The sequence below is a fragment of the Triturus cristatus genome, chromosome 3_1 (assembly GCF_964204655.1).
Source record: "Triturus cristatus chromosome 3_1, aTriCri1.1, whole genome shotgun sequence".
Lineage (NCBI taxonomy): Eukaryota > Metazoa > Chordata > Amphibia > Caudata > Salamandridae > Triturus > Triturus cristatus.
Genome location: NC_140583.1, coordinates 48436784 through 48725141, shown reverse-complemented (window position 1 = coordinate 48725141; position 288358 = coordinate 48436784).

The window sequence follows — 288358 nt, the reverse complement described above, 5'->3', positions numbered from 1 at the left end:
ATTTAGTGCTATAATCCATGCACTACACGATAATCACGAGATGCTGACAGCCATTTATTGACCCTTTTGAACAGCACGTATGGCAGCAAGAGGGTCGTCTCACACACTGTGTCACCACTTTTCATTGCATACCTACGATATGACATGAATGTCTTGACTTGTGCTTTATTTTTCAGAATTCATTTCCTTTCAGACTACGCTGAATGTCTAAAACCGCAAGTTTACGGTAATCATTGCCACAGGCGAGGGTGCACCTTAGTGTGTGCATATCCCTGTGACAAAAACCTGGCCCTGATGAAAGCCTCGCTATTTGCGTTCTGAGGCTGACACATGTAGACCAGCCATCACATATTCACTTAAGGATGCAACTGGTCAATTTAACCAGTTAATACATCCGCTATCACCATTTTTAATTGTGTCTTACTTTTCCATCATTAAAATTGTATAGGATAAATAAAGGCAATTTTAATACTCACTGTGTTATTGTTCACTCACGGCACATTCCAACAAAACCCGTTCCGCTGTAATCAGGCATCGCAGCACACCACACCCGAGAGGCATTCGGCCCCTCGGGTGGGAAACTGGAGAAACAGTTGCTGGCCCAACTCTGCAACCACATCGACCAATCCCAACTCCTGGACCACTGCCAATCTGGGTTTCGCTCGGACCATAGCACAGAGTCGGCTTTAACACATATTGTGGATAATGCCCTGAGAATGCTGGACCACAATGAGTCATGCCTATTGCTCGACCCTGCTCTCAGGCAGGTCGCTCCCCACAAAGCCGCAACAGCACCACCTGTTGCGACCGCCCCCCAGAGATCACTGCTGCTGCCTGACGCGAGTTTGGGGCCCTCCTCCACCCGCTGGCTACCACCTGCGCCTCATCCCTGGTGGCCATTGGTAGGCCTTAGATTTGCTCTGCATCTGTATTTGTATTGTTTTTGGCTGTTTTTCTCATTTGTTATTGCTTTAATTTCCTTTTCTCCCTCCTGTTATTTTCTGTGCCCTGTTTTGACTTCTGTTCCCTCTGCTGTTCCTCGCCCGTTTTTTCCCGCCGCTGCGTCGCTGCGGCCCCGCCCCCCTGTTCGCCCGTTCGCTGCCCCGCTGACGCCTCCCAGCTGCCCCTCCCTCCCACCTCCCCTTATATGGCGGCCGCTGTGCGGTGAAAGGAGCGACCCTTGAACCTGCTCTCAGGCAGGTCGCTCCCCACGCCGCCGCAACAGCACCACCTGTTGTGACTGCCCTCCCCCAGCTCGCTGCTGCTGCCTGACGTGAGTTAGAGGCCCTCCTCCACCCGCAGGCTACCACCTGCGCCTCATCCCTAGTGGCCAGTGGTAAGCCTTAGGTTTGCTCTGCATCTGTATTTGTATTGTTTTTGGCTGTTTTTGGCATATGTAATTGCTTTAATTTCCTTTTCTCCCTCCTGTTATTTTCTGTGCCCTGTTTTGCCTTCTGTTCCCTCAGCTGTTCCTCACCTGTTTTTCCCGCCGCTGCGTCCCTGCGGCCCCGTCCCCTTGCTCGCCCATCCGCTGCCCCGCTCCTACCTCCCAGCTGCCCCTCCCTCCCACCTCCCCTTATATGGCAGACGCTGCGCCATATAAGGTCTCGACCAACTCCGACGACACCCTCAGCAGCGCAGTACACCTGCACTTCCAGATCCACACTGATCCCAACACCACCCTCTGTCACGACCCGGAACACCCGCGCGGCGCGAGGAAGCGCGCGCAGGGTGTAAGACTACATCTCCCAGCATGCCGAGTGGACGGTGCGATCACGGGACCTATATAGGCCCCGCCTTCCTTCACCTCGGCGCTTGTCAACCATTGAGGAATCAGAACGAGCCCGGAACGCAGCTCGCGTTCCTCGTCAAACCCGCGAACCACCAGCTACCGAGTTTCGAACCAGGAACTTCCCGCGTCTTCGTCGTCGTCGTTACTTGCCGAGCACTGCCGAGGGTGAAGAGAGTGCTCCGACGAGTCCCGTCACGGCAACGGCCGCTTCAGGACGCCCTCGAAGCCCTGTGGCTTTGATGCTTTACCTACACCCCCCTACCTACAGAGGCTAGAACGCAGGGACGCCTTCTCCGGACGCCGCGTTAGCCTGTAGGAGGTGGGAACGTATCCCTCATTCCCCTGTCTGCCAGAGTTCATCCTCGTTGGGCAGCCCGCCTGTTTCCCGGCTGCTCCTGCACAGTGCCCCAGACTTACGGAATCCTCCTCTGACCCGCTTGGAGCCGCATGAAAGGCTCGGAGAGCGGCATAGACCTCAGACACCGCCCAGTGCCACCGCACTGTACCCGTGAGTACCACTCCCCGACCTAGGGCTCAATACTATCAGGAGTTGGGTGAAGGGAGGGGACTCTTCTACTGAAACCCAGTTTTTCTCACTCTGCTATCTCTTCACAGGGTCGCTAGAAGGGCGCAGGAGTGAGGTTTCTTCAGACGTGCTACCCCCTTTGAGAGTCCTTCCCTTATCCCTCTTCGGGGATTCCACCCGTTCCCTCTCCCCCTGGGTGTGGTGTCCCTCGCTCGACGTCCTACTAAGGGGTTGCGATTACACCACACAGGAGGGGAAGGTTCTTAGCATCGCTCCCGCTGTATCCGGCTTATGAGGTGAGTGGCCCTTGACCTTCTATCTCACAGAACCTGACAGGTTGACAAGCCCACGGATACCTACAGCCTGAGCGATGGATGTGGATACCACCCTAACCGCAATATTCGAGACCTTAACTGCCTTGCGCGGGGAGGTGGATGCCTTCCGGGCAGAAAACACCGCGCTTAAGCAAGAGATGGGCACTATGAGAAGAGAGGTGGCAGGCCTCTCCCGTCAAAAGGGAACAGGGGCTGTAGGAAGCTCATACATCAAGGGCTGGACTCTGCCCCCCCCTTTCCCTTCGCACATGCCCGCTACGGATGGGGGAGCGACCGCTTCCTTAGGGGGACAGGGCACAGGGGTCTTCCCGCACACCTCCTTCTCTTCTGTGCCACAAACGGGTTCATCACCTATACATGTCATACAACCCATGCACCTGCCTCTTGCCCCTCCAGAAAGATTCTTTGGCGACCCAAAGAAATTCGGGGTGTTCATGGGACAGTGTAGACTGCATTTTTCATGCAAGCCCGCTGTCTTTCCGACGGATCAAGCAAAAACTGCCTTTGTGCTGTCCTACCTTGGTGGCAACGCAGCGAACTGGTCTTTTCCACTGATAGAACGAGATGACCCCGTGTTATACAATTTCCCGAACTTCTGTGTGGAGATGCGACGGCTATTCGACCGGAAAGGCCATCAGCTGTCCCTGGACAAAGAACTCCTTACCCTTAAGCAAGGTACTCAGGACTTGCTTACGTACATCACCACTTTCAACCGGCTGATCGTGGAAACGGAGTGGCCCGAGGAAAAGAGGACGTCGCTGTTTTATCAGGGATTGAGAGGGGAGTTGAAGGACGTCCTGGCCCAAGTGGTTCAACTCCCTGCTACGAGTGATGAACTAATCGACTTGACCGTTCAGCTGGACCACCGCCTTCAGGAGCGGAAGGGAGACAAGCTGAGAGCGGAACCACGATTCGCCCCTTCGAGGCTTCGTATAGTTCCTGAAGAACGAAGCCCCCCAAGTGATGGGGTGGAGCCCATGCAGATTGGGGGAATTAGAGGCCCCCTCAGTCCAGCCGAAAGAGAGAAAAGGAGAAGCCAGAAATTGTGCTTATACTACGGGAAACCAGGGCACTTCATCAAGGACTGTAAGAGCCGGATGAAAACAATTAATCCAGGAAGACCCGGGGACAAGACCCTGCCGGTGGTGAACACAGCATCCGAGTATACGGAAAACTGACGTCCTCAAGCATGGCGGAGACCCCCTGTTTGAGGCCTACTGTCACCAAGGTCTCACCCGCAGTAGCCAACACCTTGCAGTCATCCGTAGCCCACATGAACATCTGTGCTGTGCTGGACTTACCTTCAGAGATATCAGTGGTAGTCCATGCCTTATTGGACTCGGGGGCTACTGGCAATTTTATAGACCAAAAGTACGCCAAAGAACTTCACTTGCTGTGTGAGCAAAAGGAGGCGCCTGAGAGGGTGAAGGCCGTGGACGGATCGGCACTGACGTCAGGGCCTGTGCGGTTTCATACACATCCGGTCCGGATGCAGATCGGAGAAAACCATGTGGAACGCATAAGCTTCGATTTGATTGACGCCCCCCAGTTTAAACTGATCCTAGGAATGCCGTGGTTAACGCTACACGACCCTCTGGTGAGATGGGCAGCTCGCACGGTGACGCTGAACTCACCTTTTTGTCGGGACCACTGTACCATGAAGGCAGAGAAAGGCACCCTACCCACAGTCAGTCCAGCCGCAATGCTCGCAAGCGCAGGCTCGGAATCTGCGGTGTGCTGTCTATCAACACTACCTGAAGTGTATGATGAATACAAGGCAGTGTTCGACAAACAAGAAGCAAGCCAGCTGCCTCCCCACCGGGAGTATGATTGCGTCATCGAACTGGAAGCTGGGGCCAGCATTCCCTGCAGTCGGGTCTATGCCCTCACCGAAGCCGAAACAACGTACCTGCAGCAATACCTCGAAGACATGTTGGCCTCCGGATTTATACGCACCTCTTCCTCTCCCGCGTCCTCACCTATCTTCTTTATACCGAAGAAGGAAGGGGGATTGAGGGCATGTATTGACTACCGCGCCATCAACAGAGTGACAGTGAAGAATCGGTACCCACTACCTCTGATTCCAGTACTGTTGGACCAGTTGAAATCAGCCCAGGTCTTTACCAAGCTGGACCTCAGGGGTGCGTATCACCTTGTACGGGTGAGGCGGGGGGACGAGTGGAAAACGGCGTTCAGAACAAAATTCGGACTGTACGAATACCGAGTCATGCCGTTCGGTCTCTGTAACGCCCCCGCCGCCTTTCAGTTCTTCATGGACGGAGTACTGAGAGGGCTTTTGGACGTCTCATGCATCGTCTATATAGACGACATCCTAGTCTATTCTGCCTCAATGGAGGAGCACGTGCGCCATGTCTCAGCAGTACTGGAACGCCTGAAGCAATACTCCCTCTACGCTAAATTGGAAAAATGCCTGTTTCACGTTCCAGAGGTAGAATTCCTGGGGTATGTCATCGGCCCTGGGGGAGTGTGCATGGATGACAAAAAGACGAGAGCCATCATCGAGTGGAAAACGCCCACAACAGTGAAGACCTTGCAAAGCTTCCTCGGCTTTGCAAATTTCTACAGGCGATTCATCCAAGGCTTCTCTCACATAATCCAGCCTCTTACCCAGTTACTGCGAAAAGGAGCAAAGTTTGAGTGGTCGGAAGCATCAGAACGAGCGTTCCAGGCCCTGAAGCGTTGTTTCACCACGGCACCTGTGTTGCGACATCCAGACGCGGCGCAGCCCTTTGTACTGGAGACCGATGCATCACAGTTTGCAGTGGGAGGAATCCTATCGCAACGTCATCCGGACACGGGCCAACTACACCCCATCGCCTTCTTTTCCAAGAAACTTTCCCCTTGTGAAACTAATTACAGCATTACGGATAAGGAGCTGCTGGCGATTAAGAAGGGATGTGAGGAATGGCGGCACCACCTACTGGGAGCACGACATACGGTGGAAATATACACAGACCATCGAAATCTCCTGTTCCTAAAAACAGCCAGGGCTCTTACTCCCCGACAACTCCGCTGGTCATTATTTTTTTCTGACTATGATTTTGTGATTCGATATCGACCAGGGCCGCAGAATGTGAAGGCTGATGCCTTATCAAGACTTCAGCCGCCCCCTGACTCCTGTGACCAGTCCCCCGAGGAAACCCCCGTCATTCTGCAAAAGGCCTCCTTTCCAGAAGAAATCCTAGCCGCAACAGGGGCAGACGACTTCTTAGAGGACGTGCGCCAGCAAACAGACAAGATGGACTCACCGGCATGGGTGGCTGAACATCCTACCTGTCGCTCCACCTCCCAACGTCTCTTATACCACGAGAACAAGTTGTTTCTACCTTCGGAAGAATTAAGGCGACACGCCCTATACTGGGTACATGATACACCCCTAGGGGGACATTTGGGAGCCCTTAAGACCACACGAGCTCTGCAGCGTTACTTCTGGTGGGCAACCTTGAGATCAGATACGACACGTTATGTGTCAGGGTGTGCGGTGTGCGTGCAAGGAAAAGCGCTGCACCAGAAGCCCTGCGGAACGCTGCGTTCAATCCCTATTCCTCCATCGCCCTGGCACACGGTGTCCATGGACTTCATAGTGGACATGCCCCCCAGTCTGGGCCTGAATACCATCTTGGTGGTAGTGGACCACCTTACCAAAATGGGTCACTTTTTAGCCCTCGACAAACTGCCCTCGGCTGCCTCTCTTGCCCTCATCTTCCTACAACAGATAGTGCGCCTACACGGCGTACCGGCTGTTCTTATCACGGACCGAGGGACACAATTTACCTCCCGCTTCTGGAAGGCATTGTGCGAGGTAATGAAAATCGATGCCCGCCTTTCCACGAGCTACCACCCCCAGACAGACGGGAAGACGGAGAGGTTGAATCAAACCTTGGAACAGTATCTCCGCTGCTTTACCTTGTCTCATGAGGAGGAGTGGAGCAGGTTGTTGTGGCTAGCCGAGTTCACCTACAACAACGCCGATCATTCCTCTCTGGGGTGCTCACCTTTCTATTGCCTATTAGGTCACCACCCAAACATGCTACCCTTCGAATGGCCAGTACAAACACAACATCCCTCCATACAGGAACATCACGCACACCTCCGTTCCATACTCCAGGCAGCCAAGGTACAGTTAGCCGCGGCGCAGAGGCACGACAAAAAGTACGCAGATAAACGAAGGGCACCTGAACCCGCGTACACAGTAGGGGATAAGGTTTGGCTGAACACTCGACACCTTAAGTTCAAGGGCAACACCCGTCTACAGCCCAGATATGTAGGGCCCTATGCCATAACCAGGGTGATAAATCCGGTAGCAATGAAGCTAGACCTCCCAGCTCCGTGGCGCATCCACCCAGTGTTCCATGTATCGTTGTTAAAACCATGTCTCCCACATACCAGGATCTTCTCAAAACCCCAGCCTGTGCTGGTAGACGATGAAGAGGAATACGAGGTCAAGACGATTCTCGATGTAAAACGTGTGAGGGGTAGACTCCTTTACTTAATCGACTGGAAAGGGTATGGACCAGAGGAGAGGTCATGGGAACCCTTGGCTAACCTACACTGCCCTGCCTTACTGAGACGTTTTCATGTCACCCATCCTTCCAAACCTGGGGGCCCGTCGAGACGCCGGGCGCAGGGAGGGGGTTCTGTCACGACCCGGAACACCCGCGCGGCGCGAGGAAGCGCGCGCAGGGTGTAAGACTACATCTCCCAGCATGCCGAGTGGACGGCGCGATCACGGGACCTATATAGGCCCCGCCTTCCTTCACCCCGGCGCTTGTCAACCATTGAGGAATCAGAACGAGCCCGGAACGCAGCTCGCGTTCCTCGTCAAACCCGCGAACCACCAGCTACCGAGTTTCGAACCAGGAACTTCCCGCGTCTTCGTCGTCGTCGTTACTTGCCGAGCACTGCCGAGGGTGAAGAGAGTGCTCCGACGAGTCCCGTCACGGCAACGGCCGCTTCAGGACGCCCTCGAAGCCCTGTGGCTTTGATGCTTTACCTACACCCCCCTACCTACAGAGGCTAGAACGCAGGGACGCCTTCTCCGGACGCCGCGTTAGCCTGTAGGAGGTGGGAACGTATCCCTCATTCCCCTGTCTGCCAGAGTTCATCCTCGTTGGGCAGCCCGCCTGTTTCCCGGCTGCTCCTGCACAGTGCCCCAGACTTACGGAATCCTCCTCTGACCCGCTTGGAGCTGCATGAAAGGCTCGGAGAGCGGCATAGACCTCAGACACCGCCCAGTGCCACCGCACTGTACCCGTGAGTACCACTCCCCGACCTAGGGCTCAATACTATCAGGAGTTGGGTGAAGGGAGGGGACTCTTCTACTGAAACCCAGTTTTTCTCACTCTGCTATCTCTTCACAGGGTCGCTAGAAGGGCGCAGGAGTGAGGTTTCTTCAGACGTGCTACCCCCTTTGAGAGTCCTTCCCTTATCCCTCTTCGGGGATTCCACCCGTTCCCTCTCCCCCTGGGTGTGGTGTCCCTCGCTCGACGTCCTACTAAGGGGTTGGCGATTACACCACACAGGAGGGGAAGGTTCTTAGCATCGCTCCCGCTGTATCCGGCTTATGAGGTGAGTGGCCCTTGACCTTCTATCTCACAGAACCTGACACCCTCAGAGCAACTCTGATCTACAGACCCCCGGACCATGGACTCAGTTCAGCGACTCCATCGCCGACTTCATCAGCACGCACGCCCTCACCTCCACGGACTACATCCGCCTCGGAGACCTGAACTTCCACCTCCAGAACAACAACGACACCAACTCTATCACCCTGATCGACAACCTCGCCACCCTCAGACTCAGACAGCTTATCACAAGGCAAATCCACTCTGCCAGCCACACACTTGACCCCATCTTTTCCACAAGTTCCCACGTCTCCTTCAGCCACACCACCGAACTCCGCTGGACTGACCATCGCTGCATCCACTTCACCTTCCGGAAACCCACCACCACACCCAACAGATCCCCCGCCTCAGCTGGGGCAAAATCACCGAAGACCAGCTAAACAACCCCCTTGCCCGAAGCCAACCCACAGACCCCACTGACCCGATGCCAGCAACCTCAGGCGTTGGGGTCGACGACTGCGCCAACACCCTCGCTTCGATCAAGAAACCCTCCAACAGATGCACCAACAAGAGTGCCAGCTGGTTCTCCGCAAACCTCCAGACCTCCAAACAAACCTGCCAAAAACTAGAGAAGAAATGGCGCCACAAACAGACACCGGAGAACCACGCAGTTCACAAAAACGCCATGCGCCAACACCATCACCTCATCAGATCCGCCAAAAAGACCTCCTTCAAGGACCGCCTCGACAGCAATGCACATAGCAGCAAAGAGCTCTTCAACATCGTGAAGGAACTCTCCAACCCCAGCTCCAACACCAACGACATCCCACCATCGCAAGACCTGTGCAACTCCCTTGCCTCCTTCTTCCATTGCAAGATCGCAGACATCCACGACAGCTTCGACAACCAGACCATCATGACAGCCAACGACACCTCAAGCCCCACGGCCACCACCCACAGCGACCCCCTGCTCACCTGGACTAACATCAACGACAACGACACCATCAAAATCATGAACACCATCTACTCCGGCTCCCTGTCAGACCCGTGCCCACACCACATCTTCAACAAAGCCAGCGCCGCCATTGCACCCCATCTCCGCAAGGCCATCAACATCTCCTTCGAGACCGTGACCTTCTCGGAGAGCTGGAAACACGCCAAGATCAATGCCGTGCTCAAGAAACCCAAGGCAGACCCGAGGGCCCTCAAAAACGTCCAGCCCATCTCCCTGCTCCCTTTCCTGGCGAAGGTCATCGAGAAAACCGTCAACAAACAGCTGACCCGCTACCTTGAAGAGAACAACATCCTGGACCCATCCCAGTCTGGGTTCCGCAGCAACTACAGCACCGAAACGGCCCTCATCGCCGCCTCCGATGACATCAGGGCCCTGCTGGACAACGGCGAGACCACGGCCCTCATCCTCCTGGACCTATCAGCCGCCATCGACACGGTTGTCCACTGCACCCGACACACAGGCCTCCACGACGCAGGAATCTGAGACAAAGAACTGGACTGGACCACCTCCTTCCTCTCTAGCAGAATCCAGAGCGTCCACCTTCCCCTTTTCCGATCCGAAGCCTCCAAGATCATCTGCGGCGTACCCCAAGGATCATCCCTCAGCCTGACATTTTTGAACATCTACATGGCCCCACTCGTCCACGTCGCCAGACTACACGACCTCAACATCAACTCCTACGCTGACGACACACAGCTGATCCTCTCCCTCACCAAGGACCCACTCACCGCCAAAACCAACCTCCACGAAGGAATGAAAGCCATCGCCGAATGGATGAAGAACAGCCATCTGAAGCTGAACTCAGAGAAGACGGAGGTCCTCATCCTCGGCTCCACCCCCTCAGCCTGGGATGACTCCTGGTGGGTACCGCCCTGGGAGCACCACCAACACCCACTGACCACGCATGCAACCTGGGGTTTATCCTCGACTCAACACTCTCCATGACCAAGCAAGTCAACACCATCTCATCCTCCTGCTTCAACACCCTCCGCATGCTCCACAAGATCTACAGATGGATCCCCACTGACACAAGAAGAACGGTCACCCAGGCCCTCGTCAGCAGCAGGCTGGACTATGGAAACGCCCTTGACGCGGGAGCACCGGCCAAACTGCTGAAACGACTGCAAAGCATACAGAACGCCTCTGCCCGCATGATCCTCGACATCCCCCAACACTGCCACATCACACCCCACCTGAAAAACCTGCACTGACTGCCCATCAACAAGAGGATCACTTTCAAGCTCCTCACCCACGCACACAAGACGCTCCATGACAGCGGACAAGTATACCTCAACAGACGACTCACCTTCTACATCCCGAACCGCCAGCTCTGCTCCGCCGACCGTGCCCTAGCTACTGTCCCTCGCATCCGAAGAGCGACCTCCGGCGGCAGATCTGTCTCCTACCTCGCCGCCAAGACCTGGAACACCCTCCCCATCCTCCTACGGCAGACCCAAGACCTACTAACCTTCAGGAGACTACTCAAGACCTGGCTATTCGAGCAGTAGCAGCACCCCCCCCAGCACCTTGAGACCCTTACTGGTGAGTAGTGCACTCTACAAATTTCCTGATTGATTGATTGATTGCTCCTTCTCGACCACTCATCAGCATTTGATACTGTCAAACACGATAACCTAATTGACCTCCTGGAACACAGGATGGGGTTGTCTGGGCCGGTGCTTATCTGGTTCTCTTCGTTTCTCCTGAATAGATCTCAAACCTTCAAGGTGAACCAATCCTTTTCCAATCCTGCACCGGTTACACTGGGGATTCCACAAGGTTCAGCACTCTCTCCTACACTCTTTAACTTGTCCATGGAGCCTCTAACAGAAATTTGAAATCATCCCAGAATTCACTATCATATGTATGCTGATGACATTCAACTTTATTTGAAGATCCCCTCCCCTGAGGACATTCAGTCCCCCAATTCAGTCCTGCTGGAAACACAAAGCTGGCTGACACGGAGCCACCTGAAGCTAAATGCTCTAAAAACGGAATTCCTCCTAATCTCACCCCACAAGCAATCCCCGGTCGTGGAACAGTGGCTGAATCAGCTTACTTCTCTCAATTGTAGACCTCACCTTGTGGACTCGGCATCCTCACTTGGTATTATATTAAACAATAGTCTGAACATGCAAAAGCACATCAGCTCCCTCACCAAAGGAGCGAATTTCCAACTCAGCATCTTAAGGAAGCTCAAACCCTTTCTCCCTGCCCAAGACCTAAAGGTTGCAGTGCAATTATTAGTGATCGCAAAACTGGACTATGGCAGCGCAATGCTGTGTGGCTTGCCGAGAGGGAAAACCGCTTCTTTTCGGGTGGCCCTCCATTCTGCTGCTAGGCTCATAACGGGACCTAAAAAATGCAACCACATCTCTCCAGACCTGCTGGCCTCGAAGTGGCTCCCATATGAAGCTCAGATACAGTTGAAAATTGCATGCATGGCACATAAAGCCATCCACTTCAAGACCCCGCTGTACCTCGCCCAGAACCTGGAGCTCTTATGTGGTGCAAGAGCCTCCAGAAGTGCCAGCACCCTTTTATTCAAACCACAAAAATTCAAGAAAAAAAGGACTTACAATCGAACCTTCTCAGGCATGGCGCCGAGGATCTGGAACTCTCTCCCCCCCGAAGTCAGGGTAATCCCTTCCACTGTCCGCTTCAAAATGGAAGTTAAAGGACTCTTGATGAAGAAATATCTGCCTCAGTCTACCTTTCCCACTTGACCTAGGGTCTATAGCTGCTGTTTGTAGCCCAGAGGTCTTGCTGGCGTGATTGCTGGCCATTTTTAAAATGTTGTACTTTCCGCTTTGTTGACTCTGTATGTTTACCTATACCCTCCTTGCTGCATAATCTGTAAAGCGCTTTGATACCCTTGGTGGTCATGTTCGCACTATATAAAACTTTATAAATAAATAAATAAATGCATTTCTCGCCCTTTACATAACTTCCCTCCCTAAAGTCCCATGGTGGTATTCAGGACTTTTGTTCAGCAGCTTTCTTTTGGAAACTTTCTCTTCTATTTTCTACCATCTCTATGAAAGTCTTCTCTCCAACCCTTAAACTACTAGTTAAATTGTTCTTATAAGCATATTCTATGTCTAAAATTTTAGTAATATGGAAAAACTCTCCCATATACCATGCATTCTTTCCACCTAACCTCTTCTGTGCCCATGACGAGATGGTCTCGTCATGGAGCACAGTCGCGCTGTACCCATGACGAGACTATCTCGTCATGACACCCACCCACTAGGGAAGCGCCAGGCACAGGAGGGGGAGCTTGATTTCGATGTATTGTTGTGGTGTCTTCTCCAACCTGGTGCGACACAGAATGTACCAGTTCAGCCAATCCTCTGCAATAGTCAAGCACCAGATCATCAGATATAATCATCAGTTTGTTCACTGGTACCTATGCATGTCTCATTGCTCTTCCCATGAGGATTGTATGGGACTCAATCCAGTCTTTTTGTCAGGAATGCTTCTTAGACTCATCAGCACAAGGGGTAAAGCGTCAGGCCATTTCAGTGATGTGGATGCACACACTTTCCCTAACCTGGAATTTATAGTGCCATTAATTTGCTCAACTACTCCAGATGCTTCAGGTCGACAGGCACAATACAGCTTCTGTTCAATTTTAAATGCTGCACAAATCAGCCAAATTATCTCATTATTAAAATGAGTTCCTCTATCTGTCTCCAAAGTGACTGGAATTCCAAACCTTGGGATCAATTCTCTGAAAAGCAGTTTGGCTACTGTAAGGCTGTCATTTCTTCTCGTAGGGTAGGTTTCCACCGAATGAGAGAATAAGCAAACAATGACTAATACATATTTCAGCCCATTGCAAAGGGGAAGCTCGATAAAATCAAGCTGGAGTCGGGTAAATGGACCTCCTGCTCTCCCAATTCGTCCCCAACTTACAACTGTCTTTCTTCCTGGATTTCGCTGCTGACGTATAATGCACCTCTGGCAAAGGCTCTCTGCAATGACCCTGAACTTTGAATTATACCATGTCTGCTTGAAGAGTCTGATTATTGCATCTCTTCCAATATGTGCATGACCATGGTACACCCTGGCCATGTGTGAAAGCAAAGAGTCTGGTAAAACTGGCCTCTCATCCTGATAAACCCATAGTTTATCATCTGCTCTTTTTCTACAGCCTGTAAGTTTCCAAATTTCCAATTCCTCATTACTTGCCTCGTCCTGCATTTGCCTCACTTCATCCCAAGTCTCAAACTTAGTGGTAGTCATAGACATAAGATGGCATTCGGTATTTTGGTTTTTAAATTGATCTGTATAAAGGCATTGTATTCTGGGCACAGTAACATGCAATTTGGTCTGCGTATCTATTGCCTTTTGTCACATAATCATCTCCTGATTGATGTGCGGCACATTTGACTTCTGCAATTCTTTTGGGCAATTGTAAAGCATCCAATAGCTCTTTCACAATTTTACCATTTCGTATAGGGGAACCTGAAGAAGTCAGAAATCCCCTTTGCATCCATAGCTGGCCGAAATCGTGCACAATTCCAAATCCATATTGGCTGTCTGTGAAAATAGTTACTTTCAGACTTTTGTCAACTTTACATGCTCTAGTCAGAGCTATCAGTTCAGCTATCTGGGCGGAGTTTACTCCTTTCAGACAGGATGCTTCAATAATTCCTTCTAGGGTTTAAACAGCATAGGCAGTGCATAATTCACCTCTTTCATTCCTCAAACATGAACCATCAACAAATATCACACAATTAGATTCTTCCAGAGGACTATCCTCTATATCTGGCCTAGGTTTTGTGCATAGCTCTGTCACATCCAGCCAATCATGATCCACTTCCTCTCTCACTTCCTCACAGCGAGAATTGGACAATAGAGTTACCGGATTCACAGTAGTGCACCTGACCATGGTCACATTTTCAGCACCCAGAATCACTCTTTCATACAGCCGACTAGAAGCGAGATACTGGGTCCTAGTGTGAGTCAAAAGAATCTCAACAGAAGTGGCACATACACCTTGACAGGATAACCCATCACAATCGGTTCCATCTGTTCCAGACTCATGCAAGTAACTGCTACTGCTTTCAGGTATCCTGGCAATGCTGTGGACACTGTATCCAGTGTAGCAGAAAAATATGCTACTGGACGTCGTGCCATTCCATGTTTCTGAGTTAGGACTGAGAGTGTACATCCATCTCTCTCATAACAGTACAGTGCAAATTATTTTGTATAGTCTGGCATTCCTAATGCTGGGGCTCTAGAGACTGCGTCTCAATTTTATGAATGCATCCATACTTTCATCATCCAAAACAATCAGATCTTTCACATCCTTTCATGTCAATCTCTGAAGGGGTTTTGCAATCAGTGAGAAACCACATATCCACTGGCGACAATATCCAACCATTCCCAAAAACATTTGCACCTCTTTCTGAGTTTTGGGTGGATTCATCTGTTTGATCACACGGATTCTTTCTGTGGTTACTTTTCTGACTCCCTTTTCTATTTTATGTCCAAGGTACTGTACTTCTTGTTTGCAAAATTGTAATTTTGCCGGGGACATCTTGTGTCCTCCATTTGCTAAATGGTTCAATAGGGCATTGTGTCTGTTACACATGCTTCTCGTGTCTTTGATGCCACCAGTAGGTCATCAATGTATTGAACCAAAACCGAATTTCCTGGCATGACTAAAGTCTCTAAGCATTTTTTCAAGATCTGATTAAAGATTGAGGGGCTCTCTGTGTAATGGAAAGCAAATACATACTGGCTATCCAGATGCAAAGGAATCGAACAAAAATGCTTGCCACAAATCAATCACTGTGTACCATTCAGCATCACATGGAATTTGATAAAGAATCACTGCTGGATTTGGCACTACTGGGTAACCGGGCACTACAATCTTATTTACTTTGCCTAAATCCTGCACTATCCGGTACTTCCCACTGGGCTTTTTGATACCTCAGATAGGCAAATTACAAGGACTGCTCATTAATTCTTTTAGGATTCCCTGTTCAATCATTTGGTCAATTACAGGAGCAACTCCTGCAATCACTTCTGGACTCATTTTGTATTGTGCTGTGTTTGGATACACAGTACTTTGGATAAATATAGTCCACATGATGTACTATTGATTAATTTAGTGCTATAATCCATGCACTACACAATAATCACGAGATGCTGACAGCCATTTATTGACCCTTTTGAACAGCACGTATGGCAGCAAGAGGGTCGTCTCACACACTGTGTCACCACTTTTCATTGCATACCTACGATATGACATGAATGTCTTGACTTGTGCTTTATTTTCAGAATTCATTTCCTTTCAGACTACGCTGAATGTCTAAAACCGCAAGTTTACGGTAATCATTGCCACAGGCGAGGGTGCACCTTAGTGTGTGCATATCCCTGTGACAAAAACCTGGCCCTGATGAAAGCCTCGCTATTTGCGTTCTGAGGCTGACACATGTAGACCAGCCATCACATATTCACTTAAGGATGCAACTGGTCAATTTAACCAGTTAATACATCCGCTATCACCATTTTTAATTGTATCTTACTTTTCCATCATTAAAATTGTATAGGATAAATAAAGGCAATTTTAATACTCACTGTGTTATTGTTCACTCACGGCACATTCCAACAAAACCCGTTCCGCTGTAATCAGGCGTCGCAGCACACCACACCCGAGAGGCATTCGGCCCCTCGGGTGGGAAACTGGAGAAACAGTTGCTGGCCCAACTCTGCAACCACATCGACCAATCCCAACTCCTGGACCACTGCCAATCTGGGTTTCGCTCGGACCATAGCACAGAGTCGGCTTTAACACATATTGTGGATAATGCCCTGAGAATGCTGGACCACAATGAGTCATGCCTACTGCTCGACCCTGCTCTCAGGCAGGTCGCTCCCCACAAAGCCGCAACAGCACCACCTGTTGCGACCGCCCCCCAGAGATCACTGCTGCTGCCTGACGCGAGTTTGGGGCCCTCCTCCACCCGCTGGCTACCACCTGCGCCTCATCCCTGGTGGCCATTGGTAGGCCTTAGATTTGCTCTGCATCTGTATTTGTATTGTTTTTGGCTGTTTTTCTCATTTGTTATTGCTTTAATTTCCTTTTCTCCCTCCTGTTATTTTCTGTGCCCTGTTTTGACTTCTGTTCCCTCTGCTGTTCCTCGCCCGTTTTTTCCCGCCGCTGCGTCGCTGCGGCCCCGCCCCCCTGTTCGCCCGTTCGCTGCCCCGCTGCCGCCTCCCAGCTGCCCCTCCCTCCCACCTCCCCTTATATGGCGGCCGCTGTGCGGTGAAAGGAGCGACCCTTGAACCTGCTCTCAGGCAGGTCGCTCCCCACGCTGCCGCAACAGCACCACCTGTTGTGACTGCCCTCCCCCAGCTCGCTGCTGCTGCCTGACGCGAGTTAGAGGCCCTCCTCCACCCGCAGGCTACCACCTGCGCCTCATCCCTAGTGGCCAGTGGTAAGCCTTAGGTTTGCTCTGCATCTGTATTTGTATTGTTTTTGGCTGTTTTTGTCATATGTAATTGCTTTAATTTCCTTTTCTCCCTCCTGTTATTTTCTGTGCCCTGTTTTGCCTTCTGTTCCCTCAGCTGTTCCTCACCTGTTTTTCCCGCCGCTGCGTCCCTGCGGCCCCGTCCCCTTGCTCGCCCATCCACTGCCCCGCTCCTACCTCCCAGCTGCCCCTCCCTCCCACCTCCCCTTATATGGCAGACGCTGCGCCATATAAGGTCTCGACCAACTCCGACGACACCCTCAGCAGCGCAGTACACCTGCACTTCCAGATCCACACTGATCCCAACACCACCCTCAGAGCAACTCTGATCTACAGACCCCCGGACCATGGACTCAGTTCAGCGACTCCATCGCCGACTTCATCAGCACGCACGCCCTCACCTCCACGGACTACATCCGCCTCGGAGACCTGAACTTCCACCTCGAGAACAACAACGACACCAACTCTATCACCCTGATCGACAACCTCGCCACCCTCAGACTCAGACAGCTTATCACAAGGCAAATCCACTCTGCCAGCCACACACTTGACCCCATCTTTTCCACAAGTTCCCACGTCTCCTTCAGCCACACCACCGAACTCCGCTGGACTGACCATCGCTGCATCCACTTCACCTTCCGGAAACCCACCACCGCACCCAACAGATCCCCCGCCTCAGCTGGGGCAAAATCACCGAAGACCAGCTAAACAACCCCCTTGCCCGAAGCCAACCCACAGACCCCACTGACCCGATGCCAGCAACCTCAGGCGTTGGGGTCGACGACTGCGCCAACACCCTCGCTTCGATCAAGAAACCCTCCAACAGATGCACCAACAAGAGTGCCAGCTGGTTCTCCGCAAACCTCCAGACCTCCAAACAAACCTGCCAAAAACTAGAGAAGAAATGGCGCCACAAACAGACACCGGAGAACCACGCAGCTCACAAAAACGCCATGCGCCAACACCATCACCTCATCAGATCCGCCAAAAAGACCTCCTTCAAGGACCGCCTCGACAGCAATGCACATAGCAGCAAAGAGCTCTTCAACATCGTGAAGGAACTCTCCAACCCCAGCTCCAACACCAACGACATCCCACCATCGCAAGACCTGTGCAACTCCCTTGCCTCCTTCTTCCATTGCAAGATCGCAGACATCCACGACAGCTTCGACAACCAGACCATCATGACAGCCAACGACACCTCAAGCCCCACGGCCACCACCCACAGCGACCCCCTGCTCACCTGGACTAACATCAACGACGACGACACCATCAAAATCATGAACACCATCTACTCCGGCTCCCTGTCAGACCCGTGCCCACACCACATCTTCAACAAAGCCAGCGCCGCCATTGCACCCCATCTCCGCAAGGCCATCAACATCTCCTTCGAGACCGTGACCTTCTCGGAGAGCTGGAAACACGCCAAGATCAATGCCGTGCTCAAAAAACCCAAGGCAGACCCGAGGGCCCTCAAAAACGTCCAGCCCATCTCCCTGCTCCCTTTCCTGGCGAAGGTCATCGAGAAAACCGTCAACAAACAGCTGACCCGCTACCTTGAAGAGAACAACATCCTGGACCCATCCCAGTCTGGGTTCCGCAGCAACTACAGCACCGAAACGGCCCTCATCGCCGCCTCCGATGACATCAGGGCCCTGCTGGACAACGGCGAGACCACAGCCCTCATCCTCCTGGACCTATCAGCCGCCATCGACACGGTTGTCCACTGCACCCGACACACAGGCCTCCACGACGCAGGAATCTGAGACAAAGAACTGGACTGGACCACCTCCTTCCTCTCTAGCAGAATCCAGAGCGTCCACCTTTCCCCTTTCCGATCCGAAGCCTCCAAGATCATCTGCGGCGTACCCCAAGGATCATCCCTCAGCCTGACATTTTTGAACATCTACATGGCCCCACTCGTCCACGTCGCCAGCCTACACGACCTCAACATCAACTCCTACGCTGACGACACACAGCTGATCCTCTCCCTCACCAAGGACCCACTCACCGCCAAAACCAACCTCCACGAAGGAATGAAAGCCATCGCCGAATGGATGAAGAACAGCCATCTGAAGCTGAACTCAGAGAAGACGGAGGTCCTCATCCTCGGCTCCACCCCCTCAGCCTGGGATGACTCCTGGTGGGTACCGCCCTGGGAGCACCACCAACACCCACTGACCACGCATGCAACCTGGGGTTTATCCTCGACTCAACACTCTCCATGACCAAGCAAGTCAACACCATCTCATCCTCCTGCTTCAACACCCTCCGCATGCTCCACAAGATCTACAGATGGATCCCCACTGACACAAGAAGAACGGTCACCCAGGCCCTCGTCAGCAGCAGGCTGGACTATGGAAACGCCCTTGACGCGGGAGCACCGGCCAAACTGCTGAAACGACTGCAAAGCATACAGAACGCCTCTGCCCGCATGATCCTCGACATCCCCCAACACTGCCACATCACACCCCACCTGAAAAACCTGCACTGACTGCCCATCGACAAGAGGATCACTTTCAAGCTCCTCACCCACGCACACAAGACGCTCCATGACAGCGGACAAGTATACCTCAACAGACGACTCACCTTCTACATCCCGAACCGCCAGCTCTGCTCCGCCGACCGTGCCCTAGCTACTGTCCCTCGCATCCGAAGAGCGACCTCCGGCGGCAGATCTGTCTCCTACCTCGCCGCCAAGACCTGGAACACCCTCCCCATCCTCCTACGGCAGACCCAAGACCTACTAACCTTCAGGAGACTACTCAAGACCTGGCTATTCGAGCAGTAGCAGCACCCCCCCCCAGCACCTTGAGACCCTTACTGGTGAGTAGTGCACTCTACAAATTTCCTGATTGATTGATTGATTGCTCCTTCTCGACCACTCATCAGCATTTGATACTGTCAAACACGATAACCTAATTGACCTCCTGGAACACAGGATGGGGTTGTCTGGGCCGGTGCTTATCTGGTTCTCTTCGTTTCTCCTGAATAGATCTCAAACCTTCAAGGTGAACCAATCCTTTTCCAATCCTGCACCGGTTACACTGGGGATTCCACAAGGTTCAGCACTCTCTCCTACACTCTTTAACTTGTCCATGGAGCCTCTAACAGAAATTTGAAATCATCCCAGAATTCACTATCATATGTATGCTGATGACATTCAACTTTATTTGAAGATCCCCTCCCCTGAGGACATTCAGTCCCCCAATTCAGTCCTGCTGGAAACACAAAGCTGGCTGACACGGAGCCACCTGAAGCTAAATGCTCTAAAAACGGAATTCCTCCTAATCTCACCCCACAAGCAATCCCCGGTCGTGGAACAGTGGCTGAATCAGCTTACTTCTCTCAATTGTAGACCTCACCTTGTGGACTCGGCATCCTCACTTGGTATTATATTAAACAATAGTCTGAACATGCAAAAGCACATCAGCTCCCTCACCAAAGGAGCGAATTTCCAACTCAGCATCTTAAGGAAGCTCAAACCCTTTCTCCCTGCCCAAGACCTAAAGGTTGCAGTGCAATTATTAGTGATCGCAAAACTGGACTATGGCAGCGCAATGCTGTGTGGCTTGCCCAGAGGGAAAACCGCTTCTTTTCGGGTGGCCCTCCATTCTGCTGCTAGGCTCATAACGGGACCTAAAAAATACAACCACATCTCTCCAGACCTGCTGGCCTCGAAGTGGCTCCCATATGAAGCTCAGATACAGTTGAAAATTGCATGCATGGCACATAAAGCCATCCACTTCAAGACCCCGCTGTACCTCGCCCAGAACCTGGAGCTCTTATGTGGTGCAAGAGCCTCCAGAAGTGCCAGCACCCTTTTATTCAAACCACAAAAATTCAAGAAAAAAAGGACTTACAATCGAACCTTCTCAGGCATGGCGCCGAGGATCTGGAACTCTCTCCCCCCCGAAGTCAGGGTAATCCCTTCCACTGTCCGCTTCAAAATGGAAGTTAAAGGACTCTTGATGAAGAAATATCTGCCTCAGTCTACCTTTCCCACTTGACCTAGGGTCTATAGCTGCTGTTTGTAGCCCAGAGGTCTTGCTGGCGTGATTGCTGGCCATTTTTAAAATGTTGTACTTTCCGCTTTGTTGACTCTGTATGTTTACCTATACCCGCCTTGCTGCATAATCTGTAAAGCGCTTTGATACCCTTGGTGGTCATGTTCGCACTATATAAAACTTTATAAATAAATAAATAAATGCATTTCTCGCCCTTTACATAACTTCCCTCCCTAAAGTCCCATGGTGGTATTCAGGACTTTTGTTCAGCAGCTTTCTTTTGGAAACTTTCTCTTCTATTTTCTACCATCTCTATGAAAGTCTTCTCTCCAACCCTTAAACTACTAGTTAAATTGTTCTTATAAGCATATTCTATGTCTAAAATTTTAGTAATATGGAAAAACTCTCCCATATACCATGCATTCTTTCCACCTAACCTCTTCTGTGCCCATGACGAGATGGTCTCGTCATGGAGCACAGTCGCGCTGTACCCATGACGAGACTATCTCGTCATGACATCCACCCACTAGGGAAGCGCCAGGCACAGGAGGGGGAGCTTGATTTCGATGTATTGTTGTGGTGTCTTCTCCAACCTGGTGCGACACAGAATGTACCAGTTCAGCCAATCCTCTGCAATAGTCAAGCACCAGATCATCAGATATAATCATCAGTTTGTTCACTGGTACCTATGCATGTCTCATTGCTCTTCCCATCACTGGTTCTAAAAGAAATTTCCACATCTCCCCAGACTTAAAATCCTTGAATTGGCTACCACTGGAAGCCAGAATTCATTTGAAAATAGTGTGTATGACGCATAAAGCCATGCATCACATAGCACCCAGGTATCTAGCACAGAAACTAATGATCTCTGGGCGGCTCAGATCTTCAAGAAGTGCAGAAAACCTATTACTAAAACCGCAAAGATTGAACAAGAAAAAAACATATAACCGAACCTTCTCAGGGATGGCGCCCAGAATTTGGAATGCTTTACCACCCGAAACCAGACTTAACTCCTCCATTGCTTCCTTCAGAAAGGAAGCAAAATCTATTCTCATGGCCAAATTCACCTGAGGAAGGTCCAAAGATATTTCGAGACCTACTATACCGTCGTTATTACCCTTACTATGACAAGGGACCATCTAAACAATCTTGACATTCCATCTTCCTTTTACCTGACGCAAGGGGATAGCGTCTTGATGTACCTTACCACTTTGCATTTACAAAATGTTTTGTAGATATGCTTCAATTTGCCTTTTATTAATGTATAAAGAACTTTATTTACTGTAAAGCGCTCTGATATCCGCAAGGGTCTTGTTTGCGCTCTATAAAACTTTCAAAACAAAAACAAACAAACAAACAAACTATCTGCCAACATAAACTAGCCTGTTTCTATGCAGCCACATATTTTTCTATCAGGTTGCGTAGATTATTTTGAGCGCTGCATATGGATGCCTGTGTTAGGGTTCTGTCTGTTAACCTTTTCCTGTTTGTTATTGATTTACTCTTGAGACTGTGATGTTGAACTCTATTTGCACTTCTCATTTCACACCTGTTATCAGCAGCTCTGAAAAAGCGCAACTCTGGGAGGCAGCCAATGAAATATGCCTGTGCACACTGCTGTGACAAGGTCTTGCATGTGGGTGCCATTTATTCTCCTAAGGATTCTTTATGATGCAAGCTTTCTCTGCTACACGTAACCATTTATAAATATCAGTCTTGTGTGGATAACAGCACGTGCAAGTAAACGAATAATGCAGCATGCGTGTGATTACTTGTTGTCAGCTTACAGCGGTATTTCACCAATTAGTGACCAGAAAAACACGCTTGCCGTAGAATTACCAATAGATTTGATTTGCTCACCCAAACTTGTTAATTAAACAGCAGAGCTCTGGTAAAATGAAAAGGCGCGGGATGACTATCACACTGGCGACAAAATAACCCTTTGGCTTTTCATTAGCTTCTTCTAGGCAAATACTCATAGCGGAGTTAGTTGAGTGCCCATGACAAGCCTTGGCAAAGCCAATAGATCTAGCGATGCCTTCCAACCTTCTGGTAATTCTTGTTTTGTTGCGTCATGGACATGTCACCGATCAGAACAGCAGATGAGGAGAAAGCAGCCTCCTGGTCACACTTCCTTGTGAGGTTTAATTACCTCATGCCCCCAAATTGCGGAAATACCGAAATTTCGCAAGTTCCGCAAGCGGAACGGAATTTGCCGCCCACCCCTACTCAAAATCAACATCTTCATCTGGGGTTTGAAATGCAATTCCATCTGGGGTACAATAGATGGTGCAATTCATTTTGCACAGCAAATATCTTCCCAGGAGATTACTGGGATAGAGTCACATACCACAAACCAATGCATGTCTTTAAAGTTTCCAATCTGAACTTCTATTGGGTTTGTGACTGGCGTTCTAATATGCTTATTTGAGACTCCTACAACTTGGATAGTTCTCCCGAGAGGGGTAGGTTCAGACTTTCTGCTGCTCTCACAGTAGAATGGGTAGCACCAGTGTCCACTAAGAATGTAACATCATTTCCTTCCACCTTTCCGTCAACAAATGAACCTGACTGATCTACCGCCAAGGATGCGCCAAGTACGCACTCTTCCTCCCCCCTCAGGCACCATCATTGAGATGAGTCTGAATCACTTCCATTGCTTTGCATCCAATACTGCTGACTCACACCTTGATTCTTACGAAGCGGGTCTCCTCCGTGATATCCGGTGTTCACATTGCACCTTTGCACCTGAGCATTCACATTATTTTGTAGGGGAGTGTGTGGCGCCTGTAACTGTTGCATAACTATCTGCTGCTGCTGCTGCTGTTGATTTACACCCACCTCATTCTGTATCTGTGGAATTAAATTTTGATTTCCCCCATTATTCTTTTTAATAGATCTGCACTCATTCCTCCAATGTCCAAACTTCCTGCACGCATGACAATGAAATTTCTTCATAGCTTCTTCCTTACTCATCTTTCCCTTTCGTTTACCTCCACTGTAGTTCTGCCCATTCTGTCCATTTGTTTGATTGTTACGGTTTTCTTGTTGCTCCGCTACCTTCACCTGCGCCCACATCATTTTCTCCTTTAACTTTTTATGTTTACTATCAATTTCTCACTAAAATACTTTGCATACCGAGGATTTCATCCACTGTCTTGCTCTGCCAACAGATGAAATGCTGCTAATGCTTGCTAATTTCTTGCTAATTTTAGGCCTGCTAATGCTTGCTAATTTCAGGCCTCAATCCGAACACAAAACGATACACAAAATTTCCCATGTCTTTATCTGTCAATCTTAACCCAATCTGTTTCTTTTGGAGAGATTTTTCCCTTTAAGTAAGTGATTACCTGATTATACTTTTTAATTACTTCTTCTGATAGTGCACCTGTTTTAGGATCCCTAGGGTATTCCTCTTTTGGCTAATTAACAGTAATCTTACATTCTGTCCATAGATCAGCTGGAATGACAATATCAAATAGACCATCTAAATCTTTTAACAAAACTGTTGACACCTTTACAAACCTATCTACCTGTTTGTACCATTCAACGGGTTTTTCTCTCAATCTGGGAAAATCATTTGTAAAAGACAATATATCCTGTCTTGACCAAGGAGCATGTACATATCCACCACCCGGGTACTTCTCTCGTCGGACACGCCCTTTCTACCTGTTCAGTTTCTTTCATGGGAAACACAGTCGCTCCTTTATTTGCTGCATCTTCCTCCCTTTTTGACCATCTAACTTTACAACGATCTACATCTCCCCATTTTTTTCAAAATATTCATCACTTCCTTTACCTGTAACCTTTTTCCTGATGCATTCAAACTTTCCAAGGCCTTGACAGTGAATGCCAACCTGTATGATTTATGCAATACTTGCGACTTCTCTGTGTCTACTCCATACTCACTAGCAGCTTGAGATATTTTCTCGTGTAAATTCCTTGCCCTCCAGGTAATACTTTTACACAAAAACAACAATTCTTCATCTAGATAGGTCCTTAATCTGTCTGGGCTTAATGTTCCAATAATCATTTCTTCTAAATCAATTTTCAACTGGCTCACATTTATACTCTGTGGTTGTGGTTTTGGCTTCGTCATTTCTTTTATCCAATTGTTTACCTCTTCTGGTGAGGGACCTCCTGAACTCCCTGCTATTGGACTATCAGTTGGTCCTATTCTTCTGGGCTCAAATTGAACGTTTCTCTGAGGGGTCTCAGTTATCAGCTCGTTAATCAGAAGAGCAAACAATGTATTATTTGCATTTGCCTGTCCATCCCCATTCGCACTACTCCTAAGGCTGCTAACTGGCACGGCTAATGCATGTACTTTAGAAAACTTTTGTCTATCTCCATACAATGGTACTACAGGACCAATCGTTACCGGTACCGTCAATGATTCTGCATTCAATCTCAACTAATTCATTTTCTGAACCTGTTCTAATCTGGCCTTATTCAACAATTTAGCTTCATTTTCTTTCATTACTTTCGCTATACCTGAGACTTGAGGAGTCAATGGGGTTTCCAATTTCGGGGCACTTGGAGTCACGTCCCCTAAATTATCTTCATATGGTGGAAGTTTTTTATTCATGATGACTTTTATCAATTCATCATCATCAGAATCATTCATATCTCCTCTTACACCTTGAGTCTCTAAATAGTTTGTTTGCTACTTACATTTACCTTCAGTCTGCTCATCAACTGTTAAAACTGTGTATAATCCTTCCATGACTACAGCTCTTCTCGATCTTTTCAGTTTTTCTTCCCTGCTCTCAAAGGGGTATCTGAACATGTAAATGTAAATGTAAATTTGATACTTGTATAGCGCACTACTCACCCACAAGGGTCTCAAGGCGCTTGTACGAACACCGCTGTGGAACCCATCCTGGCTTTCCCTGTGAGGCGTCCACTCCTGGGCACCCCCAAGGTGGAGGCCAGGCATCCTTAGCATTGTGGGGGCCGTTGTGGAGATTAAGCAAGCTATTGCCCAGAGTTGCAGAGTGGGACTCAATGATTGGAATAGGCACCGAGGCGAGAATTATCAGGTCCGTGGAATTTTTGAGCCCAAGACCCGCCGAGGCGGGGAATTGAACCCTGGTCCCGGGCTAGGCCTCTGCATCAGGGTCTGCCTCTCTAATCATTGAGCCACACTTCTCCACATCACACTCCTGTAACCTCTGTTACCTTTTCTATATTTTTCTCTCTTAAATGCTTCCACTTCGCATTCTTCCAATCCAATCTAGGATTTGAGACTAAGGAATTCATTTGATTTCTCAAATTTTGAAATATCCTCACATCAAGGTGCCGATTCAGATCCGGGAAAAAAAATTGCATACGAATCGTATCCGTATATTTTCACGTACGAATCGTACAAGTACCGTACAAACTGCGAAGTACGATTCGTACGTGAAAAATGCATACAAATTGCGTCTGGAAAATGGTCCGAGAGGGAGCCGTACATTTTTAAGTCCGAATTGCGTCGGGAAAAGTGTCTGATAGGGAGCCGGACATTTTTATGTGCAAATCGTAAAACAGAAGTTCGAGCGCGCAAGTACGTTCCGTACTGCCCGTCCGAATACACAACTGCATGTAAAAGGCCCCGTGGGGAGCGAACGCTGTAGCCTACATGTACATGGGTAAACTTATGCCCGGATACAAGTCGTACAGCCCCTCTCACCCTGCACATGTCAGCACCGTACCCCCATATGGCAGCACTGTACCCCCCATCCGCACCGTACCCCAACACCATAGCACTGCCCCCTACCTGTACGCGCTGTACCCCAGGGCCGTCTCTCAGCCCCATACCTGTACGCACCATACCCCAACACCCTAGTACAGCCCCGCACATGTACGCACCATACCCCAACACCGTAGCCCGGCCCCGTACCTGTACGCACCATACCCCAACACCCTAGCACAGCCCCGTACCTGTACGCACTGTACACCAACACCCTAGCACAGGCCCGCACCTGTACGCACCGTACCCCAACACCGTAGCACAGCCCCGCACCTGTACGCACCGTACCCCAGCACCCTCACCCAGCATTGTGTATGTACGGACCGTACCTACGCGATAAAGCCTCGTACAGAACCAGGACACTGTAAAACAGCCCAAGGAGGGTCAATTCGACTCGCACAACACCACAAAACACGTCAACATGACAAAATACATCACTATGACTGACCTGGCACATCCAAACAGGCAAACAGAGGCCCTAAATCACAACCACCTCTTATAACACACCCACCACAAATTCAAACACAGCCACACCCACAAATGGACCAATAAAAAGGGCCCACACACACAACCCATGAGCCTTTGCAACAGACCCACTGCTGACAGACACCACAGACAAACAACTGCACCTTACTCACACCTTAACTACACCTCAACTTACACACCTTCACACAACCTCCTTCACAAACACCCCCTCTTCACCTTCACTCACACACCGTCACATTCACACCCACACACCCACAACCATCCACACCCACACCCCACACCATGTGCACAGACAAGAATCCAAAGTTCACAACGGCAGAGCTGGACCTCCTTGTCAACGAAGTCATCAGAGTCGAGCCACAGCTCTTTGGAACATTGGCCAGACAGACCAGCATAGCCCAAAAAACCAGCCTGTGGCAGAGGATCATCGATAAGGTGAATGCTGTTGCGCCCATCCGAAGGACCAGGCATGAATGCCAAGCCAGGTGGTACGATCTGCGCAGGGCAGTCAAGAGGAAAATGAACGAGGAATACGCCCAGAGTAACATCACTGGAAGTACATTACCATCCCTGGGAGGAGAAGGTGAAGCCCACACTTCCGCCGGTGGCAGTACACGGAGTCAAAGGAGTCGCAGAGCCTGGTGAGTACACAAACAACTCACGTAACATGGGGGGAATGGCATCCACACCACAAATACACCAAATGCACGCAACTTACCATTAGCCCTTACCGCACACAACCACACCCAAATACCACGCTCATGCCACTAACATCTCCATGCCCCATTCACAAATAAAGGCAATGCCATGTCCCAGGTCACACCAACCACAAACCCAAGACTGGATGTCTGGGATGCTGGGAGGGTGGGGCTCACACAACACATTGTGCAACTCAGAACCAGACACCAATGCCCACAGCCCATATGGCCTAGGTATATACCCATGCACCATGCCCAATGCACAGGGACTGGCAAAGTACTGACAAGGTAGCTGACACTTGGCCCTGCTGTATGCAGCACAAGGCCCTCCTCTGACCACTGTACACTCAAACAACAACTCCACTAGCTCACATACCCAGCACAGGAACTCACACACACTGTCATGCCAGCATGCACCATGAGGGGACAGACACATCACCTGGGAGACCCAATGACAAATCACACTACACCCAACAGCAGGCCCAGTCACACATCCCCCCTCACACAAGCACACACCCCCGGGGCATGCAACAGATTTACCCACTCTCCAATGGACATGTGACACAACAATCCATAGCCAAATAAGAATACCAGCCACAAATCTACAGGCAAACACTCAGGAGCACATACCAATCTGGCCCCCGCAACATACCCATCCCCAAGTGTACATTGAGAGGAATGCTAGGCACATCCAACCACCTGGAGGAACTGTGACTACTTCAATATGTATGAAACATGGATGTGGCATGAAACAGCATTAACATTGTCTCTCTCTCACACACAGGGCAACGTCATCGACCTTCCCCCAACAATGGGGTGGAACAATCACAGTCCCAGGCTCAGCGTGAAGATGATCCCACCGGCAGCGACGACTCCCACCACTCCGTGGATGACCCCAACCAACCTGGCCCCTCTGGTGCCCAAGCCCCTGCAGCACCTGCATCAGGTACATCTGTGCCAACCACCACCCCCATTCCTGCCACATCCCAGGAGACACCCAGGAGCCCTGCTCGCACTGAACAACACAGCCAGTCTGACCAGGAGGGACAAGGTTCTCCGGGCACCCATGAGGAGGCAGACGACCACGCTAATGCCATTCCTCAGGGGTCCCGTAGACCTGATGTGCCCACAACGGCAGGCCAGGCTCGTGTGGGCAGGGGTGGTGGGAGTGGAGGCAGGCGGAGGCGAGAACCTGACCAGCCAGCTGAGGGAGCCGGTATGGCACACATGCGGCACATCCTGGACACATACCGGCGTGACACCAGGGGCATCAGCCAGGTTGTGTCGAGCCTTACAGACATCAAGGGGACCCTCGACGAGATGAAGAACCTGCAGGCCGAGCAACATGCCAGTCAACAACAACACCAAGGACGGATGGAGGCAAGACTGGCTGAGCTCCTGGCGGTGCAAATGGACATGAGCCGTTCACTCCGTCGGATCGCCGACAACATGGGCAAAATTAGGATTTTTCTCAATTTAGTAGTCCTAAGTCTAAACTTAGGACTACTAAATTGAGAAAAATCCTAATTTTAAGACTTTCGGTATTCACAGAAGGCATTTAGGAGTCCTAAAGTTAGGAGTCCTAACTATACTACTACTAAACTGAGAAAAATCCTAATTTTAGGACTTTCGGTATTCACAGAAGGCATTTAGGAGTCCTAAAGTTAGGACTCCTAACTTCTGTGAATACCGAAATGAGTTTGTGCCTTCTGTGAATACCAAAATGAGTAAGTGCCTTCTGTGAATACCAAAATGGTAGTAAGTTTAGGATTTTGTCTTAAGTTAGTTCTGTGAATCGGGCCCACACATTGCAACACATGCCACACAAGTCTCCAAGCGTGCACACTCAGACCCAGGGACTCACCATTATGAGAAGAAGTTGCGTATGAGCTGACTCCGGATGTCCTCCTCCTCCTCCTCACTTGCCTCGTGGCCAAGGCCGTCAAACTCCACGGGTGGATGGTCCTGCTCATCGGGATCCAGGATGAGTGGCACAGCTTTCTCCACTGCCATGTTGTGCAGCATGCAGCACACGAGGAAGATTTTGCAGACCTTCACCGGTGCATATGGGAGGGACCCGCCGGTCTTGTGGAGGCACCTGAAGCGGCTCTTCAGGAGGCCAAACGTCCTCTCAATCACTCGCCTGGTCTGCCCATGGGCGTTGTTGAAACGGTGATCTGTAGCTGTTCTCGGGTTGCGGAGAGGCGTCACCAGCCATGGCATGTTGGGATAGCCAGAGTCCCCTACATGGAAACATCATGTAAAGAAGTGGGTCAGTAGATGGCGTCACATACTACGATACCTCTGAATACTGGACAAACAGAGTCTACTCACCAACAAGACATGCTCGTTCGTTGTGCAGCTGCAGCATCATTTCTGGCACCCTGCTATGCCTCATGATGTAGGTATCGTGTGCTGACCCTGGAAAACGTGCACAGACATGGGAAATCACCATGTTAGCAAGACACACCACAAGGGCATCATTGGAGTGGTAATGTTTACGGTTACGAAAGGCTACCTCCTGTGCCTGTGGTGGTACCAAAGCCACATGTGTCCCATCAATGGACCCAATTACATGGGGCAAACCTCCCAGGGCATAGAACTCACCCTTGATACCTGTCAACTGCTCACGAGTTGGGAAATGGATGAATTCATCCAGGTGCTCCAACATGGCTTCTAAAACATCATGCAGAACACGGCTGAACATGGTCTGGGACATGCCACCCACATCAGCTATGGTCAATTGAAACGTACCGGTGGCAAAGAAATGTAGGGCTGACATCACCTTCATCTTGGGGGTCAGCGCAGTCGGATAACTGTGTCGCGGTTGGAGGTGTGGTGCCAGCCTGTTTGTCAGGTCCACAATCAACTGTTGGGGGAATCTGTAGCGGCGTATGCAGTCACGTTCCCTCATGGCAGCCAAGTCTGGCATTGGTCAGGGGAGAGGTGGTGCCCTTCAGAAAATTGGAAGGAATAATGAAGATTGAGTACATTTCTACACCAATGTCAATGAACTGAGCACATGTTAAACAGCTAATACACATATGCTACATACAGAGTCTGGTCTGTGCAATACATCCTGCACACGTATGCCAGCCAGGTGATACTCCTACCAAGAGCCAGCTACAAACATGGATTGTCAAGGTCTACATGACATGCCATGAAAGTAGCTATGGGCCAGTGTGAGTGAAAAGCCAGCCACATTACAGGAGTGACATACATCCACATATGTGCATTTGAAGGATGTCATCTCATACAGACAGCTGCCGGCAAGCTAGACGCACAGGTCACATGTCATGGAAAAAGGACAGACCACACACCTTGCCAAGAAGGGTTACATGTCAAAAATGATCACACAGACATTGAGACTACGCAGATATGTCCTAAGCTCCTATGTGTCCTGGTGTGGTAATAGTGTGATATGGGCATCTACACACAGACACATGTTGGATGCAGCTACAGCAGATGCCGTTGATGGAACACCAACAGCAAGATCATGGGAACACATGACACAACACATGACATAGTCACATCGTGGCACGCTGGTAGTGAGAGGTCAGGTGTCATCATCCGTGTAACTGGCATCAGGGGACAGTTGCGGGTGTTGGTGATTGTGCCATGCCAGTGATTCAGTGCTTGACAAGTTTGAACTACATGCACACATGTAAAAGGTGTGAAGGGGAAGTGCGCCACATGGTGCCCCATCACACATGACATGTGTACACAGGTCATCACACAACTATTGGGTTAAAACTAGGGGTGGGCGGAATTTGCGTAGTCGCGTTACGCAAATCTCCGCGAAATGGTTTAAAATCTCCACGAACACGCAGAAATTCCGCGAACACGCGGAATTGCTTGTTCGCAATGCTTTTTTCCTGTTCGCGACCACTGTTTGCGTGCTCGAGGGGAAATATCTCGCGAACACGCATTTTGAGATCGCGAACAAGCAAAAATTCCGCGAAGCCGCGGAAAGCAGAATTTTGGGCAATTCCGCGTTCTCCGCAGAACGCGAAATTACCCAAATTCCGCAAATTCCGCGAACGGAACGGAATTTACCGCCCAGGCCTAGTTAAAACATGAGGAGACATGTGCCAGCTCACTGCCTGACACACCTAGGCCCTACACATGATGCACTGCACTGACAATGACTTGATGTCCATCCTTGTGCGAGTCAGACACCTCCATTCCTTTCCAGTGCGCCTCCTATCACCAGTGTAAGCTGTGAAATGCACCGTACACACGCTCTGAGGGCGTGTGTATGGTCGTATCACTATATGGGGTTTGGGTAGGAGTACACGTGTGTGCATGGACCGTACACACGTACGTGTGCACACTGGTCCTATCCCTATGGTAGTGTTGGCGTAGGCGTACGCCATAGAGATACGGCCGCACACACGTGGGTACGGCAACACTACCAAAGTGATACGGACCCTACACACGCATGTACGGACTGTATCACTGGAGTAGTGGTGCCCTAGGGGTACGTGTGGAACGCACCGTACCAGTGTGTGGATAGTGAAATTACATAGGGGACACATGAGGGACAAGTATAAGGGCCTAAATGCGTGCTGGTTGTCATGGAGACCGAGTTTCCAGGTGAAAAAATTTTCATCAGGTGGCCAGTAAAAGTCGGTTGGAGACAATATAGTATGTTGCAAAGTGGTTGTTGACTTGACATCATGCGCAAATTTTGAACCATGCAAAGGCCCTCACTGGGGTAGGTTTAAAGGGATTGGAGGAAACTTAGGATGCAAATGAGATTGACCAATCACTCTGTACTCCTGTAAATGAAACAGCCCAGCAAGGGAGATAAAAGGCAGCCAGGACCCATGAGAGAGCACTTGCCTGCACAACCTTTCATTCCACACCACTGCTGCTGCTTGTGATTCCTCTGGCACCATGTCCAGGTCTGTGGAGAGGGCCCAGACTTTCACCCAAGAGGAGAATGAGGCGATGCTGGACGTCATCCTCCCACAGTACCCCTGCCTGTATGGGAGACCAGGGGAGCAGGTGAGTGCTGACTCCACTAGCTTTGACTGTGCCCCTTTTTTGTGTCTGTCACTTCTGGAATTGTGTTCAGGTGTGACAGATATGCAATGTTGTTCATGGTGGGTCCCGGGGGGGGAATGCCTTATGTCTCCCATGCAGAGCATGATGTGGTTCATATCTCCACTCCTCACTTGCATTGTGACAATCACTGCATGGTGCATGCCACATTCAGCCTGGCTAATCCTCTTGGGAATGTTGTTTCTATAGTACTGATGTGATTCTGTGGTCCCCCCAGTGTGACAGGTGACTGTACCTACAGATGTGTGTGAGTTGAGTGTACCTGTGGTGATAGTGTCCAAATGATGTGTACGGCCCATGGACATTGGTGTGTTTGTAAGTCCCCTGTCATGTGGGTGAGCGTCTATGTGGAGTGTTGCACCCCAGCTGCATGGAGGATGCATATTCCCTACCCATCTGACGTGAGCAGGGAGCCGTGCTGTGTGTCTGACGTGCTGAGCTAGCCCCACACCTATGACTCCCCCCAGTCAAGTGGCACATGTGCAGAGTGATGTTTGTACCCGCAGTTGCCAATGGCAGGTGATTGTCCTGTGCCTGTGTGTGTCTGTGTACTCTGCTGAGGTTGCGTCAGTGGCCTGGGGCATGTGACTGCTTTGAGGTGCTGTCCATAATCCTGGTGTTGCTTGTGATGCACAGTGTGAGCCATGATCATTGATTCTGTCGCACCCCTCCTGCCACCTGTGTACTTTAAATGCCACGTAGTGCATTTGGCCTTCCCCAGAGGATAATATCCCTATGACAAAGGTGCAATGAGTTGGCTGCATACTATGCCCTGTTCAAACAAGCCTAATTGTTCTAATGTGTGTCTCTGTGACATGGAGCAGGTGTATTGATGTTGTCTCACTTTGTCATCCTCACAGGTAGCCACCTACGCCAAGGGGGAGAAAGGGAAGCGGGCCGTCAGGGCCATGAGGTCAGTGGAGGGTCGCAGTCGGCGCCTGGCCCAGGTGAGGAAACGCTGGCAGGACATCTGGTGCTGGACCAGGAGGATCACCCGGGTCCTGCTGGGGGACTCACCTCCACGCAAACACGGCGGGCGCCGGCGCCTGACCCACCAAATGAAGCGTGTCCTGGCGGTGGTCTTCCCTGACTTGGATAGACGGTTACAGGAGAAGCAGCAGCCGCAAGGGGGAAGGTACATGTGTGTTTGTTGTGTGTCACCAGCTTTTAGAAGTGCTCAGTCACCTGGATACACTGCCAGGGTTTATATGTGCAGTGCATATCCTGTTCCCCAAAGTCAAGCGGTCCTGTTCTTCCTCCCTTCCCCTCCTTAACATGTGTTCCCTGGTCTGTGTGTAGTCACTCTTGCACAAGGTAATCTAGGCTGGCAGTTAAACCAAGTGCCCAATGCTTGCAGCATCATGTGTGGGGGTGGTCTGTGACATGTGTTGGGACCTTGCCTGTGCCCTGTCCAGTTCAGTCATTTGGGGGTCCATGATTGTTGGCACTGATGCAGAGTCTCAACATAGGAGTGTGAGGCTTAAAATGAACTGCCTTGCAGCATGCATGACCGATGTTGTGGCCTCAGACATGATGTGCATGAGGGGGAGATATGCATAGTGCGGGGACGGTTGCTCCTGTTGCAGTCAGATCTATCCAGGACCATGGAGCAGTGTGGCCACTACAGTCCCCTGAGACACCTTTTCCTAGGAATCATGTGTGTCATCCAACAATGTGGACATTCTCAGTGTCTTCAGCATAGGTTGGCCTCTGTGGCATTGTACCCTGGCCTCATTTGTATTTACGTAAAGTGTGCTACATGTGTCCACTGTACAGGGGGACCCAATGTGGCTTGTGCATCCTCACACTGGCCAGTGCCTGTGTGTCTGTGTACAACTATCTGATGATGGTTGTTTGTCAATAATATGTGTGGTCAGCCCCACGAGGGGTAGTTAGAGTTCAATTAGGATTTAATGGAGCCCATTTTTGTGATCCCTGATTAAGAGGTGTAAGTCCTTCCTCTGTCTCAATTACATTGTCTCAGGTAGGGGGGGGTTTGTGCGGGCAAGGCCTACATGTCCAAACCTTATGTCTCCTTGCCAGGTCTGGCCTGTGTGTGATGATAGTCTGAACAGACACTCAACAAGTATTGACCCAGTCATGTTGTGCAGGGTTTAATGTTTGTGCTTTGCAGCATGTGTCAAAAGTTAAAAAACATGGTTCCTGCTCATCCATTTTTGGCAACGGTGTGTGGTCCAGATGCTGTGCTTGACTGTCCACAGACACTAGCTTCTCTGTATAATTCGATATCAAGTTATTTGCTGTTGTGTCATGCTCTCCATTGTTTCAAAGTGGCATGGTGGGTCAACCAACTGTGTAGTGCAGGGCCTACATATGTGCGTAGTATTGTAGATGTTACTCATGATGCTTTTCATGCTATGCACTGTGACCTATGTAGTTTGGACTCATGTGTCATATGTATACAGGTGTCTGATTATTTCCTGTCTCTTCACCTTGCCCACAGCATCGTCGGGGGACACCGAGGGAGACACCGGCACGGACGTGGAGGAGGGATCCAGCACCGGTGCCACCAGTGCTGGGGAGTCTGGCGCAGCAAGTGGCATGGAGGGCGAGGGGAGTCAGGCGGAGGACCTGTCCAGTCCCAACACCGACTATGACGCTGACGGGTCCGAGGCTGAGCTCCCAGAGGGGGCGGAGGCTGCTCCCACAGCTGAAAGCAGCAGTACATCTCTCTCCGCCCCCTCCATTCCCATCACCGCCCTCCCACTTGCTCAGGTCCCTTCTGTCCGTGCTAGGTGACAACATGTCTCCTTCGTGCCAGGCACCGCACCCCCTGCCCCTGTCTCCCCTGCTGCCGTCAATGCCGAGTATGTGGACATCCTGCGGCAGTTGCAGGTTGGTCAGACATCACTGCTTAATGTCCTCCATGGCCACACCAGACTGCTGACACAGATGGTGTCGTACATGGAGGGCATGTCAGCAGCGATGTCTGACGAACAGATGTTGCTGAGGTCCATGGACTCGTCACTGATGGCAGCAGTAGGTCTCCTGCAGCGCTCCGTCCCCCCTACCCCTGCACTATCCACACTTACCACTCCTATGCCTGTCCCAAGCCCACCCAGACATCCCCATGCACGCACCCCACCAGACACAGGCAGCACACCAACAGGGAAGGCCAAGCGCACCCCTCCAGTCACGCACACACAGGGGGAAGTAGGCACACCCACTGGGTCGGGGGGCAAACGGCAGCCACGCAGCCACAGTGGGAGTCCGCAGTCCTCACGATCCACTTCCTCCAAAACCACTCCCCTTGGCTCCCCTGCCCAACAGTCGGACAAAGAGTCCTTCATGGCCAGTCTGTCCCTCAGCCCCTGTGTGACACCACCCCGCAAGCGGTCGAGGAAGTCCCCGGGCAGGGGAGTTGAGTCGTCCCCCTGTCCACACCCTCCCCCAGTAGCGCTGCAACCCATCCCTCCGACCCTACCCCCTCCTTGGGGCCTGTGGTTCCTTCGGGTGCAGGGGAGATGCTTGGAGACATTGCAACCGTGTGCAGCGCCATCCTAACCACCACCTTTGGTGCTGCCCCACCCCCTGTGGTGGAGTCGTCCGTCCCTGCACCCAAAACACCTACCATTGCCCCTCCTGTCCCTGCGGTACCTGGTCCTTCCCCCCCACATGATGCCCCCCCCACTGTGGATGAAAAGGAACTCTGAACTGTGCAGGCAAGCTAGGGGAGACGCGTACCATTGTGTTCCCCCCCAGGAATTCGCACTGGGACTGGCCTATGGGCCTTGTATATAGTGTACATTTCAATTCAAATCTTTTTTTATGCTGAATAAAGCATTTTGTTTTTCATTTGCACACAAATGCTTTTCTGGTATTGCTGTTGGTGCTGCTGCTCTCTGAGTTGGGGTGGTGATAATGTGTTAGGTGTCTGGGAAATGTTGTAGTGTGCTGCTCATGGGGAGGACCCTGGTATCTGCGTGCCATCACAAGGTCTCTGCAAATAATCTTTGGTCATGTAAGCTCTTACTGTATGGTGACATTGTCCCAAGGAGTGTTCCTTCCTCTGTGGCACCTGACTTCTTCCCTGCAAGGTGTTTCCCAATTGTTGTGCTGACCTGTGTCTACATTTCCTTGCTGTGTGAGGGATCCCTTCAACTTTGCCCATGCCTGCTCAGCAATGTTTCCGCCTGCATCGTCTGTGCCATCCTTGGTAGTCACTGTACTTGTGTATGGAGTATGTTGCCATGGCTTGATGTGGACATGGTCCCTTTTCCGCACTATGCATGTGTGTACTCCCAGCCTAGCACACATGTGTTACTTGTTCTGCAGGGTATTTGGGCACCTGACCAACAATTGTAGGCATTGTATCTGTGGGCACTCCACCCTTTTCCTTCCATGGGAGGCAACAACTTGTTGGCTGCCCCAGCACCTGTACAATTCTATCAGTCCTGGAATGTGGGTGACAGTGTGTGTTCCCTTAGGCTCTCTTAGTTTAATGGGGTTTAACATGAGGATACAGTCTTGTTGCATGATCTCAGTGTGTGTATTGTGCTGCCACCGCCAGGGGTGGGTATGCATGTATAATTTGTCATCACACCCACATGTGGTGTGTCATGCAGTGTGTGAATGACATCCATCCTCCTGGGAGTGGGGCACTGCTGGGTGTCCTCTGCACCCACCCCTCACATGTCTGGGCACTGCTGGGAGTGATAGGCACCCATCCCTCATATGCCTGGGCACTGCTGGGAGTCCTCTGCACCCACCCCTCATATGTCTGGGCACTGCTGGGAGTAATAGGCACCCAACCCTCATATGTCTGGGCACTGCTGGGAGTGATAGGCACCCATCCCTCACATGTCTGGGCACTGCTGGGAGTGATAGGCACCCACCCCTCACATGTCTGGGCACTGCTGGGAGGCCTCTGCACCCACCCCTCATATGTCTGGGCACTGCTGGGAGTCCTCTGCACCCACCCCTCATATGTCTGGGCACAGCTGGGAGTGATAGACACCCACCCCTCATATGTCTGGGCACTGCTGGGAGTGATAGGCACCCACCCCTCACATGTCTGGGCACTGCTGGGAGCGATAGGCACCCACCCCTCACATGTCTGGGCACTGCTGGGAGTGATAGGCACCCACCCCTCATATGTCTGGGCACTGCTGGGAGGCCTCTGCACCCACCCCTCATAAGTCTGGGCACTGCTGGGAGTGACAGGCACCCACCCCTCATATGTCTGGGCACTGCTGGGAGTGATAGGCACGCACCCCACACATGTCTGGGCACTGCTGGGAGTGATAGGCACCCACCCCTCACATGTCTGGCACTGCTGGGAGTGATAGGCACAAACCCCTCACATGTCTGGGCACTGCTGGGAGTCCTCTGCACCCACCCCTCATATGTCTGGGCACTGCTGGGAGTCCTCTGCACCCACCCCTCATATGTCTGGGAACTGCTGGGAGTGATAGGCACCCACCCCTCATATGTCTGGGACCTGCTGGGAGTGATAGGCACCCACCCCTATGTCTCTGTCCACTGATGTGGATCATAGCACGACACCCACCCACCCGCCCACACGCTCTGAAGGCCTGGGTACGGGCCGTACCCCCGATGTTGGGGTGCCGTAGGGGTACGGCCCGTACCTAGGCCTGGAGAGCGTGGGTACTGGTCGTACCACGCCTACCCCTACGTCACCCCAACAATGGTGGTACGGCCCATACCCACATTCTGTAGGCCTGGGTACAGGCCGTACCCCCAATGTTGGGGTGACGTAGGGGTACGGCCCGTACCCAGGCCTACAGAACGTGGGTACGGGCCGTACCACCATTGTTGGGGTGCCGTAGGGGTATGGCCCGTACCCAGGCCTGAAGAGCGTGGGTACGGGTCGTACCACGCCTACCACTACGTCACCCCAACAATGGTGGTATGGCCCGTACCCACGTTCTGTAGGCCTGGGTACGAGCCGTACCCCCAATGTTGGGGTGACATAGGGGTAGGCATGGTACGACCCGTACCCATGCTCTTCAGGCCTGGGTATTTGTCGTACCCCTACAGCACCCCAACAATGGTGGTACAGCCCGTACCCACGTTCTGTATGCCTGGGTACGGGCCGTACCCCCAATGTTGGGGTGACATAGGGGTACGGCCCGTACCCAGGCCTGAAGAGCGTGGGTACGGGTCATACCACGCCTACCCCTACGTCACCCCAACAATGGTGGTACGGCCCGTACACACGTTCTGTAGGCCTGGGTACAGGCCGTACCCCTACGTCACCCCAACATTGGGGGTACGGCCCGTACCCAGGCCTACAGAACGTCGGTACGGGCTGTACCACCATTGTTGGGGTGCCGTAGGGGTACGGCCCATACCCAGGCCTGTAGAGCATGGGTACGGGTCGTACCACGCCTACCCCTACGTCACCCCAACATTGGGGGTACGGCCCGTACCCAGGCCTACAGAACGTGGGTACGGGCCGTACCACAATTGTTGGGGTGCCGTAGGGGTACGGCCCGTACCCAGGCCTGAAGAGCGTGGGTACGGGTCGTACCACGCCTACTTCTACCTCACCCCAACAATGGTGGTACGCCCTGTATCCACGTTCTGTGGGCCTGGGTACGGGCCATACCCCTACGGCACCCCAACATTGGGGGTACGGCCCGTACCCAGGTCTACAGAACCTGGGTACGGGCCGTACCACCATAGTCGGGGTGACGTAGGAGTAGGCGTGGTATGACCCGTACCCATGCTCTTAAGGCGTGGGTACGGTGCTTACCACAATTGTTGTGGTGACGGGACGCGTCCCCGTCCACTTCCGTTGTGGCGGGATGCAGGCCTTGGTGGACACGCCCCCGCCCCCCGAAGTGACCAGACCCTAGAGATACGGTATGTACAGGGCATGTATACATTTTGCCTTGAGTGGGGGTTATGTTTCCTGCCCCTGCCCCACACCTTTGCCCCTGGGTGTTGTTCTGACCTTCTGCGGCATCTGTGTCAGTTCCTGTGCACCAGGTCGTAGGCTATGAGGGCCGGGATGACACGTAAGATGGGGTCCATGGCTGTCCGTCGCGTATAGGTGCTCCTTCCTCGCGTCCTCCTCAATTTCCTGGCATTTTTTGGCTGCCGTAAAATATTGTCCGTGCGGAGTGACGTAGGCACGAATCGTACTTGCTGGTTAGTAAAACGCTGCCTGAGTCCGTCCGGACGTCACATACGCGGTGTCCCGGATTGGAATTGTGGGTATATTTTAGCCAGTCGGTGTTTTGTACGATTCGTACGGAAATGGTATTTCTGTACGAATCGTACTTGCGGGTTTGTAAGGTGGTTTTCCCGGATACGAGTCGTACGGAGAATACGCTCCGTACGACGGTTCGTACCCGGGTTTTACCGGATCGGAATCGGCACCCAAATGTACCATGCATGTTGTGGAGAAGCTAAAACCCCATAGCTTTTCGTATACTCAATCCAATTTTCCAACAATATGCACGTGTGATATCCTCGTTCTAACATCATAAAAGAAGCAGGCGTTTTTGGCGGCAGGATCAGAATTCCTTCTCTTGTCACAAGGTTTGTCTTTCTTGAAGAAATTCTTTATTTTCTACATTAGCTTCATTTTGGTACTTTCTCCACCGATGAGTCTTATCATAAACAAACAACAAATAATCCTTCCGTAATTCTACTTATTCTATTGGACAACTTCCGTCCTATACCAGTGCGTCTCACACCAACCAACCAATCAGAGCACTGCTACGTAAGCAAAGTCTCAACCAATTCTAATGCTGCTCACACTAACCAACCAATCACAGTCCGGCTTATGCCCTCTGTCAGTGCGACCTTTTCTGACGTCACATTATACAACAATATTTTTCTGTGTTTTCTTTAGTCTGAGTTCTATTAGTGACCACATAAAACAATGCTGCTCTGACCGTTCCACTAAATAAAGAAATAGTTTTCACCTTTTCAGAGATTTTCTCACTTTGAGTCCTAATAACGACCAGCGCTATTTTTACCCTTCAAACAAGCTCCAGGTGGACCTATTACTTTTCTAGGGATAAAACCAAGATTTCAAAAGAGGACTTTTTGGTGTGAAAAGGAGTCTTGCTATTTTCCTGGAAATAAGGCTAGAATTTCGGAAGTGGACCATTCACTATTCAAACACTCTACTCTCATATGAAATTTCCCTAAATATAACACCTACAGCCCTCTGTAGCTTTTAGGCATTATTTCAACAGACAAAGTAGTTCTGCAGTGTGATTTCTTTACCACACTCTTCTTCTGCCTACTTTGAGCAGATCCCTTCCTGGGATTCCTCAGGTATCTCCATACCTGGAGTTCTGGACAACATAGAACATGACACTAACCTTTGTGTTAAGAACATAGAATCAATAATCATTACCAAACTAATCAATAATTAAGCCATCGTGTGCTACCAAGAAACTGATCCAATACCAATAACTGATCAGGGATCGATACTCAACAAATCACTACAATGGCCCAAACACATTCACCCAGTATCCCTGATGCGCTGGTGTCAATTTGTTTCGTTCATCTCTTTTGTCTGATGAACCAATTAGTTGAATAGTTGATGGGAATGATAAATATTAACTTTACAAACCATTTGTCAAAATTAATTACAGACTCTCGGTAAGGTTAAAATGAGTTTAATTTCAGTATTCAAGGTAAATGCTCATCTGCATCAGGTCACAATTACACAACACCGAACCTCACGACAGGAGAAATAATGCATTTTATACAGATTCATTATGCAATGACATTATGCTTTGAAGAAGTGGATAGAGTAAGAGAGAAAGGATTTAGCAAAATGATTATGCCAAACAAATAACACCTAATAGAGGGATAGATGAAGAGACAATAAGTTCATCTAAAATAATGCATATCAATATATTGTTGACAGAGTGGATAGGTGGAGAGACAAAAGATTCAGAGACAAGTACATTAATGCTGAGATTCCGAGAACGATATAGGCTAAATACAAACCTATCGGTCTGTAGGAAAAACCACCCCCTGGACCAAGGAGATGATGGAATTTCCCTAAAAGGTAAAGAGGAAACACAAGATATTAGATCAGGAAACAAGACAGGATAGGAACAGCTAGGCCTCTCTGCAGACCGACAAACAGCAACACATGTCCCCTCTTCTCTCCTGACAGCCTAAGCTTCTTCTAAGATACTCCCCTAAAGGCACCCTAATTATAGTCTAAATTGACATGTCCATCCCTCAAATGTTGCATTTTACCCTCTAACTCGCACAGGGATTGGTGGTCTGGGGAGGTAGTGTTGTCACACCACAATGATTTCACCCTTTATTCAACAGCTTTATTGTGTACAACCATTCCCATGGTCTGAATCTCAACTTATTCACATGTACCCCACATCAGTCACAAATTGTACATTTCTTTATTCGTGAATCAAAATCATTTGCTGAGGACATATCCTGTCCCACGCTCAAGTACAGCAGTTGGCAGGCGATGGACACACTGGCCTTCACTCCTTCATGTCATCTGCGGTGCACAGCACATCTTTTTCTCCTCATGGCAGAATGAACTTGCTCCTAACGGTTCCCCCCTCCAACCATAGCTACGTTAAATAAGATGGCGTCTTCCTCCAGTACACTAAAGTAAATAGAAATGAACATTTATTAATTATGTGATAATGAAACCATCACTGTTTACCTCTCACCATTTACTACTTCCCGTTAATGCTACCTAGCATAAGCCTAGTGCGAAAAACTGCATTAATCATTACCTTTCAAGCAGAATGCCACACGCGGCCTATTCATGCAATTTCTTCGTTTTCTTCAAAAGCATAAAAGTTATTACAATATTGTGTGATTACGTGTTAATTCAGGCATGCGCAAAGCAGTTCCCCTGTGTTTATGTGGCTGCACTTTAGGTTTTCTTCGTCTACTTACTGTTAGTACATATTATGGGGGTACTCGATTCGAGCAGGTTTAATTTTTGCAAAACCATGCTCCATCAGTTTCATCCATGAGGCAACACGGCTATCTATATACCATTCAATACTGGATTGCACAGGACTCACAAGGATGCTATTCAATTTAAATAAACAAGCATTTTCCGGGTTAGTTATAGGAGTGCTATACTGACATGGGCAAGGTCCCTACATACTGAGGCTTCCACCCAGCAGCTTGCTGATATCTCCTCAACACTGTTCAACTCGTGACCAAGACAGGGACTTACATTCTTTTCCTTCAGGTAACCCTGGTTGGATCATCCAGTACAGGGATTCTTCACAGAACACATACGCACATGGCCTAGACACTTAGGTTAGGGACTGTATAGTAGGAGTACGTCAGATTTCTAGATTATTTATAAAGACTGCATACATTACTTTGTATTACCTGGATTGCGAAACTTTTTATTCTGTCCACTTTCTTGGTACTTCTAATAACTTTCATTGGCTTCTGTAAATTGATCATTGCTGCACATATAATATATTCTATAGAAGAATCATTTTCGTTCAATAAACATTGAAAACGTCCCACTGTGTATTCTTTTTATATTTCTCTCAGAATAAGAGACCCCAAGAACTTTTTCAATACCATCAGCAAATTGAAAAAGATGGACAATCTAATTGTGAAGCCTTCAGACAAAGGCAGAAATGTAATTCTGTGGGATCGAGAACTATATGAATAAGAAGCCATGTCACAGCTTAATGATAGCAATTGTTACATTCCAGTTACAATGGAACATTATTCATCTAGCAAGAAAAATTTCTTTGCTCGCTTGCAATTCTGGAAAGATACAGGGCATCCAAGCTGGTATGAACATTGATTTTTCAGACAAAATTGACCGGTGATACCAACTTTTTACATGATACCCATATTGATGGTTATTTTGGGGTATGAGTGGGTGCATCAGAGATTCTGTGGATGATATCCTCAGTGATGTCATTTGAGATGTCATCAGTTATGTCGCTGACCATGTCATGAGTGATTTAATATGTGAGGTCCTAAGCAGTGCATTGTGGGGGCGCGAGTTATAGCTCAGTTAACTATAACTGCTGAATCTCTGTGGTTTTGTACGAGTGAAATGTCAGCCTAACTATAACGTCCCTGTGACCTTTGTTTTTTTAAGTGAATTTCTTAGGGTTTTTAAATTCTATTTCCTAACTGTAATGTTCCTGTACCGTTTGGCTTTTTCAGTGACTTTCTAAGGTTTGTTAAATATTAATTCCTAACTATAACAACCCTGTAACCGTTGATTTTTTCAGTGAATTTCTAAAAAAAATGTTAAATTCTATTTCATAACTATAAAATCCTTGTATTATTTTTCTTTAATTAGATATTGATTCTATGATTAGATAATTGATTTAATGTTCCTCATTGCATACATTTGTCAAAAAAAGTGGATCTGAAATGCACTCTCCAGCTTTGCGACGCTGCTGATAGGCGCAATGACTAATGACTCCGGTAACTGCGACGATTGAGCCTTTTTTAAGAGGTGTAAATCACATACATGCACATATTTTCCACTATTTTAGACACTCCGGGTGTATTAGTGAAGTGTTTAAAGTCATATTTTTGTAGGAAGTTTGTATGAAAAGTATCTCTAAAGCCGATTTTCTGTTTTTGAGATGATGCCGGACGCCACGATGATAACGGTAGCCGCGGTCACTGCGAATACATCGCAAAATGACAAATCAAAGACACATATTCAATTGTCACCACCACATAAAAAACCTATGAATGCAAAATAGATTATAACTAGTACACTAAACACATTACTGTCTTAAAGTCTCTGTTATAGCATGTATAACTCCCTTAATATCTATGTAACAGATTGTATAACTCTTTCAGTGGAATCTGTGATTGTATGCATCACTGAATCAGTAAGTCTCTCATTCACTGTTTAAGTATTTCAGTGGATCTGTGAGATGGTGAATCAGTCTCTCAATGGTTCTGTAACGAACTGTGTGACTGTCTCAGTGCATCTATGATTGGGTGCATCAGTGTCTCAATGGATCTGTGATTTGGTTGAATGAGTACTTAAGTCGATATGTGTGTAGGTGCATGGGTACCTTTTAGCATTTGAAAGTAATTATATGACTGTCTGACTGGATCTGTTGGTGGATACATAAGTGTCTAATTGCATGCCTGAGTGGGGGAGGGAGTGGGTGCATGGGTGTCTGAGTGGGTCTGTGACTGAGTACATACATCTGTCAGTGGGTCTATGACTGGGAGAATGAGTAAGTGGTTCTGTGAATAGGTGCATAGGTCTCTGAGTGCAACTGTGAGTGGGTGTGTGAGTCACTGAGTGTATGAGTGACTGGATGCATAAGTCTCTGAGTGGGTCTGTGAGTAGGTGAGTGAGTGATTGTATGGGTGTAGGAATGTCTTTGTGGGTCTGTGAGTGGGTGTATGAGTGAATATGTGAGTGGTTGAATGAGGATCTCAATAGGTCCATGAGTGAGAGCATAAGTCCCTCAGTGGGTGAGTGAACGGGTACATGCATGATTTTTGAGACTTGGAGGGCAAGTGTCCAGGTGGTCCTGTGAGTAAATGCATAAGTCTTTCAGTGGGTGAGTGAGTGGGTGTGTGTATATCTGAGTGACTCTATAACTGGGTGTGTGAGTTTCTGGGTAAATGAGTGAGTGACTAAGGGCCCGATTCACAGAACTAACTTAAGACAAAATCCTAAACTTACTACCATTTTGGTTTTCACAGAAGGCACGTACTCATTTTGGTATCGACAGAATACACTTACTCACTTCGGTATTCACAGAAGTTAGGAGTCCTAACTTAGGACTCCTAAATGCCTTCTGTGAATACCGAAAGTCTTAAAATTAGGATTTTTCTCAGTTTAGGAGTCCTAAAGTTAGGACTCCTAACTTTGCTACTACTAAACTGAGAAAAATCCTCATTTTAAGGCTTTCGGTATTCACAGAAGGCATTTAGGAGTCCTAAAGTTAGGAGTCCTAACTTTACTACTACTAAATTCAGAAAAATCCTAATTTTAAGACTTTTGGTATTCACAGAAGGCATTTAGGAGTCCTAAAGTTAGGAATCCTAACTATACTACTACTAAACTGAGAAAAATCCTAATTTTAAGGCTTTCGGTATTCACAGAAGGCATTTAGGAGTCCTAAAGTTAGGACTCCTAACTTCTGTGAATACCGAAATGAGTAAGTGCCTTCTGTGAATACCAAAATGAGTAAGTGTCTTCTGTGAATACCAAAATGGTAGTAAGTTTAGGATTTTGTCTTTAGTTAGTTCTGTGAATCGGTCCCTAAGTATATAACTCTCTGAGAGAATCTGTGACTGAGTGTGTGAGTGACTCTATGGGTGTGTGAGTGGGTATATTAGTATTTGAGTGAATCTGTAAGTTGCTGTATGAGTGTCTCACTGGGTCTGCAAATGGGTCTGTGAGTACAAACATGAATGTGTGAGTAGGTACGTGTGCGCAAATCTTTGCCATGGGTCTGTACATGAATATGTGACTATCTGAGTGAGTCTCAAAGTGAGTGCATGAGTATCTGAGTGGGTCTTTGATCAGGTCCATGAGTGCCCAGGTAGGTATGTGGGTGGGTGTTAGAGTCTCTAAATGGGTATGAGACTGCATGCAGGAGTCCATGAATGGGTCTCTAAGTAGGTGTGTGACACCCTGAGTGAGTCTGTACATGGGGGCAGAACTCTCCGAGTGAATCTGTAAGTACCGGTATGGGTATGTGAGTGGGCCCATGAGTATCTGAGTGGGTATTTGACTGAATGTATAAGTCGGTATAGGAATGGGTGTATACGTGTCTGAGAGAGTTTGTGAATGCATGAATAAGTCTGTTATAGTGACCGGCGAATGTGTACAAATATATATATATTTTCTTTAATATTTCCTCCAATATTCGCAGTGTCACAGCGATATTTGCAATGTCCGCACAATAGTACACGTGGGGCCACTCTGGCAATCACGTTGCCATTGGGAATATCGCACATGATCAAATATATCTATTTTGGACACATAACTTGTGTCACTAATTACCCCATTTCTCATAAATGGGGTCAGAGTATCTCCACCCTGTCCCCATATGTTAGCTTTGACACAAATCTTCAGTTCCAGAAACTGCTACCGGATGATAAAATGGTGCCCATAACTTTGTGTTCAGGTTCTATCCAGTCAATCAGAGCATTCTCCCTGGCATGCTTTCGCGGTGTAACTTGAACATATAGCAAAGTTAATACAATCGCCGCAAATCCGCAACAACTTTCTGTTTATGTTGCATCCAGCCAATCAACCCGAGCATCCCTGCTAGCACATGCATTTGCGATTTAACGCAAACTCATCATGGGTTAACCGTGATCACCACAAAACCACTGCGACATATCCACAGCCAGAGATTTCACTATATTGTTCAGATTTAATTTTAGAAAAACTACTGAACAGATTTGCACAAAATAACTAAAATCACAATCTAAGTAAGTGCCAAATTTGGTGTAATTCATTTAAGCGGTTCAGGCTGTAGGTTTGACACCATGTTCCTACAGGAATTAACATTACAAATACCCCCTTATTTCGCTCCCCTATGTCTCAGTCCCCACTGTACGGAACAGCCCCATGACACACGGAGCCTACTTTGACACTTTTTTGGGGATCATTTCCTATGGAAACTAGGTCCTAGGTCCTAACTATGACTACCTACTGGCGACGCAGACCACCCCAGTAGGATATATATATATATATATATAAACACCACGAGTTGCCCCACTGAAGCAGTCACACACGAGGGGGCATATCCATACTGCTGCCACAGGCGGTTACATCACGGCGCTTTTGCCGCGCTTCCTCTTTTAAAGCCAAACGCGTTTCGAGTTTGTCAACCCTTGGTCACTGGCAGGCAATTCATGCAATGGTGTACAGACAGGCAGATCGTTTTTCAGGACCTCATTTATTAAAGATATAAGCCCCATTGGGGCGGGGCTTATATCTTTAATAAATGAGGTCCTGAAAAACGATCTGCCTGTCTGTGCACCATTGCATGAATTGCCTGCCAGTGACCAAGGGTTGACAAACTCGAAACGCGTTTGGCTTTAAAAGAGGAAGCGCGGCAGAAGCGCTGTGATGTAACCGCCTGTGGCAGCAGTATGGATATGCCCCCTCGTGTGTGACTGCTTCAGTGGGGCAACTCGTGGTGTTTATGTTTAGCGGCCTGTCCAGCCGCGAAGCAGTCCCGCCGCCGTGGATGGCGGATTCTCAAGTCCTGCACTTGTGGACTTGCTAACGAAACGAGGGGGACAGGAGCCACAGGTAGATATTGGCCGCATTGCAGCAAACCCGTCTACCGCTTCTCAACTATTTTAGTTTTAATAATTGAACAATGGTGATTGGGATATCACGGACATTGCAGTGACCCACTGGGGTTTTTAATGGGACTTTAAGCCTGGCTGAATACTGAGGAACTACCACAACCAGCATGCCATGAGAACTGTGTACGCCCATTGAGGCGGGGCTTATATCTTTAATAAATGAGGTCCTGAAAAACGATCTGCCTGTCTGTGCACCATTGCATGAATTGCCTGCCAGTGACCAAGGGTTGACAAACTCGAAACGCGTTTGGCTTTAAAAGAGGAAGCGCGGCAGAAGCGCTGTGATGTAACCGCCTGTGGCAGCAGTATGGATATGCCCCCTCGTGTGTGACTGCTTCAGTGGGGCAACTCGTGGTGTTTATGTTTAGCGGCCTGTCCAGCCGCGAAGCAGTCCCGCCGCCGTGGATGGCGGATTCTCAAGTCCTGCACTTGTGGACTTGCTAACGAAACGAGGGGGACCGGAGCCACAGGTAGATATTGGCCGCATTGCAGCAAACCCGTCTACCGCTTCTCAACTATTTTAGTTTTAATAATTGAACAATGGTGATTGGGATATCACGGACATTGCAGTGACCCACTGGGGTTTTTAATGGGACTTTAAGCCTGGCTGAATACTGAGGAACTACCACAACCAGCATGCCATGAGAACTGTGTACGCCCATTGGGGCGGGGCTTATATCTTTAATAAATGTGGTCCTGAAAAACGATCTGCCTGTCTGTGCACCATTGCATGAATTGCCTGCCAGTGACCAAGGGTTGACAAACTCGAAAAGCGTTTGGCTTTAAAAGAGGAAGCGCGGCAGAAGCGCTGTGATGTAACCGCCTGTGGCAGCAGTATGGATATGCCCCCTCGTGTGTGACTGCTTCAGTGGGGCAACTCGTGGTGTTTATGTTTAGCGGCCTGTCCAGCCGCGAAGCAGTCCCGCCGCCGTGGATGGCGGATTCTCAAGTCCTGCACTTGTGGACTTGCTAACGAAACGAGGGGGACCGGAGCCACAGGTAGATATTGGCCGCATTGCAGCAAACCCGTCTACCGCTTCTCAACTATTTTAGTTTTAATAATTGAACAATGGTGATTGGGATATCACGGACATTGCAGTGACCCACTGGGGTTTTTAATGGGACTTTAAGCCTGGCTGAATACTGAGGAACTACCACAACCAGCATGCCATGAGAACTGTGTACGCCCATTGGGGCGGGGCTTATATCTTTAATAAATGAGGTCCTGAAAAACGATCTGCCTGTCTGTGCACCATTGCATGAATTGCCTGCCAGTGACCAAGGGTTGACAAACTCGAAACGCGTTTGGCTTTAAAAGAGGAAGCGCGGCAGAAGCGCTGTGATGTAACCGCCTGTGGCAGCAGTATGGATATGCCCCCTCGTGTGTGACTGCTTCAGTGGGGCAACTCATGGTGTTTATATATATATATATATATTCACAGAAAAAAACATAGGTTTCAGGCACGTTATAGTTAGGAATTAGCATTTAAAAAACCTCAGAAATTCACTGAAAAAACCATAGGTTTCAGGGGTGTTATAGTTAGCAGGACTTTTCACTTGTACAAAACCATTGAAATTCCCCCGTTATAGTTAGTTCAGCTAACTATAACTCGCGCGCCCGCAATGCACTGCTGATGACGTCACATATTACATCACTCATGACATGGTCAGTGACATCACTCATGACATCAATGATGACATTGCCTCCTGAGTGCCACACACCTCTGTGTTGTATTCCACCAGCTAGTGCATATGCTATGACTCTCTCTAGCCCATGTGCACTGTAACACCACCCCGTGAATATGTCATGCCACACTTGTCTTCGCACGGGTTATATTGCCCCATCTAACGTGCCTTCCTCGATGCCTATGTTATAACGCACAGTGCTATGCCATACATATTACAATCTGGGATCCATATCTTTGTCACAGTGCATATGCAACGTTACACTCCCCAGCACATATTTTATATTACAACTTTAGAGACTAGTTAGGTTACACAACACTGCCCTGTGCATATTACACTCCAAGGCGCATATCGCATAGCACGCGCTAGTGCCTGTGCTATCTCATGCTCTCCAATGAATCTATAATTGCGCACAATGTATTGCATATTATATTTCAGGCCCGGTTCATCTTATATCACACTTTTTGGTGCATAGTTTATACCATACACTATATCTAGTTTTCATTTTCAATCGTGCTCTCGGGACTATGTTCTATATAACACTGTGTTCACCTACCCTTTTCACGGGCATTACATTTTGCGATAGGGGTGGAGGGTCAGGGGGTGTTTCTGCCAAGTGAGCCCGGAGTCACAGTCACAAACGTCCTCTTCTTCCTGAATAAAAGTGAGATTATGCTGCATACTAGTTCATATTTTAAGTAGTTCGCACAGACACACGTTTTAAAAACAATAAAGTTCCTAATACCCGCCTTCTCTGAACAGTTAGCTTGCTGACCCATCCCCCTCCTCCCTATCCTCTGTTGTGTGAATCCATGGACTAGCCTCCTCCTTCCTGCCATGCATGGTCTGATGTGCTGCCACTGCCCTCAATTTAGTATGATGTACCAGTCCACTCCTCCTGCCCTCCATTGCCCAATTCTATGCCCCATCATTGACCTCCTGCTTAAACTCTGTGCTTAGCTTGCTGCCCCTATTCTCCTTCCCCCTGCACTCTGATGTCTTTGTGCATGCCCCTGCTCCATCCTTTTTGCCCACCATGTTCCATGGACCTGCCCCTCCTATCTACTTTGAGTGTTCTGTTGAGCTGCCACTCCCCTCCCACCTGCCTAGCATTGTCAGATGACTGTAACCTGTCCCTGCCACCTCCACCCTGCCTGTCCACATGCCATGCCCCTATCCTCTTCCTCCTGTCCTACATGGTCCATTGTACTGCCACACCCTTCTGCCCTCCCTGGTCTGTTATGCTGCAACTGCTCCTCCTGCCTGCCCCGTGCGGTCTGTTGTGAGGCCCCTTCCCCTGAACTTTCTTGTCTGTGCACAGGTCCTGACCCTCCCTTCTATCCTCCATCGTCCTTTGTGCATGCCCCTGCACCCTCCTTCTTGCCCATCATAGCCATTGTGCTGCCACTAACCCTCCCACTTGCCATGCATGGTCTTCTGTGCTGCCATGGCCCCTCCCACCTTCCCTGTGTGGTCAGTTAGCTGCCCCTGACCCCCTCCCACCTTCCCTCCATGGTCTGTGTGTATGCCATCACAGTCTCACTGTTGCTCTTCATGGTGTTTCTTGCTTCTAGTGCCCATCCTGCCTGACCTCCATGGCTATCTTGCTGCTCCTGCCCTGCCCCCTTACCCCCAGCCCTCTGTTTACATGTGCAGACCCCTACTCCCTCCCTCCAGGCTTGTCTGTTCCATTGTAATGCCCCTGATCCGTCCCCCCTGCCCTTTATGGTCTGTTATGCTGCAGCTTTCTCTCCTGTCTGTCCATTATGGTCAGCTAGCTACCATTGCCTCTTGCCCCTCTGTTCTCTGATGTCCATGTGCATGGTCCTGTCCCCTCCCTCTTGCTTTCTATGGATTGTTGTGCTGCACTCCCGTCCCGCATGCCCTGTGTGATGTATTGTGCTGCTGCAAACCCTGATGCCTGCCCTGCAGGGTCAGTTTGGTGCACCTCTCCATGTCCCTCCTGTCCTCTGTTATCCAAGTCCATGTCCCTACCCCATGTCCTTCCATGATCCAATGTACCATACTTGCGAACATTTTGAACTTGGTAAGAGGGAGATTTTGAAAAAAATCTGGGGTATTGATTTTCCCCTTTGAGTTACATTGAAAAAGAGGAGATTGTAGACAGGAGACAGATCAAATAAAGCCCATTTGAGCTTAAAAACATTGGACGTTTCCTGGCTGAATCGGGTCTGTTGGCAAGTATGGTTGTACTACCATTGCCTCTTCCTTCTGCCCACAATGGTCTATTACATTGCCAGAGCCTCTCTTGCAAGTCCTGTATTGTTGGTTTGTTGCCCCTGCCCCCCTTTCCACTGCCCTCCATAGTCTGTTGTGCTGCCACGGCGGATGTATGTCATTACAACACACGCTTTTACAACGCATGCACTTACAACGCATTTTTTACAACGCACAATCCATTACAACGCATGACATTACAACGCATGACACTACAACGCATTTTTAAAAACTACCTTTACAACGCATTCCATTACAACACATACTACCATTACAACGCATAACATTACAACGCATAATATTAAATTGCATTTAAGGTAAGTATTAGATAGTATAGGGGTAAAAATTACTTTTCTAACTCCAGGGGGTGCAACAGTAGGGTAAGTGTTGGATAGTATAGGGGTAAAAATTACTATTCTAACTCCAGGGGGTGCAACAGTAGGGAAAGTGTTGGATAGTATAGGGGTTAAAATTACTATTCTAACTCCAGGGGGTGCAACAGTAGGGTAAGTGTTGGATAGTATAGGGGTAAAAATTACTATTCTAACTCCAGGGGGTGCAACAGTAGGGAAAGTGTTGGATAGTATAGGGGTTAAATTTACTATTCTAACTCCAGGGGGTGCAACAGTAGGGTAAGTGTTGGATAGTATAGGGGTTAAAATTACTATTCTAACTCCAGGGGGTGCAACAGTAGGGTAAGTGTTGGATAGTATAGGGGTAAAAATTACTATTCTAACTCCAGGGGGTGCAACAGTAGGGAAAGTGTTGGATAGTATAGGGGTAAAAATTACTATTCTAACTCCAGGGGGTGCAACACTAGGGTAAGTGTTGGATAGTATAGGGGTAAAAATTACTATTCTAACTCCAGGGGGTGCAACAGTAGGGTAAGTGTTGGATAGTATAGGGTTAAAATTACTATTCTAACTCCAGGGGGTGCAACAGTACGGTAAGTGTTGGATAGTACAGGGGTAAAAATTACTATTCTAACTCCAGGGGGTGCAACAGTAGGGAAAGTGTTGGATAGTATAGGGGTTAAATTTACTATTCTAACTCCAGGGGGTGCAACAGTAGGGTAAGTGTTGGATAGTATAGGGGTAAAAATTACTATTCTAACTCCAAGGGGTGCAACAGTAGGGTAAGTGTTGGATAGTATAGGGGTAAAAATTACTATTCTAACTCCAGGGGGTGCAACAGTAGGGTAAGTGTTGGATAGTATAGGGGTAAAAATTACTATTCTAACTCCAGGGGGTGCAACAGTAGGGTAAGTGTTGGATAGTATAGGGTTAAAATTACTATTCTAACTCCAGGGGGTGCAACAGTAGGGTAAGTGTTGGATAGTACAGGGGTAAAAATTACTATTCTAACTCCAGGGGGTGCAACAGTAGGGTAAGTGTTGGATAGTACAGGGGTAAAAATTACTATTCTAACTCCAAGGGGTGCAACAGTGGGGAAAGTGTTGGATAGTGTAGTTTAATATTATGCGTTGTAACGGTATGCGTTGTAATGGTAGTATGCGTTGTAATGGAATGCGTTGTAAAGGTAGTTTTTAAAAATGCGTTGTAGTGTCATGCGTTGTAATGTCATGCGTTGTAATGGATTGTGCATTGTAAAAAATGCGTTGTAAGTGTAGTGCGTTGTAAAAGTTGCGTTGTAAAGGTTGTTCCCCGCCACGGCCCTTCCTGCCTGCTCAGTGTGGTTAAATTGTTGCCTTTGCACCCTCCTACCTGCCTTCAATTTTCAGAGTCCGTGCCCCTGGCCTCTGCCTCTCAACAGTATCCTAATGAACAACTAGATTTCTAACATTCTATATTTATTACAAAAGTGTGGAACGCCTGACGTCATCTTGATGTAATCAAAACTGTAATACCTAGAGCATTTCCTTTAGAAATTACATATTTGAGAGGGTCTTATTGGCATCAAAATTATGGTTAGTGCTCTAAAAGACTAAAATAAGGACATATTTTCTGAGTTTTCAAATAGCGACAAAGCACTTTTAAATTCTTTGCTATCTTTATGTTTTTTTATCCAGTTGACCACTTGATTAAATGTTGCACTTAGGGGAGAGGATGTGGTGTTACTTCCAGAACTGCAGACTTTGCAACTGGGGAACTAGGTTGGAGTTTCTGCTTCAGCTCGACATTCTGTGATTCTGGTCAAATCACTTAGTCTCCCCATAACTACAACCAAAATGAATTTGTTCTTGTGTGATGTAACCAATGATCATGTAAAAAACTCCAATACCTGACAAGTCTGCACTATATAACACTGCAAAAACACAAAATAATACGTGTTTTGCACACTTCTGTCATTGAGCTATATTTGGGCTACATCTGGATGATTTTGGGCTACATTTGTGCTCTTTTGTCTCCGGTGGCCATCTTGGGAGATTTATTTGTTATGAAGTTTCCTAATTTCCTCATGTACTGCAGTCTCCTCAGTAGTAAATGCTTTCAGTTTTTTACTTTGATTCCATCATGAAGGTATTCAGATATGTCACACATTTGCCATAAATTCTGAATGCTCAATAGATCACTGTAGTAAAACTACTGTTCACCATGGAAGTCTGCTCCTGGTATTAAAAGTGCATGTTTCAGTCTGCATGTCAGAATTTTTTAATGAAATAGAAGAGGATTTGAGAAGTCACTCAAAATGTGCCCTAATTTTCTTTCTTCAGCATTAATCATAATTTCTATTGCAAAATGAACCCCCTCATTGTGTTCCTTTTTAAATTAAATGTTTTAAGTGTTACCAGTTTATTCCAATAAATATGGCTTCAGGTGTGCCATACTTTTGTCATAATGAAGACAGTAAGCGCTCTAGTTGTTTTTAAGAACACTCTGGGACATTCTGTCATTGGGCTATACTTGGGCTACATCTGGGTGATATTTGGGCTACATTTGGGCTCTTTTGTCTCTGGTGGCCATCTTGGGAGACTTATTTGTTATGAAGTTTCCCAATTTCCTTATGTACTGCTGTCTCCTCAGTAGGAAATACTTTCAGTTTTTTACTTTGATTCCATCAAGAAGGCATTCAGATGTGTCACACATTTGCCATAAATTCAGAATGTTAGCACTCTTTTTGCTCATTAGATCACTGTAGTAAAGCTACTGCTCACCAGGGAAAACTGCTGCTGGTATTGAAAGTGCATGTTTCAGTCTGCATGTCAGAATGTAGCCCAAGGAACACAATGAGGGGGTTCATTTTGCAATAGAAATTATGATTAATGCTGAAGGATGAAAATGAGGGCACATTTTGAGTGACTTCTCAAATCCTCTTCTATTTCATTAAAAAATTCTGACATGCAGACTGAAACATGCACTTTTAATACCAGGAGCAGACTTCCATGGTGAACAGTAGTTTTACTACAGTGATCTAATGAGCAACTAGAGTGCTAACTTTCAGAATTTATGGCAAATGTGTGACATATCTGAATACCTTCATGATGGAATCAAAGTAAAAAACTGAAAGCATTTCCTACTGAGGAGACTGCAGTACATGAGGAAATTAGGAAACTTCATAACAAATAAATCTCCCAAGATGGCCACCGGAGACAAAAGAGCCCAAATGTAGCCCAAAATCACCCAGATGTAGCCCAAATATAGCCCAATGACAGAAGTGTGCAAAACACTTATTATTTTGTGTTTTTGCAGTGTTATATAGTGCAGACTTGTCAGGTATTGGAGTGCTTTACATGAACATTGGTTACATCACACAAGAACAAATTCATTTTGGTTGTAGACATGGGGAGACTAAGTGATTTGACCAGAATCACAGAATGTCGAAGCAGAAACTCCAACCTGGTTCCCCAGTTGCAAAGTCTGCAGTTCTGGAAGTAACACCACATCCTCTCCCCTAAGTGCAACATTTAATCAATGTCCTTATTTTAGTCTTTTAGAGCACTAACCATAATTTTGATGCCAATAAGACCCTCTCATATATGTAATTTCTAAAGGAAATGCTCTAGGTATTACAGTTTTTATTACATCAAGATGACGTCAGGCGTTCCACACTTTTGTAATAAATATAGAATGTTAGCAATCTAGTTGTTCATTAGGATACTGTTGAGAGGCAGAGGCCAGGGGCACGGACTCTGAAAATTGAAGGCAGGTAGGAGGGTGCAAAGGCAACAATTTAACCACACTGAGCAGGCAGGAAGGGCTGTGGCAGCACAACAGACTATGGAGGGCAGTGGAAAGGGGGGCAGGGGCAACAAACCAATAATACAGGACTTGCAAGAGAGGCTGTGGAAATGTAATAGACCATTGTGGGCAGAAGGAAGAGGCAATGGTAGTACAACCATACATGCCAACAGACCCGATTCAGCCAGGAAACGTGCAATGTTTTTAAGCTCAAATGGGCTTTATTTGATCTGTCTCCTGTCTACAATCTCCTCTTTTTCGATGTAACTCAAAGGGGAAAATCAATACCCCAGTTTTTTTTTCAAAATCTCCCTCTTACCAAGTTCAAAATGTTCTCAAGAATGGTACATTGGATCATGGAAGGAAATGGGGTAGGGACATGGACTTGGATAACAGAGGACAGGAGGGACATGGAGAGGTGTACCAAACTGACCCTGCAGGGCAGGCATCAGGGTTTGCAGCAGCACAATACACCACACAGGGCATGCGGGACGGGAGTGCAGCACAACAATCCATAGAAAGCAAGAGGGAGGGGACAGGACCATGCACATGGACAACAGAGAACAGAGGGGCAATAGGCAATGGCAGCTAGCTGACCATAATGAACAGACAGGAGAGAAAGCTGCAGCATAACAGACTATAAAGGGCAGGAGTGACGGATCAGGGGCATTACAATGGAACAGACAAGCCAGGAGGGAGGGAGTAGGGGTCTGCACATGTAAACAGAGGGCTGGGGGGAAGGGGGCAGGGCAGGAGCAGCAAGATAGCCATGGAGGTCAGGCAGGATGGGCACTAGAAGCAAGACACACCATGAAGAGCAACAGTGAGACTGTGATGGAATACACACAGACCATGGAGGGAAGGTGGGAGGGGGTCAGGGCAGCTAACTGACCACACAGGGAAGGTGGGAGGGGCCATGGCAGCACAGAAGACCATGCATGGCAAGTGGGAGGGTTAGTGGCAGCACAATGGCTATGATGGGCAAGAAGGAGGGTGCAGGGGCATGCACAAAGGACGATGGAGGATAGAAGGGAGGGTCAGGACCTGTGCACAGACAAGAATGTTCAGGGGAAGGGGCCTCACAACAGACCGCACGGGGCAGGCAGGAGGAGCAGTTGCAGCACAACAGACCAGGGAGGGCAGAAGGGTGTGGCAGTACAATGGACCATGTAGGACAGGAGGAAGAGGATAGAGGCATGGCATGCGGACAGGCAGGGTGGAGGTGGCAGGGACAGGTTACAGTCATCTGACAATGCTAGGCAGGTGGGAGGGGAGTGGCAGCTCAACAGAACACTCAGAGTAGATAGGAGTGGCAGGTCCATGGAACACGGTGGGCAAAAAGGATGGAGCAGGGGCATGCACAAAGACATCGGAGGGCAGGGGGAAGGAGAATAGGGGCAGCAAGCTAAGCACAGAGTTTAAGCAGGAGGTCAATGATGGGGCATAGAATTGGGCAATGGAGGGCAGGAGGAGTGGACTGGTACATCATACTAAATTGAGGGCAGTGGCAGCACATCAGACCATGCATGGCAGGAGGGAGGAGGCTAGTCCATGGATTCACACAACAGAGGATAGGGATTTGGGGGATGGGGCAGCAAGCTAACTGTTCAGATAAAGCAGGTATTAGGAACTTTATGTTTTTAAAACGTGTGTCTGTGCGAACTACTTAAAATATGAACAAGTATGCAGCATAATCTCACTTTTATTCAGGAAGAAGAGGACGTTTGTGACTGTGACTCCGGGCTCACTTGGCAGAAACACCCCCTGACCCTCCACCCCCTATCGCAAAATGTAATGCCCGTGAAAAGGGTAGGTGAACACAGTGTTATATAGAACATAGTCCTGAGAGCACGATTGAAAATGAAAACTAGATATAGTGTATGGTATAAACTATGCACCAAAAAGTGTGATATAAGATGAACCAGGCGTGAAATATAATATGCAATACATTATGCGCAATGACAGATTCATTGGAGAGCACGAGATAGCACAGCCACTAGCGCGTGCTATGCGATATGCGCCTTGGAGTGTAATATGCACAGGGCAATGTTGTGTAACCTAACTAGTCTCTAAAGTTGTAACATAAAATATGTGCTGGGGAGTGTAACGTTGCATATGCACTGTGACAAAGATATGGATCCCAGATTGTAATATGTATGGCATAGCACTGTGCGTTATAACATAGGCATCGAGGAAGGCACGTTAGATGGGGCAATATAACCCGTGCGAAGACAAGTGTGGCATGACATATTCACGGAGTGGTGTTACAGTGCACATGGGCTAGAGAGTGTCATAGCATATGCACTAGCTGGTGGAATACAACACAGAGGTGTGTGGCACTCAGCAGGCAATGGTGGGTGTAACACAGCATTGGGCTCTGCCAGGAGCGCGCTGTGACTCTCAAGTGATGTTCGTCCCCTTTCCAGAGAGTAAAATAAAAAGTATTACACATCCGGCAGTGGATGTGTGTTTTATTAACTGTGAGGGGGGTTTCTTGCATAGTTTTGGTCGAATTTTTGTCGAATCCCCTTTGAATGGCTTGGTGTGCATGTGTATTAAACGTGCCCGTCAATAGCTACCCATGTTTGTATAAATAAACAACAAGGGTGTCTACCGGGATTAGGCACGGTAGGGCATCAGACATGTCAGAGCTTTCCCTAGTGGTGTAAGTACATTCCATGTGGATTCATTGTATGCATAGTCGCCTTTTAATGAATATCACGCAAATCGTCATGGTGATAGGTACGTACGGTTTGTCCAGCATGTCCTAGGTGTGTCTATAAATATATATTTTTTTAAAATAATAAAAAACAGTGGCCGGCCCTGGGGATTGGGGTCAAAAAAATATAATTAGGAGACAGGCCCTGGGGGATGGGGTCATCAGGGCCAATAAATTAGAATAAGAAGTGGAACCACACAGCCCCCCTTCTTAAAAAATGTAAATAAATAAAAGACTGGCATCGTGCCGGAGGCCACGCCCCCTCCTTGCAGCACTCTGCAAATGCGCCCCCTGGCGAGTTGTAAGTTGGGGAATTAATTCCTCTTCAATACTGAGGGTCCCTGAGGGCCAACTAGCCCAACAGGCATCTCCAGTATGCGCCAGGGAGCTGCACTGCAGACAGGTGCTCTGAGGCCAAGCCCCTTTTTACACCTCTCTGCAACACAGCTCTGTGGCGCTTACTGGAGGTACCTAGTGGTCTAGTTTGACCCTAGGGACCCTTAGGATTCAAGGGGACTTAATCTCTCAACAGCCACAGGGCGCGTTTACACAGTGGTGAAGGGAGGGGACGGGGCTTGAGGTGACGTGTGCAAACACGCACTATGGCACGTTTTAAATTGGGGATATAATTTTCCTTCAATACTGAGGGTCCCTGGGGGCTAACTAGCCCACCAAGTGCTTCCAGTAAGCGCCACTGAGCTGCATTGCAGAGAGGTGGTCCAGGCCGTGCCACTTTTTACACCTCTCTGCAACGCAGCTCTGTGGCACTTACTAGAGGTACCTAGTGGGCTAGTTGGACCCTAGGGACCCTCAGTATTTAAATGAACTTAATCTCCCAACTAACAACGGACACAGGGCTTGTTTACACAGTGGTGAAGGGAGGGGACGGGGCCTGAGTTAACGTGTGCAAAAACGCCCTGTGGCCTGTTTTAAGAGGTAGTTTTAATCCCCCTGCCCTATTATATACTAGGGGCTTACAGAGGAGGTCATGCTAATCACAGGGGGACCCCAACGCATAATGTTCCCTAGTGTATGTAGGTGTTTTCACTGTATTCTAAGTGTCTTTTAACATAGCACTGGCTCTAGGACTGGTTAGTCAGACTCAGTTACCACCAGTATCGGTCTGAAAAGTTGAGGGTACAGGATGATTTTGCAACAAGGCTTCTTTCTGCTCTTATTTTTGTTCTTTCTGCACGTTATCCTTCTTCCTGCACTTTTCTTCGTCTTTGAGGACTTCTGTTGCTTCTTTCTGCACTTCTTTTTTTTTCTTTCTGTGCATTTTTTCTTCTTTCTTCACATGTCCTATCTCTGTAGACATAGTTAGAAATTAGCATTTAAAAAACCTTGGAAATTCACAGAAAAAACCATAGGTTTCAGGCACGTTATAGTTAGGAATTAGCATTTAAAAAACCTCAGAAATTCACTGAAAAAACCATAGGTTTCAGGGGTGTTATAGTTAGCTGGACTTTTCACTTGTACAAAACCATTGAAATTCCCCCGTTATAGTTAGTTCAGCTAACTATAACTCGCGCGCCCGCAATGCACTGCTGATGACGTCACATATTACATCACTCATGACATGGTCAGTGACATCACTTATGACATCACTGATGACATCTCAAATGACATCACTACAAGAATTAGCAAGTTAGATACAAACCTGAGCATGCAAACATGAGAAAATGGCGCAGGGAGAAACAGGTTATACACAGGGAATAGGGGAGGCGAACAGGAGAACATTTGGGGAGATAGCAGGAGGACAATGACAAGAGCAGAGGGAGACTGCAGGCAACAGCCTTTGCCCTTAAAGTGACAGTGAGTTGCAAAGGAATGCAAAGTGGTAGGCAACGTCACTGAAAAAGAATGCGGGAAACAACGTTTACATCGTGGATATTACTCCGCGAAGCAAACACAATGCGGTCGTTACAACGATCGCGTTGTCACAACGCACTACCTTTACAACGCAAGTCGTTACAACGATTTGCGCTAGATGGCACTCTAGGATAAGGAATAGTATGATACACACTGGAGTTGAAATAGTAAAGCATACAATTCTTAAGTCCAGCACGCCATCTAGCGCAAGTCATTGTAACGACTTGCGTTATAATGGTAGTGCGTTGTGACAGCGGGGTCGTTGTAACGACTGCATTGTGTTTACGTCGCGGTTTAAAATCCGCAAAGTAAAGACATATATTCAAGGAGTCACGTGGATTGCATATATGAGAGCAGAGTCGACAATCCTGGAAGAGCTCAAGTACAAAATAAAGCAAATCGCTGGAATGCTGAAACTGCAGAAGCGCTGAGCGAGATTAGGGTAGGAATTTGCCCATTAGGAAAGTCTTCACTTCCTTTTAGAAACTTGATCAAGCAGGTATTCTTCTGATGTAAGATGGCAGTATAGGATCTGTGAGGACCAAACTGTTGAAATAATGTATCTTTATATGTTCTACTTTAATGTCACTGCCTTTGCTGTGCTATGCTTCCTAACTGCAATTAAAATAATTATAAAATAATCTCATCCACTCTGTTGAGGACAACATTCTTCCCTATGCTGACAACATGCAGCTCTTCCTCTACTTGATGGACAAAGTGCCCAGCACCTAGAACAATTTCATATCTTGTATGACCGGCGGGATAAACTCCAACTATCTGAAGCTGAAGACTGACAAGACTGCAGAAAGTATATGCAAAAAAAGCCCCTCACTGTGGGACTCCATTTGGTGGCCAACTAGGCGAGAACGAACTCCCATTACCCACACCACAAATCTCAGGATCATCATCAACTCCAAGCTTGAAATGACCACCCAAGTCAATGCTGTCACTGCCTCATGCTTCCGCACCTTGAAGATACTGAAGGAGATCTTGAAATGCACCTTATCAACACCAGGAAAACAGTCCCCCACTTGTCACCAGCAAGTTGCACTATGGGAGCACCCTCTATGCCAGGATCAACAAGGTAGTCTCCTGGAGTCTGTAAAGCATTCAGAAGTCTGCAGCAAGAATTACTGTAAACCTACACTCATCTCACCCCTCCACCCCAGAAATAAGCTACACTTGTTACCTATACAAAAGTGGCTCATTTAAAATTCCAGGCCCACACTTTCAAGGCACTTCACAACTCGGGCCCAGCTTTCTTTAACAACGGCATCCACTTTCACAATTCTTATGGACATCTCCATTCAGCCGGACTGTTACTGGTACAGTTCCCACACATACAGAAAACCAAATCTGAGTGTTCTTCTCCTCTGTTGCTCCCAAAGCTTTGAACAACCTTATGCTTCACTTTCAAGCCTCTACCTTACTTATAGAATTCCACAAAGCCCAGGTGTTGGGTTTTCGAGTAACCCCAGTAAGCAGTGGCAGACAGACTCTCACCTGCTCAGCATCAGGATACCCCACTATCTCTCCAAAGGTTATAGCACACTTAACATACCTTAACTTATCATAACATATTTATATTCAGAAGATTCAGCAGAGTAGACACATTTGTTATCTTTTCAATCTTACGTTTCTTATGCTTCTAGATATACATATATGACAAAGGTTTTAACCTCATGCTAAACACAGCGGCATCGATTTTGCCATGTATAGTGAGTGATTGGCTTCCTGAGGGATGTTTGCCATAAGGTCAAAGGCCAGGCTCTATGGCAACCACCCCTGGGTTGCACAGTGTTTAGCAGTGCATGCCAAGGAGTTGTATGCTTGCAGAGGTTAGGTGTAATAATAAGATACGTAAAAAAACTGAAATTTACTGAAAAAACAAGGGTTAAGGTGACATTATATTTAGGTATTGTGTGAAGCTGGCCTGGTATGTGATGTCCACTAATATAAGTGGGCACCTTGCACCAGTCCAGACAACCATTATGGTAATTTAAGAGGCCTTAGACAACCTTAGAAAGCTCTCTAAGTGGTAGCTGTGGAGAGAAGCCTTCAGGCTTAGTCCAGAAGGAGTGTAAAGCAGCTTGTTTTACCAGAATGCAATCCTATAGTACAGATTAAGTGAAAAAGAACCACGCCTAGGGGGTCATTACGATAGCGGGCGGATCACCACCACCGGTATGGCGGTGGTGATCCACCCGCTAAACTCCTCCACCAGCATGACTTTCCCCCCACCACATTATGATGGCGGGGGGGACCCCAGCAGACGGGAAGACTGTCCGCTGGTTTTCCGCAGGTAGGCAATCCGCCCGATTGCCTACTGGGCAGAAAAGCCCAGGAATATGGTGGCGGTGCCTTGCAGGCACTGCCATCCATATTTGGATGATGGTGGAGAATTGCCTTTCCATGGCGGAGACTCCGCCATGGAAAGGCAGGCGGTTTTGGCTTTGAGGGCCCGTTGCGGGCCCCCAGGGTGTTCGGGGGGTGGGGGGTGCACAGAGGGGTACCTATAGTACCCCCCTGCATTGTCATGGACATGGTGGCAGGCACCTCGCAGTGCCTGTTACCTTGTGCATGAAAATGCACACAGTGCATTCCCAGCATTGTGGCAGGCGGTGCTGTGAGCACCGCCTGCCACAATGCTGGGAATGGAGGATGCCACGCCACGGTGGCGGTGGCATCCTAATTGCAGGTGCGTGACCGCTGCACCACTGGCGGGCGGTCCCAGCACCGCTAGGGTGGCGGGCAGACATCTTAATGGGCCTCATAATATTTATAAAAATATGTATTTGTTATATAACACTCTCTAATATGTTCCAATATCTCCAACACAGAGATAAACACAATACTTTAGCAAAGAAACACAGTAAATAGAACAAAATACACAGTGGCCCGGGAGGGGACAAAACCATATGCTAAGAAAGTGGCATAAGAACCACAACTCAAGTCAAGGACCTAGAAGTGCTGGGACCCCAAGGAACAACACACGGTGAGTAGATAGGGACCCCATGGAGAGCGTATGCAGTGTGGAAACACGACTGCGTGCTCCGTACAACTCTATGAGCAAGTCACGTTGGATTTTTAAAGATTAAGGACCCTTCCCAGTGGACCCTGAAGAAACCCCTTGGAAGACAGAAGGTTGGAGAGCCACCCCACCAGTGGATACCCTAGCACCCACGTTACCTACACCAGGAAACCCAGGTGCATGCGTGTGAAGTAGTGTCGGAAACCGCTGTTGAACCCAATGGAGGACTTCAGGAAAGTGCCGCTACTGGAAGAGAAGAAAGTGTCTGTGGGAATCCAAGTGTGGATTCTTGAAGAGGAGTACCTGAAAGCAAAGGGGACAGTGTCTATGCCACTCAGGAGTAACCAGGAGACTTGGAAGACGAATGCCCTCTGATGTCGGATGCTTCAGGGAAGATCACGATGACCTTGACTATGCAGCTGTGAGGATTAGGCAATGCTAAGGAAGACCAGGACCCGGGTTCGAGCTGTCCCACGAAGGATGTCGAGTGCTGAAGGGTCGGTGTCCGGCGGGAGCACCAACAAGCCTTGGCAAAGGCAATCAATGAGGAATCAAAGAAGGAGCAACGTCGAAACCAGCAAGGTCAAGGGGAATAACCAGAGGCAGGAGAGTCAGGGCAGGCCCCGAGTTATCAGGGGATCCCAAAAGTAACAAGTGTGACCCTCACGTGGACCCACAGGCTGGAGGCACTGGAGTCCCGAGAGGATACTGGCCTCAAACTTGGTGAGATGGCAGGGCAGGCCTCAGGAGCTGTGGAAAACCACCATCTGGGTTGCAGAGCCTACAGAGTATGAAGGAGCTTAGGATCTGCAGACCAGTCAACTTATTCGAGGTGCCTGCAAATGCAGGGGTGACTCCTTCACTCCAAGGGAGATCACTTCAGGTGTCTTTTATGCTTTACAGGCCTTGGAGGGTTCCTGTATGATGCACAGGGGTGCAGAGACAGACTATCGAGTCAAAAATATCGATTTGCACAAATATCGAGCCATAAATATCGTGGGTCAGGAATATCAACAGACACATTTTCGTGGTCAAGAATATCCATTTTAGGTAAGTAATATCGATGTTAAAGATATTGAAGTGTTTAATATCGTTTGCAAAAATATAATAGGCCGGTATGAACTGCATTCCTCCACAGGTTTACCCTGTTTATGTATCACCACTATCAAAGCTAGTCTAAGATCGATTGGAAGGGAGCCTTTCTGATAGCTTTCCAGATACATGTCCTAAAGGAAGGGTATTATCATTGAGGGTATTAGCTTGAAAAACTCATTGGGACCCTGTTGTGTCCCATAGCCTTCCCGGAATGTATACCTTGTATTACAACTTGTAACTCCTCTTTTATTAGGTCTCCCTCCAGAGACTCTCGCTCCTCGGGGGCAAGGCAGGACACTGGGATAGTAGCCAATAAGTCTCGGGAATCAAGGGCAGAGGTTATGGTAGCGGGAGTATATATTTTGTCAAAGAAGGAGGCAAATGCCTTTGCAATCTCTTGTGGATCCTGCGAGTCCTCCCCTTGTGCCCCCCTTAAGAGGGGAACCCAACAATGGGCCTGATCTCGTTTCTCTAACCAGGCCAATACCTTACCTGCTCTCTCCCCGAGTTCATATATTAAAGAAAATAGTGCATCTCTCCATCTGTATTGTGCCCCAGACTAGTTGCTCGCAAACGACATATCCATTTGGATTCCTTCTGTCGTAACAACAGCTCCCTGTTGCCACCTCTTACTGGTACCGGGATATGGTCAATAGCATGGAACCAAAAGGATAAGTCTTCTTTAATGTTATTGCTTTTGCCCCCCTGTTAATCATATTTGTGTTGTCACTCTTTGTAAATGTTCAACCCTGAGTGACAAACTTCAGCTAAATGAGTAGTTCAACGTCGGATATTCATTACATGTACTATTTTTCCTTATGTAAAAAATAATTTTCTCTTTTTTCTCTCTGTTTTATCTTCTCTTCCACCCTTATCTATATATTCTCATTTATCTATATTTCCTCTTATTCACTAGGCAATAATGTCTGGAGGACTTTGATCGATACTGGATGGTACGTATCAAGTACGGACCCAGGTGTTCAACTATTGTGAACATACGATTCTGATTATTCTAAGAGGCGGTATAATCAGGATTATTTTGGATCTTAACTGTTTATGGATTTATCTGATTTTTCTATCTAAAAATTTTTTTTGGGCCCTGACGAAGTTCGGAAAGAACGAAACGCGTTGGCTGTGTATGAATTTTAAGATATAAAAAAAGAATAAAGAATATATTTTGGATATTTTGGAAGCAGTTTGACTTAACTCCATGGTGCACGGTCCATTCCTTCGAAAGTATAAAATGGCTTTCATCTCATGCTAACAGATCCCTGCAATCTTTAACAGATGTTCCTTTTAGCATGAGCTAAAGACATTCCCATGATCCAGTAGGAACGTAGAAAATATTTTGCACATTAATTTTCATAAATTCATCAATATCCTAATCCATTGCTAGGTGGGCATTTCTCATTCTAAATATTGTTAGGCAGGTATATATAAGGTATAAGCAGGAGTACAAAGGGAACAGAGCATTGGGTCATAGCAGGAGAGAGTATGGACTGTTATCACAAACATAACTACCAATATTTTTCAAACCTAAGCAGAAAGCAAATACTAGAACCATCTAGTCCAATTCCATGTAAAAAACATTTTCAATAGACTTTTCCAGTGTTCTTTTTGAGGGCTAGAGTATTAATCATTATAATCAAGGAAAGGGTAAAGTAACATTTGTCAACTGCTCAGATGAACTTTTCTCTCGCAGAATAAACACTATTCCTAATGCAAATATTAAAGCAGTCAGACATATTATTAGAAAAACATTCCCGAATCCAGGGGACAAGGAGGACCACACAGGGCCATGAGAATTAGGATGAAGAGCTTCAAAGGGCTGCTCCTCCTCAAAAATGGGACGACTAAAGGGGTAAATTTTTAACAAAAAAGAATAAGTCCTTGGGAAATTGAAGCCGCTGTACAACCAGCCAGAGGGGAGTCTTCTCCCTGTGTCCGTTTTACGCCTCAAGGGAAGGCTCTTGTTGTTCCCACGGTGGAGCTGCACAACTCGCAACTCAGGAATCACGGCCCAGTTTCAAGGGAAAAGTTTCTTCTTTCAGGATAGGGCAATCACCCACCAGGGCAAATGCTCTCAGCAATCCTGTCCAGTGTCTCAGGCAGTGCACCAGTTTTCTTCACTTCAATCTAACAGGCACCAGAGACACAGCACCTGTACCCTGAACTCAAGCCCTTCCCTAACTCCTGTATTGCTCTGCTGGCACACTGCTCTTTCGTTGGGGCCACAGATTGTATCCAGTGTGCCCAGGTATCTCTTAATCAACAACCAAAGGTGCAGACTTTACAGCCAGCATTCAGGAGCATGATGCTGAAGTACCTGAAGCAACCCTTGTTTCAAAGGGGGTTACCTCAAGCAAAAGCTTCCTAGTCGTTCTGGTCTGTCTGTGACTCTCAGCTGGGCATCAAAAACTTGATCCACGATTTCTCCTTTCTGATTTGTGACCCATCTTTCGCCCAAGACAGTGGCAGGGGTACTTGCCACTTCATCCCAGGGCTTCCGTCTTCACTGAGGTCCTAGTTGCCAGCAATGCCTGTGCTGGTTACCTTCAACTCGACTTCAAGCTGGACTGGTGCTGACTCCCCAGGCTAGATCTGATGTCCGGGCCTCTCTGGCAATGGTTGTAAGGCAGCAAATATCTATTGGTGGACAGGACAAGGCATACAAATAATCTATCAACAGAGAGGATATTCTCAGAATACTTCCTAGTCCTGGTGCGCTTCATATATTAGCAAGGCACCCAAGAACCACTTCTTCTATCTGAGAGTAAAAAACCGTGGACCTATTACTCTATTTGAAGTAGCTAAGGAAGTCTGTGTTCATTTACTGACTTCTGAGGAAAAGAGAAAAACAATAGAGACATACTCCAAAACCTTAGATCTGTGTATTCCTATATTATTCATCTGAAGACCCTCAAGGAAATGTTCTACACTATTACTCATAGATTTTATGTTACTTGTACAGGACTGCAGACACTTCTAAAATTATTTCTTTTAATAAAAAGCACCTACATTGTACGCTTAGGACCATGTTCTCATGTTATAGGTGCAGCAGGAAAATCTACAACTGCTAATTTAACAGGGATTACATCTTCTCCAGCAGAACATGTTGTGACAAACAAACTCCTATAAAACAATATTTTCCTCAAATTTTTTTTCTAAGGATCACATGGTTGTCCTTCCTGAGTTCTACTTTTCACGATCTAAACTATGCAACATCAGCTCTAGTAAGGACTGTCAGTTTATTTACACAGACTAGCTAATAAAACACTAGCAATGCCCTTGCAAAACTGCATGTAGCATGAGAATAACATAACCAATAATGGTGTTATCACCTGAGAATTTTAGAACAAAAACTACCCACATCTAGTTCCCCTTAAAGATCAAATAAGGGAACAGCAATCTAGACTACTCATCCTTTCATAATTTCATCAGACAGGATAGACAGTAACATAGAATATTTATTTATTCATTTTATTAATGCTAACAATTTGTAAAACAGTATTACTGATTAGCCAATTAAATGTCTCATGGCTATTTCCTAGACAATATAGACAGGCTAAAAAAATGTGAGATAAAGAGAGAGAAAACATAAATTTGCCTACCCTTAATTTGTAGAGGAGCTGGCCTCCTTCCCCCATTTTGACAGTAGGAAACCTGAAACAGGTTTCACTTCTGTCAACACTATGAACCCCTATTTGTAGCAACTGGGCATAAACAAAGTTATAGGAGGTAAATAAAACATTAAGCTAGCTAAACAAAACATGAATACCCAACCACCAATCCCTTTAGCAAGTTAACTAGTTGTAACATGAGGGTGAATAAATGTAAACTAAATCCCATTGCCATATTATCTCAGCTCTTGTACAGTAATCTTCAAACCAAAAGCATTAGTGCTGTATATATGGCAAAGCTATCTGTTAATCAAAAGCTCACATATACCATTATATTGCCTTTTGTTCATATCAGTGCACAAAAACTTGCTTTTGCCAAAAAAAGTAAGCAAAACCTCTTTCTCTCCCTGCCCTGCCATCTCGTCTTTCAAAAAGCTTCAGAGGTCGAAATGTCAAAGCAAACCTTGCTCTGAGCCCTGCTAGGCTTCTAAATCTAGAACTCGACCTTTAACCCTTTACCAGCTGTACTACTTTGTGTGCAAGGCGTTCCATGCTGTTTTTCAATTCAAAGTCACTATGAAGAATCACAGCTGAAAGGCAGTCCTGTTAGTCCTGTTTTCCAGTAATTTAGAAGTAAGAGAATAACTTCTGCTGTGTTTTTATATTTATTTACATTTGTAAGCAGTGTGCGGAGTGCTGGTCTAGCAGTATAGAAGTCAGCTACTCATTCTATACTTACATGTGTGCATTTACTGGAGCCTAAAAGCAGCTTGAAAGCTGCTCTGAGTTGCAGAACTGCTTTTAAAAGGTGAATTTTGCCTAAATTCGACTTTGGTGTTTGGGGCTCTTAAAAATGAATATCCTACAATGTTGTTGCATAATAGTCATACCCAGAATGTCCCCTACACATTCCAGAGATGTGGCATCAGAAATATATAATGTATATTGTATACCCTTATAAAAATGAGTTTTGTACGCCTGGGTAAAGTGACATTTCACATGTAAGTTCCCCCCCCCCATTGTGATAAAGCGTCGCTTAAATTCAATTTTGATGCTAGGAATTCACAGTATGATGTTTAGGCTTTATAAAGATATAAAAAACAAATTTAATGCACTTATCTTTAATTACATTTATTTTATATAATCAAAATTCCCCTTTTTTTTTTTTTTTTTAATAACTCCAACCTTTTTTATGATTGCACATATGAAAAGCAAGCGACATTCCTTTCCTAATACATTCATTTATAACCCTAAGCACAGAAGCCTAACTTGAAACATGAAAAAATCTGCGCCACTTTTTAAAGGACAATTTAATTAATATCAAAACCATGGATGTGCTTATGTAAAAAGGCATTAAGAAAGGAAAATCCCTACTGTCAATCTGTTCTCTGTTATCCAAAATAATGAAACTATATTTCTAACTTTTAAAACAGCAGTCTGAAATGCAGGGTTTTACACCGTGTTTGCACTGACTTAAGATTTAGTGGACTTCAGCATTCTTTCTTTCTGTGGCCTGCAGTCAGAAATAGCCATGTGTTGACACAGCTGTTGCTTGTGATCAGCAGGCGTCAAATTCTCACGCCTTTCAAGCCAGCCTTTCAAGCCAGCACAAATCTATCGTTCTGTAATGTGTGTTTAGTTCAACAACAACCAACTCACTCAGATAATGTGAATGCATTTAAACACCTAATACATAAGGATAAATGCTGTGACATTTTGTATTTTTGTTTATTTATTGCAAAACACACAATCCCATTTTTGAGGCCTATTTTATTCCTATTCAATTTGAATTCTAATTTTATCTTTAGCATTGTGGCAATTTGCAAACATGTATAGTGTCTTACTCTGTCAATTCTAATGATAGCGTGCAGCTATTTAGCATATATTATATAATGCATTGCTGGATTATTTTAAAATATATTTTATTTTAATGATATTTTGCATAACAGAATGATGACAAAAAAACACATTGAGCTCATTGCAGACATTTTCAGAAGGGGGTCATACACTCAGAACACACAATAGAGCGCGCTTAAGGCTAGCCATTCTTACACAAAGAGCATAATCGCTACTTACTCACACAAGTACCACTAATGACAAACCACATAGACATTTAAACACACATTTAACCCACAAATCCACATTTAGGACAGAAACAACAGACAGCCCAGAGACTGTACTGAAACCAAACCATTTGTAAATATTAATTATAAGTCATGTTTACAAGAAAAGCTCTCAAAAGTAGTTCAAAAACAGCCCAAAAGACTGTTCATTTTCAAGAAGCCAAAATACACCAAATTCGCCAATTTGGCTGGCAGAACACCAAAAATCGAGTGCACAGACCAGGATCCTTTTTATGTACATATTTAGTTCCTTGGGGCACTAGTCACTGAGGAAGAAATACGTTTTTATACCTAATCCTAGTTCGGTATCCCCTCTAGGGGAAAATGCACAGTCAACAAGTAGGAGGAGTAATGAGTTGATCACATCAGTTAGAACAGCCTGACAGTTCTATACTAGGAGCAGGTGCATTCTACTAGCTAGGCCCTTCTGAGCATGTGCGAGGTTCTGGCAGAGAGAGAAAGCATATGGCTAGCACATAGCTAACTAAAATGGCTGCCAAGTACAAAATGTCTTTCAGCTCATGCTAACAGATCCCTGCAATCTTTAACAAATCGACCAACACTGGCAAAATGGAGTTATACGTGGAGGGGATGCTCAAAGATATATTTGGTGCGGATAATTTATCACCTGTGCTGATAGTGGAGTGCGCACACCAATTGCTAGCGGCTTGCCCGATCACTGGGGCCCCACCATGTCCCATTATTGCTCGACTGCTAAACTATAGGGATCGGGACACGGCACTTTATCTGGCCCGAGAAAAAGGCACCATCAACTATCAAGGAAATGTGTTGGCGTTTTTCCTTGACTTCACGGCGGCGGTACAAGTGGCCAGAAGGGAATTTGTCCCAGTCAAAAGTTGCTGTTGGCAGAAGAAATCCCATACTTAATGCTCTACCCTGCTTGCCTGAGGATTGGCCCAGACGGTGCTTCCAGGATCTTCAGCAACCCGAAAGCCACAATGGACCATGCTAAAACATTATGAAAACTTAACTGTGAAACTGCCAATGATCCTGATGAAGAGGAACAGTAAGTCCTGGGCTGCGGTTGTTAAAAGTATGTGAAGGGCCATGGCCTGGAAGTTTCTGCCTGTTTGTTCATGGGGGCACTGTGTGGTGGGAAGTGATCAATCCCATGTGAAAGTCTGGCTCCAAGATGTCCACATCATGGTCCCATGATCTGCTGTTCACATATGTACTGTTAAAGGGTGGGATGACTGTGGCCCTATGGGCTTGGAACAATGACTATGCTGTCAAGTTGCCACAATAGACAAGATCGGCCACCTCCCCTTCCATAGGGAGGCTGGATGCACTCTAGCGATCCCTAATGGCTGTGCCCTGTTTACTTCTCTGGGTTCCATGTTTACAGGGGGGTTGATTGTGTTCAATTGGGATGTCTTTAGCAAGTTGGGGATGCTGTAGTGGGTGGGGGGGGCGGTGGGGTAGGTGGGTAATTTAGCAGACATGGCGCAGTGTAGATGCAGTCTCTTTGTTGGCGCAACACTTCTGGATGGGAAGTGTGGGGAATTTTACTGGTATGATGGTTCATCACAGGTCCGGGTGATACTGATAATCTGTTAACATGGAATGTACATGGTCTTAACAACCCAAAAAAGATACGCAATATGTCAGCATTTCCTGACAGGCAGGGTATGCAGGTCGCTTTTCTCCAGGAAACGCATCACACTAAACACATGGAGAAAAATGTTGGAACTCGCTGGACTATGGTGATTGTAGCAGTATCGTATTCCTCTTATTCTGGAGGTGTGATGATTTTAGTCAAAAAAGGTACCCCATTAACATTGCTTAGGTCTGAGGCTGATGAGCAGGGCAGGATAGTTATAGCAGTGGGCAAACTGGGAGGCACAACTGTACCACTGGTGAATACGTATGGGCCTAATAACGATGATCCGGCCTTTATCAATGATGTTTGGAGACGTATATCTTCCTTCCCTCCAGCTGTTGTGATCTGGGGCGGTGATTTAAATGTTTGCCTGGATCCTCGGCTGAATCGCTCTGTGCTAGCGGCGGGCGGGGAAAACAGGTCACACAAGTGCTGACTGAGCTTATGGAGGCTGAGGATCTCAGGGATATCTGGAGGCTTCCATATCCAGGTGGGAGAAAGGGTACATTTGTTTCCACGGTGCAAGGTTCCTGGTCCAGACTAGACTATTAGATGGCTTCTGAGGAGGTCTGCCCCTGGACTGTCACTATCAAGCATCTGGCTAAAACACTTTCCGATCACTCTCCCATATTGCAAGAGCTGTGTGTCCCTGAATGTCTCGGGCCACCATGTCAGTGAAGGCTACAGCAGTAATCCCTGGTAGACCTGGTATTTCAGGCCACACCAACTTTTTTTTTCCACGAATGAGGGCTCGGTAGACAGCGCACACTCACACAAGTACCACTAATGACAAACCACATAGACATTTAAACACACATTTAACCCACAAATCCACATTTAGGACAGAAACAACAGACAGCCCAGAGACTGTACTGAAACCAAACCATTTGTAAATATTAATTGTAAGTCATGTTTACAAGAAAACCTCTCAAAAGTAGTTCAAAAACAGCCCAAAAGACTGTTCATTTTCAAGAAGCCAAAATACACCAAATTCGCCAATTTGGCTGGCAGAACACCAAAAATCGAGTGCACAGACCAGGATCCTTTTTATGTACATATTTAGTTCCTTGGGGCACTAGTCACTGAGGAAGAAATACGTTTTTATACCTAATCCTAGTTCGGTATCCCCTCTAGGGGAAAATGCACAGTCAACAAGTAGGAGGAGTAATGAGTTGATCACATCAGTTAGAACAGCCTGACAGTTCTATACTAGGAGCAGGTGCATTCTACTAGCTAGGCCCTTCTGAGCATGTGCGAGGTTCTGGCAGAGAGAGAAAGCATATGGCTAGCACATAGCTAACTAAAATGGCTGCCAAGTACAAAATGTCTTTCAGCTCATGCTAACAGATCCCTGCAATCTTTAACAAATCGACCAACACTGGCAAAATGGAGTTATACGTGGAGGGGATGCTCAAAGATATATTTGGTGCGGATAATTTATCACCTGTGCTGATAGTGGAGTGCGCACACCAATTGCTAGCGGCTTGCCCGATCACTGGGGCCCCACCATGTCCCATTATTGCTCGACTGCTAAACTATAGGGATCGGGACACGGCACTTTATCTGGCCCGAGAAAAAGGCACCATCAACTATCAAGGAAATGTGTTGGCGTTTTTCCTTGACTTCACGGCGGCGGTACAAGTGGCCAGAAGGGAATTTGTCCCAGTCAAAAGTTGCTGTTGGCAGAAGAAATCCCATACTTAATGCTCTACCCTGCTTGCCTGAGGATTGGCCCAGACGGTGCTTCCAGGATCTTCAGCAACCCGAAAGCCACAATGGACCATGCTAAAACATTATGAAAACTTAACTGTGAAACTGCCAATGATCCTGATGAAGAGGAACAGTAAGTCCTGGGCTGCGGTTGTTAAAAGTATGTGAAGGGCCATGGCCTGGAAGTTTCTGCCTGTTTGTTCATGGGGGCACTGTGTGGTGGGAAGTGATCAATCCCATGTGAAAGTCCGGCTCCAAGATGTCCACATCATGGTCCCATGATCTGCTGTTCACATATGTACTGTTAAAGGGTGGGATGACTGTGGCCCTATGGGCTTGGAACAATGACTATGCTGTCAAGTTGCCACAATAGACAAGATCGGCCACCTCCCCTTCCATAGGGAGGCTGGATGCACTCTAGCGATCCCTAATGGCTGTGCCCTGTTTACTTCTCTGGGTTCCATGTTTACAGGGGGGTTGATTGTGTTCAATTGGGATGTCTTTAGCAAGTTGGGGATGCTGTAGTGGGTGGGGGGGGCGGTGGGGTAGGTGGGTAATTTAGCAGACATGGCGCAGTGTAGATGCAGTCTCTTTGTTGGCGCAACACTTCTGGATGGGAAGTGTGGGGAATTTTACTGGTATGATGGTTCATCACAGGTCCGGGTGATACTGATAATCTGTTAACATGGAATGTACATGGTCTTAACAACCCAAAAAAGATACGCAATATGTCAGCATTTCTTGACAGGCAGGGTATGCAGGTCGCTTTTCTCCAGGAAACGCATCACACTAAACACATGGAGAAAAATGTTGGAACTCGCTGGACTATGGTGATTGTAGCAGTATCGTATTCCTCTTATTCTGGAGGTGTGATGATTTTAGTCAAAAAAGGTACCCCATTAACATTGCTTAGGTCTGAGGCTGATGAGCAGGGCAGGATAGTTATAGCAGTGGGCAAACTGGGAGGCACAACTGTACCACTGGTGAATACGTATGGGCCTAATAACGATAATCCGGCCTTTATCAATGATGTTTGGAGACGTATATCTTCCTTCCCTCTAGCTGTTGTGATCTGGGGCGGTGATTTAAATGTTTGCCTAGATCCTCGGCTGAATCGCTCTGTGCTAGCGGCGGGCGGGGAAAACAGGTCACACAAGTGCTGACTGAGCTTATGGAGGCTGAGGATCTCAGGGATATCTGGAGGCTTCCATATCCAGGTGGGAGAAAAGGTACATTTGTTTCCACGGTGCAAGGTTCCTGGTCCAGACTAGACTATTAGATGGCTTCTGAGGAGGTCTGCCCCTGGACTGTCACTATCAAGCATCTGGCAAAAACACTTTCCGATCACTCTCCCATATTGCAAGAGCTGTGTGTCCCTGAATGTCTCGGGCCACCATGTCAGTGAAGGCTACAGCAGTAATCCCTGGTAGACCTGGTATTTCAGGCCACACCAACTTTTTTTTTCCATGAATGAGGGCTCGGTAGACAGCGCAGGTACACTCTGGGAGACCTTTAAAGTCACCATCAAAGGGGAATGTATTGGAGCGCAGGTGGGCGGTTTAGAGGATCTCCGGAATAGGATATGTGGATTAGCTGTAAAGATTAATACACTTGAACGGGAATATGAACAGAGTCCCACTTCAGCAATTCTTGCCCAAATCAGGGATTTGATGTCTGAACATAATCAAGTTGCGGACCAGGAGGTTCGACCCTTACCCTAAATTATATGGGTCTAGGCCATGGGTGAGCGATGTGGAAGTCTCCAGGTATGTGGATGAGATCGCTCTTGGGTGGCTATCTAATGGCCAGCGTGAGTACGTGACTCAGACCTTCGATGTGGAGGATGTTAAGGAAGCTATAATGTCCCTTCCAACATGTAAAGCTTCGGGACTAGATGGGCTGCCCAGTGAGTTCTATAAGGCATATATTGAGACTCTGGCCCCGTGATTGCCAGAAGTATATGATGAAGCATACAAGACAGGTAAGCTACCCTCCTCCCTTAGGGAAGCTCTCATTGTTACACTTCTAAAGCCGGATGAAGCTGCAATTAAGAGTGAGTCGTATAGACCATTGTCCTTAATAAACAATGACACTAAAATTCAGGGAAAAATAATTGCGAATAGATTACAACCTCTGGTCCCAAAGTTGATCCTCCCCAAACAGTTGGGATTCATCCCCAAGCGCTCGAACGTACATAATCTACGGACTATTTTTGCTGTAATACATCATTTGGATCCAGAGCTCCCAGCTGTGGTGGTGCTGCTGGATGTGGTGAAAGCCTTTGATTCATTACAATGGGGGTACATGTTCGCTGTTTTGCAGACAATGGCAATGCCGGCATTTTTCCTGAAATTGGTGCATCTATTATATACAGGCCCGGTCGCCAGGCTGTGAGTTAATCGGTGTGTGTCCGATACATTTTCAATATGCAGGGGCACCAGGCAGGGCTGCCCCCGCTCACGGATGCTCCTCTCTTTGGTGCTTGAGCCGTTAGCTTGCAAAATCCGACAATAACATGCTGTCGCTTCTCCAGGGTTTCGACAGCATCCGCCGGCTGTTTCTTTGTATACGGACGATATGATGTTATATGTTCGTGAGCCTGTCACATATCTGTCATCTCTGCTGCGTGAATATGTCTTGTTTGAAAGATACTCGGGTTGGGAATAAATTGGACAAAGTCCACGGCATTCCCACTGACAGACTGCACTCAGGAGACTGCCCTGGAGTTCCCGCTCTCCTGGTCAACGGACCCAGTGAAGTACCTGGGGATTTGGGTGCATAGGGACCCAGTTCTACGCACAAATGATGGGCGTGTCATTACTAAAATCACTGAGCAGGTCTCTTGCTGGACTCGCCTGCCACTATCACTAGCAGATAGGATCGCTGTAGTAAAGATGACTATTCTTCGCAAACGCCTCTACTTATTTGTGAATATTCCAATAAAACTGAATGTAGCACTTTTTAAATAATTTCAGTCCTGCCTACTGTCATTGGTGTGGGCTGGAAAGCAACCTAGATGCATCTGGCATACCCTAACATTTCTGTTTGAATACGGGGTTTGAAGCGCCTGATTTGCTTTTGTACTATATGTGCACACCAGCGCAATTTGCACACTACTGGCATTTCCCACAGAAATATCCGCCACACATAGCTGTGGAAGCAGATACAGCGTTTCCAACTGTTACACGCAATGATCTTACTAGGTGGTGAGGGAGGCACCAGGAAGGAGATTATTCAAATCAGGTGTACTGTTTGGTCGTGGAAGACTCTCGCTAAGCGTGCGCAGAGAGAATATATGTATGAGCCAGACATGCTGATTGCTGCTCATCCTGGTATCTCAGCGGCGCAGGAGCGTAGGGCCCTAACTGTCGTACAAAATGAAGGAATCACCAAACTTGGGGACATGTATTTGAATGGGTCCATTTTTGTCACTGGCCTATTTTAAGGCCGGTCAAATGTACAATGCAATGCAAGGGTTCACGTACACCAGACTGAGCATGGCAGTGCGATCATTATATCCTGAGTTCCCTATGGAGCCCAAGATGCTAAAAGCACTACAGGTGATTTTAACGGGAGGGGACAGTAAGAGGCTGATCACCAAACTAAACAATGCTTCCCCATGGAAAAATGACTGGTCTGATTCCTTCTTGTTCGATAAATGGAATAAAGTGCTTGCGGTCCCCTTGACGTGGGAAAGTTGGGAGTCCTGCTGCAAATTGACGGGGCGCTTGACTGCCAATTATAATACTCGCATTATATACTTTCATCAGTTGTATTACACCCCAGCGCAACAGTTGAAATTTGGATTGAGGGTGGATGCGAGATGCACTAGATGTGGGCAGGATAGGGCTAATTTCATGCACCTGGCATGGGAATGCGCTACTCTATTTTGTTTTAGGCAGCGTGTTGTGATGGTGCTCAACGAAATGACTCTTGAAAGGATTAATTGTACAGCCAAATTGTGCCTGCTTAGGCCGTTATAAAAGATCAAACCATGTATTAGACGTATTGTTGCCATATCTACTATGTATACTAAACGTGCTGTCGCAATGCATTGGGGTGCTAAGTCGGGCCTACCTTGTTGCAGTGGATTAGAGATCTTGTGTACTGTAAAGAACAAATGGAATATATGCCAAGGAATTACCTTCAAATTCCAGGCCTAAAGAGTGTGGGTGCCATTGACTGCGTATCTGTTGAAACACCTAGACTCATTTTAATTGTATAGGAATAACTATATGTGCTGAAGGACTTAGCTGTAAGACATATGGAACTGCTGGGAGCTGCACCATATTGCGTATGTGTGATCATGTTACATATGTTCTGCCTGTTGGGCTTTCCAGGATTAGTAGGGGAGGGAAGAGGAGTTGTTTACTAACAAAAAAATGAAAATGTCTGCATTCTTCTTGTAAATCTCCTGTTACGCATGATGTGTCCCTTGGCTCTCTGCTGGATGTGTCTTGAAATGCAATAAATAAATAAAAAAAACAAAAAGTATACATCAGTGTCCTTGAGCAATTCTGCTTTTATATGTGGAATTTTTAGCGACCATGGGTTAATCGTGCAGGTTGTGCATCTGGGCTGAGAGTCCAACGCCATCTCGGCCAGGACTGGGGAACGGTCGGAGATAACCCTCGCCAAACACCTAGCCTCGGTAAAGCTATGGACGTCCTCTGTGTGCATCAATAGATAGTCTATACGTGATTGACTGTCATGGGCTCCCAAGTGAAATGTGAACTGGCGAGCCAGTGGGTTGAGATGCCTCCATATATCCACAAGGCCAAAGGCTGAGAGGAAATCTGCCAATTTTGTCCTGTCATGCGGGTCTCGCCTGGGGTGGCGTCGATCAATCTATCCATTCACAGTCAAGTTGAAATTGCCGCCAATTACCAAAGTTCCAATTGGGAGGTCTAGCATGAATTTGCTGAGCTCTGCTAGTGTTGTTTTTTGCAGGGCTGGGGGAATATATATAAATAGCATGTTAAGTGTCTTCCCTTCCCACATTCCGGTCGCTGCTGCGAATCTGCCCTGAGTGTGTACCCATGTTCTATAAACTATATATGGGCAGCTCTTGTGGATAAGAATGCCTGTCCCACTAGAACCGGTGGTGAACCCCCATCAATCTAGATACTTGCAGGTATTGCCTACTAGATGTGACTCTTGGGAACATTTTTATTTCATTGCTTTCGAAACTGATCGGTGGTGTATTGCACGCTGCTTGTAGGATTATGTCACGGAAGTTGAATAACCGTACCAGGATGGGCCTCGGAGGTGCTCCCGGCTTCGGTCTCCCTCCAGGTACTCTGTACTGAGACAAGCCACAGGGTTTCAGGTGTTTCATGACTAGGTTTTCTATGGAGAGATCTGTTGCTGGGCCCTCTGCGCGCTCTGGAATGCCCAGGATTCGATGTTGTTGCGCCACGCTCACCCTTCATAGTCATCCAGCTGGTTTTTCATCCTCCGTTTACAAACTTGTAAGCCTTTGATTTGTTTTTGGAGTAAGGATGTATTAGTGACTTGGAAATTAGTGGTAGTCTCTACTTCTTTAATTCTGGCATTTGTGTTATGGATGTCTGCCCTGATTAGGAAAACTTCAGTTGAGACCGAATCCATCCTGGATTCTAAAGAGGTGTGCACCATGGCAATTGCGGACATTATATCCTGTAGTGTCATCTGCTTGTTTCCCGACGTGCTGCACCATTGTGTCCCCACTGCGTGCTCCTTCATCTCCTTTTGCTTGTTTACAGACATACAAGAATGAGGTATGAGGCAATTCTATCTGCACCTATTACTTAGTTCGGTCAAGAGTTTTTTTACATATTTAGGGTGCTAAGGATCTGAGATTCAATACCTCCAAATCTCCAAAGGAGTCATGAACAAAAACACTGTGATCCAGCACACCATAAAAATGTTATACAATATGATTTTTATAAATTCAAACAACATTAATCCAATCAGCAGGTTTCGTTTCAAAATCCTTTATTCAATTTTCTTCTTTTAAAATCTGCGTAGCCAACGCATTTCGTCCTTACGGACTTCTTCAGGGCTACAAATAATCATAAACATACATATAAACAATAGGTAATGTGCTCTATATTTAAACAGTGTCATATTTACAGTCTTACTTACAAATGTAACAACCTTATATTTCAATATACATTATTATACACAATATACAAAAAATACAAAATTCAACCTGCTGAAAACAGAATATGCAATTTGGACTGGATTGTTTCTTTTAAGAAAACATAAGTTCATAGGGTGGATAGTGGTCCCATCCCAAATATATCTTAGAAGGCTATTTGGTCTAATTTAGATGGTTTCTACATAATAATTCTTATGTCTTATTCGTGGAATGGGGAATTTTTCTTACCAAAAATGATTTCATAGAAGTCTTCTTTATATGTTCCCTCAAGATTGAAGTCAAGATACGTTCTGCTCCTTTATGAACCAAATTTGTTTGTGATCTAAGGATACAATAAGTAGCAACATGATATGACCATGTATATATCACATCACATCTTTGTTTTAGATATAAAAATCCTCCTCCTTTGTGTATAATAAAACCTAATCCATTAATCAATTGGTTAATTTCGATATCAAAATAAAGCGTACCGTATTAAGTATCCTTTTGTGATATTCTCAATGTGACATATCCCGTGTAAGGGCAAAATTCAATATCTATCAAAAAGGAATATGAAAGAAAATAAGTGTGTTAAAAACATTCATACAGATTTATAAGAACACTCATAGGGATAGAGTTTCTATTGTGGCTCAACTATATACCGAGATTCTAATAAGATCTATCATGTTCCTCCTGCTGTGGTTATATGCCAGTTCTATTTTTCAAAATTCATATACTATACTCTATGTATTGATGAACATACATAGTAAGTCTACATTGGCTATCCCTTATCCAAATAAGGGTTTTGGACAGACAAAAACTATTAATTTTGGATAGACATAAAGTATATTCAAATCAAAGTTGTGACTGTAAACATACTGCCCAAGACAACCCATTAGGAATGTAACTTCAGAACAAAAGCTTAAAGGTTCCCCATTGACATTTACTTAGGAGTTCTTGATTTCAAGAGTAATCCTTCCAGCGCATAGTCCATGTACTAGTGAGACTAGCGCGAGGTTCAAATTTAACTTCAATTTTGTTAAATATTCTATAGTGAGCAAGAGGGAAAAATTCACTATTAACACTTACTTCAAAATTCCTAGTTTCAGGAGCAATCCTTCCAGCGCATGGTCCAAGTGTTAATGAGACTAGCGCGAGGTTCAGCCTTATATAGTTCTCCTATGTAACACCTGTGTCCACTTAAGATCTTAAATGAGGCCGATTATGTGTAAAACGGAGCCGCCATATTGTAAGGTGTTAAATTCTGATCAACCAAATGTAAACAGATGTCCGTTCGATGTAAAATATATAAACTTTAAACGAATAAACGTCAAAGAAGGTTATTTTCAAATTTCGTAATAATTCTTGATGCAGTGTCCATACAAAGCATTTATTACAGGGTTATGTTTAAAAATAGTCTGTGTCGTCAATTCAATGTATGCATGCTTATAATATCCTCATTGATATGTTTGCCGGTGGCGACTTCAAAAAATGAAAGACGCCACCATAAGAGATATTTTAAAGAACCAAAAGCAAAGCGAATGCTCTTATAGATCATTTCTTATATATGCATGCATAAAACCGCATCTATGTGTGAAGCGGAAGCGCCATTTTGTAGTGTGTTGAGACTCCCACGAGCTAAATGTAAACCTAGCCCAAGGAAATTCCAACATGTATAGACCCAACGTGGAAACGGCAAGGAAAGATCTTTTAAGTTATGAAAGGATAGTAATAAATTCAGTAATCATGCGCCACATTTTTTAAGCTTATCAAGCAGGATCATATTCTAAAAAAGTATGTGAGTTTGCAGGCGCCATCTTGGAACACTAAGGAACCCCATAGTCCGGGATGGTTCGGTGTGGATACAGACATACGTGATCCCGAAGCCAACAAAAAAAGGTTTGTTCTAATCTTTTTTTAGAACATTCCATATGAAGATCTTAGATATATAATTCTTGCCCGAATTGTGCATAGAACTGTATGTTCACTGGTGTCATTCATCACATATTGCTGGCTGGGGGTCGCGTAACTATTGATGTCGTATATGGACGCCATTTTGGAGTGGGAAGCAACCCCAAAAAAATATATATAATATATCATATCAGGTTTGTTCTAATCTTTTTAGAACATTCCATATGAAGATCTTATATATATAATTCTTGCCAGAGTCGAGCTTAGAACTGTATATTCACTGGTGTCCGAATGAGATATACCCATTAATCACATATTGTTATGGATATGGTATATGGACGCCATTTTGAAGTGGGAAACAACCCCAAAAAAATATATACATCATATCATTATTTATATATTTCTTAAGGCGCAGGGTCTAACAGTAAGATACAAAGTTATTAGAATTATTCAGAACCTTCATTGAAATTACCTCAGTATTATCTTATGCAGAAACTAGTTTGAAACACTTGGAAAACATTTCCTTACATTCATACCCTTGAATGGTTAGATTTAGTGCAACAATGCTCTTATAGCGAAAGCATATAGGCAACATTTCATTACATACAAGCTCTTGGGCGGTTGTGGCATGTGGAAGAGAAAGCAATATTCATTTGACAGTGCAATCTGTAGATATGTTATATTATCGCATACTCTGATGTTAAGAGTGCTAGTCACACAATGCACATATCTAGGCCCAGTCCCCTAAGGGCTATGTAGATAAACAGTACGAGGATTACAACAAAGTAACAGACAATGCACAGTACATAAATTTCTCATAGAAAAGACGTGGCAATTTCTTAAACTGTTGCAGACAATATGTTTTCAAAGACCATATGTATATATTTCTATACTATAGAAAGTGGCAAAATTCATTATTGATGTTTAGGCCCATATTAATGGTTCTGAGACGACAGATCCAACTCGCCTCAGCCTGCCTCAATATCTTCTCTCTATCCCCGCCCCTTTCTGGTGCCTTCACATGGTCAATTGCATGAAACCAAATTTCTGGTTTATCCGGGTGCATTTCTGAAATGTGTGTGGCAATCGGATATTTGTCATATCTGTTTCTTATTGCTCTTACATGTTCTTGTATTCTAGTTTTCAGTTGACGAATAATGCTGCCAACATAGATCTTATTACAATGGCATCCAATCACGTACACAATATGTGTGGTATTACAATTTATGAAGGAATTAATTTTATATTCCCTTGCAGTATTGTATCTGAATTTGGACTTTTTATTCAATCCAAAAGGACAGACATTACATGAGCCACACGTGAAAAAGCCAACCGGCTTTGTCGGTAACCATGTACCAATCTGTTCCTTCTGTTCCTTAACATAACTAGGGCAAATAATATTTTTGATAGTCTTACCCCTCTTGTATGCTATTTTAGGCTTGATGGAAATAGTGCCTATAGGAAGCTGTGCTTTAGTCAGTAAATGCCAATTTGTTCGTAATATGTTATATACATGATTACTGTAGGCATTATATTGGGTCACAAAAATTACACCTTCCTTTCTCGTTTGGTTCTCATTCCTATGTCTTTGTACCAGGGTATTTTTCCTATCTAGCTTCCTGATTTTGTTTTCCGCTGTTGCAAGGCACGTTTGTGAGTAGCCTCTACTTAGAAAGTTGTTTTTTGTAGTTTCTAAGTTGGTATTAAAGCATCTTTCTTCACTGAAATTTCTCCTAACACGAACCATTTCGCCATACGGTATTGCATTTATGGTTGTGCTCGGATGTGCGCTTTCGGCATGAAGCACGCTATTGCATGCAGTCGGTTTCCTGAAGATTTCACTTTGTATTTTTTTGCTACAAGCATTCAACTGAAGATCTAGGAACTCAATCTTTTGTCTTGAATGACTCATGGTCAGTTTAACATTAAATCTGTTTGTATTTAAGTAGTTATGGTAGTCCAACAACTCTTTTTCACATCCATTCCATATTAATAGAATGTCATCTATGTATCTATCATAGAAAATGACACTGTTGAGCATGCTCCGCCTCATACATTCCCATGAAAAGGTTTGCATAGGACGGAGCAAACCTGGATCCCATGGCTGCGCCTTGTTTTTGTAGAAACCAGGTCCCATTGTGTAGAAAGACATTCATCGTTAGGATCATGCGTGACATTTCAAGAAGCATCATTGAGTGCTCTAGATGTTGAGCATTTCTCTTGAATAAAGAATGTTTAAGAGCCTCCAAGCCCCGTTCCATATGGATGCATGTATATAAGCTTTCGACATCCATGGTGACAAACATAAGATCATTGCTGTCCCATTCAAAGTCATCTAATTTGCAAAGTACATCTCTACTATCTTTAAGATAGGAGGGCAAGTTTTTCACAAACGGCTGTAAGAAGCCGTCTACGTATTCTGACAGTCGTTCGGTTGGTCCACCATTTCCCGAGATTATTGGTCTACCCGTGGGAAAACCCCCCCCATTATGTATTTTGGGGAGTATGTATAGAAAGAAAATGTAAGAAATGATCTATAAGAGCATTCGCTTTGCTTTTGGCGCCACCATAAGAGATATTTTAAAAAACCAAAAGCAAAGCAAACCCCTTATTTGGATAAGGGATAGCCAATGTAGACTTACTATGTATGTTCATCAATACATAGAGTATAGTATATGAATTTTGAAAAATAGAACTGGCATATAACCACAGCAGGAGGAGCAGGATAGATCTTATTAGAATCTCGGTATATAGTTGAGCCACAATAGAAACTCTATCCCTATGAGTGTTCTTATAAATCTGCATGAATGTTTTTAACACACTTATTTTCTTTCATATTCCTTTTTGATAGATATTGAATTTTGCCCTTACACGGGTTATTTGACACATTGAGAATATCACAAAAGGATACTTAATACGGTACGCTTTATTTTGATATCGAAATTAACCAATTTATTAATGGATTAGGTTTAATTATAAACAAATAAATAAAACAAAGATGTGATATTGATGAGTATATATACATGGTCATATCATGTTGCTACTTATAGTATCCTTAGATCACAAACAAATTTGGTTCATAAAGGAGCAGAACGTATCTTGACTTCAATCTTGAGGGAACATATAAAGAAGACTTCTATGAAATAATTTTTGGTAAGAAAAATTCCCCATTCCACCAATAAGACATAAGAATTATTATGTAGTAACCATCTAAATTAGACAAAATAGCCATCTAAGATATATTTGGGATGGGACCACTATCCACCCTATGAACTTATGTTTTCTTAAAAGAAACAATCCAGTCCAAATTGCATATTCTGTTTTCAGCAGGTTGAATTTTGTATTTTTTGTATATCGTGTATAATAATGTATATTGAAATATAAGGTTTTTAAATTTGTAAATAAGACTGTAAATATGACACTGTTTAAACAAAGAGCACATTACTTATTGTTTATATGTATGTTTATGATTATTTGTAGCCCTGAAGAAGTCCGTAAGGACGAAACACGTTGGCTACGCAGATTTTAAAAGAAGTAAATTGAATAAAGGATTTTGAAACGAAAACTGCTGATTGGTTTAATGTTGTTTGAATTTATAAAAATCATATTGTATAAAATTTCTATGGTGTGCTGGATCACAGTGTTTTTGTTCCTTTCGCTTGTGTGTCGGTCCCCTTTTGCAAATCATATTTGTCAAGTTTTGCCTGCAGCGAGGTGTGGCTGCTCCTTCCCCCTGCCATTGCTGCACTCCGTGGACCTTTAAGGGTGTGCACAGGAAGGTCGGAGTCTGCTGGCTACTCACTGCTGCCTGCTCAGGGCCGACGGCCCTGTCCGGCCTGTTGGTTTTCACCTGTCAACTCTCCCCTCGGGCGTGCCCCCTCTCCCTGTGGCTTATTCCCCTCCCCGGGTACCAAGAGTATTGTTACTGTACTGGTGTGTCACCAAGGTTCCTGTCCGGGCCCCGGTCTCCCTCTGCCCCAGCCTCAGGTTTCTGGTTGCTCACTTTTCCCAGTGGCCGATTTGCTGGATTCCATCTCTGCAGCATCAAATCCGTGGGCTACCCGTCCCACGTAGCCAACTCCATATGTCCGTATTCAGCCTTGTTGTGTGGGGAAGGCTGAGGCTTCAGTACTACTTATATAGTTGCAGGCAGGCAACACCAGTCAGTACTGAGGTGCGGGACTAAACACAGCCCATCCCCCATGTGCCTGCTCTGTGTGATTTGTTCACTGGAACCCCCCTTAGCCGCAGTCGCATCCAGAGTAGATCGACTCTCTTAGTCTCTGTTCCCCTGACTTTCTGCCGTACAGCTTACGGGGGACCCAAACAACTCTTCAAGGTGGACTTACAGGGATTCTCCCCACTCGTGTCCGTCTGGAGTGCGGTGTGGCCTCTGGAAGCCCCACGGGCTGAGCAAGATTGGGACCGTTCCCCCAACCGCTCGCTTAGTGCAGGCAGACTCCTCACACACACTCGTTTCAGTGGTGGGCACCGGCCGCGGCTATTACTGCGATGAGGAGTTCTTCCCCCTCTCGGTCAAGGCGGGTACCCTCAGCGGTCGATTGTCTTGGGGCGCTTTTCAACGACTTCTGGCGAGCGTCCCTCCAGTTCTTGACAGACCAAGAGCAATTCCCACCTCTGCTCAGTAAGTCGAACCGTCTCCTCTCTTGGCTCACTCGTCTCGGGCCGACTGCATGCCCGCCGGAGTCGTGCACACCTGTCTGGGTGGTCACTGGTGAGTGCTTAGATCCGGGTCGCTCGTAGCATGCTTTTCTTCCAGGCCACCCAGTTCCGGCAAGCTGATCCGTTGCTTTGATTCTGGCCACTGGACTTCTGCGCCGCTCGATCGAGGTTTTGCGGAGTGTTGTGGACTCTGTTTAAGCTTTGGTTCAGCTCTCATTTCCCGATTAATGTACAGCTTTATTTGATACCGGGCGTGGAGAGTCGTAGCCGAGTTTGAGTGCGGCCATCCTCCTCGGCATTCGGCTACGCCCTCCTCTATACCCAAGTATTTGATCTCTGTCTCGCACCAGCTCAGCGGATATTCTGAAAAAAGGGGGGGGTGTTTGGAGTGAGGGAGAAGACCTGAGATATCTCCCAATTAATTGTTATACTAGAAAGTTCTCCAAACCGGAGAATCATGTTTAGGCTACTCTGGAGGTCCCTGACATATAGCATGATATCGTCCGCATAGATCGACACCAGAAAATGTCTGGATGGTTATCTTTATGCATATTCCCTGTGGTGCTGCCTACGCATATGGTTCCAGTGGAATGGGAGAAAAGGAGGGGCAATAGTGGGTAGCCCTGCCTAGTACCTCAGGTTAGGGCATAGACAGGGGAGTGTGTCCTATTAATAAGTAGTAGACTGACTCTGACAGAGGCAGAGACCCACTTTTTTGCGGCTCAGACGGATGTGGCCATGACTCACCCAGGATGTCCTTAATTTAGGCTGACACTTTGAATTTTACTGTTTATCATACAACAAGTAACATACCTACAACAAGGCAGGACTATTGACTTTGTGGGGAGAACGCAGCACTGAGGGGAGAAGGACAAGCGGCGCCTACAGCGACCAGGCTGCCGCGGGGGCTGTGTGTGTGAATCCGCCCCTCCCACCACCACCTGGAAGCTTCAACTGGGCATTTAAACATCTCGCGCCTCCCGCTCCACGGGAGAACGCAGCACTGAGGGGAGAAGGACAAGCGGCACCTACAGCGACCAGGCTGCTGCGGGGGCTGTGTGTGTGAATCCGCCCCTCCCACCACCACCTGGAACCAATCACCTGACGGATATATTTGACCTGGACCTCCCGCCACGCGGGACGAGCCGGGCAAAGCCCAGGCAAAGGGCAGGCCCTCTGTGGCCCTCCGAGGGCCGATCGAGGCTGGGCTGGGCAATTCCCCTTGGTTGCTGCACCCAGATTCCAGTAAGTGTTCCGTGACTGTGTGTAAGACTTTGGGAGCTAGTGTGTTTCCCATGCATTTGGGACATTGAGTACTTTCGATCAGTACCCCCTGAGACCTACAGCCCGTACACCCTTAAGTAGCTGTGGCAACTGTTAATCCCATAATGACTAAACAAAAGTCAATCATGGACAATTACCTAGTTAAAGTCGTAAGCAAGATTAACAGCGACAGTAGAAAATCCTTAGGACGAGATAATCTATCTGACCTGCCCCTGGGACTTTCCGAAGAGGATACTATTGACACTGCTGAGTCTGTGGTCACCGGTTGTAATTCCGAAGTTTTATCCACAGTAGTTTTAGATGTCTGTGCCCCGATTGAAGATCTACTAGTAGCCCCGGAGGATATTCCACAGCAATGCCCGCCGGTCCCGCGTTTAGTGAGGGCATGCAGAAAAGTGACTACTAAACGGGGAGGAAATATTACCCGAAGAAAAGCAGAACCTGCACCTAAGAATTCCGTTTGTGACAAGGGGACCCTGACTAAGGACAATACAGTTACTATTAACACCGAGCAATTTGACCTGCTAGTTGGTATTATAGAGAGTAAACTTGAGCTGATTGTCAAACCATTAATTACTAAAATAGATCAATTAACAGCTGAAGTATCTAGACTAGGGAGTGTTCTAGACGGGCATACGATTAAGATGGTTAATCCTAGGCCCCCAGTGAGGGATGGTCCAGGAGTTGAATCTGCCCCTAAGCTAGTTAATGGAAGCGCCTGCTCTGTGAAAGCAGCTACATTAGTCTCACAAGCAGGTAGTCGGGCGATGCAGGCCCAAGCAGCACCAGCAAGTTTGAGTGGAGTGTCGGCTTGTAAGACAAGTAGAACCGTGCAGGTGCCTGTAGTGACTGCAAGATCAGTAAGGGAAGCTGCACCCAACAACAATCGATCCGTAGACCTTCCACCTGAGTGTGTACCCTATGTTGTTGTTCTATCCAATGTCCCCTCTCTAGATCTTAGCCAGACCAGAACCATTCTAGAGTCGCAGGACTCATTAAAAAACAAAACGATTTTCTGGCTAAACAGGCACTGTGGGTTCCCGGTTAAGTTCTCTGACCAAATTATATCAACCAGAAGGGTTAGTTGGATCGGTAATACAAGAAAGTCCTGTAGGGGTGACTGTGTCATCGTTAATTTCCAACACCCCCAGCATGTTGCGACGATCTTGTTAAGAGCAGCCTCCATAACACAGAATGAGACTAATGTAATTGTACGACCGTTGGGATACTTTTACAATCATCTTAGCAAGACGCCTCATGCTATTAACAGAGATAGAGCCTTCCCTCCTAATCATGCCACCACTAGAGATAGATCATTTCTCCCCAATTACGGATCAGTTTTCGAAATCCCTTTCCAGAACAGATATCAATCCCTGAGTTCCCTAGATCAGAATGATTGACATCAGAAGGCATCTGGACCCCAGTTGGCCACTACCCTGAGTGCCCTGTCTAATCAATCTAGTGTGACAAGGTTAGCCATTGCGGGTCTTCAGGTTAATGACAACCTGGAAACTATTAACAGCGGGTCAACAGTAGCAAATGTCACTGAGAGTAACCAGGAATTGATTAATGATGTAGACGGGAGTTTGGGTGTGACTGTGATTGAACTACGTGGTGATGGAGATAACTCCAACACTGCCCAAGATGAGCCCAATAGCTGTTCCTTTGGGGGTATGTCCGTCGCCAGCTGGAATATAGCCGGTTGGGCCTCTAAGGGAAACAAACTGGGATGGGAGGCTTTGATTAGATCATACGACATTCTATGTCTCCAAGAAACTTGGTGTACTGTTAAACCAAGTTTCGATGGCTATGTATGTTATAGCCTAGAAGCTTCGGAGTCCAGACATGGAAGAGCCAAGGGGGGACTGCTTTTTCTTATATCAGTAGACCTAAAGCTGACGGTTGTAAAGCATCTGTCAGTCGGAACCCATTCCCAAATTCTCTGGGTGCGACTACCAGAAGGCATAGAGGTGCTTTTAATAAACTTTTACAACAATATTTTTAATAATTCTCGGCACAAAGTGATAGATGAGCTTGATAGTGCCCTCATGATGCTTGTAGCAGAAGCAAAATGTATTTTTACTTTTATTTGGTTAGGTGATTTTAATTCCACAACCTGTGGTTTGTCCTCCTCTAGGGCTTGCGGGGTACAAAATAACAGTGGTGAGAACACGCCCCATTTCCCACATAACGCCCATGGGGAGGCTATTAATAGTGTAATGGCAACTTATGATTTAGAGCTGGTGAGGCCTGATGTAGAGGCCAGTGGTTATTCTATTTCCACATTCACTGGGAGGAACGCTAGCTCTAGCATCGACCACATTTTGGTCTCATCTAGTTTAGTGCCCCATTGTCTGATCAAGATAAGGGATGCCTCTAATTTGAGCGATCATAACTGTATTATTCTGCGAATCGAATCATGGAAGTGTAGAGACCAGCTGGCGCCAAGAATTTTAGCTAACATCGAGCCGCATAGAGTAAACGGGACTAGGCTAAGGTGGAAAGGGGAAAAATCTGCAGTAGTAGTGCCCATAATCATATCTAAAAACTTGGTAGACATTAATGCTATTTTAACACCAGGGTGTTCGCCTACCTTTGTTGTGACTAATTCCATTAATATCAATATGACTATTAATAACATATTTACGGGAAACAAGCCGGGTACGAGAGGCAAGGGTAAGGGTTGGTTTGACCATGCTTGCACAGCCCTTCTTTCCCAACTTAAACAAGCTTTAGCCGTTATACCAAGGGATAAGAATCAAGTCACACTTCTGCGATACGATTATAAAATGGCACTTATTCGAAAGAAGAAGGAACTACAGCAGGAAGCTTGGGATAATTTAACACAGGCGGCAGAAACGTTGGACAGCCGCTTATTTTGGTCTACCATTAATTCCCCCTTCCTTCAAGATGATAAAATCCCCCAACTTTCTTCTAATGTGGGCAGTGAGGCCTGGGTGTCCTATTTCTCAGCCATTTTCCAAGATAGTGTCCCGACTGACAATGACCACAGGCAATGGCCCATGGTTTCACTAGACATCTCCTTAGGTGAGGTGGAATGTAGTATTAAAGCTAGCAAGGGGGGAAAGGCACAGGGGCCCGACGGAGTCCCTATCGATGTTTATAAGGCCCAACCACTGATTTTGGGGGCCGATACTTACTTTGGTCCTCAATGCAGCGGTTACCACTATGATTCCACCCACATGGGGAGATTCAATTATTGTCCCTATTTACAAAAAGGGGGACAAGGCATCAGTCTGTAACTATCGGCCGATTAGTCTGCTGGACTCATCGGTGAAAATTATGAGCAGGGTGCTGTTGTCTAGATTGGAAACGTGGGCTGAGGTGAATGGGATTCTTGCCAACTCCCAATATGGCTTTATAAAGGGCCGTGGGACCCTAGATCAGTGCTTGAATTTAGAATTATTAATCGGCAAGTTTACTAAGGCTATGCATGGTAATTTGTATCTTTGCTTTGCTGATCTAAGTAGCGCTTTTGATCTAGTTAACCATTCGCTCCTTTGGTCAGTTTTGTTAGAATTAGGCGCCCCCAAGGAAATCATTTTTTTCCTTGCTAGATTATACAATAAAATGCAAGCGTGTGTTCGATATGGGGTCAACGGGGAGTGTACCCCGAACTTCAGTGTGAAACGCGGAATAAGACAGGGCTGTGTCCTCGCCCCCTTGTTGTTTACTTTATTTATTAATGGGGTGGAAACCGTCCTGAAAACAGTTAAGGCTGATGCACCTCAGGTTGCCGGGATTAGTGTGCCAGTTCTGCTTTACGTGGATGATGCTGTGCTCCTATCTCGGACACCTATTGGTTTGCAGCGCCTGTTGGACTGGTTTTCTGAATTTATAGGGGAGAGGAAGTTGCTGATAAACAAAAGCAAAACCCACACCATGATTTGCGGGGCCAAGACTAGCAAGAACTATGCTTTTTTTGTAGAAGGTGTGAAAGTGCAGCAAGTAAATAATTTTTGCTATTTGGGTGTCACTTTTTCGAGTAATGGCATTTGGGCCCAGGACTTAATAAGTGTTAGGACCAAAATGGTCAAAAGTTCCTATGGTATATTTAAATTCGCCGCAAAGATAGGGGATAGGCGAATCAGAGACATGATGGAGATATACAAGGCTAAAAGTGTCTCCATTGCCCTATATGGGGCAGGGTTGTGGGGTTACTCTAATGTTGGTTGCTTACAGAGGGAAGAAAACATCTTCCTCAAGAAACTAATTTGTCTACCTGCTTATGCCCCAACAGAGTTGATTCATAAAGAGGTTGAGGTCACCTATTTGAGTGACCTTGCTTCACTTAGGCCTTTGTCGCTTTACCAAGCAATTTGGCACAAGGAAGAGACCGAGTTCAACCAACTTGTTATTAAGGATTGCCTCAAATTAGATAATTGTATGAAAAACCCATGGCTCAAGTATGTTGTTGAGAGCTACCAGGCTATTTTCGGGTTGAACTTGTTGCTAGATTCTTGTCCCCCCCCGAGTTCTTCTCAAACATGATATGAAAAAATCTTTTATGTTGTTTAGAACCCAAAAACGTTTAGCTGGGACTGGTCCCCTCACTACAGTTCAACTTTATAACAAATACACTGTAAGCGAGGGTTTCCAGCAGTATCTGAACATGGTAACCCGACCAGCTCACAGATTTGTCTTAACCAGATTAAGGTTAGGAATGGTACATGTCTTGGTGGCCTTCCCCCAACAAAAAAGGTACCCTGTCGGCCCTTGCCCGTGCGATGGTCATTCAAAACAAAGCAGCATGCACTTTATGCTTATCTGCACTCTCTTCTTGAATGTAAGGATTACATTTTTAAAACCCATGTTTTTAAAATATGGTATTTCTAATATGGAAGATGCAATGAGGTTGCTTTTTAATATGAACTCTCCAGATATATGTTTTTATACTGCCAGTTTTATCTGTAAATCTATTTATTACAGGAGAAGTATGACTTTTTAAATGTGTTTCTATTTCGTCTGTATTTTTTTGTATTTCTGCATTTTGCCGTGTGCTTTTATGGTCATTACATGTTATGAACCGAATAAAGCTTCATGAACTGAAGTAGTTTCACCAACGGTTCATGATATAATAGCTGCACCCAAACACTAAAGCACGGAGGAAGTCCCAAACATCGCAATACCGACATCCAAAAAAAAAACCTTCTCAAGGGAGTTGAAAGCCTTGGTGGCGTCCAGGATGGCTGCCACGGCATTCAAGTCTTGATCTATGTCCTGGATAATCGAGAACAGAGTGCGAACATTATGTGGGATCTCTGCCCGGAATGAAACCAGCCTGATCTGGCTGCATTAGTCCTTCCATCAGTAAGCTGAGTCGATTTGCTAGCAATTTTGCTAGGTTTTTTCCATTGCAATTTATTAAAGACTACAGCCTATATAACAGGTAAGTGCTGAAGAATCTTTATTCTGTCTTCCACCACCAACAGGTTGCAGTCAGCTGAAAGCAGCTGTGGAATGTTGATTCAACAAACAGTAAGAACATTCCAAGGGCAGGGCAAGGGCAGGGGTGGAGGAAAGGGATAAACCAAGTGAGTTACAACACACTCCCAAGGTAGGAGGGAACGAGGAAGAAAAGAAGAGTGATAGAGAGGGACAGGGAAAGTGGAAGAAAATTAGAACAAAGAAAGAAGAACATTACAGAAAAGTGCTAGAACAACAGCAAGCAAAATATGGACCACACATGGCCAGGAGAATTTGACCAACTACAAAGTCTTTGTGCCAAACTGGTCAACCACTGTTCCTGGATGAACTGCGAGGAGACATGGAGCGTTTTGCCATAAGGCTTGCTTCCTCCAAAACAATTTGAGGAGACCTGCATTTTACCACCTTGTCCATCCCCCAAGTTTGCCCATTTTCCAACTGGACTACATTTCTTCTTACTCTTGTTATCTTGAGAAGTTCAGAAAAACAGGAATAGCTCTCTCTTCTTGCTTTGCAAAGGTCGATGCGTACCCATTCACCTGGATTGAGAAATTGTGTTTTAACATTTTTCTGTAGTAATATCTTGTTTTGTATTTGTTTTTGCTGTGTTTCAATTTCTGATCTGTCTACGGCACATGAGCTGTCTTTCCATAACCATCCAGCAGTGAGGTTGGTTTTTGGCTGCTTATCCTTTAAAGAGATAAACAGGGACACCCCTGTGACACTATTTGGTGCGGTTCTGTACGCCCATATCATTTCTTGCAAGGCTGATTTAGCTGATACATTAGTGATTTCTGCTCTTTGAAGGCATTCTTTAATAACTCTGTTCATGCATTCTACTAACCCATTAGCCATGGGGCAATACAATGCCGTTTTCTGATGAGAAATGTGTAAGTCTGAAAAAAAATCCTTTAGAAATTGAATGAGGGACTTGGTGTCAATTTGGTTTACACATTTCTTAATCACCCAACGAGTGTGGTAGTCTATGAGAACCAAAATGAATCGTTCATTCAGATGTTTGAAGTTTAATGGGCCAATAATGTCTAAAGCAAGTTTCGACCATGGTTGAGTAGGGACTTGAACAGGGGACAAAGGGGGTTTCCTAACTGTAAGTGTTTTATAACTTTTGGCACACCCATTACAGTTTTTGACTAACTCTTCTACCATGGCATTCATCCCTGGCCACCAGTACTCCTCACATACCTTGCCTTTTGTTAGGCTACGACCCAAGTGTCCCACAGTTTTGCTTCTGACTCCCATGAGAGGTACAACCTTTTCTCCACAATAAATAGCATCACAATTCAAGACTTACTTCCCAATATTTCTTGAAAGCTTCAGATAAGGCACTCTTGTTGTCAGGCCATCCATCCCTAATGTATTCCTTTAAAAGATCTACTGTTTTGTCAAGCACAATGCAGTCCTCCCAAATCCTCGTGTCCAAGACCGCTACTTCCAAAATCACGTCACCATCTTCCTCCTCTTGTGTGTCCGTACTTGCATTAAGAGGAGCACGAGACAGGAAATCAGCTACTACATTGTGTTTGCCAGGTACATATTCTACTTTGAAAGTGGAGCCTTTTAGTCCCAAAATCCATTTGGCTATTTTCGGTGTGGTCATGAACACATAGGTGAGGGGTTTGTGACCGGTTTTGACAGTGAAAGGTATACCCCACAAAAAAAAGTTAAATGTCTAATGGCCCAGAAACATGCCAGAGCCTCTTTTTCTACTACGGAGTAGTGTTGTTCAGCTCCTTTTAATGTCCTTGAAGCAAAAGCAACAACTTGCTCTTTGTCCCCTACCCTCTGGTTGAGGCTGGCTCCCAACCATTTATTGCTGGCATCCGTGGACAAATAGGTAGTGTTCGTAGGATCAAATCTGCCTAAGAAGGGCGCATTGGGGATGCATGTCTTGATTGCCATGAATGCAGTTTGCCAGTCTTTGTACCATACAAAGTTTTTTTTTGCTCTGAGTAAATTGCGTAAAGCTTCTACTCGGCTGGCACAGCTTTGTTTAAATTTAGAGTAGTATTATGATAGGCCTAAAAAAGACTTCAGTTCTTCTACATTGGTAGGAGCAAGAGCATTAAGAATGGCATTGCCTAAATTAATTTTGGGCTTGATGCCATCTCGGGAAATGGTAAGGCCTAGATATTCCACAGAATTTACTCCGAATTAACATTTCTCTTTCTTCTGAGTTAGACCAGCTTTACTCAACTTGTGCAGGACTTGTCTCAACATGTCATCATGCTCTTTTATGTCTTTCCAATGTATGAGAATATCATCTTGGAAGCACAAATCGCCATGGACGTCAATGAGAACATGCTGCATGATTCTTTGGAATGCGGCTGCAGCCAAGGCCAATTCAAAGGGCATGCGAAGATACTGGAACGCCCCAAGGGGAGTGATGAAAGAGGTGAGGTGATGACACTCAGGATGCAGTTCCACCTCGTGGTATGCCGAGGATAGGTCAAGGACGCTAAAGAAACTGGCGTCCTTGATAAGAGTTAAGATCTCATGTATCCTCAGCAGTGGGTGTATATCTACCCAGATATTCTTGTTTAAATCTCTGAAGTCAATGCAAAGCCTGACATCTTTGCTAGTTGATTTGGATGTGATGACAATTGGAGCTAACCAGTGTTCCCAGTATGGTGCGCCCCCGTGCCCGCACGCAAGTCTGTCTACCTGAGCGTGCAGTGCTGTGTGTGGAGCGCGTACCCACACCACATCCCGGGAGAGCATTTGCACCGCAGCTTTTAAAACTCGAGCAGCGCAAAACATAGTAATTTTCTTTTTGCGGTGGCCAGGGCCGGACTGGGAACTGAAAGCAGCCCTGGTAAATTTTGCCAGCCCAGCCCCCATCCGGCGCGTAGCGAGCGAGCACAGAGATCGCGCCCGACCGCTATTGGGGGAGTTTGGAGGGGTTCTCCCCCCAAGAAAATTTTGGAAAATGTCAGACCAAAATAGTGAATTTTACAGCACATTTTTCATTACATATTCAAAGTGTATCAACTTTCAATGCACAGTAAATAGCAGATGATGACCTTAAAGAACATCAGGTTACCCACCCAGTCATATGTTCCCATAGACATTCTTTCAGAGAGCACCAAAAATAGACACAAGTAGTGAATCAGAGAGAACAAAGTATTAAAGTGAGACCAGCCCCCACATGGTGTGTAGCGAGCAAGCGCAGTGAGCAACCACTACTAGGGGGAGTTTGGGGGGTTGAACTCCTCCCCCCAAGAAAATTTGGGAGACAGAAAGGCCAAAACAAAGCATTTTTCAACACATTTTTCATTACATGTTAGATTGTATTAACTTTTAAAGCATAGTAAATAATTACCTTATAGAGCACCAGGATACCCAGTCATAAATCACAGACATTCCTACATAGAACACTAAAAAATGAAATGTCGAGCATGAAACATGAATTTAAATATAACCAATGTATTCTTCTACCACCCATATCTGTGTAGACAGTGAGCGCCCAGCCGTGCCTCTGCAGACAGAGACCCCTGTGCCTGTTATTAACAGTGTGATAATGACTCATTAATCAGATCGTACAGTGGGCTACCTGCTAGTCAACAGTTTATTGGAATTAATAATATCATAGATATGGTACTTTGTACTGGTGTGGTGTTCCCACTATCCAGCAACACGATATATCAGTGGTCTAAGTGGGGGGAAAAAAGTAGGGGAACTGCGGGCTGAGAATCAGAGGGCGGGAATAACCCAAGGATTGGATCAGTGGGCGGAGCCAGAGGTGTGGCCAGAATGCGCAAACATCCCAACTTTTAGTATTTGTTTGGTTTCACTGCCCAGTTTTATCAACCAATGGATACACATGATTATTTAAGGTTATAATGAGTTATTGACAGTAAAATATATTCACAAAGTGGGATTTGCTTCTAATCACAGAATGTCCCAAATACGATAAAATTTGGAAGCACAAGCCATTTGTCTCCGAGCCATGGAGTTTCTGTTATCAGCACTTCTCCCTTTTCCACAACAGCAGTTCAAACATGAATGGCTATCTATCCTAGTTTGCAAATGTTTTCCAAATAATAATGGCTCTGCCATATTTGCCTCATAGTGCAAGATCTGCTGCATGATCTTACCAGTTAAAATAATAAATTGTAGCTCAAACGTATCAAAACTTAATTAAAAATGTGACTTGTGTTGCTGCGGAGTAGATGACAGTTAATAGCTCACTGTTCTATGTTATGATTTTAACTTACAAACTGCAAGTAACAAAAGGATCTCTCTGACAAAAGCAGTAGCCCACTTGCCTATTTACATTATGTGCTCTTTGTGATCTGCATGGTACATTTTCTTTGCAGCAGGTACATTAACCCTCTGAGCTACCTTTCCATGAGACAAATCTTCCACTAGACAAAATTCCGATCTCTCTCTCTAGGAAGAACATTAATCACCAGAGTCATAATGACATTTTTATTGTTACTGAAAATTTCTGGAGGCCTGGAAGGAGGCAGCAAGCGCTTTTAAAACCATAATATACTTGCAAACATGATGCCTCCACCTAAAGTCAGCACCCGGTGCGGTCACACCGGTTGCACCGCCCTTGAGCTGGCACTTCAAGGGTCCTGTGATCTCAGTGACAGGGTCACTGTTGTTCTAGGGTGTGCTGCTTCATAGGCCTGCCCGCAAGACTGGAGGTGAACTTCAGTATGGATAGTGGTGGACAAACCTTGAAGGTTAACCTACACTTATCATGCTAGGGCCCACCTGCTGGTGCTACAACACTGGGGCTTCTAAGGTCTTGCAAAGCCTTCTAAGGTCTAGCATGGGATAGTGCTCTCTCAGGAGAGTGGTCAGGCGGACTGGTTATTAAGGCTGAACCTGGTTGCCCAGTTCCAAATTCAGCAGCTCTGGCCATAGTGCCACATCCTCTCCCCCACTGAACACCATACTGCCCCAGTGAGAAAAACTCAGACTGCCTTCAACTACAACGCAATTGTTGCCAGCTATAAACACCTGGATGCAGGTCAATTTAAATTACACACTAGACAAGAGCAATATGACAGCATCCTGGAAAAAGCAAACACTCATAGGGAATGCAAAAGTAGCAAACCTTGTGAAATGTAAGCAGGAACAACATGGTTACCTTAACGCTTTTCCACTCACTGTTAAGAAATAAGTGAGTGCTTTTGCCTGAAAAGTTAGGGACATGACAACAGGGCCCTGAATGGACCCATTTCAATGGCCATTGCTTATATCCTTACAAAACGTAGGCAGTATGGTAAACAAGCATTTGCAATGCAATAGGTCTCGCATTTTCGAGAGTTTGAGCTTTTGGCATTGTAAATGATAATGCTTTTTTAATATGTTTTGAAAAGTTGCAAGCGGTGCGTAAACACGCACTTTGTACTTATAGTCCTTGCTTTCGAGAAGCAAGGCTAACAGTCAAAAAGGACAACTTTGCTTCTCATAAGCAACGACTACAAGTACAAAGTGTGTGTTTTCGCACCACTTGCAGGTTTTGAAAACACAAATAAAGACCTATTGCATTGAAAATGCTTGTTAAATGCTATGCAACCTGCCTTATGTGACTATAGAGCATGCATTAGGGTGACTAATATGCATTAAAAAGGATAGGTTTAGGGCTGGCAAAAGGTTTAGTTTGTCAGGTTGAAATGGCAGTTTAAAACTGCAATAAAGGCTGCAGCAGCAGGCCTCGGTGATAGCTACGTTTGTGGGTGGTACGAGTGCTGCAGGGCATGGGTAAAAGTAGTACCAGTTTTCTAAGGACTTACAAGTAATTACATTTGCTAATTTGGTGTAAGGCAATGTTACCATGTTTGAAGGAAAGAGCATAAGCCTTTAGTAGTGGTTTGCATTGGTAAAGTGTGCACAGTCCTAAAGCCAACAAAAAACAAATTCACCAAAACTGACAGTATGAAGGCAAAACATTTAGGGAAATACCAGACCACGGATGTCAGATGTAATTGCCTGCCCTCCTAATGTTCCACTATGCACCATCTGATCCATTATAGGAATGCGGACAGTTTCAGCATACTGCTTGTAAAGCTTTCCAGACAGGTGTACCGTTTAAAATGTTAACAACTATTTGTGTTTCTTGATTTCATATCCACATTTGCCCAGTTTCCTGCCACTTGTCTATTCCAAGATTGATGACAGGTAATTTTAATGGCTGCACTAAAAGGGACTTTGCAAGTTTCTTCCTTGAATGTTTGAACTAACACCTAGTAACTCATTAGGAGCTGAAGACGAATGCAAGCACTTGCACAGCTTTATTATGGCTCATCACTAACAACACTGAAAGAGTCTTGAGTTATGCAGCCATGAATATGGGAAAACAGAAAAATGTAAGATGGAGGTCAGGGGTGAAATGGTTTATTCTGCTTTACCTATCTTTTAGTGTGACCTTTCCCATCAGTGCCATTTGCATTCCTAGGGTTAAATTATGAGATCTAAGTAACTAATAAGGAGAAGCAAATAATATTTCAGGCTTACTTTTGAATTAGAACTTGGAAATATCATGACTTTTATTACAAGGAGCATAACAATCTCTTAAACACAGACAAAGGCCCACAGACCGGAAGTTTAAATCAACTGGAAATACATTTTACACACACAAGAGGGAGCGGGAGATTAAGCTGAGGCATGCAGCTGATGTTTTGAAGAAATTGTGCACCTTTCAAAATATTTCACGCTGTAGTGGGCATGGTTTATCACGAGCCAGCACACGTGGAGGAAAACACAATCCTTTAAACGCCAATGCCAGTCACTGGCGATGCTGAGAAGAACCTACAAATTGCCCTACAAATGTACCTTATTTGTAAATGAAGAATTCCTTGAGCACGTAGTGGAAGCTGGTATTCAAAATAGAGCAGGATACCAAAGTGACGCAGCATGTTTGGGGGCCTCTCTGCAAATAGGGAAATGCTGCGTTTCTGTGGAAGGGCGCATCGACGGGCTAAAATAAATCAAATAAAAACCCACTGCTGCAGGGGTTGTGTGCGCTCGGATGGTGGGTGGAGGGCTTATAATGAAGCAGAAGGGGAATCAAAACGACCAGTGATGGGCCAAAACATACTGGCATCACGGTGCGAGGAATTCACACTGGAGAAACAAAGGCAAGCTCTCCGACCGTGTTTGTCAATCCAGAATTCCCTGAGAATGTAGCGGAAGTTATTATTCAAAATAGAGCAGGATACCAAAGCGATGCAGAATGCAGCGACCTCTCGTCAAACAAGAATGCAGTGTTTGTGTGGAAGGGCGCATCGACGGGCTAAAATAAACAATTACATTAAGTATTAAAGCACTATCATTGCTCAGTGGAGTACTGTGCAGAAGGCATATTATACAGGGCAAACCAACTTAAGCGTCTGGAATGAATTAAAATAATACACGGAAATAATTCACGGGAAGAGCGGAGGGGGCGGGGAGGAGAGATTAAAAAAAGGTTGCTTTCGCTATGGAGGGGGAGGTGTGAGGTAGCTGCAGTTATCTCTAAATCTGTGGGAAAGAAATGCGTGCATAGTGGGAGAGCAGTGGAGGAGGGGTGGCAGCTGCTCGTGCACTGCAAGCCTGGGACGGAATATTGCCTCACACACAGAAAGCACAAGTCTTGAATACAAGGAAAGTAGCAGCGCCGGCAGTGCTGCTTACAGTGTGTGTTTGCGCGCAATGTGCTGGGGGGACTGGAGCAGAAAATGCGCCGAAAACATCGCTGGGAAGCGCATGGGAGAGGGCACAGCAAAAGTTGCTACTTTTAATGATGCCCAACCCAGAAGGTGCTGGTCACGGTTTCTCCAACAAAACGTTGATTTTTAAATGAATACCGAGCCATAGCCCAGCATCGCGAGGGAGCAGTTACGTACATTTCCCCACCATGTAAATACACTGTCGCCTGAACACGTAATAATTGCTAAGCTTTAAAGACAGCTCTGAATGGGTAACATTGAGCCTACTGCTATGTGTATGCATAAACCTCCAGCTGCCATTTACTGTAGCTTTAGCCCCGCCGAACACAGCTCTGTCTGGCAGTATGCAAATTCGCCCCGAGCATCCCAGCGCCTGGAGCTAAATCACTGAAAGCTGAAAATCAGCGGCTCCAGCCGGAGTCATGGCACGCTTGGATCAGGTCGGTGCAGCGGAGGGACCCAGCGGCTTCACACCAAAACCTTGCATAACAATTAGCATGCTGGGCTCCAACAATAGTATAAAAGAGTTCTCCTCAGCAACACATCAACCATGCCAGCGGACGAAAACTGTAGTTGGGCGGTGCTGATTCCGTAAATAACGGAAGTGACACATCGGATCTACAGCAAATAATAAGACCGCTAAGAAAAGCAATGCCAGATTTTACGAATGGCAAGTGGCAGGAGAAATTCCCCGGCAAGAGGCGGAGTTTCACCCCTGATACACATTACTTGAAGTCTCGGAGAGACAGCGCATGCGCGCTGCCTTGCGAGACCTAAAAAGACAACATCCCTAGATGCAGAGCAGCAGTACAAATTTTGTTTTTCAATCCTCACATTGCAGTACCTCCAGGATTGGTGCACTAGTTCCAAGCCCAGCGAAAACAAAGCCAGGACAACAAAAATAGCGCTTGACTGGCAAACTCTGTAAAAGTGGCGCTAATGTGTTTGGGTTTGAATAAAATCAATCTGGACAGTTTGCTACCACTCTGTCTTACTTTATTTAGTTATTTATTTTTCATATTTTTAAACTTTTATTCCCGATGCTGCACTTCGGAATTAAAATGTCAGAAAAATACGACATTGATTTCCAGCAAAAGTGATTTTCTTTTTTGGATCCATTTCACAGGGAAGCAAATAAAAGAAAGGAGAGAAAAGAGAGTGAGAACCCCGTCTTGAAGTCACGGTTTTCAGTAAGAGAAGAACTGCTAGACAGAAAGAGGGCAGAAGGAAAGAGTGTGGGGAGGGGCGGCAGTCCGGCAGAGCAGAAGTGGACACTGTGTCTTCTCTGGGCAAGGAGGAGTCCTGTTACTTCTGTGTCGCCCGCCGGTCACGAACGCCAGGAAAGCCCAGCTTTATCTATAAGCGATGATGATTTATTGCGTCCGGAGACACATTTTCAAAATAAAAAAAAGTAGGGGAACGGAATGTTTAGAATTGAAGTAGGGGGCAAGCCGTGCCCTGCCGATCCCGTCCATTTGGACCACTGCGATATATTGACATCTCGAGTGTGGACAGTGGCGAGCTGATGCAGCGCTGTCTGGATTCAAACATGTACAGCGCAGGCGCAAGGGTTTCTTTCACTAAATTCTGGTCACTGAGCTTCTTACTTCCTTGACTTGATATTACTCCGGGAGAAAAGTAAATGTTCCGTTTGCCTGTGTGTCACAGTTTCCAATTACACCATCAGCTACAGAGAAAGTTGTGTTAGGTTAGGGGTGTGCTACAATGCAAAATAAAGCAACTCTTGCCTAAACTCTAATGCATGCGTACAGCAGCTGCTGTCTGACCTCTTTCAACCAATGCACTTAAGTAACACACAGACCCTCACCCACATTCAAGCTATCTCACTTCTTTCCTTGGAATCATTTACAAGGATTCCACAAGCCCCAAATAATGTTTGCTCCGTTTTTTTTGCACATACCATTACAGATTGATTAGTGTTGGACTTGGCCCTTCTGGCAGGTTCACCCCTGAACTTTTTGCTTTTTATTGGTGACTTGGTGTGGTGATTTGTTTGGTTCCTGCGCACTTTCCCTGTGTCCCAGGGTAAAGTGCGTGCACACTCTGAGTGCATGTGGTGAGATAGGCCTGCCCTCCCATAGGAATGCATGGGGAATGTATGTGTCCCTAGTAGTTCCTGATGCGTGGGGTGTGCAGGCCCGAGTTTGGTATGTGCGGACTCGTGGGAGTGAATGCTGCGCGATGATGTGTGCGGCGTGCATGTACCTAGTGTGGAAGTGCCACTTCTAGAAGTGGGCACTTCTGTGTGCAGTGCGTCTGGCGTGTGATTGGCTGGAGCTGGCTGGTGAGCCTGGCTCCAGGAGTCTGGTTGGGTCTGCCCCAGTGGTGAGTGTGAGATTAGCATGCTGATGGCTGGGGAGGAGTGCACCTTGGACCTGAATAGGGCAGGGTTTTCCCCACACACTGCTGGCTCCGCCCCCTGTGGTGCGACTGACGACCCTAGCCCTGCCAGTGAATAGAGTGAGGGGCTGAGCACATTAAGGGTGCTCCCCAACCAGCTGCGACTGGTTTTCCCCCTCACCCTGAACCCAGAACAAAGGGATTTGGTGTATAAAAAGGGGCTGTGTCCCCTTACAAAATGTTCTTGTTCTGCTTTGGATCCTGACAGGGGGGGCTTGCTGCTGGTGGGGCCCAGGAGGGACCGCCATGGGGGCTACCTCCCTGCTGGAGGGCCCTGTGTGCTGGCCCCTGGGCCCTGCTTTGCCCCCCTGGACGCCTTCAGGACCTTTTGGACCTTTTTGCTGGTCCTTTGTCTCTGCTCAGGCTTGGTGCAGCCTGCTAGCGCCCTGGGAGCGCTACATCGCTTTATTTTGCCCCATAGGAGCGCTGGAGCTCCGAAGCGAGGCGCTGCCGTCTGTTTGGAGGGAATCCCCATCGTAGGGATTCCCCCCGTGATGCTGCCGAGAGCGGGTGCCCACCCCGCATTCTGATTATGCCTAGCGGGAGCCCACCCCGCTTATATTGTGCCTTTGGTGCGGGTGCCCACCCCGCTTATGTCTTTAAATTTGCGGGTGCCCACCCCGTATGTGCCGACATCGTGCAATCACCGCCGCGGCCGCTTAGGCAGGAAGTCAGGCAGAGATTGCCTGGGACATGGGCGGGGCCTCCCTGGAGTCCGGAAGCCCCGCCCGCCGAAGAAAGGACGGCCCGGAAAACGGTGAAGCATGGCAGGGCTCCCATGAGTGGAGAGAGCCCCGCGCATGTTCCTGAAGCCCCGGGTCCCAGGAGGGGGCCCGGGCGAAGCGAAGGAAGCCGAGACCGGAGGAAAGGAAACCGCCCCCAGAGCCGGTGAGTGAGGGCTCAAGGGGGCGGGGGAGATCCGGTCGGGGCCTCAGAAGAAGCCGGTGAGTGGGGCTGCCCCCGGTCGCCTCATACTGGCTGCACGCGGGATGGGGACAGAGTGTTTTGCTACCAGGAGGAGCCCGGTGAACGGGGCTCCTCCGTCACCCTCGGTGCCAGTGTCCATTCTTGGGCATGAGCGGACCCGCCGTTGCGGGCCGCTCCAACACGGGGGCATGTTGTGCAAAGCGCCAGGGCGCTCCAATGCGGGGCACAGGTGGTTCCCGAGCCTGCGAGGCTCCAACGTGGGGGACATACTTTTGTAGAGCCTAGCATGGCTCCAACGTCGGGGGCATTGTTTTCTCTGAGCCCCGAGGCTCCAACGCTGGGCAGGTGTGCTTTAGAGCACTGGTGCGCTCCAACGGGGGTATAATTGTTTTTAGAGCCCCGTGAGGCTCGAACATGGGGGCAGAGTAATTTCAAGTTCCCTTTTGGCCGCGATACTCACAGCTGCCCCGCTACTCAGTGGGCAGCTGCAACGATGGGGCCATAATTGTTTTTAAAGCCCAGAGAGGCGGGCATGATTATTCTAGAGCCCAGAGAGGCTCCAACTTGGGGACATGGTGTGTGACGAGCCTAGGTGGCTCCAATGTTGTGGATATTGTTCCAAGGGCTAGTGAGAGCCCATGCCTTATTTGCCTACCACAGCTGCGCAGCACTTAGTGCCAGCTGCAGCGTTTAGGCCCTGCTTTGTCCCCAGCTGCCCAGCAAGTAGTGGGCAGCTGCTACGTTTAGGTTCTGGTGCGTCCTGGACTCTAATGTGATTGAGGTGTTATTGCGATTCATGCTAATGTGCTTTTGGGTGCTAGGAAATGTATTGTGTATAGCATGTTTTGCGCACCCTGTGTCTGATACCTCTAAATGTGGTTATTTCTGCCTAGAAGGTTGTTTTACCTGCTTAGGTTGATGGTAGGGAGAATGTACTTCCCTGTGCGATGTGCGCCCCTAGTATAGTTATAGCTAGGTGGTTAGGTCTAATGAGTTAGACCAATGAGAATTGCATAATGTGATTTATGCCCCTGTGATAGATACAGGATAGGTTTTATACCTGATGCTAGTGTGATGACACTGAGGTCATTATTGCGCCAGTAGATACTGGTTATGTTCTACATGTACACTTGGTAATTTGTGTTATGTTCTAAGAGTGCTAATTCCTGACAGTGGTCCATGTGGCCCTGTCCCCTGTATATATAATCCCTTGTAAATTCTGCCCGTGCCTGTTGGCACATTGTAGAGTGTGTGTTTTTATCTAATGTGTTGTGTATAATACAAAGGCTATTTTTATAGAATACCTCGTGTGGAGTTTCCTTTGTGGTGGGCCTTGGGTGTTGTTGCTGGGTGCGCGCGCAAACGCTTTACACATCGCCTCAGGGATAAGCCTGTCTGCTCGTGCCAAGCTACCAAGGGGGTGAGCAGGGGTTATCTTTGGCGTGTAACTTCCTTGCCCTGACTAGAGTGGTGGTTTCTGCCTGGCTTTGGCGCAAGCCTCAGCCAACCAGTAATCCCATTTCTAACATTGGTGATCAGCGGTGGGATTTGGACTTGCGTTTGCGCTGTACCGCAGCAGCAACTGGCCGCACTACAAAACTCTGCATTTAGATAAATCACATGGTATAGGGATTATTGTTTTTAAATGTCATTTCTTTGGAAATGTGTTCTTGTGCACTGTGAGTTAGGTGTCCCTAGCTCGGGAGGGTAGATCATCCCCCTTAGTGCATTGTGTTTTCTGGATTCACCAGAGGGTGGGATCCAGTGGTGGCAGCAGATGTGTGTCCAGTGCATGTATTCCCATTCCCAGTTCCAGGGGTAGTGGTACCTGTGTCACGTGGTGGTCAGGTTGAGAAATCAGGGGCGGTAGAAACTGTCTTACCAGTCTTGGGAGGGGTTTGGGGATGAATGTGTAATGCGCTGGATGAATGTGAATGTCCCATTCCCAGTTCCCAGAGTAATAGTACCTGTGTCACGTGGTGGTCAGGTTGAGAAAATCAGGGGCGGTAGAAACTGTCTTACTAGTCTGGGGGGTGTGTGTGTGGATGAATGGTGTGAGTTCTCTGAAATAAGGAGCTTGCTGAATTCTTTGGTGTGAGTTCTCTGAAATAAGGAGCTTGCTGGTTGATTGGGTGTGAGTTCTCTGGGATAGGGAGCTTGCATTGGGGAGTGATTCCAAAAGTAGTGGCTGAGGTGTCTTCCAGCCCAGCGTGGTGGAAGAGGTTCAGAGTAGCCCAGCTAGGTCTCGGTGTAGGGGCTCACGGCCTGTCTCTGCGGAGAAGGAGTGGGTGGGACTGCATGTCTCCAGGTGCCCGAAACCCAGTGTCAGGGCCTGGATGGTTTCTTTAGGGAACATCAGGTCGGGGGCCTAGGCTGTACCAATAGGTCACTTGAGGAGGATCTCCCAGTGTCTAGAGGACGTGGAGCGTCTGTAATCAGACCTCCAGTAGTCCTGGTGTCTGGCGGTACCGCTCCAGTTGGGAGGGTGCGGAAGTCCAGAGGGAGGGGTGAGAGGGGGAGGGATTCCCCAGTGGGAACCAGTAGGTCAGGGACCAGCCGGGAGGGCTGTGTCGCCACTGAGTGACCGTGGTGTCGCCACTTCTGTCCTGGGGGGTCTGCACGCACTGTCAGATGGACAGGAGGTAGTGAGATCAGCGCCAGGCAGACTGTCACACGACCCATTAGTTATGTGTCACCCTCGTTAAGTCCTGGTTCGCCAGGCATCTGACCAAAGGGTACGTCCCTCGGTTGGGGAGCCAGTAGTCGGTGTTTCCGGATCTGGACGTAAGGGCGGCTGTAGTCCTGAGGGCAGGTGGGGCTCATCTTAAGTGAAGAGACCCTGCTCTACAGTGGAAGGGGGTGCAGAGGGAGGGAGTCCTCGCCTCTGACCCCTTGGATCCCAGGTGGTAGACCAGTTGGTGGAGAGAGGTCCTGAACTGGTGGGAGAGTTGTGTTCTGGTGGGTGCTTCCCTGGGAGGGTGCGGAACCCCAGAAGTAGAGGTAGGGTGGGGCATTCTTGCCCGTGACCTCTGGTCAGCCTGAGGGTGCGGACCCTAGGTTGAAGGATCAGTGGTAGTTGGGAACTACACTGAGAGGGAGAGTGGAGAATGGCTTGTATGCCAGGGGTTACTACCCCCCACTCTGGGTTTGGCAAGGACCAGTGGTATCTGGGTGGCCTAGGGCCTGGTCCTGGCCGTGGACAACTAGGTAGTACCAGTGGGGTAGCCTAGTTGGGCCTGAGTTCTTTGCGGTTGTTTTTTTTTTCAGATGGAACCATGTTGATTGAGAATGGCGTAGAACCGGAGAGTGTCCCTGCAGTGCGGGCCTGCGTCCGTGTTCTATCGCCCCAAGCAGGGAAGTCCATCACGGTAGTGATTGGTCTGCCCTGCGTTTTGGCTGGAAGGGGGTTGTGTTGGACTTGGCCCTTCTGGCAGGTTCACCCCTGAACTTTTTGCTTTTTATTGGTGACTTGGTGTGGTGATTTGTTTGGTTCCTGCGCACTTTCCCTGTGTCCCAGGGTAAAGTGCGTGCACACTCTGAGTGCATGTGGTGAGATAGGCCTGCCCTCCCATAGGAATGCATGGGGAATGTATGTGTCCCTAGTAGTTCCTGATGCGTGGGGTGTGCAGGCCCGAGTTTGGTATGTGCGGACTCGTGGGAGTGAATGCTGCGCGATGATGTGTGCGGCGTGCATGTACCTAGTGTGGAAGTGCCACTTCTAGAAGTGGGCACTTCTGTGTGCAGTGCGTCTGGCGTGTGATTGGCTGGAGCTGGCTGGTGAGCCTGGCTCCAGGAGTCTGGTTGGGTCTGCCCCAGTGGTGAGTGTGAGATTAGCATGCTGATGGCTGGGGAGGAGTGCACCTTGGACCTGAATAGGGCAGGGTTTTCCCCACACACTGCTGGCTCCGCCCCCTGTGGTGCGACTGACGACCCTAGCCCTGCCAGTGAATAGAGTGAGGGGCTGAGCACATTAAGGGTGCTCCCCAACCAGCTGCGACTGGTTTTCCCCCTCACCCTGAACCCAGAACAAAGGGATTTGGTGTATAAAAAGGGGCTGTGTCCCCTTACAAAATGTTCTTGTTCTGCTTTGGATCCTGACAGGGGGGGCTTGCTGCTGGTGGGGCCCAGGAGGGACCGCCATGGGGGCTACCTCCCTGCTGGAGGGCCCTGTGTGCTGGCCCCTGGGCCCTGCTTTGCCCCCCTGGACGCCTTCAGGACCTTTTGGACCTTTTTGCTGGTCCTTTGTCTCTGCTCAGGCTTGGTGCAGCCTGCTAGCGCCCTGGGAGCGCTACATCGCTTTATTTTGCCCCATAGGAGCGCTGGAGCTCCGAAGCGAGGCGCTGCCGTCTGTTTGGAGGGAATCCCCATCGTAGGGATTCCCCCCGTGATGCTGCCGAGAGCGGGTGCCCACCCCGCATTCTGATTATGCCTAGCGGGAGTCCACCCCGCTTATATTGTGCCTTTGGTGCGGGTGCCCACCCCGCTTATGTCTTTAAATTTGCGGGTGCCCACCCCGTATGTGCCGACATCGTGCAATCACCGCCGCGGCCGCTTAGGCAGGAAGTCAGGCAGAGATTGCCTGGGACATGGGCGGGGCCTCCCTGGAGTCCGGAAGCCCCGCCCGCCGAAGAAAGGACGGCCCGGAAAACGGTGAAGCATGGCAGGGCTCCCATGAGTGGAGAGAGCCCCGCGCATGTTCCTGAAGCCCCGGGTCCCAGGAGGGGGCCCGGGCGAAGCGAAGGAAGCCGAGACCGGAGGAAAGGAAACCGCCCCCAGAGCCGGTGAGTGAGGGCTCAAGGGGGCGGGGGAGATCCGGTCGGGGCCTCAGAAGAAGCCGGTGAGTGGGGCTGCCCCCGGTCGCCTCATACTGGCTGCACGCGGGATGGGGACAGAGTGTTTTGCTACCAGGAGGAGCCCGGTGAACGGGGCTCCTCCGTCACCCTCGGTGCCAGTGTCCATTCTTGGGCATGAGCGGACCCGCCGTTGCGGGCCGCTCCAACACGGGGGCATGTTGTGCAAAGCGCCAGGGTGCTCCAATGCGGGGCACAGGTGGTTCCCGAGCCTGCGAGGCTCCAACGTGGGGGACATACTTTTGTAGAGCCTAGCATGGCTCCAACGTCGGGGGCATTGTTTTCTCTGAGCCCCGAGGCTCCAACGCTGGGCAGGTGTGCTTTAGAGCACTGGTGCGCTCCAACGGGGGTATAATTGTTTTTAGAGCCCCGTGAGGCTCGAACATGGGGGCAGAGTAATTTCAAGTTCCCTTTTGGCCGCGATACTCACAGCTGCCCCGCTACTCAGTGGGCAGCTGCAACGATGGGGCCATAATTGTTTTTAAAGCCCAGAGAGGCGGGCATGATTATTCTAGAGCCCAGAGAGGCTCCAACTTGGGGACATGGTGTGTGACGAGCCTAGGTGGCTCCAACGTTGTGGATATTGTTCCAAGGGCTAGTGAGAGCCCATGCCTTATTTGCCTACCACAGCTGCGCAGCACTTAGTGCCAGCTGCAGCGTTTAGGCCCTGCTTTGTCCCCAGCTGCCCAGCAAGTAGTGGGCAGCTGCTACGTTTAGGTTCTGGTGCGTCCTGGACTCTAATGTGATTGAGGTGTTATTGCGATTCATGCTAATGTGCTTTTGGGTGCTAGGAAATGTATTGTGTATAGCATGTTTTGCGCACCCTGTGTCTGATACCTCTAAATGTGGTTATTTCTGCCTAGAAGGTTGTTTTACCTGCTTAGGTTGATGGTAGGGAGAATGTACTTCCCTGTGCGATGTGCGCCCCTAGTATAGTTATAGCTAGGTGGTTAGGTCTAATGAGTTAGACCAATGAGAATTGCATAATGTGATTTATGCCCCTGTGATAGATACAGGATAGGTTTTATACCTGATGCTAGTGTGATGACACTGAGGTCATTATTGCGCCAGTAGATACTGGTTATGTTCTACATGTACACTTGGTAATTTGTGTTATGTTCTAAGAGTGCTAATTCCTGACAGTGGTCCATGTGGCCCTGTCCCCTGTATATATAATCCCTTGTAAATTCTGCCCGTGCCTGTTGGCACATTGTAGAGTGTGTGTTTTTATCTAATGTGTTGTGTATAATACAAAGGCTATTTTTATAGAATACCTCGTGTGGAGTTTCCTTTGTGGTGGGCCTTGGGTGTTGTTGCTGGGTGCGCGCGCAAACGCTTTACACATCGCCTCAGGGATAAGCCTGTCTGCTCGTGCCAAGCTACCAAGGAGGTGAGCAGGGGTTATCTTTGGCGTGTAACTTCCTTGCCCTGACTAGAGTGGTGGTTTCTGCCTGGCTTTGGCGCAAGCCTCAGCCAACCAGAAATCCCATTTCTAACAATTAGGCCTTAATCTGATGGTATGTGCACAAAGGCAGCAATCACAGTAGCCAAGGCCGTGGCCCGTGATTAAAGTAGGAGAACGAACAAAGCGGCCAGCCGGCCTGCATTAGCTTACGATTCTCCTACTTTAGTCGCGGCCTGCCGGCCTGGCCGCCCGCACCATGCGGACCAAATCAAAAATTGTAATTGTGATGATGATTGAGTCATCATCATAATTACACATTTTGATGTATTGCCTGCACCCGCGACGGTCCTGGAGACTCAGAGGCTGAGCTGAGCGCACAACTCAGGCTGGGGGCAGACCGTGCAGGAATGGGTAGCTCATCGAAGGCTGAAGAAGGCGCTAGCAGGCGAGGGGCCTCAGCATGTACACAGAGCTGTGCATATACCCATTAGTTCTAGCGGTTCAACACCCGGTATGTGAAGGAAGCGGGACATATAGTCTCTACTCCAGACATTTATTCATCCTTCCCCCACAGCTCTTAGAAGACGTCATCATGATCAGAGGTAGGCCACCTCGCTCCGCACTGCCTCCACCCTCCTCAAGTCACACGTCACTCACAACAACACAGGCAGCAATCAATTTAAATGAATCCAGACCACCACCAGTGCACGAAGCGCCGCGCCCAGTCCACCATGTAAATGAACTCCTGCTCAGTTAATTCTATGGGGCTCATTTATGAGTCCCTGCGTCACTTTTGCGCCACCGGTGCATCACTTTTTGTGACGCACCAGTGGCGTAAAACATGCGCCATGATGCGCCATATTTACAAAGTGACGCATCTACCTAGATGCGTCAATTTGTAAACCCCTGCGCTACATTATACCTGCGTCAGGTATAATGTATGCAGGGTGGGCGTTCCCACGTAAGTAAGCATCGTAGAAGTGACGCAGTGAAATCTACGAGATTTCACTGCGCCACTTCTAGGGTGCAAATGCGTCAATATCTTGCGCCTGCCTCACAGCAGGCGTAAGTCTGACGCAGGCCCTTTCACATGGGGCTTACCCCATGTGAAAGGATACATTGCTGGAGTTGCGTCACTTTTGTGACACACTCCAGCAATGCGTCACTTTTGCGCCTACAGATACGTCAGAAATACTGACGTATCTGTTACTCCTTGCGACATGATGCGTCATACTGTAAATATGACGCATCATTGGAGTCGCAGGGAGGGCGCAGTGAAAAGTGACGCATCACTGTTTTCACGCAGTGATGCGTCACTTTTCATAAAAGAGGCCCTATGTATTTATATCCTATCGTAACAGTATGCACGTGTGGTTGATCTGCGCTGGAGCCTCTACTGAAGGGCTGTTAAGATCAGAGGGTGAACTTCTAGAGGCACGACTGACTAAAGTGACCATATATCTATGTAGCAAATCTCGGTGTCACTGGCCAGGTCCGCCTGCCTCGGGCACTCTGCCTTCTTTGGTTAAGCAAGATCAAACGGTGTGCTGTCAAGGACACGTGACAATAGAACTGGTGAAAAGAAAGAAAACCAACATTTTGACTTTTAAAGGGGAAGTTGGAGATTCCTTACATACAAAAGTCGTTATGTCCTGGACATACACGTGACTAAGTCAGAAATGCCACCCTGACAAAAATAGATAGGACACCAGAAATGTCCTGATCTGACCAGGGTAACCAGTGGGGAATCGACCTTGAAAAATAAATCAACCGATGCTGAAGTCTCATAGAGTAACCGCTTAACCACCATAATGAATCAATTGGTGCTGGAAAAACTCACATACTGTTGATGGCAGACAGGGGGGGCTACGTCGGTGGGCTAGCCTAGGAATAATTGAATTATGGCGGGCAGCCCGCAAGTTCCGGTCAAGACAGTGCGCACAGTGCCTCTGCTCGTCACTCGTGATGCTGCAGGCAGTCATGCGCACTTTAAATTGCGCAAGGCCCAATGCGCATGCGGGAATGACATCAGCAACACCCTAGAGAGGGGCGCAGATGCGGCGGCGGAGGAGGAGACAGTGCACACTGCGCACAGGCACCTCCTCCTCCTCCTGAAATGTTGGGTTGCACACCGCACAGCGGTACAGGTCAATCTGTGCTGTTTTCCCTGCAGCTGCAGGCTGCCCACTCCTGCACCGCGACTGTCTGAGTCTGACTGACACGCAGACTGTCAGACAGTCAGTCAGACTGTGACTTGAAGTGACTCACGTCACTCACCACGGTCGGTCTGAAAATCGGCCCACGCCCCGGCAGCCACAAATCCGGCCCCCTGTCGGAAAACCGGCCCCCACCCCATCCAGCCTACCGAGGGATTGCCTGGTGCCCAAAAGTACCAGTCCGGCCCTGGCGGTGGCTCCTGCACTTGCTGCATTTCCTTCTTAATGAAGCGCGGCTGGGGGCTGTTTGTGGGCCTTTGTGAAAATATTTGTTAATTGCAGCACCGTCATGCGCTGCAATTAACATAAATATTTTCACAATGGCCCACAATCAGCCCGCAGTCGTTCTTTTGGACTTGATGCATGTCTTTTCTTAGTGGAGCACGGCTGCGGCCCGATTGTGGGCCATTGTGAAAATATTTATGTTAATTGCAGCGCATGACGGTGCTGCAATTAATAGGAATACTTTCCCAAATGCCCACAATCATATCGCAGCCATGCTCTTAAGAAAATAAATGCAGTAAGCACAAAAGAACAACGTCTAGAGCACACATCGTGCTTTTGGACTTGTATGGTCAAAAAGAAGAGATAAGTAACAAAAGAAAAGTGAACAAAAGAAACGCATAAACAAACTCAGTATATATAAACAAGGACAGGGGAGTGTGCAGAGGAGAGGATTCATCAAGGAGATAGAAAGGCAATGATCGTTAACCGCTTCCGTGCTCATGACGAGCCCAGCTCATCATGAGGCACAGTGGAGCTGGGCTCGTCATAACGGTCGCAGCTCGCCCACGCGCTACTGATTCCCCGCCTGTGCGGAAGAATCAATCAGTGGGCGGGGTTGTGACGAGCTCAGCTCCACTATGCCTCATGACGAGCTGGGCTCGTCACGAGCACAGCGCTGCCGCTCCCCCGCCGCGGGGGAATTACCTCCGCGGCGAAGGGGTTAATAGCAAGATAACGCAAATAAATGTATTTAGAAAGAAATTCAGAGGCAGAATTTATTTAGGTGTTTTCAGAATGTTAACTACATGGTGCGAGTGCAAGGATCGGAAGGCAGGGATTTCTGAACTGTTTCCACCGCGCCTGAAAAACACGGATCATGCTTGCGCATAGTCCAAACTTGGAAATTTCCAGAATTAGTGACGGCTGGCTTCAGTGATCTTTAGTTGAGTGCGAGACATACACTATCCTGTGTGCTGAGCTTTGTGCTTTGATTTTGACTTTCAAATGGTGCCGGCTAAGACATGCAAGGGCTGAGGTAAGGTAGTCAAGCTTTCAGGTGCCTGTTAGAAGTTGAAAGTGCATGAGCAGTACCGCTCTTTTTTACCTAAGTTTTTTTTATTAAACATCATACATCAAATGCTGACAAGGATAACTGATATTGAGAAAAATCCACGTTTGTTCAAGTGGGGCCTGCATCAGCTTTCATACTATCCGCCAAATTGTTGCTAAATGGGCCCCATCATTAGAACCGGCTCTAATCTGTTGCAATATTGCGCACATGTTGCCGCCATTTCACGACAAGACCTGCATATGTATCTCAGCTTTTCTTGAACTTTTGGGGCCGAACCCTACATCTATATTTTACCTGGACTATGCTTCACTAGTAATATTAGCTGCACAACACCTCTGCTACATATCCTAACATCTATGTTTTGGGCTGTGCTGTCTATTTCCGCAGAAACTATCTTCACTTTTCTGAGCAATTGTTGTCCAGTAGCGGTGATCATGACAGTTGCAAGCTATTTATATGAAACTTTCTAAATCGTATATACACAACTATGCCAAATAAATACCACGCATCAGGCGTTAGACTGAGTAGTGAATGAAATATAACACTACGAAGCTCTGGCTGCCAGCTAAGACCTATGTGGGACTGTCTGCGCCTCAGCCTGAGGCATGTCCAACTGCAAGTCAGATGACTGTGTTGACAGAGACATTTTAAGGCATGAGCAAAGTGGGCTCTGGCCCAGGACCCCAGCCTTTCAGGGGGCCCCCTGATAGAGCCAGCTCTGTTCTGCATAAGGACTTTCCCTGATGCCCTTTAATAATTCTTAAACAGATTGTTTAAATACTATTTACCTTCAATTTATTTTTTAATGTTAGTGATGTGTGAGAGTCTTTTGCAGAGAAATGTTACATTTATAGAAAAGTTTCTTTTACATCAAAACAGGACCTCACATTTGAGAAATGGGAGGGTGTCACAGAGATTATTTGCAGTAATATTATTGAGCTGCTGCTGTGTTACAATATTGAAAACACACGTCACTATCCCTGAATATTAGATGTAACAACTTTATAATTTGGAGGAGTGTTCCTCTGCACTGTCAATGGCCTGGCCAAAGAGTTCATGAAAGAGCTGAAAATGGATAATACATTCAAATCTGTTCAGAACAGGGGCTCTGAAAAAAAACGTTTGGTCCAGGGCCCCCAAAATCTTTAAGATGTCCCTGTGTGTTGATTCTTAATTAGGCAGCTGAGAAGAGATCCATTGTTGTTCATGTTGTGGCCTCACATCTTTCTGTTGTGGGCTGTGCCCTACGTGTGACAGAGAGGCCTGGAGTTTACACTGATGCTCTGCATCCTGATCTCATTGATTGCTAAAAAAAACAAAAAAAAAACAACATGAAGTTTGCCAATTCTGATGTCTATTCACTATATTAAAGGGTTACAAAAAGCCATCCAATGTACCCCAAAATCATTAGTTCTTGTTCTCTTTATTTTTTCATAGAAAACTTTTTTCTTTCATTTACCATACATTTTTGATTTTTTTTTAAATATCTCAAATGTCACACCCTGAAAGATGAAAACTAACTACATCATTTTACAAACAGTTAACATACAATAAACTAAACAGATTAAATGACCTACAAAATATCTTTACAGACAGACACAAAACATTTAAGACATGACAAAAAAAACAAGGCCAGACAGGTAAGTTTCTATTTACAACTTTTCAACCTCCTGTTTAGAGCAAGTGAAAACAGTGTATTATGTCTAGAACAAACTCAAACTGTTTAATATTATATGCAATTTTTTTAACAATGAGATTATTGTGAGAAACAGTTATGTGTGATTTCAATTATTATGTACACGGTTTGAAAGAAAAAACAGTCGACACATTTCAAAACAATCTTTTAATCTTGGGGTTCTTCTCAGGACCAAACCAACTGTGAAAAAAAGAGAGAGCGTTAAGCTCTTGTTCTCTCTACATAGTGACATTTTACTACACTTATCACCCTAATTAAAAGGCCGTTTCAATGAAAAAACTTCAATACCAATTACCGTTTATTTAGAGATCAGCCGATCCCCAAAATTCACCCAATGAACCAGAAATGTTCTATCTACAAAAGAATATATTAAAATAGAAGATAAAACTCAGTCCTCTGTATTTTTCGAAAAGGAGTCATCTGTAAATACCCAAATCGTTGGATACCGGACTTACTTGTTCATTTCATTGTTAATTCTTAGTGGAACCTATGTTTTCTTTCAGGTCTGTGAACTGTGGAAAGGAAAGAGAGAGACCACTGAAACGGGGGAACTCTCTTCGTCATCGCGCAATAAGACAGACCACCAAATTTTGACTTAGCAAAAAAGGTCACTTTATTAGGACAGGTAACTAAGAACCACTTATTGAGACAATGTAAATATTATCAAATTGCTTCCCAAACATTTTTGCCACAAACAATTCCAAAAGTACCCCAACCAAAATTTACCATAAATGACCCCATGTACTGCCCCAATGGCATCATTTCCTTTTTGACCATTTTGGTTTACCTGTCCAGCTTTTCTTCCACCCTCCCCCCGCCCCAGAGGGAAGGATAAGCCCGCTCCAGACTATCCAACCCCTCAAAAAACCGCATGAAAGAAACACACATGAAATGAAACGAAATGTCACCTGTCCTAAACGTGACTTAAGATCAAAAAATTCATTAATATATATATATATATATATATATATATATATTTTTATTAATATTTTTTTTTTTTTTTTTTTTTTGTATTTTACAGAAAAAAGAGGGTGGGAGGGAGGGTCACAAAAAACGACCGTCTCTCTGCCTCAGCGCTCGTTTCCCGCCTAAACGCCTTTCCAACGGTGAAAAACTAAGCCCCGCCCCCTACCTAACTCGTGATTTGCTGCGTGGTCTGTACCATCGCGCGAACCTTCCCAGGGGGACAGCCGGCTCGCGCCGCGGTCCCCCCGGGTCCCATCGCGCAATAAGACAGACCACCAAATTTTGACTTAGCAAAAAAGGTCACTTTATTAGGACAGGTAACTAAGAACCACTTATTGAGACAATGTAAATATTATCAAATTGCTTCCCAAACATTTTTGCCACAAACAATTCCAAAAGTACCCCAACCAAAATTTACCATAAATTACCCCATGTACTGCCCCAATGGCATCATTTCCTTTTTGACCATTTTGGTTTACCTGTCCAGCTTTTCTTCCACCCTCCCCCCACCCCAGAGGGAAGGATAAGCCCGCTCCAGACTATCCAAACCCTCAAAAAACCGCCACCCAGGAAAACCCAAAGAGTTTTCCTGGCCCACCCCCAAAAGAAAATTGCTCAAAAAACAACATACTCTACTTTAAAAGATGATCACACCAAAGATTCTCATTCCAAAAACCCGCCAGCAAGTCCCGTAATTCCATCATATAGTAGGCTTGACCTAACTGGGATAAATGAACCCCATCCTCCTGAAAAAGATGATACTCGACACTGGTAATGTTATCATGAGACAAAACCTGAATACCCATTGCAAAAAATCTTCATCGCACGGTTTAATTTTTTGCGAGCTTTTTCCATGGCTGAATGATTGCGGGCCCCCCTCCACTGTTGTCTATAAATAAATTCGGTCCACACCAGAGACGTACCCACCCAATTGTTCTTGATGACTGCTAGATCCAATTGCATTTGTTTCAAGAGCGATAACCCAGATAAAGGTACAAGATCATTCTCACCTAAATGTATTATTAACAAGTCTGGAAAACCTCTGTCAGCTGATAATTCAGATAGCGTAGAAAACAACTTGCTCCACCTCATCCCACCGTTACCCTTCCATAGAACTTCGTGGCCTTTGCTAGGAAGTCCGAGCGACCTGCCGTAGATCTGACGTTCTGCAAAAACAGCAGACCACTTGACGAAGGAATGACCTATGATCCAAGTACGCATTTTTGAGGAAAAAGAATTGATGGCACGACCTAGGTAGAAAAGTAAAAATTAGCCTGTATCACAGCAAACGGATAAGCCATCATAGTCTGACATAACGAGAACAACATGCAGACTTCCACCTACCAATCCTCTTAATGTCCTCCCAGTCCCAGCCCAATTTAGCCGCTTCCGTAGCTGCCCCGATCCTAAATGAGTGAGTCCCAAAAAGTAAGGGGTCCCTCCCAATCCTCTTCAAGGATTTGCGTAAAACAGCCAATAAATGAGCATCAGTAATTTTTGACCCATCTTGATGCAAAAATATGGGCCCATGTATGAAATCAGGGGAACCTACAAATGAATCCCATTCCCAAATAGGACAACATCCTTGAACCCCACTCCCACTCAACTTAACCCAAACACCTTTACCCAACTGGTCAGTTTTAGACTTTTTCAAAAATAACTTGATTGACACCCCACGTTGAAAATCAATTTCACTGGACCGAATCCCCATTTGTCCTCGCAGCCCCAATAATTCTGAAACCCGAAAGGCACCAAAAAACAACCAAATCATACATAGACGAAAGCGCGACACTTCCCAAAGGTCATAACAACAAAAAGGCAATTGAACTAGTAACTGCTGTAACAATCCAAAAGTAATAGGTTCTCGTAAAGGCCCGGACTGTGTCCGCTCCCTGCTCAAACCTTTGAGCATCCGCCGCAACAAAACATCCCCAACTAAATCTTGACCCCACCATAGCTGACCATAAAAAGAAATCCCAGCCAATTTGCCAGAAATGGTTGTGTGTGATAAACCTTTATTGACTAAAGATAAAACAAACTGTAACATACAAAACTTGGAATCCAATAAAGGACCTTCAAAACAGTGTGATCTCATAAAAGTTAAAAATTCAGATCAAGCCTGCAGATAAGTGCGTCTAGTAGCAGGGGCTATCGATTTCTCGACCAAATCGATGATTCTCATTCCCCCAGCACCCAGATGTCTTGCGGGATTGGAGTTTTGTAGGTGTCTGCACCAGGCGCCAAGTTGCGGAATTTCTGCCAATTAGAACGAGACAAGGCGTCTGCAATTGAATTATTGACACCTGGAATGTGCCTTGCACGAAAAACAATATTGCATTTTAAGCTGAGTAACATGAAAAAACGCAAAGGCCTCAACACTAGGGGTGGGCGGAATTTGCGTAATCGCGTTACGCAAATCTCCGCGAAACGGTAAAAAATCTCCGCGAACACGCAGAAATTCCGCGAACACGCGGAATTGCTTGTTCGCGATGCTTTTTTCCTGCTCACAATTGCTGTTTGCGTGCTCGGGGAGAAATATCTCGCGAACACGCATTTTTAGAACGCGAACAAGCAAAAAATTTCGCGAAGTTGCGGAACGCAGAATTTTGGGTAATTTCGCGTTCTCCGCGGAACGCGAAATTACGCAAATTACGCAAATTCCGCGCGCGGAACGTAATTTACCGCCCAGGCCTACTCAACACCCTTAGATCTTTGGCCTTCTGATTATTTATGAGCTGAACCACAGCCATGTTATCAATGTGGAACATTACACATCTGTTACTGAATTCCACACCCCAAACCATCAGGGCCACAATTAATGGAAACAACTCAAGGAAAGCAATACTGCGCCCTTGTGATAACCAATGGCGTGGCTATGCCTCCGCACACCAACGACCCTCCCAAAAAAGACCAAAACCATGTGCACCAGAGGCATCCGAAAAAATCTGTATCTGCCAAATAGTATTGACACCAAGAAAATATAAAGAAACTCCATTGAAATCTGACAAAAAGGTTAACCACACCCGAAGATCTTCCTTGATGGCTTTGGTAAGACGAATTCTGCGGTGAGGAAGATAGGCTCCGGACATCGCAAAACCCAACCTTCTGCAAAAAGTCCTGCCTGCCCTAACAACCCGACAAGCAAAATTCAGATAGCCCAAAAGCCGTTGGACTTGCCGAAGCTCAATCTTATCCTCACCAAGAACCTCCAAAAGAAAAGACCTGATCTCTTCTACCTTTGCAGTTGGCAAACTAGCCATCATAGTTACCGTGTCTATCTCTATGCCCAAAAATACGAGCTTAGTGCAAGGACCTTCCGTTTTTTCAGGAGCCAGCGGAACACCAAACTCCTCAGCCAAGTCCTGAAAGAATTCGAGACCTTTAAGACATTGTTTTAGTTGTGCATCGCCAATGAACATAAAATCGTCCAAGTAATGACAGACATGTGTGTGGCCACTCCTCACCGAAAAACACCATTGTAGGAACGTGCTAAACGTTTCAAACAAGGCACAAGACACTGAGCACCCCATAGGAAGTACTTTGTCAACGTAAAAAGCTCCATTAAAAAACATACCTAGCAATTCAAAATCCGATGGATGGATAGGAAGTAAACGGAAGGCCGATTGAATATCACATTTTGCTAATTCTGCACCAACCCCTACCTCCCGTACCAATCTCAAAGCGTCATCCACGGACGCATAAGAGACATTGGAATCCTCAGGGGAAATGAAATCGTTAATAGATTGGCCTTCCGGCCATGACAGGTGTAAAATCATTCTGAACTCACCAACCCGTTTTTTAGGGACTACCCCCAACGGAGATATTATCAAATTCTCCAAGGGGCATTGTATAAAAGGCCCAGCTACACGACCAGCTTGAATTTCAGCCTCCAATTTCCGTTGCACCACTTGAGGCAGTTCCTTAGCAGATTTTAGATTGTCAGCCCAACGGTGATCACGAGGCCCTTGGTAGCCAATGCGAAAACCTTCTTTAAAACCCCAAAACAGTTTGGACGCAGCTTCATAATCAGGATAAATTTCCAACCAAGGCAGCAAACGCATCAGATTAATTGGGGTATGAGCCCTTTGACATAAGTTGAGGGAATCCCCCTCCACCCCTTGGAAAACTCCCTGAACCCCCTTGAGGCTGTTTAGCGAAGCATTGGGTGATGGCATGTCTACCGCCACATTGGGAGCACTCGTGTTTGAACCTACAGAATTGCCTAGTGCATGAGCCCCGGTTAAAATTCCAGCAGGCCCCTGGCGTCGGCAAGTGACCCCTTCCTGTAACCCCCGCCCCAACTGGAGCGGGGCGAGGCAGAAAGGGCCGATATATAATCGGCAGACCACTTGCCGTGTGCGTTGACGCAACCGGCTTAGCAGAGGACATCCACTGCAGCCAAAGCTCTTGATCTACTTCACCCCACGGTTCATCTTTAAACATACTGATCCGCGCCCTAAATTCTTCATCATAATTAAGCCATGCATAGCCCCCAAACTGCAAATGTGCCTTACGAATGGTGTCCATATATTTAAACAATGAAATAGCCCTGTCCGGATACCTCTCACAATACACGCTAGCATATATCAAAAAAGCTGCAGTCCAATTTTCTATAGACTTTGGGACCCTGGGCCGCCTAGAAAGTTCCCACTCCTCCTCCTTGGACCCCTCTCTGGCTTGAATATCCCTATGAAGGAGTTTAAAAATATCGACAAATTCATGCAGCCAAATCTTATTCTTGGTGTTAACTGACAGATGTATGCCTAATGGCATGGCAAGACCCATATAAGGAAGCTTCTGCCGAGTCCCAGCAGTAGCCTTCACCTGACTTGAACCAGCAGGACCAACCTCAGCAACCCCACTACCCAAAGAAGACCTTTTGCTGGAACTATCCGCATTACCTGAAATAGATGTTCGAAAAGCCTTGTCCCTTGTATCCCCACCAAAACCAACCCCCAACACCTTAGATGTATTTGACTCATCCACCCCCACCGAGCCCGGCAAAATTTTGCCTACCCAAGGTTGTGACCAAGCAGCCCACCAATGAGGCTTACCTGACGTTAGTTGTGCAGCACGCTTCTGAAATTCCCGAGGATCATCACGATGCTGATAATCGCGATGCCGCTCTTGGTCCGACGTGAAATCCGCACTTGACTTCTGTAAGACACTAGCAGAATTGGTTGCCCCCGCACCCGTTGAAGGCATGAAAGGAACATGTTCGGAACAACAACCCTTACCCCCACGATCCTTTTCTGGAAAAACATCTTCAGTATCATCAAAATAACCCAGACCTTGAATACCCTGCACCTCTGAAGATTCACAAACATCCTTGCTTGTACTTGGTATTTCGCCATCACCCACCCCACCATCGTAAAACTCCCAATTGGTCACAGGCCTCCGATTAGAGAGCCCGGCCGCTATATTAAGATCCGCACCTGATCTGCTTGATGAAAATGACACGTTACCAAAAGGCGAAACCTGTTTCTGAATTGCTTTTCGGGGAAAAACTTGAGCTGCCTGCTGGACTGAATAACCTACCGCCTCCTCGCCGCTCGTGCCAGAATGCGATAACTTACCATGACCAGAGACATGATTACAAGCATCCGCCTCCGATGAGTCAGGAACAGCATGCTCAACCCAAATCCATTGACCACGTTGAGGACCAAAAGGAGAATCAAAATCCACCTGCGGGTGACAAGGAGGGGGGCGAGAAGCCGGGAAAATGGAGACAATGTCTGAAGAGTTAATAACAGTATCTTCTTGTAAAGGCCCAGCATCTTCCGATGACCTCTGTACCACCGTAGCCACATTCTCTGACACATCTTCACCCAAAGGGAGACAAGAAGGAGTAACTTGCCCCAAGCCAACTGCTGATGTGAGAGCATACACACCTTTGGACCCAGGGGGGCCCCTAGGTAAAGGGGACACCCCAGAAACTGAAAAACGCTTACCGAAATAAGTTCCCTTCGCTAGGCGTCCCCCACAAGCCTCAGAAGGGATAGAAAAAGATGACCTGTCTAGACAAACCTCCTCCTCCCCACCACTATCGCTAGGATAGTCCACCAAAGCTGCAGAGCGTCCCAATGACAAAACAGGAGGAGCAATGTCAATATTATGCCCAGAAAAGTAACCGGGTCTGTTCAAAAAATACTCTGCGCCCCTCAAAGACGCCCGTTTTGCAGGAGAAGGGGACTCAATAAACATAATGTCAGCACCCTCACTAGACATTCCCCTCCCCTTCCCACCTATACCTCTGCGTGATGATGCAGGCAGGCTTCTAGAAACCGCGCCTCCCCTGGCGCTGACTCGATGACGAGCTCGTCCCCCCCGAGTCACAGAGACCTCCCCGGACTCCCTCACCGTGACTGCTGGTGCAGAGGCGCAGCGCGCTGTCAGGAGCCGGGAATGGGAGCTCAAACGAGCAGGCCTGCCGCGTGGATCCTTAGCTGAAAAAGGAGCGAGTTCACCTCTGGTGGCCATCTCCTGCACACGTCCTTTGACAGGAAGACAAGCTGCCACTGCGTCGCTCACACCTTTCGCCGCCACTCTCTTCGGGCGCCTCACAGCTGAAGACATTGAGTCAGGAACACCAGGGGCCAGTAAGTCCACCCGGCCTGCCTCATACAGAACACGGAGCGCATTCTGAACAGCTGGGTCGTCAGCCATGACCAGCTTCTTTAGTTAAATACAAATTAAATAAATAATGAGGCAAAAAACGGCACAAAAAACGACTGTCTCTCTGCCTCAGCGCTCGTTTCCCGCCTAAACGCCTTTCCAACGGTGAAAAACTAAGCCCCGCCCCCTACCTAACTCGTGATTCGCTGCGTGGTCTGTACCATCGCGCGAACCTTCCCAGGGGGACACCCGGCTCGCGCCGCGGTCCCCCCGGGTCCCATTTTACATAGTTACATAGAGGATGGACACGTACCTGTGTGATTGCTTTTCTGAGCAGAAGAACACCGCTGAATAAGTGGCCCGCACAATTCCGTATAACAAATTGGAAAGAAGAGGTTTTAATCGAAAATGGGTTTTGGTTCAGCCCTCATTCAAGCTTCAACCATTCACATGGTTCTATTTCTAAAAACCAAGTTCTTATGTGGGTCAATTTGATGCAACAAACTAACTTTTGAATTGCAGTAATGCAACCAGTTATAATTTTACTAACGCATCGCGGCATCTAATGTGACGTATTTCGATAGTAGAGGCCATCCAAGAAGTTTACTGCTGAAGCGGCAATCTTCTTAATCCATCCCTGAGCGATCGCGTTATTTTCGTTATAGCGTACGACGGGACGGACTGACTTATCAATTTGCAATAATGCCACCAGTTATCATTTTAACGAATCGTGACATCTAACACGATATATTTTAATTTGGGAGACCATCCAAGAAGTTTACTACTAAGGCAGAAACATTCTTATTTCATACCTGGGCAAGCGCGTGTTTCTCATTATGGTGGCGTCCTCATTGGTCCTCGCTTGTTGTTCGTCTATCCGGATACCGTCTGTTAACTTCCTGGACAAATCATGTGACCGCCATGCTTGACAGCGTCACTCTAGGAATCATGGGATATGTAGTTCCATGTCGGACGAGAAATGGTGATAGCAGAAATGAATCTGCATTATCTCATTGATTGCTGGCAGCAAGGAGGATCCGGGGTGGGCCAGTGTAGGCACAGGCTGGCTAAGGCATCTGTGTTTTAGTAGCTCAGCTAACTTGCTATGGCTGTTAATAAGTAAAACAAATGCTTCAATTAATCTAAGCTGCCTCCACCCCTGGCCTGTAGTGTGCTGAGTCTAAGAACTGTGTAGTCACTCATTCTGACTCTGCCTGGTTTTCAGCTTCCTGCTGTTAGTGCACTTTAGTTGAATTACTGCTTAGAGTTTCTTGCTGCTCAAGTGGGTGTAATATTCCTGATATTTATATGTTTCCCTCATCTTCATCGCTTGATATTGCCCGTGATAAAGTGTCACTCATAGTTGTTGAAATGTCACTCATAATTTCACTGAAATTATGAAAATGTCACACAGCATTCTGAAACCTTGGCAGCTATGCTTGCTGCATGTATTTTTTCAACAGAGTATGAATGGTATACCACTGCATCTGGGAACAATCTATCTGCTCCCTACTTTTGGTGACAGAAATCGCCCCTTTTAAAATAAAGCAAAAAATAGTGCTGAAACTAATTGGTTTCATTAGGACATTCACCTGTGATGGAAACAGCAAAACTTACCTGCATCATTTACATGCCCAGAAATGAGGTAACTACCATCTTTTAAATGAATTAAAACAGGACTAGATTTAAAAAGAGTTATTCCTTGCTTACGACTTTATAGAAACTGTAAAGTTAGCATTAGGATTGACTTAAGAAAGTAAGAATTGATTTTAGACAGGAGACAGGATTCCTAAAATTGGCCATGTAATCGTGAAAATATTGCTGAAAGAGAGTATGCAGTTGTGAAAATCTTCTTAAAATAGGCCATGTGATTAAGAATAGATTCTTTTCAGCACGAAAATGTTCCTAAAATAGGCCATGTGATCATGAGCCATTGGAATCGTTCATGATGTATATTACACCAAATAGAAAATTAATTTAGATAATAATAATCCCTCAGCCCGACGCTGTTCAACGTCTACATGTCACCACTGGCATGCATCGCCCGACAGCACGACCTCAACATAATCTCCTACGCCGACGACACTCAGCTGATCCTCTCCCTCACCAAGGACCCTCTCACCGCCAAATCGAACCATCACCAGGGAATGAAGGCCGTCGCAGACTGGATGGAGGACAGCCGCCTTAAGCTGAACACAGACAAGAAGTAGATCCTCATCCTCGGGATAAACCCCTCAGCATGGGACGACTCATGGTGGCCCACGTCTCTGGGGACCCCCCTGGCCCCCACCGTCCACGCACGCAATCTGGGAGTCATCCTCGACTCAAAACTCACCATGACCAAACAGGTCAACGCAGTCTCCTCCACCTGCTTCAACACCCTCCGCATGCTCCGCAAGATCTACAGATGGATCCCGAAAAACACAAGGATAACTGTCACCCAGGCCCTAGTCAGCAGCAGACTCGACTACGGAAACGCCCTCTACGCCGGAGCCTCATCCAAGCTCATCAACAGACTGCAGAGAATCCAGAACGCCTCTGCATGCCTGATCCTCGACGTCCCGCGCCGCGACCACATCACCCCCCACCTGAGGAACCTGCACTGGCTCCCCGTCGACAGGAGAATCTCCTTCAAGCTCCTGATCCACGCACACAAGGCACTCCACAAGACCAGACCAGCCTATCTCAACAATCGGCTCTCCTTCCACGTACCCAACAAAAAACTCCGCTCTGGTCACGGTCCCGCCCATCCGTAGAACAACTTCCGGAGGCAGATCCTTCTCCCATCGTGCCGCCAGGACCTGGAACCACCCTCCCCCTCCACCACGACAAACCGAAGACCTGCTGACCGTCAGGAGACTACTCAAGACCTGGCTCTTCGACCAATAGCAGCAGCACCCCCCCCCACCCAGCGCCTTGAAACCCTCACGGGTATGTAGTGCGCTTTACAAATTATTTGATTGATTGATTGATTTATTGATTTTGATTTATTATCCAGCACTTTCCCTGAGTTTATTCGGATGTGGAGTTGGAATAGTAAATGATTATAGTTTGTTATCCAGCACTTTCCCTGAGTTTATTTGGATTTGGAGTTAGAATAGTAAATAATTTGTATTTTTTATCTAGAACTTTCCCTGAGTTTACTTGGATTTGGAGTTGGAATAGGAAATTATTATATTTTATTATCCAGCACTTTCCCTAAATTTATTTGGATTTGCTGTTGGAATAGTAAATTTTTATGGTTTACTAGCCAGCACTTACCCTGAGTTTATTTGGATTTGGAGTTGGAATAGTAAATTGCTTTGATTTATTATCCAGCACTTTCCGTGAGTTTACTCGGATGTGGAGTTGGAATAGTAAAGTATTATGATTTAGTATCCAGCACTCTCCCTGAGTTTATTTGGATTTGGAGTTGGAATAGTAAATCATTTTTATTCATTATCCAGCACTTTCCCTAAGCTCACGTGGATTTGGAGATGGACTAGTAAATTATTATGGTTTACTGTCAAGCACTTTCCCTGAGTTTATTTGGATTTGCAGTTGGAATAGTAAATTATGTTGCATTATTATCTAGCACTTTCCCTGAGTTTTCTTTGATTTGGGGTTGGAATAGTAAATTATTTTGGGTTACTATCTAGCACTCTGCCTGAGTTTACTTCAATGTGGTGTTGGAAAAGTAAATTATTTTGATTAATTATCCAGCAATTTCTCTGAGTTTACTTGGATATGGAGTTGGAATAGTAAATTATTATGGTTTGTTATCCAACACTTTCCCTGAGTTTATTTGGATTTGGAGTTGTAATAGTAAATTAATTTGATTTATTGTCCAGTATTTTCCCTGAGCTTACTTGGATTTGCAGTTGGAAAAGTAAATTCTTACGGTTTACTATCCAGCACTTTCCCTGAGTTCATTTGGATAAGGAGTTAGAATAGTAAATAATTTTCATTTATTATCCAGCACTTTCCCCGAGTTTACTTGGATTTGGAGTTGGAATAGTAAATGATTATGGTTTGTTATCCAGCACTTTCCCTGAGTTTATTTGGATTTGGTGTTGGAATAGTAAATTATTATGGTTTACTAGCCAGTACTTACCCTGAGTTTATTTGGATTTGGAGTTGGAATAGTAAACTATTTTGATATATTATCCAGCACTTTCCCTGAGTTTACTCGGATGTGGAGTTGGAATAGTAAAGGATTATGATTTAGTATCCATCACTTTCCCTGAGTTTATTTGGATTTGGAGTTGGAATAGTAAATCATTTTTATTCATTAGTAAATTATTATGGTTTACTAAACAGCACTTTCCCTGAGTTTATTTGGAATTGGAGTTGGAATAGGAGATTATTTTGATTAAATATCCAGCACTTTCCCTGAGTTTACTTGGATTTGGAGTTGGAATAGTAAATTATTATGGTTTACTAACCAACACTTTCCCTGAGTTTATCTGGATGTGGAGTTGGAAATGTAAATCATTTTTATTCATTATCCAGCACTTTCCCTGAGTTTTCTTGGATTTGGATTTGAAATAGTAAATCATTATGGTTTATTATCCAGCACTTTCCCTAAGTTTATTTGGATTTGGTGTTGGAATAATAAATTATTATGGTTTACTATCCAGCACTTTCCCCGAGTTTATTTGGATTTGGAGTTGGAATAGTAAATTATTTTGATTTATTGTCCAGCATTTTCCCTGAGCTTACTTGGATTTGCAGTTGGAAAAGTAAATTATTACGGTTTACTATCCAGCACTTTCCCTGAGTTCATTTGGATTAGGAGTTAGAGTAGTAAATAATTTTCATTTATTATCCAGGACTTTCCCTGAGTTTACTTGTATGTGGTGTTGGGAATGTAAATTATTTTGATTTATTAACCAGCACTTTCCCTGAGTTTACTTGGATGTGGAGTTGGAATAGTAAATGATTATGGTTTGTTATCCAGCACTTTCCCTGAGTTTATTTGGATTTGGTGTTGGAATAGTAAAGTATTATGGTTTACTAGCCAGTACTTACCCTGAGTTTATTTGGATTTGGAGTTGGAATAGTAAACTATTTTGATATATTATCCAGCACTTTTCCTGAGTTTACTCGGATGTGGAGTTGGAATAGTAAAGGATTATGATTTAGTATCCATCACTTTCCCTGAGTTTATTTGGATTTGGAGTTGGAATAGTTAATCATTTTTATTCATTATCCAGCACTTTCCCTCAGTTCACGTGGATTTGGAGTTGGACTAGTAAATTATTTTGATTAAATATCCAGCACTTTCCCTGAGTTTACTTGGATTTGGAGTTGGAATAGTAAATTATTAGGTTTACTAACCAACACTTTCCCTGAGTTTATCTGGATGTGGAGATGGAATAGTAAATCATTTTTATTCATTATCCAGCACTTTCCCTGAGTTTTCTTGGATTTGGAGTTGAAATAGTAAATCATTATGGTTTATTATCCAGCACTTTCCCTGAGTTTACTTGTATGTGGTGTTGGAAATGTAAATTATTTTGATTTATTAACCAGCACTTTCCCTGAGTTTACTTGGATGTGGAGTTGGAATAGTAAATGATTATGGTTTGTTATCCAGCACTTTCCCTGAGTGTATTTGGATTTGGAGTTGGAATAGTAAATTATTTTGATTTATTATGCAGCACTTTCCCTGAGTTTACTCGGATGTGGAGTGGAATAGTAAAGGATTATGATTTAGTATCCATCACTTTCCCTGAGTTTATTTGGATTTGGAGTTGGAATAGTAAATCATTTTTATTCATTATCCAGCACTTTCCCTCAGTTCACGTGGATTCGGAGTTGGACTAGTAAATTATTATGGTTTACTATCAAGCACTTTCCCGGAGTTTATTTGCATTTGCAGTTGGAATAGGAAATTATTTTGCATTATTATCTGGCACTTTCCCTGAGTTTTCTTTGATTTGGAGTTGGAATAGTAAATTATTTTGGTTTACTATCGAGCACTCTGTCTGAGTTTACTTCAATGTGGTGTTGGAAAGTAAATTATTATGGTTTGTTATCCAGCACTTTCCCTGAGTTTCTTTGGATTTGGAGTTGTAATGATAAATAATTTTTATTTACTATCCAGCACTTTCTCTGAGGTAATTTGGAAGTGGAGTTGGAAAAGTAAATTATTTTTATTTATTATCCAGCACTTTCCCTGAGTTTATGTGAATTTGGAGTTGGAATAGTAAATTATTTTGATTTATTGTCCAGCATTTTCCCTCAGCTTACTTGGATTTGCAGTTGGAATAGTACATTATTACGGATTACTATACAGCACTTTCCCTGAGTTCATTTGGATTAGGAGTTGGAATAGTAAATAAGTTTTAATTTATTATCCAGCACTTTCCCTGAGTTTACTTGGATTTGGAGTTGGAATAGCAAATTATTACGGTTTGCTATCCAGCACTTTCCCTGAGTTTATTTGGATTTGGAGTTGGAATAGTAAATCATTTTCATTTATTATCCAGCACTTTCCTTGAATTTATTTGCATTTGGAGTTGGAACAATACATTATTTTGTTTTATTATACAGCAATTTACCTGAGTTTACTTGGATTTGGAGTTGGAATAGTAAATTTTTATGGTTTACTATCCGGCACATTCCCTGAGTTTATTTGGAATTGGAGTTGGAGTAGTAAATATTTTGATTAAATATCCAGCACTTTCCCTGAGTTTATGTGGATTTGGAGTTGGAATAGTAAATTATTATGGTTTACTAACCACCACTTTCCCTGAGTTTATCTGGAAGTGGAGTTGGAATAGTAAATCATTTGTATTTATTATCCAGCACTTTCCCTGAGTTTTCTTGGATTTGGAGTTGAAATAGTAAATCATTATGGTTTATTATCCAGCACTTTCCCTAAGTTTGTTTGGATTTGGTGTTGGAATCGTAAATTATTATGGTTTACTATCCAGCACTTTCCCCGAGTTTATTTGGATTTGGAGTTGTAATAGTAAATTATTTTGATTTATTATCCAGCTCTTTCCCTTCGTTTACATGTATGTGGAGTTGGAATAGTAAATGATTACGGTTTGTTATCCAGCACTTTCCCTGAGTTTATTTGGATTTGGTGTTGGAATAGTAAATTATTATGGTTTACTAGCCAGTACTTACCCTGAGTTTATTTGGATTTGGAGTTGGAATAGTAAATTGTTTTGGTTTACTATCCGGCACATTCCCTGAGTTTATTTGGAATTGGAGTTGGAGTAGTAAATTATTATAGTTTACTAACCAACACTTTCCCTGAGTTTATCTGGAAGTGGAGTTGGAATATTAAATCATTTTTACTTATTATCCAGCACTTTCCCTGAGTTTTCTTGGATTTCGAGTTGAAATAGTAAATCATTATGGTTTATTATCCAGCACTTTCCCTACGTTTATTTGGATTTGGTGATGGAATAGTAAATTATTATGGTTGACTATCCAGCACTTTCCCTGAGTTTATTTGGATTTGGAGTTGTAATAGTAAATTATATTAATTTATTATCCAGCACTTTCCCTGAGTTTACATGTATGTGGAGTTGGAATAGTAAATGATTACGGTTTGTTATCCAGCACTTTCCCTGAGTTTATTTGGATTTGGTGTTGGAATAGTAAATTATTATGGTTTACTAGCCAGTACTTACCCTGAGTTTATTTGGATTTGGAGTTGGAATAGTAAATTGTTTTGGTTTACTATCTAGCACTCTGCCTGAGTTTACTTCATTGTGGTGTTGGAAAAGTAAATTATTTTGATTTATTATCCAGCACTTTCCTTGAGTTTACTTGGATGTGGAGTTGGAATAGTAAATCATTTTTATTCATTATCCAGCACTTTCCCTCAGTTCACATGGATTTGGAGTTGGACTAGTAAATTATTATGGTTTACTATCAAGCACTTTCCCTGAGTTTATTTGGATTTGCAGTTGGAATAGGCAATTATTTAGCATTATTATCTAGCACATTCGCTGTGTTTTTTTGGATTTGGAGTTGGAAAAGTAAATTGTTTTCATTTACTATCCAGCACTTTCTCTGCGTTTACTTGAATGTGGTGTTGGAAAAGTAAATTATTTTGATTAATTATCCAGCACTTTCTCTGAGTTTACTTGGATGTGGAGTTGGAATAGTAAAATATTATGGTTTGTTATCCAGCAGTTTCCCTGAGTTTATTTGGATTTGGAGTTGTAATGATAAATAATTTGTATTTATCATCCAGCACTTTCACTGAGTTTACTTGGATGTGGAGTGGGAATAGTAAATGATTATGGTTTGTTATCCAGCACTTTCCCTGAGTTTATTAGGATTTGGTGTTGGAATAGTAAATCATTATGGTTTACTAGCCAGTACTTACCCTGAGTTTATTTGAATTTGGAATTGGAATAGTAAATTATTTAGATTTATTATCCAGCACTTTCACTGAGTTTACTTGAATGTGGAGTTGGAATAGTAAATGATTATGGTTTGTTATCCAGCACTTTCCCTGAGTTTATTTGGATTTGGAGTTGGAATAGTAATTAATTTTTATTCATTATCCAGCACTTTCCCTCAGTTCACGTGGATTTGGAGTTGGACTAATAAATTATTTTGATTAAATATCCAGCACTTTCCCTGAGTTTACTTGGATTTGGAGTTGGAATAGTAAATTATTATGGTTTACTAACCAACACTTTCCCTGAGTTTATCTGGATGTGGAGTTGGAATAGTAAATCATTTGTATTCATTATCCAGCACTTTTCCTGAGTTTTCTTGGATTTGGAGTTGAAATAGTAAATCATTATGGTTTATTATCCAGCACTTTCCCTAAGTTTATTTGGATTTGGTGTTGGAATACAAAATTATTATGGTTTACTATCCAGCACTTTCCCCGAGTTTATTTGGATTTGGAGTTGGAATAGTAAATTATTTTGATTTTTTATCCAGCACTTTCCCTGAGTTTATTTGGATTTGGAGTTGGAATAGTAAATGATTATGGTTTGTTATCCAGCACTTTCCCTGAGTTTATTTGGATTTGGAGTTGGAATAGTAAATTATTTTGATTTATTATCCAGCACTTTCCCTGAGTTTACTCGGATGTGGAGTTAGAATAGTAAAGGATTATGATTTAGTATCCATCACTTTCCCTGAGTTTATTTGGATTTGGAGTTGGAATAGTAAATCATTTTTATTCATTATCCAGCACTTTCCCTCAGTTCATGTGGATTTGGAGTTGGACTAGTAAATTATTATGGTTTACTATCAAGCACTTTCCCTGAGTTTATTTGCATTTGCAGTTGGAATAGGAAAATATTTTGCATTATTATCTAGCACTTTCCCTGAGTTTTCTTTGATTTGGAGTTGGAATAGTAAATTATTATGGTTTGTTATCCAGCACTTTCCCTGAGTTTATTTGGATTTGGAGTTGTAATGATAAATATTTTTTATTTACTATCCAGCACATTCCCTGAGGTAATTTGGAAGTGGAGTTGGAAAAGTAAATTATTATGGTTTACTATCCAGCACTTTCCTTAAGTTTACATGGGTTTGGAGTTGGAATAGTAAATTATTTTTATTGATTATCCAGCACTTTCCCTGAGTTTATGTGAATTTGGAGTTGGAATAGTAAATTATTTTGATTTATTGTCCAGCATTTTCCCTCAGCTTACTTGGATTTGCAATTGGAATAGTAAATTATTACGGATTACTATACAGCACTTTCCCTGAGTTCATTTGGATTAGGAGTTGGAATAGTAAATAAGTTTTAATTTATTATCCAGCACTTTCCCTGAGTTTTCTTGGATTTGGAGTTGAAATCATTATGGTTTATTATCCAGCACTTTCCCTAAGTTTATTTGGATTTGGTGTTGGAATAGTAAATTAATATGGTTTACTATCCAGCACTTTCCCCGAGTTTATTTGGATTTGGTGTTGTAATAGTAAATATTTTGATTTATTATCCAGCACTTTCCCTGAGTTTCTTTGAATGTGGAGTTGGAATAGTAAATGATTATGGTTTGTTATCCAGCACTTTCCCTGAGTTTATTTGGATTTGGTGTTTGAACAGTAAATTATTATGGTTTACAAGCCAGTACTTACCCTGAGTTTATTTGGCTTTAGAGTTGGAATAGTAAATTATTTAGATTTATTATCCAGCACTTTCCCTGAGTTTATTTGGATTTGGTGTTAGAATAGTAAATTATTATGGTTTACTAGCCAGTACTTACCCTGAGTTTATTTGGATTTGGAGTTGGAATAGTAAATTATTTTGATTTATTATCCAGCACTTTCCCTGAGTTTACTCGGATGTGGATTGGAATAATAAAGGAATATGATTTAGTATCCATCACTTTCCCTGAGTTTATTTGGATTTGGAGTTGGAATAGTAAATCATTTTTATTCATTATCCAGCACTTTCCCTCAGTTCATGTGGATTTGGAGTTGGACTAGTAAATTATTATGGTTTACTATCAAGCACTTTCCCTGAGTTTATTTGCATTTGCAGTTGGAATAGGAAAATATTTTGCATTATTATCTAGCACTTTCCCTGAGTTTTCTTTGATTTGGAGTTGGAATAGTAAATTATTATGGTTTGTTATCCAGCACTTTCCCTGAGTTTATTTGGATTTGGAGTTGTAATGATAAATATTTTTTATTTACTATCCAGCACATTCCCTGAGGTAATTTGGAAGTGGAGTTGGAAAAGTAAATTATTATGGTTTACTATCCAGCACTTTCCTTAAGTTTACATGGGTTTGGAGTTGGAATAGTAAATTATTTTTATTGATTATCCAGCACTTTCCCTGAGTTTATGTGAATTTGGAGTTGGAATAGTAAATTATTTTGATTTATTGTCCAGCATTTTCCCTCAGCTTACTTGGATTTGCAATTGGAATAGTAAATTATTACGGATTACTATACAGCACTTTCCCTGAGTTCATTTGGATTAGGAGTTGGAATAGTAAATAAGTTTTAATTTATTATCCAGCACTTTCCCTGAGTTTTCTTGGATTTGGAGTTGAAATCATTATGGTTTATTATCCAGCACTTTCCCTAAGTTTATTTGGATTTGGTGTTGGAATAGTAAATTATTATGGTTTACTATCCAGCACTTTCCCCGAGTTTATTTGGATTTGGTGTTGTAATAGTAAATATTTTGATTTATTATCCAGCACTTTCCCTGAGTTTCCTTGAATGTGGAGTTGGAATAGTAAATGATTATGGTTTGTTATCCAGCACTTTCCCTGAGTTTATTTGGATTTGGTGTTTGAACAGTAAATTATTATGGTTTACAAGCCAGTACTTACCCTGAGTTTATTTGGCTTTAGAGTTGGAATAGTAAATTATTTAGATTTATTATCCAGCACTTTCCCTGAGTTTATTTGGATTTGGTGTTAGAATAGTAAATTATTATGGTTTACTAGCCAGTACTTACTCTGAGTTTATTTGGATTTGGAGTTGGAATAGTAAATTATTTTGATTTATTATCCAGCACTTTCCCTGAGACACTCGCATCTACGCTCACTATCACTACGAGTACGCATACGCGTGCAGACCCATATTGATGGAGAGCGTAGATGCGAGTGTACGGTCCGTACCACTACGGGTACGCATACGCCTGCAGACCCATAGTGATAGTGAGCGTAGATGCGAGTGTACGGTCCGTACCACTACGGGTACGCATACGCGTGCAGACCCATAGTGATAGTGAGCGTAGATGCGAGTGTACGGTCCGTACCACTACGGGTACGCATACGCGTGCAGACCCATAGTGATAGAGAGCGTAGATGCGAGTGTACGGTCCGTACCACTACGGGTACGCATACGCGTGCAGACCCATAGTGATGGAGAGGGTAGGCATGCATGTACGGGCCGTTGCCATGCATTTGGGGTGCCCTAGGGCCCCCACACGCACCGTACCTGTGTGTGATGCTCCAAATTACAGAGGGGACAAGTATTAAGGCCTACATGCATGCTGGTTGTCATGGAGACCAAGTTCAAAATTCGAAATTGTTCTGGAAGGTGCACAGCAGAAGTCAGTTGGAATTTGTCTACTTTGTTGCAATGTGTTTGTGGGGCTGACATCATGCAGGAGAATGAAACCGATAGAGAACACACAGACTGCTAGGTTTGTAGGGATTGGTGGAAACATAGGATGCAAATGTGAGTGACCAATCTCTCTGTACTCCTGTGCATGAGACTGGGCAGAAGGGCACATATAAGGCAGCCAGGTCCCATGAGGGAGCACTTGCCTGCACATCTTTGCATTCGTCGACCCAGCTGCTGCTACTGATTCCCTGGAACCATGTCAAGGGCTGTGGAGAGGACACAGCCATTCACCCTGGAGGAGAACATGGCTCTGCTGGATGTGATCCTCCCACAGTACCCCATGCTGTATGGGCGACCAGGGTATCAGGTGAGTGCATAGGCCACTGCCACAGACTGTCCCTATGTTGTGACTGTGACTTCGGCCATTGCGTCCAGGTGTAACACACATGCCATGTACTGTTGGGGGGGTCCCAGGGGGGGGGTGCCTGATGTCTCCCAGCAGTGCCCTGAGACAGGAGGGGTGGGGGCCTATCACTCACAGCAGTGCCCTGAGACAGGAGGGGTGGGTACAGAGTGCTCCCAGCAGTGCCCTGAGACAGGAGGGGTGGGTACAGTGTGCTCCCAGCAGTGCCCTGAGACAGGAGGGGTGGGTACAGTGTGCTCCCAGCAGTGCCCTGAGACAGGAGGGGTGTGTGCCTATCACTAACAGCAGTGCCCTGAGACAGGAGGGGTGGGTGTGATGCACAGTGTGAGCCTTGATCATTGATTGTGACATTGCCATCATTCCACCTGTGTACCCACTGTGGCACGTAGTGCTTTTTCCCCTCAACAGGGGATGATGTCCCTATGACAAAGGTGCAATGCGTTGGCTGCATGACATGCCTTGTTGTAACCAGCTAATTTGTACCCATATGTCTCTCTGTGACATGTGGCTGGTGTATTGATGTGGTGTCACTTGTTCTACCTCACAGGTGGGCGCCACTGCCAAGGAGCAGATCTGGCTGACCGCCGTCAGTGCCGTGAGGCGTGTGGATGGTCGGAGGCGGAGCCTGCCCCAGGTGAGGAAACGCTGGCAGGATATCCGGTGCTGGACGCGGAGGATTGCACGGCTCCTGCTGGGGGACTCACCTGAGAGCCACAAGAACCGCAACCGCCGCCGTCTGAGCCACCTCCACAGGCGTGTGCTGCCGGTGGTCTTTCCAGACCTGGAGAGGCGCTTACAGGCGATGCAGCAGCCGGAAGGGGGTAGGTACATGTGTGTTTGTTGTGTGTCACCGGCATTTGTAAGGGCACAGTAGCATGAATTCACTGGCAGGGTTTAAAGGTGCTGTGCAGATCCTGTTTGCCCCAGTATAGCGCTGTGCCCCTGCCACCCTTCCCCTCCTTGCAATGTGTTCCCTGGTCTGTGTGTAGTCACTCCTCCACAGGGTAATGTAGGCTGGCGCTTTGTCCACGGGAACAATGTCTGTAGCATCATGTGTGGGGGTGGTGTGTAACAGGTTGTGGGACATTGCCTGTGCACTGTCAAGTTCACTGCATGTGGGTTCCATATCAGTTGGCACTGATGCTGACTCCAGACATGGGAGTTGGTCTCTCATGTGTCATGCCTTACAGCGCGCATGTCCCATGTAGTGGCCTGTGACATGATGTGCATGAGTGTGCGATACACATAGTGCAGGGATGGTGACGTGTGTTGCAGTCATTACCATTCAGTAGCATGTAGTTGCGTGCCCACAACTGTCCCCTGGGGCACCTTTTCCTCAGTGGTGTATGTGTCATCATACACGTGGCCACTGTCAGTGTCTACAGCGTAAGTTGTGCTCTCTGCCATTGTCCCCTGTCACCATGTATATAGACGTGCTATTTTGTACAGGTGTCCACTGTGCAGCCTGACCTGATTGTCCTTCTTCATACTCACAGTTGCCAGTGCCTGTGTGTCTTGCTATACTCATCTGAGGATGGGCACTGGTACCACATTATTTGTACGGGCGCACCTTGGCTGTTTGGCGTTCAATCTCGCTTTTTGCCTGCCCCTGTGTGTATCACCCAGACTATGAGATGTTGGTGCCACCTGTGTCTCAACAATTTGCCTCGTGTAGGGTCTTGTTGGGGCGGGCAATGCCTATGTGTTAAATCCTGATTACCACTTGCTGGGTCTGGGCAGTGTGTGATGTGTCTGGACACACACGCAATGTGCAGTGACAGAGTCATGTTGTGCATGTTTTCAGCATTACCTATGCAGCATGTGTCTCAAGTTCATGGATATGGTCCCTGGTCATCCGTATTTTCGCCAACGCTGTGTGGTGCAGATGCAGTGCTGGATTGTCCCCAGGGCCTGGGTGCTATGTCAGACTCCTTTTCCTGTGTTTAGCTATTGTCTCATGCTCTCCATGGTATTTCAGTGGCATGGTGGCTCAACCAACTGTGTGTTTCATGCCCTACATCGGTACCCTGTTCAGTAGATGTTAGGGATCTTCCTTTTCAGGCCATGCAATGTTACCTATGTGGATTGGACTCATGTGACAGATGTGTACAGATGTCTGATTATTTCTGTCTCTCCACCCTGCCCACAGCATCGTCGGGGGACACAGAGGGAGACATGGACACAGACCAGGCGGAGGGACCGAGCACCAGTGCCAGCCGTGACATCGGGTCTGGCACATCGAGTGGTACAGAGGCGGAGGAGAGTGTGGCCGAGGACCTGTCGACTGGCACATCAGACTACGAAGCTGACAGGTCCGGGGACGATGTCTCCGAGTGGGCGGAGGCTGCACCAGCAGCTGACAGCGGAACAACACCTCGCACCGCCCCCTCAGTTTCCACCAGCCGCCTCCCACTTGCTCGTGTCCCTTCCCAGCGTGCCCGGTCACAGCATGTCTCCTTCCTGCCAGGCACCGCACCCCCTGCCCCTGTCTCCACTGCTGCCGCCAATGCAGAGTCTGTGGACATCCAGCGGCAACTGCAGGTTGGTCAGGCTGCGATCCTTAATGTCCTCCATGCCCACGGCAAAACCCTCACCAACATCGAGGCTTTCTTGGAGGGCATTCATTCATCGCAGGCTGACCAACGCAACTTGCTGAGGTCCATCGACTCCACACTGACTGCAGCAGTGGGTCTCCTGCAGCGCGACCTCCCCCACCTACCCCTGCCCCATCCACACTTCCCACTCCCATGCCTGTCACACGTACACCCAGACGTCGGCATGCACCCACATCAACAGACACGGGCACCACACCAGCAGGGAAGGTCCACCGCACTCCTCCTGACACGCACACACAGGGTGAGGTAGGCACACCCACTGGGTCGGGGGGCAAACGTGTGACACGCAGCCATAGTGGGAGTCCGCATTCCACCCAGTCCACTCCCTCCAAATCCCCTCCCCTCAGCTCTCCTGGCCACATCTCCCCCAAGGACACCTTCATGGCCGCTCTGTCCCTGAGCCCCACAGTTACACCACCACGCAAGCGGTCAAGGAGGTCCCCGGTCAGGGTGGTTGAGTCTCCCCCCCTGTCTCCACCCTCCCCCGGTGGCGCTGCGACCCATCCCTCTGATCCCCCCCCCTCCTTGGGGCCTGAGGTCCCTTCGGGTGCAGGGGACTCCCTGGAGGACCTTGCAAAGGTGTGTAGTGCCATCCTGGCCTCCGCCTTTGGCAATGACCCACCTCCTGTGGTGGAGTCCTCCATCCCTGCACCCACAACGCCTCCCCTTTGCCCTGATGTCCCTGCGGTGCCTGTTGCTTCCCCCCCCCCTGATGCCCTCACCAGTGTGGAAGACGATGCCATTTGACTGTGCAGGCAATGTAGGGGACACGCATCCCACTGTGTCCCCCATCCAGCTGAGAATCATTGACTGCCCTATGGGCTTTGTGAAGATTGAACTGCCTGCGATCCACGGACATTGTGCTCATGCTGAATAAAGCTTAATTTTGTTTTCATTATCACACTACTGCTATGCTGGTATTTGTGTTGGTGGGGCTGCTACATGGTTTTGGGTGGTGTGTAAGGGTTTGGGTGTGTGGGATGTGTAGTAGTGTACTGCTCATTGGTGGGACCCTGTGATCTGTGTGCCATCACAAGGTGTTGGCTAACTTTCTTTGTTCATGTAAGCAGTTACTGCATGGTGCACTTGTCCCAGGGTGTATTCCTTCCTCTGTGTACCCAGCTTTCTTCCCTGCAGGGTGTTCCCAATGTTTAGCGCAGAGCTGTGTCTACATGAGCTGTGTGTGTGACGGAGCCCTTCTACTTTGGCCATGCATGCAGGGCCATGTCTCCACCTGCGACAATCGTGGCATCCTTGGTGATCACTGTACTTGTGTGTGGAGTCTGTTGACATGAGTTCATGGGGACATGTTCCCTTGTAGCCAGTATGCATGTGGATGATTCTGGCCTCACACACATGTGTTACACCCCTCCTGTATCAGGGCACTGCTGGGAGTGATGGGCACCCACCCCTCCTGTCTCAGGGCACTGCTGGGAGGACTCCACACCCACCCCTCCTGTCTCAGGGCACTGCTGGGAGGACTCTGCACCCACCCCTCCTGTCTCAGGGCACTGCTGGGAGGACTCCACACCCACCCCTCCTGTCTCAGGGCACTGCTGGGAGGACTCCACACCCACCCCTCCTGTCTCAGGGCACTGCTGGGAGGACTCCACACCCACCCCTCCTGTCTCAGGGCACTGCTGGGAGGACTCTGCACCCACCCCTCCTGTCTCAGGGCACTGCTGGGAGGACTCCACACCCACCCCTCCTGTCTCAGGGCACTGCTGGGAGGACTCTGCACCCACCCCTCCTGTCTCAGGGCACTGCTGGGAGGACTCCACACCCACCCCTCCTGTCTCTGGGCACTGCTGGGAGGACTCTGCACACACCCCTCCTGGGTCTGGACACTGCTGGGGGGACTCTGCACACACCCCTCCTGGGTCTGGACACTGCTGGGAGGACTCTGCACCCACCCCTCCTGTCTCAGGGCACTGCTGGGAGGACTCTGCACACACCCTCCTGTCTCTGGGCACTGCTGGGAGGACTCTGCACACACACCTCCAATTTCTGGATATGTACGCTTGGGACATACACGGTGTGGGTGCGCTCCATGCATTCGAGGTGAGGGTACGGGTCGTACTTACACTGTTGGGGTGGGGGGTACGCTCCATGCATACGCGGGTGAGGGTTCGTGTCGTACTTACACTGTTGGCATGGGGGGTACGCTCCATGCATACGCGGGTGGGGGTACGGGTCGTACTTACACTGGTGGGGGTGGGGGTACGGTCCGTACGTCCGCGGGTGAGGGTTCGAGTCGTACTTACACTGTTGGGGTGGGGGGTACGCTCCTTGCATACGCGGGTGGGGGTACGGGTCGTACTTACACTGGTGGGGGTGGGGGTATGGTCCGTACGTCCGCGGGTGAGGGTTCGAGTCGTACTTACACTGTTGGGGTGGGGGGCACGCTCCATGCATACGCGGGTGGGGGTACGGGTCGTACTTACACTGTTGGCATGGGGGTTACGCTCCATGCATACGCGGGTGAGGGTACGGGTCGTACTTACACTGTTGGCATGGGGGGTACGCTCCATGCATACGCGGGTGGGGGTACGGGTCGTACTTACACTGGTGGGGGTGGGGGTACGGTCCGTACGTCCGCGGGTGAGGGTTCAAGTCGTACTTACACTGTTGGGGTGGGGGGTACGCTCCATGCATACGCGGGTGGGGGTACGGGTCGTACTTACACTGTTGGCATGGGGGGTACGCTCCATGCATACGCGGGTGGGGGTACGGGTCGTACTTACACTGTTGGCATGGGGGGTACGCTCCATGCATACGCGGGTGGGGGTACGGGTCGTACTTCCACTGTTGGCATGGGGGGTACGGTCCGTACGTCCGCGGGTGAGGGTTCGAGTCGTACTTACACTGTTGGGGTGGGGGTACGCTCCATGCATACGCGGGTGGGGGTAGGGTCCGTACATATCCGTCCCCACGCTATGTGATGCTTGTGCGGGCCGTACCCAGGCCTTTGCCACGTGGGTACGATCCGTCCCGCCATTGTTGGGGTGACGTGTGTGTGGGCGTGGTACGACTCGTACCCACGCTCTTGAGGCGTGGGTACGGGACATACCTGTCTGGTTGTGTTGCCGGTTCGCGTGGTGACGGACTTCCGTTGTGGCGGTCGCTGGCTTATCAGGACACACCCCCACCCCCTCGTGGTGACCAGGGCATGGGAGTCAGGTATGTCCAGGCCATGTGTGACTTATGTGGTTGTTTTGTGGTCTGCCCTGGTCGTGCCACCCCCACCCCACCCCACTTTCCCCCCTCCCTTAGTTATTCTGACCTTCTGCGGCGTCTGCGTCGGTGCCTGTAGAGCAGGTGGACTGCTATGAGGGCAGGGATGACTCGTAGGATCGGGTCCATGTCTGTCCGTCGCGTACTGGTACTCCAATCGCGTCGTCCTGTCGCGTACGGGTCCTCCTTGGTGGCGTCGTCCTGTGTGTCCGTCACGTACTGGTCCTCCTTGTTCGCGTCGTCGTCTGTCCGTCGCGTACTGGTGGTCCTTGTTCGCGTCGTCCTGATTTCCCGGCAGTTTTTGGCTGCCGCAAAATATTCACCGTGCGGGGTGACGTCGGTGCGAATCGTGATTCCTGGGTCGTGAATGGCTGGCTGCGAGCGTCCCGACGTCAGGTCGGCACTTTCCCGGATCGCATTGGTAGGTGTTTTTTTGTTCGGTCGGACTTTTTTACGAATCGTACGGTCATGGTGTACCCGTGCGAATCGTAATTCCTTGTTTGTAGAAATTGACGACCGGGTACGCGTCGGACGGAGAATATGCTCCGTCCGACGGTTCGTACCCGGTTTTTACCGGATCGTGATTGGCACCCAGGTGTAAGGAAACCTGTATCGAGGGACGAGCTAAGTAATAGGATGATGCTACAGCAACATCTCCATGACTTTGTGAACATTGAACTAGACTCGGATTAAGATGAGTATAGTGATTGCCTATGTAAGGGCAAAAGGAGGGTCTGTCGTACTTTAATCTCTGTGACCGCGTAGGGGACAGGGCCCCACCCCTGTCTATCCTGGTATTAGCGAACCGCAAATGGTTAATGCGGTATGTACAAGTGCTTTATATAACGTTCTAGCTATGAATGCACTGTGTACACGTTGTTTTACATCACTACGTGGGTTCCATTTTGGAAGCAGTGGCCATCTTGTGATTGCCCTCACATAGGCTATAATGAAGCAAATACGGGCCTCACAGTACATGTGCTTTCCTTTGACTTCTCTGTGACCTGGGCAGCTGGCTCTGCTGCCCCAGGTCAGTCCGGTCTCACGAGCACCCCTTCCTCCGTCCACCTGTGATTAGCATCAGGGCTTGACACACCATAAAACCCTTTCATTCTACACGAGCCCCCGGCTAATCTCTTTCACACCTGACTGTTCCTGCTTTATGACTTGTTTCTATCAACAGGAGCTGCCCGAGTTTATTGGGGCCTATCGATATCTAATGTGGGATCTGAACCTTGCTGTGTAAATAATTGTGGGCTGGCTCAACTGGAATGTGGGATGGTCATCATGACTCTGCTCTTTCGTTTGAAATGTACACTTGTATATTGCCGTATCATAAACATAGGAATGTATGCCTGAAGCAGGAAAAAGCGTATTTAAGAAGAAGTCCGTTTCTATGATTTTTAGCAGTCTCCTGAGAACATACACGCTGTTGTACTTCTAGGATACCTGTAATTGGTCTGCAGCCAATAAACGATCTTTGACTTCACCCAGAAGACTCTGTGTTTCTGTAGGTCTGGAACAGGGAGAACCCAGAAGTCATAGGGTGTGTGCCCCTGCACCGCTGGGTCTAAAATACCCAGTACTTCACAGGTAGCTGTCGTTGTGCTCGTGCACAGGTTGTGACATGGCCCTGTGTTTTGCCATGGAGAAGAGGGGGGGTTCTGGCACTGGCCACCCTTATCTACATGCACGCAGTCCACCTGCTGACGAGCAGACATTCCCACACCCCACAAGGCTGATTTGCTCTCCCTGTGTGTCCCTTTCTCGCTCCCTCTCTGTCCCCCTCTCCCTCCCTCCGTATGTCAGCCTCCTCCCTCTGTCTCCCTTTCTCCCTCCCTCTGTCAACCTCCTTTATCTGTCCGTCTCCCTCTGTCTCCCTTTCTCCCTCCCTCTGTCAGCCTCCTCCCTCTGTCCGTCTCCCTCTGTCAACCTCCTCCCTCTGTCCGTCTCCCTCTGGCTCCCTTTCTCCCTCCCTCTGTCAGCCTCCTCCCTCTGTCCGTCTCCCTCAGTCTCCCTTTCTCCCTCCCTCTGTCAGCCTCCTCCCTCTGTCCGTCTCCCTCTGTCAACCTCCTCCCTCTGTCCGTCTCCCTCTGTCTCCCTTTCTCCCTCCCTCTGTCAGCCTCCTCCCTCTGTCCGTCTCCCTCTGTCAACCTCCTCCCTCTGTCCGTCTCCCTCTGTCTCCCTTTCTCCCTCCCTCTGTCACCCTCCTCCCTCCCTCTGTCTGTCTCCCTGTGTCCACCTCTGTCTCCCTCCCTCTCTGTCCCCCTCTCCCTCCCTCTGTGTGTCACCCTCTGTCACCTGAGCCCAGCTTCCTAGGCACACACTGTTAGCAGATCTTTGAATGGCCGTTGGATTGTTGATGTGAGTTTGTTAGAGATCTCCAGGCACCCATTGGGTGTAGTGTGTGTGTCTGCACTGCTGCTGTGGTGGTGTGTGCTGCCACTCTTTCACAGTGTTGGCTGTTCATTGGCTGCTGTCATGTGCAAGAACGTGCCGTCACCCCATGTGTTGATGCAAGGCATCCGCCATTTGCTGGCGAGTCTTTCCTGTGTGGGGACACACTGTTTGTCTGGCTGTGACCTAGGCCATATGGCCAGAGGGCATTGTTGTCTGCTTCTGAGTTGCACTATGTGATTTTTTGCGCCCACACTCCCGCCATCTGGCTTACCGTGTCTTGTGTTGGTGTTTTCTGTGGCCTGTGACTTGACATTGTCCAGCTGGGTGCATGGGGCATGGTGGCGCCAGTGGCATGTGCGTGTTCATGGAGTGTGGTTGAGTCATGCGATAGCTTGGGGTGGTTGCGTGCCTGTTTGTGAGTTTGGTTGTGGATGACGTTCCCCCCATGTGAGGTGAGTTGTTTGTGTACTCACCCGGGTCTCGGAGTCCTTCTAATCCGTCCACTGCCACCACCGGCAGTATGGCCATCACCCTCTCCTCCCAGGGATGGTATTCTACGCGTCTGCGGGGCGGCCCTCCTCCAGTGACTTTGGCCTGGTTGTGTTCGTCCGTCATTTTGGCTCGGACCCTCCTCCGCAGATCGTACCACCTGGCTTGGCATTCATGCCTGGTCCTTCTGGTGTCCGCAACAGCATTCACAGCATCGACGATGGTCTGCCACATGGCTGTTTTTTCTGAAATGCTGGTCTGTCTGACCAATGTTCCAAAGAGGTGTGGCTCAACTCTGAGGATTTCATCGACAAGGACCTCCAACTCTCGGCTAGTGAACTTTGGATTCTTGTTAGTGGGCATGGTGAGGGGTGTGGGTGTTGATGGTGGGGGGGTGGTGTGGATGGTTGTGGGTGTGGTTGTTTGGGTGTGTGTGTGAATGTGATGTGGGGGTGTTTGTGAAGGTGTGTGTGTGAAGGTGTGCAAGTGTAAGGTGTGGTAAAGCTTCTAGTATGGTGCTGTAGGTTGTCTGTGGGGTCTGGCAGCAGTGAGTCTGTTGCAAAGGCTCATGGTTTGTGTGTGTGGGCCCTTTTTATTGGTCCATTGGTGGGTATAGCTGTGTTTGAACTTTGGGTGGGTGTGTTATAAGGAGTGGTTGTGTTTTGGGCCTCTGTTTTGGATTTTTGCAGTTGCAGGTCAGTGAATGTGTTGTTTTTGAGCTTGTTGGACATGTTTAGTGGCTTTGTGCCATTCGAATGGAGTATTCTTGTGTTGTTTTGCTTTGTCCTGGTTGTGTACGTGCGTTTTTAACGTGTGTATGGTGTGTACTTCGGGCATTTTGTTGTATAGTGCTGTCCTTGTGTCTGGCTTGGTACGACTCGTACATGCGCGATGTTGTGTGAAGGTGCTGGTGTTGGGGCCTGGGGTACGCTCCATACGTCCGCGGGTGTACATACACAGGGGGTACGACACGTACACGGGTGGGGGTACGACTCGAACGTACACGGGTGTACATATACGGGTGGGGGTATGACTCGAACGTACACGGGTGTACATACACGGGGGGTGCGACACGTACACGGGTGTACATACACGGGTGGGGGTACGACTGGAACGTACATGGGTGTACATATGCGGGGGTTGCGACACATACACGGGTGTACATACACCGGTGGGGGTACGACTCAAACGTACACGGGTGTGGTACGACTCGAACGTACACGGGTGTACATACACGGGTGGGGGTACGACTCGAACGTACATGGGTGTACATACACGGGGGTATGACACGTACACGGGTGTACATACACGGGTGGGGGTACAACTCGAACGTACACGGGTGTACATACACAGGGGTACGACATGTACACACGTACACGGGTGTACATACACGGGTGGGGGTACGACTTGAACGTACACGGGTGTGGTACGACTCGAACGTACACGGGTGTACATACACGGGTGGGGGTACGACTTGAACGTACACGGTGTACATACACGGGGGTATGACACGTACACGGGTGTACATACACGGGTGGGGGTACGACTCGAACGTACACGGGTGTACATACACGGGGGTACGACACGTACACGGGTGTACATACACGGGTGGGGATACGACTCGAACGTACACGGGTGTACATACACGGGGGGTACGACTCGAACGTACACGGGTGTACATACACAGGGGGTATGACACGTACACGGGTGTACATACACGGGTGGGGGTACGACTCGAACGTACACGGGTGTACATACACGGGGGGTACGACTCGAATGTACACGGGTGTACATACACGGGGGTATGACACGTACACGGGTGTACATACACGGGTGGGGGTACGACTCGAACGTACAAGGGTGTACATACACGGAGGTACGACACTTACACGGGAGTACATACACGGGTGGGGGTACGACTCGAACGTACACGGGTGTACATACATGGGGGGTACGACTCGAACGTACACGGGTGTACATACACGGGGGGTACGCCACGTACACGGGTGTACATACACGGGTGGGGGTACGACTCGAACATACACGGGTGTACATACACAGGGGGGTACGACTCGAACGTACACGGGTGTACATACACGGGTAGGGGTACGACTCGAACGCACGGGAGCTGGGGGGGTGTTGGGCACGTATGCGGGCACATGTCGCCATGCTTGCTATGGGAGTTCGTTGCGGACGGACGGTTGTAAGATCGGACGCACAGGATGGATCGTGATTCCGCGGTCGTACTTCACTTTTCACATTTGTACGGTAAATCGTCCGGGGACGTGTCGGACACGTTTTCCGACCCGAGGACGTGTGGGGAATTATTCCCAATGCGATTCGTATGGTCTTTTTCCCATGCGAATCGTAATTGGCAGTTTGTACGGCACTTGTACGATTCGTACGGTAAAAAGACCGGATACGAGTCGGACGGGGAAATTTTTTACCGGATCGTAATTGGCACCTCAATGTCCAGCACTTTCCCTGAGTTTACGCGGATTTGGAGTTGGAATAGTAAATTATTATGGTTTACTAACCAACACTTTCCCTGAGTTTATCTGGAAGTGGAGTTGGAATATTAAATCATTTTTATTTATTATCCAGCACTTTCCCTGAGTTTTCTTGGATTTTGAGTTGAAATAGTAAACCATTATGGTTTATTATCCAGCACTTTACCTAAGTTTATTTGGATTTGGTGTTGGAATAGTAAATTATTATGGTTTACTATCCAGCACTTTCCCCGAGTTTATTTGGATTTGGAGATGTAATAGTAAATTATATTAATTTATTATCCAGAACTTTCCCTGAGTTTACATGTATGTGGAGTTGGAATAGTAAATGATTACGGTTTGTTATCCAGCACTTTCCCTGCGTTTATTTGTATTTGGTGTTGGAATAGTAAATTATTATGGTTTACTAGCCAGTACTTACCCTGAGTTTATTTAGATTTGGAGTTGGAATAGTAAATTGGTTTGGTTTACTATCTAGCACTCTGCCTGAGTTTACTTCAATGTGGTGTTGGAAAAGTAAATTGTTTTGATTTATTATCCAGCACTTTCCTTGAGTTTACTTGGATGTGGAGTTGGAATAGTAAATCATTTTTATTCCTTATCCAGCACTTTCCCTCAGTTCACATGGATTTGGAGTTGGACTAGTAAATTATTATGGTTTACTATCAAGCACTTTCCCTGAGTTTATTTGGATTTGCAGTTGGAATAAGCAATTATTTAGCATTATTATCTAGCACATTCCCTGTGTTTTTTTGGATTTGGAGTTGGAAAAGTAAATTGTTTTCATTTACTATCCAGCACTTTCTCTGAGTTTACTTGAATGTGGTGTTGGAAAAGTAAATTATTTTGATTAATTATCCAGCACTTTCTCTGAGTTTATTTGGATGTGGAGTTGGAATAGTAAATTATTATGCTTTGTTATCCAGCAGTTTCCCTGAGTTTATTTGGATTTGGAGTTGTAATGATACATAATTTGTATTTATTATCCAGCACTTTCACTGAGTTAACTTGGATGTGGAGTGGGAATAGTAAATGATTATGGTTTGTTATCCAGCACTTTCCCTGAGTTTATTAGGATTTGGTGTTGGAATAGTAAATTATTATGGTTTACTAGCCAGTACTTACCCTGAGTTTATTTGAATTTGGAATTGGAATAGTAAATTATTTAGATTTATTATCCAGCACTTTCCCTGAGTTTACTTGAATGTGGAGTTGGAATAGTACATGATTATGGTTTGTTATCCAGCACTTTCCCTGAGTTTATTTGGATTTGGTGTTTGAACAGTAAATTATTATGGTTTAATAGCCAGTACTTACCCTGAGTTTATTTGGATTTAGAGTTGGAATAGTAAATTATTTAGATTTATTATCCAGCACTTTCCCTGAGTTTATTTGAATTTGGTGTTGGAATAGTAAATTATTATGGTTTACTAGCCAGTACTTACCCTGAGTTTATTTGGATTTGGAGTTGGAATAGTAAATTATTTTGATTTATTATCCAGCAATTTCCCTGATTTTACTCGGATGTGGATTTGGAATAGTAAAGGATTATGATTTAGTATCATCACTTTCCCTGAGTTTATTTGTATTTGGAGTTGGAATAGTAAATCATTTTTATTCATTATCCATCACTTTCCCTCAGTTCACGTGGATTTGGAGTTGGACTAGTAAATTATTTTGATTAAATATCCAGCACTTTCCCTGAGTTTACTTGGATTTGGAGTTGGAATAGTAAATTATTATGGTTTACTAACCAACACTTTCCCTGAGTTTATCTGGATGTGGAGTTGGAATAGTAAATCATTTTTATTCATTATCCAGCACTTTCCCTGAGTTTTCTTGGATTTGGAGTTGAAATAGGAAATCATTATGGTTTATTATCCAGCACTTTCCCTAAGTTTATTTGGATTTGGTGTTGGAATACTAAATTATTATGGTGTACTATCCAGCACTTTCCCCGAGTTTATTTGGATTTGGAGTTGGAATAGTAAATTATTTTGATTTTTTATCCAGCACTTTCCCTTAGTTTACTTGTATGTGGTGTTGGAAATGTAAATTATTTTGATTTATTAACCAGCACTTTCCCTGAGTTTACCTGGATGTGGAGTTGGAATAGTAAATGATTATGGTTTGTTATCCAGCACTTTCCCTGAGTTTATTTGGATTTGGAGTTGGAATAGTAAATTATTTTGATTTATTATCCAGCACTTTCCCTGAGTTTACCTGGATGTGGAGTTGGAATAGTAACGAATTATGATTTAGTATCCATCACTTTCCCTGAGTTTATTTGGATTTGGAGTTGGAATAGAAAATCATTTTTATTCATTATCCAGCGCTTTCCCTCAGTTCACGTGGATTTCGAGTTGGACTAGTATATTATTATGGTTTACTATCAAGCACTTTCCCTGAGTTTTCTTTGATTTGGAGTTGGAATAGTAAATTATTTTGGTTTACTATCGAGCACTCTGTCTGAGTTTACTTCAATGTGGTGTTGGAAAGTAAATTATTATGGTTTGTTATACAGCACTTTCCCTGAGTTTATTTGGATTTGGAGTTGTAATGATAAATAATTTGTATTTATTATCAAGCACTTTCACTGAGTTTACTTGGATGTGGAGTGGGAATAGTAAATGATTATGGTTCGTTATCCAGCAAATTCCCTCAGTTTATTTGGATTTGGTGTTGGAATAGTAAATTATTATGGTTTACTAGCCAGTACTTACCCTGAGTTTATTTGAATTTGGAGTTAGAATAGTAAATTATTTTGATTTATTATCCAGCACTTTCCCTGAGTTTACTCGGATGTGGAGTTGGAATAGTAAATTAGTTTGATTTATTATCCAGCACTTTCTCTGAGTTTACTTGGATGTGGAGTTAGAATAGGAAATATTATGGTTTACTATCCAGCACTTTCCCTGAGTTTATTTGGATTTGGAGTTGAAATAGTAAATAGATTGCATTTATTTTCCAGAACTTTCCTAGAGTTTACATGGATGTGGAGTTGGAATACTAAATTATTATGGATTATTATCCAGCACTTTCCCTGAGTTTACTAGGATTTGGAGTTTCAATGGTACATTATTATGGTTTACAATCCAGCACTTTCCCTGAGTACATTTGGATTAGGAGTTGGAATAGTAAATAATTTTCATTTATTATCCAGCACTTTCCTTGAATTTATTTGCATTTGGAGTTGGAACAATCCATTATTTTGTTTTATTATACAGCAATTTACCTGAGTTTATTTGGAATTGGAGTTGGAGTAGTAAATTGTTTTGATTAAATATCCAGCACTTTCCCTGAGTTTACGCGGATTTGGAGTTGGAATAGTAAATTATTATGGTTTACTAACCAACACTTTCCCTGAGTTTATCTGGAAGTGGAGTTGGAATATTAAATCATTTTTATTTATTATCCAGCACTTTCCCTGAGTTTTCTTGGGTTGTGAGTTGAAATAGTAAACCATTATGGTTTATTATCCAGCACTTTACCTAATTTTATTTGGATTTGGTGTTGGAATAGTAAATTATTATGGTTTACTATCCAGCACTTTCCCCGAGTTTATTTGGATTTGGAGTTGTAATAGTAAATTATATTAATTTATTATCCAGCACTTTCCCTGAGTTTACATGTATGTGGAGTTGGAACAGTAAATGATTACGGTTTGTTATCCAGCACTTTCCCTGAGTTTATTTGTATTTGGTGTTGGAATAGTAAATTATTATGGTTTACTAGCCAGTACTTACCCTGAGTTTATTTGGATTTGGAGTTGGAATAGTAAATTATTTTTGTTTACTATCTAGCACTCTGCCTGAGTTTACTTCAATGTGATGTTGAAAAAGTAAATTTTTTTGATTTATTATCCAGCACTTTCCTTGAGTTTACTTGGATGTGGAGTTGGAATAGTAAATCATTTTTATTCTTTATCCAGCACTTTCCCTCAGTTCACATGGATTTGGAGTTGGACTACTAAATTATTATGGTTTATTATCAAGCACTTTCCCTGAGTTTAGTTGGATTTGCAGTTGGAATAGGAAATTATTTAGCATTATTATCTAGCACATTCCCTGTGTTTTTTTGGATTTGAAGTTGGAAAAGTAAATTGTTTTCATTTACTATCCAGCACTTTCTCTGAGTTTACTTGAATGTGGTGTTGGAAAAGTAAATTATTTTGATTAATTATCCAGTACTTTCTCTGAGTTTACATGGATGTGGAGTTGGAATAGTAAATTATTATGGTTTGTTATCCAGCAGTTTCCCTGAGTTTATTTGGATTTGGAGTTGTAATGATAAATAATTTGTATTTATTATCCAGCACTTTCACTGAGTTTACTTGGATGTGGAGTGGGAATAGTAAATGATTATGGTTTGTTATCCAGCACTTTCCCTGAGTTTATTAGGATTTGGTGTTTGAACAGTAAATTATTATGGTTTAATAGCCAGTACTTACCCTGAGTTTATTTGGATTTAGAGTTGGAATAGTAAATTATTTAGATTTATTATCCAGCACTTTCCCTGAGTTTATTTGGATTTGGTGTTGGAATAGTAAATTATTATGGTTTACTAGCCAGTACTTACCCTGAGTTTATTTGGATTTGGAGTTGGAATAGTAAATTATTTTGATTTATTATCCAGCAATTTCCCTGATTTTACTCGGATGTGGATTTGGAATAGTAAAGGATTATGATTTAGTATCATCACTTTCCCTGAGTTTATTTGTATTTGGAGTTGGAATAGTAAATCATTTTTATTCATTATCCATCACTTTCCCTCAGTTCACGTGGATTTGGAGTTGGACTAGTAAATTATTTTGATTAAATATCCAGCACTTTCCCTGAGTTTACTTGGATTTGGAGTTGGAATAGTAAATTATTATGGTTTACTAACCAACACTTTCCCTGAGTTTATCTGGATGTGGAGTTGGAATAGTAAATCATTTTTATTCATTATCCAGCACTTTCCCTGAGTTTTCTTGGATTTGGAGTTGAAATAGGAAATCATTATGGTTTATTATCCAGCACTTTCCCTAAGTTTATTTGGATTTGGTGTTGGAATACTAAATTATTATGGTTTACTATCCAGCACTTTCCCCGAGTTTATTTGGATTTGGAGTTGGAATAGTAAATTATTTTGATTTTCTATCCAGCACTTTCCCTGAGTTTACTTGTATGTGGTGTTGGAAATGTAAATTATTTTGATTTATTAACCAGCACTTTCCCTGAGTTTACCTGGATGTGGAGTTGGAATAGTAAATGATTATGGTTTGTTATCCAGCACTTTCCCTGAGTTTATTTGGATTTGGAGTTGGAATACTAAATTATTTTGATTTATTATCCAGCACTTTCCCTGAGTTTACTCGGATGTGGAGTTGGAATAGTAAAGAATTATGATTTAGTATCCATCACTTTCCCTGAGTTTATTTGGATTTGGAGTTGGAATAGAAAATCATTTTTATTCATTATCCAGCGCTTTCCCTCAGTTCACGTGGATTTTGAGTTGGACTAGTAAATTATTATGGTTTGTATCAAGCACTTTCCCTGAGTTTATTTGCATTTGCAGTTGGAATAGGAAATTATTTTGCATTATTCTCTAGCACTTTCCCTGAGTTTTCTTTGATTTGGAGTTGGAATAGTAAATTATTTTGGTTTACTATCGAGCACTCTGTCTGAGTTTACTTCAATGTGGTGTTGGAAAGTAAATTATTATGGTTTGTTATACAGCACTTTCCCTGAGTTTATTTGGATTTGGAGTTGTAATGATAAATAATTTGTATTTATTATCCAGCACTTTCACTGAGTTTACTTGGATGTGGAGTGGGAATAGTAAATGATTATGGTTTGTTATCCAGCAAATTCCCTCAGTTTATTTGGATTTGGTGTTGGAATAGTAAATTATTATGGTTTACTGGCCAGTACTTACCCTGAGTTTATTTGGATTTGGAGTTGGAATAGTAAATTATTTAGATTTATTATCCAGCACTTTCCCTGAGTTTACTTGAATGTGGAGTTGGAATAGTAAATGATTATGGTTTGTTATCCAGCACTTTCCCTGAGTTTATTTGGATTAGGTGTTGGAAGAGTAAATTATTAAGGTTTACTAGCCAGTACTTACCCTGAGTTTATTTGAATTTGGAGTTGGAATAGTAAATTATTTTGATTTATTATCCAGCACTTTCCCTGAGTTTACTCGGATGTGGAGTTGGAATAGTAAATTAGTTTGATTTATTATCCAGCACTTTCTCTGAGTTTACTTGGATGTGGAGTTAGAATAGGAAATATTATGGTTTACTATCCAGCACTTTCCCTGAGTTTATTTGGATTTGGAGTTGAAATAGTAAATAGATTGCATTTATTTTCCAGAACTTTCCTTGAGTTTACATGGATGTGGAGTTGGAATACTAAATTATTATGGATTATTATCCAGCACTTTCCCTGAGTTTACTAGGATTTGGAGTTGCAATAGTACATTATTATGGTTTACAATCCAGCACTTTCCCTGAGTACATTTGGATTAGGAGTTGGAATAGTAAATAATTTTCATTTATTATCCAGCACTTTCCTTGAATTTATTTTCATTTGGAGTTGGAACAATCCATTATTTTGTTTTATTATACAGCAATTTACCTGAGTTTATTTGGAATTGGAGTTTGAGTAGTAAATTGTTTTGATTAAATATCCAGCACTTTCCCTGAGTTTACGCGGATTTGGAGTTGGAATAGTAAATTATTATGGTTTACTAACCAACACTTTCCCTGAGTTTATCTGGAAGTGGAGTTGGAATATTAAATCATTTTTATTTATTATCCAGCACTTTCCCTGAGTTTTCTTGGGTTGTGAGTTGAAATAGTAAACCATTATGGTTTATTATCCAGCACTTTACCTAAGTTTATTTGGATTTGGTGTTGGAATAGTAAATTATTATGGTTTACTATCCAGCACTTTCCCCGAGTTTATTTGGATTTGGAGTTGTAATAGTAAATTATATTAATTTATTATCCAGCACTTTCCCTGAGTTTACATGTATGTGGAGTTAGAACAGTAAATGATTACGGTTTGTTATCCAGCACTTTCCCTGAGTTTCTTTGAAATTGGTGTTGGAATAGTAAATTATTATGGTTTACTAGCCAGTACTTACCCTGAGTTTATTTGGATTTGGAGTTGGAATAGTAAATTATTTTTGTTTACTATCTAGCACTCTGCCTGAGTTTACTTCAATGTGATGTTGGAAAAGTAAATTTTTTTGATTTATTATCCAGCACTTTCCTTGAGTTTACTTGGATGTGGAGTTGGAATAGTAAATCATTTTTATTCATTATCCAGCACTTTCCCTCAGTTCACATGGATTTGGAGTTGGACTACTAAATTATTATGGTTTATTATCAAGCACTTTCCCTGAGTTTAGTTGGATTTGCAGTTGGAATAGGAAATTATTTAGCATTATTATCTAGCACATTCCCTGTGTTTTTTTGGATTTGGAGTTGGAAAAGTAAATTGTTTTCATTTACTATCCAGCACTTTCTCTGAGTTTACTTGAATGTGGTGTTGGAAAAGTAAATTATTTTGATTAATTATCCAGCACTTTCTCTGAGTTTACATGGATGTGGAGTTGGAATAGTAAATTATTATGGTTTGTTATCCAGCAGTTTCCCTGAGTTTATTTGGATTTGGAGTTGTAATGATAAATAATTTGTATTTATTATCCAGCACTTTCACTGAGTTTACTTGGATGTGGAGTGGGAATAGTAAATGATTATGGTTTGTTATCCAGCACTTTCCCTGAGTTTATTAGGATTTGGTATTGGAAAAGTAAATTATTATGGTTTACTAGCCAGTACTTACCCTGAGTTTATTTGAATTTGGAATTGGAATAGTAAATTATTTAGAGGCAAGATGGCGGCCGCGTAGAAGCGGCCGGTAGTAGCAGGTCGCAAGGAGGAGGATGTCGGTTGTAGCTGTCACTGACAGAACATAAGGATTAAGGCTGGCCGTGCTGGCTCATTGATTTGAGTAAGTTTCGAAAATGGAAATATGATCCTAGCGCTTACCGGCTGTGGCGGTTCCTTCCTGTGGGCTTTGGCTGCTGCAGCGGCTCGCGCTTCCCGCCGCTGGTGTTCAGCTGCAATCTGTGGGCGGAGGCTGTGAAGTGGAGCGGAACTCCGTGTGAGGTCAGCGGACAGAGACGGATACGGGGAGAGGAGTCGGATTCAGGCTCTGGATTTGGGCTGTCTGTGTCGGCGCACCCCTATGACCAGAAGAAGAGACCGTACGATGAGACCAGTTGTTATGGCTCCAAAACTTGTTAACTCGAAGCCGGCAGCATCCAAAAAGAAAGGAGGGGTGGAAGGAGGCACGGCGGTGCAGGATGAATCAGATCAGCCCGCAAGAACCCATTCACCCGTCGCCAGGAAACAGCAGATGGCTGGTAAGACTCGCCAGGCTTCTGCTATAATTGCAGATATGTTCGCTAAATCTGGCAAGGAGAAAGGGGCTAAGGGGAGCTCATTGTTGGAGGTTTCTGGGAGAACACAGGGGCCGGCAGGCGAGCAACAAGCCTCTGTCGCCCCCCCCAGGACGAAGGCGGGATTGCGCAAGGGGGTATTTCCATCACAGCCCCCGTCTCTCTCACTAGTTTCGTGGTGGGCTCTGCTATAGGAAGAACACTGGAGAGTGGAGTAGTTGCTGATAATAATAAGGCAGGTGCCGCCCCTAAAGTAGGTCAGCACAACAGCAGTCTGTACCCCCCCGGACACAGTGATAAGCAACTTGGAAAGGAGGCGGTTCAGGATACTGACAATCAGGGGGATTGTGAAAATCTTGAGTCAGATCTCAGCAAGGTCGTCCCAGAAGATGTGTGGCGAGGGCCAGTGGAAAAGGACCCAAGCGAATGCTTCTTTTCGGTCTCTGAGGAGGCAGAATGGTCAGATGATGATGCGGACGAGCATAGTTCCCTACCGGAGGGCAGTACGCAGGGCACAGGAAGTGATCTGGAACAGGAGCTCCCTATCACAGTGGTAAGGCCCGTTGCTGGCTCTAAGAATTCTAAGAGCCAGGTTAATCAGGAGCTCAGATGGGATCACTCTTCGGCCATGCCGCTGCAGGGAAGCCCTAGCTCAGAGGTTCCTCAACCGTCATTATTGGAAGCAATAGATCAAGAAATTATTGCCCACCGAGAGGAGACTCGCCAAGATAGTAGGAAGTCACAAGCTGCCCTAAGCAAAATCCAAGGGGCCGTGAGGAAGTTGTCTAAGGCATGTACGACATTAGGCGACAGAGTCTCGAACCTGGAGGAGAGGGTCGTGTCAACAGAGGCCCAGGCTACTGAAGCAGTAACCAAAGTAGATGCTCACAGTTCGCAGCTGTCAGACATTCAATGGAAACTCGAGGACATGGAGAACAGACTCAGGCGGAACAATCTTAGGGTCCTGGGGATTCCCGAGGGGGCCGAAGGGTCAGATATTAGAGCATTTGTTATCAAACTGTTCGGTCAAGCTTTCCCCGAGCTCTCCAGTTGGAACTGGCTATGCGAAATTCAGAGGGTACACCGTACTCCTTTCAAAATGCGGAGAAATGCGAGAGAGGAGGACAAGCCTAGGGCTATCTTGATATTCTTCGGCAACTTTGTACTAAGGCAGCTAATTGCGGAGAAGGCGAGGCCGGACGCGAGGAGGTCCTGTGAGGGGCTGTCTTTCTTTGTCCGTCCAGATTTCTGCCATGCCACGGTAGAAAGGAGATGGAGACTCCGCATGCTTATCAAACCTTTCCAGGAAAAGAAACTGCAAGCTTATTTGATAAACCCAGCTCAGTTAAAGGTTATTAATGATGGGAAGATCAATTATTTTTCCTCTGAGATAAAGGCAAAGGAGTTTCTCGACTCTTTGGTTTAATTGATAGTTTGAGACAAAGAGAAACAGTCTGACTCTCAGGTTCGCTAGGTGTTACTTTAAATGTTCTAGCATTTTCTCCCTGTCTCTTCTTCCTGGTTCATAGGCTTATAGGTCTTCAGGCTGTTTTGTCAGGCTGCTTCGTTCTATTTGTTTTATTTATTCCTCACTTGCGACCGAGCTCACATCACATGCTCAGACTAGTTCTGAGCGCCTCAATTTCGGGGATGCTGGGGTGGGTGAGGGGGGGTTGGGGAGTCGGGGGAGGGTGGGGGGAGTGGGATGGGAGCCTCGGGAGTGGGGGGGGGGAAAACTAAAAAAAGAGACAATCTGGTGTTGTAGGGAGATAGGCCGTTTTGAAAGATGCCGATATAGTGAAGGATCCCTAGCTGCGGGATTCTTGTTCTGGTTTCTGGTACAAAAATATGATGATTTCAGTTGGGCTTTATTTGGTAGGGTCGGAATTTAGAGAATGCTGAATATCAATATCTGCACTGTTAATGTTAGTGGGCTGAACGATTGGAGAAAGCGCCAAAAGCTGTCTTATTTTGCTACATACAATAGATTAGACATAATCTGTTTACAAGAGACCCATCTGCCATGGGCTAGCCGTAATTTACTCTGTATAAAAGGGTTTGATCTGATAGCCTGTACAACACAGACCTCCACTATTTGGGGGGTGGCAATCTTGGGCAGAACTTCATTGGGGGGGCGAAGAGGTTTAAATGTGATAGAATGGGCAGGTGGGCTATCGTTGAAATGAATTTTGGTTATACAATTTGCTCGATTTATGGCTCTAACTGCGACGATCCGGATATATTTGACTTCCTTGAGGAAGAGTTAGCGGATTGGCCAACCCAATGATAGTATGTGGCGATTTAAATATTTCCACTGATTGGCATAGTGCACAGAATTACTCCGGACGGAAACCAAAGGTGTTTCGGGCTTTTTCCTCTCTTATTAAGTCTCACGGGTTAGAGGATGTATGGGGTAATAAGGAACCACAGAATCCGGGTTATACATATTTTTGAAACCGTTCCAAAAGTATTCTAGGTTAGACTACTTCTTTATATCATTGTCTGAATTGAATAAGGTCTGTATTAATAAGATCCCAAAAATAATATCCGACCATAATCCTCTGATCCTATCTTGTAGTTTGGACACTGTTGGGAGAAGCCGCACTAATTGGACATTTGAAAGAAGGTTACTCTCGGATCATAGATTCGTAGAACACTTAAAAAAATGGACTGGGGAGTTCTTTGATGCCAATCGTTACAGCACTTCAAGGAATGGTGTTTGGGAAGCTTTTAAGGCTGCTTTTAGGGGGGAATCTATTAGCTGCTCAGTGAATTTAAGGAAGACTGATAAGTTAGAGCTCGACTGCCTTATGGTTGATCTGGTGAATGCAGAGGAGCTCCATATTAGGGATATAGGCAGTGGAATGGATGGGTCAGAGAGTTTAAGAAGTTTGACGATTATTAAAGCTAATATACTGAAATTAGTTACACAAAAAGCGGTAGGTGATTATCAGGCCTCAAGGGCTAAGCGATATGAGACAGGGGAGCAAGCAGGTAGGGTTCTCGCATTACGCATTAGACAGGATCGAACTAGGAACATTATTACAAGTATACAAGAGGATGGTAAGAATTATTCAGAGTCAAAAGATATTCTAAAAGTTTTTAAAAATTTCTATCAAAAATTGTACGATCACGAGAATCATTATATTGATCAGCAAGACCATCAAACGTGGGAGTATGATAATGGAGGTCAAGTTCTCGATGGGCCATCTAGAGAAGAGCTAGATAGAGATTTCACTGAAAGCGAGATTAAGGATGCTTTGCATGAACTTGCTGCCGGGAAGGCTGCGGGTACTGACGGAATTCCCCTAGAAGTTTATAAAAGTTTTGAACCTGAGATTGTCCCTATTATGTTGGATCTTTTTAATGGTATTTTGTGCACAGGTGATATCCCAGACTCGTGGAAAGAGACAAATATAATCACTCATTAATGCGGACACCAAGCTTTATTCAAAAATCTGGGCTAAGAGGCTGGGGAGGATCATTGGCGGTCTCGTCTCCCCTTGGCAGCACGGGTTTGTGCCCGGGTGGGGCTCTACGGATCACACTCGTCGAGCTATTGCCTTGTTTGATGCTCATGCTGCTAGGGGGGGGGAGATGGCCATGATTCTCCTCGATGCAGAAAAGGCTTTCGATCGTGTAGCCTGGGACTATCTCTGGGGTATCCTTGCTGGAAGAGGATTCGGCCCAAAAGTCATCAAACCCCCTAGAGCCATGTATAAAGATCCGGTTGCCAGGGTGTCGGTAATGGGAGAGAGCTCCGAGAAGATTATGATTAAGAGAGGAACGCGGCAGGGCTGTCCTTGCTCCCCGATACTCTTCTCGCTTTATATAGATCCCCTGATCCACAGAATTATGGTTTGTTCATGAATTAGCCCAGTGATTGTCAACGGGTATAGTAATAAATTGATAAATTGTTGGCCTATGCTGATGACTTGGCGATTCTTACGACCCATCCACAACAGGCGATGTCCGCACTTGTTGAGCTGGCAAAAGATTTCGGCAGTAGGTCTGGGTATCTGTTAAACGAGGGGAAGACTCAGATCATCTGTACCAAGAATATCACCAAGTCAGACAACAGATATGTCGATTCAGCAGTTTATCTAGGGGTAAGGATTAATGCAGCAATGGACAAGATTAATACGGAAAATTACTGTCCCCTTATTGACTCGATTGAAGCAGAGCTAAAAAGACTCGACGTTCTACATCTTTCTTTGGTAGGTAGGGTAAACGTCCTCAAAATGTCAATCTTTCCAAGGGTCCTTTATTTGTTCCGTGCCATCCCCCTCTTGTTGGAGGAAAAACTTTGAAAAAATCTGGAAGTAATTTTTAATAGGTTCATTTGGCATTTTGGGAAAACTAGGCGCTCTATGATGCTTATGTCACTCCCGCATGAAAGAGGGGGTATGGCCCTTCCAAACCTACGATTATACCATTTCTCATCCCTTTTGGCTCATATGTCAATATTGTTGCAACAAGATGCAAGATCAACAGTGGCCCAGGGAGACAGTCGGGACCCCCCAAATATTTTTGAGCTTTTATTGGGGAAAAAGGCCGTAGGGCTACTTCTGAGTGAGGTGGACCGCAGATATTATAAGAAGGCTAGGTTTAAGATTATGGGTGGGGTTTGGGGGACATGGAAAGCTATTCAAAAGTTGTTGGAGATTCCCAAGTTTAATGCGTATCTGCTCTTATGGAACTCTAATCTGTTTCCATATTTGGGCATGGACATGAATTGCTTAGTTTGGAAAGAACAAGGAATCAGGACTATAGGGGATGTTCTGGAGGGAGAGGAGGTTATTGGGTTCGAAGCAGTTCAGATTAAATATGGGATCCCGCCTACTCACTGGCTCTTGTATTGTCAGCTAGCTCAATCACTGAGGGCGATTAGACCAAGAATTACGGCTCCAACTCGCTTCCCCCTGTTGGACTACTTAGGGAATGGGGGAAACAAAATTAAATACATCTACAATCACCTTATGGCGGGTATTCAGGATGATCTGGAGAAAACAGAACAAGCATTGACAGTTAAATTAGATGATCCGGATGTGGATCTTGATCTAGCTCTTATATTAAATCAGAAACTATTGCGTTCATCTAACTTACGGGCCCAGCATTATAAAACATTGTTTAATTTGTATTTTACTCCGGCGAAGTTTTATGCGTGGGGAATGGTGGAGAATGATAAATGCCCTAGGTGCCAGACCGGCCCTGCAGATTTAATACATATGTTTTATCATTGCGACAAGTTATCCACAATACTTAGGGAAATTTCAAATTTTTTGGCGGGGCTGTTAAAATGTAGAATTGTTCTTTCCCCTACTCAGGTGTTAGTAGGTGTAGACAGGAAAGTTGATCTTTGCAGTACTGCGGAAGCCTTGGTCTTTATTTCGGCCGCTGTTCTGCGTATTCTCATTTCTGCAGGATGGAAAGATCCTTACCCCCCCTCCTTCCAATAGTGGATGGCAAGGCTGCTCGGGATACATAATATTGAGTCTTGCTTATATGAACTAAAAAGCAAAAAAGTAAGGGAAATGGGTAGGAATATATGGGCACCACTTGCTAGCTGGAGAAGCTTAAATTCATAGTCCCTGCAGCTTCTATTTTCTGATTATATACTATCAAATTTCATTGTTATGTTTATATCAATAATGTTTTTTTTGTATTATTTGCTTGTACTATGGTTTAATTCATTTTGTGCTTTACTCATGATTTTACAGGACTGATAAGATCATGTATGTGTATAAACCTATTTACGACACCAGTAAACTCTCAATAAAAATATTAAAAAAAAAAAAGGAATAGTAAATTATTTAGATTTATTATCCAGCACTTTACCTGAGTTTACTTGAATGTGGAGATGGAATAGTACATGATTATGGTTTTTTATCCAGCACTTTCCCTGAGTTTATTTGGATTTGGTGTTCGAATAGTAAATTATTATGGTTTACTAGCCAGTACTTACCCTGAGTTTATTTGGATTTAGAGTTGGAATAGTAAATTATTTAGATTTATTATCCAGCACTTTCCCTGAGTTTATTTGGATTTGGTGTTGGAATAGTAAATTATTATGGTTTACTAGCCAGTACTTACCCTGAGTTTATTTGGATTTGGAGTTGGAATAGTAAATTATTTTGATTTATTATCCAGCACTTTCCCTGAGTTTACTCGGATATGGATTTGGAATAGTAAAGGATTATGATTTAGTATCCATCACTTTCCCTGAGTTTATTTGGATTTGGAGTTGGAATAGTAAATCATTTTTATTCATTATCCAGCACTTTCCCTCAGTTCACGTGGATTTGGAGTTGGACTAGTAAATTATTTTGATTAAATATCCAGCACTTTCCCTGAGTTTACTTAGATTCTCATTTGGAAAAGTAAATTATTATGTTTTACTAACCAACACTTTCCCTGAGTTTACTTGTATGTGGTGTTGGAAATGTAAATTATTTTGATTTATTAACCAGCACTTTCCCTGAGTTTACTTGGATGTGGAGTTGGAATAGTAAATGATTATGGTTTGTTATCCAGCACTTTCCCTGAGTTTATTTGGATTTGGAGTTGGAATAGTAAATTATTTTTATTTATCATCCAGCAATTTCCCTGAGTTTACTCGGATGTGAAGTTGGAATAGTAAAGGATTATGATTTAATATCCATTACTTTCCCTGAGTTTATTTGGATTTGGAGTTGGAATAGAAAATCATTTTTATCTATTATCCAGCACTTTCCCTCAGTTCACGTGGATTTGGAGTTGGACTAGTAAATTATTATGGTTTACTATCAAGCACTTTACCTGAGTTTATTTGCATTTGCAGTTGGAATAGGAAATTATTTTGCATTATTATCTAGCACGTTCCCTGAGTTTTCTTTGATTTGGAGTTGGAATAGTAAAATATTTTGGTTTACTATCGAGCACTCTGTCTGAGTTTACTTCAATGTAGTGTTGGAAAGTAAATTATTATGGTTTGTTATCCAGCACTTTCCCTGAGTTTATTTGGATTTGGAGTTGTAATGATAAATAATTTTTATTTACTATCCAGCACATTTCCTGATGTAATTTGGAAGTGGAGTTGGAAAAGTAAATTATTATGGTTTACTATCCAGCACTTTCCTTAAGTTTACATGGGTTTGGAGTTGGAATAGTAAATTATTTTTATTTATTATCCAGCACTTTCCTTGAGTTTATGTGAATTTGGAGTTGGAATAGTAAATTATTTTGATTTATTGTCCAGCATTTTCCCTCAGCTTACTTGGATTTGCAGTTGGAATAGAAAATTATTACGGATTACTATACAGCACTTTCCCTGAGTTCATTTGGATTAGGAGTTGGAATAGTAAATACGTTTTAATTTATTATCCATCACTTTCCCTGAGTTTTCTTGGATTTTGAGTTGAAATAGTAAACCATTATGGTTTATTATCCAGCACTTTACCTAAGTTTATTTGGATTTGGTGTTGGAATAGTAAATTATTATGGTTTACTATCCTGCACTTTCCCCGAGTTTATTTGGATTTGGAGTTGTAATAGTATATTATATTAATTTATTATCCAGCACTTTCCATGAGTTTACATGTATGTGGAGTTGGAATAGTAATTGATTACGGTTTGTTATCCAGCACTTTCCCTGAGTTTATTTGTATTTGGTGTTGGAATAGTAAATTATTATGGTTTACTAGCCAGTACTTACCCTGAGTTTATTTGGATTTGGAGTTGGAATAGTAAATTGTTTTGGTTTACTATCTAGCACTCTGCCTGAGTTTACTTCAATGTGGTGTTGGAAAAGTAAATTATTTTGATTTATTATCCAGCACTTTCCTTGAGTTTACTTGGATGTGGAGTTGGAATAGTAAATCATTTTTATTCATTATCCAGCACTTTCCCTCAGTTCACATGGATTTGGAGTTGGACTAGTAAATTATTATGGTTTACTATGAAGCACTTTCCCTAAGTTTATTTGGATTTGCAGGTGGAATAGGCAATTATTTAGCATTATTATCTAGCACATTCCCTGTGTTTTTTTGGATTTGGATTTGGAAAAGTAAATTGTTTTCATTTACTATCCAGCACTTTCTCTGAGTTTACTTGAATGTGGTGTTGGAAAAGTAAATTATTTTGATTAATTATCCAGCACTTTCTCTGAGTTTACTTGGATGTGGAGTTGGAATAGTAAATTATGATGGTTTGTTATCCAGCACTTTCCCTGAGTTTATTTGGATTTGGAGTTGTAATGATAAATATTTGTATTTATTATCCAGCACTTTCACTGAGTTTACTTGGATGTGGAGTGGGAATAGTAAATGCTTATGGTTTGTTATCCAGCACCTTCCCTCAGTTTATTTGGATTTGGTGTTGGAATAGAAAATTATTATGGTTTACTAGCGAGTACTTACCCTGAGTTTATTTGGATTTGGAGTTGGAATAGTAAATTATTTAGATTTATTATCCAGCACTTTCCCTGAGTTTACTTGAATGTGGAGTTGGAATAGTAAATGATTATGGTTTGTTATCCAGCACTTTCCCTGAGTTTATTTGGATTAGGTGTTGGAAGAGTAAATTATTAAGGTTTACTAGCCAGTACTTACCCTGAGTTGATTTGAATTTGGAGTTGGAATAGTAAATTATTTTGATTTATTATCCAGCACTTTCCCTTAGTTTACTCGGATGTGGAGTTGGAATAGTAAATTAGTTTGATTTATTAACCAGCACTTTCCCTGAGTTTACTTGGATGTGGAGTTGGAATAGTAAATGATTATGGTTTGTTATCCAGCACTTTCCCTGAGTTTATTTGGATTTGGAGTTGGAATAGTAAATTATTTTTATTTATCATCCAGCACTTTCCCTGAGTTTACTCGGATGTGGAGTTGGAATAGTAAAGGATTATGATTTAATATCCATTACTTTCCCTGAGTTTATTTGGATTTGGAGTTGGAATAGAAAATCATTTTTATCCATTATCCAGCACTTTCCCTCAGTTCACGTGGATTTGGAGTTGGACTAGTAAATTATTATGGTTTACTATCAAGCACTTTACCTGAGTTTATTTGCATTTGCAGTTGGAATAGGAAATTATTTTGCATTATTATCTAGCACGTTCCCTGAGTTTTCTTTGATTTGGAGTTGGAATAGTAAAATATTTTGGTTTACTATCGAGCACTCTGTCTGAGTTTACTTCAATGTGGTGTTGGAAAGTAAATTATTATGGTTTGTTATCCAGCAGTTTCCCTGAGTTTATTTGGATTTGGAGTTATAATGATAAATAATTTGTATTTATTATCCAGCACTTTCACTGAGTTTACTTGGATGTGGAGTGGGAATAGTAAATGATTATGGTTTGTTATCCAGCACTTTCCCTGAGTTTATTTGGATTTGGTGTTGGAATAGTAAATGATTATGGTTTACTAGCCAGTACTTACCCTGAGTTTATTTGGATTTGGAATTGGAATAGTAAATTATTTAGATTTATTATCCAGCTCTTTCCCTGAGTTTACTTGAATGTGGAGTTGGAATAGTAAATGATTATGGCTTGTTATCCAGCACTTTCCCTGAGTTTATTTGGATTTGGTGTTGGAATAGTAAATTATTATGGTTTACTAGCCAGTACTTACCCTGAGTTTATATGGATTTAGAGTTGGAATATTAAATTATTTAGATTTATTATCCAGCACTTTCCCTGAGCTTACTTGAATGTGGAGTTGGAATAGTAAATGATTATGGTTTGTTATCCAGCACTTTCCCTGAGTTTATTTGGATTAGGTGTTGGAAGAGGAAATTATTAAGGTTTACTAGCCAGTACTTACCCTGAGTTTATTTGAATTTGGAGATGGAATAGTAAATTATTTTGATTTATTATCCAGCACTTTCTCTGAGTTTACTTGGGTCCGGAGTTGGAATAGTAAATTATTACGGTTTACTCTCCAGCACTTTCCCTGAGTTTATTTGGATTTGGAGTTGAAATAGTAAATACTTTGCATTTATTATCCAGCGCTTTCCCTGAGTTTACTTGGATTTGGCGTTGGAATAGTAAATTATTATGGTTTACTATCCAGTAATTACCCTGAGTTTATTTGGTTTTGGATGTGGAATAGTAAATTATTTTGATTTATTATCCAGCACTTTCCTTGAGTTTACTTGGATGTGGAGTTGGAATACTAAATTATTATGGATTATTATCCAGCACTTTCACTGAGTTTACTAGGATGTGGAGTTGGAATAGTAAATTATTATGGTTTACTATCCGGCACATTCCCTGAGTTTATTTGGATTTGGAGTTGGAATAGTGAATAATTTGTATATATTATCCAGCAGTTTCCCTTAGTTTTCTTGGATTTGGAGTTGGAATAGTAAATGATTATAGTTTGTTATCCAGCACTTTCCCTGAGTTTATTTGGATTTGGTGTTGGAATAGTAAATTATTATGGTTTACTAGCCAGTACTTACCCTGAGTTTATTTGGATTTGGAGTTGGAATAGTAAATTATTTAGATTTATTATCCAGCACTTTCCCTGAGTTTACTTGAAAGTGGAGTTGGAATAGTAAATGATTATGATTTGTAATCCAGCACTTTCCCTGAGTTTATTTGGATTAGGTGTTGGAAGAGTAAATTATTAAGGTTTACTAGCCAGTACTTACCCTGAGTTTATTTGAATTTGAAGTTGGAATAATACATTATTTTTTTTTATTATACAGTACTTTACCTGAGTTTACTTGGATTTGGATTTGGAATAGTAAATTATTATGGTTTACTATCCGGCACATTCCCTGAGTTTATTTGGATTTGGAGTTGGAATAGTGAATAATTTGTATTTATTATCCAGCAGTTTCCCTGAGTTTTCTTGGATTCGGAGTTGGAATAGTAAATGATTATAGTTTATTATCCAGCATTTTCCCTAAGTTTATTTGGATTTGGTGTTAGAATAGTAAATTATTATGGTTTACTATTCAGTACTTACCTTGAGGTTATTTGGAATTGGAGTTGGAATACTAAATTATTTTGATTTATTATCCAGCACTTTCCTTGAGTTTACTCGGATGTGGAGTTGGAATAGTAAATCATTTTTATTCATTATCCAGCACTTTCCCTCAGTTCACATGGATTTGGAGTTGGACTAGTAAAATATTATGGTTTACTATGAAGCACTTTCCCTGAGTTTATTTGGATTTGCAGCTGGAATAGGCAATTATTTATCATTATTGTCTAGCATATTCCCTGTGTTTTTTGGGATTTGGAGTTGGAAAATTAAATTATTTTCATTTACTATCCAGCACTTTCTCTGAGTTTACTTGAATGTGGTGTTGGAAAAGTAAATTATTTTGATTAATAATCCAGGACTTTCCCTGAGTTTACTTGGATGTGGAGTTGGCATAGTAAATCATTTTTATTTATTAGCCAGCACTTTCTCTGAGTTTACTTGGATGTGGAGTTGGAATAGTAAATTATTATGATTTTTTATCCAGCAGTTTCCCTGAGTTTATTTGGATTTGGAGTTGTATTGATAAATAATTTGTATTTATTATCCAGCACTTTCACTGAGTTTACTTGGATGTGGAGTGGGAATAGTAAATGATTATGGTTTGTTATAAAGCACTTTCCCTGAGTTTATTTGGATTTGGTGTTGGAATAATAAATTATTATGGTTTACTAGCCAGTACTTACCCTGAGTTTATTTGGATTTGGAGTTGAAATAGTAAACTATTTAGATTTATTATCCAGCACTTTCCCTGAGTTTACTTGAATGTGGAGTTGGAATAGTAAATGATTATGGTTTGTTATCCAGCACTTTCCCTGACTTTATTTGGATTAGGTGTTGGAATAGTAAATTATTAAGGTTTACTAGCCAGTACTTACCCTGAGTTTATTTGAATTTGGAGTTGGAATAGTACCTTATTTTGATTTATTATCCAGCACTTTCCCTGAGTTTATTCGGATGTGGAGTTGGAATAGTAAATTAGTTTGATTTATTATCCAGCACTTTCTCTGAGTTTACTTGGATGTGGAGTTGGAAGAGTAAATTATTATGGTTTGTTATCCAGCACTTTCCCTGCGTTTATTTGGATTTGGAGTTGTAATGATTCATAATTTTTATTTACTATCCAGCACTTTCCCTGAGTTTATTTGGAAGTGGAGTTGGAAAAGAAAATTATTATGGTTTACTATCCAGCGCTTTCCTTAAGTTTACTTGGATTTGGAGTTGGAATAGTAAATTATTTTTATTTATTATCCAGCACTTTCCCTGAGTTTATGTGAATTTGGAGTTAGAATAGTAAATAATTTTGATTTATTGTCCAGCATTTTCCCTCAGCTTACTTGGATTTTTAGTTGGAATAGTAAATTATTACGGATTACTATACAGCACTTTCCCTGAGTTTATGTGGATTTGGAGTTGTAATGATAAATAATTTTTATTTACAATCCAGCACTTCCCCTGAGTTTATTTGGAAGTGGAGTTGGAAAAGTAAATTATTATGGTTTACTATCCAGCACTTTCCTTAAGTTTACTTGGATTTGGAGTTGGAATAGTAAATTTTTATGGTTTACTATCCGGCACATTCCCTGAGTTTATTTGGAATTGGAGTTGGAGTAGTAAATTATTTTGATTAAATGTCCAGCACTTTCTCTGAGTTTACGTGGATTTGGAGTTGGAATAGTAAATTATTATGGTTTACTAACCAACACTTTCCCTGAGTTTATCTGGAAGTGGAGTTGGAATAGTAAATCATTTTTATTTATTATCCAGCACTTTCCCTGAGTGTACATGTATGTGGAGTTGGATTAGTAAATGATTACGGTTTGTTATCCAGCACTTTCCCTGAGTTTATTTGGATTTGGTGTTGGAATAGTAAATAATGATGGTTTACTAGCCAGTACTTACCCTGAGTTTATTTGGATTTGGAGTTGGAATAGTAAATTGTTTTGGTTTACTAAGTAGCACTCTGCCTGAGTTTACTTCAATGTGATGTTGGAAAAGTAAAATATTTTGATTTATTATCCAGCACTTTCCTTGAGTTTACTTGGATGTGGAGTTGGAATAGTAAATCATTTTTATTCATTATCCAGCACTTTCCCTCAGTTCACACGGATTTGGAGTTGGACTAGTAAATTATTATGGTTTACTATCAAGTACTTTCCCTGAGTTTATTTGTATTTGCAGTTGGAATAGGCAATTATTTAGCATTATTATCTAGCACATTCCCTGTGTTTTTTTGGATTTGGAGTTGGAAAAGTAAATTATTTTCATTTACTATCCAGCACTTTCTCTGAGTTTACTTGAATGTGGTGTTGGAAAAGTAAATTATTTTGATTTATAATCCAGGACTTTCCCTGAGTTTACTTGGATGTGGAGTTGGCATAGTAAATCATTTTTATTTATTAGCCAGCACTTTCTCTGAGTTTACTTGGATGTGGAGTTGGAATAGTAAATTATTATGATTTTTTATCCAGCAGTTTCCGTGAGTTTATTTGGATTTGGAGTTGTAATGATAAATAATTTGTATTTATTATCCAGCACTTTCACTGAGTTTACTTGGATGTGGAGTGGGAATAGTAAATGATTATGGTTTGTTATAAAGCACTTTCCCTGAGTTTATTTGGATTTGGTGTTGGAATAATAAATTATTATGGTTTACTAGCCAGTACTTACCCTGAGTTTATTTGGATTTGGAGTTGGAATAGTAAACTATTTAGATTTATTATCCAGCACTTTCCCTGAGTTTACTTGAATGTGGAGTTGGAATAGTAAATGATTATGGTTTGTTATCCAGCACTTTCCCTGACTTTATTTGGATTAGGTGTTGGAATAGTAAATTATTAAGGTTTACTAGCCAGTACTTACCCTGAGTTTATTTGAATTTGGAGTTGGAATAGTACCTTATTTTGATTTATTATCCAGCACTTTCTCTGAGTTTATTCGGATGTGGAGTTGGAATAGTAAATTAGTTTGATTTATTATCCAGCACTTTCTCTGAGTTTACTTGGATGTGGAGTTGGAAGAGTAAATTATTATGGTTTGTTATCCAGCACTTTCCCTGCGTTTATTTGGATTTGGAGTTGTAATGATTCATAATTTTTATTTACTATCCAGCACTTTCCCTGAGTTTATTTGGAAGTGGATTTGGAAAAGAAAATTATTATGGTTTACTATCCAGCGCTTTCCTTAAGTTTACTTGGATTTGGAGTTGGAATAGTAAATTATTTTTATTTATTATCCAGCACTTTCCCTGAGTTTATGTGAATTTGGAGTTAGAATAGTAAATAATTTTGATTTATTGTCCAGCATTTTCCCTCAGCTTACTTGGATTTTCAGTTGGAATAGTAAATTATTACGGATTACTATACAGCACTTTCCCTGTGTTTATGTGGATTTGGAGTTGTAATGATAAATAATTTTTATTTACAATCCAGCACTTCCCCTGAGTTTATTTGGAAGTGGAGTTGGAAAAGTAAATTATTATGGTTTACTATCCAGCACTTTCCTTAAGTTTACTTGGATTTGGAGTTGGAATAGTACATTTTTATGGTTTACTATCCGGCACATTCCCTGAGTTTATTTGGAATTGGAGTTGGAGTAGTAAATTATTTTGATTAAATGTCCAGCACTTTCTCTGAGTTTACGTGGATTTGGAGTTGGAATAGTAAATTATTATGGTTTACTAACCAACACTTTCCCTGAGTTTATCTGGAAGTGGAGTTGGAATAGTAAATAATTTTTATTTATTATCCAGCACTTTCCCTGAGTTTTCTTGGATTTCGAGTTGAAATAGTAAATCATTATGGTTTTTTATCCAGCACTTTCCCTAAGTTTATTTGGATTTGGTGTTGGAATAGTAAATTATTATGGTTTACTATCCAGCACTTTCCCCGTGTTTATTTGGATTTGGAGTTGTAATAGTAAATTATTTTAATTTATTATCCAGCACTTTCCCTGAGTGTACATGTATGTGGAGTTGGATTAGTAAATGATTACGGTTTGTTATCCAGCACTTTCCCTGAGTTTATTTGGATTTGGTGTTGGAATAGTAAATTATTATGGTTTACTAGCCAGTACTTACCCTGAGTTTATTTGGATTTGGAGTTGGAATAGTAAATTGTTTTGGTTTACTAAGTAGCACTCTGCCTGAGTTTACTTCAATGTGATGTTGGAAAAGTAAAATATTTTGATTTATTATCCAGCACTTTCCTTGAGTTTACTTGGATGTGGAGTTGGAATAGTAAATCATTTTTATTCATTATCCAGCACTTTCCCTCAGTTCACACGGATTTGGAGTTGGACTAGTAAATTATTATGGTTTACTATCAAGTACTTTCCCTGAGTTTATTTGTATTTGCAGTTGGAATAGGCAATTATTTAGCATTATTATCTAGCACATTCCCTGTGTTTTTTTGGATTTGGAGTTGGAAAAGTAAATTGTTTTCATTTACTATCCAGCACTCTCTCTGAGTTTACTTGAATGTGGTGTTGGAAAAGTAAATTATTTTGAATAATTATCCAGCACTTTCTCTGAGTTTACTTGGATGTGGAGTTGGCATAGTAAATCATTTTTATTTATTAGCCAGCACTTTCTCTGAGTTTACTTGGATGTGGAGTTGGAATAGTAAATTATTATGATTTTTTATCCAGCAGTTTCCCTGAGTTTATTTGGATTTGGAGTTGTAATGATAAATAATTTGTATTTATTATCCAGCACTTTCACTGAGTTTACTTGGATGTGGAGTGGGAATAGTAAATGATTATGGTTTGTTATAAAGCACTTTCCCTGAGTTTATTTGGATTATTTAGCATTATTATCTAGCACATTCCCTGTGTTTTTTTGGATTTGGAGTTGGAAAAGTAAATTATTTTCATTTACTATCCAGCACTTTCTCTGAGTTTACTTGAATGTGGTGTTGGAAAAGTAAATTATTTTGATTTATAATCCAGGACTTTCCCTGAGTTTACTTGGATGTGGAGTTGGCATAGTAAATCATTTTTATTTATTAGCCAGCACTTTCTCTGAGTTTACTTGGATGTGGAGTTGGAATAGTAAATTATTATGATTTTTTATCCAGCAGTTTCCCTGAGTTTATTTGGATTTGGAGTTGTAATGATAAATAATTTGTATTTATTATCCAGCACTTTCTCTGAGTTTACTTGGATGTGGAGTGGGAATAGTAAATGATTATGGTTTGTTATAAAGCACTTTCCCTGAGTTTATTTGGATTTGGTGTTGGAATAATAAATTATTATGGTTTACTAGCCAGTACTTACCCTGAGTTTATTTGGATTTGGAGTTGGAATAGTAAACTATTTAGATTTATTATCCAGCACTTTCCCTGAGTTTACTTGAATGTGGAGTTGGAATAGTAAATGATTATGGTTTGTTATCCAGCACTTTCCCTGACTTTATTTGGATTAGGTGTTGAAATAGTAAATTATTAAGGTTTACTCGCCAGTACTTACCCTGAGTTTATTTGAATTTGGAGTTGGAATAGTACCTTATTTTGATTTATTATCCAGCACTTTCCCTGAGTTTATTCGGATGTGGAGTTGGAATAGTAAATTAGTTTGATTTATTATCCAGCACTCTCTCTGAGTTTACTTGGATGTGGAGTTGGAAGAGTAAATTATTATGGTTTGTTATCCAGCACTTTCCCTGCGTTTATTTGGATTTGGAGTTGTAATGATTCATAATTTTTATTTACTATCCAGCACTTTCCCTGAGTTTATTTGGAAGTGGATTTGGAAAAGAAAATTATTATGGTTTACTATCCAGCGCTTTCCTTAAGTTTACTTGGATTTGGAGTTGGAATAGTAAATTATTTTTATTTATTATCCAGCACTTTCCCTGAGTTTATGTGAATTTGGAGTTAGAATAGTAAATAATTTTGATTTATTGTCCAGCATTTTCCCTCAGCTTACTTGGATTTTCAGTTGGAATAGTAAATTATTACGGATTACTATACAGCACTTTCCCTGAGTTTATGTGGATTGGGAGTTGTAATGATAAATAATTTTTATTTACAATCCAGCACTTCCCCTGAGTTTATTTGGAAGTGGAGTTGGAAAAGTAAATTATTATGGTTTACTATCCAGCACTTTCCTTAAGTTTACTTGGATTTGGAGTTGGAATAGTACATTTTTATGGTTTACTATCCGGCACATTCCCTGAGTTTATTTGGAATTGGAGTTGGAGTAGTAAATTATTTTGATTAAATGTCCAGCACTTTCTCTGAGTTTACGTGGATTTGGAGTTGGAATAGTAAATTATTATGGTTTACTAACCAACACTTTCCCTGAGTTTATCTGGAAGTGGAGTTGGAATAGTAAATCATTTTTATTTATTATCCAGCACTTTCCCTGAGTTTTCTTGGATTTCGAGTTGAAATAGTAAATCATTATGGTTTTTTATCCAGCACTTTCCCTAAGTTTATTTGGATTTGGTGTTGGAATAGTAAATTATTATGGTTTACTATCCAGCACTTTCCCCGTGTTTATTTGGATTTGGAGTTGTAATAGTAAATTATTTTAATTTATTATCCAGCACTTTCCCTGAGTGTACATGTATGTGGAGTTGGATTAGTAAATGATTACGGTTTGTTATCCAGCACTTTCCCTGAGTTTATTTGGATTTGGTGTTGGAATAGTAAATTATTATGGTTTACTAGCCAGTACTTACCCTGAGTTTATTTGGATTTGGAGTTGGAATAGTAAATTGTTTTGGTTTACTAAGTAGCACTCTGCCTGAGTTTACTTCAATGTGATGTTGGAAAAGTAAAATATTTTGATTTATTATCCAGCACTTTCCTTGAGTTTACTTGGATGTGGAGTTGGAATAGTAAATCATTTTTATTCATTATCCAGCACTTTCCCTCAGTTCACACGGATTTGGAGTTGGACTAGTAAATTATTATGGTTTACTATCAAGTACTTTCCCTGAGTTTATTTGTATTTGCAGTTGGAATAGGCATTTATTTAGCATTATTATCTAGCACATTCCCTGTGTTTTTTTGGATTTGGAGTTGGAAAAGTAAATTATTTTCATTTACTATCCAGCACTTTCTCTGAGTTTACTTGAATGTGGTGTTGGAAAAGTAAATTATTTTGATTTATAATCCAGGACTTTCCCTGAGTTTACTTGGATGTGGAGTTGGCATAGTAAATCATTTTTATTTATTAGCCAGCACTTTCTCTGAGTTTACTTGGATGTGGAGTTGGAATAGTAAATTATTATGATTTTTTATCCAGCAGTTTCCCTGAGTTTATTTGGATTTGGAGTTGTAATGATAAATAATTTGTATTTATTATCCAGCACTTTCACTGAGTTTACTTGGATGTGGAGTGGGAATAGTAAATGATTATGGTTTGTTATAAAGCACTTTCCCTGAGTTTATTTGGATTTGGTGTTGGAATAATAAATTATTATGGTTTACTAGCCAGTACTTACCCTGAGTTTATTTGGATTTGGAGTTGGAATAGTAAACTATTTAGATTTATTATCCAGCACTTTCCCTGAGTTTACTTGAATGTGGAGTTGGAATAGTAAATGATTATGGTTTGTTATCCAGCACTTTCCCTGACTTTATTTGGATTAGGTGTTGGAATAGTAAATTATTAAGGTTTACTAGCCAGTACTTACCCTGAGTTTATTTGAATTTGGAGTTGGAATAGTACCTTATTTTGATTTATTATCCAGCACTTTCTCTGAGTTTATTCGGATGTGGAGTTGGAATAGTAAATTAGTTTGATTTATTATCCAGCACTTTCTCTGAGTTTACTTGGATGTGGAGTTGGAAGAGTAAATTATTATGGTTTGTTATCCAGCACTTTCCCTGCGTTTATTTGGATTTGGAGTTGTAATGATTCATAATTTTTATTTACTATCCAGCACTTTCCCTGAGTTTATTTGGAAGTGGATTTGGAAAAGAAAATTATTATGGTTTACTATCCAGCGCTTTCCTTAAGTTTACTTGGATTTGGAGTTGGAATAGTAAATTATTTTTATTTATTATCCAGCACTTTCCCTGAGTTTATGTGAATTTGGAGTTAGAATAGTAAATAATTTTGATTTATTGTCCAGCATTTTCCCTCAGCTTACTTGGATTTTCAGTTGGAATAGTAAATTATTACGGATTACTATACAGCACTTTCCCTGTGTTTATGTGGATTTGGAGTTGTAATGATAAATAATTTTTATTTACAATCCAGCACTTCCCCTGAGTTTATTTGGAAGTGGAGTTGGAAAAGTAAATTATTATGGTTTACTATCCAGCACTTTCCTTAAGTTTACTTGGATTTGGAGTTGGAATAGTACATTTTTATGGTTTACTATCCGGCACATTCCCTGAGTTTATTTGGAATTGGAGTTGGAGTAGTAAATTATTTTGATTAAATGTCCAGCACTTTCTCTGAGTTTACGTGGATTTGGAGTTGGAATAGTAAATTATTATGGTTTACTAACCAACACTTTCCCTGAGTTTATCTGGAAGTGGAGTTGGAATAGTAAATAATTTTTATTTATTATCCAGCACTTTCCCTGAGTTTTCTTGGATTTCGAGTTGAAATAGTAAATCATTATGGTTTTTTATCCAGCACTTTCCCTAAGTTTATTTGGATTTGGTGTTGGAATAGTAAATTATTATGGTTTACTATCCAGCACTTTCCCCGTGTTTATTTGGATTTGGAGTTGTAATAGTAAATTATTTTAATTTATTATCCAGCACTTTCCCTGAGTGTACATGTATGTGGAGTTGGATTAGTAAATGATTACGGTTTGTTATCCAGCACTTTCCCTGAGTTTATTTGGATTTGGTGTTGGAATAGTAAATTATTATGGTTTACTAGCCAGTACTTACCCTGAGTTTATTTGGATTTGGAGTTGGAATAGTAAATTGTTTTGGTTTACTAAGTAGCACTCTGCCTGAGTTTACTTCAATGTGATGTTGGAAAAGTAAAATATTTTGATTTATTATCCAGCACTTTCCTTGAGTTTACTTGGATGTGGAGTTGGAATAGTAAATCATTTTTATTCATTATCCAGCACTTTCCCTCAGTTCACACGGATTTGGAGTTGGACTAGTAAATTATTATGGTTTACTATCAAGTACTTTCCCTGAGTTTATTTGTATTTGCAGTTGGAATAGGCAATTATTTAGCATTATTATCTAGCACATTCCCTGTGTTTTTTTGGATTTGGAGTTGGAAAAGTAAATTGTTTTCATTTACTATCCAGCACTCTCTCTGAGTTTACTTGAATGTGGTGTTGGAAAAGTAAATTATTTTGAATAATTATCCAGCACTTTCTCTGAGTTTACTTGGATGTGGAGTTGGCATAGTAAATCATTTTTATTTATTAGCCAGCACTTTCTCTGAGTTTACTTGGATGTGGAGTTGGAATAGTAAATTATTATGATTTTTTATCCAGCAGTTTCCCCAAGTTTATTTGGATTTGGAGTTGTAATGATAAATAATTTGTATTTATTATCCAGCACTTTCACTGAGTTTACTTGGATGTGGAGTGGGAATAGTAAATGATTATGGTTTGTTATAAAGCACTTTCCCTGAGTTTATTTGGATTATTTAGCATTATTATCTAGCACATTCCCTGTGTTTTTTTGGATTTGGAGTTGGAAAAGTAAATTATTTTCATTTACTATCCAGCACTTTCTCTGAGTTTACTTGAATGTGGTGTTGGAAAAGTAAATTATTTTGATTTATAATCCAGGACTTTCCCTGAGTTTACTTGGATGTGGAGTTGGCATAGTAAATCATTTTTATTTATTAGCCAGCACTTTCTCTGAGTTTACTTGGATGTGGAGTTGGAATAGTAAATTATTATGATTTTTTATCCAGCAGTTTCCCTGAGTTTATTTGGATTTGGAGTTGTAATGATAAATAATTTGTATTTATTATCCAGCACTTTCACTGAGTTTACTTGGATGTGGAGTGGGAATAGTAAATGATTATGGTTTGTTATAAAGCACTTTCCCTGAGTTTATTTGGATTTGGTGTTGGAATAATAAATTATTATGGTTTACTAGCCAGTACTTACCCTGAGTTTATTTGGATTTGGAGTTGGAATAGTAAACTATTTAGATTTATTATCCAGCACTTTCCCTGAGTTTACTTGAATGTGGAGTTGGAATAGTAAATGATTATGGTTTGTTATCCAGCACTTTCCCTGACTTTATTTGGATTAGGTGTTGGAATAGTAAATTATTAAGGTTTACTAGCCAGTACTTACCCTGAGTTTATTTGAATTTGGAGTTGGAATAGTACCTTATTTTGATTTATTATCCAGCACTTTCCCTGAGTTTATTCGGATGTGGAGTTGGAATAGTAAATTAGTTTGATTTATTATCCAGCACTCTCTCTGAGTTTACTTGGATGTGGAGTTGGAAGAGTAAATTATTATGGTTTGTTATCCAGCACTTTCCCTGCGTTTATTTGGATTTGGAGTTGTAATGATTCATAATTTTTATTTACTATCCAGCACTTTCCCTGAGTTTATTTGGAAGTGGATTTGGAAAAGAAAATTATTATGGTTTACTATCCAGCGCTTTCCTTAAGTTTACTTGGATTTGGAGTTGGAATAGTAAATTATTTTTATTTATTATCCAGCACTTTCCCTGAGTTTATGTGAATTTGGAGTTAGAATAGTAAATAATTTTGATTTATTGTCCAGCATTTTCCCTCAGCTTACTTGGATTTTCAGTTGGAATAGTAAATTATTACGGATTACTATACAGCACTTTCCCTGAGTTTATGTGGATTGGGAGTTGTAATGATAAATAATTTTTATTTACAATCCAGCACTTCCCCTGAGTTTATTTGGAAGTGGAGTTGGAAAAGTAAATTATTATGGTTTACTATCCAGCACTTTCCTTAAGTTTACTTGGATTTGGAGTTGGAATAGTACATTTTTATGGTTTACTATCCGGCACATTCCCTGAGTTTATTTGGAATTGGAGTTGGAGTAGTAAATTATTTTGATTAAATGTCCAGCACTTTCTCTGAGTTTACGTGGATTTGGAGTTGGAATAGTAAATTATTATGGTTTACTAACCAACACTTTCCCTGAGTTTATCTGGAAGTGGAGTTGGAATAGTAAATCATTTTTATTTATTATCCAGCACTTTCCCTGAGTTTTCTTGGATTTCGAGTTGAAATAGTAAATCATTATGGTTTTTTATCCAGCACTTTCCCTAAGTTTATTTGGATTTGGTGTTGGAATAGTAAATTGTTATGGTTTACTATCCAGCACTTTCCCCGTGTTTATTTGGATTTGGAGTTGTAATAGTAAATTATTTTAATTTATTATCCAGCACTTTCCCTGAGTGTACATGTATGTGGAGTTGGATTAGTAAATGATTACGGTTTGTTATCCAGCACTTTCCCTGAGTTTATTTGGATTTGGTGTTGGAATAGTAAATTATTATGGTTTACTAGCCAGTACTTACCCTGAGTTTATTTGGATTTGGAGTTGGAATAGTAAATTGTTTTGGTTTACTAAGTAGCACTCTGCCTGAGTTTACTTCAATGTGATGTTGGAAAAGTAAAATATTTTGATTTATTATCCAGCACTTTCCTTGAGTTTACTTGGATGTGGAGTTGGAATAGTAAATCATTTTTATTCATTATCCAGCACTTTCCCTCAGTTCACACGGATTTGGAGTTGGACTAGTAAATTATTATGGTTTACTATCAAGTACTTTCCCTGAGTTTATTTGTATTTGCAGTTGGAATAGGCAATTATTTAGCATTATTATCTAGCACATTCCCTGTGTTTTTTTGGATTTGGAGTTGGAAAAGTAAATTATTTTCATTTACTATCCAGCACTTTCTCTGAGTTTACTTGAATGTGGTGTTGGAAAAGTAAATTATTTTGATTTATAATCCAGGACTTTCCCTGAGTTTACTTGGATGTGGAGTTGGCATAGTAAATCATTTTTATTTATTAGCCAGCACTTTCTCTGAGTTTACTTGGATGTGGAGTTGGAATAGTAAATTATTATGATTTTTTATCCAGCAGTTTCCCTGAGTTTATTTGGATTTGGAGTTGTAATGATAAATAATTTGTATTTATTATCCAGCACTTTCACTGAGTTTACTTGGATGTGGAGTGGGAATAGTAAATGATTATGGTTTGTTATAAAGCACTTTCCCTGAGTTTATTTGGATTTGGTGTTGGAATAATAAATTATTATGGTTTACTAGCCAGTACTTACCCTGAGTTTATTTGGATTTAGAGTTGGAATAGTAAACTATTTAGATTTATTATCCAGCACTTTCCCTGAGTTTACTTGAATGTGGAGTTGGAATAGTAAATGATTATGGTTTGTTATCCAGCACTTTCCCTGACTTTATTTGGATTAGGTGTTGGAATAGTAAATTATTAAGGTTTACTAGCCAGTACTTACCCTGAGTTTATTTGAATTTGGAGTTGGAATAGTACCTTATTTTGATTTATTATCCAGCACTTTCTCTGAGTTTATTCGGATGTGGAGTTGGAATAGTAAATTAGTTTGATTTATTATCCAGCACTTTCTCTGAGTTTACTTGGATGTGGAGTTGGAAGAGTAAATTATTATGGTTTGTTATCCAGCACTTTCCCTGCGTTTATTTGGATTTGGAGTTGTAATGATTCATAATTTTTATTTACTATCCAGCACTTTCCCTGAGTTTATTTGGAAGTGGATTTGGAAAAGAAAATTATTATGGTTTACTATCCAGCGCTTTCCTTAAGTTTACTTGGATTTGGAGTTGGAATAGTAAATTATTTTTATTTATTATCCAGCACTTTCCCTGAGTTTATGTGAATTTGGAGTTAGAATAGTAAATAATTTTGATTTATTGTCCAGCATTTTCCCTCAGCTTACTTGGATTTTCAGTTGGAATAGTAAATTATTACGGATTACTATACAGCACTTTCCCTGTGTTTATGTGGATTTGGAGTTGTAATGATAAATAATTTTTATTTACAATCCAGCACTTCCCCTGAGTTTATTTGGAAGTGGAGTTGGAAAAGTAAATTATTATGGTTTACTATCCAGCACTTTCCTTAAGTTTACTTGGATTTGGAGTTGGAATAGTACATTTTTATGGTTTACTATCCGGCACATTCCCTGAGTTTATTTGGAATTGGAGTTGGAGTAGTAAATTATTTTGATTAAATGTCCAGCACTTTCTCTGAGTTTACGTGGATTTGGAGTTGGAATAGTAAATTATTATGGTTTACTAACCAACACTTTCCCTGAGTTTATCTGGAAGTGGAGTTGGAATAGTAAATAATTTTTATTTATTATCCAGCACTTTCCCTGAGTTTTCTTGGATTTCGAGTTGAAATAGTAAATCATTATGGTTTTTTATCCAGCACTTTCCCTAAGTTTATTTGGATTTGGTGTTGGAATAGTAAATTATTATGGTTTACTATCCAGCACTTTCCCCGTGTTTATTTGGATTTGGAGTTGTAATAGTAAATTATTTTAATTTATTATCCAGCACTTTCCCTGAGTGTACATGTATGTGGAGTTGGATTAGTAAATGATTACGGTTTGTTATCCAGCACTTTCCCTGAGTTTATTTGGATTTGGTGTTGGAATAGTAAATTATTATGGTTTACTAGCCAGTACTTACCCTGAGTTTATTTGGATTTGGAGTTGGAATAGTAAATTGTTTTGGTTTACTAAGTAGCACTCTGCCTGAGTTTACTTCAATGTGATGTTGGAAAAGTAAAATATTTTGATTTATTATCCAGCACTTTCCTTGAGTTTACTTGGATGTGGAGTTGGAATAGTAAATCATTTTTATTCATTATCCAGCACTTTCCCTCAGTTCACACGGATTTGGAGTTGGACTAGTAAATTATTATGGTTTACTATCAAGTACTTTCCCTGAGTTTATTTGTATTTGCAGTTGGAATAGGCAATTATTTAGCATTATTATCTAGCACATTCCCTGTGTTTTTTTGGATTTGGAGTTGGAAAAGTAAATTGTTTTCATTTACTATCCAGCACTCTCTCTGAGTTTACTTGAATGTGGTGTTGGAAAAGTAAATTATTTTGAATAATTATCCAGCACTTTCTCTGAGTTTACTTGGATGTGGAGTTGGCATAGTAAATCATTTTTATTTATTAGCCAGCACTTTCTCTGAGTTTACTTGGATGTGGAGTTGGAATAGTAAATTATTATGATTTTTTATCCAGCAGTTTCCCCGAGTTTATTTGGATTTGGAGTTGTAATGATAAATAATTTGTATTTATTATCCAGCACTTTCACTGAGTTTACTTGGATGTGGAGTGGGAATAGTAAATGATTATGGTTTGTTATAAAGCACTTTCCCTGAGTTTATTTGGATTATTTAGCATTATTATCTAGCACATTCCCTGTGTTTTTTTGGATTTGGAGTTGGAAAAGTAAATTATTTTCATTTACTATCCAGCACTTTCTCTGAGTTTACTTGAATGTGGTGTTGGAAAAGTAAATTATTTTGATTTATAATCCAGGACTTTCCCTGAGTTTACTTGGATGTGGAGTTGGCATAGTAAATCATTTTTATTTATTAGCCAGCACTTTCTCTGAGTTTACTTGGATGTGGAGTTGGAATAGTAAATTATTATGATTTTTTATCCAGCAGTTTCCCTGAGTTTATTTGGATTTGGAGTTGTAATGATAAATAATTTGTATTTATTATCCAGCACTTTCACTGAGTTTACTTGGATGTGGAGTGGGAATAGTAAATGATTATGGTTTGTTATAAAGCACTTTCCCTGAGTTTATTTGGATTTGGTGTTGGAATAATAAATTATTATGGTTTACTAGCCAGTACTTACCCTGAGTTTATTTGGATTTGGAGTTGGAATAGTAAACTATTTAGATTTATTATCCAGCACTTTCCCTGAGTTTACTTGAATGTGGAGTTGGAATAGTAAATGATTATGGTTTGTTATCCAGCACTTTCCCTGACTTTATTTGGATTAGGTGTTGGAATAGTAAATTATTAAGGTTTACTAGCCAGTACTTACCCTGAGTTTATTTGAATTTGGAGTTGGAATAGTACCTTATTTTGATTTATTATCCAGCACTTTCCCTGAGTTTATTTGGATGTGGAGTTGGAATAGTAAATTAGTTTGATTTATTATCCAGCACTCTCTCTGAGTTTACTTGGATGTGGAGTTGGAAGAGTAAATTATTATGGTTTGTTATCCAGCACTTTCCCTGCGTTTATTTGGATTTGGAGTTGTAATGATTCATAATTTTTATTTACTATCCAGCACTTTCCCTGAGTTTATTTGGAAGTGGATTTGGAAAAGAAAATTATTATGGTTTACTATCCAGCGCTTTCCTTAGGTTTACTTGGATTTGGAGTTGGAATAGTAAATTATTTTTATTTATTATCCAGCACTTTCCCTGAGTTTATGTGAATTTGGAGTTAGAATAGTAAATAATTTTGATTTATTGTCCAGCATTTTCCCTCAGCTTACTTGGATTTTCAGTTGGAATAGTAAATTATTACGGATTACTATACAGCACTTTCCCTGAGTTTATGTGGATTGGGAGTTGTAATGATAAATAATTTTTATTTACAATCCAGCACTTCCCCTGAGTTTATTTGGAAGTGGAGTTGGAAAAGTAAATTATTATGGTTTACTATCCAGCACTTTCCTTAAGTTTACTTGGATTTGGAGTTGGAATAGTACATTTTTATGGTTTACTATCCGGCACATTCCCTGAGTTTATTTGGAATTGGAGTTGGAGTAGTAAATTATTTTGATTAAATGTCCAGCACTTTCTCTGAGTTTACGTGGATTTGGAGTTGGAATAGTAAATTATTATGGTTTACTAACCAACACTTTCCCTGAGTTTATCTGGAAGTGGAGTTGGAATAGTAAATCATTTTTATTTATTATCCAGCACTTTCCCTGAGTTTTCTTGGATTTTGAGTTGAAATAGTAAATCATTATGGTTTTTTATCCAGCACTTTCCCTAAGTTTATTTGGATTTGGTGTTGGAATAGTAAATTATTATGGTTTACTATCCAGCACTTTCCCCGTGTTTATTTGGATTTGGAGTTGTAATAGTAAATTATTTTAATTTATTATCCAGCACTTTCCCTGAGTGTACATGTATGTGGAGTTGGATTAGTAAATGATTACGGTTTGTTATCCAGCACTTTCCCTGAGTTTATTTGGATTTGGTGTTGGAATAGTAAATTATTATGGTTTACTAGCCAGTACTTACCCTGAGTTTATTTGGATTTGGAGTTGGAATAGTAAATTGTTTTGGTTTACTAAGTAGCACTCTGCCTGAGTTTACTTCAATGTGATGTTGGAAAAGTAAAATATTTTGATTTATTATCCAGCACTTTCCTTGAGTTTACTTGGATGTGGAGTTGGAATAGTAAATCATTTTTATTCATTATCCAGCACTTTCCCTCAGTTCACACGGATTTGGAGTTGGACTAGTAAATTATTATGGTTTACTATCAAGTACTTTCCCTGAGTTTATTTGTATTTGCAGTTGGAATAGGCAATTATTTAGCATTATTATCTAGCACATTCCCTGTGTTTTTTTGGATTTGGAGTTGGAAAAGTAAATTATTTTCATTTACTATCCAGCACTTTCTCTGAGTTTACTTGAATGTGGTGTTGGAAAAGTAAATTATTTTGATTTATAATCCAGGACTTTCCCTGAGTTTACTTGGATGTGGAGTTGGCATAGTAAATCATTTTTATTTATTAGCCAGCACTTTCTCTGAGTTTACTTGGATGTGGAGTTGGAATAGTAAATTATTATGATTTTTTATCCAGCAGTTTCCCTGAGTTTATTTGGATTTGGAGTTGTAATGATAAATAATTTGTATTTATTATCCAGCACTTTCACTGAGTTTACTTGGATGTGGAGTGGGAATAGTAAATGATTATGGTTTGTTATAAAGCACTTTCCCTGAGTTTATTTGGATTTGGTGTTGGAATAATAACTTATTATGGTTTACTAGCCAGTACTTACCCTGAGTTTATTTGGATTTGGAGTTGGAATAGTAAACTATTTAGATTTATTATCCAGCACTTTCCCTGAGTTTACTTGAATGTGGAGTTGGAATAGTAAATGATTATGGTTTGTTATCCAGCACTTTCCCTGACTTTATTTGGATTAGGTGTTGGAATAGTAAATTATTAAGGTTTACTAGCCAGTACTTACCCTGAGTTTATTTGAATTTGGAGTTGGAATAGTACCTTATTTTGATTTATTATCCAGCACTTTCTCTGAGTTTATTCGGATGTGGAGTTGGAATAGTAAATTAGTTTGATTTATTATCCAGCACTTTCTCTGAGTTTACTTGGATGTGGAGTTGGAAGAGTAAATTATTATGGTTTGTTATCCAGCACTTTCCCTGCGTTTATTTGGATTTGGAGTTGTAATGATTCATAATTTTTATTTACTATCCAGCACTTTCCCTGAGTTTATTTGGAAGTGGATTTGGAAAAGAAAATTATTATGGTTTACTATCCAGCGCTTTCCTTAAGTTTACTTGGATTTGGAGTTGGAATAGTAAATTATTTTTATTTATTATCCAGCACTTTCCCTGAGTTTATGTGAATTTGGAGTTAGAATAGTAAATAATTTTGATTTATTGTCCAGCATTTTCCCTCAGCTTACTTGGATTTTCAGTTGGAATAGTAAATTATTACGGATTACTATACAGCACTTTCCCTGTGTTTATGTGGATTTGGAGTTGTAATGATAAATAATTTTTATTTACAATCCAGCACTTCCCCTGAGTTTATTTGGAAGTGGAGTTGGAAAAGTAAATTATTATGGTTTACTATCCAGCACTTTCCTTAAGTTTACTTGGATTTGGAGTTGGAATAGTACATTTTTATGGTTTACTATCCGGCACATTCCCTGAGTTTATTTGGAATTGGAGTTGGAGTAGTAAATTATTTTGATTAAATGTCCAGCACTTTCTCTGAGTTTACGTGGATTTGGAGTTGGAATAGTAAATTATTATGGTTTACTAACCAACACTTTCCCTGAGTTTATCTGGAAGTGGAGTTGGAATAGTAAATAATTTTTATTTATTATCCAGCACTTTCCCTGAGTTTTCTTGGATTTCGAGTTGAAATAGTAAATCATTATGGTTTTTTATCCAGCACTTTCCCTAAGTTTATTTGGATTTGGTGTTGGAATAGTAAATTATTATGGTTTACTATCCAGCACTTTCCCCGTGTTTATTTGGATTTGGAGTTGTAATAGTAAATTATTTTAATTTATTATCCAGCACTTTCCCTGAGTGTACATGTATGTGGAGTTGGATTAGTAAATGATTACGGTTTGTTATCCAGCACTTTCCCTGAGTTTATTTGGATTTGGTGTTGGAATAGTAAATTATTATGGTTTACTAGCCAGTACTTACCCTGAGTTTATTTGGATTTGGAGTTGGAATAGTAAATTGTTTTGGTTTACTAAGTAGCACTCTGCCTGAGTTTACTTCAATGTGATGTTGGAAAAGTAAAATATTTTGTTTTATTATCCAGCACTTTCCTTGAGTTTACTTGGATGTGGAGTTGGAATAGTAAATCATTTTTATTCATTATCCAGCACTTTCCCTCAGTTCACACGGATTTGGAGTTGGACTAGTAAATTATTATGGTTTACTATCAAGTACTTTCCCTGAGTTTATTTGTATTTGCAGTTGGAATAGGCAATTATTTAGCATTATTATCTAGCACATTCCCTGTGTTTTTTTGGATTTGGAGTTGGAAAAGTAAATTGTTTTCATTTACTATCCAGCACTCTCTCTGAGTTTACTTGAATGTGGTGTTGGAAAAGTAAATTATTTTGAATAATTATCCAGCACTTTCTCTGAGTTTACTTGGATGTGGAGTTGGCATAGTAAATCATTTTTATTTATTAGCCAGCACTTTCTCTGAGTTTACTTGGATGTGGAGTTGGAATAGTAAATTATTATGATTTTTTATCCAGCAGTTTCCCTGAGTTTATTTGGATTTGGAGTTGTAATGATAAATAATTTGTATTTATTATCCAGCACTTTCACTGAGTTTACTTGGATGTGGAGTGGGAATAGTAAATGATTATGGTTTGTTATAAAGCACTTTCCCTGAGTTTATTTGGATTATTTAGCATTATTATCTAGCACATTCCCTGTGTTTTTTTGGATTTGGAGTTGGAAAAGTAAATTATTTTCATTTACTATCCAGCACTTTCTCTGAGTTTACTTGAATGTGGTGTTGGAAAAGTAAATTATTTTGATTTATAATCCAGGACTTTCCCTGAGTTTACTTGGATGTGGAGTTGGCATAGTAAATCATTTTTATTTATTAGCCAGCACTTTCTCTGAGTTTACTTGGATGTGGAGTTGGAATAGTAAATTATTATGATTTTTTATCCAGCAGTTTCCCTGAGTTTATTTGGATTTGGAGTTGTAATGATAAATAATTTGTATTTATTATCCAGCACTTTCACTGAGTTTACTTGGATGTGGAGTGGGAATAGTAAATGATTATGGTTTGTTATAAAGCACTTTCCCTGAGTTTATTTGGATTTGGTGTTGGAATAATAAATTATTATGGTTTACTAGCCAGTACTTACCCTGAGTTTATTTGGATTTGGAGTTGGAATAGTAAACTATTTAGATTTATTATCCAGCACTTTCCCTGAGTTTACTTGAATGTGGAGTTGGAATAGTAAATGATTATGGTTTGTTATCCAGCACTTTCCCTGACTTTATTTGGATTAGGTGTTGGAATAGTATATTATTAAGGTTTACTAGCCAGTACTTACCCTGAGTTTATTTGAATTTGGAGTTGGAATAGTACCTTATTTTGATTTATTATCCAGCACTTTCCCTGAGTTTATTCGGATGTGGAGTTGGAATAGTAAATTAGTTTGATTTATTATCCAGCACTCTCTCTGAGTTTACTTGGATGTGGAGTTCGAAGAGTAAATTATTATGGTTTGTTATCCAGCACTTTCCCTGCGTTTATTTGGATTTGGAGTTGTAATGATTCATAATTTTTATTTACTATCCAGCACTTTCCCTGAGTTTATTTGGAAGTGGATTTGGAAAAGAAAATTATTATGGTTTACTATCCAGCGCTTTCCTTAAGTTTACTTGGATTTGGAGTTGGAATAGTAAATTATTTTTATTTATTATCCAGCACTTTCCCTGAGTTTATGTGAATTTGGAGTTAGAATAGTAAATAATTTTGATTTATTGTCCAGCATTTTCCCTCAGCTTACTTGGATTTTCAGTTGGAATAGTAAATTATTACGGATTACTATACAGCACTTTCCCTGAGTTTATGTGGATTTGGAGTTGTAATGATAAATAATTTTTATTTACAATCCAGCACTTCCCCTGAGTTTATTTGGAAGTGGAGTTGGAAAAGTAAATTATTATGGTTTACTATCCAGCACTTTCCTTAAGTTTACTTGGATTTGGAGTTGGAATAGTACATTTTTATGGTTTACTATCCGGCACATTCCCTGAGTTTATTTGGAATTGGAGTTGGAGTAGTAAATTATTTTGATTAAATGTCCAGCACTTTCTCTGAGTTTACGTGGATTTGGAGTTGGAATAGTAAATTATTATGGTTTACTAACCAACACTTTCCCTGAGTTTATCTGGAAGTGGAGTTGGAATAGTAAATCATTTTTATTTATTATCCAGCACTTTCCCTGAGTTTTCTTGGATTTCGAGTTGAAATAGTAAATCATTATGGTTTTTTATCCAGCACTTTCCCTAAGTTTATTTGGATTTGGTGTTGGAATAGTAAATTATTATGGTTTACTATCCAGCACTTTCCCCGTGTTTATTTGGATTTGGAGTTGTAATAGTAAATTATTTTAATTTATTATCCAGCACTTTCAATGAGTGTACATGTATGTGGAGTTGGATTAGTAAATGATTACGGTTTGTTATCCAGCACTTTCCCTGAGTTTATTTGGATTTGGTGTTGGAATAGTAAATTATTATGGTTTACTAGCCAGTACTTACCCTGAGTTTATTTGGATTTGGAGTTGGAATAGTAAATTGTTTTGGTTTACTAAGTAGCACTCTGCCTGAGTTTACTTCAATGTGATGTTGGAAAAGTAAAATATTTTGATTTATTATCCAGCACTTTCCTTGAGTTTACTTGGATGTGGAGTTGGAATAGTAAATCATTTTTATTCATTATCCAGCACTTTCCCTCAGTTCACACGGATTTGGAGTTGGACTAGTAAATTATTATGGTTTACTATCAAGTACTTTCCCTGAGTTTATTTGTATTTGCAGTTGGAATAGGCAATTATTTAGCATTATTATCTAGCACATTCCCTGTGTTTTTTTGGATTTGGAGTTGGAAAAGTAAATTGTTTTCATTTACTATCCAGCACTCTCTCTGAGTTTACTTGAATGTGGTGTTGGAAAAGTAAATTATTTTGAATAATTATCCAGCACTTTCTCTGAGTTTACTTGGATGTGGAGTTGGAATAGTAAATTATTATGGTTTGTTATCCAGCAGTTTCCTTGAGTTTATTTGGATTTGGAGTTGTAATGATAAATAATTTGTATTTATTATCCAGCACTTTCACTGAGTTTACTTGGATGTGGAGTGGGAATAGTACATGATTATGGTTTGTTATCCAGCACTTTCCCTGAGTTTATTTGGATTTGGTGTTGGAATAGTAAATTATTATGGTTTACTAGCCAGTACTTACCCTGAGTTTATTTGGATTTGGAGTTGGAATAGTAATTTATTTAGATGTATTATCCAGCACTTTCCCTGAGTTTACTTGAATGTGGAGTTGGAATAGTAAATGATTATGGTTTATTACCCAGCACTTTCCCTGAGTTTATTTGGAGTTGTTGTTGGAATAGTAAATTATTATGCTTTAATAGCCAGTACTTACCCTGAGTTTATTTGGATTTGGAGTTGGAATAGTAATTTATTTAGATGTATTATCCAGCATTTTCCCTGAGTTTACTTGAATGTGGAGTTGGAATAGTTAATGATTATGGTTTGTTACCCAGCACTTTCCCTGAGTTTATTTGGATTTGGTGTTGGAATAGTAAATTATTATGGTTTATTAGCCAGTACTTACCCTGAGTTTATTCGGATTTGGAGTTGGAATAGTAAATTATTTAGATTTATTATCGAGCACTTTCCCAGAGTTTACTTGAATGTGGAGTTGGAATAGTACACGATTATGGTTGGTTATCCAGCACTTTCCCTGAGTTTATTTGGATTAGGTGTTGGAATAGTAAATTATTTTGATTTATTATCCAGCACTTTCCCTGAGTTTACTCGGATGTGGAGTTGGAATAGTAAATTATTTTGATTTATTATCCAGCACTTTCTCTGAGTTTACTTGGATGTGGAGTTGGAATAGTAAATTATTATGGTTTGTTATCCAGCACTTTCCCTGAGTTTATTTGGATTTGGAGTTGTAATGATAAATAATTGCTATTTACTATCCAGCACTTTCCCTGAGTTTATTTGGAAGTGGAGTTGGAAAAGTAAATTATTATGGTTTACTGTCCAGCACTTTCCTTAAATATACTTGGATTTGGTGTTGGAATAGTAAATTATTTGTATTTATTATCCAGCACTTTCCCTGAGTTTATGTGAATGTGGAGTTGGAATAGTAAAGTTTTTTGATTTATTGTGCAGCATTTTTGCTGAGCTTACTTGGATTTGCAGTTGGAATAGTAAATTATTAAGGATTACTATCCAGTACTTTCCCTGAGTTCATTTGTTTTAGGAGTTGGAATAGTAAATAATTTTAATTTATTATCCAGCACTTTCCCTGAGTTTACTTGGATTCGGAGTTGGAATAGTAAATTAGTACGGTTTACTATCCAGCACTTTCCCTGAGTTTATTTGGATTTGGAGTTGAAATAGTAAATAATTTGCATTTATTATCCAGCGCTTTCCCTGAGTTTACTTGGATTTGGAGTTGGACTAGTAAATTATTATGGTTTACTATCCAGCACTTTCCTTAAGTTTACATGGGTTTGGAGTTGGAATAGTAAATTTTTTTTATTTATTATCCAGCACTTTCCTTGAGTTTATGTGAATTTGGAGTTGGAATAGTAAATTATTTTGATTTATTGTCCAGCATTTTCCCTCAGCTTACTTGGATTTGCAGTTGGAATAGAAAATTATTACGGATTACTATACAGCACTTTCTCTGAGTTCATTTGGATTAGGAGTTGGAATAGTAAATACGTTTTAATTTATTATCCAGCACTTTCCCTGAGTTTTCTTGGATTTTGAGTTGAAATAGTAAACCATTATGGTTTATTATCCAGCACTTTACCTAAGTTTATTTGGATTTGGTGTTGGAATAGTAAATTATTATGGTTTACTATCCAGCACTTTCCCCGAGTTTATTTGGATCTGGAGTTGTAATAGTATATTATATTAATTTATTATCCAGCACTTTCCATGAGTTTACATGTATGTGGAGTTGGAATAGTAATTGATTACGGTTTGTTATCCAGCACTTTCCCTGAGTTTATTTGTATTTGGTGTTGGAATAGTAAATTATTATGGTTTACTAGCCAGTACTTACCCTGAGTTTATTTGGATTTGGAGTTGGAATAGTAAATTGTTTTGGTTTACTATCTAGCACTCTGCCTGAGTTTACTTCAATGTGGTGTTGGAAAAGAAAATTATTTTGATTTATTATCCAGCACTTTCCTTGAGTTTACTTGGATGTGGAGTTGGAATAGTAAATCATTTTTATTCATTATCCAGCACTTTCCCTCAGTTCACATGGATTTGGAGTTGGACTAGTAAATTATTATGGTTTACTATCAAGCACTTTCCCTAAGTTTATTTGGATTTGCAGGTGGAATAGGCAATAATTTAGCATTATTATCTAGCACATTCCCTGTGTTTTTTTGGATTTGGAGTTGGAAAAGTAAATTGTTTTCATTTACTATCCAGCACTTTCTCTGAGTTTAATTGAATGTGGTGTTGGAAAAGTAAATTATTTTGATTAATTATCCAGCACTTTCTCTGAGTTTACTTGGATGTGGAGTTGGAATAGTAAATTATGATGGTTTGTTATCCAGCACCTTCCCTCAGTCTACTTGGATTTGGTGTTGGAATAGTAAATTATTATGGTTTACTAGCGAGTTCTTACCCTGAGTTTATTTGGATTTGGAGTTGGAATAGTAAATTATTTAGATTTATTATCCAGCACTTTCCCTGAGTTTACTTGAATGTGGAGTTGGAATAGTAAATGATTATGGTTTGTTATCCAGCACTTTCCCTGAGTTTATTTGGATTAGGTGTTGGAAGAGTAAATTATTAAGGTTTACTAGCCAGTACTTACCCTGAGTTTATTTGAATTTGGAGTTGGAATAGTAAATTATTTTGATTTATTATCCAGCACTTTCCCTTAGTTTACTCGGATGTGGAGTTGGAATAGTAAATTAGTTTGATTTATTATCCAGCACTTTCTCTGAGTTTACTTGGATGTGGAGTTAGAATAGGAAATATTATGGTTTACTATCCAGCACTTTCCCTGAGTTTATTTGGATTTGGAGTTGAAATAGTAAATAGATTGCATTTATTATCCAGCACTTTCCTTGAATTTATTTGCATTTGTAGTTGGAACAATCCATTATTTTGTTTTATTATACAGCAATTTACCTGAGTTTACTTGGATTTGGAGTTGGAATAGTAACTTTTTATGGTTTACTATCCGGCACATTCCCTGAGTTTATTTGGAATTGGAGTTGGAGTAGTAAATTATTTTGATTAAATGTCCAGCACTTTCCCTGAGTTTACGTGGATTTGGAGTTGGAATAGTAAATTATTATGGTTTACTAACCAACACTTTCCCTGAGTTTATCTGGAAGTGGAGTTGGAATATTAAATCATTTTTATTTATTATCCAGCACTTTCCCTGAGTTTTCTTGGATTTTGAGTTGAAATAGTAAATCATTATGGTTTATTATCCAGCACTTTACCTAAGTTTATTTGAATTTGGTGTTGGAATAGTACATTATTATGGTGTACTATCCAGCACTTTCCCCGAGTTTATTTGGATTTGGAGTTGTAATAGTAAATTATTTTAATTTATTATCCAGCACTTTCCCTGAGTTTACATGTATGTGGAGTTGGAATAGTAAATGATTACGGTTTGTTATCCAGCACTTTCCCTGAGTTTATTTGTATTTGGTGTTGGAATAGTAAATTATAATGGTTTACTAGCCAGTACTTACCCTGAGTTTACTCGGATGTGGAGTTGGAATAGTAAATAATTTTTATTCATTATCCAGCACTTTACCTCAGTTCACATGGATTTGGAGTTGGACTAGTAAATTTTTATGATTTACTATGAAGCACTTTCCCTGAGTCTATTTGGATTTGCAGTTGGAATTGGCAATTATTTAGCATTATTATATAGCATATTCCCTGTATTTTTTGGGATTTGGAGTTGGAAAAGTAAATTATTTTCATTTACTATCCAGCACTTTCTCTGTGTTTACGTGAATGTGGTGTTGGAAAAGTAAATTATTTTGATTTATAATCCAGCACTTTCCCTGAGTTTACTTGGATGTGGAGTTGGCAGAGTAAATCATTTTTATTTATTAGCCAGCACTTTCTCTGAGTTTACTTGGATTTGGAGTTGGAAAAGTAAATTATTATGGTTTACTATCCTGCACTTTCCCTAAATTTACTTGGATTTGGAGTCGGAATACTAAATTAGTATAGTTTACTATACAGTATTTTCACAGAGTTTATTCAGATTTGTAGTTGAAATTGTAAATTATTTTGATTTTTTTATCCAGCACTTACCCAGAGTTTTCTTGGATTTCGATTTGGAATAGTTAATAATTTGTATTTGATATCCAGCACTTTCCATGAGTTTATTTGGATTTGGAGTTGTAATGATAAATAATTTTTATTTACTATCCAGCACTTTCCCTGAGTTTATTTGGAAGTGGAGTTGGAAAAGTAAATTATTATGGTTTACTATCCAGCACTTTCCTTAAGTTTACTTGGATTTGGAGTTGGAATAGTAAATTATTTTTATTTATTTTCCAGCACTTTCCCTGAGTTTATGTGAATTTGGAGTTGGAATAGTAAATTATTTTGATTTATTATCCAGCACTTTCCCTGAGTTTACTTGGATTTGGAGTTGGAAAAGTAAATTATTACGGTTTGCTATCCAGCACTTTCCCTGAGTTTATTTAGATTTGGAGTTGGAATAGTAAATCATTTTTATTTATTATCCAGCACTTTCCCTGAGTTTACTTGGATTTGGAGTTGGAATAGTAAATTATTATGATTTATTATCCAGCACTTTCCCTGAGTGTACCTGGCTTTGGAGTTAGAATAGGAAATATTATGGTTTACTATCCAGCACTTTCCCTGAGTTTATTTGGATTTGGAGTTGAAATAGTAAATAGATTGCATTTATTATCCAGAACTTTCCTTGAGTTTACATGGATGTGGAGTTGGAATACTAAATTATTATGGATTATTATCCAGCACTTTCCCTGAGTTTACTAGAATTTGAAGTTGGAATAGTACATTATTATGGTTTACAATCCAGCACTTTCCCTGAGTACATTTGGATTAGGAGTTGGAATAGTAAATCATTTTCATTTATTATCCAACACTTTCCTTGACTTTATTTGCATTTGGAGTTGGAACAATACTTTGTTTTGTTTTATTATACAGCAATTTACCTGAGTTTACTTGGATTTGGAGTTGGAATAGTACATTGTTTTTTTTTCTTTCGTCCTCATTGCTACCATGGCTTCAATGCAAGACCAGATTAACATACAAACAGCTGTCTCAGTTCATAGAAAAACTGGCAGGGATAGAAAAATGACTTAATGGGTACCCGATATCCCTCAGCTATTGCAGTCTCAATCTTAGAAGGCAAAGAACCAACCGGTTACCATCTTATAGGCAAACTTGGTAGGGGTGGCAGCCAAGTCAACCCGGGCTAGGACCAGGTACCGGCTAATCTCATGGTGCAAAGGCAGGGGGGGCACCATAGTAGAGTAATCATCGGACCCGGGGAAAAAAAAACTAAAAAAAAAAAACCGATATCTCAGTGTACCCATGATAACAAGTACCACAAAGCCCTTTTGCTCTGAATACCAGACCTAGCAAGGTCCATGCGTGATGTGTACAAAACGGAAGCCTGCCATTCACTAAAGTTGGGGGGTGACGAATCCTTCCACTTCCTGCAGATCTCCCTTCTTGCCAACAGCACCGCATAGAACACCACATTTTTGGCTGCACTTTGAACTCCTTCCAAAATCCCGAAGATCACAAGAGGCAAGTCTATGTTAACCTGGACACCCAGTGATGTGGTTAGAGTATTACTGATAGCTGCCCAATATGACTCTAGTCTAGGGCAATCAAAGAACATGTGAGTGTCTGATGCTGCTAGGAGGCCACACCTTGAGCATGCCACTGAATTGCCCTCAGAAAATTTAGATAATCTGAGGGGAGAATAGTATGCTCTTTGCAAGGTAAAAAGGTGGTTTCTGCGTAGCCATGAAGGCTTCACTATGCTACACAAGAGGCCGAATGACACTGACCAGAGTTTTTGTAAGTTTTGACCAGAAATTGAAGGACTCCACAGCAAGTCCGGCAGACTGAAAACTCCATCCGTTTCCTCAAGTAGGAGTCTATACCACTGTGAAGTCTCCTTTTAACCCGATGGGTTGTTGACCAGATTATTGATAAGTAGGCAATATCCTCCAAGTGGAAACTTATTTCTTTCGAGGGATTGAGTTTTATAGGCCTGAGTCCAACTAGTCATTTGCAAGTATTTGAACCTTGATAGGTTGGGGCCGATCTTGGCCTGAAGCTGTTCCCATGAAAGCAACTCCCCTTCAAAGAAGAGATCTCCCCAAGCCTCTAGGCCTGCGTCTCTTATAGGCACCGCTAAATTGTCTCCAAGCCAAACGAGCCCCCATAGCGGTGTTCTATCACAGAAATACCCTTGTTTTATAGATCTTGTGACTTCGGCCCACATTTTTGCCAATCCTTGTAAAACCTTCAGTTTGATTTTTTTAAAGTACTTTGGGTTGCCAAATTTAAAAAGAAAGGCCGATTGGCTAACACCTTCCCCTTCTAGCTTAGCTGAGAACATCAGGCCCACCCCGTAATCAGAAGGCATTTTTAACAACATACGGGAATGAGACAACTGGAAGGCCCAAGCGTATAATTTCAAATCCGGGGCAGCCAAGCCCCCCTTGTCTCTTCGCCGCCTTAGCTTTTTCCATGATATCCTTGCCTGTTTGTTGTTCCAGATAAAAGATGTTATGTCTGACTGTAGTTTAGCTAAACAAGAATAATCGAAGTGCAAGGGAATGGTACAAAACAAAAAAGAAATTTTAGGAAGAATCGACATTTTAATTAGATTGACCCTCCCAATTAAAGAGAGTGGAATATGAGACCATGAATGCAATAACCTACGGCATTCTTTAGCTACTGCTGATAAATTAACTTGAGCAATTTTTTCTATATCCTTCCCAATATGTAGACCCAAATACCTCATCGAGGAACCTGCTTGTAACTCCCTAGCTCGCCCGTCATCATTCCAGATGAGCATCTCGGTTTTTGTATTGTTAATCTCATAACCAGATACTTGGCCAAAAGAGTGGGCAGTCTTTAAAATTATGGGTAGTGCAGTGCCAACATCTGATGTAAGAATAAGCACGTCGTTGGCGTATAGGGCTACTTTCCTTTCCCACCCTTTATAAGAAAAAGGCTTGATAGTAACCTCCTCCCTCAGTTGTTGCGCAAAGGGCTCGATATAAAAATCAAACAATAGGGGGGAAAGTGGGCAGCCCTGCCGTGTCCCCCTAGTGATAGTTACCGGGTCAGACAGCTCTCCATTAACCAAAAGACGTGCAACTGGGCTGTGATATAACAAACCAATTGCCCTACGAAACCCTGCCCCCACGTCAAACTAAGCCAAAGCCCCCGACAGGTATACCCAATTGACCCTGTCGAAAGCTTTGGTCGCATCCAACGTGAGGGCCGCCAAAGGAAGAGTCCGGGCCGATGCTATATCGATAGCACCTATTAAGTCATAGGTTAGCTCAAATAATTGTCGCCCCTTCACAAAGCCCTTTTGGTCGGGATGGAGAACCGAGGGCGCTATCTCGGCCAACCTTGATGCCAAAATTGTGGTGAAGATCTTATAATCCACATTGAGGATTGAAATTGGCCTATAGGATCCACAAGCGGTCTTTGGTTTCCCTGGTTTCAAGATAAGGGTGATTGAGGCATTATCCCAAGAGGCAGGCGGGATATGTCCTTCCACTAAGATTTGATTAAATAAAACAGTAAGAAAGGGGACTAATTCTGTTTCAAGGGCTCTATAGATTTCCGCCGGCAACCCATCTGGGCCGGCCGCCTTCCCCTTCTTACTTCTTTACTTCTTACTTTCTTTTAATTACCTCATCCTCAGTAATGGCATTATCTAAGAATTGAGACTGCTCAGCAGATAGCGAAGGAAGATTAATGTCCCTCAGCCAACCTTCAATAGATTCTAACGAGATCTCCTTATCCTCCTCGTAAATCACCTGAAAGTAATCTCTGAAGGCACCCCTGATATCCTTATCTGAAGAGAAGGTGTTATTATCAACAGTTATTGCGGCTATGTTATTGCGAACCAGATCTGTTTTGGTCTTCCAGGCCAGTAGTTTCCCCACGCCCTCGATGTATTCGAAATGGGCCAACTTACTGGCTTCCCATCTCTGTTGAAGTCGAAGGTTTAATATCGAGCTCAAACTACCCTTCAGAGCCACTAATTGATTGTAAAGAGTGGCTAGATCTAATCCGGAAGCCATATAATTGGTGTTTATATCTTGTTGCATTTGACGTATTTGAGCTTCAATAGACATCACTTCCTCTCTATGTTTCTTCCTGCGGTATGAAACTTTCCCCATAATAACCCCTCTCAAAAAAGCTTTAAACGAATCCCAAATCATCCTGGTCGTAGCTGAACCCCTGTTGGAATCCAAAAAATTATGGGTTTCAGATTTAAGAAATGTGATATCCTCAAAAGAAGAGAGAAGAGAGCGGTCAAAAGACCATGGTGCCGATTCGGATCCTGGAGAAACCGGGTACGAGCCGTCGGACGGAGGGTTTTCTACCCGGTTGTAAAACTATACAAACATGCAAGTACGATTCGCACGGAAACACTATTTCCGTACGAATCGTATAAAACACCAACCGAGGAAAATAAACATACAAATGACATCCGGAAAAGCGCGACGTGACGTCGGGGCGTATGCAGCCTGCGTTCCACGAACCAGGAAGTACGATTCGCACCGACGTCATCCCGCACAGAGAATATTTTCCGGCAGCCAAAAACTGCCGGGAAATCAGGACGACGCGCACAAGGAGCACCTGTACGCGACGGACAGACATGGACCCGAAACTACGTGTCATTTCGGCCCTCATAGCAGTCGACCTCCTCTACAGGTACCGACGCAGACACCGCAGAAGGTCAGAACAACACCCAGGGGCAAAGGGGGGGGGCAGGGGCAGGACACAAAACCCCCACTCAAGTCACACAGCACACATGCCCTGGACATACCTGACCTCCAGGCCCTGGTCACTTCGAGGGGGTGGGGGCGTGTCCAGCAACGCCAGCGTCCGCCACAACGGAAGTGGGTGACGACGCAAACCGGCAACACAACAATACAGGTACGTACCGTACCCACGCCTTCAGAGCGTGGGTACGAGTCGTACCACGCCCACACCCACGTCTCCCCAACAATGGCAGTACGGCCCGCACCCATGAGCCAAAGGCCTGGGTACGGGCCGCACAAGCATTCCACAGCATGGGCATGGGTACGTACGGACCATACCCTCACCCGCATATGTATGGAGTGTACCCCCACCCCAACAGTGTATGTATGGACCGTACCCCCACCCGCATATGTATGGAGCGTACCCCCACCCCAACAGTGTATGTACGGACTGTACCCCCACCCGCGTATGTATGGAGTGTACCCCCACCCCAACAGTGTATGTACGGAGCATACCCCCACCCGCGTATGTATGGAGTGTACCCCCACCCCAACAGTGTATGTATGGAGTGTAGCCCACCCGTGTATGTATGGAGCGTACCCCCACCCCAACAGTGTATGTACGGACCGTACCCTCACCCGCGTATGTATGGAGCGTACCCCCACCCGCGTATGTATGGAGCGTACCCCCACCCCAACAGTGTATGTACGGACCGTACCCCCACCCACGTATGTATGGAGCGTACCCCCACCCCAACAGTGTATGTACGGACCGTACCCCCACCCGCATAAGTATGGAGCGTACCCCCACCCCAACAGTGTATGTACAGAGCGTACCCCCCACCTGCGTATGTATGGAGCGTACCCCCACCCCAACAGTGTATGTACGGAGCGTACCCCCACCCACGTATGTATGAAGCGTACCCCCACCCCAACAGTGTATGTACGGACTGTACCCCCACCCGCGTATGTATGGAGCGTACCCCCACCCCAATAGTGTATGTACGGACCGTACCCTCACCCGCTAATGTATGGAGCGTACCCCCACCTGCATATGTATGGAGCATACCCCCACCCCAACAGTGTATGTATGGACCTTACCCCCACCCGCGTATGTATGGAGCGTACTCTCACCCCAACAGTGTATGTACGGACCGTACCCCCACCCGCGTATGTATGGAGCGTACCCCCACCCCAACAGTGTATATACGGACCGTACCCTCACCCGCGTATGTATGGAGCGTACCCCCACCCGCGTATGTATGGAGTGTACCCCCACCACAACAGTGTATGTACGGACCGTACCCCCACCCGCATATGTATGGAGCGTACCCCCACCCCAACAGTGTATGTACGGACCGTACCCCCACCCGCATATGTATGGAGCGTACCCCCACCCCAACAGTGTATATACGGAGCGTACCCCCACCCGCGTATGTATGGAGCGTACCCCCACCCCAACAGTGTATGTACAGAGCGTACCCCCACCCGCGTATGTAGGGAGCGTACCCCCACCCCAACAGTGTATGTATGGACCGTACCCCCACCTGCGTATGTATGGAGCGTACCCCCACCCCAACAGTGTATGTACAGACCGTACCCTCACCCGCATATGTATGGAGCGTACCCCCACCCGCGTATGTATGGAGCGTACCCCCACCCCAACAGTGTATGTAAGGACCGTACCCCCACCCGCGTATGTATGGAGCGCACCCCCATCCCAACAGTGTATGTACGGACCGTACCCTCACCCGCGTATGTATGGAGCGTACCCCCACCCCAACAGTGTATGTACGGACCGTACCCTCACCCGCGTATGTATGGAGCATACCCCCACCCCAACACTGTATGTACGGACCGTACCCCCACCCACGTATGTATGGAGCGTACCCCCACCCGCGTATGTATGGAGCGTACCCCCACCCCAACAGTGTATGTACGGACCGTACCCCCACCCGCGTATGTATGGAGCGTACCCCCACCACAACAGTGTATGTACGGACCGTACCCTCACACGCGTATGTATGGAGCGTACCCCCACCCCAACAGTGTATGTACGGACCGTACCCTCACCCGTGTATGTATGAAGCGTACCCCCACCCCAACACTGTATGTACGGACCGTACCCCCACCCGCGTATGTATGGAGCGTACCCCCTCCCCAACAGTGTATGTACAGACCGTACCCTCACCCGCGTATGTATGGAGCGTACCCCCACCCGCGTATGTATGGAGCGTACCCCCACCCCAACAGTGTATGTACGGACCGTACCCCCACCCGCGTATGTATGGAGCGTACCCCCATCCCAACAGTGTATGTACAGACCGTACCCCCACCCGCGTATGTATGGAGCGTACCCCCACCCCAACAGTGTATGTACGCACCGTACCCTCACCCGCTAATGTATGGAGCGTACCCCCACCTGCATATGTATGGAGCGTACCCCCACCCCAACAGTGTATGTACGGACCGCACCCCCACCCGCGTATGTATGGAGCGTACCCCCACCCCAACAGTGTATGTACGGACCGTACCCCCACCCGCGTATGTATGGAGCGTACCCCCACCCCAACAGTGTATATACGGACCGTACCCTCACCCGCGTATGTATGGAGCATACCCCCACCCGCGTATGTATGGAGCGTACCCCCACCCCAACAGTGTATGTATGGACCGTACCCCCACCCGCATATGTATGGAGTGTACCCCCACCCCAACAGTGTATGTACGGACCGTACCCCCACCCGCGTATGTATGGAGCGTACCCCCACCCCAACAGTGTATGTACGGAGCGTACCCCCACCCGCGTATGTATGGAGCGTACCCCCACCCCAACAGTGTATGTACGGACCGTACCCCCACCCACGTATGTATGGAGCATACCCCCACCCCAACAGTGTATGTATCGACCGTACCCCCACCCCAACAGTGTATGTACGGACCGTACCCTCACCCGCGTATGTATGGAGCGTACCCCCACCCCAACACTGTATGTACGGAGCGTACCCCCACCCGCATATGTATGGAGCGTACATGGCCAGACGCAGGACGGGTGGGTGTAGAGTCCTTCCAGCAGTGCCCAGACACAGGAGGGGTGTGTGCAGAGTCCTCCCAGCAGTGCCCAGACGCAGGAGGGGTGTGTGCAGAGTCCTCCCAGTAGTGCCCAGATGCAGGAGGGGTGTGTGCAGATTCCTCCCAGCAGTGCCCAGACCCAGGAGGGGTGGGTGCAGAGTCCTCCCAGCAGTGCCCAGACACAGGAGGGGTGTGTGCGTATCACTCCCAGCAGTGCCCAGACGCATGAGGGGTGGGTGCAGAGTCCTCCCAGCAGTGCCCAGACGCAGGAGGGGTAGGTGTAGAGTCCTTCCAGCAGTGCCCAGACACAGGAGGGGTGTGTGCCTATCACTCCCAGCAGTGCCCAGACGCAGGAGGGGTGGGTGCAGAGTCCTCCCAGCAGTGCCCAGACACAGGAGGGGTGTGTGCAGAGTCCTCCCAGCAGTGCCCATGGAAAGAAAGGGGTTGAGTACACACAGATACAATGGCCACAATTGTCAGTCAGGTGCTCAAAGACCCAGCAGAACACGAAACACATGTGTGCGAGGCTGGGAGTACACACATGCAAAGTGTGGAAAAGGGAACATGCACACATGAAGTCCTGTCAATATACTCTACTCACAAGTACAGTGACCCCCAAGGATGACACAAATGATGCAGGTGGAGACCTTGGCCAGCATGCATGGCCAAAGTTGAAGGGGCCGTCACACACCCAGCAAATGTAGACACAGCACTGCACATATGTCTTCACAACACCCTGCAGTGAAGATGTCAGGGTCCACAGAGGAAGGTACACACCTTGGGACAATGTCACCATGCAGTAACAGCTTACATGAGCAAAGTGTGATAGCAAATACCGTGTGATGGCACACAGATAACAGGGTCCACCCCACGAACACCACACTACAACATATCCCAGACACCTAACACATGATCGCCAACGCAAATCATGGAGCAGCACCACCAACAGCAATGCCAGAAAAGCAGTAGTGTGTCAAGGAAAATAAAATAGCTTTATTCAGCAATGTACTAAAATGATTTTTACGAAGAGTTCAAAAGGCCCATAGGGCAGTCCATAGTTCCAATCCAGGTGGGGGACACATCGGGATGCGTGTCCCCTAGCTTGCCTGCACAGTTCAGACTACCTTGTCATCCACAGGGGGGGGCATCATGTGGGGGGGAAGGACCAGGCACCGCAGGGACAGGAGGGGCAAGGGGAGGTGTTGTGGGTGCAGGGACGGACGACTCCAACACAGGGGGTGAGGCAGCGCCAAAGGTGGATTCGAGCACGGCGCTGCACACTACTGCCAGGTCGCCCAGCGTCTCCCCTGCACCCGAAGGAACCACAGGCCCCAAGGAGGGGGGGGGGGTTGGAGGGATGGGTCGCAGTGCTACTGGGGGGGTGTGGACAGGGGGGGGACTCAACTCCCCTGCCGGTGTCCTGCCTCCACTGCTTGCGGGGTGGTGCCACACTGGGGCTGATGGACAGACTGGGCAGGACTGACCCTGTGTCTGACTCTTGGCCAGGAGAGCTGAGGGGAGTGGATTTGGAGGGTGGTGGACATGAGGAATGTGGACTCCCACTCTGGCTGCGTGTCTTCCGTTTCCCCCCCGACCTAGTGGGTGTGCCTACTTCACCCTCTGTGTGCGTGCCAGGAGGTGTGCGCTTTGCCTTCCCTGCTGGTGTGGTGCCTGTGTCTGGTGGGGTGTGTGCATGCTGACGTCTGGGTGTACGTGGGACAGGCATGGGAGTGGGAAGTGTGGAATGGGGCATGGGTAGGGGGTGGGACGAAGTGCTGCAGGAGACCCACTGCTGCAGTCAGTTTCGAGTCAATAGACCGCAGCAAGTTGCGTTGGTCAGCCTGCGATGCTGAAATGCCCTCCAAGTATGCCTCCATGTTGTTGAGCATGCGGCTGTGGCCATGGAGGACATTAAGCATCGCAGCCTGACCAACCTGCAACTGCCGCAGGATGTCCACAGACTCGGCATTGGCGGCAGCAGTGGAGACAGGGGCAGGGGGTGCGGTGCCTGGCAGGAAGGAGACACGTGGTGACCTAGCACGCCAGGAAGGGACACGAGCAAGTGGGAGGCCGGTGATGGCAATGGAGGGGGCGGGGAAAGATGTTGTGCTGCTGTCAGCTGTTGGAGCATCCTCCGCCCCCTCAGAGAGCTCAGCCTCGGACCCGTCAGCTTCATATTCTGTGGTGGCAATGGACAGGTCCTCCGGCTCACTCCCCTCGGCCTCAGTTCCACTCGATGTGCCAGCTAAGATGTCACTGCTGGCACTGGTGCCCGGTCCCTCCGCACGGTCCGTGCCGGTGTCTCTATCCGTGTCCCCCGACGATGCTGTGGGCAAGGTGAATAAACAGGAATTAATCAGACACCTGTATACATATGTCACATGAGTCAAATCTACATAGGTTACAGTGCATAGCCTGAAATGAAAGATGAGTAACATCTACAATACAAGGTACATATATGGGCCCTGCAACACACAGTTGGTTCACCCAGCATGCCACTGAGAAACTATGGAGAGCATGACACATTTGCAAATGACATGATATGGATTTGGACAGAGGAGCCAGGCTCTGGGGACAATCCAGCACTGCATCTGCACCACACAGCGTTGCCATAACTAGGGATGAGCAGGGACCATCTCCATGTACTTGAGGCACATGCTGCAAAGGTAATACTTAAAGACATGCCCAACATGAATGGGTCACTGCACCTTGAGTGTATGTCCAGACAAACATCACACACTGGCCAGACCGAGCAATGAGATTTCAGGTGTCGACATGTAGGCCTTGCCCGCACCAACCACCCCCTACATGAGACAATTTGATGAGACACAGGAAGCACTTGCATCTCTTAGTCTGGGAGAAATACACATGGGCTGCAAGAAACCCATATTGGACCCAAAATACCCCATGTGCGCCTGTACAACGATCTCATTTACAAATGTCCATCATCAGATAATTGTAACAAGACACACAGGCACTGGCCATTGTGAGTATGAACGAGGAAAATTAGGTCAGGCTGTACAGTGGACACTTGTAGAACACGTTACGTAAATATACATGGTGCCAGGGGACAATGGCACAGAGCACATCCTATGCTGTAGACACAGAGGGCCCGATTCACAGAACTAACTTAAGACAAAATCCTAACCTTACTACCATTTTGGTATTCACAGAAGGCACTTACTCATTTTGGTATTCATAGAAGGCACTTACTCATTTCGGTATTCACAGAAGTTAGGAGTCCTAACTTTAGGACTCCTAAATGCCTTCTGTGAATACCGAAAGTCTTAAAATTAGGATTTTTCTCAGTTTAGTAGTAGTATAGTAAGTGCGCATTTGCATGGATACACTGGCAGTGTATCCATGCAAATGCGCACTTACAAATGCTAGTGACACACAACAAACACACATGTACCTACCCCCTTCCTGCTGCTGCTTCTCCCGTAACCGCCTGTCCATGTCTGGAAAGACCACCGCCAGCACACGCTTGTGGATGTGGTTCAGACGGCGACGCCCATGGTTCTTAGGGCCCACAGGTGAGTCCCCCAGCAGGACCTGTGCGATCCTCCGCGTCCAGCACCGGATATCCTGCCAGCGTTTTCTCACCTGGGCCAGGCGCCGCTTGCGACCCTCCGTCCTCCTCACGGCACTGACGGCGTCCCTCCAGATCTGCTCCTTGGCAGAGGCGCCTACCTGTGGGGTTGAAAAAGTGAGACTACATCAATACACCTGCCACATGTCACAGAGACACCCATTAGAACAATTTTGCTGGTTTCAACAAGGTATAGTATGCAGCCAAAGCATTGCACCTTTGTCATAGGGACATTTTTCTCTGTGTAAGGGCAAATGCACCACGTGCCATTGGAAGTACACAGGTGGCATGAGGGGTACGACACAATAAATGATCCAGACTCACACTGTGCATCAGAAGGTACACCAGGATGATGTGCAGCACCTCAAAGCAGTCACATGCCACAGGCCACTGACGCTACCTCAGCAGAGTACACAGACACACACAGGCACAGGACATTCACCTGCCATTGCCACATGCAGCTACAAACCTCACTCTGCACATGTGCCACTAGACTGGGGGGGCTCACAGGAGTGGGGCTAGCTCTGCACATCAGACACACAGCACTGCTCCCTGCTCAAATCAGATGGGCAGGGTATATCCATCCCTCATGCAGCTGGGGTGCTACACTCAACATATGCACCCACCCACATGGCAGGGGACTTACACACACACCGATGTCCCGGGTACGAACACATCATGGTGACACTCTCAGCACAGGTACACTGAACAAACACACATCTGTGGGTACAGTCACCTGTCACACTGGGGTGACCACAGAATCACATGAGGACTGTAGAAGCAACATTCCCAGGAGGATTAGACAGGCAGAATGTGGCATGCACCATGCAGTGATTGTCACAGTAAACACAATGCAAGTGAGGACGGCAGACATGCACCACAGCATGCTCTGGCTGGGAGACATTAGGCATTCCCCCCCTGGGACCCACTCTACAGTACAATGCATGTGTGTCACATCTGGACACAATGCCAGAAGTCCCAGTCACAAAAAAGGGCCACAGTCTGTGCTAGTGGACTCAGCACTCACCTGAAACCCTGGTCGGCCATACAGCATGGGGTACTGTGGGAGGATCACATCCAGCAATGCCAGATTCTCCTCCAGGGTGAAAGGCTGGGCCCTCGCCACAGACCTTGACATGGTGCCAGGGAATCACGAGCAGCAGCAGTGTTGTAGAATCCAAAGATGTGCAGGCAAGTGCTCTCTCATGGGACCTGGCTGCCTTATATCTGCCTTGCTGGCCTGTTTCATGCACAGGAGTACAGAGTGATTGGTCACTCACATTTGCATCCTATGTTTCCTCCAATCCATTTAAACCTACCCCTGTGAGGGGGTTAGATTTTTTTAGAATTCAGCATGATGTAATTTCAACAACAACTTTGCAACAAAGTAGATTATTTCAAACCGACTTTTGCTGGGCACCTGATGAACAAATTCAAACTTTCAACTCGGTCTCCATGGCAACCAGCATGCATGTAGGGCTTTATACTTGTCCCTCATGTGTCCCCTATGTAATTTGGACATTCACACACAGGTACGGTGAGTTCCAGGGCCCTGGGGCACCCCAAATGCATAGAAATGGCCCGTACAGGTGTGTGTACGGTCCGTATCCCTATGGGTACGCATACGCGAGCAAACCCATAGTGATACGGACCGTACACACGCCTGTACGCTCACTATCACTATGGGTGTGCTCGCGTATGCGTACCCATAGTGATACGGACCGTACACACGCCTGTACGCTCACTATCACTATGGGTGTGCACGCGTATGCGTACCCATAGTGATACGGACCGTACACATGCGTGTACGCTCACTATCACAATGGGTGTGCTCGCGTATGCGTACCCATAGTGATACGGACCGTACACACGCCTGTACGCTCACTATCACTATGGGTGTGCTCGCGTATGCGTACCCATAGTGATACGGACTGTACACTCGCCTGTACGCTCACTATCACTATGGGTGTGCTTGCGTATGCGTACCCATAGTGATACGGACCGTACACATGCCTGTACGCTCACTATCACTATGGGTGTGCTCGCGTATGCGTACCCATAGTGATACGGACTGCACACACGCCTGTAAGCTCACTATCACTATGGGTGTGCTCGCGTATGCGTACCCATAGTGATACGGACCGTACACACGCCTGTACACTCACTATCACTATGGGAGTGCACGCATATGCGTACCCATAGTGATACGGACCGTACACATGCGTGTACGCTCACTATCACAATGGGTGTGCTCGCGTATGCGTACCCATAGTGATACGGACCGTACACACGCGTGTACGCTCACTATCACTATGGGTGTGCTCGCGTATGCGTACCCATAGTGATACGGACCGTACACACGCCTGTACGCTCACTATCATTATGGGTGTGCTCGCGTATGCGTACCCATAGTGATACGGACCGTACACACGCGTGTACGCTCACTATCACTATGGGTGTGCTCACGTATGCGTACCCATAGTGATACGGACCGTACACACGCGTGTACGCTCACTATCACTATGGGTAGGCCTACGGCAGCACTCCCATAGTGATAGGGAATGTACACACGCCCTCAGAGCGACTGTACGGTGCCTTTCACACATAACAGTGGTGACAGGCAGCACACAGAAAGGAATAGAGCTGACATACTTGTCCATGGATGGACATTAAGGCATTGTCTGTGCAGTACTACATGTGTAGGGCACAGGTGTGAAAGGCTGTGATGTGGCACATTACTCCTGAGTTGTGAAGGCAATAGATGTATGATGAGAAGTGTACAGATGTTATGTGTGATGGTGCACTATGTGCCAGACATGCCCTTCACTCCTTTGTGCATGTCGTACAGAACACTTGAGATAAGCGTCACTGGCATGGCACAGTCAACATATCCAGTCTCCATTGTAACTCCGAAGCAGATGCGGCGATACTGCCCACGCTCACTGAAGTAATGCGATCGTGCATTCTCCAACAGCTGGCACACAGCACCCAACAGGACTTTCTGCCATAAAGCAAACAGAATTGATCCCGCTGGTGTCAGCAACCCCCAAAGTCCAGATGTTGAGCGCTCCTGCGCCTACAATGAACCGTCGACTCTCTGCCACCTTAGAATTGTAAAAAAGGTGTGATATATTATCAAGACAGCAGTGCATTATTTGTTTGTCCTGAAGATGATGCCCTATATTTAATTTGGCATCGAAACGTCGTCGACACCCAAACACCTTATGCACTAGACTCAAGCTATAACACATTGTGCAACGGTGTTAAATGGTTAATTTGTGTCTGTCTATACTGAGAACAACTGTACAGACCCATTTTGGCTTGCCTTTTGGCCAATTCTGTGTTCATTGTTCTGTCTTGTGTTCTGTTGGTCACGGCTGTGCCCACTTGTCATTTGAATGTTTTATTTGATTCTACTTTTGAAAAATACTACGAAAATAAATTCTTGTCCGGCTGGACAAAAGACATACATTCTATTCTAAGTGTATGGTTATCTATCACACTGTATTCCTCCTGAATAGGGACCACTGTTCTCTATAACATGGCACAGTCAACAACACACGCAAGTGTCCCCTGATGCCCCCTACAGGGGTTACCACACCTGACATGTGACTACCCACGTTGCACGATGTGACTATGTCATGTATGTGTGGTGTGTTCCCATTAGCTTGATGTTGGTGTCCCCTCAAATGCATCTGCAGTTGCTGCAACCAACATGTGTCTGTGTGTAGATGGCCATGGCACACTGTTACGCACACCAGGCCACATGTGGTATCGGATGTAAGGTGTGTATGTATGCATGGGACACGGAGTAGCGTAACAATGACCTGTCTGCATACTCTCAATGTATGTGTCATCAGTCATGACATGTACACCTTCATGGCAAGGTGTGTGGGCTGTCCTAGTGTTATGTCATGTGACCTGTGGCTCTAGTGTTCCGCTACCTGTCTCTGCAATCAACATCCTACATCTGCTGATGATATGTTGATGGATGTCACTCCTGTGTTGCGTCTGGCTGTTCACTTACACTGGGACACAGCTAGTCCCATGCCATGGGATGTGGAGGTTCACAATCCCCGTGTGTAGCCGGGTCTTGGTAGGAGTGTCACCTGGCAGCCATTCGTGTCCAGGGCATGTGCACATACCTGACTCCGTATGTAGCATATGTGTATTGACAGATTAACATGTGCTCAGTACATATAAATTGTTGTTGTGGTGCACTCACTCTTCCTTGTCACTTCCAAATTACTTCCCCGACCACTTCCGGACTTGGCTGACATGCGGGAGAATGACTGTATACGCTGCTACCGCTTCCCCCAACTGTTGATTGAGGAGTTGACGGCAAGGCTGGCACCACACCTGCAACCGCTGCACAGGTATCCTACAGCACTGACACCCAAGCTGAAGGTAATGGCAGCCCTACATTTTTTTGCCACGGGTACTTTTCAGTATACCATAGCCTATGTTGGTGGCATGTCCCAGACCATGTTCAGCCGTGTGCTGCATGATTTTATAGAGGCCATGTTGCTTCACCTGGATGAGTTTATCCATTTCCCAACTCCTGAACAGTTGACAGGTGTCAAGCATGGATTCTATGCCCTGGGAGGGATGCCCCATGTCATTGGGTCCATAGATGGGACACATGTGGCTTTGGTACCACCACAGGCACAGGAGGTAGCGTACAGGAATCGCAAGCACTACAACTCCATCAATGCCCTTGTGGTGTGTCTGTCCAACATGGTGATTTCACATGTCTGTGCTCGTTTTCCAGGATCAGCACACGATGCCTACATCATGAGGCGTAGCAGGGTGCCTGAAATGATGACGCAGCTGCGCAACGAACGAGCATGTGTTGTTGGTGGGTACACTCTGTCTGTCCTGTATTTTGCGTATACTTCCTGCACGACTGCTTCTCCTGTCCTACTTTTGTCCATGTGGTTTTCCATGTAGGGGACGCTGGCTATCCCAACATGCCATGGCTGATCACACCTCTCCGCAACCCCAGCACGCCGGCCCAGCTCCGCTACAACACCGCCCATGGCCGGACAAGGCGAGTGATAGAGAGGACATTTGGCCTCCTGAAGAGCCGATTCAGGTGCCTACACAAGACCGGCGGCGCCCTCCCATATGCCCCGGTGAAGGTCTGCAAAATCTTCATGGTCTGCTGCATGCTGCACAACATGGCAGTTGAGAAAGCTGTGCCACTCATCCTGGATCAAGATGATCAGGACCATCCACCCGTGGAGGACGAAGGGCTTGGCAATGGGGCTAGTGATGTGGAGGATGTGGAGCCGCAAGAGGACATCCGGAGTCGGCTCATACGCGACTTCTTTGCTTAAAGGTGAGTACCAGTGTCTGAGTGTGCACGCATTGGTCCTTGTGTGGCATGTGTTGCAATGTGTGTGTCCATCTGCATGTATGCCACGTGAGTCAGAGGTGTGTGTGGATGTGTCACTCGAGTGATGGTGCCAGTGATGAGTGTATTTCCGCAGTCATAATTGTGACCTAGCATGTTGTCATCCTTATAGGTGTTGAGTACATGCACATGCAAGTGGATGAGCTTTTTGTGGCTGACTTCTTGTGTGTCTCTCATCCCCAGGTACTCGCGCATGCCGTCTGCTGGTTGCATTGTTGTGGCACTGCTATTCCTCATGGACACGTCATCGTGTGCTGACTCAGTGTTACATGCACAGACAAGTTTGGAAGTCTCCTTAGGGTAAGGGATGCATCAGGGGTGTATTGGGTGTGGCAGTTGTTTGCGATGTGTGCGCACTGCCCCTGTCGATGTTTGGTTCCTCTGCAGACATGTCGCATCACCATGGGACACATGACATGTAGCTGGATTCACCTGAATAGATGGTCAGACTTGTTGATAGTCATCTGTAATGGGATAGTGGATTGTGATGAAGGCATCAATGTGTGTAACACTGCCCTCGGGCACATACGGTTTGCATTGGCTTGACATGGTGTGGGACTTCCACATCAGAGGATCAATGGTGTATGGCAGCCTCTCCGTGAGCAGCAGGGGGTGTTTAGCTGTTACCCGACACTTGTGTGCCAGTTCCATGGATATCAAGCATTTGTGGTGCAGAAGGGGGGTGCCAGTGTTGGACCCACATGTAACTCCACATGACCTGTGTATGTGTACTCCGAGTTGCCTCTGCATTCCGGAATACATGACTAATAAAGGTGTCCCTATGCCTCCAAGGTGCCTCTTCTCAGTCAATGCTGGTGTGTTGCCACGGTGCATACGGCATGTCTGGCATGGTTCTCAGTGATAGTGGCTATGTGTCTATGTGTAGAGTAGCAAGATGCAAGCTGTTTGTGTGGGATTAGACAGTGTATTGTGAATGATGTCCATGAGTGTGTGGGTATTGTGACATGTGCCATCCCCATGCATCCAACGTTGGCCAGGCCACCATTCTCTGCATCCACCTGACTCAAGCTTGCAGGACATGGTTCTGCCACCTGTCTACACATACCTGGGTGCCCCCAGGACACTCCACATGATCCCTGACCTCTGCGCATGACTGTTGCTGTACTCAATATGTCTGTCAGCATGGTTGTGCGGCCACCCCCTCAGCTGGTTTGGCCCATCACAGGTGTGTATGGTGCTCCATGTCTGTCTTGCCTAATACATTGTGACCCATGTGTGTTCTGTGCCAGACTCAGGCCCCAGGGTATGGATGGTTGAAGACGTATGAGAACTCAGGCGTGGTTAGACTTTACAAGACACATGTAATGTAATAAAGCAAAATGTAGGCATCATCTCTTGATCGTGTAAGTTTTTATTTGTGTTGGGGTACGTGTTGGGGGGGGATGACAAGAGGGGCTTTCCGGGTGTGTGGAATCCAAAGTTCACTGGGGGAGTTGGTATCCTTGCCATTGTAGATCATCAGAGTCCATGCCACAGTGTTTGTCAACATTGGTCAGACAGTGACCAGCAAGTCCATGTGGCAGAGAATGTCATTTGCTGATGTGCTGCTGTTGGGCCAGTGGGCCAGGTGCCAGGCCAGGTGTCCTGGGAGATGGTGCTGTTGCGCCGACCCTCACGGTCTTTTCCGTGGACGACCCGCCCTCCTGTGGGAACCCTCAGAAGCAGAACGTGACGATGGTTGGGATGCTCCGTCGGATGTATCCTCCTCCTCCAGATCCCTCCCTGTGGGTGGTGATGTTCTTCGCCTGGTGGCACAGGGAGGGTTGCCCATGTTGTCGGCTATCCGACGGAGTGAACGGTTAATTCCCGTGAGCACCGTCACGAGCTCAGCCTGTCTGTCCTCCATCCGTCCTTGGTGTCGCTGTTGACAGGCATGTTGCTCCGCATGTTGCTGGGCCTGCTGGGTCTTGATCTCCTCGAGGGTCCCCTTCATCTCGTTGAGGGTTCACACGACCTGGCTCATGCCCGTGGTGTCCTGCCGGTATGTGTCCAGGATGTTTCTTACATGGGAATATACCGGTTCCGCAGCCAACTGGTCAGGCTCGTGCCTCCGCCGTCCTCCACTCCCACCACCCCTGCCCACTTGCGCCTGGCCGGCCCTTGTGGGCACATCGGGTCTCCGGGACCCCTGAGGGGTGGCATTTGCAATGTCGCCTGCCTCCTCCTCCTGGGTGCCCGGTACACCGTGTCCCTCCTGGTCAGCCTGGCTGCGTTGTGGTGGTGGGGCAGGGATCCTGGGTGTCTCCTGGGATGTGGCAGGAGTGGGGGCGGTGGTAGGCCCAGTTGTACCTGACACAGGTGCTGCAGGTGGTTGGACACCAGAGGGGCCAGGTTGGTCGGGGTCGTCCACAGAGTGGTGAGAGTCGTCGCTGCCGGTGGGATTGTCATCCCGCAGAGACAGGTCCTGTGAGTCTTCCCCCCCAGTGTTGGGGGGTGATCCACGACGTTGACCTGTGTGTGAGAGAGACAATGTTATTATTTTTCCATGCAACATCCATGTTTAATTCGTTTCTAAGTTGGCACATTTCCTCTGGGTATTTGGATATGTCTTGCATTCCACTCACAGTGCACTTGTGCATGGGTATGTCCCTTGGCCCCAGCTTTTGAGACTTTACCTATGTGTGACACAGTCTTACTTGCTGCGTCAATTGTGACTGCAGTCAGCAGTGGAGTGAGCAGGTGTGGCGAGCCATGCATTGGCGCCTTCCCTGTTGCACTGTATGTGGGCAAATGGAGTTGTTCCACACACTTATATAATGCAGGTAGCTGGCGTTGTGCTCGTGCACAGGTTGACACATGGCCCAGTGTTTTGCCATGGAGAAGAGAGGGGGATTCAGGCACTGGCCACCCTTGTCTACATGCACGCAGTCCACCTGCTGACGAGCAGACATTCCCACACCACCCAAGACTGAATTGGTCTCCCTGTGTCTCCCTTTCTCACTCCTTCTCTGTCCCCCTCTCCCTCCCTCCCTGTGTCAGCCTCCTCCCTCTGTCCATCTCCCTGTGTCTCCCTCCCTCTCTCTCCCCTCTCCCTCCTCTGTGTGTCACCCTCTGTCACCTCAGCCCAGCTTCCTAGGCACACACTGTTTGCTGATCTTTGAATGGCCCTTGGCTTGTTCATGTGAGTTTGTTTCTGATTTCCAGGCACCCATTGGGTGTAGTGTCTGTGTCTGCGATGCTGCTGTGGTGGTGTGTGCTGCCACTCTTTCACAGTGTTGGCTGTTCATTAGCTGCTGTCATGTGCAAAAAGTGCCTCCCCCCCCATGTCTTCATGCTAGGCGTCCGCCATTTGCAGGCACGTGTTTCCTGTGTGGGGACACACTGTTTGTCTGGCTGTGACCTAGGCCATATGGGCTGAGGGCATTGTTGTCTGCTTCTGAGTTGCACTATGTGATTTTTGAGGCCCACACTCCCGCCATCCGGGTTACCGTGTCTTGTGTTGGTGTTTTCTGTGGCCTGTGACTTGGCATTGTCTAGCTGGGTGCATGGGGCATGGTGGCGCTAGTGGCATGTGTGTGTTTATGGTGTGTGGTTGAGTCATGCGATAGCTTTGGGGTGGTTGCGTGCATGATTGTGAGTTTGGTTGTGGATGACGTTCCCCCCATGTGAGGTGAGTTGTTTGTGTACTCACCAGGCTCTCGGAGTCCTTCTACTCCCTCCACTCCCACCACCGGCAGTATGGCCATCACCTTCTCCTCCAGGGATGGTATTGTACGTGTCTGCGGGGCAGCCCTCCTCCAGTGGTGTTGGCCTGGTTGTGGTCGTCGGTCATTTTGCGGCGGACCGTCCTCCGCAGATTGTACCACCTGGCTTGGCATTCATGCCTGGTCCTTCTGGTGGACCCAACAGCATTCACAGCATCGACAATCCTCTGCCACATGGCTGATTTTTCGGAAATGCTGGTCTGTCTGACCAATGTTCCGAAGAGGTGTGGCTCGACCCTGATGGTTTCGTCGACAAGGACCTCCAACTCTCCGCTAGTGAACTTTGGATTCTTGTTAGTAGGCATGGTGAGGGGTGTGGGTGTGGATGGTTGTGGGGGGTGTGGGTGTGGATGGTTGTGGGTGTGTGGGTGTGGTTGTGCAGGTGTGTGTGTGAATGTGATGAGGGGGTGTTTGTGAAGGTGGATGTGTGAAGGTGTGCAGGTGTAAGGTGTAGTGGAGGTTGTAGTATGGTGCAGTTGTATCTCTGTGTGGTCTGGCAGCAGTCGGTCTGTTGCAAAGGATCATGGTTTGTGTGTGTTGGGCCTTTTTATTGGTCCATTGGTGGGTGTGGCTGTGTTTGAACTTTGGGTGGGTGTGTTATAAGGAGTGGTTGTGTTTTGGGCCTCTGTTTGGGAGTTTGGCAGTTGCAGGTCAGTGAATAGGTTGTATTTGTGCTTGTTTGACATGTTTTGTGGCTTTGTGCGATTCGAATGGAGTCTTCTTGTGTTGTTTTGCTTTGTCCTGGTTGTGTACGTGTGTTTTTAGCGTCTGTACAGTGCGTATATCGGCCATTTTGTTGTACATTGCTGTCCTTGTCTCTGGCTTGGTACGACTCGTACATGCGCGATGTTGGGTGAGGGTGCTGGTGTTGGGGCCTGGGGTGCACTCCGTACTTGGACTGGTGGGGTGTGTGTTCGCTCCATACATACACGGGTGGGGGTATGGTCCGTACATATACTGTTGGGGTGGGGGTGCGCTCCATACATACGCGGGTGGGGGTACGGTCCGTACATACACTGTTGGGGTGGGGGTACGCTCCATACATACGCGGGTGGGGGTAAGGTTCGTACATACACTGGTGTACATACACGGGTGGGGGTACAGTCCGTACATACACTGTTGGGGTGGGGGTACGCTCCATACATACGCGGGTGGGGCTAGGGTCCGTACATACACTGTTGGGGTGGGGGTACGCTCCATACATATGCAGGTGGGGGTAGGGTCCGTACATACACTGGTGTACATACATGGGTGGGGGTACGGTCCGTACATCCACTGTTGGGGTGGGGGTGCGCTCCATACATCCGCGGGTGGGGGTAGGGTCCGTACATACAGTGTTGGGGTGGGGGTACGCTCCATACATATGCGGGTGAGGGTACGGTCTGTACATACACTGTTGGGGTGGGGGTGCGCTCCATACATATGCGGGTGGGGGTACGGTCTGTACATAGACTGTTGGGGTGGGGGTACGCTCCATACATACGCGGGTGGGTGTACGGTTCGTACATACACTGGTGTACATACACGGGTGGGGGTACAGTCCGTACATACACTGTTGGGGTGGGGGTACGCTCCATACATACGCGGGTGGGGGTAGGGTCCGTACATACACTGTTGGGGTAGGGGTACGCTCCATACATACGCGGGTGGGGGTACGGTTCGTACATACACTGGTGTACATACACGGGTGGGGGCACGGTCCGTACATCCACTGTTGGGGTGCGCTCCATACATCCGTGGGTGGGGGTAGGGTCCGTACATACAGTGTTGGGGTGGGGGTACGCTCCATATATACGCGGGTGAGGGTATGGTCCGTACATACACTGTTGGGGTGGGGGTGCTCTCCATACATACGCGGGTGAGGGTACGGTACGTACATACACTGTTGGGGTGGGGGTACGCTCCATACATACGCGGGTGGGGGTATGGTTCGTACATACACTGGTGTACATACACGGGTGGGGGTACGGTCCGTACATCCACTGTTGGGGTGGGGGTACACTCCATACATACACGGGTGGGGGTACGGGCCGTACATACCCGGGTGTATATACACGGGTGGGTGTACGGTCCGTACGTACGGGGGTGTACATGCACGGGTGGGGGTTCGGCGCATACATACGAGGGCTGGGGGGGTGGTTCGGCGTGTACATACGGGGGCTGGGGGGGGTGTTCGGCGCGTATGCTGGCACATGGCTCCATGGTTACTATGGGAGTTCGGTGCGGACGGTGTTTTTTCCATACGGTTGTAACATCGGACGCACGGGATGGTTCGTACTTGCGCGGTCGGACTTCACTTTTCACATTTGTACGGTAAATCGTCCGGGGACGTGTCGGACAAATTTTCCGACCCGAGGACGTGTGGGGAATTATTCCCAATGCGATTCGTATGGACTTTTTCCCATACGAATCGTACTTGGCAGTTTGTACGCTACTTGTACGATTCGTACGGTAAAAAGACCGGATACGAGTCGTACGGGGAAATTTTTTCCAGGATCGGAATCGGCACCCATGTGTTCGAAGACCTCTTAATCGGTCTGACAAGTTCCATTACAACAGCTGCGTGGTCTGACAGATGTAATGGGAGGTAGCTAATGGCCTTGACGGAATCTACCAGCCTCAGACTAATTAAGATGAAGTCAATTCTGGACTGGTGATGGTACTTGTAGTTCCGAAAAGAAACCCCTTGTTGTTGCCCCGACCTCTCTCTCCAAATATCAACATATCCATATTGCTTCATAACACTTTGCAGCAAGGCCCTGGTCTTAGAAAAAACTAGGGATCGATTATTGGTCGATTTGTCCAATAGGGGGTCCAGTACGACATTAAAGTCGCCTTCCAAGATAATGGGTTCAGGGAAAGAAAGCAGGTGTGAAAATATAGACTGCAGAACGGAGGGGTCGTCCTGATTCGGACCATAGTACCCCAAGATTGTACTTTGCATACCGGACATAACAACTGACGCTATGGCCCATCTGCCACCTGGGTCGACCACCTGTGATATCAGCCTAGCTTTAGCTCCTTTTTTGAATACAAATGAGACCCCTCTTGTGTTAGTTGTTTGGGTAGTTGAAACTGCGAAGTCTAGATCCACCTATTTTTCTTGATAAGGGCAAGCATTTCAGTATGAGTTAGGTGCGTCTCCTGGAGCACAATGACCTGCGCATCCAAGTCCCGCAAGTATTGCATAATTCTATTAACTCTAGGCTTGGTGCGGAGGCCATTTACATTCCAGGAGATATATTTTACACTACCCATACTTAAACAAGAAGAGAAAAAATAAGGCTAAGATTACCATTTGTTGCTTTAATTTTTTGCTCATCATCTGCCTGCTTCCATCCTTTTTAACACTTCTACGATCAATTTGGACCTTTTTACATTTTTGCCATCTCCCACCCCCCCTCCTAACCCCGTGCATCCCTTCATCCCCACCCCCCCCCCCCCTTGGAAAACCCTTGTGTTATCTAACCGGCACATAGTCCGGTAGATAGCACCCCTTCCACAAGCTCCCGTCGAGAAAACCCCACCCTAAAAAATAAGTTATCAAAGCTATTTTTAACAATTTAGCTGGGAAGTAGAAAGAAGAGGACATTTTAGTCAAAATGAATAAGTAGATGTGACCTAAGGTAAAAAAGCATACAGCTTCATTTTAATAGTAGCACAGTAACTATTAGGCTTATCTAAAAAGATTCACCGACGCTATCTCACAATATGCATAGTCTATTTGTTCTCATTACCTAACGTCAACAAAAGCTCGTCGGCTGCCTGCACTGACCTAATGTTGTACATACGGTTATTGTGCATAACTTTGATGGCTGCCGGGAACATGAGCTGAGCTGTTGCTCCTACTTTTCTAAAGGCATCCTAACGCCTCCCAAACTCCCATTGTTTCTCCAATGTGATTCTGGAGAGGTCAGACCTAACTAGGAAAGTAAAACCTTTCCCTGTGAGAGACTTTTGTTTTAATGCCAGGTTAAGAATCTGCTCCTTCAACACATAAGTGTGAAAGTTAACCAGTATTTTATGCGGCTTCGATCTTTGGGGATTCTGCCGAAAGGGGTCCCTATGGACTCGCTGTATGTCCGCAGCTAACTCCTCAACTGATCGCTCTAAGCCCAGGGACTCTTTTAACAAAACAGTAATGAAATGCTTAGGTGCCGATTACGATCCTGGAAAAACAGGGTACGAACCGTCGGTCGGAGCGTTTTCTCCGTCCGACTCGTACCCGGTTGTAAAACTTTACAAACATGGAAGTACGATTCGCACGGAAACACCATTTCCGTACGAATCGTAAAAAACACCGTCCGACGAAAATGTACATACGAATGTGATCCGGGAATGCCCCGACTTGACGTCGGGACGCTGTCAGGCAGCGTTTCACGACCCAGGAAGTACGATTCGAACCGACAGCAGTCCGGACGGCAATATTTTTACGGCACCCAAAAAGTGCCGGAAAAGCGATGTACGCCGCAAAACGACCCGAATAGGGGGCCCGGTACGCGCCGTACCCCCCCAGCCCCCGTGAGTACGCGCCGTACCCCCCCAGCCCCCGTGAGTATGCGCCGTACCCCCCCAGCCCTCGTGAGTACGCGCCGTACCCCCCCAGCCCCCATGAGTACGCGCCGTACCCCCCCCAGCCCCCGTGAGTACGCGCCGTACCCCCCTAGCCCCCGTGAGTACGCGCCAAACCCCCCGTGTATGTACACCCCTGTACGTGTCGAACCCCCCGTGTATGTACACCCCTGTACGTTCGAGTCATACCCCCACCCGTGTATGTACACCGCTGTACGTGTCGAACCCCCCGTGTATGTTCGACACGTACAGGGGTGTACATACACGGGGGGTTTGGCGCGTACTCACGGGGGCTGGGGGGGTGGGTCGGTGCGTATGTGGGCACATGTCTCCATGGTTGCAATGGGAGTTCGGTGCGGACGGTGTTTTTACCATACGGTTGTGACATCGGATGCACGGGATGGATCGTACTTGCGCGGTCGGACTTCACTTTTCACGTTTGTACGGTAAATCGTCCGGGGAGGTGTCGGACACATTTTCCGACCCGAGGACGTGTGGGGAGTTTTTCCCATGCGAATCGTACTAGGCAGTTTGTACGGCACTTGTACGATTCGTACGGGGAATTTTTTTACAGGATCGTAATCGGCACCTTAATGTCTGAACCCTCAGTTCCTTCCGGAATATTGAGAATCCGTATATTCCCCCGCCTGGCGTTATTTTCTAGCGTCTCCATCCTCTCGCTTAGGACTTGCTCCTCTCTGGTAAGCTTCTTTATATCAACCTTGGCTTGCTCCAAATTAATTGAAAGTGCTGCTGAGGTCTCTTCCAGGACTCCTGTTCTAATGGTCAGTCCGTCAATCTTGTTATCCAGCGCTTCACAATAGTTCCTTATCTCCAACTGAGTTGCAGAGGACTCAGTAAACCCTTTCCTTATCTCCATTGTGAGCGCAGAAAACATCCCCAACTAGCAGCGTCACCTTCCTCATGCTGGTCCTTAATGTTCTCTTTGTTCCCCCATTCTCCTCCGACTGCACCTTCCATCTCCAGTGTTGCTGCCAAATGATTGCCAGAAGTTGGCCCTTCCGCCGTTGTCAAGCTCGGTGGGGGACTCTGTTCGATGGCAGACAAGCCTCCCGTGACTTGCATCCCCGAATCAATTTCTTGAACTGCTCCGGCTCCCTCTAAACCTTTCACATGTGGTGTGACCTGGGGTGTACCCATCCCCCCTGCTGTAACTTCGACCACAACCGGTATACGGGAGGATAATAATAACACATTAGCAGACGGAGAAGGGAGAGCGTCCGGGGCAGACAAAACACCTGCCATGTTATGATCTTCCATGAGGCTAAGGATCTGAGGAACCACTTTGAAGTAAGATCGAAGCGAAGGGGTGATATTAGACCCTAGAGATAATACTGCCTTAGGTCCCTTCACTTTGGTTTTAGACTTAGGCTTGTACTTACTACCTCTAGCCTTCACTTCTGTATTTAAATAGGAAGAAGATTTCCTCCTAACCGATACCTCGTAGCTCTGAGCAGTGGCAGCCTCTCCAGCAGCCTCCCCCTCCTGCACAGCCGCTTTATTTCGCCCTTGATTATCTTGCTCCTTATCAGTGGTATGCAACAAGTTACCAAAAACACCACAAATAACCGCAGACCCTGGGGATAACCCAGCCAGAGTTACAATACTCTCACTGTTCTTACCGTAGTCAAAAACCTCTGTCTCTAGCCTTCCCTCCTCGACTGCCTTCAGAGGAGGTGACAGTATTGGTTTCTGCACCCCTCTAGAAGAAGCTTTGTTAACTGCACTTCTTGAGTTTGCCACAAAGGCAGAGCCACGGAATGGCTGCCCAAGGCTCCGCAGCTTTCTCCCCCACCTCAGCTCCAGTGCGGCTGTCCAGAGACGCAGCCTCGGCTTCCCCCGGGGCTCTCGCGGTATGGGCGCAGCAGTTCGACCAATTTCTGGCTCCCAGAGCGACGCTCCCTCTGAAAAACACAGATTCACTCCTGCCACTCTCAGAGGTGCAGAGCTTACAGCAGAAACAGCTTGGGGGAAAAATTCACGGCATCCTCCGTCCTCCGAGAACACACACGGACAGAGGAAGCAGGCTGTTTGACGTGGGACATCCGGTGGCCAAACGCGGTACTGCATCCCCAACGTGCCGCTTGAAGAGACAACTGCCGACAGTCGACCAAACAGCAACCGGGCGAAAATGTATTTTGCCCGCTTCAAATGGAAAATTCTATTCCTCTACAAGCTCCAGGACATATCCTACTACTACAGCCTACGAGGTCACAGTCCTTGTCGAGGTATGGTTGGGTAGGGTTGACTCTGACGGGAGCTCGCCTCGGAGCACCATGGCAGCCTAGCTAGCTGCCGCCATGTTTCCCATCTGAAATAGTAAATTTTTATGGTTTACTATCCGGAACATTCCCTGAGTTTATCTGTAATTGGAGTTGGAGTAGTAAATTATTTTGATTAAATGTCCAGCACTTTCCCGGAGTTTACGTGGATTTGGAGTTGGAATAGTAAATTATTATGTTTTATTTATCCAGCACTTTCCCTAAGTTTATTTGGATTTGGTGTTGGAATAGTAAATTATTATGGTTTACTATCCAGCACTTTCCCCGAGTTTATTTGGATTTGGAGTTGTAATAGTAAATTATTTTAATTTATTATCCAGCACTTTCCCTGAGTTTACATGTATGTGGAGTTGGAATAGTAAATGATTACGGTTTGTTATCCAGCACTTTCCCTGAGTTTATTTGTATTTGGTGTTGGAGTAGTAAATTATAATGGTTTACTAGCCAGTACTTACCCTGAGTTTACTTGGATGTGGAGTTGGAATAGTAAATCATTTTTATTCATTATCCAGCACTTTCCCTCAGTTCACATGGATTTGGAGTTGGACTAGTAAATTATTATGGTTTACTATCAAGCACTTTCCCTGAGTTTATTTGGATTTGCAGTTGGATTAGGCAATTATTTAGCATTATTATCTAGCACATTCCCTGTGTTTTTTTGGATTTGGAGTTGGAAAAGTAAATTGTTTTCATTTACTATCCAGCACTTTCTCTGAGTTTACTTGAATGTGGTGTTGGAAAAGTAAATTATTTTGATTAATTATCCAGCACTTTCTCTGAGTTTACTTGGATGTGGAGTTGGAATAGTAAATTATTATGGTTTGTTATCCAGCAGTTTCCCTGAGTTTATTTGGATTTGGAGTTATAATGATAAATAATTTGTATTTATTATCCAGCACTTTCACTGAGTTTACTTGGATATGGAGTGGGAATAGTAAATGATTATGGTTTGTTATCCAGCACTTTCCCTGAGTTTATTTGGATTTGGTGTTGGAATAGTAAATGATTATGGTTTACTAGCCAGTACTTACCCTGAGTTTATTTGGATTTGGAGTTGGAATAGTAAATTGTTTTGGTTTACTATCTAGCACTCTGCCTGAGTTTACTTCAATGTGGTGTTGGAAAAGTAAATTATTTTGATTTATTATCCAGCACTTTCCTTGAGTTTACTTGGATGTGGAGTTGGAATAGTAAATCATTTTTATTCATTATCCAGCACTTTCCCTCATTCACACGGATTTGGAGTTGGACTAGTAAATTATTATGGTTTACTATCAAGTACTTTCCCTGAGTTTATTTGTATTTGCAGTTGGAATAGGCAATTATTTAGCATTATTATCTAGCACATTCCCTGTGTTTTTTTGGATTTGGAGTTGGAAAAGTAACTTGTTTTCATTTACTATCCAGCACTTTCTCTGAGTTTACTTGAATTTGGTGTTGGAAAAGTAAATTATTTTGATTAATTATCCAGCACTTTCTCTGAGTTTACTTGGATGTGGAGTTGGAATAGTAAATTATTATGGTTTGTTATCCAGCAGTTTCCCTGAGTTTATTTGGATTTGGAGTTGTAATGATACATAATTTGTATTTATTATCCAGCACTTTCACTGAGTTTACTTGGATGTGGAGTGGGAATAGTAAATGATTATGGTTTGTTATCCAGCACTTTCCCTAAGTTTATTTGGATTTGGTGTTGGAATAGTAAATTATTATGGTTTACTAGACAGTACTTACCCTGAGTTTATTTGGATTTGGAGTTGGAATAGTAATTTATTTAGATTTATTATCCAGCACTTTCCCTGAGTTTACTTGAATGTGGAGTTGGAATAGTAAATGATTATGGTTTGTTACCCAGCACTTTCCCTGAGTTTATTTGGATTTGGTGTTGGAATAGTAAATTATTATGGTTTACTAGCCAGTACTTACCCTGAGTTTATTTGGATTTGGAGTTGGAATAGTAAATTATTTAGATTTATTATCCAGCACTTTCCCTGAGTTTACTTGAAAGTGGAGTTGGAATAGTAAATGATTATGGTTTGTTATCCAGCACTTTCCCTGAGTTTATTTGAATTTGGAGTTGGAATAGTAAATTATATTGATTTATTATCCAGCACTTTCCCTGAGTTTACTCGGAAGTGGAGTTGGAATAGTAAATTATTATGGTTTGTTATCCAGCACTTTCCCTGAGTTTATTTGGATTTGGAATTGTAATGATAAATAATTTTTATTTACTATCCAGCACTTTCCCTGAGTTTATTTGGAAGTGGAGTTGGAAAAGTAAATTATTATGGTTTACTGTCCAGCACTTTCCTTAAATATACTTGGATTTGGTGTTGGAATAGTAAATTATTTTTATTTATTATCCACCACTTTCCCTGAGTTTATGTGAATTTGGAGTTGGAATAGTAAAGTTTTTTGATTTATTGTGCAGCATTTTCACTGAGCTTACTTGGATTTGCAGTTGGAATAGTAAATTATTAAGGATTACTATCCAGTACTTTCCCTGAGTTTATTTGGATTTGGAGTTGAAATAGTAAATAATTTGCATTTATTATCCAGCGCTTTCCCTGAGTTTACTTGGATTTGGCGTTGGAATAGTAAATTATTATGGTTTACTATCCAGCAATTACCCTGAGTTTATTTGGTTTTGGATGTGGAATAGTAAATTATTTTGATTTATTATCCAGCACTTTCCTTGAGTTTACTTGGATGTGGAGTTGGAATACTAAATTATTATGGATTATTATCCAGCACTTTCACTGAGTTTACTAGGATTTGGAGTTGGAATAGTACATTATTATGGTTTACAAATTAATCCAGCACTTTGCCTGAGTTCATTTAGATTAGGAGTTGGAATAGTAAATCATTTTCATTTATTATCCAGCACATTCCTTGACTTTACTTGGATTTGGATTGGAAGAGTAAATTATTATGGTTTACTTTACAGCACTTTCTCTGAATTTATTTGCATTTGGAGTTGGAATAATACATTTTTTTTTATTATACAGCACTTTACCTGAGTTTACTTGGATTTGGAGTTGGAATAGTAAATTATTATGGTTTACTATCCGGCACATTCCCTGAGATTATTTGGATTTGGAGTTGGAATAGTGAATAATTTGTATTTATTATCCAGCAGTTTCCCTGAGTTTTCTTGGATTTGGAGTTGGAATAGTAAATGATTACAGTTTATTATCCAGCAATTTCCCTGAGTTTATTAGGATTTGGTGTTGGAATAGTAAATTATTATGGTTTACTAGCCAGTACTTACCCTGAGTTTATTTGGATTTGGAGATGGAATAGTAATTTATTTAGATTTATTATCCAGCACTTTCCCTGAGTTTACTTGAATGTGGAGTTGGAATAGTAAATGATTATGGTTTGTTACCCAGCACTTTCCCTGAGTTTATTTTGATTTGGTGTTGGAATAGTAAATTATTATGGTTTACTAGCCAGTACTTCCCCTGAGTTTATTTGGATTTGGAGTTGGAATAGTAAATTATTTAGATTTATTATCCAGCACTTTCCCTGAGTTTACTTGAATGTGGAGTTGGAATAGTAAATGATTATGGTTTGTTATCCAGCACTTTCCCTGAGTTTATTTGGATTAGGTGTTGGAAGAGTAAATTATTAAGGTTTACTAGCCAGTACTTACCCTGAGTTTATTTGAATTTGGAGTTGGAATAGTAAATTATTTTGATTTATTATCCAGGACTTTCCCTGAGTTTACTCGGAAGTGGAGTTGGAATAGTAAATTATTATGGTTTGTTATCCAGCACTTTCCCTGAGTTTATTTGGATTTGGAGTTGGAATAGTGAATAATTTGTATTTATTATCCAGCAGTTTCCCTGAGTTTTCTTGGATTTGGAGTTGGAATAGTAAATGATTACAGTTTATTATCCAGCAATTTCCCTGAGTTTATTAATATTTGGTGTTGGAATAGTAAATTATTATGGTTTACTAGCCAGTACTTACCCTGAGTTTATTTGGATTTGGAGTTGGAATAGTAATTTATTTAGATTTATTATCCAGCACTTTCCCTGAGTTTACTTGAATGTGGAGTTGGAATAGTAAATGATTATGGTTTGTTACCCAGCACTTTCCCTGAGTTTATTTTGATTTGGTGTTGGAATAGTAAATTATTATGGTTTACTAGCCAGTACTTCCCCTGAGTTTATTTGGATTTGGAGTTGGAATAGTAAATTATTTAGATTTATTATCCAGCACTTTCCCTGAGTTTACTTGAATGTGGAGTTGGAATAGTAAATGATTATGGTTTGTTATCCAGCACTTTCCCTGAGTTTATTTGGATTAGGTGTTGGAAGAGTAAATTATTAAGGTTTACTAGCCAGTACTTACCCTGAGTTTATTTGAATTTGGAGTTGGAATAGTAAATTATTTTGATTTATTATCCAGCACTTTCCCTGAGTTTACTCGGAAGTGGAGTTGGAATAGTAAATTATTATGGTTTGTTATCCAGCACTTTCCTTAAATATAGTTGGATTTGGGTGGCGATCATGATCCTGTAAAAACCGGGTACGAGCCGTCGGACGGAGCATATTCTCCGTCCGACGCGTACCCGGTCATCAAAATATACAACCATTGAATTACGATTCGCACGGAAACACCATTTCCGTACGAATCGTACAAAACCCCGCCCGACGAAAATAACCATACAAATGCGATCCGGGAAAGCGCCGACGTGACGTCGGGACGCACGCAGCCTGCCACTCACGAACCAGGAATTACGATTCGCACCGACGTCATCCCGCACGGACAATATTTTCCGGCTGCCAAAAACTGCCGGGAAATCAGGACGACGCGAACAAGGAGTACCTGTACGCGACAGACAGACAGGACGACGTGAACAAGGAGTACCTGTACGCGATGGACAGACATGGACCCGAACCTACGTGTCATCCCGGCCCTCATAGCAGTCGACCTCCTCTACAGGTTCGGATGCAGACGCCGCAGATGGTCAGAACAATAAAGGGAGGGGGGAAAGGAGGGGGTGGCAGGACCAGGGGCAGGCCACAAAACCCCCACCAAAGTCACACAGCACACATGCCCTGGACATACCTGACCCCCAGGCCCTTGTCACTACGAGGGGGTGGGGGCGTGACCAGCAAAGCCAGCGTCCGCCACAACGGAAGTGCTTAACGACGCGAACCGGCAACACAACAATACAGGTACGTCCCGTACCCACGCCTTAAGAGCGTGGGTACGAGTCGTACCACGCCCACACCTATGTCACACCAACAATGGCGGGACGGCTGTACCCACGTGACAAAGGCCTGGGTACGGCCCGCACAAGCATTCCACAGCGTGGGTACGGATATGTATGGACCGTACCCTCACCCGCGTACGTATGGAGCGTACCCCCCACCCCAACAGTGTAAGTATGACCTGTACCCTCACCCCAACAGTGTAAGTACGACCCGTACCCCACCTGCGTACGTATGGAGTGTACCCCCATGCCAACAGTGTATGTACGTACCGTACCCCCACCCCAACAGTGTAAGTACGACCCGTACCCCACCCGCGTACGTATGGAGCGTACCCCCCACCCCAACAGTGTAAGTACTACCCGTACCCCACCCGCGTACGTATGGAGCATACCCCCACCCCAACAGTGTAAGTAGGACCCGTACCCCACCGCGTACGTATGGAGCGTACCCCCCACCCCAACAGTGTAAGTACGATCCGTACCCTCACCCGCGTACGTATGGAGCGTACCCCCATGCCAACAGTGTACGTACGGACCGTACCCCCACCCCGTATGCATGGAGCGTACCCCCCACCCCAACAGTGTAAGTACGACCCGTACCCTCACCCGCGTACGCATGGAGCATACCCCCCACACCAACAATGTATGTACGTACCGTACCCCCACCCCGTATGCATGGATCGTACCCCCCACCCCAACAGTGTAAGTACGACCCGTACCCCACCCGCGTACGTATGGAGCATACCCCCCACCCCAACAGTGTAAGTACGACCCGTACCCTCACCCGCGTATGCATGGAGCGTACCCCAACCCCAACAGTGTAAGTACGACCCGTACCCTCACCCGCGGATGTATGGAGCGTACCCCAACCCCAACAGTGTATGTACGTACCGTACCACCACCCCAACAGTGTAAGTACGACCCGTACCCCACCGGCGTACGTATGGAGCGTACTCCCACCCCAACAGTGTAAGTATGAACCGTACCCCCATAGAGCGAACCCACACATGTGTATGTTCTAAGCGTACATATTGTTAAATAGGAGGGGTGTGTGCCTATCACTCCCAGCAGTGCCCAGATGCAGGAGGGGTGTGTGCAGAGTCCTCCCAGCAGTGCCCAGACACAGGAGGGGTGGGTGCCTAACACTCCCAGCAGTGCCCAGAGACAGGAGGGGTGTGTGCAGAGTCCTCCCAGCAGTGCCCAGACACAGGAGGGGTGGGTGCCTAACACTCCCAGCAGTGCCCAGAGACAGGAGGGGTGTGTGCAGAGTCCTCCCAGCAGTGCCCAGACACAGGAGGGGTGGGTGCAGAGTCCTCCCAGCAGTGCCCAGACACAGGAGGGGTGTGTGCAGAGTCCTCCCAGCAGTGCCCAGACACAGGAGGGGTTGGGTGCCTAACACTCCCAGCAGTGCCCAGAGACAGGAGGGGTGTGTGCAGAGTCCTCCCAGCAGTGCCCAGACACAGGAGGGGTGGGTGCCTAACACTCCCAGCAGTGCCCAGACACAGGAGGGGTGGGTGCCTAACACTCCCAGCAGTGCCCAGAGACAGGAGGGGTGGGTGCCTATCACTCCCAGCAGTGCCCAGAGACAGGAGGGGTGGGTGCAGAGTCCTCCCAGCAGTGCCCAGACACAGGAGGGGTGGGTGCCTATCACTCCCAGCAGTGCCCAGAGACAGGAGGGGTGTATGCCTAACACTCCCAGCAGTGCCCAGACACAGGAGGGGTGGGTGCCCAACACTCCCAGCAGTGCCCAGAGACAGGAGGGGTGGGTGCCTATCACTCCCAGCAGTGCCCAGAGACAGGAGGGGTGGGTGCAGAGTCCTCCCAGCAGTGCCCAGATACAGGAGGGGTGGGTGCCTAACACTCACAGCAGTGCCCAGACACAGGAGGGGTGTGTGCAGAGTCCTCCCAGCAGTGCCCAGACACAGGAGGGGTGGGTGCCTTACACTCCCAGCAGTGCCCAGAGACAGGAGGGGTGGGTGCAGAGTCCTCCCAGCAGTGCCCAGACATAGGAGGGGTGGGTGCCTATCACTCCCAGCAGTGCCCAGAGACAGGAGGGGTGGGTGCAGAGTCCTCCCAGCAGTGCCCAGAGACAGGAGGGGTGGGTGCCTAACACTCCCAGCAGTGCCCAGACACAGGAGGGGTGTGTGCCTAGTCCTCCCAGCAGTGGCCAGACACAGGAGGGGTGGGTGCCTAACACTCCCAGCAGTGCCCAGAGACAGGAGGGGTGGGTGCAGAGTCCTCCCAGCAGTGCCCAGACATAGGAGGGGTGGGTGCCTATCACTCCCAGCAGTGCCCAGACACAGGAGGGGTGGGTGCCTAACACTCCCAGCAGTGCCCATGGAACGCAAAGGGTGGAGTAGCCACAGATACCATGCCCACAAATGTCAGTCAGGTGCACAAAGACCCAGCAGTACATGTACCACATGTGTGCGAGGCTGGGAGTATACGCATGCATAGCACCGAAAAGAAAACATGTCCACATGAAGTCATGTCAATAGTCCACATACACAAGTACAATGACTACCAAGGATGCCACGAATGATGCAGGTGGAGACATCGCTCAGCATGCATGTGCAAAGTTGAAGGAGTCCGTCACACACCCAGCTAATGTACACACAGCTCAGCGCTAAATATTGGGAACACCCTGCAGGGAAGATGGCAGGGTACACAGAGGAAGGAATACACCTTCGGACAATTTCACCATGCAGCAACTGCTTACATGAACAGAGAAACATAGCTAACACCGTGTGATGGCACACAGATACCAGGGTCCCCCCTATGACCAGCACACTACTACATTTCCCACACACCCAACACATGAACACCACCCACAACCATGTAGCAGCCCCACCAACAGCAATACCAGCAAAGCAGTAGTGTTCCAAGGGAAAAAAATAAATTGCTTTATTCAGCATGATCCAAAAAATCTTGTTTGTAGGAAGTTCAATATTTATAAAGCCCATAGGGCAGTCCAGAAGTAACAGCTGGATGGGGGACACAGTGGGATGCGTGTCCCCTAGCTTGCCTGCACAGTTAGATTCCGTCGTCTTCCACAGGGGTGAGGGCATCATGTGGGGGGGAAGGAACCGGCACCGCAGGGACAGGAGGGCGAAGGGTAGGCGTTGTGGGTGCAGGGATGGAGGACTCCACCACAGGGGGTGGGGCAGGGCCAAAGGTGGACTCTAGGAGCTCGCTGCACACCTTAGCAAGGTCCTCCAGGGAATCCCCTGCACCCGAAGGAACCACAGGCCCCAAGGAGGGGGGGGGTCAGAGGGATGGGTCGCAGCGCCACTGGGGGAGGGTGTAGACAGGGGGGGGACTCAACCACCCTGACCGGGGACTCCCTTGACCGCTTGCGGGGTGGTGTCACTGTGGGGCTCAGGGACAGAGCGGCCATGAAGAAGTCTTTGCCGGATATGTGTCCAGGTGAGCTGAGTGGAGGGGATTTGGAGGGAGTGGATTTGGTGGAATGCAGACTCCCACTCTGGCTGCGTGTCTTACGTTTGCCCCCCGACCCAGTGGGTGTTCCTACTTCACCCTGTGTGTGCGTGCCAGGAGGTGTGCGGGTGACCTTCCCTGCTGGTGTGGTGCCTGTGTCCGTCATGGTGTGAGCATGCTGACGTCTGGGTGTACGTGGGACAGGCATGGGAGTGGGAAGTGTGGATGGGGCAGGGGTAGGGGTAGGGGGTTGGATGAAGCGCTGCAGGAGACCCACTGCTGCAGTCAGTGTCGAGTCTATCGACCTCAGCAAGCTGCGTTGGTCAGCCTGCGATGAGTGAAGGCCCTCCAAGTATGCCTCCATGTTGTTGAGGACCTGGCTGTGGCCATGGAGGACATTAAGGATCGCAGCCTGACCAATCTGCAACTGCCGCTGGATGTCCACAGACTCGGCATTGGCGGCAGCAGTGGAGACAGGGACAGGGGGTGCGGTGCCTGGCATGAAGGAGACATGCGGTGACTGGGCACGCTGGGAAGGGACACGAGCAAGTGGGAGGCGGCTGATGGCAATGGAGGGGGCGGGGACAGATGTTGTGCTGCTGTCAGATGGTGGTGCAGCCTCCGCCCACTCGGAGAGATCATCCTCTGACCCGTCAGCTTCATACTCTGTTGTGCCAGTCGACAGGTCCCCGGCTTCACTCTCCTCCGCCTCAGTCCCACTCGATGTGCCAGCCACGATGTCACCGCTGGCACTGGTGCTCGGTCCCTCTGCTCCGTCTGTGCCCATGTCTCCCTCCGTGTCCCCCGACAATGCTGTGGGCAGGGTGAAGAGACAGAAATTAATCATACACCTGTATACATATGTCACATGAGTCCAATCTACATAGGTTACAGTGCATAGCCTGAAACAAAAGAAGAGTTACATCTACAAAACAAGGTACATATGTAGGGCATGCAAGACACAGTTGTTTGACCCACCATGCCACTGAAAAACTATGGAGAGCATGACACAATAGCAAATGAGATGAAATGGAATTTTGACTGAGGAGCAAGGCCCTGGGGACAATCCAGCACTGCATCTGCACCACACAGCGTGGCAGGAAATAGGGATGAGCAGGGACCATATCCAGGAACTAGAGGCACATGCAGCATAGGTAATACTGAAAACATGCCCACCCTGACTGGCTCACTGCACCTTGAGTGTATGTCCAGACAAACATCACACACTGGCCAGTCCTAGCAAGGAGATTTCAGGTTTTGACATGTAGGCCATGCCCGCACCACCCACCCCCTACATGAGAGAATTCTTTGGAGACACAGGAAGCACTTACATCTCTTAGTCTGGGTGAAATACACATGGGATGCAAAAATTCAATATTGCACACAAAATACCCAAGGTGCGCCTGTCCAAATAATCATGTACAAATGGGCATCATCAGATGATTGTAACAAGACACACAGGCAATGGCCACCGTGAGTATGAACAAGGAAAATCAGGTCAGGCTGTACAGTGGACACTTGTACTACATTTCACGTCAATATACATTGGGCCAGGGGACAATGGCACAGAGCACAACCTATGCTGTAGACACAGAGATTGTCGATATTTTCAGATTACACACATGATACCTAGGAAAATATGCCCCTGGGGACAGTAGTGGCCACACAACTCCATGCTCCTGAATGGGAATGACTGCAACACATGCTACCATCCCTGCACTATGCGTACCGCACACTCATGCACATCATGTCACAGGCCATCACATAGGACATGCGTGCTGTAAGGCCTCACACTTGAGAGACTAACTCCCATGTCTGGACTCAGCATTAGTGCCAACTGACATGGAACCCACAAGTCCAGAACTGGACAGGGCACAGGCAAGGTTCCAAAACCTGTTACACACCACCCCCACACATGATGCTGCAGGCATAGTACACGTGGAGAAGGTGCCAGGCTACATAACCTTGTGATGGAGTGACTACACACAGGCCAGGGAACACATTGCAAGGAGGGGAAGGGAGGCAGGAGAGCACTGCAATACTGTGGGTAACAGGATCTGCACAGCACCATTAAACCCTGGCAGTGTATCCATGGAACAGTGCACTTACAAATGCTGGTGAAACACAACAAACACACATGTACCTACCCCCTTCCTGCTGCTGCATCTCCTGTAAGCGCCTGTCCAAGTCTGGAAAAACCACCGCCAGCACACGCTTGTGGATGTGCGGTTCTTATGGCTCTCAGGTGAGTCCCCCAGCAGGACCCGTGCGATCCTCCGCGTCCAGCACCGGATATCCTGCCAGCGTTTCCTCACCTGGGACAGGCGCCGCTTCCGACCATCCGCACTCCTCACGGCGCTGACGGCGGTCAGCCATATCTGCTCCTTGGAAGAGGCGCCTACCTGTGAGGATGAACAAGTGACACTACATGAATACACCTGGCACATGTCACAGAGACACATATTAGAACACATTTGCTGTTTACAACAAGGCATAGTATGCATCCAATGCATTGCACCTTTGTCATAGGGACATGATCCTCTGGGGAAGGGCAAAAGCAGTACGTGCCATTGAAAGGACACAGGTGGAATGAGGGCAACTACACAATCAATGATCCAGGCTCACACTGTGCATCACACCCACCCCTCCTGCGTCTGGGCACTGCTGGGAGGACTCTGCACCCACCCCTCCTGTCTCTGGGCACTGCTGGGAGGACTCTGCACACACCCCTCCTGTCTCTGGGCACTGCTGGGAGGACTCTGCACACACCCCTCCTGTCTCTGGGCACTGCTGGGAGGACTCTGCACACACTTCTCTCATGTCTGGGCACTGCTGGGAGGACTCTGCACCCACCCCTCCTGTCTATGGGCACTGCTGGGAGGACTCTGCACACACCCCTCCTGTCTCTGGGCACTGCTGGGAGTGATAGGCGCCCACCCCTCCTGTCTCTGGGCACTGCTGGGAGGACTCTTCACACACCCCTCCTGTCTCTGGGCACTGCTGGGAGGACTCTGCACACACCCCTCCTGTCTCTGGGCACTGCTGGGAGGACTCTGCACACACCCCTCTCATGTCTGGGCACTGCTGGGAGGACTCTGCACCCACCCCTCCTGTCTCTGGGCACTGCTGGGAGGACTCTGCACACACCCCTCCTGTCTCTGGGCACTGCTGGGAGTGATAGGCACCCACCCCTCCTGTCTCTGGGCACTGCTGGGAGGACTCTGCACACACCCCTCCTGTCTCTGGGCACTGCTGGGAGGACTCTGCACCCACCCCTCTCATGTCTGGGCACTGCTGGGAGGACTCTGCACCCACCCCTCCTGTCTCTGGGCACTGCTGGGAGTGTTAGGCACCCACCCCTCCTGTCTCTGGGCACTGCTGGGAGACATCAGGCATTCCCCCCCAGGACCCTCCCTACAGTACATAGCATGTGTGTCACACCTGGACACAATGGCAGAAGTCACAGTCACAAAAAAGGGACACAGTCTGTGCTAGTGGACTCTGCACTCACCTGATAACCTGGTCGCCCATACAGCATGGGGTACTGTGGGAGGATCACATCCAGCAAAGCCAGGTTCTCCTCCAGGGTGAATGGCTGTGACCTCTCCACAGCCCTTGACATGGTTCCAGGGAATCAGTAGCAGCAGCTGGGTCGTGGAATACAGAGATGTGCAGGCAAGTGCTCCCTCATGGGACCTGGCTGCCTTATATCTGCCTTGCTGGCCCATTTCATGCACAGGAGTACAGAGTGATTGGTCACTCACATTTGCATCCTATGTTTCCTCCAATCCCTTCAAACCTAGCAGTCAGTGGGTTCTTATTCTGTTTTTTTCTTCAGCATGATGTCAACCTCACAAACACATTGCAACAAAGTAGATTCATTCCAACTGACTTCTGCTGTGCACCTTCCAGAACAAATTCAAACTTTAAACTTGGTCTCCATGACAACCAGCATGCATGTAGGCCTTAATACTTGTCCCTCATGTATCCCCTATGTAAGTTTGAGCTTCACGCACAGGTACGGTGCGTTCCAGGGCCCTAGGGCACCCCAAATGCATAGCAACGGCCCGTACACGCGTGCGTACGTTCACTATCACTATGGGTGTCCTCGCGTATGCGTACTCGTAGTGGTACGGCCCGTACACGCGTGCGTACGTTCACTATCACTATGGGTGTCCTCGCGTATGCGTACTCGTAGTGGTACGGCCCGTACACACGCCTGTATGCTCCCTATCACTATGGGTGTCTGTTGGACCCGGCCTCGTAGAATGGCCCTCCGTGCCCCCGCACCACCGAAACCTGGTACCTACAGCCCAAGCACCCGGCCCAGCCGAACCTCCCCACCAGGACACACGCACCGACCCGGACATCCCCGTCCCTGGCCTCTCTCATTTCGGCCACCCCGGGCCCGCGTGCCCACTTCATGCACCAAGATGGCCGCCCGGCCCCAGCGCGACCCGGCCCTAGAGGCGCCACTCCGGCTGGAGGACATCACGCTTCCAGGGGATGAGAGAGGGAGGAGCAGTTTCTATCGCACCTCTGAACTCCCCCGGGACGATGGGTTTCGATCGGCCCTCCGGCCTCCCTGAGGGCTGGCTCCACGCCTGCTGGGTGTCTGGGACTCCTCCCGACCCGGCCCTGAAAGGATCAAAAGACTATAGCAGGAAATCCCGACAAGTGACCCCCAGGTGACAAGACCCCTGCCGGCACAGACTCCGGACATCAAAGAGGGGTCGAACTATAACAAGGGGTGCTCTGGGGCTGTCCGGCAGATTCGACGCTGGAACAACGAGAGCCTGCTGACGTGGTTGCGGCTCCTGGAACTGGAACTCACCTGAGCCCTGCTGAGTGACTCGCGGCTCCCTGAAGATCGTAAGACCTCCGAACTTGTACCTGAGCCCTGCTGAGTGACTCGCGGCTCCCTGAAGATCGTAAGACCTCCGAACTTGTACCTGAGCCCTGCTGAGTGACTCGCGGCTCCCTGAAGATCGTAAGACCTCCGAACTTGTACCTGAGCCCTGCTGAGTGACTCGCGGCTCCCCCAGATTCTCACGGTCCCGCTGGACCCCAACTCCGACCACGTATCCCCCAGCTCGAGGATTGTGAGCTGTGCGCCGGATACGTCCCTGCTTTGAACCGTTACCAGAGACAGTCCCGCTACCCCCTACCTTTCCGAGACTCTTGAACCCGTGCTCACCTTGTACATATTTGCAGTGATACCTGTTGGATAAAGCTTTGTCTGAGAATACCCAGTGTGGTCTCTCTGTGTCGTGTGGTGCCAGGAATACGATCCTAGTTGCGAGATTCCTCCCCCGGGGGAATCTCCCGCCAGTGCCCGGCTACGATACTTTGAAGGTGGGTCTCAGGGTAGTCAGGACCCCTTTCCGGGCTCCTCTGAGGTCGCCGTCTAACATTGGTGGCAAGCGACGGGATTCGGGCCCATCACCTAGAGATCGTACAGTAAACAACGGACGCACGACCAACAAGATGGCAGAAGGAAGCGCCACGAGCTCCGCAGAAACCAACGCCAACAGAGTGTTCCAGGTGGAGCATCTGGAAGAATACACACACAAAGAGCTAAAACAGTTTTGCAAAGAACTTAAAATCGCTACCACTGGCCTCAACACTAAGGAAGACTTGCAGAAAGCACTGAAAACTTGGGTGGAGACCGGGGCCTCCCGCCCGGAAGGCACGGGGGAACGCCCCGACGAAGCCGAACCCCCCCAAAGTGAAAGCAGTAGCAATCAGGTGCGAGGCATCGTACCAGACGGGGGCCTATCCCCGGAAGAGCTCGCGGACAGAGAGAGAAGCCGCAGTCATGAACTCGAGTTAGCCAAACTCAAAATCGAGGGCGAATTGAAGTTAGCGGAGAAAAAGCTAGCAGTAGAGCAAATGCGTGTACAAGGCGAACTGGAAGAAAAGAAGCTCCAACGGGAGCACGAAGGAAGAAAGCTGCAACTGGAGCACGAACGGAGCTTAAAGGAACTCGAGCTCAAGGCCCGAAATGAGGACGGGAGGCCCTCGGGGAACCGAGAGACGGCCCCCCCAGCGGAACAGAAGGTCCACATCCCCAAGGATGTGGTCAAAGAATATTATAAAAACGATGACATTCAGCAATGGTTTCGGGCCTACGAGGTCGCCATGACCTCCCATCGGATTCCACAGAAGGACTGGGGGGCGGGGTTGTGGGGACGGTTTCTGAGCGAAGGAAGGGACACCCTGCTCGACCTACCCCTCTCCCTGCAGACCTCCTACAGCCACATGAAAGAGGCTCTCCTCACAAGATACGGCCTCACCCCAGAAATGTACCGCCAACGGTTCCGGGACTGCAGGAAGATCCCGGGCACCACCTGGGTGGAGTATGTAAACTTTTTTAGTCGGGCCTTCGATGGGTGGGTCAAGGGCAGCAAGGTCACCACCCTGGCCGAACTCACTGACCTCATGTTATGGGAACATCTGGCTGCGAACTGCTTCGTAGAGCTACGTCAACATCTGCTGGATAGCAAGCTCACAGATCCCCGGAAGCTGGCCGTGGAGGCCGACCGCTGGACCAACACCCGGGTCTCCCGGGGCATGGTAGGAGAGTACCCCCGAACCAGTCAGGGACCACCCCGCCAGAGAGGGGGAGGGAACCAGGGAGGGCCGAGGGAGTCCCAGCCTAGCCCCCCGAAGACACCACCTCCACCTTACCCGGCGCCCCCCCACCAGTGACAGGGCCCCCTGGGAGACGGGGACACCGGGTGACCGTCACATGTTTTCGCTGCCAGAAACCCGGGCACTACGCCAATGACCCAGAGTGCCCCATGGCCACCCAAGTCACCCCTGCGAGACAGATAGCCAACGTAGCCCTGGGGGAGGAGGTTGAGGAAGCCGAGGAGTGGGAACCCGCCGCTATGGCCCTGGTATCCCTGGGAGATAGGGAAATTATCCCTGGTAGCCCCCTACCCTCCAACACACAGAAATATGGGCAGCTCGTCAAGATCAATGGCCACCAGGTAGAGGCCCTGCGGGACACCGGGGCCAGTATCACCGGTGTCCTCAGGCACCTAGTTCCTGAGGAGCAGATCCTCCCCAATGTCTTTTGCCCCGTAATATCTGCCGACAATAGGGAAAGTATGTGTCAGGTGGCCCTGGTGCCATTTGAGTGGGGAGGGGTGATAGGTAAACTCAAGGTGGCCGTAAGAACCTCCCAGCCGGTCGACTGCCTCTTAGGGAACGACCTGGAGAGTTCTCCCTGGAAGCACGTAGAGCGCAAGGCCCACCTAGGAATGATGGGACTCCCCGAGTGGGTGTGTGCCACCACCCGATCTATGACAGCCCGACTCACTCCCCGGAGAGAAGTCGAGAGCACCCCGGTCGAAGTAGCCAGCACCGTCCCCGCCGAGGGTCCTCCCGTTCCCCCATCGGAAGGGTCCATCGCCAGCGACGAACCCGCACCATCCGACCCCGCCCCGGTCCCCGAGTTGGGGGATCTACCCGAGTTGGCCCATTGGCGCCACGAGGGCGGGCCCACCCGAGAAGAATTTTGCCGGGAGCAAGCCACCTGTCCTTCCCTGGTCGGGCTGCGGCGCCAGGCCGAGGGCCAAGCCGCAGGTGACCAGACCGGAACGCACCGAATCTATTGGGAGAATAACGTCCTGTATAGTGAGCAGAAATCAGTGGAGCTGGGATCCGGACGGGTACTGGTGGTACCTCTCCGCTTCCGGGATTTCCTCCTGGGCTTAGCCCACGATGTCCCCCTCGCCGGTCACCTGGGTCAGGACAAGACCTACAGCCGTCTCGTGACCCATTTTTATTGGCCTAAGATGAAAGCAGCGGTAGAGGCCCACTGCAAGTCCTGCCCCACGTGCCAAGCCAGTGGGAAGAGTGGGGGGAAGCGCAAGGCTCCCCTCCAACCCTTCCCGGTCGTCAGTACCCCCTTCGAACGAGTCGGGATCGACATCGTGGGGCCACTGGACCCCCCCACCTCCCAAGGTCACCGTTTCATCTTGGTCCTAGTGGACCACGCCACCCGCTACCCAGAGGCTATTCCCCTACGCACCATTACGGCCCCCGTGGTGGGCCGGGCCCTGATGGGGATCTTCTCCAGGGTGGGTTTCCCCCGCGAGGTCGTGAGCGATCGCGGCACTAATTTTATATCCAGGTATATGACGTCCCTGTGGCAACAATGTGGGGTGTCCTATAAGTTCACCACCCCGTACCATCCCCAAGGGAACGGCCTAGTAGAGAGGTTTAATAGGACTTTGAAAGGGATGATCGCTGGCCTAGAAGAGCCCCTCCGGCGTAAGTGGGACGTCCTGCTCCCCTGCCTCTTGTTCGCTTACCGGGAGGTCCCCCAGAAGTCCTTAGGGTTCAGCCCGTTTGAATTACTCTATGGGCACCCCGTCCGAGGTCCCCTCAGTTTAGTTAAGGAAGGGTGGGAGGCAGCACCCCAGACCACCCCCGGAGATGTGTTCCAATATGTCCTGGCCCTCCGGAACCAGACCAGGAGGTTCCGGGAACTGGCCGAGGCCAACCTGGAGGCGAGTCAAGAAGAAATGAAGCGCTGGTACGACCAGAATGCTACTCTGGTCGAGTTCCAGCCGGGCCAGCAGGTGTGGGTCATGGCCCCCGTGAAGCCTGGCGCTCTCCAGGACCGATGGACTGGGCCCTACAAAGTGGTCGAGAGGAAGAGCCAAGTCACCTACTTGGTGGACGTCCAGTCACCTCGGGATCCCCTCCGGGTCCTGCACGTGAACCGCCTCAAGCCTCACTTCCAGCGGACAGAACTGAGCCTCCTGCTGGCCACCGATGACGGGGCCGAAGATGAGTCGGATCCCCTCCCGGACCTCCTGTGTGTCAAGGAGCAGGATGGCTCCGTGGAAGGAGTGAACCTCTCCCCAGCCCTCACTGCCCAGCAACAAGCGGACTGCCGCCAGCTCCTAAGACAATTTTCTGACCTCTTCTCCCTGACCCCCCGGGTCACCAACTGGTGTGTTCATGATGTGGACACCGGGGACAGCCCGCCGGTGAGACACCGAGCCTACCGGGTTCCTGACCGGGTCCGGTCCTGCATTCAAGCGGAAGTCTTGAAGATGTTGACCCTGGGGGTGATCGAGCCCTCTGACAGTCCCTGGGCCAGCCCCGTGGTCCTGGTCCCGAAGGCAGCGGCCCCCGGTGCCGCCCCCGAGCTCCGATTCCGCGTGGACTACCGGGGGCTCAACGACGTTACCCGAGCCGATGCCCACCCCATTCCACGGGCCGACGAACTCATTGACCGACTAGGGGCAGCCCGGTTCCTCAGCACATTCGACCTCACCTGCGGATACTGGCAGATTGCGCTCACCGAAGGGGCCAAAGAGCGGTCCGCTTTCTCCACCCCCGATGGGCACTACCGCTTCCGCGTAATGCCCTTCGGGATGAAAAATGCCCCGGCCACTTTCCAGCGACTGGTGAATAGGGTCCTGGCCGGGCTAGAACAGTTCAGCGCAGCATACCTGGACGACATCGCTGTCTTCAGTTCAGAGTGGAGTGAGCACCTCCAGCACCTCCGAAGGGTGCTAATCGCCCTGCGCCAGGCAGGCCTCACAGTAAAAGCCAGCAAGTGCCAGATCGGGCAAGGATCCGTGGTCTACTTGGGGCACCAGGTCGGGAGTGGCCAGGTCGCCCCTCTACAGCCAAAGATCGACGCCATCCTGGCCTGGGAACCACCCATCACCCAGACGGAGGTCCGAGCCTTTCTGGGACTCACGGGCTACTACCGAAGATTCATTCGGGGGTATGGCAGCCTTGTCGGCCCTCTCACAGAACTCACGTCTAAAAAACAGCCAAAAAAAGTGCAGTGGACGGCTGCCTGCCAGGAAGCTTTCGATGCCCTAAAAAGGGCCATGTGTACTGCCCCCGTCCTCCAGGCTCCCGACTACGCCAAGGAGTTCATAGTCCAGACCGATGCCTCCGAGCATGGCATTGGGGCCGTCCTGTCCCAAGTAAATGACCAAGGCCTAGACCAGCCCGTCGCCTTCCTCAGTCGGCGGCTGTTGCCCCGAGAACAAAGATGGAGCACCATAGAGCGCGAGGCCTTTGCCGTGGTCTGGGCACTCAAAAAGCTACGACCCTACCTGTTTGGCACCCATTTCAGAGTCCAAACTGACCATCGACCCTTACGTTGGCTCATGCAGATGCGAGGAGAAAATCCCAAGCTACTGCGGTGGTCAATCTCCCTCCAGGGGATGGATTTCACCGTGGAACACCGCCCTGGTACGGACCACGCCAATGCTGACGGCCTCTCCCGGTTCTTCCGCCTCAGCGAAGAGAACCCCCCAAGCTGATGGGCAGTTCTCTCCGGCTTTCAGCTGGGGGGGACGCGTGTTGGACCCGGCCTCGTAGAATGGCCCTCCGTGCCCCCGCACCACCGAAACCTGGTACCTACAGCCCAAGCACCCGGCCCAGCCGAACCTCCCCACCAGGACACACGCACCGACCCGGACATCCCCGTCCCTGGCCTCTCTCATTTCGGCCACCCCGGGCCCGCGTGCCCACTTCATGCACCAAGATGGCCGCCCGGCCCCAGCGCGACCCGGCCCTAGAGGCGCCACTCCGGCTGGAGGACATTACGCTTCCAGGGGATGAGAGAGGGAGGAGCAGTTTCTATCGCACCTCTGAACTCCCCCGGGACGATGGGTTTCGATCGGCCCTCCGGCCTCCCTGAGGGCTGGCTCCACGCCTGCTGGGTGTCTGGGACTCCTCCCGACCCGGCCCTGAAAGGATCAAAAGACTATAGCAGGAAATCCCGACAAGTGACCCCCAGGTGACAAGACCCCTGCCGGCACAGACTCCGAACATCAAAGAGGGGTCGAACTATAACAAGGGGTGCTCTGGGGCTGTCCGGCAGATTCGACGCTGGAACAACGAGAGCCTGCTGACGTGGTCGCGGCTCCTGGAACTGGAACTCACCTGAGCCCTGCTGAGTGACTCGCGGCTCCCTGAAGATCGTAAGACCTCCGAACTTGTACCTGAGCCCTGCTGAGTGACTCGCGGCTCCCTGAAGATCGTAAGACCTCCGAACTTGTACCTGAGCCCTGCTGAGTGACTCGCGGCTCCCTGAAGATCGTAAGACCTCCGAACTTGTACCTGAGCCCTGCTGAGTGACTCGCGGCTCCCCCAGATTCTCACGGTCCCGCTGGACCCCAACTCCGACCACGTATCCCCCAGCTCGAGGATTGTGAGCTGTGCGCCGGATACGTCCCTGCTTTGAACCGTTACCAGAGACAGTCCCGCTACCCCCTACCTTTCCGAGACTCTTGAACCCGTGCTCACCTTGTACATATTTGCAGTGATACCTGTTGGATAAAGCTTTGTCTGAGAATACCCAGTGTGGTCTCTCTGTGTCGTGTGGTGCCAGGAGTACGATCCTAGTTGCGAGATTCCTCCCCCGGGGGAATCTCCCGCCAGTGCCCGGCTACGATACTTTGAAGGTGGGTCTCAGGGTAGTCAGGACCCCTTTCCGGGCTCCTCTGAGGTCGCCGTCTAACAGTGTCCTCGCGTATGCGTACTCGTAGTGGTACGGCCCGTACACACGCCTGTACGCTCCCTATCACTATGGGTGTCCTCGCGTATGCGTACTCGTAGTGGTACGGCCCGTACACACGCCTGTACGCTCACTATCACTACGAGTACGTATACACGAGGACACCCATAGTGATAGGGAGCGTACAGGCGTGTGTACGGGCTGTACCACTACGAGTACGCATACGCGAGGACACCCATAGTGATAGGGAGCGTACAGGCGTGTGTACGGGCTGTACCACTACGAGTACGCATACGCGAGGACACCCATAGTGATAGGGAGCGTACAGGCGTGTGTACGGGCCGTACCACTACGAGTACGCATACGCGTGGACACCCATAGTGATAGGGAGCGTACAGGCGTGTGTACGGGCCGTACCACTACGAGTACGCATACGCGAGGACACCCATAGTGATAGTGAACGTACGCACACGTGTACGGGCCGTACCACTATGGGTGTTCTTGCGTATGCGTACTCGTAGTGGTACAGACCGTACACATGCCTGTACGGTCACCATCACTATGGGTACACATACGGCAGCACTCCGATAGTGATACGGGTATGTACACAGGCCCTCTTAGCAGAAGTACAGTGGTTTTCACACATCACAGTGGTGACAAGCAGCACACAGGAAGGAATAGGGCTGACATACTTGTCCATGGATGGACATCAAGGCATTGTCTGGGCAGTACTACATGTGTGGGGCACAGGTGTGAAAGGCTGTGATGTGGCACATTACTCCTGAGTGGAGAAGGCACCAGATGTATGATGAGATGTGTACATATGTAATGTATGATGGTGCAATGTGTGCCAGGCATGCCCTTGACTCCTTTGACATGTGTGCATGTCGTACTGCACACTTGGGATGAGCGTCACTGGCATGGCACGGACACCAACACACGGAAGTGTCCCCTGAGGCCCGGTACAGGGGTTACCACACCTGACATGTCACTACCCAAGGTGCACGATGTGACTATGTCATGTATGTGTGGGTGGTTCCCATTAGGTTGATGTTGGAGCTCCCTCAAAAGCTGCAGCCGTTGCAGCAACCAACATGTGTCTGTGTGTAGATTGACATGGCACACTGTTCCGCACACCATGCCACATGTGGTATCGGATGTGAGGTGCGTATATATGCATGGGACACGGAGTAGCGTAACAAGGACATGTCTGCATCCTCTCTATGAATGTGTGGTGAGTCATGACATGTACACCTTCATGGCAAGGTGTGTGGGCTGTCCTAGTGTAATGTCATGTGACCTGCGGCTCTAGTGTTCCGCAACCAGTCTCTGCAATCGACATCCTACTTCTGCTGATGTGTGGATGTATGTCACTCCTGTGTTGCGTCTGGCTGTTCACTTGCACTGGGACACAGCTAATCCCATGCCATGGCATGTGGAGGTTCACAATCTCCGTGTGTAGCTGGGTCTTGGTAGGAGTGTCACCTGGCAGCCATACGTGTCCAGGGCATGTAGCACATACCTGACTCCGTATGTAGCATATGGGTATTGACAGATTAACATGTGCTCAGTACAAATAAATTGTTGTTGTGGTGCACTCACTCTTCCTTGTCACTTCCAAATTACTGCAGAGCGCCGCCTCTTCCCCGACCAATTCCGGACTTGGCTGCCATGCGGGAGAATGACTGTATCCGGTGCTACCGCTTCCCCCAACCGTTGATTCTGGAGTTGACGGCGAGACTGGCACCACACCTGCAACCGCAGCACAGGTATCATACGGCACTGACACCCAAGCTGAAGGTAATGGCAGCCCTACATTTTCTAGCCACTGGTACCTTTCAAAATACCATAGCTCATGTTGGTGGCATGTCCCAGAGCATGTTCTGCTGTGTGCTGCATGATTTCTTAGAGGCCATGTTGATTCACCTGGATGACTTCATCCATTTTCCTACCCCAGAAATGTTGACTGGGGTCAAGCGTGGATTCTATGCCCTGGGAGGGATGCCCCATGTCATTGGGTCCATAGATGGGACACATGTGGCTTTGGTACCACCACAGGCACAGGAGGTAGCGTACCGTAATCGCAAGCACTACCACTCCATCAATGCCCTTGTGGTGTGTCTGTCCAACATGGTGATTTCATATGTCTGTGCTCGTTTTCCAGGATCAGCACACGATGCCTACATCATGAGGCGTAGCAGGATGCCTGAAATGATGACGCAGCTGCGCAACGAACGAGCATGTGTTGTTGTTGGGTACACTCTGTCTGTCCTGTATTTTGCGTAGACTTCCAGCACGACCGCTTCTCCTGTCCTACTTACGTCCATGTGCTTTCCATGTAGGGGACGCTGGCTATCCCAACATGCCATGGCTGATCACACCTCTCCGCAACCCCATCACAACGGCCCAGCTCCGCTACAACACCGCCCATGGCCGGACAAGGCGAGTGATAGAGAGGACGTTTGGCCTCCTGAAGAGCCTATTCCGATGCCTCCACAAGACCGGCGGCGCCCTCCCATATGCCCCGGCGAAGGTCTGCAAAATCTTCATGGTCTGCTGCATGCTGCACAACATGGCAGTTGAGAAAGCTGTGCCACTCATCCTGGATCAAGATGACCAGGACCATCCACCCGTGGAGGACGAAGGGCTTGGCAATGGGGCTAGTGATGTGGAGGATGTGGAGCCGCAAGAGGACATCCGGACTCGGCTCATACGCGACTTCTTTGCTTAGTGGTGAGTACCAGTGTCTGAGTGTGCACGCATTGGTCCCCGTGTGGCATGTGTTGCGATGTGTGTCTCCACCTGCATGTATGGCACGTGAGTCAGAGGTGTGTGTGGATGTGTCACTGGAGTGATGGTGCCAGTGATGGGTGTATTTCCCCAGTCATAATTGTGACCTAGCATGTTGTCATCCATACATGTGTCGAGTACATGCACATGCAAGTGGCTGTGCTTTTTGGGGCTGACTTCTTGTGTGTCTCTCTTCCCCAGGTACTTGCGCATGCCGTCTGCTGCTTGCATTGTTGTGGCACTGATATTCCTCATGGACACGTCATCGTGTGCTGACTCAGCGTTACAGGCACGGACACGTTTGGAAGTCTCCTTAGGGTAAGTGATGCATCAGGGGTGTATTGGGTGTGGCAGTTGTTCACGATGTATGCACACTGCCCCTGTCGATGTTTGGTTCCTCTGCAGACATGTTGCATCACCATGGTACACATGACATGCAGCTGGGTACACCTGAATAGATGGTCAGACTTGTTGACAGTCATCAGTGATGGGATTTTGGAATGTGATGATGGCATCAATGTGTGTAACACTGCCCTCGGACACATACGGTTTGCATTGGCTTGACATGCTGTGGGACTTCCACATCAGCGGATCAATGGTGTATAGCAGGCTCTCCGTGAGCAGCAGGGGGTGTTTAGCTGTTAGCCGACACTTGTGTGCCAGTTCCATGGCTATCACGCATTTGTGCTGCAGAAGGGGGGTGCCAGTGTTGGACCCACATGTTACTCCACATGAACTGTTCATGTGTACTTCGAGTTGCCTCTGCAATCCCGAATACATGACTAATAAAGGTGTCCCTATGCCTCCAAGGTGCCTCTTCTCAGTCAATGCTGGTGTGTTGCCACGGTGCATCCGGCATGTCTGGCATGGTTTTCCGTGATAGTGGCTATGTGTCTATGTGTCGAGTAGCAAGATGCAAGCTGTTTGTGTGGGATTAGACTGTGTATTGTGCATGATGTCCATGACTGTGTGGGTATTGTGACATGTGCCATCCCCATGCATCCAACGTTGGCCAGGCCACCATTCTCTGCATCCACCTGACTCAAGCTTGCAGGACATGGTTCTGCCACCTGTCTACACATACCTGAGTTCCCCCAGGACACTCCACATGATCCCTGACCTCTGCGCATGACTGTTGCTGTACTCAATATGTCTGTTGGCACGGTTGTGCGGCCACCCCCTCAGCTGGTTGGGCCCATCACGGGTGTGTATGGTGCTCCATGTCTGTCTTACCTAATACACTGTGACCCGTATGTCCTGTGCCAGACTCAGGCCACAGGGTGTGGATGGTTGAAGTCAAAAGAGAACTCAGGCATGTTTAGACTTTACAAGACACATGTAAGGTAATAATGCAACCAGCAGGCATCTTCTCTTCATGGTGTGACTTTTTATTTTAGTGGGGGGGGTTGACATGAGGGGCTTTCCGGGTGTGTGGAATCCAAAGTTCACTAGGGGAGTTGGTGTCCTTGCCATTAGAAATCCTCAGAGTCCATGCCACAGTCTTTGGCAACATTGGTCAGACAGTGACCAGCAAGGCCATGTGGCAGAGAATGTCTTTTGATGCTGTGCTGCTGTTGCTCCAGTGGGCCAGGTGCCAGGCCAGGTGTCCTGGGAGATGGTGCTGTAGCGCCGACCCTCACGGTCTTTTCCGTGGACGACCCGCCCTCCTGCGGGGACCCTCAGAAGCAGGCCGTGACGATGTTTGGGATGCTCCATCGGATGTTTCCTCCTCCTCCTCCTGATCCCTCCCTGTGGGTGGTGATGTTCTGCGCCTTCTGGCACAGGGAGGGTTGCCCATGTTGTCGGCCATCCGACGGAGTGTACTGTGAATTCCCGTGAACACCGTCACAAGCTCAGCCTGTCTGTCCTCCATCCTCCGTTGGTGTTGCAGTAGACAGGCATGTTGCTCCGCATGTTGCTGGGCCTGCTGGGTCTTGATCCCCTCGAGGATGGACACAACCTGGGCCATGCCCGTGGTGTCCTGCCAGTATGTCTCCAGGATGTTTCGGACATGGGAATATACCGGTTCCCCAGCCAACTGGTCAGGCTGGTACCTCCGCCGTCCTCCACTCCCACCACCCCTGCCCACTTGCACCTGGCCTGCCCTTGTGGGCACATCGGGTCTCCGGGACACCTGAGGGGTGGCATTGGCGTTGTTGCCTGCCTCCTCCTGGGTGCCCGGGACACCGTGTCCCTCCTGGCCAGCCTGGCTGCTTTGTGGTGGTGGGGCAGGGATCCTGGGTGTCTCCTGGGATGTGGCAGGAGTGGGGGTGGTGGTTGGCCCCGTTGTACCTGACGCAGGTGCTGCAGGTCGTTGGACAACAGAGGGGCCAGGTTGGTCGGGGTCGGGTTCGTCCACAGAGTGGTGAGAGTCGTCGCTGCCGGTGGCTCCTTCATCCCGCTGAGCCGGGTCCTGTGAGTCTTCCCCCCCAGTGTTGGGGGGTGATCCACGACATTGACCTGTGTGTGAGAGAGACAATGTTAATTTTGTTCCCTGCAACATCCATGTTTCATTAGTTTCTAAGTTGGCACATTTCCTCTGGGAATTTGGATATGTCTTGCATTCCACTCACAGTGCACTTGTGCATGGGTGTGTCCCTTGGCCACAGCTTTTGCGACTTTACCTATGTGTGGCGCAGTCTTACTTGCTGCGTCAATTGTGACTGCAGTCAGCAGTGGAGTGAGCAGGTGTGACGAGCCATGCATTGGCGCCTTCCGTGTTGCACTGTACGTGGGCACATGGAGTTGTTCCACACACTTAGGTAATGCAGGTAGCTTGCGTTGTGCTCGTGCACAGGTTGAGACATGGCCCAGTGTTTTGCCATGGAGAAGAGAGGGGGATTCAGGCACTGGCCACCCTTGTCTACATGCACGCAGTCCACCTGCTGATGAGCAGACATTCCCACACCCCCCAAGGCAGAATTGGTCTCCCTGTGTGTCCCTTTCTCACTCCCTCTCTGTCCCCCTCTCCCTCCCTCTGTGTGTCAGCCTCCTCCCTCTGTCCGTCTCCCTGTGTCTCCCTCCCTCTCTGTCCCCCTCTCCCTCCCTCTGTGTGTCACCCTCTGTCACCTCAGCCCAGCTTACTGTGCACACACTTTTTGCAGATCTTTGAATGGGCCTTGGATTGTTGATGTGAGTTTGTTTCTGATCTCCAGGCACCCATTGGGTGTTGTGTCTGCACTGCTGCTGTGGTGGTGTGTGCTGCCACTCTTTCACAGTGTTGGCTGTTCATTAGCTGCTGTCATGTGCAAGAACGTGCCATCACCCCCATGTGTTAATGCAAGGCGTCCGCCATTTGCTGGCAAGTCTTTCCTGTGTGGGGACACACTGTTTGTCTGGCTGTGACCTAGGCCATATGGGCAGGGGGCATTGTTGTCTGCTTCTGAGTTGCACTATGTGATTTTTTGGGCCCACCCTCAAGCCATCCGGCTTACCGTGTCATGTGTTGGTGTCTTCTGTGGTCTGTGACTTGACATTGTCCAGCTGGGTGCATGGGGCATGGTGGCGCCAGTGGCATGTGCGTGTTCATGGAGTGTGGTTGAGTCATGCGATAGCTTGGGGTGGATGTGTGCCTGTTTGTGAGTTTGGTTGTGGATGACGTTCCCCCCATGTGAGGTGCGTTGTTTGTGTACTCACCCGGGTCTCGGAGTCCACCTAATCCCTCCACTGCCTCCACCGGCAGTATGGCCATCACCCTCTCCTCCCAGGGATGGTAGTGTACGGGTCTGCGGGACGGCCCTCCTCCAGTGACGTTGGCCTGGTTGTGTTCATCCGTCATCTTGGCTCGGACCCTCCTCCGCAGATCGTACCACCTGGCTTGGCATTCCTCCTTGTTCCTTCTGGTGTCCGCAACATCATTCACAGCATCACCGATGGTCTGCCACATGGCTGTTTTTGCTGAAATGCTGGTCTGTCTGACCAATGTTCCAAAGAGGTGTGGCTCGACTCTGAGGATTTTATCGACAGGAACCTCCAACTCTCGACTAGTGAACTTTGGATTCTTGTTAGTGGGCATGGTGAGGGGTGTGGGTGTGGATGGGGGGGTGTGGATGGTTGTGGGTGTGTGGGTGTGGTTGTGCAGGTGTGTGTGTGAATGTGATGAGGGGGTGTTTGTGAAGGTGTGTGTGTGAAGGTGTGCATGTGTAAGGTGTGGTGAAGCTTCTAGTATGGTGCTGTAGGTTGTCTGTGGGGTCTGGCAGCAGTGAGTCTGTTGCAAAGGCTCATGGTTTGTGTGTGTGGGCCCTTTTTATTGGTCCATTGGTGGGTGTGGCTGTGTTTGAACTTTGGGTGGGTGTGTTATAAGGAGTGGTGGTGTTTTGGGCCTCTGTTTGTTTTTGGCAGTTGCAGGTCAGTGAATGTGTTGTTTTAGTGGTTGTTGGACATGTTTTGTGGCTTTGTGCCATTCGAATGGTGTATTCTTGTGTCGTTTTGGTTTGTCCTGGTTGTGTACGTGCGTTTTTAGCGTGTGTACGGTGTGTACGTGGCCCATTTTGTTGTACAGTGCTGTCCTTGTGTGTGGCTTGGTACGACTCGTACATGCGGTTGTGATGTTGGGGTCTGGGGTGCGCTCCGTACTTAGGATGTTGTGGTGGGGGTACGCTCCATGCATACGCGGGTGGGGGTACGACTCTAACGTACACGGGTGTAGATACACGGGGTACGACACGAACATAGAGGGGGGTAGGACACGTACACTGGTGTACATACACGGGGGTACGACACGTACACGGGTGTACATACACGGGGTACGACACGTACACGGGTGTAGATACACGGGGGTACGACACGTACACGGGTGTACATACACGGGGCTACGACACGTACACGGGTGTACACACACGGGGGTACGACACGTACACGGGTGTACATACACGGGGGTATGACACGTACACGGGTGTAGATACACGGGGGTACGACACGTACAGGGGTGTACATACAGGGGGGGTATGACACGTACACGGGTGTACATACACGGGGGTACGACACGTACATGGGTGTACATACACTGGGCTATGACACGTACACGGGTGTACATACACGGGGGTACGACACGTACACGGGTGTAGATACACGGGGGTACGACACGTACACGGGTGTACATACACGGGGGGTACGACACATACACGGGTGTACATACACGGGGGTACGACACGTACACGGGTGTACATACACGGGGGTACGACAGGTACACAGGTGTACATACACGGGGGTACGACACGGGTGGTACGACACGTACACAGGTGTAGATACACGGGGGGTACGACACATACACGGGTGTACATACACGGGGGTACAACACGTACACGGGTGTAGATACACGGGGGGTACGACACGTACACGGGTGTACATACACGGGGGGTACGACACGTACACGGGTGTACATACACGGGGGTACGACACGTACACGGGTGTACATACACGGGGGTACGACACGTACAGGGATGTACATACACGGGGGGGTGTACATACACAGGGGGGTACGACTCGAACGTACTGGGGCTGGGGGGAGTGTTGGGCGCGTATGCGGGCACATGTCTCCATGGTTGCTATGGGAGTTCGGTGCGGACGGTGTTTTTTCCATGCGGTTGTAACATCGGACGCACGGGATGGATCGTGATTCCCCGGTCGGACTTCACATTTCACATTTGTACGGTAAATCGTCCGTGGACGTGTCGGACACTTTTTCCGACCCGAGGAATACTTCCCAATGCGATTCGTATGGACTTTTTCCCATGCGAATCGTAATTGGCAGTTTGTACGGCACTTGTACGATTCGTACGGTAAAAAGACCGGATACGAGTCGTACGGGGAGTTTTTGTACCGGATCGTAATCGGCACCTTGGTGTTGGAATAGTAAATTATTTTTATTTATTATCCAGCACTTTCCCTGAGTTTATGTGAATTTGGAGTTGGAATAGTAAAGTTTTTTGATTTATTGTGCAGCATTTTCACTGAGCTTAATTGGATTTGCAGTTGGAATAGTAAATTATTAAGGATTACTATGCAGTACTTTCCCTGAGTTCATTTGTTTTAGGATTTGGAATAGTACATTTTTTAAATTTATTATCCAGCACTTTCCCTGAGTTGACTTGGATTCGGAGTTGGAATAGTAAATTATTACGGTTTACTATCCAGCACTTTCCCTGAGTTTATTTGGATTTGGAGTTGAAATAGTAAATAATTTGCATTTATTATCCAGCGCTTTCCCTGAGTTTACTTGGATTTGGCGTTGGAATAGTAAATTATTATGGTTTACTATCCAGCAATTACCCTGAGTTTATTTGGTTTTGGATGTGGAATAGTAAATTATTTTGATTTATTATCCAGCACTTTCCTTGAGTTTACTTGGATGTGGAGTTGGAATACTAAATTATTATGGATTATTATCCAGCACTTTCACTGAGTTTACTAGGATTTGGAGTTGGAATAGTACATTATTATGGTTTACAAATTAATCCAGCACTTTACTTGAGTTCATTTAGATTAGGAGTTGGAATAGTAAATCATTCTCATTTATTATCCAGCACATTCCTTGACTTTACTTGGATTTGGATTGGAAGAGTAAATTATTATGGTTTACTTTACAGCACTTTCTCTGAATTTATTTGCATTTGGAGTTGGAATAATACATTTTTTTTTATTATACAGCACTTTACCTGAGTTTACTTGGATTTGGAGTTGGAATAGTAAATTATTATGGTTTACTATCCGGCACATTCCCTGAGTTTATTTGGATTTGGAGTTGGAATAGTGAATAATTTGTATTTATTATCCAGCAGTTTCCCTGAGTTTTCTTGGATTTGGAGTTGGAATAGTAAATGATTACAGTTTATTATCCAGCAATTTCCATTAGTTTATTTGGATTTGGTGTTAGAATAGTGAATTATTATGGTTTACTATTCAGTACTTACCTTGAGGTTATTTGGAATTGGAGTTGGAATACTAAATTATTTTGATTTATTATCCAGCACTTTCCTTGAGTTTACTCAGATGTGGAGTTGGAATAGTAAATAATTTTTATTCATTATCCAGCACTTTCCCTCAGTTCACATGGATTTGGAGTTGGACTAATAAATTATTATGATTTACTATGAAGCACTTTTCCTGAGTTTATTTGGATTTGCAGTTGGAATAGGCAATTATTTAGCATTATTATCTAGCATATTCCCTGTATTTTTGGGGATTTGGAGTTGGAAAAGTACATTATTTTCATTAACTATCCAGCACTTTCTCTGAGTTTACTTGAATGTGGTGTTGGAAAAGTAAATTGTTTTGATTTATAATCCAGCACTTTCCCTGAGTTTACTTGGATATGGAGTTGGCATAGTAAATCATTTTTATTTATTAGCCAGCACTTTCTCTGAGTTTACTTGGATTTGGAGTTGGAAAAGTAAATTATTATGGTTTACTATCCTGCACTTTTTCTAAATTTACTTGGATTTGGAGTCGGAATATTAAATTGGTATAGTCTACTATACAGAATTTTCACTGAGTTTATTCGGATTTGTAGTTAAAATTGTAAATTATTTAGATTTTTTATCCAGCACTTACCCAGAGTTTTCTTGGATTTGAAGTTGGAATAGTAAATTATTATGGTTTATTATCCAGCATTTTCTCTAAGTTTATGTGGATTTGGTGTTGAATAGTAAATTATTAGGGTTTACTATCCAGCACTTACCCTGATTTTATTTGGATTTGGAGTAGGAATAGCAAATTATTGTGATTTATTATCCAGCACTTTCCCTGAGTTTACTCGGATGTGGAGTTGGAATAGTAAATGATTATGAATTGTTATCCAGCACTTTCCCTGAGTTTATTTGGATTTGGCGTTAGAATAGTAAATAATTTGTATTTTTTTATCCAGCACTTTCCCTGAGTTTACTCGGATGTGGAGTTGGAATAGTAAAGTATTATGATTTATTATCCAGCACTTTCCCTGAGTTTATTTGGATTTTCAGTTGGAATAGGAAATTGTGTTGCATTATTATCTAGCACTTCCCTGAGTTTACTTCAATGTGGTATTGGAAAAGTAAATTATTTAGATTTATTATCCAGCACTTTCTCTGAATTTACTTGGATGTGGAGTTGGAATAGTAAATTATTATGGTTTGTTAGCCAGCACTTTCCCTGAGTTTATTTGGATTTGGAGTTGTAATGATAAATAATTTTTATTTATTATCCAGGACTTTCACTGAGTTTACTCGGATGTGGAGTTGGAATAGTAAATTATTATGGTTTACTATACAGAACTTTCCCTGAGTTTATTTGGATTAGTAGTTGGAATTGTAAATTATTTTTATTTATTATCCAGCACTTTCCCTGTATTTATGTGAATTTGGAGTTGGAATAGTAAATTAATTTGATTTATTGTCCAGCATTTTCCCTGAGCTTACTTGAATTTGCAGTTGGAAAAGTAAATTATTACGGATTACTATCCAGCACTTTCCCTGAGTTCATTTGGATTAGGAGTTGGAATAGTAAATCATTTTCATTTATTATCCAGCACTTTCCCTGAGTTTACTTGGATTTGGAGTTGGAATAGAAAATTATTATGGTTTACTAAACAGCACTTTCCCTGAGTTTATTTGGAATTGGAGTTGGAATAGTAAATTATTTTGATTAACTATCCAGCACTTTCCCTGAGTTTACTTGGATTCGGAGTTGGAATAGTAAACTATTATGGTTTACTAACCAACACTTTCCTTGAGTGTATCTTGATGTGGAGTTGGAATAGTAAATCATTTGTATTCATTATCCAGCACTTTCCCTGAGTTTATGTGGATTTGGAGTTGGACTAGTAAATTATAATGGTTTGCTATCAAGCACTTTCCCTGAGTTTATTTGGATTTTCAGTTGGAATAGGAAATTTTGTTGCATTATTATCTAGCACTTTCCCTGAGTTTTCTTGGATTTGGAGTTGGAATAGTAAGTTATTTTGGTTTACTATCTAGCACTCTGCCTGAGTTTACTTCAATGTGGTATTGGAAAAGTAAAATATTTTGCTTAATTATACAGCACTTTCTCTGAGTTTACTTGGATGTGGAGTTGGAATAGTAAATTATTATTGTTTGTTATCCAGCACTTTCCCTGAGTTTATTTGGATTTGGAGTTGTAATGATAAATAATTTTTATTTATTTTTCCAGGACTTTCTCTGAGTTTACTCGGATGTGGAGTTTGAATTGTAAATTATTATGGTTTACTATACCGCACTTTCCCTGAGTTTATTTGGATTAGTAGTTGGAATAGTAAATTATTTTTATTTATTATCCAGCACTTTCCCTGTATTTATGTGAATTTGGAGTTGGAATACTAAATTAATTTGATTTATTGTCCAGCATTTTCCCTGAGCTTACTTGAATTTGCAGTTGGAAAAATAAATTATTACGGTTTACTATCCAGCACTTTCCCTGAGTTCATTTGGATTAGGAGTTGGAATAGTAAATCATTTTCATTTATTATCCAGCACTTTCCCTGAGTTTACTTGGATTTGGAGTTGGAATAGTAAATTATTATGGTTTACTAAACAGCACTTTCCCTGAGTTTATTTGGAATTGTTGTTGTAATGATAAATAATTTTTATTTACCATCCAGCACTTTCCCTGAGTTTATTTGGACGTGGAGTTGGAAAAGTAAATTATTATGTTTTACTATCCAGCACTTTCCTTAAATTTACTTGGATTTGGTGTTGGAATAGTAAATTATTTTTATTTACTATCCAGCACTTTCCCTGAGTTTATGTGAATTTGGAGTTGGAATAGTAAAGTTTTTTGATTTATTGTCCAGCATTTTCCCTGAGCTTACTTGGATTTGCAGTTGGAATAGTAAATTATTAAGGATTACTATTCAGCACTTTCCCTGAGTTCATTTGTTTTAGGAGTTGGAATAGTAAATCATTAATTTATTATCCAGCACTTTCCCTGAGTTTACTTGGATTTGGAGTTGGAATAGTAAATTATTACGGTTTACTAACCAGCACGTTCCCTGAGTTTATTTGGATTTGGAGTTGAAATAGTAAATAATTTGAATTTATTATCCAGCCCTTCCCTGAGTTTACTTGGATTTGGAGTTGGACTAGTAAAATATTATGATTTATTACCCAGCACTTTCCCAAAGTTTATTGGGATTTGACGTTGGAATAGTAATTTATTATGGCTTACTATCCAGCAATTACCCTGAGTTTATTTGGTTTTGGATGTGGAATAGTAAATTATTTTGATTTATTATCCAGCACTTTCCTTGATTTTACTTGGATGTGGAGTTGGAATACTAAATTATTATGGATAATTATCCAGCACTTTCCCTGAGTTTACTAGGATTTGGAGTTGGAATAGTACATTATTATTTTTTTACAATCCAGTATTTTACCTGAGTTCATTTGGATTAGGAGTAGGGGTGGGCGGAATTTGCGAAATCCACTTTCGCAAATTATCGCGAAAATGTTAAAAATGATCGCGAACACGCGGAAATATCGCGAAGATGTGGAAGTTTTTTACCCGCATGTTCGCGAGATTTTCTGCATGGTTGCGGCTCGCCAACTTACCCATGTGGTTGCTCGCGGGCGGGCCATCTTGTTTTCAGTTGTCTCGCGGTGCATGATCGCGAGAAGAAAGACGTGATCGCGCGACACATGACGTCACTGCGGGCGCGAACTGTCGCAAGACAGCGCAAATGGCTAAAAACAATACAACATCTCATTGAGAACGCGACCGGATCAAGAAAACTTGTCGGCGAACGCAGGGATTCAGGTAAGGCGATCGCGTGAGCGCGAGAATGTATTATTTTACAGCGCGAGCAAGAACCAAATTATCGCTAAGCTGCGGAATGCGGAAATTTTGACATTTTCGCGCTTTCCGCGGAACGCGAAAATGTCAAATTATCGCAATTTCCGCGAGCGGAACGAAAGTTTAGCCCAGGCCTAATTAGAAGTTGGAATAGTAAATAATTTTCATTTATTATCTGTTAGAACCGGCGGTCTCTAGTTGGCAGAGGTATACACTTCTGACAAATAGGGACCAACCAACTCTAGTCAGGGAAAGGGGATTACACACTCAGATAACCCCTGCTACCCCCTTGGTAGCTTGGCAGAGCAGACAGGCTTATCTCAGAGGCAGTGTGTTAAGCATTCATGACCACATACAGTAATAAAGTGAATACACTACAGATGGACACGACACAGAAGTTATTATAAAAATAGTATTTTTATATAAGGCTTAGCACAAGACCAAATAACGACAAAAATATACCACAATCTTAATAAATACTCTTTGGAAGGAAAAATAATAGTTCAAGTAAAGTTTCTTCTTAGGAAATAAGTCTTTAGCAACAAAAGTAAGTATTCTTCTGAAAACACAGTTCCTGGCAACAATGTAACCCCCACAGGAGTCACACGACGTCGAGTTTACGAGATTCCCAAGGTTCGGTGTCGACCGCGAGGAGCGCTACGTCGAGCCTGGAGTTGCAACAGACCCCACAAACACAGTACCTTTTGGAAATGAAGAAAACGATGATCCACGGCGTCGAGATGTCGGCGTCGAGGTCGGCGTCGATCGTGCCTCGGAGTCGGGTCGTTCCGCAGCGGCGTCGACGGCCGGAGCAGCGCTCACGGCGTTGAGATCGGCGTCGATCGTACCTCGGAGTCGGGTCAATCCGCAGAGGCGTCGAGGGATGTCGGGCCGGAGCAGCGCTCACGGCGTCGAGAAGAGCGTCAAGTCGATGCGATCAGCAGCGGCGTCGAGACGGGGTCGCTTGGAGGTGGAGCCGATACTCACTCCTCACTGGCGTCGAGACCGGCGTCAGGACGGGGTCACTTGGAGCTGGGGCCGATACCCACTGCTCACTGGCGTCGCTGCTGGCGTCGATCGGGCCCGGCGGCCGGCATCGAAGGCTCGGGACACGGGAGCCGTTACTCACGATGTCGAGCTGGATTCGGCGGCGTCGGCGGCGTCGGCGGCGTCGAGACGGCAGATTTTCCCTTGTGTACTGGAAACAACATTTTCCAGCAATTCAGCAATTCAGTAGAGGGTGAAGTCCTTTGGCCCTGTGACTTCAACAGGAGGCTGGCACTCTTCCAGCCCTTGGAGATTTTCTAGCAAGCTTTAGAGAGTACACACCAAGTTCCTCTCTCCTTTTCCTTGGCAAAAATAAAGAAGCAGCTTTCAGGTTCCTCCACAGCAAAACAGCACTCTGGAAGAAAGGGGAGGCAAGTCCTTAGATCAGCAGGCTTCTTGTCCTTGGTACAGGTTTCCTTGTCAGAAGTGATCTGAGTCTTTGGTTCAGGGGTCCTTCTCTTATACCCCTTTTCTCCTTTGTTCCCTTTGTCCAAGCAGGGAAATTCCACCCATCTCAGGTTTGTTGTGGGTGTTGCCAGGCAGAGGCACCTGGCCTATTCACTGAGCAGGGCAGAGTCCTCAGCCGCCCAGCAGGAGGCGGAGCCAGTATTGTCACTGGCAGGAGCAGGGCTATCAGTCGCCCAGCAGGAGGTGGAGCCAGTATTGTGTCAGGCAGGGCAGGCTACTCTTCCCTCACTCTATGTGTAAATGCCTCATTCACCCCACACTGACTCATTCAGACCTCTGGAGCCACCCAGCCCCTGACACACACACCAAACCAGCAGAGACCGGTGGATAGTTGGACAAGAAACTAGCCACTTTCTAAAAGGGCTATTTTCAAACACAGAATTTAAAAACTATCCATCCTAAAGGGTGTGTTATTAAATTCTGAGTTCAGGGATACTAAACTCGACCTTCTACCATGCTCCCTGAGTCAGATAGATTATAATGGAGTTAATAATCAGTCTGCCCAGTCTGGCCTATTGGAGGCAGGTAGCCCTTCAATAGTGAAAAACGAAAATGGCTGTAATTCACTATTAGGTCATGCCACACACATCAGGGCATGACCTACCTTTTACCAACAATGCACCCTGCCCTAGGGCCTACCATAGAGGTGTCTGAAATGTGGCAAAGTGAAGGTTTAGAGACTGGCAAGTAGGTTTCCTTGCCAAGTCGACATGGCAGACAGGGACTGCACGCAGGCGCTGCAGTGGCAGGCCTGAGACACATTTTACAAGCTGCTTCTGTGGGTGGCACAACCAGTGCTGCAAGCCCACCAGCAGCAGTCAACTTACATGCCCTTGGCACACGCCGTGCACTAGACTAGGGTCTGAACAGTAAGTCAACCAAGCCAATCATGGTAACACCAATCAATGTAACAATTTAACATAGGGAGCACTTGCACTGTGGCACTGATCAGCAGTGGCACAGTGCCCAAAGCAATAATCCAGCAAAAACATCGTAAACAGAGGAGGCAAACAGAAAAAAATGGAGGAGAGACTCATGCCAATGATGCCAGGTCTAACACGTGTCCCCTCCAGCTGAAATGTGGGGAGAACTACCCTTCACCCAGGGAGTCCTCATCACTAAGGCGGAAAAATCTGGACAGACCATCAGCATTGGCGTGATCTGTACCAGGGCGGTGTTCCACCATAAAGTCCATCCCCTGTAGGGAAATGGACCACCTCAACAGCTTTGGGTTCTCACCCCTCATCTGCATTAACCATCTGAGGGGCCTGTGGTCTGTCTGAAACCGGAAGTGAGTCCCAAACAGGTAGGGTCTTAGCTTCTTCAGCGCCCAGACCACAGCAAATGCCTCACGCTCTATCGCACTCCACCTTTGTTCCCTGGGAAGTAACCTCCGGCTGATGAAGGCTACAGGTAAGTCTCGGCCCTCCTCATTCATCTGTGCTAGAACAGCCCCCACACCATGCTCTGAAGCGTCTGTCTGAACAATGAATTCTTTTGAAAAGTCGGGTGCCTGGAGGACCGGTGATGTACACATTGCAGTTTTCAGGGTGTCAAAGGCGTTCTGACAGGCGTCAGTCCAGATCACAAGTCTCGGCTGCTTCCTGGAAGTCAGCGAGGTCAAGGGGTGCACAATGTTGCCATACCCCTTGACAAACCTCCTGTAGTAACCCGTGAGACCCAAGAAGGCTCTCACCTGAGTCTGGGTTTTGGGCGGTTCCCAAGCCAGGATGGTATCTATCTTGGGTTGCAGGGGGGCCACCTTGCCGCTCCCTACTTGGTGCCCCAAGTACACCACTGAACTCTCCCCAATCTGGCACTTACTGGCCTTGATTGTGAGGCCTGCTCTGCGCAGGGCCAACAACACTTCCTGGAGGTGGCGCAAGTGTTCCTCCCAGCTGGCGCTGAACACTGCTATATCGTCCAGGTATTCATGTTTTTGCTGGAGTATTCAGACTAACCCCTCCTGAGGCGAAAAGCCGGGAGCCGCCTTGTTCATTTTTAAAAACTGTAAATTGTGTTCACTTGTGCGTTTATTTTTAAAACTCACTCACCACTCGCTACTTGATCAGCCAGCACCCCGCACAGCTGATTGCAAGCTGTCGCGGAGAGGAGACACGCCCACTTGACAGGCCTCGTTCCTTCTGTTACATAAGCGCGCGCTGACCGAAAGCGGCGCTTTATTCAGACTAACCCCTCCTGAGGCGAAAAGCAGGGAGCCGCCTTGTTCATTTTTAAAAATTGTAAATTGTGTTCACTTGTGTGTTTATTTTTAAAACTCACTCACCACTCGCTACTTGATCAGCCAGCACCCCGCACAGCTGATTGTAAGCTGTCGCGGAGAGGAGACACGCCCACTTGACAGGCCTCGCCCCCTTCTGTTACATAAGCGCGCGCTGACCGAAAGCGGCGCTTTATTCAGACTAACCTCTCCTGAGGCGAAAAGCCGGGAGCCGCCTTGTTCATTTTTAAAAACTGTACATTGTGTTCACTTGTGTGTTTATAAAACTCACTCACCACTCGCTACTTGATCAGCCAGCACCCCGCACAGCTGATTGCAAGCTGTCGCGGAGAGGAGACACGCCCACTTGACAGGCCTCGCCCCCTTCTGTTACATAAGCGCGCGCTGACCGAAAGCGGCGCTTTATTCAGACTAACCCCTCCTGAGGCGAAAAGCCGGGAGCCGCCTTGTTCATTTTTAAAAACTGTAAATTGTGTTCACTTGTGTGTTTATTTTTAAAACTCACTCACCACTCGCTACTTGATCAGCCAGCACCCCGCACAGCTGATTGCAAGCTGTCGCGGAGAGGAGACACGCCCACTTGACAGGCCTCGCCCCCTTCTGTTACATAAGCGCCGCGCTGACCGAAAGCGGCGCTTTATTCAGACTAACCCCTCCTGAGGCGAAAAGCCGGGAGCCGCCTTGCTCATTTTTAAAAACTGTAAATTGTGTTCACTTGTGTGTTTATTTTTAAAACTCACTCACCACTCGCTACTTGATCAGCCAGCACCCCGCACAGCTGATTGCAAGCTGTCGCGGAGAGGAGACACGCCCACTTGACAGGCCTCGCCCCCTTCTGTTACATAAGCGCGCGCTGACCGATAGCGGCGCTTTATTCAGACTAACCCCTCCTGAGGCGAAAAGCCGGGAGCCGCCTTGTTCATTTTTAAAAACTGTAAATTGTGTTCACTTGTGTGTTTATTTTTAAAACTCACTCACCACTCGCTACTTGATCAGCCAGCACCCCGCACAGCTGATTGCAAGCTGTCGCGGAGAGGAGACACGCCCACTTGACAGGCCTCGCCCCCTTCTGTTACATAAGCGCGCGCTGACCGAAAGCGGCGCTTTATTCAGACTAACCCCTCCTGAGGCGAAAAGCCGGGAGCCGCCTTGTTCATTTTTAAAAACTGTAAATTGTGTTCACTTGTGTGTTTATAAAACTCACTCACCACTCGCTACTTGATCAGCCAGCACCCCGCACAGCTGATTGCAAGCTGTCGCGGAGAGGAGACACGCCCACTTGACAGGCCTCGCCCCCTTATTTGTTCCCTCCCCCTCCCACCCTCATAACTATGCCCAATCGTAGGACGCGCAGCGGACGAGCGCTGCGAGCGCGCCTATTGCGCGCCGAAGGCGCGCTTAAGGCAAGCTCGTCTGCGCTCGTCCACGCCCGGCCGGGCCCAAGGGCCATGTCCCCTGGCTCCACCAGAGACGATAGACAGGTATATAGCCCGAGCTTCCTATATCAGCTACGGCCACCTATCTCTCCTAAGTGTGGTACCCCGTTACACCCCCTGGAGATCCCTTGACGCTGCAAGTACTGTAAATCAGACCTACTCACTACAACCACCAAACCCAGAGTCGAGGTAAAGAACTACTCCATGCTCCTTCTTAACTGCAGGTCTCTAGTAAAACATTGCCTAGAAATTTCCTTACTACTGGAGGAATATTCCCCAGATGTAATTTTTCTGATCGAGACATGGCTGAATCAAGACTCTCAGCCAGACCTGGCACAAGCCATCATCCCGGGATATCAGATAGCGCGGGCTGACCGACCACTGGGCAGAGGCGGCGGCCTCGCGATTATCTACAAAGAAAGCTATACCTGCCGCCATTTAGTAGAAGACATAGAGGACTGTGAAAACCTCTCCTTCTCCATCGAGTTCACTCCCAATGCCTGCTTCACCGGTATTCTTATATACCGCACTCCCGGTCCCATAGGACAATTCAACACCTCCCTACTCTCGGTGATCTCCCAGTCGGTTGTCTCCTCCTCCAACTTCACCCTACTTGGAGACTTCAACATCCATTTGGACAACCTGCTGGACCCCTCGGCACAAGAGACACAGTCAAGCCTGGCCGCAATTCAACTTGAGCAATTGGTCCCCTCTGCTACTCATGAAAGGGGGCATCTGCTAGACCCGATCTTCAGTAACTCCGACCAGCTTAAAGTGGGCAACATTACCAGACTTCCTTGGACAGACCATTTCTTGATAGCTTTTAACTGGACCACGAGCAAATCACCCCCTTCCTCATTTACTACTAGAAAAATTCGTAATTGGTCTAAACTTCCCATTGACAATTGGATGCAAGTTCTTTGCACCACTAGACCCTCTCTCTCCCAAGACCCAACCTCTAACAATATAAAATACAATGAATGGATAACCACCTCTCTTGACTCGGTCCTCCCAGAACACTCACCAAACTCCAAGAGACATAGCAAAACAGCCCCTTGGTACACAGAAGATCTCAGAAACTACAAACGTCTCTGCAAAAGACAGGAGAGAAAGTGGCGCACATCATATAATCCCGAAGAAAAAGCCACCTATAGGGAAATGATCAGGAACTATAAGCTGGCCATAAAAACCTCGCAAGCTGCCTACTACAACCTTAAAATAACTACGGCGAAATCTAAACCTAAAGAAATCTACCGTATAGTTAACTCCCTGATCAAACCTCCGCCACCTGTTACAGATAATAACAACTCACCGTCCAAGTGTAGCGATCTGGTGGAATTTTTCTTTCAAAAAGTTAATCAAATTTATCTTTCCTTTTCCAACCCGCCCACCGACTCGCTTGTCCTAAGCCCGCACTCAGCCTTAAACCCGACCAAGCGGCTGGAGTCCTTTCCCCTGATAGCATTGGAAACCTTAGAGAAATTGGCACAACAAATAAAAACCGGCTCCCCATGCGACCCTGCTCCTCCAGGCTCATTGAGACTGGCCAGTAAAACTATCTTTCCCATTCTCTTGGATCTACTGAACTCCTCCATAGTAAGCAGGACAGTTCCCATGACATGGAAGCATGCTATGGTGCGGGCTTTACTGAAAAAACCTTCCCTTGACCCGGCCAACCCCAGTAACTATCGCCCGATCTCGCTACTCCCATGGGCGTCAAAAATCTTGGAGAAACACGTCAATACCATCTTGACAACGTTTTTCGAGGAAAACCACCGCCTCGACTCCTCTCAAAAGGGTTTTCGAGCCAAACATGGGACAGAGACCGCCCTACTGGCGGTAACTGAGGAGGCAAGACGGATCCTGGATCGAGGAGGGTCAGTGGCAGTGATCCTCCTCGATCTAAGTGCCGCATTTGACACGGTACATCACAAAATCCTGCTGACCCGCCTTGCCGACTTAGGAGTGACCGGAGATGCCCTGATATGGTTCGAATCTTTTTTATCAGGCAGAACCTTTCAGGTCTTCAACGGCACATCCCGCTCATCCAGTCGTCCTCTAGGATGCGGAGTCCCGCAGGGCTCCTCTCTAAGCCCTACGCTCTTTAATGCATACATGAGGCCATTGGCTGGGATTGTTCGTCCGCATGGTGTCAATATCATCTATGCGGACGACACCCAGCTGGTGGTTTCCCTTGCACAGAAGAGCGACCTCCAGTCACCACCAGACCTAGCGGCCTGCCTGGAAGACGTAAAGAGCTGGATGATGAGCTCATGCCTAAAGCTCAATGATGACAAAACTGAGCTTATGCTCCTGGGCCCGGCCTCCCCTGGCACCATAGAGCTGATCTGGCCACCAAGCATCGGAGTGGCCCCACCCCCCAGAGACAACATCAAAAGCCTAGGCGTTTGGCTCGACAAATCTCTGAGCCTTAATACACAGGCCACCAAGATATCAGCCACTTGTTTTGGCCTCCTTAGGGTGATCAAAAAAGTCCTTCCCCTCGTCCGTTTCGAGGCCAAACAAATAATCATACAGGGCCTCATCCAATCTCGTCTGGATTTTAACAACGCCCTCTACTTGGGAGCACCAGACTACACCGTACAAAAGCTTCAACGCACCCAGAACTGTGCCGCCAGGGCGCTGCTGGGAATCCCTCGGAGGACCTCAATAAAAACCGGCCTAAACACTTTACACTGGTTACCTGTCAAGGACAGAATAAAATTCAAAGCACTCTGCATTGCCCACCAGACATTCTGGGAAACGGGCCCTGACATTAACGGCTCCCTGATTTCTCCCTACAGGCCCAACAAGACCCTCCGCTCCTCAACGGCATTTCTAGCCAAGATTCCCAGAATCTGCAGAGCCAGAGCAGGAGGACGCTCCTTTTCGTACAATGTTTCCAAACTTTGGAATACCCTCCCTCTGCAGCTGAGAAACAACCCTAACCTGACCAGCTTCCGCAAACAGCTAAAAACTCACCTGTTTAATGCTTAACAAAGTAACCTTATGAGGGCTTTCTCTGATTCTAGTGCCTGGACGCCTCAGGGCAGCTGCAGCGCTCTACAAGTCACATTTTCATTTCATTCATTTCATTTCATTTCATAGGCGGCGCTGAAATCTTCCAGCCCGGCCAATACCTGGTTAACCAACCTCTGGAATGTGGCAGGGGCATTCTTCATCCCAAAGGGCATCACACGGAATTGGTAGTGCCCATCTGGTGTGGAGAATGCAGACCTCTCTTTTGCCCCATCAGTCAAGGCGATCTGCCAGTACCCAGACGTTAGATCAAACGTACTAAGGTACCGGGCAGCCCCCAACCGATCGATGAGCTCATCAGCTCTGGGGATGGGGTGCGCGTCAGTCTTGGTGACCGAATTGAGTCCTCTGTAATCCACACAGAACCGAAGTTCTGGTGAAGCACCAGGCACTGCAGCCTTTGGGACCAAGACCACTGGGCTGGCCCAAGGACTGCTAGAGGACTCAACCACCCCTAAGGCAAACATCTTGGAGACCTCCTCCTTGATATATGCTCTGACCTTTTCAATCACCCTGTAGGCCTTGTGCCTCACAGGAGTGCTGTCCCCAGTGTCCACATCATGGACACACCACTGAGTGACACCAGGGATTAAGGAGAACAGATCAGGGAATTGTACCAACAGATGGCGACAATCTTGCTGCTGCTCAGGGGTCAGTGTGTCAGAGAGGACAACACCATCCACTGACCCATCTTTTTCTTTTGCACACAGGAGGTCAGGAAGAGACTCACTCTCCTCCTCCATCCCAGCATCTGTGGCAAGGAGCATGCCCACTTCGGACCTTTCTAAGTGGGGCTTTAACCGGTTGACATGCAGGACCCTTAAGGGGTTCCTGGGAGACTTCAAGTCCACCAAGTAGGTGACATCTCTCTTTTTCTCCACAACCTCAAATGGTCCAGTCCACCTGTCCTTGAGCGCACAAGGTTCCACAGGGGCCATGACCCAAACTTTCTGACCAGGTTGAAGCTCAACCAGAGTGGCATTCTGATCGTACCACCGCTTCATCTCTTCCTGGCTGGCCTCCAGATTTGCCTGAGCAAGATCTCTGAAGCGCCGAGTCTGGTTCCTAAAGGCCAGCATGTAGCTATATACATCCTGGGGAGGTTTCCTGGGAGATTGCTCCCAGCCTTCTTTAACCAGACTCAAAGGTCCTCTTACCGGGTGACCATACAAAAGCTCAAATGGGCTGAACCCTAGAGACTTCTGTGGCACCTCACGGTAAGCAAACTGCAGGCATGGCAAGAGGACGTCCCATTTACGCCTCATTGGTTCTTCAAGACCCATGATCATGCCTTTGAGGGTCCGGTTGAATCTCTCAACCAGCCCATTACCTTGAGGGTGGTAAGGAGTGGTAAACTTGTAGGTTACCCCACACTCCTTCCACAGAGACTTCATTTAATTAGAAATGAAGTTGGTGCCCCGGTCTGACACCACCTCTCTGGGGAACCCCATGCGGGTGAAAACACCCATCAGTGCCCGTCCCACCACGGGGGCCGTCACTGTGCGGAGAGGGATGGCTTCCGGGTACCGGGTGGCATGGTCCACCAAGACCAGGATAAACCTGTTGCCCATGGCTGTCTTGGGGTCCAGTGGCCCCACAATGTCAATTCCCACTCGCTCAAAGGGGTACTGACGACGGGAAAAGGTTGGAGGTCAGCCTTCTGATTCCGCCCCCTTTTCCCACTTGCCTGGCAAGTTTGACAGGTCCTACAATGGATATCTGAATCCCTTCTCATCTGGGGCCAATAAAAATGGGTGACAAGCCTGTCATAGGTCTTGTCCTGCCCCAGATGTCCAGCTAACGGAACGTCATGAGCCAACCCCAGTAGGAAGGCTCTGAAGCGCTGGGGTACCACCAGCACACGGGCTGACCCAGGTTCAGCAGCCTTAGGCTCGCTATACAGGAGGTCGTTCTCCCAGTAGACCCAATGTGATCCTGACTGATCACCTGTCGTTTGGGCTGAGGCCTGCTGCCTCATACCCACAAGAGAAGGGCACACTTTCTGTTCAGCACAAAATTCCTCCCTGGAGTGACCACCATCCTGCTGCCAATGGGTCAGCTCGGGCAGGTCTCCCAGTTCGGCCACTTGTTCTCCTGTCGGTTCCAGGGCATCCCCCTAAGGGTCTGCTCCCTCCTGGACCGCGGGAACGATGGGGGATGGTTTCCCGCGCCCCCTGCCTCTTCTCTTCACGGTTGGGACCTGGGCCATACTTTCAGGCTCCAGGGCCCCATCAACACCCTTACTCACTGACATGGACCGGGTGGTCGCACACACCCACTCAGGCAGACCCAACATTTCCAGATGCGATTTTCTCTCCACCTTAGCCCAAGGGGAGTCCTCCAAATCATTGCCCAGGAGACAATCAACAGGCATGGTGGGCCTCACAGCAACCTGAAGAGTACCTGAGACCCCCCCCACTCAAAAGGAACTTGAGCTACCTCACACTGACCACCTGCTCTCTGGACACCAAGTCACACTTGACAGCTGTCACACTCGCTCCGGTGTCTCTGAGAGCTTCCACCCTATGGCCATTAATGGTCACCCACTGCCTATATTTTTTAGTGTTATTAGGCAGAGGGGTTGGAGGGACCATTTCCACGTCTCCTAAAGAGACCAGGGACATTTCTGCGGGACCCCACCCGCCGGGGGCACCCATCTCATTCCCTCCCAGGGCTACATTCGTCACCTGACGAGGGGGTGCACGTGGTGGTGCATTGGAATCCTTCATGGGACACTGGGGATCATAATAACGGTGTCCCACCTGCTTACAAGCGTAGCAGGTCATGGGGCCCCTTGGAACAGGTTTACCTGTCGGGGCCTCTGGCTTCTTTACAGGGGGAGGCTGGGAACCCTTCCCTTGGTTCCCTTGGGGATTACTTTGGGGCCCTTTCTGAAACTCCCTCTGTTTACCCCTGTCCCCCCCACTCTTCTGCTGGGGACCCTGCCCACCTTTGGCTGAGTCTCCCACTGGACCCTTGTGGACCCTGGTACTGACCCAGCAGTCCGCCTCCTCAGCAAGTTTTCTAGGGTTAGATATCTTGCTATCAACAAGATGCTGGCGTAGCTCTGGAAAACAGTTATTAGACAAGTGCTCCCAAGCAACCAAATCATAAAGAGCATCATAACTATCAACCTTGCTACCCTTTATCCAACCATCCATGGCTCTGCAAAAAAAAGACACATATTCAACCCACGTAGTACCAGGCAACTTCTTACATTCTCTAAAGGTTTGTCGGTACTTTTCTGGAGTTAAGCCATATCTCAGCATTAAAGCATTTTTCATATGAGTATAAGACGCCCTTTCCTCTTCAGGCATGCTCAACAAGGTATCTCTCCCTTCATTTGTAAAGCGGCTCCACAACCCCGTTCCCCAATCTTTCTCAGGGACCCGGTGGGCCAACAATGCTAACTCATATGCTTTAAACCATTGGCTAATATCTTCATTCTTACTGTAATCTTTGATCACATCTTTAGGAAAATAAAACCTACTTTCTGCAGGCATAGATGGAGCGCTGCCACCAGAGGGATTCAACTCTAAACTCTTTTCTTTAAGTTCCATCTCCCTCAACATCTTCTTACGTTCAAATGCTAACTTCTCTCTCTCAAAATCTAATCTTTTGCTCTCCATTTCAGCTTCTCTCAGGCTCTTGGCTTTTTCCAATTCCAACTGCCCTCCTAATTTAAGTTTTACCATTTCTAACTTGTACCCCCTCTCCCTCTCCCTGTCTTCTAATTCTTCAGGGGAAAGGCTCCTAGAGGACGCACTACTGCCTGGAGATGACACTGGCCCACCTGTGGGCTCTTCCTCTTCCTCTTCTTCTTCCTCTTCCGGTACCACCACCGGATCAGAGGGATTTCTGGCCTCTAACCAGGCCTTCAGCGCTTTGAGGAAGCCGTCTTTCTTTGTGACACCTGTGGTAGGAACTTTAAACTGCTTGCAAAATCCTTTTAGATCTTTTAGCGTGTAGGAATCTATCTTCTCCTTATCAAATTCCCCCATAACAATCTCCACAGGTGTAGCAGCTCCGGCATTCTCGATGGTCAAAACTGGCAGTGTTTAAAAAATAAGTTCCAGGAAAGCGGAGAACAAAAAAAAAATAGAATATCCTACCGAAAACAGATTGTGGCTGCGTTATGGTCTGCTTTCACTATGTAGCGTACACTAATCACTGCACATGAGTCATAAATGCAAAGTTCAATCCTCACCGCTGACCACCAATATTAGAACCGGCGGTCTCTAGTTGGCAGAGGTATACACTTCTGACAAATAGGGACCAACCAACTCTAGTCAGGGAAAGGGGATTACACACTCAGATAACCCCTGCTACCCCCTTGGTAGCTTGGCAGAGCAGACAGGCTTATCTCAGAGGCAGTGTGTTAAGCATTTATGACCACATACAGTAATAAAGTGAATACACTACAGATGGACACGACACAGAAGTTATTATAAAAATAGTATTTTTATATAAGGCTTAGCACAAGACCAAATAACGACAAAAATATACCACAATCCTAATAAATACTCTTTGGAAGGAAAAATAATAGTTCAAGTAAAGTTTCTTCTTAGGAAATAAGTCTTTAGCAACAAAAGTAAGTATTCTTCTGAAAACACAGTTCCTGGCAACAATGTAACCCCCACAGGAGTCACACGACGTCGAGTTTACGAGATTCCCAAGGTTCGGCGTCGACCGCGAGGAGCGCTACGTCGAGCCTGGAGTTGCAACAGACCCCACAAACACAGTACCTTTTGGAAATGAAGAAAACGATGATCCACGGCGTTGAGATGTCGGCGTCGAGGTCGGCGTTGATCGTGCCTCGGAGTCGGGTCGATCCGCAGCGGCGTCGAGGGCCGGAGCAGCGCTCACGGCGTCGAGATCGGCGTCGATCGTACCTCGGAGTCGGGTCAATCTGCAGCGGCGTCGAGGGATGTCGGGCCAGAGCAGCGCTCACGGCGTCGAGAAGGGCGTCAAGTCGATGCGATCAGCAGCGGCGTCGAGACGGGGTCGCTTGGAGGTGGAGCCGATACTCACTCCTCACTGGCGTCGAGACCGGCGTCAGGACGGGGTCACTTGGAGCTGGGGCCGATACCCACTGCTCACTGGCGTCGCTGCTGGCGTCGATCGGGCCCGGCGTCCGGCGTCGAAGGCTCGGGACACGGGAGCCGTTACTCACGATGTCGAGCTGGATTCGGCGGCGTCGGCGGCGTCGAGACTGCAGATTTTCCCTTGTGTACTGGAAACGACACTTTCCAGCAATTCAGCAATTCAGTAGAGGGTGAAGTCCTTTGGCCCTGTGACTTCAACAGGAGGCTGGCACTCTTCCAGCCCTTGGAGATTTTCTAGCAAGCTTTAGAGAGTACACACCAAGTTCCTCTCTCCTTGTTCCTTGGCAAAAATAAAGAAGCAGCTTTCAGGTTCCTCCACAGCAAAACAGCACTCTGGCAGAAAGGGGAGGCAAGTCCTTAGATCAGCAGGCTTCTTGTCCTTGGTACAGGTTTCCTTGTCAGAAGTGATCTGAGTCTTTGGTTCAGGGGTCCTTCTCTTATACCCCTTTTCTCCTTTGTTCCCGTTGTCAAAGCAGGGAAATTCCCCCCATCTCAGGTTCGTTGTGGGTGTTGCAAGGCAGAGGCACCTGGCCTATTCACTGAGCAGGGCAGAGTCCTCAGCCGCCCAGCAGGAGGCGGAGCCAGTATTGTCACTGGCAGGAGCAGGGCTATCAGTCGCCCAGCAGGAGTTGGAGCCAGTATTGTGTCAGGCAGGGCAGGCTACTCTTCCCTCACTCTATGTGTAAATGCCTCATTCACCCCACACTGACTCATTCAGACCTCTGGAGCCACCCAGCCCCTGACACACACACCAAACCAGCAGAGACCGGTGGATAGTTGGACAAGAAACTAGCCACTTTCTAAAAGGGCTATTTTCAAACACAGAATTTAAAAACCATCCATCCTAAAGGGTGTGTTATTAAATTCTGAGTTCAGGGATACTAAACTCGACCTGCTACCATGCTCCCTGAGTCAGATAGATTATAATGGAGTTAATAATCAGTCTGCCCAGTCTGGCCTATTGGAGGCAGGTAGCCCTTCAATAGTGAAAAACGAAAATGGCTGTAATTCACTATTAGGTCATGCCACACACATCAGGGCATGACCTACCTTTTACCAACAATGCACCCTGCCCTAGGGCCTACCATAGAGGTGTCTGAAAAGCGGCAAAGTGAAGGTTTAGAGACTGGCAAGTAGGTTTCCTTGCCAAGTCGACATGGCAGACAGGGACTGCACGCAGGCGCTGCAGTGGCAGGCCTGAGACACATTTTACAAGCTGCTTCTGTGGGTGGCACAACCAGTGCTGCAAGCCCACCAGCAGCAGTCAACTTACATGCCCTTGGCACACGCAGTGCACTAGACTAGGGTCTGAACAGTAAGTCAACCAAGCCAATCATGGTAACACCAATCAATGTAACAATTTAACATAGGGAGCACTTGCACTGTGGCACTGATCAGCAGTGGCACAGTGCCCAAAGCAATAATCCAGCAAAAACATCGTAAACAGAGGAGGCAAACAGAAAAAAATGGAGGAGAGACTCATGCCAATGATGCCAGGTCTAACATTATCCATCACATTCCTTGACTTTACTTGGATTTGGATTGGAAGAGTAAATTATTATGGTTTACTATTGAGAACTTACCCTGAGGTTATTTGGAATTGGAGTTGGAATACTAAATTATTTTGATAAATTATTATGGTTTACTATTCAGTACTTACCCTGAGTTTACTCGGATTTGGAGTTGGAAAAGTAAATTATTATGGTTTACTATCCCACACTTTCCCTAAATTTACTTGGATTTGGAGTCGGAATACTAAATTAGTATAGTTTACTATACAGCATTTTCACTGAGTTTATTCGGATTTGTAGTTGAAATTGTAAATTATTTTGATTTTTTATCCAGCACTTACCCAGAGTATTCTTGGATTTCGATTTGGAATAGTAAATAATTTGTATTTGATATCCAGCACTTTCCATGAATTTTCTTGGATTTGAAATTGGAATAGTAAATGATTATGGTTTATTATCCAGCATTTTCTCTAAGTTTATGTGGATATGGTGTTGAATAGTAAATTATTAGGGTTTACTATCCAGCACTTACCCTGATTTTATTTGGATTTGGAGTTGGAATAGTAAATTATTAGGGTTTACTATCCAGCACTTACCCAGATTTTATTTGGATTTGGAGTTGGAATAGTAAATTAATTTGATTTATTATCTAGCACTTTCCCTGAGTTTACTCAGATGTGGAGTTGGAATAGTAAATGATTATGTTTTGCTATCCAGCACTTTCCCTGAGTTTATTTGGATTTGGCGTTAGAATAGTAAATAATTTGTAATTTTTATCCGGCACTTTCCCTAAGTTTACTCGGATGTGGAGTTGGAATAGTAAAGTATTATGATTTAATATCCAGCACTTTCCCACAGTTTATGTGGATTTGGAGTTGGACTAGTAAATTATAATGCTATCAAGCACTTTCCCTGAGTTTATTTGGATTTTCAGTTGGAATAGGAAATTGTGTTGCATTATTATCTAGCACTTTCCCTGAGTTTTCTTTGATTTGGAGTTGGAATAGTAAATTATTTTGGTGTACTATCTTGCACTCTGCCTGAGTTTACTTCAATGTGGTATTGGAAAAGTAAATTATTTTGATTTATTATCCAGCACTTTCTCTGAGTTTACTTGGATGTGGAGTTGGAATAGTAAATTATTATGGTTTTTTATCCAGCACTTTCTCTGAGTTTATTTGGATTAGTAGTTGGAATAGTAAATTATTTTTATTTATTATCCAGCACTTTCCCTGAGTTTATGTGAATTTGGAGTTGGAATAGTAAATTAATTTGATTTATTGTCCAGCATTTTCCCTGAGCTTACTTGGATTTGCATTTGGAAAACTAATTACGGTTTACTATCCAGCACTTTCCCTGAGTTCATTTGGATTAGGAGTTGAAATAGTAAATAATTTTCATTTACTATCCAGCGCTTTCCCCGAGTTTACTTGGTTTTGGAGTTGGAATAGTAAATTATTATGGTTTACTAAACAGCACTTTCCCTGAGTTTATTTGGAATTGGAGTTGTAATAGTAAATTATTTTTATTAAATATCCAGCACTTTTCATGAGTTTACTTGGATTTGGAGTTGGAATAGTAAATTATTATGGTTTACTAACCAACACTTCCTGAGTTTATCTGGATGTGGAGTTGGAATAAGCAATCATTTTTATACATTATCCAGCACTTTCCCTGAGGTTTCTTGGATTTGGAATTGAACTAGTAAATCATTATCGTTTATTATCCAGCACTTTCCCTAAGTTTATTTGGATTTGGTGTTGGAATAGTAAATTATTATGGTTTACTATCCAGCACTTTCCCCGAGTTTATTTGGATTTGGAGTTGGAATAGTAAATACTTTGATTTATTATTCAGCACTTTCCCTGAGTTTACTTGTATGTGGTGTTGGAAATGTAAATTATTTTGATCTATTAACCAGCACTTTCCCTGAGTTTACTTGGATGTGGAGTTGGAATAGTAAATGATTATGGTTTGTTATCCAGCACTTTCCCTAAGTTTATTTGGATTTGGTGTTGGAATCGTAAATTATTATGGTTTACTAGCCAGTACTTACCCTGAGTTTATTTGGATTTGGAGTTGGAATAGTAAATTATTTTGATTTATTATCCAGCACTTTCCCTGAGTTTACTCGGATGTGGAGTTGGAATAGTAACGTATTATGATTTAGTATCCATCATTTTCCCTGAGTTTATTTGGATTTGGAGTTGGAATAGTATATAATTTTTATTCATTATCCAGCACTTTCCCACAAGTTCACGTGGATTTGGAGTTGGACTAGTAAATTATTATGGTTTACTATCAAGCACTTTCCCTGAGTTTATTTGCATGGGCAGTTGGAATAGGAAATTATTTTACATTATTATCTAGCACTTTCCCTGAGTTTTCTTTGATTTGGAGTTGGAATAGTGTATTATTTTGGTTTACTATCGAGTTTACTTCAATGTGGTGTTGGAAAAGTAAATTATTTTGATTTATTATCCGGCACTTTCTCTGAGTTTACTTGCATGTGGAGTTGGAAAAGTAATTTATTATGGTTTACTATCCAGCACTTTCCTCACGTTTACTTGGATTTGGAGTTGCAATAGTAAATTATTTGTATTTATTATCCAGCACTTTCCCTGAGTTTATGTGAATTTGGAGTTGGAATAGTAAATTATTTTGATTTATTGTCCAGCATTTTCCCTGAGCTTACTTGGATTTGCAGTTGGAATAGTAAATTATTACGGATTACTATACAACACTTTCCCTGAGTTCATTTGGATTAGGAGTTGGAATAGAAAATAATTTGAATTTATTATCCAGCACTTTCCCTGAGTTTACTTGGATTTGGAGTTGGAATAGTAAATTATTACGGTTTGCTATCCAGCACTTTCCCTGAGTTTATTTGGATTTGGAGTTGGAATAGTAAATAATTTTTATTTATTATCCAGCACTTTCCCTGAGTTTACTTGGATTTGGAGTTGGAATAGTAAATTATTATGATGTATTATCCAGCACTTTCCCTGAGTTTACTTGGCTTTGAAGTTAGAATAGGAAATTATTATGGTTCACTATCCATCACTTTCCCTGAGTTTATTAGTATTTGGAGTTGAAATAGTAAATAATTTGCATTTATTATCCAGAACTTTCCTTGAGTTTACATGGATGTGGAGTTGGAATACTAAATTATTATTTATTATTATCCAGCACTTTCCCTGAGTTTACTAGGATTTGGAGTTGGAATAGTACATTATTATGGTGTATTATCCAGCACTTTCCCTGAGTTTTCTTGGCTTTGAAGTTAAAATAGGAAATTATTATGGTTCACTATCCATCACTTTCCCTGAGTTTATTAGTATTTGGAGTTGAAATAGTAAATAATTTGCATTTGTTATCCAGAACTTTCCTTGAGTTTACATGGATGTGGAGTTGGAATACTAAATTATTATTTATTATTATCCAGCACTTTCCCTGAGTTTACTAGGATTTGGAGTTGGAATAGTACATTATTATGGTTTACAATCCAGCACTTTTCCTGAGTACATTTGGATTAGGATTTGGAATAGTAAATAATTTTCATTTATTATCCAGCACTTTCCTTGAATTTATTTGCATTTGGAGTTGGAATAATACATTGTTTTGTTTTATTATAAAGCACTTTACCTGAGTTTACTTGAATTTGGAGTTGGAATAGTAAATTATTATGGTTTACTATCCGGCAGATTCCCTGAGTTTATTTGGAATTGGAGTTGGAACAGTAAATTATTTTGATTAAATATCCAGCACTTTCCCTGAGTTTACTTGGATTTGGTGTTGGAATAGTAAATTATTATGGTTTACTAACCAACACTTTCCCTGAGTTTATCTGGAAGTGGAGTTAGAATACTAAATCATTTTTATTTATTATCCAGCACTTTACCTGAGGTTTCTTGGATTTGGAGTTGAAATAGTAAATCATTATGGTTTATTATCCAGCACTTTCCCTAAGTTTATTTGGATTTGGTGTTGGTATAGTAAATTATTATGGTTTACTATCCATAATGTATGTGGAGTTGGAATAGTAAATGATTACGGTTTGTTATCCAGCACTTTCCCTGAGTTTATTTTGATTTGGTGTTGGAATAGTAAATTATTATGGTTTACTAGCCAGTACTTACCCTGAGTTTATTTGGATTTGGAGTTGGAATAGAAAATTGTTTTGCTTTACTGTCTAGCACTCTGCCTGAGTTTACTTCAATGTGGTGTTGGAAAAGTAAATATTTTTGATTAATTATCCAGCACTTTCGCTGAGTTTACTTGGATGTGGAGTTGGAATAGTAAATTATTATGGTTTGTTATCCAGCACTTTCCCTGAGTTTATTTGGATTTGGAGTTGTAATGATAAATACTTTTTATTTATTATCCAGCACTTTCACTGAGTTTACTTGCATGTGGAGTTGGAATAGTAAATGATTATGGTTTGTTATCCAGCACTTTTTCCTGACTTTATTTGGATTTGGTGTTGGAATAGTAAATTATTATGGTTTACTAGCCAGTACTTACCCTGAGTTAATTTGGATTTGGAGTTGGAATAGTAAATTATTTAGATTTATTAACCAGCACTTTCCCTGAGTTTACTTGAATGTGGAGTTGGAATAGTAAATGATTATGGTTTGTTATCCAGCACTTTCCCTGAGTTTATTTGGATGTGGTGTTGGAAGAGTAAATTATTAAGGTTTACTAGCCCGTACTTACCCTGATTTTATTTGGATTTGGAGTTGGAATAGTAAATTATTTGGATTTATTATCCAGCACTTACCCAGATTTTATTTGGATTTGGAGATGGAATAGTAAATTATTTTGATTTATTATCTAGCACTTTCCCTGAGTTTACTCAGATGTGGAGTTGGAATAGTAAATGATTATGTTTTGCTATCCAGCACTTTCCCTGAGTTTATTTGGATTTGGCGTTAGAATAGTAAATAATTTGTAATTTTTATCCGGCACTTTCCCTAAGTTTACTCGGATGTGGAGTTGGAATAGTAAAGTATTATGATTTAATATCCAGCACTTTCCCTTAGTTTATGTGGATTTGGAGTTGGACTAGTAAATTATAATGCTATCAAGCACTTTCCCTGAGTTTATTTGGATTTTCAGTTGGAATAGGAAATTGTGTTGCATTATTATCTAGCACTTTCCCTGAGTTTTCTTTGATTTGGAGTTGGAATAGTAAATTATTTTGGTTTACTATCTTGCACTCTGCCTGAGTTTACTTCAATGTGGTATTGGAAAAGTAAATTATTTTGATTTATTATCCAGCACTTTCTCTGAGTTTACTTGGATGTGGAGTTGGAATAGTAAATTATTATGGTTTGTTATCCAGCACTTTCTCTGAGTTTATTTGGATTAGTAGTTGGAATAGTAAATTATTTTTATTTATTATCCAGCACTTTCCCTGAGTTTATGTGAATTTGGAGTTGGAATAGTAAATTAATTTGATTTATTGTCCAGCATTTTCCCTTAGCTTACTTGGATTTGCATTTGGAAAACTAATTACGGTTTACTATCCAGCACTTTCCCTGAGTTCATTTGGATTAGGAGTTGAAATAGTAAATAATTTTCATTTACTATCCAGCGCTTTCCCTGAGTTTACTTGGTTTTGGAGTTGGAATAGTAAATTATTATGGTTTACTAAACAGCACTTTCCCTGAGTTTATTTGGAATTGGAGTTGTAATAGTAAATTATTTTTATTAAATATCCAGCACTTTTCATGAGTTTACTTGGATTTGGAGTTGGAATAGTAAATTATTATGGTTTACTAACCAACACTTTCCCTGAGTTTATCTGGATGTGGAGTTGGAATAGGCAATCATTTTTATGCATTATCCAGCACTTTCCCTGAGGTTTCTTGGATTTGGAATTGAACTAGTAAATCATTATCGTTTATTATCCAGCACTTTCCCTAAGTTTATTTGGATTTGGTGTTGGAATAGTAAATTATTATGGTTTACTATCCAGCACTTTCCCCGAGTTTATTTGGATTTGGAGTTGGAATAGTAAATACTTTGATTTATTATTCAGCACTTTCCCTGAGTTTACTTGTATGTGGTGTTGGAAATGTAAATTATTTGGATTTATTAACCAGCACTTTCCCTGAGTTTACTTGGATGTGGAGTTGGAATAGTAAATGATTATGGTTTGTTATCCAGCACTTTCCCTAAGTTTATTTGGATTTGGTGTTGGAATAGTAAATTATTATGGTTTACTAGCCAGTACTTACCCTGAGTTTATTTGGATTTGGAGTTGGAATAGTAAATTATTTTGATTTATTATCCAGAACTTTCCCTGAGTTTACTCGGATGTGGAGTTGGAATAGTAACGTATTATGATTTAGTATCCATCACTTTCCCTGAGTTTATTTGGGTTTGGAGTTGGAATAGTATATAATTTTTATTCATTATCCAGCACTTTCCCACAAGTTCACGTGGATTTGGAGTTGGACTAGTAAATTATTATGGTTTACTATCAAGCACTTTCCCTGAGTTTATTTGCATTTGCAGTTGGAATAGGAAATTATTTTACATTATTATCTAGCACTTTCCCTGAGTTTTCTTTGATTTGGAGTTGGAATAGTGTATTATTTTGGTTTACTATGGAGCACTCTGTCTGAGTTTACTTCAATGTGGTGTTGGAAAAGTAAATTATTTTGATTTATTATCCGGCACTTTCTCTGAGTTTACTTGCACGTGGAGTTGGAAAAGTAAATTATTATGGTTTACTATCCAGCACTTTCCTCACGTTTACTTGGATTTGGAGTTGCAATAGTAAATTATTTGTATTTATTATCCAGCACTTTCCCTGAGTTTATGTGAATTTGGAGTTGGAATAGTAAATTATTTTGATTTATTGTCCAGCATTTTCCCTGAGCTTACTTGGATTTGCAGTTGGAATAGTAAATTATTACGGATTACTATACAACACTTTCCCTGAGTTCATTTGGATTAGGAGTTGGAATAGAAAATAATTTGAATTTATTATCCAGCACTTTCCCTGAGTTTACTTGGATTTGGAGTTGGAATAGTAAATTATTAGGGTTTGCTATCCAGCACTTTCCCTGAGTTTATTTGGATTTGGAGTTGGAATAGTAAATAATTTTTATTTATTATCCAGCACTTTCCCTGAGTTTACTTGGATTTGGAGTTGGAATAGTAAATTATTATGATGTATTATCCAGCACTTTCCCTGAGTTTACTTGGCTTTGAAGTTAGAATAGGAAATTATTATGGTTCACTATCCATCACTTTCCCTGAGTTTATTAGTATTTGGAGTTGAAATAGTAAATAATTTGCATTTATTATCCAGAACTTTCCTTGAGTTTACATGGATGTGGAGTTGGAATACTAAATTATTATTTATTATTATCCAGCACTTTCCCTGAGTTTACTAGGATTTGGATTTGGAATAGTACATTATTATGGTGTATTATCCAGCACTTTCCCTGAGTTTACTTGGCTTTGAAGTTAGAATAGGAAATTATTATGGTTCACTATCCATCACTTTCCCTGAGTTTATTAGTATTTGGAGTTGAAATAGTAAATAATTTGCATTTATTATCCAGAACTTTCCTTGAGTTTACATGGATGTGGAGTTGGAATACTAAATTATTATTTATTATTATCCAGCACTTTCCCTGAGTTTACTAGGATTTGGAGTTGGAATAGTACATTATTATGGTTTACAATCCAGCACTTTTCCTGAGTACATTTGGATTAGGATTTGGAATAGTAAATAATTTTCATTTATTATCCAGCACTTTCCTTGAATTTATTTGCATTTGGAGTTGGAATAATACATTGTTTTGTTTTATTATACAGCACTTTACCTGAGTTTACTTGAATTTGGAGTTGGAATAGTAAATTATTATGGTTTACTATCCGGCAGATGCCCTGAGTTTATTTGGAATTGGAGTTGGAACAGTAAATTATTTTGATTAAATATCCAGCACATTCCCTGAGTTTACTTGGATTTGGTGTTGGAATAGTACATTATTATGGTTTACTAACCAACACTTTCCCTGAGTTTATCTGGAAGTGGAGTTGGAATAGTAAATCATTTTTATTTATTATCCAGCACTTTACCTGAGGTTTCTTGGATTTGGGGTTGAAATAGTAAATCATTATGGTTTATTATCCAGCACTTTCCCTAAGTTTATTTGGATTTGGTGTTGGTATAGTAAATTATTATGGGTTACTATCCATAATGTATGTGGAGTTGGAATAGTAAATGATTACGGTTTGTTATCCAGCACTTTCCCTGAGTTTATTTTGATTTGGTGTTGGAATAGTAAATTATTATGGTTTACTAGCCAGTACTTACCCTGAGTTTATTTGGATTTGGAGTTGGAATAGTAAATTGTTTTGCTTTACTGTCTAGCACTCTGCCTGAGTTTACTTCAATGTGGTGTTGGAAAAGTAAATATTTTTGATTAATTATCCAGCACTTTCGCTGAGTTTACTTGGATGTGGAGTTGGAATGATAAATAATTTTTATTTATTATCCAGCACTTTCACTGAGTTTACTTGCATGTGGAGTTGGAATAGTAAATGATTATGGTTTGTTATCCAGCACTTTTTCCTGACTTTATTTGGATTTGGTGTTGGAATAGTAAATTATTATGGTTTACTAGCCAGTACTTACCCTGAGTTAATTTGGATTTGGAGTTGGAATAGTAAATTATTTAGATTTATTAACCAGCACTTTCCCTGGGTTTACTTGAATGTGGAGTTGGAATAGTAAATGATTATGGTTTGTTATCCAGCACTTTCCCTGAGTTTATTTGGATGTGGTGTTGGAAGAGTAAATTATTAAGGTTTACTAGCCCGTACTTACCCTGATTTTATTTGGATTTGGAGTTGGAATAGTAAATTATTTGGATTTATTATCCAGCACTTACCCAGATTTTATTTGGATTTGGAGTTGGAATAGTAAATTATTTTGATTTATTATCTAGCACTTTCCCTGAGTTTACTCAGATGTGGAGTTGGAATAGTAAATGATTATGTTTTGCTATCCAGCACTTTCCCTGAGTTTATTTGGATTTGGCGTTAGAATAGTAAATAATTTGTAATTTTTATCCGGCACTTTCCCTAAGTTTACTCGGATGTGGAGTTGGAATAGTAAAGTATTATGATTTAATATCCAGCACTTTCCCTCAGTTTATGTGGATTTGGAGTTGGACTAGTAAATTATAATGCTATCAAGCACTTTCCCTGAGTTTATTTGGATTTTCAGTTGGAATAGGAAATTGTGTTGCATTATTATCTAGCACTTTCCCTGAGTTTTCTTTGATTTGGAGTTGGAATAGTAAATTATTTTGGTTTACTATCTTGCACTCTGCCTGAGTTTACTTCAATGTGGTATTGGAAAAGTAAATTATTTTGATTTATTATCCAGCACTTTCTCTGAGTTTACTTGGATGTGGAGTTGGAATAGTAAATTATTATGGTTTGTTATCCAGCACTTTCTCTGAGTTTATTTGGATTAGTAGTTGGAATAGTAAATTATTTTTATTTATTATCCAGCACTTTCCCTGAGTTTATGTGAACTTGGAGTTGGAATAGTAAATTAATTTGATTTATTGTCCAGCATTTTCCCTGAGCTTACTTGGATTTGCATTTGGAAAACTAATTACGGTTTACTATCCAGCACTTTCCCTGAGTTCATTTGGATTAGGAGTTGAAATAGTAAATAATTTTCATTTACTATCCAGCGCTTTCCCTGAGTTTACTTGGTTTTGGAGTTGGAATAGTAAATTATTATGGTTTACTAAACAGCACTTTCCCTGAGTTTATTTGGAATTGGAGTTGTAATAGTAAATTATTTTTATTAAATATCCAGCACTTTTCATGAGTTTACTTGGATTTGGAGTTGGAATAGTAAATTATTATGGTTTACTAACCAACACTTTCCCTGAGTTTATCTGGATGTGGAGTTGGAATAAGCAATCATTTTTATACATTATCCAGCACTTTCCCTGAGGTTTCTTGGATTTGGAATTGAACTAGTAAATCATTATCGTTTATTATCCAGCACTTTCCCTAAGTTTATTTGGATTTGGTGTTGGAATAGTAAATTATTATGGTTTACTATCCAGCACTTTCCCCGAGTTTATTTGGATTTGGAGTTGGAATAGTAAATACTTTGATTTATTATTCAGCACTTTCCCTGAGTTTACTTGTATATGGTGTTGGAAATGTAAATTATTTTGATTTATTAACCAGCACTTTCCCTGAGTTTACTTGGATGTGGAGTTGGAATAGTAAATGATTATGGTTTGTTATCCAGCACTTTCCCTAAGTTTATTTGGATTTGGTGTTGTAATAGTAAATTATTATGGTTTACTAGCCAGTACTTACCCTGAGTTTATTTGGATTTGGAGTTGGAATAGTAAATTATTTTGATTTAGTATCCATCACTTTCCCTGAGTTTATTTGGATTTGGAGTTGGAATAGTATATAATTTTTATTCATTATCCAGCACTTTCCCACAAGTTCACGTGGATTTGGAGTTGGACTAGTAAATTATTATGGTTTACTATCAAGCACTTTCCATGAGTTTATTTGCATTTGCAGTTGGAATAGGAAATTATTTTACATTATTATCTAGCACTTTCCCTGAGTTTAATTTGAGTTGGAGTTGGAATAGTGTATTATTTTGGTTTACTATCGAGCACTCTGTCTTAGTTTACTTCAATGTGGTGTTGGAAAAGTAAATTATTTTGATTTATTATCCGGCACTTTCTCTGAGTTTACTTGCATGTGGAGTTGGAAAAGTAAATTATTATGGTTTACTATCCAGCACTTTCCTCACACGTTTACTTGGATTTGGAGTTGCAATAGTAAATTATTTGTATTTATTATCCAGCACTTTCCCTGAGTTTATGTGAATTTGGAGTTAGAATAGTAAATTATTTTGATTTATTGTCCAGCATTTTCCCTGAGCTTACTTGGATTTGCAGTTGGAATAGTAAATTATTACGGATTACTATACAACACTTTCCCTGAGTTCATTTGGATTAGGAGTTGGAATAGAAAATAATTTGAATTTATTATCCAGCACTTTCCCTGAGTTTACTTGGATTTGGAGTTGAAATAGTAAATTATTACGGTTTGCTATCCAGCACTTTCCCTGAGTTTATTTGGATTTGGAGTTGGAATAGTAAATAATTTTTATTTATTATCCAGCACTTTCCCTGAGTTTACTTGGATTTGGAGTTGGAATAGTAAATTATTATGATGTATTATCCAGCACTTTCCCTGAGTTTACTTGGCTTTGAAGTTAGAATAGGAAATTATTATGGTTCACTATCCATCACTTTCCCTGAGTTTATTAGTATTTGGAGTTGAAATAGTAAATAATTTGCATTTATTATCCAGAACTTTCCTTGAGTTTACATGGATGTTGAGTTGGAATACTAAATTATTATTTATTATTATCCAGCACTTTCCCTGAGTTTACTAGGATTTGGAGTTGGAATAGTACATTATTATGGTGTATTATCCAGCACTTTCCCTGAGTTTTCTTGGCTTTGAAGTTAGAATAGGAAATTATTATGGTTCACTATCCATCACTTTCCCTGAGTTTATTAGTATTTGGAGTTGAAATAGTAAATAATTTGCATTTATTATCCAGAACTTTCCTTGAGTTTACATGGATGTGGAGTTGGAATACTAAATTATTATTTATTATTATCCAGCACTTTCCCTGAGTTTACTAGGATTTGGAGTTGGAATAGTACATTATTATGGTTTACAATCCAGCACTTTTCCTGAGTACATTTGGATTAGGATTTGGAATAGTAAATAATTTTCATTTATTATCCAGCACTTTCCTTGAATTTATTTGCATTTGGAGTTGGAATAATACATTGTTTTGTTTTATTATACAGCACTTTACCTGAGTTTACTTGAATTTGGAGTTGGAATAGTAAATTATTATGGTTTACTATCCGGCAGATTCCCTGAGTTTATTTGGAATTGGAGTTGGAACAGTAAATTATTTTGATTAAATATCCAGCACTTTCCCTGAGTTTACTTGGATTTGGTGTTGGAATAGTAAATTATTATGGTTTACTAACCAACACTTTCCCCGAGTTTATCTGAAAGTGGAGTTGGAATACTAAATCATTTTTATTTATTATCCAGCACTTTACCTGAGGTTTCTTGGATTTGGAGTTGAAATAGTAAATCATTATGGTTTATTATCCAGCACTTTCCCTAAGTTTATTTGGATTTGGTGTTGGTATAGTAAATTATTATGGTTTACTATCCATAATGTATGTGGAGTTGGAATAGTAAATGATTACGGTTTGTTATCCAGCACTTTCCCTGAGTTTATTTTGATTTGGTGTTGGAATAGTAAATTATTATGGTTTACTAGCCAGTACTTACCCTGAGTTTATTTGGATTTGGAGTTGGAATAGTAAATTGTTTTGCTTTACTGTCTAGCACTCTGCCTGAGTTTACTTCAATGTGGTGTTGGAAAAGTAAATATTTTTGATTAATTATCCAGCACTTTCGCTGAGTTTACTTGGATGTGGAGTTGGAATAGTAAATTATTATGGTTTGTTATCCAGCACTTTCCCTGAGTTTATTTGGATTTGGAGTTGTAATGATAAATAATTTGTATTTATTATCCAGCACTTTCACTGAGTTTACTTGCATGTGGAGTTGGAATAGTAAATGATTATGGTTTGTTATCCAGCACTTTATCCTGACTTTATTTGGATTTGGTGTTGGAATAGTAAATTATTATGGTTTACTAGCCAGTACTTACCCTGAGTTAATTTGGATTTGGAGTTGGAATAGTAAATTATTTAGATTTATTAACCAGCACTTTCCCTGAGTTTACTTGAATGTGGAGTTGGAATAGTAAATGATTATGGTTTGTTATCCAGCACTTTCCCTGAGTTTATTTGGATGTGGTGTTGGAAGAGTAAATTATTAAGGTTTACTAGCCCGTACTTACCCTGATTTTATTTGGATTTGGAGTTGGAATAGTAAATTATTTGGATTTCTTATCCAGCACTTACCCAGATTTTATTTGGATTTGGAGATGGAATAGTAAATTATTTTGATTTATTATCTAGCACTTTCCCTGAGTTTACTCAGATGTGGAGTTGGAATAGTAAATGATTATGTTTTGCTATCCAGCACTTTCCCTGAGTTTATTTGGATTTGGCGTTAGAATAGTAAATCATTTGTAATTTTTATCCGGCACTTTCCCTAAGTTTACTCGGATGTGGAGTTGGAATAGTAAAGTATTATGATTTAATATCCAGCACTTTCCCTTAGTTTATGTGGATTTGGAGTTGGACTAGTAAATTATAATGCTATCAAGCACTTTCCCTGAGTTTATTTGGATTTTCAGTTGGAATCGGAAATTGTGTTGCATTATTATCTAGCACTTTCCCTGAGTTTTCTTTGATTTGGAGTTGGAATAGTAAATTATTTTGGTTTACTATCTTGCACTCTGCCTGAGTTTACTTCAATGTGGTATTGGAAAAGTAAATTATTTTGATTTATTATCCAGCACTTTCTCTGAGTTTACTTGGATGTGGAGTTGGAATAGTAAATTATTATGGTTTGTTATCCAGCACTTTCTCTGAGTTTATTTGGATTAGTAGTTGGAATAGTAAATTATTTTTATTTATTATCCAGCACTTTCCCTGAGTTTATGTGAATTTGGAGTTGGAATAGTAAATTAATTTGATTTATTGTCCGGCATTTTCCCTGAGCTTACTTGGATTTGCATTTGGAAAACTAATTACGGTTTACTATCCAGCACTTTCCCTGAGTTCATTTGGATTAGGAGTTGAAATAGTAAATAATTTTCATTTACTATCCAGCGCTTTCCCTGAGTTTACTTGGTTTTGGAGTTGGAATAGTAAATTATTATGGTTTACTAAACAGCACTTTCCCTGAGTTTATTTGGAATTGGAGTTGTAATAGTAAATTATTTTTATTAAATATCCAGCACTTTTCATGAGTTTACTTGGATTTGGAGTTGGAATAGTAAATTATTATGGTTTACTAACCAACACTTTCCCTGAGTTTATCTGGATGTGGAGTTGGAATAGGCAATCATTTTTATGCATTATCCAGCACTTTCCCTGAGGTTTCTTGGATTTGGAATTGAACTAGTAAATCATTATCGTTTATTATCCAGCACTTTCCCTAAGTTTATTTGGATTTGGTGTTGGAATAGTAAATTATTATGGTTTACTATCCAGCACTTTCCCCGAGTTTATTTGGATTTGGAGTTGGAATAGTAAATACTTTGATTTATTATTCAGCACTTTCCCTGAGTTTACTTGTATGTGGTGTTGGAAATGTAAATTATTTTGATTTATTAACCAGCACTTTCCCTGAGTTTACTTGGATGTGGAGTTGGAATAGTAAATGATTATGGTTTGTTATGCAGCACTTTCCCTAAGTTTATTTGGATTTGGTGTTGGAATAGTAAATTATTATGGTTTACTAGCCAGTACTTACCCTGAGTTTATTTGGATTTGGAGTTGGAATAGTAAATTATTTTGATTTATTATCCAGCACTTTCCCTGAGTTTACTCGGATGTGGAGTTGGAATAGTAACGTATTATGATTTAGTATCCATCACTTTCCCTGAGTTTATTTGGATTTGGGGTTGGAATAGTATATCATTTTTATTCATTATCCAGCACTTTCCCACAAGTTCACGTGGATTTGGAGTTGGACTAGTAAATTATTATGGTTTACTATCAAGCACTTTCCCTGAGTTTATTTGCATTTGCAGTTGGAATAGGAAATTATTTTACATTATTATCTAGCACTTTCCCTGAGTTTTCTTTGATTTGGAGTTGGAATAGTGTATTATTTTGGTTTACTATGGAGCACTCTGTCTGAGTTTACTTCAATGTGGTGTTGGAAAAGTAAATTATTTTGATTTATTATCCGGCACTTTCTCTGAGTTTACTTGCACGTGGAGTTGGAAAAGTAAATTATTATGGTTTACTATCCAGCACTTTCCTCACGTTTACTTGGATTTGGAGTTGCAATAGTAAATTATTTGTATTTATTATCCAGCACTTTCCCTGAGTTTATGTGAATTTGGAGTTGGAATAGTAAATTATTTTGATTTATTGTCCAGCATTTTCCCTGAGCTTACTTGGATTTGCAGTTGGAATAGTAAATTATTACGGATTACTATACAACACTTTCCCTGAGTTCATTTGGATTAGGAGTTGGAATAGAAAATAATTTGAATTTATTATCCAGCACTTTCCCTGAGTTTACTTGGATTTGGAGTTGGAATAGTAAATTATTACGGTTTGCTATCCAGCACTTTCCCTGAGTTTATTTGGATTTGGAGTTGGAATAGTAAATAATTTGCATTTATTATCCAGAACTTTCCCTGAGTTTACTTGGATTTGGAGTTGGAATAGTAAATTATTATGATGTATTATCCAGCACTTTCCCTGAGTTTACTTGGCTTTGAAGTTAGAATAGGAAATTATTATGGTTCACTATCCATCACTTTCCCTGAGTTTATAAGTATTTGGAGTTGAAATAGTAAATAATTTGCATTTATTATCCAGAACTTTCCTTGAGTTTACATGGATGTGGAGTTGGAATACTAAATTATTATTTATTATTATCCAGCACTTTCCCTGAGTTTACTAGGATTTGGATTTGGAATAGTACATTATTATGGTGTATTATCCAGCACTTTCCCTGAGTTTACTTGGCTTTGAAGTTAGAATAGGAAATTATTATGGTTCACTATCCATCACTTTCCCTGAGTTTATTAGTATTTGGAGTTGAAATAGTAAATAATTTGCATTTATTATCCAGAACTTTCCTTGAGTTTACATGGATGTGGAGTTGGAATACTAAATTATTATTTATTATTATCCAGCACTTTCCCTGAGTTTACTAGGATTTGGAGTTGGAATAGTACATTATTATGGTTTACAATCCAGCACTTTTCCTGAGTACATTTGGATTAGGATTTGGAATAGTAAATAATTTTCATTTATTATCCAGCACTTTCCTTGAATTTATTTGCATTTGGAGTTGGAATAATACATTGTTTTGTTTTATTATACAGCACTTTACCTGAGTTTACTTGAATTTGGAGTTGGAATAGTAAATTATTATGGTTTACTATCCGGCAGATGCCCTGAGTTTATTTGGAATTGGAGTTGGAACAGTAAATTATTTTGATTAAATATCCAGCACATTCCCTGAGTTTACTTGGATTTGGTGTTGGAATAGTACATTATTATGGTTTACTAACCAACACTTTCCCTGAGTTTATCTGGAAGTGGAGTTGGAATAGTAAATCATTTTTATTTATTATCCAGCACTTTACCTGAGGTTTCTTGGATTTGGGGTTGAAATAGTAAATCATTATGGTTTATTATCCAGCACTTTCCCTAAGTTTATTTGGATTTGGTGTTGGTATAGTAAATTATTATGGGTTACTATCCATAATGTATGTGGAGTTGGAATAGTAAATGATTACGGTTTGTTATCCAGCACTTTCCCTGAGTTTATTTTGATTTGGTGTTGGAATAGTAAATTATTATGGTTTACTAGCCAGTACTTACCCTGAGTTTATTTGGATTTGGAGTTGGAATAGTAAATTGTTTTGCTTTACTGTCTAGCACTCTGCCTGAGTTTACTTCAATGTGGTGTTGGAAAAGTAAATATTTTTGATTAATTATCCAGCACTTTCGCTGAGTTTACTTGGATGTGGAGTTGGAATAGTAAATTATTATGGTTTGTTATCCAGCACTTTCCCTGAGTTTATTTGGATTTGGAGTTGTAATGATAAATAATTTTTATTTATTATCCAGCACTTTCACTGAGTTTACTTGCATGTGGAGTTGGAATAGTAAATGATTATGGTTTGTTATCCAGCACTTTTTCCTGACTTTATTTGGATTTGGTGTTGGAATAGTAAATTATTATGGTTTACTAGCCAGTACTTACCCTGAGTTAATTTGGATTTGGAGTTGGAATAGTAAATTATTTAGATTTATTAACCAGCACTTTCCCTGAGTTTACTTGAATGTGGAGTTGGAATAGTAAATGATTATGGTTTGTTATCCAGCACTTTCCCTGAGTTTATTTGGATGTGGTGTTGGAAGAGTAAATTATTAAGGTTTACTAGCCCGTACTTACCCTGATTTTATTTGGATTTGGAGTTGGAATAGTAAATTATTTGGATTTATTATCCAGCACTTACCCAGATTTTTTTGGATTTGGAGTTGGAATAGTAAATGATTATGTTTTGCTATCCAGCACTTTCCCTAAGTTTATTTGGATTTGGTGTTGTAATAGTAAATTATTATGGTTTACTAGCCAGTACTTACCCTGAGTTTATTTGGATTTGGAGTTGGAATAGTAAATTATTTTGATTTAGTATCCATCACTTTCCCTGAGTTTATTTGGATTTGGAGTTGGAATAGTATATAATTTTTATTCATTATCCAGCACTTTCCCACAAGTTCACGTGGATTTGGAGTTGGACTAGTAAATTATTATGGTTTACTATCAAGCACTTTCCATGAGTTTATTTGCATTTGCAGTTGGAATAGGAAATTATTTTACATTATTATCAAGCACTTTCCCTGAGTTTTGTTTGATTTGGAGTTGGAATAGTAAATTATTTTGGTTTACTATCTAGCACTCTGCCTGAGTTTACTTCAATGTGGTATTGAAAAAGTAAATTATTTTGATTTATTATCCAGCACTTTCTCTGAGTTTATTCGGATGTGGAGTTGGAATAGTAAAGTATTATGATTTAGTATCCAGCACTTTCCTTGAGTTTATTTGGATTTGGATTTGGAAAAGTAAATCATTTTTATTCATTATCCAGCAGTGTCCCTCAGTTCACGTGGATTTGGAGTTGGACTAGTAAATTATTATGGTTTACTATCAAGAACTTTCTCTGAGTTTGCTTGGATGTGGAGTTGAAATAGTAAGTTATTATGGTTTGTTGTCCAGCACTTTCCCTGAGTTTTCTTTGATTTGGAGTTGTAATGATAAATAATTTTTATTTACTATCCAGCACTTTCCCTGAGTTTATTTGGAAGTGGAGTTGTAAAAGTAAATTGTTATGATTTATTATCCAGCAATTTTCTTTAAATTTACTTGGATTTGGTGTTGGAATAGTAAATTATTTTTATTTATTATCCAGCACTTTCCCTGAGTTTATGTGAATTTGGAGTTGGAATAGTAAATTATTTTGATTTATTGTCCAGCATTTTCGCTGAGCTTACTTGGATTTGCAGTTGGAATAGTAAATTATTACGGTTTACTATCCAGCACTTTCCCTGAGTTTATTTGGATTTGGAGTTGAAATAGTAAATAATTTGCATTTATTATCCAGCACTTCCCCTGAGGTTTCTTGGATTTGGAGTTGAAATAGTAAATCATTATGGTTTATTATCCAGCACTTTCCCTAAGTTTATTTGGATTTGGCGTTGGAATACTAAATTATTATGGATTATTATCCAGCACTTTCCCTGAGTTTACTAGGATTTGGAGTTGGAATAGTACAATATTATGGTTTACAATCCACTACTTTACCTGAGTTCATTTGGATTAGGAGTTGGAATAGTAAATAATTTTCATTTATTAACCAGCACATTCCTTGACTTTAATTGGATTTGGATTGTAAGAGTAAATTATTATGGTTTACTTTACAGCACTTTCCCTGAATGTATTTGCATTTGGAGTTGGAATAATAATTTTTTTTATTATACAGCACTTTATCTGAATTTACTTGGATTTGGAGTTGGAATAGTAAATTATTATTGTTTACTCTCCTGCACATTCCCTGAGTTTATTTGGATTTGGAGTTGGAATAGTGAATAATTTGTGTTTATTATCCAGCAGTTTCCCTGAGTTTTCTTGGATTTGGAGTTGGAATAGTAAATGATTATAGTTTATTATCCAGCAATTTCCCTAAGTTTATTTGGATTTGGTGTTGGAATAGTAAATTTTTATGGTCTACTATTCAGTACTTACCCTGAGGTTATTTGGAATACAAAATTATTTTGATTTATTATCCAGCACTTTCATTGAGTTCACATGGATTTGGAGTTGGACTAGTAAATTATTATGGTTTACTATCAAGCACTTTCCCTGAGTTTATTTGGATTTGCAGTTGGAATAGGCAATTATTTAGCATTATTATCTAGCACATTCCCTGTTTTTTTTTGTATTTGGAGTTGGAAAAGTAAATTATATTCATTTACTATCCAGCACTTTCTCTGAGTTTACTTGAATGTGGTGTTGGAAAAGTAAATTATTTTGATTTATAATCCAACACTTTCCCTGAGTTTACTTGGATGTGGAGTTGGCATAGTAAATTATTTTGGTTTGTTATCCAGCACTTTCCCTGACTTTATTTGGATTTGGAGTTGTAATAGTAAATCATTTTTATTTATTAGCCAGCACTTTCTCTGAGTTTACTTGGATTTGGAGTTGGAAAAGTAAATTATTATGGTTTACTATCCCGCACTTTCCCTAAATTTACTTGGATTTGGAATACTAAATTAGTATAGTTTACTATACAGCATTTTCACTGAGTTTATTTGGATTTGTAGTTGAAATTGTAAATTGTTTTGATTTTTTATCCAGCACTTACCCAGAGTTTACTTGGATTTCGATTTGGAATAGTAAATAATTTTTATTTGATATCCAGCACTTTTCATTAGTTTTCTTGGATTTGAAGTTGGAATAGTAAATTATTATGGTTTATTTTCCAGCATTTTCTCTAAGTTTATTTGGATTTGGTGTTGGAATAGTAAAGTATTAGGGTTTAGTATCCAGCACTTACCCTGATTTTATTTGGATATGAAGTTGGAATAGTAAATTATTTTGATTTATTATCCAGCACTTTCCCTGAGTTTATTTGGATTTAGCGTTAGAATAGTAAATGATTATGGTTTGTTATCCAGCACTTTCCCTGAGTTTATTTGGATTTAGCGTTAGAATAGTAAATAAATTGAATTTTT